The 288,312-nt window shown below is 36.1% G+C and overlaps 10 protein-coding genes and 5 long non-coding RNA genes across 24 annotated transcripts; 7 read left to right on the top strand and 8 right to left on the bottom strand.

Moving 5' to 3' along the window:
* Positions 1-13,081: 13,081 nt before the first annotated feature.
* On the bottom strand, positions 13,082-17,463 carry LOC128020756 (nuclear receptor subfamily 2 group F member 1-B-like). The gene is made up of 3 exons (XM_052607396.1): positions 16,290-17,463; positions 15,154-15,681; positions 13,082-13,979 (listed from the first exon to the last, which is right to left on the bottom strand). Exons 1-3 carry the CDS (start codon positions 16,693-16,695, stop codon positions 13,705-13,707), a joined length of 1,209 nt encoding a protein of 402 aa, XP_052463356.1. The 5' UTR covers positions 16,696-17,463; the 3' UTR covers positions 13,082-13,704.
* Positions 17,464-21,793: 4,330 nt separating this feature from the next.
* Positions 21,794-27,450, top strand: LOC128020753 (arrestin domain-containing protein 3-like). Its single transcript, XM_052607395.1, has 8 exons — positions 21,794-22,264; positions 24,159-24,240; positions 24,324-24,471; positions 24,582-24,684; positions 24,805-25,061; positions 25,146-25,302; positions 25,554-25,696; positions 25,788-27,450. Exons 1-8 carry the CDS (start codon positions 21,985-21,987, stop codon positions 25,854-25,856), a joined length of 1,239 nt encoding a protein of 412 aa, XP_052463355.1. The 5' UTR covers positions 21,794-21,984; the 3' UTR covers positions 25,857-27,450.
* LOC128020754 (uncharacterized) lies at positions 27,433-28,993 on the bottom strand. Its single transcript, XR_008185386.1, has 2 exons — positions 28,751-28,993; positions 27,433-28,209 (listed from the first exon to the last, which is right to left on the bottom strand). It is a non-coding gene; the product is annotated as an uncharacterized LOC128020754 (long non-coding RNA).
* Positions 28,994-32,964: 3,971 nt separating this feature from the next.
* LOC128020752 (uncharacterized) lies at positions 32,965-39,456 on the bottom strand. Its single transcript, XR_008185385.1, has 3 exons — positions 37,893-39,456; positions 34,999-35,135; positions 32,965-34,007 (listed from the first exon to the last, which is right to left on the bottom strand). It is a non-coding gene; the product is annotated as an uncharacterized LOC128020752 (long non-coding RNA).
* Positions 39,457-41,293: 1,837 nt separating this feature from the next.
* Positions 41,294-42,855, bottom strand: LOC128020751 (uncharacterized). Its single transcript, XR_008185384.1, has 3 exons — positions 42,805-42,855; positions 42,612-42,676; positions 41,294-41,905 (listed from the first exon to the last, which is right to left on the bottom strand). It is a non-coding gene; the product is annotated as an uncharacterized LOC128020751 (long non-coding RNA).
* An 80-nt stretch (positions 42,856-42,935) lies between these two features.
* On the bottom strand, positions 42,936-44,155 carry LOC128020750 (uncharacterized). The gene is made up of 3 exons (XR_008185383.1): positions 43,896-44,155; positions 43,204-43,458; positions 42,936-43,030 (listed from the first exon to the last, which is right to left on the bottom strand). It is a non-coding gene; the product is annotated as an uncharacterized LOC128020750 (long non-coding RNA).
* A 1,235-nt stretch (positions 44,156-45,390) lies between these two features.
* Positions 45,391-48,023, top strand: LOC128020749 (centrin-3-like). Its single transcript, XM_052607394.1, has 5 exons — positions 45,391-45,562; positions 46,031-46,166; positions 46,756-46,870; positions 47,005-47,196; positions 47,513-48,023. Exons 1-5 carry the CDS (start codon positions 45,546-45,548, stop codon positions 47,554-47,556), a joined length of 504 nt encoding a protein of 167 aa, XP_052463354.1. The 5' UTR covers positions 45,391-45,545; the 3' UTR covers positions 47,557-48,023.
* Positions 48,024-69,219: 21,196 nt separating this feature from the next.
* On the top strand, positions 69,220-106,283 carry LOC128020748 (myocyte-specific enhancer factor 2C). 5 transcript variants are annotated; one of them, XM_052607388.1, is made up of 12 exons: positions 69,220-69,422; positions 73,625-73,738; positions 86,774-86,967; positions 90,822-91,025; positions 98,410-98,550; positions 98,751-98,937; positions 101,920-101,967; positions 103,065-103,237; positions 103,421-103,444; positions 103,782-103,911; positions 104,711-104,834; positions 104,995-106,283. In XM_052607388.1, exons 3-12 carry the CDS (start codon positions 86,914-86,916, stop codon positions 105,359-105,361), a joined length of 1,452 nt encoding a protein of 483 aa, XP_052463348.1. In that variant the 5' UTR covers positions 69,220-69,422; positions 73,625-73,738; positions 86,774-86,913; the 3' UTR covers positions 105,362-106,283. The 5 variants fall into 5 exon arrangements, with proteins under 5 accessions (XP_052463348.1, XP_052463351.1, XP_052463353.1 ...); XM_052607391.1 differs by lacking the exon at positions 73,625-73,738; XM_052607392.1 differs by lacking the exon at positions 103,421-103,444 and having other exon boundaries at positions 69,222-69,422.
* A 3,934-nt stretch (positions 106,284-110,217) lies between these two features.
* Positions 110,218-128,405, top strand: LOC128020747 (uncharacterized). Of its 3 annotated transcripts, XR_008185381.1 has the most exons (5): positions 110,218-110,468; positions 117,482-117,556; positions 126,256-126,402; positions 127,413-127,482; positions 127,774-128,405. It is a non-coding gene; the product is annotated as an uncharacterized LOC128020747 (long non-coding RNA). The 3 variants fall into 3 exon arrangements; XR_008185382.1 differs by lacking the exon at positions 127,413-127,482 and having other exon boundaries at positions 110,223-110,468; positions 127,774-128,404; XR_008185380.1 differs by lacking the exons at positions 127,413-127,482; positions 127,774-128,405 and having other exon boundaries at positions 110,226-110,468; positions 126,256-126,702.
* Positions 128,406-139,970: 11,565 nt separating this feature from the next.
* LOC128020746 (ras GTPase-activating protein 1) lies at positions 139,971-150,418 on the bottom strand. 2 transcript variants are annotated; one of them, XM_052607386.1, is made up of 26 exons: positions 150,290-150,418; positions 149,238-149,888; positions 147,917-148,069; positions 147,656-147,791; positions 147,498-147,568; positions 146,879-146,996; positions 146,741-146,772; positions 146,557-146,609; positions 146,325-146,475; positions 146,150-146,228; positions 145,950-146,073; positions 145,707-145,863; positions 145,530-145,617; positions 144,824-144,904; positions 144,592-144,749; positions 144,436-144,512; positions 144,182-144,354; positions 143,109-143,268; positions 142,893-143,035; positions 142,273-142,388; positions 142,086-142,172; positions 141,824-141,891; positions 141,596-141,684; positions 141,419-141,496; positions 140,821-140,955; positions 139,971-140,735 (listed from the first exon to the last, which is right to left on the bottom strand). In XM_052607386.1, exons 2-26 carry the CDS (start codon positions 149,708-149,710, stop codon positions 140,652-140,654), a joined length of 3,084 nt encoding a protein of 1,027 aa, XP_052463346.1. In that variant the 5' UTR covers positions 149,711-149,888; positions 150,290-150,418; the 3' UTR covers positions 139,971-140,651. The 2 variants fall into 2 exon arrangements, with proteins under 2 accessions (XP_052463346.1, XP_052463347.1); XM_052607387.1 differs by lacking the exon at positions 150,290-150,418 and adding an exon at positions 149,981-150,258.
* Positions 150,419-151,349: 931 nt separating this feature from the next.
* Positions 151,350-178,492, top strand: edil3b (EGF-like repeats and discoidin I-like domains 3b). The gene is made up of 11 exons (XM_052607385.1): positions 151,350-151,814; positions 154,017-154,091; positions 154,920-154,955; positions 155,407-155,535; positions 162,056-162,169; positions 165,252-165,433; positions 166,075-166,230; positions 167,128-167,272; positions 167,355-167,539; positions 174,228-174,383; positions 175,660-178,492. The coding sequence occupies exons 1-11, from the start codon at positions 151,748-151,750 to the stop codon at positions 175,807-175,809; spliced, it is 1,395 nt and encodes a 464-aa protein (XP_052463345.1). The 5' UTR covers positions 151,350-151,747; the 3' UTR covers positions 175,810-178,492.
* An 11,961-nt stretch (positions 178,493-190,453) lies between these two features.
* hapln1b (hyaluronan and proteoglycan link protein 1b) lies at positions 190,454-206,165 on the top strand. Of its 3 annotated transcripts, XR_008185379.1 has the most exons (6): positions 195,695-196,754; positions 197,279-197,425; positions 198,723-199,085; positions 199,956-200,258; positions 200,454-201,655; positions 206,013-206,165. XR_008185379.1 is itself a non-coding variant. In XM_052607384.1 (5 exons), exons 2-5 carry the CDS (start codon positions 197,320-197,322, stop codon positions 200,741-200,743), a joined length of 1,062 nt encoding a protein of 353 aa, XP_052463344.1. In that variant the 5' UTR covers positions 190,454-190,567; positions 197,279-197,319; the 3' UTR covers positions 200,744-202,457. The 3 variants fall into 3 exon arrangements, 2 of the variants coding, with proteins under 2 accessions (XP_052463344.1, XP_052463342.1); XM_052607384.1 differs by lacking the exons at positions 195,695-196,754; positions 206,013-206,165 and adding an exon at positions 190,454-190,567 and having other exon boundaries at positions 200,454-202,457; XM_052607382.1 differs by lacking the exon at positions 206,013-206,165 and having other exon boundaries at positions 200,454-202,457.
* Positions 206,166-212,821: 6,656 nt separating this feature from the next.
* Positions 212,822-237,536, bottom strand: vcanb (versican b). Its single transcript, XM_052607381.1, has 16 exons — positions 237,273-237,536; positions 236,314-236,387; positions 234,640-235,050; positions 231,318-231,492; positions 231,105-231,232; positions 229,798-230,085; positions 226,460-227,146; positions 224,335-225,030; positions 220,889-222,835; positions 220,593-220,706; positions 220,391-220,504; positions 217,440-217,598; positions 216,271-216,353; positions 215,146-215,290; positions 214,876-215,058; positions 212,822-213,837 (listed from the first exon to the last, which is right to left on the bottom strand). The coding sequence occupies exons 2-16, from the start codon at positions 236,378-236,380 to the stop codon at positions 213,707-213,709; spliced, it is 5,328 nt and encodes a 1,775-aa protein (XP_052463341.1). The 5' UTR covers positions 236,381-236,387; positions 237,273-237,536; the 3' UTR covers positions 212,822-213,706.
* A 1,192-nt stretch (positions 237,537-238,728) lies between these two features.
* Positions 238,729-273,774, bottom strand: xrcc4 (X-ray repair complementing defective repair in Chinese hamster cells 4). The gene is made up of 8 exons (XM_052607219.1): positions 273,434-273,774; positions 268,561-268,703; positions 268,267-268,460; positions 255,097-255,263; positions 253,469-253,618; positions 252,493-252,535; positions 248,350-248,489; positions 238,729-239,095 (listed from the first exon to the last, which is right to left on the bottom strand). Exons 1-8 carry the CDS (start codon positions 273,436-273,438, stop codon positions 238,981-238,983), a joined length of 957 nt encoding a protein of 318 aa, XP_052463179.1. The 5' UTR covers positions 273,439-273,774; the 3' UTR covers positions 238,729-238,980.
* tmem167a (transmembrane protein 167A) lies at positions 273,468-280,059 on the top strand. Its single transcript, XM_052607380.1, has 4 exons — positions 273,468-273,611; positions 276,834-276,943; positions 279,430-279,464; positions 279,561-280,059. Exons 1-4 carry the CDS (start codon positions 273,609-273,611, stop codon positions 279,629-279,631), a joined length of 219 nt encoding a protein of 72 aa, XP_052463340.1. The 5' UTR covers positions 273,468-273,608; the 3' UTR covers positions 279,632-280,059.
* The last annotated feature ends 8,253 nt before the right edge of the window (positions 280,060-288,312 follow it).

Below are 288,312 nucleotides of genomic sequence, written 5' to 3'. Positions count from 1 at the left end.
TTCCGTGTCTGTGTGAGAGAGAGTTCAAATCAAAGCAGCTGGATTTCCGGTTTGCGAACGAATCATTCAGTTCACCAAATCGAACTGAATCGTTTTAAACGGTTCGCGTCTCTAATACGCATTAATCCACAAATGACTTAAGCTGTTAACTTATTTAATGTGGCTGACACTCCCTCTGAGTTCAAACAAACCAATATCCCGGAGTAATTCATGTACTCAAACAGTACTCTGACTGAACTGCTGTGATGAACACCGAGCCGAGCCATATAACGAACAATAGACTGACTCGTTCACGAGTGAAGAACCGTTTCTGTCAGACGTGTCCGATTCGTGAACCGATGAGCTGATGATACTGCGCATGTGTGATTCAGCGTGACACACAGAGCGTCTGAACTGATTCTGTGCTAGTGTTATGGGTGCGGGCAAACCGAAGGCTTGAATCAAGGGCAATCATCGCCAATGACGCCATTACGTCGAGCGCAAAAGAACTGGTGAACCGTTTTCTTCAACCGGTTTATTGAATCGAACTGTCCCAAAGAACTACTGGTGATCCGAACACCGATGCAACCGGTTCTTCACTCGTGAACGAGTCAGTCTATTGTTCGTTATCTGGCTCGGCTCTGTGTTCATCACAGCAGTTCAGTCAATGTATTGTTTGAGTACATGAATTACTCCGGGATATTGGTTTGTTTGAACTCAGAGGGAGTGTCAGACACATTAAAAAAGTTAACATCTTAAGTCATTTGTGGATTAATGCGTATTAGAGATGCGAACCGTTTAAAATGATTCAGTTCAATTTGGTGAACTGAATGATTCGTTTGCGAACCGGAAATCCAGCTGATTTGATTTGAACTCTCTCTCACACAGACACGGAAGAGAAGACAATGCTGAATAAAGTCGTAGTTTTTGCTATTTTTGGACCAAAATGTATTTTCGATGCTTCAGCAAATTCTAACTGACCCTCTGATGTCACATGGACTACTCTGATGATGATTTTCTTACCTTTCTGGACATGGTCAGTATACCGTACACACAGCTTCAATGGAGGGACTGACAGCTCTCGGACTAAATCTAAAATATCTTAAACTGTGTTACGAAGATAAAAGGAGGCCTTACATGTTTGGAACAGCATAAGGGTGAGTTATTAATGACATAATTTTCATTTTTGGGCGAACTAACCCTTTAAGTAAACCTATAATGCTTTAAATGTTACTACAAAAAATTATCAACTGTAAAGGCAAGGGGAAACAAAGTGAACAGTGAACAAAATGGTGTGGAAAAAATTTTCACTCAGAAGTTGCTATTAAATTTCACAATTACATACGAAGTGGCTAGTAATGCATTGAATCAAAATCACATTTGAATAAACCACATTCAATTTGTAAATTTAAATGTTAATTAAATGTATCTGATATACAGTATATCTAGACACATTGATTAAAAATGACTTGTTTTCAATGTTTTCAATAGCATGCTACCATACTAGGTCAACTCGTTCTATTTACCAGTATGAAATATGTAACAAAGCAATATAGCATACTAATGTTTAAAACGTATTGTAAAATGTATACTGCATACTATTAATGAACCAATGCTTAACAGTATCAAAAACAAAGGGATACCCTAGGGACTTTAACAGTATGCAGTATGCTTTCATTCTATTTCGAACATTACTTAAGTGCTTAAAAAAGTGACATGACATATAGCCAAGTATGGTGACCCATACTCAGAATTCATGCGTTGCTTTTAACCCACCCAAAGTGCACACACACAGCAGTGAACACACACTGTGTACTTGGGGGTGTGCTGTGCAGTTGGGGGTTCAGTGCCTTGCTCAAGGACACCTCAGTCGTGGTATTGAAGGTGGAGAGAGTGCTGTACATGCACCCACAATTCCTGCCAGCCCAAGACTCGAACTCACAAACCTTTGATTGCAAGTCCGACTCTCTAACCATTAGGCCACGACTTTCCCAATTTTACCTCATCTCACTGTGGTGAGTTTTTACTGAAGTTTTATATTTCTGTGTGTAAAATTGTAAATACTAAAAAACCTTCTGACATTATTTGTATTTATGTAACTATAATGTTTTTTTTATCTGTGTGACTTTTTTTGCTATTTATGTATTATAAATATGTAGAAGGCAAACCACGTATGTCAACCATCACATGATGACATCATCGCTATTTTAAAACATCAATCATAATTAGATCTTTTGAGATCTTAAAATAATAGGTTTTATATGTCTTTTATGTATAAAATTTAAAAACTGAAAAATTTTTGGACATTATTTATATTTTATATATATTATAATGTTTATTTAAACATTTTCCTTTTTATAAAACATATTATTTTAATCATAAAAAAATTACTATTTTATTCATTGTAACTGTTTTAACTAATATTGTACAACTTTACAACAAAAGCTTATTAGATAATAAATACATAAATGGATATATGAACATAAAGAGTTTTTTTCCTATAAAATAACTGCTATTTCATAGAGCTCTGTGGTCTGGTTTGTGTATTGTTAGCATTTGCAGCTGTACAGTACCGAGCCCCGGGGATCGTAGACGTCGTCACACACTCTCTGGAGCTCAGGGCCAGCTGTCAGTACACAGATGTCGGCCCCATAGGAACCCACACTGGCCCCAGCAGTGGATACAGGGAGCCAACCAGTGCACAGCTTCTATGTAATGAGAAGGGGCGTTTCGCTGACAGTCCACCCCTGAGTGAATACTGCACCTGACATACAGCCACAAGCATGATGGTTGTTGTTTGTCAACTCCTTCGTCACGAATTCAGAAATATGTGCACAAACAAAATGTTCACTCTCTATTCATTAACATTGTCCGTAAGTTGCCAAGACTCCTTCTGCTGGTGCTGTGGAGTTTTGGGGCCCAGTGAGACTTGAATGAGCGTGAACCCCACTGTAGTGTGAACATGAGTGTGTGTGGTCCTTTTTTTTTGAATGCTGCATTAATAAAGAGAACATGCTAGTGGCTAATTAGCCGTAGTTTGATGCGCCACCTCTCTTCTCATCACCGAGTCAGCATCTCTCTGGTAAACTGATTGCTTGCGTTGAGTTTCGAGCCGTTTCGCTGACACTGACCCTGCCACAACGCTCCAGATGCCACGCTGAGACGTGACTGGAAAGGCAGAGCAGGAGCGTGGAGGCTCTGTTTCAGTTCATTTGTACATCAACGGGCCAATGAAATCAGTATACAACACAGAAACCCCAGTGCATGACTAATTTATTGTGCCTTCACAGCTAATTTTGCCCTATTTTGTGTCATTATTGTTTATTATGTCATTCTAGTTTCTAGTTGTTGCTGTGATGTGACATGTAAAAATGTTTGTTTACATGTTAACTTAAGTATCAACTTAACTACTAAAATGCATAGCAAAATGAAAATGGAAAATATATAAATAAAAACATATTCAAAATATTAATTAAAATAGTATTTCATACTAAAAGAATACAGTATATCAGTATTGTATAAAGTGCTGTGCAAATAAAGTTGACTTGATTTGATAAAGAGAATGCATCATTTGCTATTTGAGCCAATTTGTGATTTAATCAGTTATAACATTTTACCATGCTAAACCGTGAATTGATTTAAACTAAAACTTTAGATTCTTTTATCTATTTAAAGCTGGGTTTCTCTATTGGGAGAAAAATGTTTTCCCATGGAAATTGAGGTTCGCAGGAAAATGAGCGGGTTTTAGATATAGCCAATGGCAGTCGACTCTATTATAGATTTAATATAAAGGGCATTCCTGAGAGACACGCGATTTCTCTCTTTTTCTTGCTCTCTTTCTTTCTCTTTGAGTGTTTTGAATATCCTAAGGTGCCATGACCCGAGAAAGTATTAATGGCATCAGTGCCACTTTAAGTGGGTCATTCAGAGGTTCAGACATATAAAATGCTGTCGCATTCTGGGGCAAATCATTATATCTTTATGATATGAAATGCATTATGAGTGAACCATTTAACATATTCAAACCTGTTTTATTTTAACTCTTTTTTTTAATAGTTCTTAATTGGGTAGAATATTACAGAATATAATCATTTTGGGTTCCCAAAGGAACATTTCAGTGATCAATTCTTAAAAGAACCCTAATTTTTTTAGTGTGAACATTTTACAATTCTGAAAAAACTTTTTCCACTATAAAGAAACTTTTGTGCATTGGAAAAAAGGTTATTTGCTGAACTATCAATGCCAATAAAGAACCTTTATTTTTAAAAGTACCTTCCTGAGTTAAATGTACTGTCGGGTTTGTATTAATAAACACGATGAAAGTTCATGGAAAACTATAGAAAAAAGCACTTTACTATAGATTGTCTATAGTTATTGTATATTATATCTAAACTATAGATAATTATTTTGCTAAATGAAAAAAATCCTTCTTCTCTGCTGGACAGAAACAGAAAGGGACATGCAGTTGAGAATAAACATGCTTGAAGCGGCTCTACACAGTTCAAATACTCTGGTAGTGAGAAAGAGCACATAACAGTGGCTTCAGATCTTTTGTGCTACAGATCAAAATGGGACGCGCTGTAGCCTACAGCCTCTGGTAATTATCTCTGACTGAGATCCACTAGTGTTTGAGTGGAGAGAGACTGAGGGCAACAGTGCAGGGAAGCTGGCTTCAGGCTCTATGACGACTTCAATTAGACAAAACCTTTAAAGGTGTAATTCAGCTGATTTATCTAAATCAGATCCTAGGACTGGAACAATAACACGCCGTTGTTTCATGTTTTGTTTTTTGCTGAATTTTTCAGAGGAGATCTCAATACCTCAAACTGCTCAGATTTGTGACAAAACCAAAATCTGCAAACAGAAGTTAGATTTCAAACATTTCTTCTCAGATTTTCTCATGACCAGAATATCTGAGGAATCCTATCAAACGTTAGCATATTGTTTCCCTTTTTATCGGGTACTTAATGTTCCAGGAACTTTCTGTTTTTGTTTTGTTTTGCAGAATGCTTTCTTTTCTTCTAAGTTTTATTTAGGGGATTTTTGTGCCTTTTATTTTGAGATTACAGTGGAGAGATGACAGGAAAGTATTTGGGTGGAGAAAGGGGAGCGGGATCAGCAAAGGATCAAGGCAGGATTCAAACTCGGGTCGCTGTGAGCACACTTGTGCTATATGTCAATGCACTAACCATGAGACTATTGACGTATGTATCTATATGCAGAACATTCACTAATGGTTATTTTGAGGCTGATTTTTCCCTTTTTAATTTCAATATCTATGTAAAACATTTTAGGTTAATTTGAGGCTTTTCAAAACCTCAAACCATAAACCAACCATTTCAGATTCAGATTAGTGAACTGCACTAATGCAGATAGATAAATGGATGGATGGATATTTATATACACACACACACATGCACATACATACATACATACATACATACATATATATAAATGAACAGTAGTTATTATTTTGCTATATTTATCACCTCCCCTCATCTCATCTGTTTTTACTTTTGTCTTCACACTTGCTGGCTTTCTGTCTCTCTCTCTCTCATGTGAACCTGTCGATGGAGTGCGTGGTGTGACTCTGACCTCCATCTGCCCATATGTGACTCTTCACCCTCCCACGAGACCCCTGCGCTCCGTTCTGACAGCCAGTGATTAATTACTCACCCTTATGATTCATGCCTCAGAAATATTTCACAATAATGGACAACAGGTGGTCCTTCAGGACATTGTTTTAAAGGAGCATGTGTGTGTGTGTGTGTGTGTGTGTGTGTGTATGTGAACCTGCTAGAATATGCATTCAAATGATGATGGAATGTGTTCATGAATGGTGATATATGATGATTTCATTTCACTTTCTAAAGTAGTCTTGTCCCCACTTTTTGTTGCGCACACAAAATGTTTTTAAGGTTGGTTCCAGTGAAAAGTGTAAAAACGGTGACTCTGTGGAACAATCAGAACATTGCTCTTAAGTGAGTTTAGGAAAGCCATTTGAAAGCAAGTAATATTTTTTCCATTCCAAATGGTAATATGAAGAAAACGTGAGTGGTTCTTACATATGCAAAATCTGCCACCATGTTGCAGTGTGCTTGAATTTTTTATACTGTTTTCTCTTTCTTTGCTAAGATGTTGTTATGAGTGCTTTGTTTGGGTGCCTCGGGTGGTTGCTAGGCTTTACAGGTGGTTGCTAGGGCATTACAGATGGTTTCTGGGGTGATTTAGAGTTGGTTTGTAGGGTGTTATAGATGGTTGTTGTTCTGAACTTTAACTGCACACTTCTTAATAAATCACACAATTTGGCCAATTAATGTACGAAGCTTAGTTAATAATAGTTAATTCTTTGAGAATATGGAAGTCCACACCGCAACAAATGAAAGGAACAATATCACTAGAATAACTTACAGAAGGATTTTTTTTCCAGCTGATAAACAATAAAAACACTGATAAAACTGCATCACACATTAATAATACACAGGACATTATTGTGCATGTCTTTGTCTCTTTTTTTATTTTGATGTGAACATGACTTAAATGTTAAAAGAATGTTCAAATCACTAATCTTAAATATGTATTGATAATAGTTTTGCTTGTCTTAGCAAATACATTTATTTAAATTATTTAATTTAATAAGTATTGGTCAAAAGTATGGAATAATTACGATTGCAACCTTTAATGTTTCCAAAAGAAGTGTCTAATGCTCACCAAGGCTGCATTTATTTGATTAAAAAAAATGCAGTAAAAATGATTATATTGTGAAATATTATTACAATTTCAAATAGCTGTTTACTATTTAAATATGTACTGAAATGTAATTTATTTTTGTGATGCAATGCTGAATTTTCAGAATAATTCCTCCAGTCTTCAGTGTCACATGATCCTTCAGAAATATATGCAACTTTTTTCTTCGTTCCAAAACATTAAGAAATCTTAATTATTCCAGACTTTTTATCAGTAGTGTGCATTGTACTCCCCATCAAATTAGTAAAAGCTAACTTATTTCAATAAAAAAAAAAAACATAAATATTCCTAAACTCACCTTGAATTCATTTAAATGTGCTTTCGGGAATAAAAACGTACTGTATTTTGTGTTGCAAATTCTTTTTTTGGACACACACACACACACACAGTGGCACCTCATGACTTTATTATCTCCTTTGTGTGTGATCTGTTGGAGGCCTTTCATTTGCATCGCCCAGGGCAAAGTTTCCCCCTGGCAGTGATCTGTGGACCTGGCTGGGCCGCTCAGCTCAGTGTGATGAAAACTGCTGCTTCTCCCACAGACACTGGTACACGGAGTACAGCTCTGACAGCTCCCATCCAGCACAGAGAGACAAACCGCTGTTCATTTGGCTCCTTCAAATACAATCACAGTTAAGATCTCTTTAATGCCTTCCCATCATTTAATTTCAACGTGCACCGATGAATCGTTCACAATAAGCCCAAGAATGTGTATTAAGATTGTAAATAATGTTGACTTTGCATAAAACGTCTATATAGTCTTCCTCTAGGAATTATATCAGTGCCATACCTGTCAGACAGATGTCACAGAATGCGTATCAAATAACATTATATTTCATTTCTGATGCTTCAAAAAAGGCAAGTGGGAAATGAGGCGGATTGGCCTGTAGGTGTCTGTCGGCTCTATTAACAGCACAAGCTCTGATAATAACATTTCTTTGGGTTTAAAGGGAAAAATCGTCCACTTTTTTTTTTTTCATTCCAAGGACAAGCGTGAGGTGCGACTGCTTCAGACGTACAGAATCCATTTCAGAGAGCCTGGGGGCTGAACAGACAGCGCAGGTTCATTCAGAGAGCAGACTGCATAATATTCACACTCCGTGGAAGAATTAGCTTTACAGCACAGGGACATTTGCATTTGAGGAATCTTAATATTCCACCAAAAAAAAAAAAATCTGGATTGGTCAACTGTTAAACATTTGGAGCTCTGAAAAACTCAGATGGAGTTTGATTGATCCAACCTCTGTGTTTGACTTAATTTAGTCTAGCTTATTTACATTTTCCATAAAAAGCACAATTTTTAGGTTAACTGATATATGAGATGCATATGTCTTTAGTAAATTATCACATTCTGGTGTTTTAAAGAACTAAACATATGGTGTTTTAAACATTTCGTATGCATATAACCATATATAATATATTGCATAATACTGCAACAGTATTGAAGTAAACATTTAGCAATACCATCCAAATATCCAGTACAAGATAGGTTTTTGAGTTGAACTATACACTGTAAGTAATAACTTTTAAAAGAGTACATTGAATATTTTCAAAAATTGCTACTAAATTTCACCTATATACAAACGAACAGCAAATAACACATTGAATTAAATGTGAAATTTTGAAGTGGAAAGATTAAAATAGTATTTACTTGCAAATAGTACTCCAAAGATATTTATTTAGTTTGGGGGGGAAAATATATTTTTGACACTGTGGTTTGTAATGAATTCAAGGTAAATTTTTTAATAATCTATAACTTTTCAAAATCATTATTTATAGCTCAACTCAAAACCCAGGTCGTGTACTGGACATTTGGTGTATTATATAATGTTTACTTTCTAAAGCAGCACATTTTTCTTAGTGGTTTGTTCAAATCTAAGTCATATACACTGTTGGGATGATGCATTTCATTAATCAGGGATCTTCAGCCACATTTTCTGACATTCTGCAACATGTGTTCACATTGGTATAATTTGGCACTTTGTGGTGCTTGCACTGCATCCATCTGATTTCTGAGAGACAGAGAATTAAATTGAGACGTATTTCTCAGTCAAGATACCACATGTCTTCAGAATGAGGTCCTCTGAAGGCCAGTGCTTCCTTAATTAGAAAGAGATTTGACTTCAAAAGAAGCAGAAAGTGGATTAATACGTGTCTGTGCTGAGAAGCAGAAAAGGTGAATGTGAATCCATTACAAAAGTTTGCAGAGATCTTCATTATCTTTGTTTTTTGGAATTAATATACGTCAAAAAAAAAGGTGTTAAAATGGTCTGTTTGAATGTGTATCTGTCATGTGTTAAAATGAAATGTAATACTAATGTATTGAATATAAAGTGATAATGAGGACAGATTGCAGCTTAGATTGAGAAACATACAGTAATTAAATCTCCTTCTCTTTGTGTCAGCTGGAGTTGATGTTTGAGTATTTGTGCACGTGTGGGCGTCTTTCAGACACTAATGAGTGGGCTGCCGACAAGCTGTTGTTTAAGAAAATGTGTGGACCCCACAGTGCACAAGACTGCATTAGATTGAGAGGGTTGATGTGACAACCCTGCAATGACTGCAACAACACACTTACCTTAATATTATACTCTGCACCATCTTTTAAAAGGGCAGCTTTTTGGCGGCTTTTTACTATTGATTTCAATGACCAAAAGTGATCAAATGAACCTGAAGCGTAGTTAAACACTGCACAAAGACTCTATATTCAGCGCACATGGTTCGGGAGACCCTAACTAGAGGCTAATTCACTCTGAATGTTCTTGTGCTTGGACTGATCGCTGGAACACATGTCATCCTCAGGCCGTCTGGAGTGGGTTAGGGATGATGTTCTTGTGCAATAGGGTGGGCATACAGTGAAATACAGGTTTACTTCACTAGGAGGATTAGAAGAGCGCTCTATCAACACTTATTATCAGTATGTAATGTTAATACACTGTATTGCCAGTGCAAGTGATGACTTCTTTAAAAGGGTATGCTAAAATATATGAAGATTTTTTGTTTTCTGTAGACTTTTAAAATAGGTTTTGCTTGAGAAAACATTTGCATTAAATACAATGTGAATTTCGGTCATTGAGATCTGGCAGCCACCGTGCATTTTTCCACTTGGAGCAATTCGTGGACAGCTTTTCTTGTATGAAATCACACGCATGCCAGCAAACCAATGAGAACATGGAGCAATACTGACGAATTTTAGCAATAGAGCGTAGGTGCCAAAGCTGTTCATACAAAGCTCACCCGAATCCCTCCGTAGCTGGCACAGATTTGAAGAAAATTAATTGTCGTTTGGCAACTAAATCATTTACAGATGGTTACATACACAAACACAGCATTTTATTAAGTAAGCTTTATTTTACATGTCAAATGACAAGGGAATTTATAGAAATCTTGATATTAATTAGCCAGAATTTAAGCAAGTTTAGTCTTTTGTTAACTAACTTAATGACATCATCTCTCCAGGAAGGCAAAGTGGTCCAACATCAGTAAGTGTGAGCAATGTTTTTAATGAATTCTGTGAGTTAAAGTTGGGACGCATGTTTCATTTTTTACAATCATTTCATCATTTTGATTTTAGGTTTTTTAGTCTTTTGTAAAATCACATAACTAACGAAAGCCTTTATGATATAATCTTCCAGGAAGTGACATCATTCTGGTTGCAAATCAGCAGAAGCATCAGGAAGTGTTACCGATGGATTTGTTTCCAGAATTCTGTGAGTTTGTGTGCTTTCATAGAAATACTTGGTTAAACAAGCATATTCATTTTAGAATATGACTTTAAAATGTGCTGCATAACAAGAATGACCCAGTTATCATTATAGTTTTAAACTGCAGAGCACTATTATATTATATTATATTATATCAGTTCTGTCCATATTCATGTGTGCAATTTCTCATAAAACTGATTATGTTTGAATGGAATGCTTGGACAAATAAAACCTGCATTAAATGTGGATGCAGAGGAACAAAGGCTGATAATGGGCAAGACAGTAAAGTGCTCTGCAATTACACCAGCAGGACGTGATTGACTGGGAGAAGAACAGACCATGTCTGATCATCGGTGAACAACAAAAGAGCAGGTACCATCTCTGATGATCGTCTGAGAGACAAAGACAAATGAACCTCCATCCAGGATCCTACAGGTGATGCGTCCTGTTAACTTGATTCAGTTAGACAGCCCTCCCATCTCCAGATGTGGTGTCTTTACAGGTTGAAAATACAGTAAAACTAATCATGCGAATGACAGTAGTCTTCAGTGGGGCTGACGATATATACACGCTCAAATCTGTTCTTTCATTTACTTTTTCATCCTTGTTTGCAAGATATCACATTTACAGTTATAAACAATAGCTTTCTTAGCAATATTTTCTTCACAATGTCTATGTTTGCATTTCAACACTAGCTGCTAGACAGAGTTTCCTCTAAGAGCTGTAGTACCCTTGATCCGAGCACGTATCCTATGATACTAACGTCCAACACAGACCCTCCTCGTGGCCAGGAATCCCCCTGTGGACGAGTCTGTGCTTTATTCTGAGCTCCAGTTCTCCCCACGGGTCCCCAGGCACCGCCAGGGTCATGGATAACCCAGGCACAGTGTCAGCAATACGTCTGAGATGCCATGAGTTCATGATACACCTCAGCTCAGGAGGAGATCCACACATGATGAGAGTAGTGTGGGGTCATGGAGTTCACTATAACTAGAGACTCTGGCTGTCAGACTCCACACAGAAAACCAAGCAGAACCGGGCACGTTTTCTAGATTTATAACTTGGGGGGATGCCATAGACTTCTGTTGTTTTTATATAAAGCTTATTGACTTACAGACTGCCTAATTCCTTTATTTTCTAGAAATGTTCAAAAATCAGATGTCTCCTAAAAAAAAAGGTTTTGTCAGGTTTACCTCACTTCTAAAGGACAATTTTGTTCTTAAATTACTTTAAGTAAATCCACACAAGGATAAAACTAATTAAAACTTTTCAACAGCCTGATTAAAATTGTGATTTTGTCGCCTGATTTAGAGAAACTCATATGAAAATAGAAATATTTGTGCTGCCTGCTGGTAATTTTCAGTAGACTGACTAAAAAATCTGAAAGGCCGGTTTCGTTTCGCGCATGCGCATTTCTATTCTCTTTATAATTAGAATGACGGCCGTGCATAATAATTATAACCGTCACAAAGGTCAGAAGTCAAAAATCGATTTAAATTAAATCTATGAATTATAAATGAATCCTTATTAACTCCATATTAAGTGACGATAAATTATTACAAACTATATTTAGTGTATAAACGTAAGTTTGGGGCTATACAACATAATCAGTTTTAGTGTTAATGTGGGCTATTTTTATTATTTATTTATTTTAAAGAAAAGACACTTAGTCTTTACTTTTCTCGACTGGAAACTTCCATTTGAAAGAACACGCTTGATGAAAAAAGTCAGTTTGTCAGAAAAAAAGTTTGTTTTACTTGTAGCCTTTTATCAAGCCATTGCAAATATATCAGTACAGAAGTATTATGCATTATATATAAAACATTATATATTTATGTACCATCATAAATAAAAACGAATTTCTTTGTTGCCTGTATCTGGAATATGAAAGATGAACAAGCCGTTTGATGAACAAACGATCTATATTTTTCATAAGATTGATTTAAAACTCGTGCAGATATTCGAGTTACCTATTTTAAAAAGTGGCGTTTTATTTATTTATGGCTTACAAGATATGACACTGCGAATATATATATTATTTTTTTTATATTATATATATTAATCTGACTCGATTCAAATGAAACTTTCCCACGAACGTGTTTTATATTTTATTAATTTATAGACTATAACCTATTTCATGACCTTGCTGAAAGCAAAACAATGTTTCGTCTAAAAATGGCTTATGTACATCTATAAAGTTCACAGTATTGAGTTCTTCTATTTAATATTAGGCTACATAAGTTTTAATCCGTTCATAAAATCTTAATAATAAACCTATAGCTTAGGCCTATATCTAATGATAAACTTTGCGTGTTAAACTGTGAATTAATTGACTGTATATAACGAAATTCTTATTCAAGCCACATTGAAGAATAGACTAGCTAATTAATATTACGATGATTTAAAAAAGAAAAAGGAAAAAAAAAGGAAAAAAGGTTTTGTAGCTAAAATGCTCTCTTACCTTAAGGGGGTATTATTTTAGTCCCTTTGCTTCAACAGTTTCTGCAAAAGATATCAAACTATTTGAAAACTACCGCTTCAAGCATGTCAAGACTGCAACTTTAGGAAAATGAACATCAGTTTGTCTCTCAAAGTTATGAAAATTATCTTTATTAGCAAAAGTACAAACAAAAGCACATTTACGCACGAAATCATTAATGAAAATTGTTTAATCAAATGTTGCATCGTACATGAAATCCAACAGCCCCCCATCGCCCACCCTGACAGCCCCAAAAAAAAGTCCTCTGCAGGTTTGAGGTGTAATATTTTACACCGAGAAAAATGTTGGAAAATACACCAATAATATTTATTGTCGAGCCCCAGAAAAGTATAACCTTAAGTGCTGTGGTTGATTGTTTCGATCATGTATACAGGAAGTTGATGAGCAGAAAAATAAATACAGCTAAATAAATAAATGTTAAATCCATTGTGTCCGCTTCTCAGTTAGAACAAACGTGTTTTTTCTCAAGTTTTACCCAGTTATTTCTGTTATTTTGGATCAATGCATATCCCCTCGTTCAAAAAAAAAATTGCAAATAAATTGGACAATTAAATTGTTGAATAAATGAATCAAAAGTTATCTTATAAAGTATTTTTCATAGCACGTGTACTGTTCAAATCAGAGATCATGAGAAAGAGAGTAAAGATCTTCACATTTCACGAATATCATTGCTATATAAACCGACACTTAAGAGAGAGTTTCTGCGTCCTCCGTGACTGTTTAGTTTTTTATGTCTGTAAATGCTCACCAAATGTCCCCATCTTCATCTTCCTCTCACTGAATGGACATGTAGGGCCAGTTGAAACTGCTCCCAGATAGCAGCATATCCCTGATGAGGGTCTCAATGGGCGTTTTACCCACCAGCCGAACGAAGAAAAGCTGTTCTATGACGGAGGAGGACACCATCCGGAGCGCGGGGAGCCTCAGCAGCAGCTTGCCGAAGCGTGTGGGCTGGTTCGGGTACTGACTCCTCACATACTCCTCCAGAGCACACTGAGATTTCTCCTGAAGACCTTCTATGTGCGGTACGTCTGAAAGACCGCATGCATCTACATGCAAAATGAATATAGCCAGGCATTAAACACACAGCATTCAGAAGAATATCATCTCTGGCATGTTTACATAAATCTTCAATATTTAACATGGTTTAGAGAAATAGAAATAGTAAATAGAGCGTTTGCATTCATTTGTTTTCTTATAGTGAAACCCATAATTAATTAATTTGAAAATCTAATTGTCTCAGTCAAAGGAGGATGGATACAACAAATTAACGAAACGAATTAAACACTGAATGCTGCATTATTTGTAGCTATAAGATATATTTAAAAACTTTAATAGAAACTTCTTAAAACAATAATAAGAGGAAACCTCTCAAAATAACATTTTGGGGCACATTTTATTTATTTATTTATTTTGGAATATTAGGCTACTAACAATTCACTGTTCTTCAAAAACAGGTTATACTTTATCAAAACAAACATCAGCGTGTGCCTTTTAAAGTGTCCACTTTTCTGTCTTCATTTTCTTGGCGCATTCGGTCAACCTAAATGTCTTGTGGCGCGGTTTTGATCAAAACAAAACATTTCATTTATATTTGTGGTGTGTAAATTTATAATAAATTAAAAAATGCCAATGAATTTACTGAAAGGAAGTACCCGCGTACTCCAGTGTCGGCGTACTGTTGCTATAGTAACACCCGAGTCTTAGCGAGTTTCTGTTTAGCGCGCTCTGCATAACACTCGAACTTTAATTACGTGGGCTAAACTTTGTTTGAACGTTCTTTAAACGTTGTGAAAACGTAGCCTAATTATATTCAAAAGTATTATTCAGTTCCGAAGGAATATAAATTAATTATTTGTAGGCCTACTTTTAAAATTAATTGGTCACAACAAAAAGAACATTTAAATGAACATTTATACCTCAAACATTAATGTTGCTGTGTGTGTGTGTGTGTGTGTGTGTGTGTGTGTGTGTGTGTGTGTGTGTGTGTGTGTAATTTAACTAGCAATATTGAGTAATGCTGATTTTATATTCTTATTCAAAATTATAATATCATGGAACTACCATTAGCCTATTTTTAATCAGCCTCAAATCTGAATGTATGCAGATGGTTTTTTTTTTTTTTGCACTATTGAAACAAACTTTGCGGAACAAATAACATTATGTTATAGACAAGCTCACTAAACTGCCTACTTTACTTGATCTTGAATCATTCGGGCCTACCTGATGTGAATAGCACTATTGCTTTGGCACAGCTGTATTCGGCGGAGTCCACCTGCAGGGCCTTCAGTTTCTCCACCTGCTCCTGGAAGAATCGGATATGATCCATGAAAGCTACGACGCGGTCCGCGGACATCGGGGACGCGTGGAGCCCAGCAGCTGCGAGGAGAGAAGCCGCGTGGAGAGGCATGGAGCACTGCGCAGCGTTCAGCACGAAAAGTTCACTCCAGGTGAGTCTCAGAAGAGACACCTGATCCGTGATTTGGAGATCAGGAAAGAAAGGGATGTTCCTGGCCCATTCCACCGCACTGAAGAGCAAACGAGCAGCCAGCTCGCAGATGTTTTCAATGCCCATGATGTTACCCGACTGCATGCACTGGTTTCCGTATCTGGAGGTTGGATATGGCTCGGCCCGAAGCAGGAGAGATATGTATCCGGATAGGTAGCATTGGCCATTCAGCGGATCTCCATTGGTCAGCGCGTAATGGCTTGGGTTTGGATGGTTCGGCGGCATTCTTCCTCGCTGAACCGCTATCAAAACAGAAATAGATGGAGAAGAAATGTGCATAGAAATGACAGCGTGAATAAACACATTTCTTATCTTTATCTGTGCAGGCGGTAGATTAAACTCTCAGAAAAAAAGGTACTAATGATGTCACTGGCTCTTTACCCTTTCAAAAGTAACTTTTTTTTCTACAAGTTTATGCCCTGCAATCAGATGATCTATCTATCTATCTATCTATCTATCTATCTATCTATCTATCTATCTATCTATCTATCTATCTATCTATCTATCTATCTATCTATCTATCTATCTATCTATCTATCTATAACACGCCACAATTAACTGCAAGTGCAATCAATATAGATCATGAAAACACAACACTGAAGTAAAATAATAATTAATATGAAATCTGTTCCTATGCAATAACGTAACTTTCCCTGTTCAGTGGTTGAATGGAGACTAACTCAGTAGTCTTGAGTAAATATTTGCTTAAAGGTTGGTTAAATAAGTTTGTATTATAACATGCAGAATTACTTTAAAATGTTTTTTATATCTCTATCTTTCTTTCTTTCTTTTTCTTTTCTAAATGCAAGTTTATGTATGCTACAAATGACGAAATCCACTGCACACAGACCTTCGCGTCTCATGCCCACTTTCAGGCATTTCTTCATGCGGCAGTACTGGCACTGGTTCCTGTGGTGCTGGTCCACCGGGCAGGTTCTGTTGGCACGGCACGTGTACGTTAAGTTCCGCCGAACGCTCCGCTTGAAGAAACTTTTGCATCCCTCACAGGTGAACTGTCCATAGTGCTTCCCGCTGGATTTATCCCCGCAAACCACGCATTCAATGTGCTGCTGGTTCTGCGCCGAGTTCTGTCCTTTATCCTCCGCGGAAGGCAGTCCGGTGTTTGGAGAGTGCGCGGCTGAGCTCACGCGGTGGTGATGGTGGTGGTCTCCCCCCGGTCCGCTCTGATCATCCAGAGATCCCTCGGGTCCCAGTTCCTCCTGCGGATCTCTCCACACGCTCACCACCATGGCCATGGCTGGACTATGAACCTTTTACGCGTCTTGTAGAATTATTCAAGATGAAGAAGGCCGGTCGTGTTTTATCCATACAGAAGAACCAATAGATATGGAAAGCGCATCGATGAGACTGGAGACATGTGTCCAAACAGGTCAGACAACAAGACTGGATATAAAACAATCACGCCGGTAGTCCGTGCTGGTGGTGTCTTCGTGCGTAAAAGAGACAATCGGAAACCCCAAATGAATCAGATCCGAGGAGAGCAAAGACACGGCGTAGCGCAGCCTTCTGTCGGCATGATGGACATGAGCATGAATGGAAGACTTCAACTTTAACTAAAAACAGGAGTATCCGTGAGAACAGAGCTGAACGGACTCAACTTTGGCATGATGCTGATCCAAATGACCACACCTTCACTTGGTCTTACGCGCTTCAGCGGTGGTCCATTGAATGGTTTGTATTCTGGACCCTTTCTGTTATTAAAACACAGAAGTGGGAGGCTCCTTTAAGCTCGGAAGCTCTGTTTGATTGGCCATTTAGCTCACATCCTTCCAAAGGCGTCTGGATGCAATTATGTGCTTCAAGTCTCTTTTAGCAAACACTGAGACCTTTATGTATTTGTATTTCTCTCTCACATTGGATAAGAATAGGATTGAACATTCAACTATTAAAGAAAACGGTAGGTTGCGCTTTTTATCTTTACCATCTTTACTGAATTCATTCTTCCATCTGATCATTTATCACTTTTGCAATTGACTAGTGCTGTAATTTAATCTAACGCTCGAAAAATAAAAGGACTGGCACCTAGTGTGAAAAAAAATATATTAAAGTCCAGCTCTTTATATATATATATATATATATATATAGAGAGAGAGAGAGAGAGAGAGAGAGAGAGAGAGATTAAATATCTTTTGATTGTATGACTTTTATTTTATATATTTAAGACACTACCCTTTTTATTTTTGTATTATATATATATATATATATATATATATATATATATATATATATATATATATATATATATATATATATATATATATATATATATATATATATATATATATATATATGCACTAGTCAATTTGGATATATTATCCTATTTTGCTCCCATAACTTGTAAGAAATCTCTGCTTCAGTAGTTCATCTGATTTACAGTTTTAACACTATCTATTTTCTGAAGGTTTTTACAGAGGTTTTTCATTGTAACATTCTGATACTAATAGCATGGTGAAAGTTTATTTTTGTTGTCTAGCTGACAAAACGTTTAATATGCGGACAGAAAGATTTTTGGAAACTGGCCAATGCTGTTTAGATTTCTTTTCTGTAAATGAATGCAAATTAGTGCATATTTAATTAGATAATGCATCATTTGCCATTTAAACATAACATTTCAGAAAACATGTAAAACAAAACAATTGTCTTAATGTACTGTCAAAGGTTGGTGATATCTATTAGATTTTTTTTATCTGAATTTTTTTTAAATTATCATATTTATCCGCAGTGTTTTACCTTACATATAAATAACCAAGGTATTTATAGCAGCAGCTATTCTAAAAAATATTATTAACAACAGTGATTGCACTTTCAGCAGCAACTATTCTCTTCATGCATAATTCAGTGAGTTCAAGGGTCACCATTTTTGCTTTGAGTTACTGATGGACCTCAAGACTGGGGAAAGTCACATGATGTTTGTGAACAGGTTGCAGGAGCCGCATGTTAAAGGGTTAAAGCGATACAATGAGCAAAGACAAGGACAAAGCCCAGGGTCAAATGTCAAAAGAAGGGTCACTACTGCAAAAACAATGTTCTACAATGATATTTTAACATCATTATCTATCTTTTTTTTTTGTTACTTTTTTTTTTTTTTTGCCAGGATTTCAAGCGCCATAATAATCTGTCAAAGAAAATAAGGTAATATATATATATATATATATACACACACACACACAGAGAGAGAGATATATCTAGATTAGTAATATATAAATATTATATAATAAATAAATATTATTATAGATTCTTGCACTATAGGATCATAAATTAAGTTCAGTTGAGTGAGTCCAGGCAAATTTAAGGTGCCTCAATTGCAGCAGTTGACAACAGCACTGGCGCTTTATGTAACAAAAGGGCCACAGAGGCTCAGGGGCAGCCGGTGGTGTCAAAGGTCATCACATTTCACATTTTCACCTGCAGATGTGTGACCTCTGGAAGGACTGAGCTATTTGGAAGCCAAATGCATGCAGCTGGATCTCTGAGACTGAATGTACTGCAGCACATCTGGATGATACAAAGCAATCCAGGGCCTCCATTACGGCCCTTGATCTGTATTTAATTCATTTATCTCTGATAGCCTGGACTAATTGTGAAATATTGATCAGTGTTGAATCAATAACTGTGGGTAACTGGTAGGAAAATAAACAACTTGCCGTCTTCTTAAACAAACTTTGAGTTTCAGGTAGCCATGCGATCAGTATACTAGAGTTCAACATACCACCATTAAACACAGTCAAGGGCTTTTCACACTTGAAATGGTCTCTTCTTCATTTCAGTTCATGTGTTTTATGTCACCTTGCCCCTTTCACTCCATCGGGGAATTGACAGATTTTTAACCCTGATACCCAAATACAGGTCCTTTATCTGGGTTTAAGGAAGGTGTTTCATTGCTATATGTTCTTAGTTCCCCTTTGTTGACCAATTAAATGTACGAGCTGTCGACAGAATATGGGATAAGTCTGACTCAGATGAGATTACACAGGACTGGTCTGTATCGTTTACCACTCTGTCAACAGCTTGGTCCTTCATGTTTACTGGGGGACAAATCTATGTCAAAGGTCACAGGACCCTCTGTTGACCCGTTGAACAGATGGAAGCTTTTAGTTTCCCAGGCTGTCAGGGATCCCTCTCCAAGTGTGGGAAAGACTTGAGTCTTCACATTACATCATGGCTCTTAAACACACACACACACACACACACACACATTTTACCACCCCTAAGGAAGGAAGCATTATGCCTTGGTGAGGCACTGAACTTGGTAAACAAATTACAGTAAATTAAAAGTTCTAAAATAAATTGGTGATATATTAAAATTCATTGGCAAAACTGTAAGTGCTGTACATTTGTCAAATTGATTTCTCCTATATTTAGTCAGTATATGCGGATGCTTCACTTCAGTAAAATTTTAATTGTTTTTTTTTATTAATATAATTAGATATATGTTTCATTAATTTAAGAGCAAGTAGTATAATAATAATAATAATCTACCTAGTTCCATCAAAGTTTTGTAAGGTCTTCCATTTTAATTTGACCTTTGAACTCATAACGGTGACCTCTGTCCCAGAGAGAGCAGACCTGTCCAGACTCTGGAGGATGGAATTGATAAGATCATTCAGTGAATTACATAATACGAAGAGTGGGACAGGTAGAAATGGATCCATCATCTCAGTCATGGCCATTGTTTTAGTATGATGACAGGACTTTGCCTTTTTGAGCTATAGAGGTCATCCAATGAGAATTGATCTGAATAGAATCAATTACTAGGTGAAATTGTTCCAGGATCTTTATATAAATAAACGAATGGGGCTTTGAGCTCCAGATTTCTTTGAAAAAGAATATATGCTTTACCTTTTAAATCTGAATGACAGAGTTTGTGCTGTTATATACGGGGGAAATTAAAATACTGTCATTGGAAATGACATGTGTAGTGTCCATATTTCACCTCTGTGGATCATGCAATAGTTATGTATTATTTACTACTATTATATGTATCATGAGCAATTAAATGTATTATTATTTTTAGCATGTCTCTAACAGTTGTGTTTAAATGCATGATGGTAATTTTAAATAATGTATCAAGTTCACGAGTTTGAATAGAGCTTTGCTGCCATCTGCTGTTGAGTATTTGACAAATAATATGCACTTTTACATGCACGTTTCAGTTCCAAGGAAAGAGTGTTTTAATTTAGATGATTTAATCGGTCTTTGGGTCTTTTAGGTTTTTCACCATTAAGTAACATTTGAACTTTCTATTAGCTATTATTTCTCCTATTTGTGACTGGTGTAAGAATGTGTGTGTGTGTGTGTGTGTGTGTGTGTGTGTGTGTGTGTGTGTGTGTGTGTGTGTGTGTGTGTAATTACATTCAAATGTAAACTTAAAAAACTTGAAAATGAACATTTGAATTGTTCCACTGGCAACTAACTGAACAAAAACAAACAAAAAAAAAGTACCAAAATGACTTAAAATCGACCTGAAGTTAAAAAAAGTTAAATATAAATATTTAAATCCTAAAAAATATAAATGAAAATACTGAAAACATATAACACAATTAATAAAACTAAAACTAAACTGAAGAAAATAATAAAAAAATATGAATAAATGCTACAATAGTATGTAAAAACTAAAATAATATTAGTCATGACAGCTACTCTTCAGAAACATAATTTAACCTCAATATTTTCTCTTAATTCCCACATTGTATTTACATTTACATTTTACATTTATGCATTTATCTTACAAAAGAATACGATTTACATTGTACTTGTACAGTGCATTATGCAAACATATTAAAGTACGTAAGATTTAGTCTGTTCTGTCAAAGTCTGAAGCAAAAGTTAGTTTTCCGTCTGTAGATATCAGTTTAAATGAAAGTATGCTATTAAGATGCATTATGCAATAACCACATTTAACAGGCAGGTGGCAGTAAAGAGCAATGGAAGAAACTGTGAATGGATGAGATTCTAATTAATTTAAATTTAATTTAACATAGTTCACTTTTGTATTGGATGTCAACAACGCAGAAAGTATTATACATTTGGACTGAAGCCGTTTTTTTCTATTTACTTCCAGTTTATTTTGTTTCACTATGATAGCCTACTGTATTCACATTTAAATTCATGTTTTTTTTTTCTTCACGCCACTATGTGGTATTTCATACTATCATAATGTAATAGGTATAATAAAAAACAATCTCTTGTTCATTAGTAAAACACTTTGGGTGTACGAGTCTGTGAAGACCTTAGGAAAGCGGAAGAAGGGAGCAGCAAGCGGTCTTATCGATTGCGCATGCGCAGTCCGGTTGTTTTTCCACCAAGCGGAGGTATTAAAGCAGAGTCAGAGCCAGAGCGCAGAGATACAGCTGCATCTTCACATGCAGTTACAGCTAAACTCAATGACTAACAGACAAGTATAGCACTGAACCTGCCTGCAGCCTTTCTGCACGGCACAAACCTTAGATGGTTCATACAAAACATCTGACAGATGATTTGCTCTTTTTATTTTAAATAACTTACAGCTTAGTAAGATTTTCACCATGGTGCTCGGAAAGGTGAAAAACTTCTTTGTCAGCTACGACTGTCTCAATGACAGTAATGTCCCTGTCTTCGCCAGTGGGGACTCTGTCTCGGGTCGGGTGATCGTTGAAGTTACCGGAGAAATCCGCGTGAAATCTTTGAACATTCACGCCAAGGGACTGGCGAAAGTTCGCTGGACCGAGTCACGTAATGCTGGATCCAACACTGCCTACACACAGAATTTCACTGAAGAAGTGGAGTATTTAAACCACAAAGACGTCCTTATTGGACATGATCGAGGTAAGGAGCATTTTTTATTCAGCACTTTTTATTCACGAAAGATGTTTGTTGGACTACAATGACAGATGCTTCTTAGGTTACACTGTGTCTTTTGTTTGCTTGCTTGTCAATTCTGTCTATATCCACTTTTAGTTTTTACTTTGTGAACGATTTAATCCATTGGCATAGGTATAACAAATGAAAAATAAAAATAAAAGAGATACTTAAGAGCCCTTATGCAGATGATGCTTGGTTGAAACGACGTCTTCATTGCTCCTAAAGAGTTCCAGTAATATTATTTAAAAAAAAATCATCTTGAAATAGATATTTAATTATTTAAAATGTATCCTAGCACAATTAATGTTTAAATGAAATTGTCTGTTAGAGAACAAGAGCTTATAAACAAGCCCTTCTGTCCAAAACAACCAGTTAATCGTTTAGTTTAAATGGTTTCTTCGATATCTGTAATTAGCGATTTTCATATCCACATTCTCTTTATAATCATATCGTGACGTGATGTTTTTATTATACGTTACAGTTTCTTATATATACTGTTCTCGTAAGTTTGTAGCCTTTGTTAGAAGCGGTTTAAACCTGTTCAGAAACTGCTGGAGAGGTGGGGGTTGTGCAGACCGAGCCTCTGCTCGCTGATTGGTTGTAGTCAATCTTATCTCTTCGCTGATTGGTGGAAGTGCTCGTGTGCCCACCCGGTGATATCATATCTTTGCCCGAGTGTCAAGACTGCGACCCAACTTATTCGCAATAATCCAGGACTGACTGGAAGTTTATTATAATGTTATATATTGATTCTACACCTTATGCGTCATTCTGCATTTGTTAGAAGTATTTGGGCCAGGTCAATTGTGATAGAACAACTACAACAGCAAGAAAAACAAGTGAATTTGTTACCCATGCCACTGGTCAGCATGACTTTGGTGTCAACTGAAAATATGAGGTCACCATAAATGTAACCTTTATATTCTACAATGTAATATTTTGAGGTATGTTTTTTTGTGTGTGGGTTGTCAAACTGAATTAAATGTACTCTGTAACAACCATTAAAATAGTGGAGTTTGAATGAAGTTTGAATGGAGTTTTAATTATGTCTTTTCTACTAATAAAGGAAGTAAAATTGTATTTATTTGCGTCTTGCGTATTTTTTAAAGTGTCTTTTCTTTTACACCTAAACCACGCTACAGTACACATGTGGCTTCCTTATGGAGGCGTATTCAAGGGAAAAGCATTCCGGTTCAGCCAATCATGAGCCGCCTAGTAATATATGCATGGGGAAATCCGGCAGAGAGATGCTGCTCGCGCCGGTTCAGTCTGGTCTTCTCTAGCTCTTGGCTGCCTTCGAATGACAGGCTCATAGTTATTCAAAGCAGGCTGTGGAACTGCTGAGGTGGCAGTAAAAAGAACAGAGACAGTAATTACACATTAAAAATAACAACGAAAGAAAACAACTGCTTCAACATGTTAATGACAAATTATTCCTGTTTTTATTTATGGCAAAATCTATTAACACAAGTCGTTGAAACTGCTGAGGTGAAAGTGAAAGAATGAACAAAAACTTTAATATCAGAAAATAAACCAAAAACAATAACTGTTAATACAAATTAGTATATTAAGGACTAAATATATATTAGAGCATTACATTTTTAATTAGTATTTTGTTTGTATGTGCATAGATTTTAAGGTTTCACTGATGTGACTTGGGCTATATGTTCACCCTTTTTTATTTTGAAAAGAATAATTTTTTTTGCTGACATTGTTTTAAAATGTTATGTTCTCTCATTCATTGAAAAATTAAGACCATGTGGGTCGTATCTCTGTCTTTGTGTTGTGTTTAGGGGTCTTGAGGAATATTACAGGTATGGTATATTGGTATATCGAATTTTATTCTCCTTTGTTTTAGATGATGACAGCTGCGATGAAGGCTTCACCATTCTTCACTCAGGGCGACACGAGTTTCCCTTCAGCTTCGAACTGCCCCAGATGTAAGTAAATCTCTTGCCTGATTATACAAATATATAAGGTATCAACTGAAATACTTACATAATTTTTTCATTCCTCTTTCCAGGCCTTTGGCGACCTCCTTTGAAGGTAAACATGGTAGTGTGCGGTACTGGGTGAAGGCAGAGCTTCATAGACCATGGCTCCTGCCCATGAAAACCAAGAAGGAGTTCACCGTCTTTGAGCACATTGACATCAACACTCCATTGTTACTGGTAAGATAAAAGCATTTCAAGCCTAATCACCTTACAATGTAAAACAGAATGTTTGCTTGAGCTGTGGTATGATTTTAGAGGTTCTTATATTGTCCTTTTTTCATCTATAGTCTCCTCAGGCTGGCACAAAGGACAAAACCCTTTGCTGTTGGTTCTGCACCTCAGGGCCTGTATCACTAAGTGCCAAAATTGAGAGGAAGGGCTACACTCCAGGTGAGATTATAAATCTGCTTGTTGATGGACAGTTAGCCACCAGTTAACCACTTATTTGAAAGTGTTGTGTTATTTTGCCGCTTGTTCAGATTAAGTCAATTTGATTGATTGTGTTTACAGGAGAGTCTATCCAGATCATCGCAGAGATTGAAAACTGCTCTTCCCGTGTTGTCGTGCCAAAGGCAGCCATCTACCAAACCCAAACCTTCTTTGCCAAAGGGAAGGTCAAGGAGATCAAACAACTCGTAGCTAACCTCCGAGGAGATCCTCTACCATCTGGCAAGACAGAGACTTGGGATGGCAAGATGCTCAAGATCCCACCAATATCGCCTTCCATTTTGGACTGCAGCATCATCCATGTGGAATATTCACTCATGGTGAGTCTACAAACCTTTTGATTCATGAAAAGATGAAGTGCTTGCCAATATCGGCCATGCAACTAACTTCTTGCTTCCCAACAGGTCTATGTGGACATCCCTCGAGCTGTCAACTTGACCCTGAACCTGCCCCTGGTGATCGGGACCATTCCTCTCCACTCCTTTGGCAGTCGCACCTCTTCTGTCAGCAGTCAGTGCAGCATGGCTATGAGCTGGTTGGGATTGCCTGAGAGACCTGAAGGTATGACACAAATCTTAAACTTCTTATCAGGCCCTTTAGATTATGGGTACTCAGTCCTGCTCCTTGAGGATCACCTTCTTTCAGAGTTTACTTCCCAGAGTCTCCAATAAATCCAAAGGAAGATCTCCAGGAGTAGGACTGAGCCACACTGATTAAGATGCCAAAGATGCTTCCACGTCTGTTCGACATGAAGCGATCGGCATGGAAGTCTTTTTTGATCTAACTGTTGATTTTGTCCTCAACTCTTGTAGCTCCACCAAGCTACTCTGAAATCATCACCGATGAGGAGCGACAGAACAACTTGGAGCTCCCAGCTGTGAGGGATGAGATTGAAGGACCACTTTATGCTTACATCCATGAGTTCCGCTTCCAGCCTCCACCCCTGTATTCTGAGGTACATTGAGTCCCCAGACCTTGTAGCTTGTATCTTGCTAATGCGAACTTGAGTTCCTATATTCTGTAACCTCATTCTTCTACCTTGATAGGTTGATCCCCATCCTGAGCAGGTGTGTGACACCATGGACAGGAGACCAGATACCTGTCCATCCCGCTGAAGGAGTGACCACACCTGACCAGTGCTGTCAGGGATCTCTTATCTCTACAACCTCAACTGGGGTTTGTTCTTTCTCCGTGAGGAGACATGAGCGTCCATCTTGGTGACGCAGATGGATATCCACCAGGAAACACTCCCAATCCAGGTCGAGTCCAGCTCAGTGGACTCAAATCCACTGAAGATCTTGAGTGATTCCCTTCCCCCTCCATCCTTGGTGAAAGGGGTACAGACAAGATTTGTCGGAGTAAAACTGTGCCCTTGACACCAAAATGGACTAAACGCAACACCACTTAGTGCAAGAATGGTGTCCAAACATCTCCAGCCTTGTTCTGGATGTGATTCTTCACTTATTTGAATGATTAGACCGAATCATCTCGAAGATTTATTGGTGATCATTGTACTAGGTGCAACAAATAACTCCAACCATCCTGCATCCACTCCCAACAGAATAATGACAGACTGTCTTTTTGTCAATTGTTTGTCATTTCTCAACTTCGAAGAAGTGGCTTTACCACATTGATTTTCTTTTTAAGAAGCGTTTTAAGAACGTCAGAAACTGTAGATGTGGATACATCAATACCTGCTCGAAAGCATTATGGGTAGGATTCTGACATGCCACGTTGCCTTTCTGCTTGAAAGAAACTGCGAGAGCATCAACCTGAACATGGCACTGATTCAAGTGGCAAAAGAAAAGAGACCATTGATGGCGAATAAAGAGGACACTCCTCGAGATTCCTGAAGACATTCCTGAATCAGTCCTAATACTCTTACTGTTACGAGTTACGCAGAGAACCGCACTCCAAAACTCGTTTAGAACCGCGTACTATATGTGCAACTAATAGCTAACTAGACATATTCTTTTATTTTTTATGTACTCTTCTGCCTGTGGCCTGTTGGCATAGGCCTTTTTTTGTTTAAAGACAATTAGCACTTTTCATCAGTTGCATTCAAAGTGCATACCGAAGCTTGACAAACATATGCTCTGACGTTTATATGTGATTCTAGGCATGTTTGTTTACATAAATCTGCTGTTAACAGACAACCTTAGACTAATGAATCAATCTTTGTGGCCTTGGCACAAAAACCATGTTTGTTTTTAATCAGTTTATGGCTGAATTTGTGCGCTGTGCTGACATGTACCTATTAAAAAGGGACTATGTAATTTTTGTGAACTGTATGCATCCTTACCTTGATGTTTGTGTTGGGTCATGGTAAAAATTGTTGCAGTTTTGTTTTGTCTTTTGAGTGTTTTACTTCAGATACTACAAGAACATTCTCAAACATGCACTTACAGGGAATCAAAGAACCCTCATAGAGACTGAATCTGAAATGCATACTGCATATAGGAAGCTTCAGTCAGGCTGGTCCAGAGCTAATTAAACTAGCTTCCATTTTTTTCCATTTCAAGGGTTGATGGGTGATCTGGGTATTAAGCTACTCCCAAATTGAATGGTGCAATATCTGCTGTGTGTTTCCACAGTTTAGTATTCTCGGCTTGTTTCTAACTTTTGTATCATTTTGTAGGTTGTCTGTATGTTTGTCTGTTTTTGCTCCAGTCGGTTCAAATAAATATGCCATTTTATACAACAACTAAAGTTGAATTTTTATTTTATTATTTGTTAGAACTGAATTGAACTTGTTGGAACAAGAACATCAATTTACACAAGAGAGCATGACATATTTGGCAAACACAAATATGAAAAAAAAAAAATGGAAATGAGGTTGTATATCATAGTCGAGGCTATTGCCTAATGCTCATGTCAAAAGAACAAAAAAGATCCAGAGACGGCGGTTACATCATGTGCTCTGCCGTGTCTAGAATTGTGACCCAGGTTTGTGAAACCTGATGGGATTAAATGTAAAACAACACAAAGCCTATATAGACAGACGGGTGTTACATATCCCGAGGCGAGATCTTTAACCAGTTCGCAGTGTTGACAGGCTTCATTGTGGAACATTTCACCACCAGAATTTACATTTTGTTTGCATTTAATTTGTGCAACCTCTAAAGTTGAAAATTTGTGAATGTATTTATATGATTCTACTTCAGTGCATTCAGTTGGCTTCACAGGCATTGACTTCCTTTCAGAGGAAATGTCTTTTCCTGTCTGTCCTCTTGGCAATCCAGCAGACAGGCCATCCAAGGACCAGATGCTGACGGAGCACAAGGAGTTCGTTGTCTGTGCTTACACTGGCCTCATGTGCGCTAGGAACACTTCATATTTTCCACTCCTCCTCCCAGACTCAAATGGAGCAGATGTTTGCTCCCAAGAGCTGTAAGTGGACCACTAACCTACTTTCCCTCTGCTGGTCAGGGATAAAACTGGATCTCTTCAGCTCATTAGAGCTTATTGCTGTAAATGGAGTGTAAAATGCTCAGGTTTACAGCTGGAAATGTCAATTAAATTAAGATATACATCAGAAGATTAATCACTAGGATTACATAGAGTATTAAACAAATTAATTTTAGTACACATTTGCATATGTGAGTATACAGTATATGTAGGTGACACAAACTAAAAGTTTGAAACAAACAACATAAAATTCTGCAACTGGACTTTATTGGACTTGACTACATACCTCATAATCAGTCAAAAGTTTAGTGTATCCATAAAACATTTTAAAACATTCATAATAATAAGAAATGTTTCTTGAGTAGCAAATCATCATATTAGAATGATTTCTGAAGGATCATGTGACACTAAAGACTGGAGGAATGGTGCTGAAAATTCAGCTTGGACATCACAACATTCTAAAATATATTCAAATATAAAAAGTTGTTTTAAATTTTAAATTTAATATTTCACAATATTCCATTTTTACAGTATTTTTGAGCAAATAAATGCAGCCTTGGTGACCATAAGAGACAAAAACATAAAAAAAAATCTTAATTACCTAAAACCTTTAGACGACTTGTTGTCTACTGTAGTATCTTCAACATTTCAATCCGATGCATAAATCGGCCTAAAATCAACACTCTTCCGTATCAGGTAGAACTGGAAGAGAAGTGTTTCTTAACGGAAAGCGGTGGTGATATAACAGCAGCTTCACCCTGGGATAATTTTGACAACTCTTAATAATTCAGGTGTCTCCAGATATGTTCCATAGGCAGCCTACTTTAGGTGATGAACTTGAAAAGACCTGTGACAGGCTGTGTGTGTGTGTGTGTGTGTGTGTGTGTGTGTGTGTGTGTGGCAGGTGTTTACTGCACTGCAGGATTAACCTGTGGGAAACAATTAGCTTGCGTCATCTGCGCTCTGTGTGCAGGGTTTAACCCGCCATACATGCTTCAACACATATCAAAAAGACTAGTGAAGAGAACATATAGCCTACCAGAGTCTAGACAAGCAGATGAAAGAATGAATGTTTTGAATGTTTGGATTTCTTCCAAGATTTTTTTTTTCCAGCTTAAACCTAGCTACCTACAAAACAAAGAAGTCCTAAAACAAATATAATGCATCTATGATATTGCCGCTTTTTTTTCATTCGCAACAGGTGCAAACACTGACGTGAGTGTGAAGCTTCATTCCCCTCTTACATAATGTCATGGATCTAAATATGCATGGAGGACACTTTCATAACTGTAAGGTTATGCCAGAAGCGGCGGGACATGTTTCTAAGAAGGGACGTGCTCTGCGAGTCAGGGATTGTCAGTCAGTCAGTGACGGTGCTGCCAGAGGGGTCAGTAATGACACGCAGCACACCCCGACTTTCAGCTGAGTCAGTGTAACCAGTGGTCAGCAATGCATGCTCCGCCTCCTTTAACAGACATTCTGAAATGCCATTGGTGGAGGAGCGCCAGATCAGCTCCTGATTGGCTGCCACCTTCACAAAGTTTCTAGAAGGATTACACACACATATTTTTAACTTATATAGTCAACTCGACATTAAGAGTTTATGACTATATAAATATAAAATAAATATATTTTTAAATATAATAATAACATTATTATATTTATAATATCTAATACACATTCTATAATTTGCCTTTAGTATGTCCGTGACCCATCAAAAAAAAAAAAAAAAAAAAAACTTTTATGTACTGCAAGCTACAAAAAAAATAAACCTAGCATAAATGTAAAATGTATATAAATCTTATATTTTTATTTAGTCTTTTGATATTTTTGTTGAATTAAACTAAATGCAAATAAAGAAAGAAAGAATATAAATAAAGTAAAATAATAATAATAGCCTAAAGTAAAAAATATAATAATAATAATAATAATAATAATAATAATAATAATAAACTGCAACAAGTAAAGTAAAGACTTGTCAAGTTCTCATATCAGTGCTTTCAAAATGATTAAACATTAAGCAGTAAAAAAAGCAAAGGCAACAATAATTCTTTGTTTCTGGCACCTTTGACACACCATGCAAATGAGTCATGTTTGTATTAAATACAGTGACATTGCGTGCAAGTCTGACTCGCTTGCTTGCAGTTGTTGATACAAGGGCGGCCACTGTGCCAGTGTTAAACAAGAACTGGTTTGGACTGGTCTCTGATGGAGGCGGCCTCAGCAGCAACGTAATAGCTCTGCGTGTGCGCTTGCTTCTTGACACACATACTTGGGAGTGTTGAAATATTTTATCAGGGCACATTCAGGGCTGTGTGCTGTGAAGTGAAGGGCTGTGAAGAGTTCACAGGGAGTGCGGGCCGTACTATCAGTGTCCACGGCTCTCTCGTCTTACAGATCTGACCAGTTCAATCCGGCTTCATTGACTTTTACAGGAGCTTATTTTAACCTGATCCATCCATTCAGCCAACCCAAATTGCTCATGTCTGCTTTGACTGTGCATCTTTGCTGTTTTCCCATAAAAACAGTAATCTATCTATATCTCTCTGTCCATCCGTCCGTGCTATTTTCTTATTGTATAAACACATTCTTTATTTGTTCAGGGTAACTTGTGTGGTTAACCAAATTTGATTGATATTTTTAATAATGCTAATTTTCGTGAACACGTCCTCTGAGAAATACACCTGATTGCTTTAGAAAAGGTTATGTAATGCTGGTTAATTTTGTATTGTGCTCAGCAATGACTGGTACGCCAGACATACACACAAAACGATGTTGATTTATGATCGAAATGTCACATAAGCCAGCACTGTGTCAATATATCACACACATGTCCTGTCAAACGTCATCCAAACCGGAGGGGTCCAGAAGTTATAAAAAAACGATAGATGAAACCACAGATCATTAGTGTTCTAACTAATGTGACACTTGGATATGATTGTAATGTGGCAGCAACATTTCTGCTGCATCTGTAGTTGCAGAGGCTGTAGTGGTGTGTGAGTGAGATATCAGATGTCCACCGTTCAGCTTCGACTGAACGTACAGCAGTAGTCTGTAATCTAGACAGCAGGCATATGTCAAAAAGCTGCAGGCTTCAGATCCATTTCAGACTTTGCAAACAGTCACTGCAGAGAGTTGATGACAGCTTGTGGTTTGGCAGCAGAACAGAACGCTTCCAAACCAGCTCTTGGATGACTTTTAACATGCCTCTTAAATGTGAACGATGACCTTGTGTCAAACTAACTCTAACAGATAAACAGCAAAACGGAAGGGAACGGAAGCCTCCGACAACCGCAGGTCCATGAGAAAAGAGCCCATGAAGGTGTGATGGAAGCTTGAATGCTGAAACGCTTTGGATGGGTTCACTGTAGCACTGGTCTGTGACATGTTCCACTTCAGTAAGACCCGTCTGAAAACATGTCACTGCAGGATATGACAGACAGGATAGGTACAAGTTGGTATTTGTTGCAGTCAATCGCTGGCATGTCAAGTTTGAGTGATAAAGATGCCCTAGGGTTATTTGAAATTAATATTGAACTCAAACTAGCACATTCATAAGAAATGATAAGAGAAAAACATCACTGCACGTACTTACACCTGAATAACTGAATAACAAAAGTTAGTGTTTAATTTATATTTATAATGTCATCAAATAATGCCAATGTAAAAATGTGATAAAAGCGATATTTTGAACTGTTAACATTCAAAACCAACCAGATTTCACCAAAGTAAAGCAAAAAATCATTGCGTCACAATCTTTAGAACAGACTTAAGAAATGAGGATGTGATTACAATTAGTTATGAAATAATTTGTGATAACAGATTAAACAGATTCGATTCTTGTAATTCTTGTAAAGTATTTTGAATTAGACCTAGCCCACAAAAACAGGTGAAAAATAGAAATGTGTAGTTTCTTTGTTTCAGTGGGTTGTAAATCAGTAATAAATACACAAGCCTTACAAAGTTTGGGGTCAGTAGGATTGATATTTTATTATTATTATTTTTTAAGGAAATTATTGTATTCAGCAAAGACACATTAGAAGTGAGCAAAAGTGACAGTTAATACATTTCTAATGTTACAAAAGATATTTTAATTTCAAATAAATACCGTTCTTTTGAACTTTATTAAATAATCCTGAAATAAATATTAAAGCAACTGTATGTAGTTTTATGTGACTTGGGATCTGTTGTGACTGATCCACACTCCGGAACAGAAGGGGGCAGTAATGTACCAATAAGATGGATGCCAACTGCCGTTAAAAAAGAAGAAGTCGCTGCCATAAAGCTTACAGACCCTAAAAATAGACATTTGGAAAGAAAACAGAAGTACCCATCAGAATGATTTTGTAACTGATATTTCAATGTACTGTTTATTTAAGCAGCACAACTGCTTTTAACTTTGACAATAATAAGAAATGTTTCTTGAAGTCAGCATATTAGAATGATTTCTGAAGGATCATGCGACTCTGAAGACTGGAATAAAGATACTGAAAATTCAGCTTCGCCATCATAAGAATAAATTATATTTGAAAGGATGTTCAATTAGAAAACAGTTTAAATTGTTAAAATATTCCACAATATTGCTGTTTTTACTGTCTTGGTGAGAAATGCTATACTCCAAGATGGCTTTGAGGTCAAAACCAGTTCCACCGACTGGTGCTTTTAAAACTGCTGGTTTTAGCTGGATTTTCCAGCAAGGAATCCCTGTTTGTGAGGAGACGAGAGAATCTCAACACAGAAAGTGAGGGGTAAAAAAAACACATCTCCTTTCTCTCAGACGCTCTCATATCTTAAAACAGGAAATGACACGAATCGGCACATTTCACAAGAACAAACTTTGTGTCTTAGATATATGATTGAGGCCTACAGCTCCTTATGCTCTTCTCTGAGCAGGAGACATCATTTCAAAATATCAAAGTGCAGCCTCATTCAAACAGTGCTGCATGCAAACAGAGGCGCCAGTCACACTCTTTACAGACAATGATCTTCAAATGGTGGAACAAGGAAGGAACTGCCTGTGAAAATGCTGCCTACATGGAAAGTTTAAACAAATGAAAGACTGGAGAAAGTGCAGTTTCATTAGTGCGAATGTTTATTTATGTGCTTCTCTCAAGAGAGAGTTTTAGCTTCAGTAAATTGTCTGTAAGAAATCGATCCGCTGTGAGAAATCAATAGTAAAGTGTAGTTACAGTTTCACATTCAGTGACTCCTATTTAGACAGAGCTTATCATCTATGAGGCCGTTAGGTTCATTTGTTGAGCAGACATTTTCAGTCCTGTTTTTCTTGCAAATATTTGGTAAAAATGATGGAGCCATATTTAAAATTTACTGATCAGTTTAAAGACATTAATTGATGGACTGGAGTAGTGTGGTGTGGATTACTTGTGGACTATTGTGACGTTTTTATCAGCTGTTTGGACTCTCATTCTGACGGCACCCATTCACTGCAGAGGATCCATTGGTGAGCAAGTGATGGAATGCTACATTTCTCCAAATCTGTTCTGATGAAGAAACAAACTCATCCATATCCTGTATAGTCTGTGGGTGAGCACATTGTCATGCAGTTTTCATTTTTGGGTGATCTATTTCATTCAAGACACCATTTACTAATGCACCGTGTTGCCTTTAATGTGGTTTTTGTCTGAGCATGTGGTGAAAGCTCCCATTAAAGAGACATCACACACACTTATTTTACTGACGATTGAGGGCTGCTACCTGTAGATTTCTTAAATGCCTGACTTGGTTCAATCAAGAGTGTTCTGCACTGAATCATGAGGCCGTGAGGGCAGCTGCTGGTTGTGGATTGGATGTCAGAGCGGGTGATAATCTTCTTTGGCCATCTCTGATTTTATGTACCTCTGTGTGCGTCAGACAGAAACACAGATGTTATTCTCAATACTGTTGTTGTCCTTTAAATGCACATTTTACTAGCACTCTGATGCCACAATATCCTGATGATGTTTATGTTTTCTGAAATCAGCTGTGCAAGATTGAAATGCTGCAGGTGTTAAAGCTGCTGTAAGCAATTTAAGCCATTTTGCAGATGCAACCACATGCCCACACTTTACACAGACATGTAAGCAAAACCTTTTTTTTTTCTTTTTTGTATATATAGGTCATTGTGATTGCTCATAATACCAGGTTCAATAATATCTGTCAAATAAATAAATGAATATATTAAAAAAATTATATATAAAAAAAGGTATTTTGAAGAATGTTGTTAGCCAAACAATATCAGATCCCACTGACCTCCATAGACAAAAAAATACAATGGAAAACAAAAATGGTTGGTTATCAATATTCTCCAATATATCTTATTTTGTGTTCAGCAGAAGAAATACATACAGATTTGGAATGACTGCCCCTTTAATAATTAAAAATTACATACTGCCATAATTATAGATTTCTAGAGATTGGTAGTAGCCAAACATTTGTAAGACCAAAGCAAAATTTCAGATGTTATATGATTATAGTCTGATGATAAAATATTTTATCATTATTTTATTTTCTCTGAGCAATTGATTTAGATGGCCTTTTATGCACAAGCACATATATAGGCTTTTTGTAAAAATATATATATATATTTTTTTAATCCACCAAAAGCAGGTGTTTTTATGCACATTTTGGGAAAGTCATACATTTTTATGCAATTTTGGAAGTTTTATTAATTTTTTCATGCAAGATCTGTATAATCATGGCTGGTTTTACAGTATCCTTTACTTATAACCACAAGAAAAAGTGGAAGAAGTCTAGAATATTTTTTTCTCTTGTAAACCTTGTCGTGAACCAGATGCCCTGAACCATGCCCGCACTGCTGATCTCAGCACTCACAGCCTTAAAAAAACATACCAGCAGCAACAGAAAGTGAAAGCGGTTGTTCCTTTTTTGCAGCAGGAGTAATCGAGAGAACATCTTGTTCTGCTGTGAAGCAGCGGGCAGGCGTTAAGTGCACAGAGCCAAGTGGGATAGGGGGAGGAGCTTCACACCTGTGTGAATGACACAAAACAAAGCAGGTTTATTTCAGGGCAAAAAAACAAACCGACTCAAACCAGATATCCTATTACTGAGCATCAGCTCCTTTCTCACATCACACAGAATTTGTGCACCATACTTTCACAAGATAACAATACGTCAGAGATGTACATGCATATGCACTCATGCCAGGAGATGCTTGCTTGAATTTGTTATATTTATATGATTTATTTTATTTTATACAGAACGTGTGTATTGAGGGTATAATTTGTAACCTTTAAGCAACCCAGCTAAGAAACAGATGTTCTGAGAACATTTTCTTAAAGTCCCTCTCAAGTGTTCATCAAGGGTTAAAAAGGGGTTTTCAAGCATCAAAACAAAAGTTTAATGAAGCTTTATTTATTTTTTCGTGCATTAGAATGTGTCCTGTTTTTTTTCTGAGCATAAAATAATGACTATCATATAATTTACTGTGATTTACAAAAAACAAAGAAGAAAAACGAAAAAAGAAAAGTCATTCAAACATGTTCCAGAATCATTAGATGGCATTAAGGATCACAGTGGAGGCCCAAAATACTAATTGTCATTTGAAATCTTTACCAATATTTTCCTCTATCCTTCAAACCACTAGGTTTTATCCATTTGTCAGCAATAAGTTTTTAATCATTTAAAATATAATATAATTTTGTATGCTCACATACATTATTCTTTTATATATTTTAATAAGTACAGGTCAGATTAAGTATGTTGAATGGATCAAATGTTTTAGCACAAATCTACAAATCATCAAGAAGTATGTGGATCCTTCATTTTTCATTTGAAGTCATTTGGATGAATGTTCAAAACATGCAGTTTCTTGGTAATTCTTGGTAATGCAAATGTTACAGTAAGGCAACATTCATTCCGTTTCTTTTTAATGTTCTCTGAACATTCTGAAACAAGTAAAGGTAGTATTTTGTTAACATAAATAGAAGAACGTTTGTTCATAACTTTGAGAGAGCATTGTCAGAATGTTTCCAAAGTTCTGATTTACTTCCCTGTTTGCAAGAAAGTCTTTTGCATGCAAACATAACCTCCTGATGTTCACCTTTTTGAGGTCGGGTTGTTCCGTTCTGTGATACGGATATGGGATGACCATTTTGTGCCAATTAATGAGCTGTTCCCTGTCTGGCAATCATCTAAACCTTTTTTCCCCTCATTCATATGCTTTACTTCTTCTTTAATCACTCCCAAATAATTATCTGACAAGCAACCAGATGATTCAAAACTTTCTGACCTATTTGGCAGATTTTACAAAATGATTCAGAGCAAAGTTACTATCCTTTGCGTTAAAGTCAACATAAAATCATATTCACAGCTCTATTTGCTCCAGTAATATGACATATTTTAAGATAATTTTAAGATAAAGTATCACAATTACCTTTTTATTTATTTAATTATTATTATTTTAATATATATTCGATGGTCACAAGCTTCCATACTGGACTCCTCTAATACTAGATTGATTCACTTTTGGGCACTAAAGGCCTTGACTGCTGCATCAGTATTTTGCTTTCTATGTAAACACGCTCATTTTGCACAAATGCAGGTCTTTGCACCCGAATGCAGTTTTCACCATCCTGAGCTATCACAGAAGGTCGGTCAGATGGCACCAGAACAACTGGTCTGTTTTTCTTGGCTTCGGGAGAGATTGGCCAGATCCCAGGATCTCCTGTGGCGTCATGATTTGGAATTGTGTACACACAACATCTGCCTTTCCTTCTTTCTCAGCGAGAGAAAACAAGCGAGAAGCCACATGAGCGCATGTGGTCTTTAACCTTCTGCCACAAGAAAAACATCTCCACATGATTATTGCTGCAGCGGACGGCCCTGTGAAGTCACACGTCCCTCCGATGTCTGGATAAAAACGGCTTCTGAAGGAGCTTTTATGTGACCTCACATAAAGTGTTTGTAAAAAACTTTTTATCCATTTAAATGTATATTACACATTAAAATTAGACATTAAATACCTGATGCACCATCAACTGCACGGCTGCATGACACATTGTCTTCATCATCCAATGAGAATGCAACAACAATGAGGGGGTGTGTCTAGAATCACGCCACCACTGAGCTGAAAGAACAGGTATTTGGGGAGGAGCTAAAGCAGTGTAAGATGTACTGTACTTACTGTAACTCTGGTTTTCCCACCACATAACACAATGAATCAGTAGGATAGACTAATAATGCTAGTCCTTTTACTGTAAGTACTTGACAACCATTGATTACATCTTAAATTGAACATCAAACAAAAAATATATATTCAAACAATTTTAAAATGTAATCATTTGGAAGATGATTTTATGCAAAGACTTTTTATTATATAGTATATATTTTTATCATTTAGTAATCGCATGTATTAAAATATGATTAAATATTGTATATTAATATAATATTAAATATTATAAACTGCATATAATTATTTAATTTGTATGCATACTGTATATTAATAATTATAATAATTTAATATTATATTATTATATATATTCCAGGACATATACTATATCTACAGGACAAATCAACCTTTCTAACTAACGTATCTGTGTAACACATTTCTATAACCTTTATAATAGGCAGATTAAAAAGCAGTCACAGAGTTTTGTCAATGACTTCCTCCATCTCAGAGCAGTACGTCGTATAATTATCTCTTACAACAGCAGCTGTGAAACCTCCGAAGGCTGTCTTCCCTAAATTAATCACACAGACGAAAAAAAAAAAAAAAAACCTCCCACCTTCAAAGAGCCCTTCAGTGCTGAAGGCAGCACCCAGCCGCCGGTCTGAACTAGATAGCTCCAGCCTCAGCAGCATCACAGTAGTTCCTCATCTGCTTTTGTTCAGAATGAGCCAGTCATAGCTCCCCCACAGATGCCTTACAAAGCAGTGCACTACAACACTCTATAAAACTGTTTTAGGCTACATAAAACGTAGTAGTGTGCTTCAAATGACTGGTGGAACACAGCCATACTAGGAAATATTTTTAAAATGATTATAGATAGATAGATAGATAGATAGATAGATAGATAGATAGATAGATAGATAGATAGATAGATAGATAGATAGATAGATAGATAGATAGATAGATAGATAGATAGATAGATAGATATTTTAGTTAATACACAACATCACAACAGTCTAGCAAAACACAAGCTAGTCCAGATGTTCCAGACGTTCGAGGGTCCTGAGATCCTTGCACTGACTGTCACAAGTAGGCTAATGAAATGAATGGACTGTCACATGACCAGCACCGTCCAATAGGAACATTGGGATACACATATCTGTTCTAGTACAAAACTCCAGCAGTGGTCTGTCACCGTGTGCACTAGTACTGTCAGAACTCAGACTTTATGCTTTCTCTTTCGAGACAAGACATCATGTACTTTCCGAAACTCTCTTCCTTGAGTCGGCGTGCATGCAAGAGATCAGCTTGTGATCATGGAAATTGTGCAAAAGCTGAGTTGCCAGCAACCGCTCACACCTTGTGTGTGTGAGTAGCCTAATGATTATTGAGTCTGTGAACAATTCTGTTGTTTTTTTAACAGGACACCTATCAACTGTCAACGGTTGCCCGGAGGTAATCTTTGTCGTCATGGTAACAGACTGTTCAGGGGCCAGTTGCAAGTTCAGCCAAAACATGAAAGCAGGTTTTGCTGCATTCCACTTTAATGATTAAATCCTGCAAGCGTGTTTTGCATGTTTCCCTTTTCTTTGTTTTTCATTTTTGCATGTGCATTTTTTGCAAGTAAGCATGCTTCCATGGTGGATTTGTTTTTCCTGAAGTCAGTATGTCAGATTAAGTTAACTCTTCACCCTATGAGTTTTTCTATGAGGTTAATTAGTACAGCTCATGCACGTCACAGGATTAATCGGTTCAACTTTCAGTTTCAGTCTATAGGGTGTTTTTGTGTGACCTTAAGACCTTTCAAGCTCAAACCCATAACCCCTTCTTGAGACCAGACAGAAACATTTTGTGCTCTTCAGAGGAAGTGGTGAGGGAGCCACCCATCTCACTTCCCTAAACGTGCTGTGAGGATACTGCCACCAGTCATGATAATATAATAAAGTGAGAGAATACTAGTATTCTATACATTAATTACATTACACTGTGAATGTGACAAAACCATATGCAAAGTTTTAAAGAGTTTCTTTGACTCTCTGTTGCAATTCAAGTTAGAAAGGCTCCATGTCAGTGTTGTCATGGTGTAGGGCGTCCTCTATTGGTGATAGACTGTAATCGCCCAAAATCTATTCTTTTTTGTTTTTGCTAACAATTTGCTGTTTAAATATTTTCATTAAAAATTATATTTATCAATATCAAGAGAAAGTAAAAATTAATTAAAAGACAGTTTTATTTCACCAGAGTTTTAGTACATTTTGATTCAATATTGAATCAAATTAATCATTTCTTGCTTTGTATGACGATCTGTAAATCGATGTAATTATTATCATCAGTTTATACTGCATTTACATATATATATATATATATATATATATATATATATATATATATATACATACAGACAATGTACGGTGTAGCCTACTTTCATTAGGAAAATAAAAACACAATAACGTCCTCACTTACCAACCAATTTCATAGGTTAAAAAACAGTTAAAAAAAAACTTTGCCTCCAGTTGTTTAGTAAGGTTTGGAAAATTATTAATTGAAAGCTCACATTTGTCTCACTTGATGATTTCGTTGATTTTTTTCGGTTAACAAATGTGTTAATTTAGTATAACTGTGACATATTCATGTAATGTAATTTGAATGTTCATTACATGATATGTAGTTGTTTTATTTCTTTCTCTGTGTTCAATTGCAACATTTTTCTTTCTTTTTTTCTCTCTCTTTCTTGTGTCTCAGGTCAGAACACAGCCCATTCCCTTTGAAGTACTGGGATAAAACCTATATAATACATCTTTAAACACTAATAATTTACTATCAGTGAGAAAATTTAATAAAACTAGTAAATACAAATCACACACTTGAAGTCTGCCATTCATTTTGATAGCACTTTAGCCTATAGAAGAATACAACCAATAATAACACAAAGTGTTAACACATGTAACTGATGAGGCTATGGATCCAGTGAAAATGAAAATATGCACTGATACAGTGCACAGTAGAAATATAGTAAAAGTGATATGTTATATTAAAAAGTATATGTAGTACAACTTAAAGTGAAGTGAATAATATGAAAAGCGAGTACAACGGTACAATAACATATGAGATATAATAGATTTATTAAATTCTATGTATAATATGAATAATACCATAATAAATAACTGAACAACAATAGGTTAATAATAGCAAGAAGATTATGTAATATAAAGGGTGGAATAATACAGAATAGATAAAAATGAAGAATAAATTAATAGTAAAATAAATAGTAAAATAAAAAAAATTGAAATGTAATTTTAAAATACGAATTATTAATCAAATTAAGACACAACTAATGATACAACACAAAAATATTGTGGACATGAGTTCCAAATTGTTTAATTAATGAGCTCCTAAAGTATAATATATACATGTAGCCTACTCACACACACACACACACACACATTCAGAGGATTTTCTATTTTATATATATATATATATATATATATATATATATATATATATATAATAGAAAATTATATATATACACTCTAAAAACTGCTGGGTTGAAAACAACCCAATTTGGGTTATTTTGACAACCCAGCGCTGGGTCAAAAAGGGACGAACCCAGCGCTGGGTTGTTTTAACCCAACCAGTTGGGTTATCATATTTAACCCAGCCTGCTGGGTTGCCTTTTTTATGGTTTAAAATGACTATATTGCAGGGTTTAAAAAACAGAGCGGGTGTTTTTTTTATCACTGTATTTCAGAAGGAAAACTACTGTATTTAGAAAATGTTCTATATCATTTCGCATATGCTTGATAAGGCAGCGTTTGTGAGCTCAGAGCCGCTCTGCAGCCGTTACCGGAGAAACCTACCTCTCCCGCTCCTAGCGCCTCCTGCTGGCAGAAAATAAACTCGCAGAGTGCAGCCATGTGGGGAAACAATGCATTTCTACGTTAAAATTAACCCAAATTGAGCTAGGCATTAAACCTACAAATGTTGTTCATTTTAAATATCACTTTTACACACAAATAATAATTACCAAAAGGAAAATATTTATTAAAAACAAGAGAAAAGTCAAAAAGTAACATGTTAGAAGAAATGCAGAAAAGGATGGCATTAACAGCAACAGAGTTCATAAAGCATTGAACATTTGATGAATATAACTTAAGATCAAATTGGACTTTGTTCAATTGTATATATTGTATAAAAATATACGAAAACACATACAATAAATTTACAATCACAACATTAACTTCGATATTATAACCTTTAACAGACGCATGTGTGTGTGTGTGTGTGTGTGTGTGTGAAAGAATGTGAGCAGGTGTATGAATGACAGAGTGTAAACTTTTCTACTAAACAACACAGAAAAAGCATTTAACTTTTTTTTTTTAACAAATTATACACTTACAGTTTGTTTCATTGTCCATGAATACAGATCATGCATCACGGTCAATTTTCATGATCTCTTTAGCATAACTGATGTAATCATGAAGAAACCCCATCAGCACAGCATCTGACATCTTCTACATCATCCAGGGCAGCGTCCTCCTTTAAAACCACCGCTGCATCAGTTTAGGGGAAAGAAGATTCTCCTCTCTGACCAGGATTCATCCCAGTCACCGCCTGTTCTTCATCAGTGGCCTAAGAGAAACACATTTGAAAAAATTAAACATTTAATTAAACTATCCATTTTCAGGTAGAGGTGTATTCACATCCGTAAGGATAGGTAAATAATCGGTTTTAAAGTTTCAACACTTTGTGCGGTTGTTTAATGTCTCAGTCCACCACAGCGCTCATGAAGTCTATAATGGCAGCACTAGTGTGAGGACATGCGATATTGTTTGAATAAATATTGCTTTCAGAAAGCTTCTTCACTGAAACATTAAAACAGACATGACATTCACATACCTCACAATATTCATGTACATGGAGGGCTGCTCTTCAAACCGTTAGTTCACCAAATAATTAAAATGTTTATAATTTACTCTCCCCATGTTTTTCCAGACTCATACAAACTCGGTTCATTTTTTGGAAAACATATGAATATATTTTATATTCTCTTTTTGTGTCCTCCATTGCTGGTCTGGGAGACCAATATTTTATTTTGAACATACATGTTTGCTATCATATAATTTAAGATGTATTCATATATAAATATCAGAATTTACTTCTACAATAACTCTATATTTATGAAGCTTGAAAATACTGATTATCTAAACTATAAATGGATTAACAAATATTATGAGAAAAATAAAAATATATTAATTTATGTTGTAAAGACAGACAAAAGTCTTATAGGTTTGGAATGACTTGAGGGCAAGTAAATGATTTTTTGTGTGAACTTTACCTCTAAGAGCGCAGACCAAGAATAATGACTCTCCAAATCAGACAACTCCAAAGTTGGTTTGATTTCTGCAATAAAAAACACAGACATCAATGGTCTTAATGAAATGAGCACGTAATCACACTGTTGTTGCATCAAAATGTGAAGTAAACTGGCAGGAGACAACAGAAAAATTTATTTTCTAAAAATAACTTACATAAAATCTCAAGGGAATGATGATCTCCCATGTCTCTTGCTTTTAACATCTACAAAAACAAAAAACAAACATTATTTTACTCTTAGTAAAAAAACAACAACTGATAACATGAAATTATGAAGTTTACTTGCCTTAAACGATCTTTCCCTCTCTTCAGAAGAAGCTGAGAAAACCACCTCCTCACACAAGCAGACTTGTGTGTCCTTAACTGCAGTTAGTTTGAGTTCTGCAATGAGGGGCATCAATGGTTTCAATAAAATATTAACATATACATACATACATACATATATATATATAAAATCACACTGTTTTTGCATCAAAATGTGAAGTTAACAGGCAGGACACAACAGAAACATTAATTTTCAAAAAAAAAAAAAAAGTAATAATAATTTAACTTACATCAGTCTAAAAAGAATGAAGTTATCTTGTCTCTGGATTTCAACATCTAAAAAAAACACACACATTATTTTAGTCTTAGTAAAAATAAAGATAACTTGATGTTATTCTGAAGTTTACTCTCCTTAAACCGTCTGTCCCTCTCTTCAGAAGAACACCTCCTCCTCATCCTCACACAGGTCTGTGACTCCTCACACAAACAGCTTCTGTGTCTTTAACTCTCAGCGCGAGGACAATGAAGACAGGAGCTGGACAAGTCTGAAACATTACATGTAAAACATACTTTTAACAGTTACCACTTCAACAGCCTCAAAATAATTATGCTAGTCTTTACTACACAATGCCGTTTCCTTTAGGAGACAAACATACATTCAGTTTAACCGCGAAAAAAAAAGACAAATTCAAATGAGCGTAACCGTGACCATAACCGTCTGTTAACGCCTCAAAGAGAACAGATAATGTAAAATCTTATGTAAATATGACAAAATACATTCACAGACGTTATATTAAAAGTACATCCTCCGTTCAGTAACGTTACATGAGGCAGTTAAGACCTCCGTGTCCGAGGCGAAAACCGCGTCCGTTTTTTTTATATAACGTTAGATATAACGTTAAGCTCCTTTGTTTCCGCCTTTCATACAACCGGGTAAACAATAAAAGATAACTTTACATTTTGAATATTTAACGTTACTTACCATAGTCTTTCACTCGCTTCTCGCTTCTATCACGCTGAGAAAATGGCGGCTGCTCGCATTGGAGAGACGTACGATTTTGACGTGACGTGCGTGCTCTCCTTCACGTCCGCGTCCTCAACCCACCCCGCTGGGTTAAAAAAGATAGTTATTTTCAACCCAAACTTGGGTTAAAACATCCCAAAGTCCTACCCAACGGCCTCAACCCAGCAGTTGGGTTGAAAAAACAACCCAGCGTTTTTTAGAGTGTATATATATATATATAAAACACACACACACATTAGTAATGTCAAGCATCGTCAAGTATTATATATATGCTTAACATTTTGTTCTATAATGCACATTAAACACGCTCATGCAGAAAACACACATTTTGAAACAGTGGTTTGTTTTTCGATGTATATATGATGGGCGGCACTTCGGAGCCTGTTCGCGACTCGGTTGATTCAGGTCGGCACTTCGGAGCCTGTTCGCGACTCGGTTGATTCAGATCGGCACTTCGGAGCCTGTTCGCGACTCTGTTGATTCAGATCGGCACTTCGGAGCCTGTTCGCGACTCTGTTGATTCAGATCGGCACTTCGGAGCCTGTTCGCGACTCTGTTGATTCAGGTCGGCACTTCGGAGCCTGTTCGCGACTCGGTTGATTCAGGTCGGCACTTCGGAGCCTGTTCGCGACTCGGTTGATTCAGGTCGGCACTTCGGAGCCTGTTCGCGACTCTGTTGATTCAGATCGGCACTTCGGAGCCTGTTCGCGACTCGGTTGATTCAGGTCGGCACTTCGGAGCCTGTTCGCGACTCGGTTGATTCAGGTCGGCACTTCGGAGCCTGTTCGCGACTCTGTTGATTCAGATCGGCACTTCGGAGCCTGTTCGCGACTCGGTTGATTCAGATCGGCACTTCGGAGCCTGTTCGCGACTCGGTTGATTCAGATCGGCACTTCGGAGCCTGTTCGCGACTCTGTTGATTCAGATCGGGACTTCGGAGCCTGTTCGCGACTCTGTTGATTCGGATCGGGACTTCGGAGCCTGTTCGCGACTCTGTTGATTCGGATCGGGACTTCGGAGCCTTTTCGTGACTCGGTTGATTGAGATCGGGACTTCGGAGCCTTTTCGTGACTCGGTTGATTCAGATCGGTCCTTCGGAGCCTGTTCGTGACTCTGTTGATTCAGATCAGCACTTCGGAGTCTGTTTTTATTATCGTGTGACGGTTTGTAGGTGTCCAATCTGTCGATGAGTCAGGTATGTTTTCTTCTGTCCTGGTGTGAGAGTTATGAGAGTTGCCCGCTCCAATATGGCGGCGACGTTGACGTGCGGTCGAGCGGCCAATGAAGCGTCTAGGTATTTATATCATTACGTCGTGACTATTAATTAAGACCGCCCATTCCTGGACCAGCCCTCCAATCAAACAGGCTCAAACCCAGGTCTGTTTCCAAACAACCAATCACAATTAACGTTATCCGGACGCTCAGACCTTCACAGCCAATCGGAAACGTTTCCTTGACAGTCAACTAGCAACGCGCTGCGCTTGGCGTCTGTTTTGTGTTTGCAGCATTGCAGTAGCTGTCTGATTAGCTCGACTGGAGAAACCGAACTGTAATCTCGTTGGTCTGATTTGATTCTCTGTATCAGTTATTTATTGCTAAACTGTAAAAATGAGCCTAACTCTAAGGTATGTGGTGTTTGATGGATAGAGGTTTTATTTAGAGACCAATTGTTGGTGTGTGTAGCATTACTAGCCGGTGTATGTGAACTGTTGACACTGTATTTTTTATTATTAACAGCAATAATAGTGATTATAACCGTTAAATAATAACATAAATAGATTAAAAACTTCAACTCATATTGCCTTACAAAGAAGAGCACCACGCATTTACTTATTTAGCCATAAAATGTCATATTTAAACGTTTACTCTCAAGTCACCTGTATTTCTGTGCATCATATGCATGTTCTGTTGGACCTCAAAATGTTGTCTAGGGAGACGGGTCGAAAGTGTGTGTGTGTGTGTGTGTGTGTGTGTGTGTGTGTGTGTGTGTGTGTGTGTGAGAGAGAGAGAGAGTGTGTGTGTTTGAGAGAGAGAGATTTGAAGGGTATCTGAACTAATGGAAAATTAATAAGGTGGCTGATTTGTGCTTTAAGGACTGACCTTACTGCTGATAAGAATAAGAGGAAGAAAAGGAAAGAACTTACTGAGGAGCAAAAGGATGAAATCAAGGAGGCGTTTGAGCTCTTCGACACAGACAAGGATAAAGAAATAGATTATCACGAGTTAAAGGTAAAGATATAATTTTAGAAACAGAACACACGTGTGCAGTGACTATTCATCAGTTTAAAAGTGAAAAAATTAAAGGAATAATTGACCCCAAAAATGAAAATTTGCTGAGCAAATAATGTAATACTATATTTCTCCAAATCTGTTCTGATGAAGACACAAACTCATCTACATCTAGGATGGCCTGAGAAGGAGTACATTTTCAGCAAATTATCATTTTTGAGTCATCTATTCCTTTAATGGTGAAATATTAACAGATAACCAAAGACAAACTGAAGTGTTCCTTTTTTTTAATGCAGTTAACCATAATACCAAAGAGAGTAACCAAATAACATTTTTTACAAATAAGAAAAAAGTTTTATGAATAATTATATAAATATTTAAATCTTTTAACTTTGTCTTAATTTTTAAAATATTTAATTATTTATAAATAACTGTAAGATTAATTAGAGAGGATGACAAGGCACAGTTAAAACTCTAAAACATTATTTAATATAGGGTTGTAGTGACTTTGTATTCATTTTGTTCAGTAAACACTTAAAAATGAATCGTAGTAGCTCAAAAATACAGATATTTAAAATCTGTGTCCCAGGTGGCAATGAGAGCTCTGGGTTTTGAGGTGAAGAAAGTAGATGTGTTGAAGATCCTAAAGGACTATGACAGAGAAGGAACTGGGAAAATAACTTTCGAAGATTTCAAAGAAGTGGGTGAGTTGAGTCTATTACTCACTAATAGGTATTGACAATAGCTATGCTTCCATCCACATTGTATTTATGTGAATTTTGGGATGATGAAAACATGTGAAGACAGATAAGAACCAAGTGATATCATTTTCTTAAAGTGACAGACATGATATTGGAGCGAGACCCAAAAGAGGAGATTCTGAAGGCGTTTAAACTTTTCGATGATGATGAAACGGGAAAGATAAGCCTGAGAAACCTGCGGCGAGTCGCTCGTGAGCTGGGCGAAGACATGACTGACGAAGACCTGCGAGCCATGATTGATGAATTTGACACCGATGGGGACGGAGAGAGTAAGTTGCTGGATTTTTATCTAGGGAGAGGAGAAAAAGTGCTATTTTTATTGCCTCTGATGAATGGAAGTAATTACTGTGCTTTTCCCAGTTGGCCCAAAGTGCTTTTTTCAATTAAGGCACAGCAAATCAATGTATTGCAGCCAACAAAAATGGGAACCGTAGAAATGAAGGCCGAGCTGAAAGCTGTTTGTGTGTCCTTTGGCGTTGTGAAGCGCTATATGTAATTTAATCAGCAAAATATTAATAATTGTCTGTGCTGTGAGGAAGTAGGTTAAAAGCAAAGTGAATCACATTTGTTCTTGGTCTCTTTCAGTTAATCAAGAGGATTTCATCTCCATCATGACCGGCGACTCGTGAGCAGCTGTGACCCAATGAAAATGTGTGCTGAAGATTTGGCTGACCTTATTCATGAGCAGTAAACCACATTTCAGATGTATGGAATGGTAGGTGCGACTGGTGCTGAAATTCTGGACAGATGCTTGAACTGTACTGGATGTGAAGGACAAATGACATTTTGGGTCATGAATATGAATAGGTTGGTTCGATTTTTATTGGGATATTTTGTATTTGATCATTGTAAATGTGTTATGTCTTGAGTATTAATAGTTTGTGTTGCAACTGTTCATTTTGCGTTTGAAATAGCATTGCAGAGTACTATTAATTGTAAATACACAGTAAAAAAAAAAAAAAGAAATGTGTTTGTATCTTTGACTAAAGTGCAGTGTCATCATCACAGCCATGTTGCTTCTCAAGGACAGCATGGGATAAAACAATGCTAAATACATTTATTAAATTAAATTATACTGCAATAGCATATTTATTCAGCTGGTCCAATTTTTTTTTTTTTTTTTTTTTTTAGAACAAGATTTTTCAGTCTTGGCCAAAAGAGGGAGACATTATTTAAAGAAAAGTTCAGCTGTTGACTGCAGTTGGATGTTATTATAGTCCAGGGCAAAGAGAGATCGCTGTTCAAAAAGATCGAAACTTTTAACACTCATTTAAAAATATAGTTCTTAATAATACACCTTTAAAAATAACAAAAATAAGGTACGAATATAATACAATCAGAATCCTTGCAAAGTCAAGGAAACTCGTGAAGAAAATCTGTGGCAGAATGTGTGTGTGAAGTACACTCTTCAAAAAATCTTTTTTCAAAGAGCTGCTCGGGTTCATTGGAAAAGTTTAACATCTACAAAAGTTTTGCTCCTTGGCTCGATCCTGGGCCAGATGTCTGCCTATGTGGGATCGATTCAGCTGTCAAAACAGTGTGACGGTGAGATGACAGGAAGGCTTTAAATGGATGAATGTGTTGAGCATCACCTCTTATAACACTATCCAAAATGAAACGTGTGACTGCCACAGCTCTGCAGAGGCTGATCGATGACTCCAGGCGTATCTGTACTGCTGTGAGGATAATTTGGTCAGTGTGTCTCTGTCTGGAAGCAGAGGTGGCTCTGTATGAGGTAATGACAATCAACTACACACAACATCATCATGGATACAGTTCAGCAGATCACTATAAAACCATGTGTATTAACCTGCTTCATTTAAACCAAACAAATCGGGCCAAAGAGATGAGCAAGGTTTGATTAATGCCAGAACAAATTGATCAAATAAGCAGGATTTAAAATAATTAAATATAATATATATATTAAAATACATTCTTAGTGCTTCATTATTTTATTTGAGACCATTTAAAAATGAAAAGTATATAGTATGTATAAAAATCTTTGTCAATATTTTCTTGCCCTAAAGTATTTTGAAAGCATTTGTCTTTCTTCTGTCTAAAAATATATATTTTTTAAACACATTTTAGAATTGTCTTGCATTTGCATAAGCTGGAATTAAAGCTGTTTGCTTTGATTGACATTAAACCAGGCACAGTAAGCCTTTATAAAATGTAAAAAAAAGAAGAAGAAAAAAGAAAACATAAATAAGAATGAATGAGATTTGAAATCTGTGGTTGTCAGTGTTTTTCATTCCCCAAATATAGTTTTATATGGCTTCAGAAAACCTGGAACATTGCCTTCAAGTTGTTAGAACAATTTTAAAATCAATAACTGTATTGTAACTGTATGCAATTATAATGAAAACCACTTTATGTTTAGTTTAGTAAATGAAATATCATGCAGGAAACATCACTTTCCTGAAATCACACGTAGGAAAAACAATTCTGAGATATTTTAAGACCAGTGTTTATAAATAGCACCAAAACTGTAACTAAAGTTCATCTTGAGCTGAAATCATCTGATGGCGAAATGTGGTCAAATGTCGTAATATGATACACTGAAAATCTCGGGTGTGCTTTAGATGAAGGAAAACCGAGGTTAAAGGTCATTCTGCCATTAACATCAGGCAGTAATGGCTTCCTTCTCAGTTGTCCAGAGAGTCTCCAGAGACCGGATCCTCTGTTAGATGAGTGTTTCGCTTTACAAACCAACCAAAAACCTTGAGTGGACCGCAGACGGTTATCAAAGTTCTCATGTGACAACACTACAGGTTGATTGTAGATTAGCCACCATCACGAGACGACATCTGAATCACGGCACAGTGCTCTCAGATGGTTGCGTTCAGATGGATTAGTTTGCTTTGCTAATTATACAGGGCAGCCATTCAATAAAGAAGTCAATAGCACCGCCTAGGCATTCGCCCTCTAATTTTGGCTTTCAGGGTCCCGTAACGACTGTAATTTGGAGCATATTTAACTTTGGTGTATCTTAAGTCGAAGCCACACGATCATGGCCTACTCGTACAAATTTCAAAACCTTCTAAGACATTTCCCCCACACATGGTAATTTAAACTTGGAGGGAACCATTTGTTAAAAAGACTGGCGTATCCATCCATTTTAAGTTTATTTATAGAGTGTATACAATCCAATTACTATTGCTTGAACACAAGCTCATCCGTTTTAGAAGCGCATATGAACGCCACAAAATTGTCCAGTGAATAAAACTGCATTTTTGAGGGCGACTTTTTGGCCTGGTGATGTCCGTCTTCCCTGTTATGCGTTGCTTCGGTTCTGCTGAGCAAGGAAATCTGGACCTCAGGGAGAGGTTTTCCATGACCTCCAGCATTTAAGGGTTTTCTTTGGCTATGATTGGTCCACAGAGGGTCACTGACTGCTGATAGTGGCTCTTGTCTAACAGGCTGTAGGTCAGGATAAGGGATGTCTTCTGTCCCTGAGCTCTATAGGAAGAGATGACGAGATCTGTCACCTCAGCCGTTCCCACGAACTGGGTTTTGCCTATGGGGGCTTCTTGAGCTGACTTCACTGGGAGTTTGTGAGAATGTCACAGCTACATCTTCATTTTTGTTGTTTGGTTGGTCTGGTTGTTGAGGGAATACAGTCTTATGTTGGTTGGCAAGAGTTGAAACCCAAGTGTATTTCCAGGCACGCTGCTCATTAGCACCTTCAGCAGGCTATATAAAAGCCAAATAGATAATCAACAACCAGGTTTATGGTATTAGATAATGAGCATAGACTCATTTTCAGGTCTCTGAGTCTCTACTTGTTTGATGATTTGAATCAGATGTCCAAAATGGGTACAAAGCTTATCATCAGTACTAAACTACTAAAGACATCCATTTTTTCCCACCACATATTTTTTGGAGGGCACTATAAAAACCACTAGGGTTAATCAGGATTAGGGTAATATTTATTAAATTAATTATTGATATATATTTTAATGTTGTTTTTTTCTTTTCATAATTGTCATATACAGTATATATCTAACTGACCCCAAATTATAGCTAATAATAGCATTTCAAGCTAACCCTACTGCACACGTTCTCAGTGCGGCTGAATTGTTTTATGGGCAAATGTTAAAGAGGAAATCAGACTCTGACAAATCATTGCTTCATATGTAGTTGAGTCAACAAGCATGAACATTTTCCCCCTTCTAGTTTTTTTCCATGTTGCAGTTGCAATCTAGATGATGTCTCAGATATCTGTGAATAACATATTCCATATGCGCAGTACTTTGAGTGTATAAGATCAAGCTTAAATTAGTAATTTGGGAGCCCCGTCTTCTCACTTTTGAGAGATTAACATAAATGTATTAAATGATACACTGTATTGAGTGTGAATAACACACATGCTGATCATTCTAGTAATTGCAGCTTCATGTATTTTATTTGCTTCATTTATTAAATCTGTATTATTATTTAATTCTATATGTTACAGAAAAATGTTTGACCCAGTCCTCATATTTCCAATGCTTTTTACATCCCTAATGATATTACTATTAATGCATATTTGTTTAGATTTTTAAGCCTTGAATGAGCAGTGCTTGTTAGGACCCGCTGTCTTCTATAATAGGGACGCTGAATGTGTGTTTGAACTCCAGTGAAGCTGAGAGCCGCCCACTTCTACTTAATCTCTCTCGCTCTCCCCCCTGCCCCGGCCTCGTACCCATCCACTAATGTGTCTGGCCTTTTCTAAACCTGCTCAAGGTCAGACCCAATGTTGATTGTAAAATGCTGCATCTGATGATTACTTGGGGATTAAAGGCGGGAGAAAATAGACAGATGATGAGCGTTGCGATTGAGACGGGGGCAAAGCAGAGCGGGTGGGTAGCACACAAGTTCTATGCCTTTGGAGCTGGCACATGCTCAGCTGTTGGAGACTGGACCGCTTTTCCAGCCAACGTGTGAGTCATTCAGTAGAGATGCACCAGAAATAAACAGCCTCTCTGTTCTTCCTGGTTACAGGCCGGTCCCGCTCCCTCATGTGGTTTCTGTTCGGGGTGCTGGTGGTCTGGTGGGGTCTGAAGGGGGAAGCCTTGATGTGAAAAACAGGAGCACGGCAGCATTTTGGGGTTTGAACGATGTCATGTTTAGGCAGGGCAGCTGACCCATTTTAAAATCATGTGTTTGGACTGCTGAATCGAAAGTGTTCGCCGCCTTTTTGAGGCCAAGAAATGTGTATTCAAGCCAAAAATAGTGCACGCCAGAGTGACCGATATCCTAAAAGTCAACATGAAACCAACATTGACCCCCTTTACTCTCTTAATACACTTTCTGATCTTATTGTGAATAAAAATAAAAAGGTTTGCTTTCACAATCTTTCACTTGCTCTCCCTCTAAAGACTACTTTCCTTGGAGGCTAACTGTACAACCACTTTTCACAATCCAATTCATTCCAAATCTTTGCCCATAATCAAAAAATATATAATAATAAATGATCTAAAATAACCCAAATTATTATAAAATTTATGTTTGGTATACAGTGTATATGATATATAAAATCTAAATTATGTAGTAGTTATATATTAATTATAATATTAAAATTACAGCATAAATATATTGTACTTAAATTATATTTGTATTTTCTCTAAACATTTTTTTTTATTTTAATGTATAAAATGAAATATGCATGTTTTATAATTGCCATTTTTTTGCATATAAAATGCATACTTGTTAATATACATGCTAAAAGTTACATAAATTATAAAAAAGTACATCAATTAATATAACAAAATTACATTAATTACAGTATATATTAACTATAACCTTAAATTACGTTTGCATTCCAGATGCCAGCGAGCAGTGTTTTTTGAGCGGCACAAGCGTGGAAGCTGTCCACGAGATTGTGGCGCCACTGCGTGACTGTGGTTAGACAGCCTGACCGCTCTGATTTCTCTGAGCCAGGATAACAATATTTCATATATATACTTGCCATCGTGGTGGCACCCTTTAAAAAGACGTATTGTCTTAAGAACAATCACCACCCACTATAGACTGCAGTCTTGCTGTGAGGAGCCAAAGGAGTGGGCTCTGTTTCACAAACTTTCAGCTGCAGAAAAGGCAGCCGTCCCATCAGCAGAATAACAACACTCCCACTGGGGAAATGGGAAATGGGGCTTTTGGAGTGCTTTAACTCATATGAACTCTACCATGCTATTGTCTGCTAATCTGAAATGGCCAACGTGGAATCTGTTCCACGGAATCTACTTTTTTTATCATGGAAATTTGGCTACTCTAGTTAAAATGGGTGTTTTACTGACAATCAGAATTGTTTTCTTTTGCATTATAAGCCTAGATGACCTGATGAATTGAATGTGAACACAATGAACTCCAAAAGTACTTGGAAACATACACTACTGTTCAAAAGTTAGCCATCAGTTTTGAATATGTTTTTGAAAAGTCTGTTATGCTCACCAAAGCTGCACTCATTTAATTAAAATCAGTAAAAACACTAATATTAAAATAGTTAAATAGTATAATATTTTGTCACATTTATAAATGTATATCACAATCAATTTTTTATTTATTTATTTAATTTAATGCATCCTTGCTGAAAAAATTTGATTTATTTTGAAACTTTTGAACAGTTGTATAACATCTGATGTTTCAGATGAATAACATATTCCATATGCATAGTTCTTTGAGTGTATAAGATCAAGCTTAAATTAGTGATTTGGGGGCCCTGTCTTGTCACTTTTGAGAGATTAACATAAATGTATTAAATGATACATGTATTGAGTGTGAATAACACACATTCTGTTTATTCTAGTAATTGCAGCTTCATGTATTTTATTTGCTTCATTTATTATATCGGTATTATAATTTAATTCTCCAAGTATATGTTACAGAAAAATGTTTGACCCAGTCCTCATATTTTCAATGCTTTTTACATCCCTAATGATATGACTATTAATGCATATTTGTTTAGGTTTTGAAGCCTTGAATGAGCAGTGCTTGTTAGGACATTATAAGCCTAGATGACCTGATGAATTGAATGTGAACACAATGAACTCCAAAAGTACTTGGACATACACTACTGTTCAAAAGTTAGCCATCTGTAAGAGTTTTTAATATGTTTTTGAAATGAGTTTCTTATGCTCACCAAAGCTGCATTAATTTGATTGAAAACAGTAAAAACACAAATATTTAAATAAATAGTTTTCATTGTGATCATATTTTAAAATATCATTTATTCCTGTGATATTCCTCTGAATTGAAGTAAAACGTAAAAATAGTAATGTCATTGCATGAGATAACAAAATATCTAATATTTCACATAAGACATTAATTTTAAGTTTAAATCCTGACCGATGTTTAAAATGCAGACAAAAAGTGTTGCTTTAGTGGAACCTTTGACCTGTCGCTTAAAAGTTTTTGCAAAAATAGAACTAAGTTTTGTGAAAACCTTTCCTTTGCAGATCTACTTGGTTTGATATTTTATAACGCAATGACATTTATATGTTATGTGACTTAAGTGTCCAAATACTTTTTGGGGTCACTGTATATCACTCCAGTTGCGACCCTTGCTGTCTTTCAGTAGAGGTCACCCTTTATTCAGATCCATTCTTTCCTCTTGACCATGAGTCCCGCAGAACAAGGGTTCCACCATATAAAGCGTGTTCACATTTGTGTCTGGGTTGTGGTTTACAGCTATGTAAAGATTTACAGATAAGACTGGGAATGCAAAGTTCAGCTCACTGACGCAGCGCTGGGAAAAAAAACTCCATTGCCTGAGGCTGTACATAAATTTCCCATTTGCAACACTGTTCTCACAACACTGCCCTCCATTCAGTTCTACAGAAAGGAGTCACTAACTAAGCAGCGTAAAACTGGTCATAATTCTCTTCTCACTCATATGGCTGATTTGGTCATCTGGGAGTAACAAAAAATTAAGCGCGCTCTGTTTTGAGCAAAATGAACGTTAAACGGTCACAGACAGATTAATAAAGAGACATGAAGACCCTGTAGTTTATTTTAGTAAAGTGCTTCAGCGTAGAATCTCAATTTTATGGATCCAACTTAGAATCACGTTTGACTAAAGTTTTGCACTTGTCGATTTCATTTCAAATTTTTTAGAAATGTGATTTTGATTTGGATGGTTGCTAGGGTGTTGCTGTGTGGTTGTTAAGGTCTGAAAAAAATTAAAAGAAATAGACTTTTATGCCTATCTTTTCTTTATGTACTTTATTGTACTAATTATTTTAGTAATTTTAATTATGTACATTAACAACCAATTATACATACGTATAAAATTATATATATATATATGTATTAATTTAAGCTTTTATTTGATTTCAAGAATTTTCTTTATTATTTATTTATCAGTGTCAGTGCATACACAAACAAATCTTGAAAGAAAAATACAATAATAGATACTGAATATATAAATAAATGTAAGTTCTCTCAGTTGGATACTATCCCTCATTAAATTGTGCTCTGGGAGGGAACAGGACCTCTTCCCAAATTAACCAGCACAGTCTGGAACTGATGGGAAAAGCCATTATGTGACACAAACAGCCTATAAAACGGCAAGTTTCAATGTTCTTTGTTGCGCAATAAAACATTAGATTCCAAGAAATAATTATGCGAAATGGTTCAATTTAGAGAGATAATTACTTATTCTTTGACTTCCAATTTTAGAGCGGAACATGCAAAACAAAAGAAAATACTGTACATCAGGCCGCAACGGCTCGAAATGAAAATGTTCCATCTCGGCTGAAAACCTTTCTGTGTCCTTCTCCCATCATCTACGCATACTGTACAAACCTATTTGAATTATTCAAACCTTGCCCTTACCGTGACAGAGATTTAAATAGTTAACAGTTAAAAAGCAAACAAATGTTGCACGCTGATGACAAAAAACGAATTCAGGCCAAGCTTGATGACACAAGCTGATTGTGATGTGGTCATGCTTGGAACGCAAACTAAACAAAGCCGTTCCCATAGCACATTCAAATAGTCTAATATGTTGAAAAACGTCACTGAATCTCTGTTGAACTTATCTGTCTGAAGCAGTCTATTAGTTAACAATCTCAAGAAGTGTCCAGACTTTCTATCTGAACATCATGACCGTCTGGTGGCCGTCACTGAGGGCAAACCCTATCTATCTATCGTAAACACTCAATACAGATAAGGGCCATTGTGAGCTGTCTGCTTCAAATCTGTGTGCTAACATTCTCACACTGTCAGATACGTGAAGGGTTTCCCACAGGTTTGTTAGCTTTTGAGATGATATGCCTCCTAAAAACTGAGAACGTAAAAACTTTTGATTGGTTTGCTGAACTGCTAAAGATTGTTTAGCAATGCAAGGAGCTACAAACATCATTCTTTCATCATTATGTTTGATTTTCATAATATAGTTTTTTGAATATAGTGTACTGCAGTGTTGAAGCATTTCTTTTGGCAGACCCAGAAGTTTGCTTGCATCACTCTGGTTCCCTCGACAAAAATTCAAGATTTTTCCATTGGCTTTTGGATTACTGCAGAAATTAAGCTCTGTGACCAACAACAGTTCATGATTCTTTCATGTTTTGTTCATCGTGGTAATCTTCACAAATGAACACGACTTGGATTATGGATTTTGAAGTCTGAATAAAGTCACCAGAAGTGAAACTCAACTCTTTCAGTCATTACTTTAAAAACAATTTCCCTGGACATTTCAGTTTAAAATAGTTTGCAAGAGTGTGATTATAAACTCAACCATTTAGAATTTTCAAGAAAAGTAAAAGCTTTAAAATCACATGGTGTATTATGTATTTTAATCCACAGAAATTTCAGGATGTTGGAATCAGAAGTGCTTTTCTGTTTTTTGGCCTACAAAAAGTAGCACTTTGTTACCTTGTAGCTAAATATTCAGTATCCGCAGAGACCTCAACACACAAATCTAAAACATGGTGAGATCAACAAATGCTAATTCAGTAAAAATATGAACCCCCTGACAGCTAACAAACAGTGACAGCAGCAGCATAAAATAAGGCAGTAAAATGCACAGCAATGATCATGTTTAATAATAAAATACAATATAATAATTTCAAGCATGCTGAGAACATCCATTAACATTAAATTGTTTATTCAGATAACTCACTTTGGAAAGTTGGGACAACATTTGGACGGGTTTTTGAACAAATGCATGAGTAAGGTCAAAGTTACTTTTGTTAGCAACATGTTTATGGATGTTATATTGATTTCTACTTAAAAATATTTATTTTAGCTACTACTACAAGTTGAATTTTTACAGTGAATATATGAATTCCTTGGCCATCCTTGTCTATTGAAACATATATCATTGGTGATACTTGGGGTTTAGCAATTAAAACTAATAAACTGTAATAGATAGATAGATAGATATTGATATTAATGATTTTTTTAGAGTACTTTTTAAAATAAAATTTATTTCAGTCTTTATTAGTTCAAAATTTCACATTTAAAATAGAATGTGTCACTTGCCGTTTCTATGCAATTGCGAAATTGAAAATTATTTCTATGTAAATCCTAAAGCAATTTTATTTATGTAGTGCTTAATACAATATAGACTGTATTCAAGGCAGCTTCCCTGTAATAAACAGCAAAACAAAATAATCAGTGATGCAAACTTCTTCAAATATGTAAGCAGCTCTACAGAAGGCAATTGAGTCGTTATTCAACACAATTCAGTTTTGTACTCATCATCGTGGCCAAGATGTCAAATGTGAACACAAGAAGTCGCGTGCAACATTAATGGCCTAATTGTATGTTTACAGATTCCTGCATCTTTGTTTACGTGTGTATGTTTGTGTGTTGCCCTGGGGCAGGGTCACTTTAATGCCCTTGCTGAGGCCTGTCAGCCATTAGCTCAGCTCTGTGACCATATGTGAACACTTGGCCCTTTGACATGCCAATGACTGTCGCCTGCTCTCCAAAAGATCTACAGAGCAGTTTCCTTTCCATTTCCAGTGTTTAAAGATGCCAAACCATAACTGTGTGAATATCAGGTCCACTTGTTTGGGAACGGTCTGATAGTGTATTTTTGAGACTTGCTAATGCTTTCAACACTATTGTTATTGCTTATACTTGGGGCTAGGGATTTTTTTAAACCCTTGGCCCCAAATATTTATATATAACCTTATTAATCCATCCTGAAAAATATTTTGCGGTGTAGAAACGATTTTTACCCAGAAATTGTTAGTGAGTTTCACAACTCATTACAAAGAATTTACAAGTAGACAATTAAAAATCTAATTTTTAAGTAGAAAAAACTGAAAGATTATTTTCTTGTAAAACGTATTCCAATAATCTGTTATAATAAAATTAATATTTCTTTTTTACAGTAGTTAACTAAAATTAGAAACATTTTTGTTACTTCAAAAAACTGTTAACTGAAATAAAATATAAAAAATCGTAAACTTATTTTAAACCAGTTGCGAAGACAGTTTTTCTTATTTTCATTTAGTTTGGCTTAAAAATAAGTACTTAAGTAAAAAGTAATTAAAATAGAAAAAATATTAATCTTTAATATTTATTTTTACATTTTCTAATATGTTTTTCTAAATCTGTTATCATAAGTTAATGTATAGTCAGTATTTGTATTAACTGACAAATATTAATAAATGCTGTAAAAATATACAGTATTGCTCATAGATCATGTTAACTAATGTTAACAAATGGTTGTGTTAACACTACCAAAACAATAACAATCGTGTGGTTTGATGACGCTAAGAATGAGCGTGGAAGATGGGATTTGTTGTCTTCTACGCAAACGCTGACGGCCATCAATCAATACGGAAAGATAAATCATGGATTTAACGCGAGTTCAACGATTTGCACAAGTAGATTACATACAAAGTCAATGCAAATACGCGATCAGACTATGGATCAGACGCGTCCTTGCTAGGGTCTAGAGACGTTATGCCCCATTTGGCATTTGGCGTGTATGCCCCATAATACTAATCTTGTTGATAGTTATAATAGCATACATTTTCTGTAAAGATACGGATCAAAACAACTCACCTGTCGAGTAAAACACAAGCGAGATTGGCATTTCTCTCTAGTTGAAGTTTGTCGAGAAGCTATTTCCGCATTTTTTCATGACACAGTTGTCATGTGGTTTCTACGTCAGTAAAGGCGGTAACAAAGGGTAACTAAAGTCATTGACAGGCGACTGCACTGCCCCGTGTCACTGTTTAGAATAGGAATTTTCTCATGATTTACAAGTAGTTGAAAACATTAGAGATATTGTTAGTAATCAACTGGACAAAATATATAACACTAGCCTAGTGGTTTTTGGATATTTTACTTCAAATATCTTACAAATTGTGCCTTTTAACTGATTTATGTGTTCCAAAAAATGAAAAAAAAAAACATTTATTTTTTACTATATGCTTTGATGATCACATTGAATGCCGCTGATCACAATGATCCAGTCCTTGAGCGGAAACATTTCATTGGGCCACCAGCACGTATTGGCTCAGACATGAGCGCACCACCTGTTTCTGAGGTTTGGTACTACAGTACCTGTTGTTTCTGTTGACCCAGGCTGACACTTCAAAGCCCTGCTTCACATTGCTGACATACTAGCCTGTACTTGCAGGATTCTTACATGAATGCACTGCAGACAGCTGAGGCCAGTATAAACTTCATAATGGACTGACACTGGCATTAGCTTAATTCTTCCTGAGGAACTGTGAATGCAGTTTGACAAATGCTAGCTGACATGATGACAGTGGCTGTCATGTTATCCTTTATTCTGGAACATTTTTTGATTGGTCAGTTGGTTCTGTGATCAAAAATTGTTTAATATAAAATAACTTTATACACAACTCAAATTAATATTTCCATATTATCTTGTCACCTCTGACATGCTTTGTTAAATATACAAAACTGTTCAAAGGATTTATTTTGTGTGTGAAAATGACTTATTTGCTCACCAAGGCGGCATTTATTTAATCAATTTAATAAAATGCGGTAAAAACAGTAATACTGTGAAAAATTATTAGAGTTCAAAATAAAGGTTCTCTATTTGAATATATTGTTAAAGCAGAATTTTCAGCATCAGTCTTCAGTGTCACATGATCCTTCAAAAATCATTCTAATATGTTGATTTGCTGCTCAAAATAAATAAATAAATTCTGATTATTATCAATGTTAAAAATAGTTTTACTGCTTCATATGTTTGTGGAAACCATAATACATTTTATTTTAGGATTTTCTGATGAATATAGAGTTCAGAAATATAAGTATTTTGATCAATTTAATGAATCCTTGCTGAATAAAAGTATTAATTTCTCTCCAAAAAAAAAACAAAAAAAAAACAATTATAATCTTGCATACCCCAAACTTTTGAAGGATAGTGCCTTATCTGACTGATTTAAACATAACTGCTTTATATTTTCAGTCCCACCACTGTCACAACAATATGTATTTTTTACAGTATTCTAAGTGCAATTTCCCAGTTTTGCTCTTGTAGGACGAATCTGGCACAGATCTCATGAAAACGTCTGTGCTGAGATATGCTGAGAACTAAAGACGAAACAGGCGAGCACAGAGCCGTTAAGGAAGCCATCTGTACTCTGTGAGAGGAAATCAAGCCGTCAGATGATTAACAGTTGGAACGTGTTGGGAGGCTTGTTCATCTACACTATCACAGAATGAGATGGGACGAAAAACCAGCACCTGTCACTCACTCTGATAGAGTCTATCTCACTGGAGCTCTGTGTGGTCCTCCTAATGGACGACCCTGCTCCTGTGTGACGCTAACCAGCCTTTTCCTCGTCTGCGTGCTGCCTGTCTTTTTTCCAACAGTTGGTCTGAACTGGATGCAGCAGAGGTTTGGTGAAAACACCAAATGACAACTTCCTTTTTCTTGGCAGATCTGAAAACACACAACCTTCTGTGGCTTGTATATGTGTGATATTGGCTTTAGTTTTGTGTGCTCAGAAGGGATGCTGACACTAAAATATTAATGATAACACTAAATGATACGAGTTAAAAGTAGGTATGTATAACATATCAGTGCAATATTGGTTATCAGATATTTTAAGTATCGGTTGATATTATACATTTCATTGTGCATTTCTCCAATTCTTTGCTTTTAGATAACTCTTGATGCCATTTATCGCTCACTAAAGATAATTTTTTTAAAGCATTTTAATTTATTATTAAAATATTTACACACAATACCATAGATTTTTTATATGGACTATTTATTGGCTAGGAAAATAATTATATGTATTTCCCAGAATTTTAATATTGGTGTATTAATCTATTATATGTCTAATATTTAATAGTCATTTAGTTAGGAAAATTGCCAACAATAATTTTTATTATAGCAAAACAATAATTGTTTTCCAACAGATTTCCTAAACGCTCCTCATATTTTATTGGTAGGCATTTTAATTTGAACTTTCTATTAATAATATCACATCTATATTAACATTATTAATTATTTTCTATAATAAAGGCGTGTCATCTCTCTGAAATGAAGCTGAAATAAAATAAACTATAAATATTAGATATAGGGTAAAAAAAAGCTTATTTCAGTTAGCATTTCTAATTTTCATGATTTTTCCAAATTTTCAGCATTTCTAGTTTGAAAACTAAAACTGAAATAAAATTAATTAAATCTAAAAAGTAGTATTTAAAATAAAATGACAGCACATTTCGTTAATGACTAAAAATGTAATAAAATGAACATTTTAAAGTAAAAAAAGAAAAAAAGATTAATAAAAACTAAAATAGCAGCCTGTATTAATAAATAATGAAAATAATGTTTGTTCAAAATGTCTTGTTTTTTGTTCCACTGGAAGAAAAGAAAAGAAAGAAAAGAAAATCATTAGGTTTGGATGATATGAGGTGAGTAAATGCCTAGATTATCTATTCCTTTAATACCCAATTATTTTAGCGATAACTGAAATTTCACTACTTCCTGTTTTAACTACCAACATTCTGCTATCAAGACAAACACTATCGCTCAGTATCCTGTGGATGGTAGAATGGGAAATGTTCTGGACAGACTTTGTCACCATGAGATTGCATCAGTCACACAGTTGGAAAATTCTGTCACCGTTCTCTTCAATGTGCGAGTGGGTTTCATGTGCTCGACTGTCACATGACGGTCATGATGGAGATAAATAAGGGAAACTGCACACTGAAATCTAAGAATCTGTGAAAAAACCACAGTGCATTTGTCATAAGCATCTACATTTCAACCTGTCCAGTCTAAATATGAAAGTATAGGGCTAAAGTAGATTCTGATGCAGCGGCGTGCTCTGTGGTGAGAGGCGTTCATTAGAGAGGCTCGGCTGCTGCAAATATCCACGTCGATGACTGTGGCTGTGTGGTTTCTTAGTTTCGGATGATTCCAGTCTCAGGTGACACAGATCATGCACTATTAAAGGATTCTTCCGACCACAGTTTGCTTTGGCGGAGGCCCTGACGTGAAGCATGAGGCTGGACATGCGTCTTTTCCGCACCGTGGCACGGCTCCATTCGTTTGTGCACTGCTTCTTTGGATTGTGGTGGAAAATATCCTTCCTCTTTTGAAACTGAGACTCATACGCATGAGTGAAACAAACCATACGTACCTTATGTGATGTGTTCCAGAATGATGTCAGTGAAATGTGGGTTTGATTGTTCTCTACAGCAAATAGTTCCAAAGATGTAGTTTACTTCCGAAGCTTAAACATTCCGGAAATTTGGACAGGATTTGTGGTGCTATTCTTTTAAAATGCAAAAATTTGATGCAAATTGTTTTAAATAAAGGTTCTGAAAGGACATCCATGGTAGAATGTTTAGTTCCACAAAGAATCTTTCAGTGATCAGTTTTTAAAAGAAGCATATTTTTTCTTACAATTTTTAAAAGGGAGTTCTCATAACAATACTCTTAAAAATAAAGTTTCAAAAAAGGAGCTTTTCTGGCGATGCCATAGAAGAACCATTTCGGGTTCTTCAAAAAACCTTTCAGTAAACAGTTCTAAAAGAACCATTTTTTCATATTGTGAAAATCCCTTCCATTTTAAAGAACCTTTTGGGCAAAGGATGTTAAAGGTTCTTAATGGAACCACTGATGCCAATAAAGAACCTTTATTTTTTCAGCTGCCATACAAGAACCACTTTGAGTTCCGCAAAGAACCTTTCAGTATACAGTTAGATAAAAAGAACAAGTTTTTCACAGTGTAAAGAACTTCTAAAGAACCTTTCGATCAATGGAAAGTTTCAATGGATGTTGGAACCAAAGATGCAAATAAAGTTTACACTCTGAAACAGAAAGGTTCCAAAAGGTGTTTTTTTTGCAGTAATGCCATAGAAGGTCACTGTTTGATTCCCCTTAATTTAAGTGATAATTTTTAATAATCTGAAGAAGGTTTTTCCAAATGTTCCATTGATGTTGAAGGTTCTTCATGGAACCTTTATTTTTCCGAGTGTATGTTGAGAAGGATGTTTGTTAGAGGTTGAAGGTTGTCTGGGAAATGCTAGTGAGCTGTGTTGAAGTCTCCAGGGCATCTTAGCGCAGCAGGTGAAGCCCCCCTCACAGCAGATAAGGAATCTCAGAAACATGCGACAGACTCCAGGCATGCTCTACAGCAAGAGATTACTTTACACTCCATCATGGCTTTCACAGAAACTCAATCCGCTGAACAGCAAAGACAAGCTCCTAAGTGCTGAGATATTAGTGTCTGCCAGTTCCCATCATGCACCATTATTACAGATTCTGTGCAGAAGCTGCTTGCTGAGAATTAGCACTCACTAGAGGTAGACGGAAACCAGGTTTGGAGAGTCAAAACCTATCCATGAGAAAATGATAAAACTGCTAGTTTTACACTTATAAAGCAGTTTGATTCAGCATGAAGTGGTCCCTCTCATGCTGGAGGTCATGTTGATCACTAATCTTTATATTCGGTTACTTTCGGTTGCAGAATTAATTGGATGTGACAAATAAGACTGAGCCAAAAATCTATGTTAAAAATCTGCTAATTTGTTAACAGTATGTTGTCTTACTCTAAAAACTGCAACAGGTCTGTTTTTTTTTTTTTTTTTTTTTTTTTTTTTACAATAAAATACAGTTAAATGTACAGTTTTTGGAAGTTAATTATATATTTAAAAAAGTGTATTATAAAGAATAATAATAATAATTTTTTTTTGTAATTTGAATTTGATATAGCAACATTATTTCAGTTAATTAAATAATATAATTTTTATATTTCAGTAAATTTATTTAAAAAATGTACTACCATATTTCCTAAACTTTCAGCAACCACAGCTGCTGGGTTTTTACAGTAAATAGTACTCTCTCTCTCGTTCTCTCTTTTTTACACTATAGGGTATTTACAGTGCATAATTGTATTTGGACACTCTGATTTATTAATATGAGACTATTTGTGTTCAGTAATTTTCAAATTGTTTTCGATTTGAATAATTGAACTAATTTTCATGATTAAATTTCTCCTGTGAATGAGATTTTGGAAGGTTTGCAAATGTAAAAAATATTTTATTTCTATTTTAAATGGTTTATAATGACACAGAAATGGTCATCAGATTGTCATCATTACATACCTTTTTTTTTTTTTCAGTGGAACATCAATTGTGAAATTCTTAAGAAAATCCTGGCTGCTCATTTCTGTATGTGTGAACTTTTCAAATACTTTTATGTTGTTTTACTGTTGGTCAATTACTGTCATTTTCAAACAAATTAGAAGTAAGAATATTCTTCGAAAATTAACTTTTTATGTTCCATGGTGGAATGAAATACAGCTTTGGAAATGGTGTCAGAATTATAATTTTCCTTGGGAACTTTTACACTTGTGTCTGAGGATTGTTTCTTCCCGTCAGATAATTGAACCATTAATTGGTGGAGCTGGAGATAAGGCCTCTAATCAGAACCACATTAGCAAGTACTTCCTGCTGTCATGCGGCCTCATGGAGAGAGTCCTGCCCATCATCTAGGGGTCATCAGGGGCCGTGACCCCTAGCTGTGATCCCTCAGGGCCTGGGTAATGGCTCCACTGCAGGATGGCCAGACATCATGTATTGTCCCACACCCCCTGATTTATCCATGCAACGTCAGTCCACAGTGATTTCCTAAAAAAAGTGTCTTGTGTGCTAATTAAGACCAATGGAAATCCATTTCCCCTGCAGTGTGTCTTAAAAACAATCTTTGAATTTGATTGAGGCTGATGCAAATTCTCTTTCATTTTAAGATTTTCTGCATGAAATGCACTGGCCTCCATGAGCCGGAAAAGATAAGGTTCTGTTTCATAAAGAAAATGTGTTGTATTTGTTTTGATTACCTGGTGGGTTCTCGGCGGACTTACTTTAGGCCACAGTTTACACAGCGCCGAAGAAAGAATTGTGTGTTTCATATGATGAACACTGTCCAGATGTTTAAGATCCTGTCAAAACCGCTTGGTGGAAAAGTGATGGGAATGAGCGAATGTTTGCTTAGCACTTTCTGGAGGATGCCATTAGAAAAATTTAATTCGAATCAAGTTACGATCTGGCACATATATGCTTTCAGCACGGTTGGATTTAGCATATTACTAGAGAGCGGCTTTTATAAATGACACAGTAAATGTACCGTGCGAAACCCATGAAATCCAGGACACGTGATGCAATCGAAATACTCACAAAGTACCTCAGGAATGCACACATCCTGTTAGCAGCGGTTCCATAATTTCGAGCTGTGCAAACACGTAGAAAGGAAAGAAAAGCACAAGTTGTCTGGGATCTGAAAATGATGGGCTGAACTGACAGTGGATCATTTTATCCCATGAATACGAGTATTCAGCTGATGTCTCCAAATGAACTGTGAACAAAAAGCTATTGAGAACCAGGAATGAGGCTCTTCTAGGTAAATATAGACACTAGTCTCAATGTTTGTGCCTTTTATTTGTTGTAGCTTATTTGTTCACCACATTGGTTGCATGACAGCAATTTGGGATATATATATATATATATATATATATATATATCACACAAAATACATAAAATATAATTAATAAAACATATACTTTTTAGGAGAATCGTCACAAAAGACTATTTTTTGAATATTTTCTGAAGGATTACCTTGTAAAATATATCAAAATAGAAACCTGTCATTTAAAATTATAATAATAAAAATAATATATACATATAGATATATATTTAGGCACTTGTTTTATAGAATGACCCAAATATCAAAACCATTTTACTGTCTACAAACAGTAGAGGAAACAGATGAGTGGTTAATGCGAACTCACTAGAGGCTACTATAATTGAATCTACATGTCGTTTTTGCATTAATGTCTCATTGATCTGCCCTCAGATATCATCACTTCATCCTGCGGAGGAAAGAGCTGAGAGGCCCATCCTCAGAACACTTCCCATGAGCCTGACTTGACTAAGTGGCGGGAACATTAGCATTTTCAGCCGGGCCGCTGGGATATGCTTGGAAGAGCACCGTAGAAGAGGTGCAGGGCGAAAAAAAGAAAAAAAAGCTACGGCACTACCAATAATTCACCCTTGAAAAGAACCAGATGTGTGTGTAAAGACCTTTCAAAAATATTATCTTTGGAGGTAGAACTTCTCAGAACACGGTTCTTCTCCCAACCCCCGCAAACCGACACTTTCTCACCGTACACTTTTCCTGCCGCGTGCATTTAGTTTCAGTACTGTTGTTTTTATACAGTATCATTTCCCTTATTTATTAGAGGTCAAAAATGTAAATAAGGCCCACGCCGCTCATTGTATCTGCACTGCTTCACTACATCTGGTTTTAAAACACACAGTGAGACTTTATGTGTGTGTCTCAAGGCCCTGAAAGGCTAAAGTCAGCTCACACCACACATGTCGGGGAAACGGCACGGTTGTTCTCCTACACAGAGGCACCTCTATGAAAGCCAAAAGAGCAACAACAACAACAACAACAAAAAAAACGCTCACAAATCTCAGTGCTTTTTTGAATAAAACGAACTGGAGTGTCTTATGCAACCCTTTTTTCTGTGCCGACTAGAGCAGAAACACACACATGCAAATCTGTCAGCTAACTCGTTAGGATAATAACTCGAATATGTGGGCTTTTTTTATTTGCACCATCCATCCTGCCGTAACAAAACAAAAAGCTTTTGAGCGATAAGTCGGCGGCGGATAGAAGTGCAGGGGTGAAATACTGACTCTCGATTGCACCGCCAACAACAAAAACAACAAAAGGTTTGTGTTGGGAACAGCTTCCCTATAAATGTGTCACAATGTTGGAGCCCCTCCTGGGTGTGCCGGACATGGTGTTCCCACAAGATCTGGGTGCTCTGTCATTAGGCCTTGCCACCGGTGCCACACGCCACTCCTAGTGCTGAGCGGAGGGAGCACAAGGCCAACGAGACACAGGTTTCGTTGCCAGAGCACTTGAGCCTCCCCCATAACCGCTTCAGACATGTTTTACTGGAACTTCTGCTGTGGAGACAGACAATTGAGTTTCTCTCTATTCCATGCGAGTTTGTTTATCTGTCTGTTGGACTATAGGCTGTGACCAGTCCAAAACCAGTCCATCCAGTGTTGGGCGACTGCATGGCATTTGGTGTTTTCTGATCATAGTCAGCTTATCGATCAAATCGGACTGCATTCCAGTAAATCTCAGATGAATTTGTTTTACCTGTCATTTCCCAGAAGCCCTGCAACAGGTTTTCACCCATCCATGTTAAGATGGCAACTGCGTGGGCAAATGTTTGTTATCTTTGGTTCCTGCTGGAGGTTCAGTGTCTCTCTGGGACTGGTCGACGTGCATACCAGGACAGACCAGAAGGGCCCTCCCATTACCACATGGTGACCAGGGATATGTTCCATAAGAGTCATGTGATCACTAGTGTCCTCTTTCCCAGTGTATCCCGTTGCAAAAGATGTGAATGCAAACTTTACATAGATGGTGATTATGACATTATGTTCAAAGCAATGCTGCAGAAATAATGCATGCTATTTTTAATCAGTCTACAGTACTGAATGAGTCATGTTTGGATGGATCTCTGGAAACCTGTCAAGAACTAGTCATATTTTTCCCCAAAATTAAAAGAAAAAAATTAAAAGAATATATATATATATATATATATATATATATATATATATATATATAATTTTTTTTATGTGTGTGTGTGTTGTAAGTGTAAAATCTTCTAATAAAATTACTTTTTTATTGTGACATCATTTTTATATATATATATTTTTGACTAAATTTTTTAAACTTGTATATTGCAAAATAAAAACATTTTAGTTTTTATTTTACCATAATGTAAAATTATTATTTATAATGATAATAAAATGATATTGAAATTGTATTTATACATCATGCTAGCAATTGCTTAATTTAGAATAATTTAGTAATAATAAATTTATATATTTATAATAAGTTAATTACAGAAATTAAAATTTACTGTTACTGTAATGAGAATTTAATGGAACATCACTGAGAATAATGGAAATAGAAATCCAATATTAAAAATTAAAATGTCCAGATACATGTTGATAATGAGAATTTGTCCTGAAAGATAAGTCAATTGCAAAAAAAAAAAAAAAAAAAAATAGATATTCCTAAAACAGACCTAATTTTCTTTATGTAAAATATCAATATTTTATTTTCCTTCTTTTAAATTTGTGGATTAATTTAACCCTGGGCATGTTTCTGTGAGACAGGGGTTATTAAATAAAATAAACATTAACTGATATAAAATAATAAAAATATATACTTTATTTCAGCTAGTTGCCAAGACATTTTTTCATTTTATGAGTACTAAAAAAACACCCTGAAACTAATAGCTAAAACTTAACAAATACAGAATATATATATATGTATATATATATATATATATATATATATATATATATATATATATATATATATATATATATATATATATATATATATATATATGTATTGACAGAAACAAAATTATTTTAACTTAAAAAAAACTCTGTTGTGAGATTTACCTATTTGGCTACAGAGATGTCACTCCATCAAGAACAGTATACTCTTGACCTGTCGAATACAAATTGCATTTCAACTAAATTCAATGAATCTGCATGAAAAGCTGCCATATCTTTCTGTAAGGGGCAATAATCCTGGGCACTTGTGCCAAGGCCAACAGAGGCCTGCATGTCAGTGATACTTTCATCTAAATATACACGAGACTGACGGCAGCAGCTGAGAGGGGCCCAGCCAGACGCTCGCGCTGAACCATCACGCAAACAGTGCAGCTCGTACCCAAGTGTCTATGTGTGAGTGTGTGTGAGTGTGTATGTGAGTGTGTATGTCCTTGTTGGGTGCGGTTGGGGCTAGGATGCCATCTCCCCTTCAATGTGGATCAAGATCTGAACTAAACGCAACCCAATTTTGGGTTTCTCTTCAAAGCCAGCTGGTCTGGCTTGGTTTCCTTCAGCCTCTTTTGACATATTAACAATCTTTTTTTTCTCTTATTTTTACAAAGACTAGCCCACAGCAGGTGCTGGAGGGTTGAGCTTCCTGGAGAAGAAAATTCTCGGACTGGTAAGTGACCGAAAACTGCCCAAATGAAACAATTGCTTGACGTTGGCGAAGAAATGACACGAACATAAGTCAGTAAAGTGTGTGTGCTAGCATCTCGCTTGGGGAATGCAGACCTGAGTAGAAATAGAAAGATACACATTTAGAGTGGTGGGCTTTTTTTCAGGACATGGTTTGCCTTCGTAAATAGACGTGTTTGTCTAAGAGATGAATGCAGGAGAGGTTTCGCCGTTGACTAATATTGTGTCAAGCTTGTTTACGGCTCCTTTCATGACAAAAAAAGCTTTGATGTGAATGTTGCTTTCTTTGTCGGATAGTTTGAGCACTTCATCAAGCCTCTATATGTTTAACCCACATGTTATGGAGGATTTTCTTTCCCCCCCCCAAAAAATACTTTCCTACCAAAAATTGCTTGTACATCTCTCATTATGCTATATTATTACCAAACATTGGTTTCAATCTTTTTATCAACTTGTTTTCTTTTAATTAGCACAGGTTTTGTATTTCTTTTTTGAACTGAATGATCGTCTGCCTTATTGAACTGTGCTTATACACCTCAGTTTTTGAGTGCTAACATTGCCATAATTATCCACAATGTTTTTTTTTTTACTTTTGAAACTGAGGCGCATAAGCTCAGATCAATGAGGCCGACAATCAACCAGTTAGAAAATAACCAAATAGAAATACGAAACCTGCGCGAACTTTAAGAAAACAAGCTGACAAAAGATTGAATCCAAGCTTTGGTGATAATACATACCAAATTTTAGATTCAATCTTTTTGTCAACTTGTTTTCTAAGAGATTTACAAACCATTTTTAAAAGGTCAGTCAGTTTCGACAGGGAACACCAGTTTAGGTAACCTTTGTTTTATTTACATGTTTATAAGCAGAATATTTCTATATCTAGTTTGTGTGTTTGATACAAGTGTACATAATATTGAAACAAAATGATAAAGGTGTTAAAATTAGGATTGAATTAGTGTGCACATATCCCCAAGCGAATGTTCTTTACTGGTGCTAGGTCCTCTTGTTTCTTTCTCTATGAAGGCCACAGCTGTAGGGTATCCATCAAGAGTGTTTGAGATAATGAAAGGCACATCAAGGGCATTTGAGGTGCCCACAAAACCACCGATTCCTGCCCACAACCACTGCAGCCTTCTCCTCTTACAGCTTTGGTTTCAAAACAAGACGCCGTGATAATGTTATCCTTATGTACTGAGTGTGAGTGTTTGCGCCAGTGTTTATACAGTTTAGACTCTTTGGCTGTCCCGATGGTTGATGCTCTAAAAAAGCTGAATGTGTTTGAGGAGGAAGCGCAAAATGACCCACTTTGGATGCTGAACGTCAATGCAGCAAGATTTGCATGTTCAGCTGTGCTTAGTTTTTACTGCATACATTTCTGGTTTGACTCTATAGTAGGTGTATTAAGCTTGCGTATTTTAATAGAATTTTGTATTATAACTGCATTGCTATATTTGTTAAAAACTTTGGATAAAAGGGGTAAAAGAGTAAAGTAAAAAGGCATCATTCAATGCAACTGAGACATCAATTGCTTAAATTAAATATTACGTTTTTTATAAACAAAATTAACAAAATTATTTGAAAAACAGGGATAGGGTTTAATTTGGGTTGGGGTCTATTTTTGGCTGTGGATATTTATGTATGTGTGTATATAATAGATTTACATAAAAATATACATAATACATACACAATACACAATTATATAATACACAATTATATATGAATATTAATTTGATAAACACCAAAAAAAATACTTTAATAATTCTTACTACTTTTACACAATATATATATATATATATATATATATATATATATATATATATATATATATATATATATATATATATACAAAATAAAAAAATTAATATAATTTATAAATATATTAAAACATTTATTTTCTTTGTTGTAAAAGTTCTCTTATAGTTCATACATAATTTAATTTCTTATACAGTTTAAAATACTTTTCTCATTTTGTCTTATTTTTATACTTTTTTTGTAGATTGTGGACTCTCAATTTGTAATTTGATTATACATTTTTCATTTATGAATATAATGTTACACTTTGGGCATAATTTAGTGTAATATGAGATATTTAAAACCTGTAAGCATAGATATCAGTTTATGTAACATTATCTGGGTTGATGTGCCTTTAGGGCTGAGAGCTCGTCAGGTGAGCAGCATAATGTAGCACGATTTTAAAGTGAGTTTTGCACGCTAGGACTCCCCCAGTGAAACTAGAGTGTGAGCTACAACAAAAGATAGCATGTTTTCTGTATTATGATTTGTGGATTACAGGTGTCTAGCCGTGAGCGGTGGGCTCAGCGACACATGCAAACAATTACATAAGCCCTCTGTGAATGGGTTAGACACGAATAGCCTGAGTTTCTTACTAACAAGTCTTCTGGGATTGCATTAAATAATTTTGCAGCACAGTTACAACCAAATGGATTGAGCAAAAAGACTGGTACTTATCATGAAACTTCATATTAAATAAATAGTTTTAGTAAAAATAAACATTTGGTCAATATCTACTAACCCTCAGTTCTTCCTTTAATCTGCTATTTAATTAATACAGAAAGACACCCTCAAAAATATTAACTTTGTCAAAAAAAAATATATATATATTTGTCATTTTTATTCAAATAAGTTGTTTGCTTTACACAGAACTTGAAGTGTGCTTCAAGACAGAGTATCTAATGTTTTGTCTGGGTCTGGGGAGTAGCTGTCTTGTCTGTCTTTTTTATGAGCAGGTAAAATGCATGGTGCATCTCTTCTGAGTTAAGCCTACTCATTTTCATATTTGATTATCATCTGATTTTTATCAAGCATTAATGGAAATGTGTTGATCTTAGTCTACGTACACACGTACGTTTCAGTGACACGCATACGGGAGTGAATCCACTAAATTATAGTTTCGTTTTTTAGGAACATAACTTACTCTCAAAAGGACCATGACTGACATCAGGGTAACAATAGCAACGTGTTGACGACTCGTGCATTTGGTATCCGCTATTTTTGCCCCAAAGTAATGCGTTACTTTAGACGATTTTAACTAAACCAACATCGACAGAGCCGGCGTATTTTGTTTATGTTTGGAAGGTTTACAGAGTGCGCTCGTTTAAGTGTTGCCATGTCCACTTGTTAGCTATAAGCGAATCATTTAGTGTCATCTATGTGTCTTTGGGCTTGGCTCATATAGCGATCCATTTTATAGAGTTAATAGCCTAGCCTAAAGAAGGGACAGTTGCACATCGCGATAGGCCTATTTTGGCATGTTACTTATTTCCAAATTAATGCGTTTTGAATTAAGTTGATTATGGGCTTGTTCTTATTTGCTGGCTTTAAAGCAAGATATGGCAACACTAATGTAGGCATATCTTGTGATTTCTTGCACCGCAGCTGATACGCGTTTAAATAAGTCATTAACTTATTATTCACTTCGGTTCCATACACACTGCTTAAAAGTGTAAATGTGGTTTCTGTAGATGCAGTTCTTACCTGAATTTTTCGTGAATTGTAGAATGCGGTTGTCACTCCCTTATGACTGAACGGTGTGTGAATAGAACAGGGTTAAGCACTAAAACTTGATTGACAACCGAATTTAGCTGCAGTGTGTACATGGCCTTAGAAAACACAAACAACCTGCAAAATCCTAATAACCACCACCAAAGCTTCAAAGACACTTAAGATCACGCTCAGAGTTGCTAAACTTCACATGGAGGTTTTACCCTTACCCCCACTTGGCAGCTCCAATGAAAAACATGAGTGTCAGCTTTAGTGGCCTGCCAGGAAAAGTGTTGGAAAGGTAAAGGGTTTCAGTGTTCTGTGTCTATTAAAACACGCACATAGCTTTTCTTGGACAAGAGTGGTTAAACACTGTTTCCGCTCTCCCTAATGCTCAGTTATCGAGATAAACTTTCAAAAGCATTTAACAGCCTGGTTTCAGCTGAATGAACAAATACATAAGCCCTCTGATCGAGCTGTTATGGTTATTGAAAGGATGTGTGGGGGTCTGGATTCATTGAGGTGTAGTACTCTAACACGCCACTAGTGTGTGCTGATGAGTCACAGAGACACCTAGCGCTGCCGCACTGGTGCACTTTCGTGTGTATTTCCGATGTTCAGTGATTATTCCCAAGACTAATAACTAATTCATATGATTTGATGAATATTTCATTTTTCTAGGTGCCAAACGAAGGACCTGAAAGCCTTAAAAACCCAATTGATGGAGACACAAAAGCAGTGAAGATTCAGAGGGAGAAGATAAAGTTGAAAAAGAAGGTTATGAGCAAGTGATTGGTAAGAATAATAATAATAAAAGCCAGTAAATTACAATTGTCTTGTTTATTTTTTTTTATATAAATTATTAAACATATTTAATATTTGGCTGTATGTTTAAATTATATAGTAAACAATAATAAGACATTGTGTTTTTAATAAATGTTGTCATTGTTTTATTATTCAATATAATAGATATTTACTATAAAATTATACCGTAAAATTAACCAGTAATACTAATTATATGAACTTATAAATGTAGGCTATAACAGTTAGAGTATTGGTTGTAACAATATTCATTATTGAATATCATGATATAAAATTTTATTAGCTATTTAACATCTATTTATTTAATTTACTAAAAATATAGAAAAATGGGTAACTTTAATTAAGCCACGTTAAGTTTCTCCCAAAATAACTGGACAAAATGAACACTGAGTGCAATAATTAAAACGCAACGCGACTGACGCTTTGGTGATTAAAGTAAGTAAAAGCGCGTTCTTTTATGACGCGTCGCGTCACACGCGTGCGGGTGTGATCAGTTACTGTACGCGTAAGACCCGCCCTCTTTTCAAAGAGAGAGCGAGACAGAATTCTCTTCTGTGTGACGAACAGACGCTCGTGAGGATCGTGTCAGTAAACTAGAGGAGATCACTGATCCACCCAGGATAACTCTGGACATCTTCAGTTGTCTTTTCTTGTTATTTAAAAAACGCTTTTGCTTCCATCGCTGCATGTGTCAAAACCAATGAGAGACGCGGAGTTCAGCGATCATTCTCACACTGACGCGCACATGAAGCGCTTTAACGCGGTTCTGGATTTGAAAAGCGCGTGAAGAGTTCTGGACCCGTGCGTGACTGACCATTAACACCAGCGCATGCATGCTTTCTGGAGCTGACACCCTCATGCATTACAAAGTAAGTTGAACTGTCACAACTAGAAGCGTTGTGGTTAATAAAATAGTGCGACAAGTTAGCGTCAAATACCACAGTAATAGATTTAACAAACAGTAGAATAGTATATACTAATGTAATATAGAACAGTGTAAGTATACAGTAGTATACTATAATAGTAGAAGTAATATAATACTAGAATAGTACAGTTTAAAAAGTAATAGAATAGAAAATGTTACACACTAGTATAGAAAAGAATTGTATTATTATATACTAATAAAATAGTTTAAAAAGTGATAGAAAATCATAGAATAGAATCATTTACAAGTAATATTAGTCACACACACACACACACACACACATATATATATATATATATATATATATATATATATATATATATATATATACTGTATATATGCAAATTTATGCATTGGCAATACTAATTTTGTATTTTTATTTTTTCATATATTAAATGTTGTCTGGCTTGCTTTATTTAATACTAAACAAACAACTTTTCCAAAATGGTGTAATTATGTGAATAACATCTCTATTTATACTTCGCTGTGGTAATTGAAGAACTGTAAACAAGTTGTTTTATATGGCAGTGCGTACTGAAACTAATGGCTTTACAGTTATAACCTGGAATATCCAGGATGAGGTTCCCAGGCGTTTAGATGAGAGAAGTGCTCTCCGCTGGTGCTTGTACAATAATAATGACCAAAGGGCAAAATGTGATCCAGGAAAGCCTAGTGCTCCTCCCTATACTTAATAACATTCATTGTGTTTCTGTGAGAGTGTTTTAGTATGCACGTTGTTAGTATTGAAAGAGTGGCAAGTTAGAACAAATACACAATATTTTTGATCCAGAGAAGCTTCAGACGAGTTTAAATGCTTGCACACAAAGAGGAAAAGTGTGCCATACGCTGAGACTCTCCAATGTGCCTCTCAAAGTATGGCACACACTTCATCTGTTTATTGCCGTCAGGAAACCATAAACCTGACGTGTGATCGCATTAGTTACTGGTGAATGATGACAACTTAACAGCAATAAATTATGACAACAACAGGCATGTGCACTTGATGGTGAGATGTTAATGAATAAATATTGTAGGTAAAGCTAACGCTGATGTATTTTATCATTTGGAAAAGCTAATCACACAAAAACCTCTAGAGTTGGGATGTTGCGAGAGGCCTGGTGATGATTTTAAAGCTAGTTCAGGAGCTTCATCGGTTTGTCGTATTAAGGAAAAACCAGCAGTTTCATGAAGGGCTTGATGGGATGGAGTTATAATTGTGGTGTTAACAGCTAGTAGCAGCATATATGTAGCCGAGTGCAGTCAGTGTATGAGTTGTGTAGGTTATCCTGCTGGGTGGTCTGGGTGCTGGTTAGACCTCCGTGGCACTTTCCTTTGGTTTACTTCATTAGCCACTGAGTGAAATGCAGCTAAACCTCAAAAGTATGTCACCATCATCGTTCTTGAAAAAACAGCTGGGCTGTTTATACCTCCAGAATAATTAGAAAAAATGGTTATCATTTGCCAGGTTTACTTATGCAAACACAAATATTATAATGACAAATTTCTTAGTATAGTGTATATTTAAACAATTTATAAGCATTATAAACTACATTTATTTTTTACACATAAAGTGTGATATATTCCATTAAAATATTATGGAAATTATATGAAATGTATAAATGTTATATAATACGTAATATTTTTTAATTCAATTTTTTTTTATATTTAATAATATTTAAATATTTAAAATCTATTTAACAAAAATTATATACAGTACATACACTTAAATTATTTATACATTTAAATGTATAAAAAGTATTTTTATATTATTTTTTATTTTATTTTATATGGATTATATAACACTAAAATAAGGTTTGCATTCAAAAAGTGTAAATATAATATACCTGTATGTTAATATACAGTGTATAAATATGACTAAAACATTTTTAAAATATAAAATATTTCTAAAACACAGATTCTTATGGATTCATTGTAAATGAACTCAACTTGGTTTTTAACCATAGAAAAGCTCATAAATGAAACCTAAGCTCTCCTGGTCTGTGGCTTTGCTGATCTTGCTCTCAAAGCAGTTTTTCAGCACAGCTTGATTTTGCCACACACAAAAAAAAAACTTCAGATTTTTCCCCCTGTCATGTAATCTATCTTTGTCACTGGTGTAAAATGCTCAATTCACTGCGTTACATCCTCCGGTGAGGAGGTTTCGCACAGAGAACTCTTTGTACGGCGGGCCGTATATAGCGTTAATCAGCAGCACCCTCCCTCGCTCGACACGTGCGTCTGGGGATATTTTTAGTGGATCATGTGTTCATAGTTTAATGTGAGGTTAGTTAAAGTATTTAAGATGTGACTCGTCGGCTCTGAGGTAACAGATACTGCGTCCTCTGTAACACGGCACTGGAATCCTGTCCAGATATTCCCATTAACGGGATAGTCAACCGTTTCATTGGGCTTCTGGTTCTGTTTGTCTACCTTTTGGAATGGGTTGTTATGACATCTGTACACTGACAGATTTCCAATAGTGCAAGAATCCCAAGCCAGGTGCCTCTCAAAGGCCACATGGACATTCTTGACCTCCTGAGGTCTTACAGAAGTCCAGCTGATGAAGGACGGTTGCCGCCAAAGCTTGACAGCAGGAGTTGAAGCCATTCTTTGTGTCTATAAATTTAATAGCTTTGCTTCTGGATGCTGATTGGTCAGTACAGCATTCCAGAAGTGCTGAAATACACGTTTAACAGCTACATGGAAGTTTTAACCATATCTATCAAGGGCTAGAGAAGAGTTAGAATATAACTATATTAGTTTAATTAAACAATATTTGAATTAAAAGTTGTAGTATCTCCTGAAAAGCAAGGTAAAGTTCACCCAAAATCGATGGTTGGTTCAAACACAGCATAGAATGAAAGTCGATGGGGTCTAGTGTTCTTCAAAATATCTACTTTTCTGTTCCTTTGAAATGGTTTGGCTCAACATGAGGGTGAGTAAATAATGACAGAACTCTAATTTTGGGTGAACTATCTCTTTAAGGCAATTTAGGCTGTGCTATATGGTGAATATCTCATGCCATACTGTTTAAATATAGCACTGACCTCAGCCAGAAACCTCAACTTTTCTCCATCCCCAAAATTAAAGAGGTGCAATCCATGTTTGGTTGTAGCAAACTTGCATGTCTGTGGTCTTTTTCAGGCTTGACCATGTTGCTCGCATCATGTAAGTTTGTTCTTTCATTATGTGTCAGAATTTTTTCACCAATTCCCACAATGAGGTTTACTTTCAAAATGAGTGTCAGCATCTCTATTCTGCATTTGAAGTCACAGAAAGCACTGAGAGCTGTAAATTAAATAAAATATGTTGGATTTTGGAGTTGCATATCCCACAACACCTCTGATTTGACACTTGTAAACAATGTTCGTATCAGTCGTGATGAGCCACTGCTTTTGTTGTTCAAGTTAAAAAGTTCATCATTTAATTTTGGGTTCTGCTGCATTTACATGTACAGTATATTTGGTAGAGGAAGTCTATGAGGGGGAGTTTGAGGGGGCCGTCGGGCTGAATACCTGCCGTCATCCTGGTTTGGTTTACAATACTCCCGAGTTTCCACGTCACTTCCTCCCCATGAAATCGTTCCCATGCTGCTGTAAACACCCACACCCAGACCTCCAGACCCCACTGCAAGATCAAATCCAATTCTTATGATGCAGATACTATGTGAGATAAACATATGTAGTGACACATATCCAGGCTGTAAACTTCAGGGGCCAGATTCGTGAAAATCTTAAGAAAGAAGTTTTTAAGAAAAATTTCTTGAGATAAATGCTATTTCATGCATACTGAGTTTTTTACACTGTTAAAGAGTTGGATTCCCATGCTAAACATGGACTAAACATTGGAACAAAAATACTCCTTCCGGTTTGTCACAAGTTTCGTAAAGTTTTTTTCGAGTATGGCTCTGTGTGACGTTAGATGGAGCGGAATTTCCTTATATGGGTCCTAAGGGCACTTCTGCCGGAAGAGCGCACGCTCCCGTATAGCAGAGCGAGAGCGAAAACGCATTAAGGGACCAGTGGATGGAGTTTATTTTTACAGAACATCAACGGAGTTGTGCAAGTGTTTTTGTTTGTTCCCTGCATTTCGAAGATGCTTGTTTTACAAACAAGGCCCCGTTTGACGCCGGATTTGCACATCGTTTATTTCTTAAGGATAATGCAATCCCAACGAAAAAGGGTCACGATCGTGTGTTGGAACCACAGGCGGTGAGTAAAACTGCTTCAAATATCTCTGTGTTGTTAACTTAGCTATCGGCGCGTAAGCACATCAAGTAAACCTTGTACACCTTTAAAGAAAAAAAAAAGACGACATAAAGTGGAACTTAGTCATTTTCCAAAACCGCTAAGCAAATATATACAGTTTCAGTACATACCACATAGAGACGTCCTGCTGTAGTCGTTGCTGCTGCTGCTCTTGTTCAATTTTAGCCTCGGGATCTGATTCTGGATCATAAATATACGGCTGAATCTGACTGTTAGCCATGGTTTGTTTTGGATGATGTTTTTTTCCTCAGGTAATGCTCTCAACGCAAAATCTTACGCGTGCTCGTGATTCTTTAGCTCCGCCCACACGTCACGCCTCCAGCCGCTCGTGTTTTTCTGGGAAAAAACGGTACAGACTGTCTTTCTCTTATGAATATAATAAAACTAAAGACTTTTTGGAGATATAAAGGATGCAGTACTACTCTATAGGTACTCAAGATTAACAGGATATTGAGTGAAAATGAGCATTTCACCCCCCCCCCCTTTAAGAATGTTTCTATGTGCAATTCTCTCGGCATTACATTTTAGTGTGTGCTGAAATTGTCGCGATTAAATAGTTGCAAAAAGTCACTTATAATCATAACAATCATTGTTTACATTATCTAACATTACTATTGTTGTAGTAATATATAATGTTTCGCGCAAGTCTCGCACATTCACAAAAAATAGCTTACTTCCATGTTGCAAAATAAGATGGACAGTATAGCATCACTATTACTGGTGCTCGTACGTAAGGTTAAGGATTTAGGCCAACCACCAAAATGAAATATTAATTTTAAAGGTGTAATTCAAAAGATCAGAGGTAGAAACGGCCACCTGATTTCTTCAGGTCACTTAACTTCTGTCCCATACATGCTGCCAGCGGCTGTGAGTGCCAGGAGCAGAGAGATCAGTCTACACTGTGAGACTCGCTCTGATGTCAGAGCCAACCAACTGGCAAGATCTGTTCTCCACGTCGGGCAGCCTGACAAAAACACTTAAGGATATCGATCACAGGTCCGTGTCTTAGTCATGAACTGCTAACAGAAAGACAAGTATGCATTTATTCTCGGCAAATAATATACAGTCTCTTTTGCCTTATAAATTCAGCTTATATTTATTATTATTGTTACTGATAAATTTTCCTAATGTAATAACTTTACATTTTTGTTGTTAAAAATGTAAACTAGTATTCAAAGGTTTGGAGCCTTAAAGATTTTTTAAATAGGTCAAAATCAATTATGCTGCTTAATATGTTTTTGGAAACCATGATCCCTTTTTCAGGATTCTTTGAATAGAACATTTATTTGAAATCGATGATCATGGATTGTAATGTTATAAATGTCTTTACTGTCACTTTCTGGAATACATGATTCTGATTGGTTAGTTGTGGCAATCTGAGGACAAATATTTATACATTTATATGCTAAACTTGCATAATTTTAGTTATCAATTTCTTATATGTATCAGTTTTGTCTCATATCATTCTTCATTCCAATTATTCTTACAAAGTAAACTCAATTTAATATTTCCAGTATGTTTGTTTGTTTATTTATATATATCTATATTTAGTACAGCCCATCTTATTCAGATCAAAGAAAGAATTTCTTATGATTACCAAAATCCTTTCCTAAATTTATGCATCAAATCAGGTAGAATTAACTTGTTATGCTAACAACTGTGCGTTTTCATTTTTAAATAAGGTGTAGATTTAAAAGAGGACATATTGAGCAGCAGAGTATTAATGTCACAAATGCACTGCTTTTAAAATAATGTAACAGAAAACAGAAGTGATATCTTAGAATGTGGCTTTGAATGGCCACAGAGTTTCAGTTGGCAGTGTGTATCGGTTAGCGGTGAAGCGCAAACGCGGCGCACACACACTGTGAGAACACAGCTGTGTGACACACATCTCCACAGCAAAAGGAAGCTATGCAAATGAGCAACCAACTATGAGCAAAGCACCAAAATGCCTTGTGCGCTAGCAGTCATAGTTTTTAGAGTTATTTGCTGCTAATAGCACAATCGTAGCTGACAGTGATTGCAAGCTTAGTTTTTGTAATCAGGTCACTGAAAGTCCTGCAAAGAACTAAGAAATAATTAAAGATATCCCATTGATTTGGACATATATGAAAGTGTAGCATACCAGGCTAGGCTAACGTGATTTCTGAGAAAATGCCTAGAATTAGTGTATTTTTTATTTTATTTTTTTAAGCATAAATGTAATATAATTCTGAGGTTTATGTTATAAATGTTTCATATGTGCCAGTAAACTTAATTAAAAGCAGATTTTATTTTAGTTTCATTGATATACTGCTAGTTTTGTTTTTTTCACTTTAATTTTTACAAGAAAAAAAAACGTACAAAAAATGTCATAGTAGCTTTTAAAAATTATGTAATTTTTAGTTTATTTATTTATAAAAAAAAATTTTTAAACAAAATTTTAAACAAAAATGAGAAATGTTGCACTGGCAATTAGCTGAAATAAAAGAAATAAAAAGAAGTAAAAATACCTACATACATACATACATACATATAATATTGTAATATAATGTGTGTGTGTATATATATGATTTTAGTTTAAGCAGTAAGTTTTTATTAGATTTATTTATTATTTGAATTTTTCAATGTAATAACTCAGATTCACCATTTAGGGTTTTTTTTATTTTACTGAATATGATTAACAGAATGAATTTTTTTGGGGGGAGTGTGAGCCAAAGTCAGATCTCTCTAATCTTACACAAAGTGTACAGCATCAACCTGGACTCACATGGCCCCCGGCTGTTCACGCACAGTGCTCCACCAGGAGCCGCGGGTTCAGGATTTGGGAATGTAGCGGGGCGTCTGGGAGCTGGACTCGTTCTGTGATACGACTAACCTCCACAGCTCGTGTGCTCTCATTGAGAAAGATAGACACTTTCTCCTCTTTGTCCTTGGGAAGTTTTGAGGCGAGCCGTAAGGGTGGGGTGGAGAGTGACTTGTCCCCATTCCGGCACTGATTGATACAGTCTCTTGGCGGCCGCTGCTCTGAGCCGTAGCATGTTCCCTTGATAGACAGCAAAGAGATGTAGCAGTCCTCTCCATGAGATACAGCTTGGGGATAGCTGGCAGAACGTATGTTCTTGTACATTTTAAGCATGCATTTAAAGGCCACTGGGTTGTTGAGGTTGGTTTATTGGCAGTGTTTGCTTAGGCTCTATAACTACTGTTTATCCCTGGATAACCCCCTAAACTAAAGTATTAAACATGGTTAGTGCTACATTCACAAAAGAAATCATGAGTGTGCTATTACTTTCTAAGACATATGACAATAAATCAGACGATGTGCTAAAAAAACCTTAGCAGCCACATAGCATTGTGCTAAAATTCACTCAAAGACCTTAGCAACTACATAAAACACCTTTGCAACCACAAACGCTAGCATTGTTCTTAAAACTGCTCAGAACACTTTGGCAAACAAATAGCAGCACCCTAGCCATGACATACTGTAGCATTACTGCCTAAATCCACTCAGAACACCTTAGCAACTGTGTAACAACTCCTTAGCAACCACATACTGCAGCATTGTGCTTAAAACCAATCAGTACACCTTTGTTACTGCATTACAACACTCTAGCAACGGGATACTGTAGCATTGTGCTTAAAATCACTTAGAACATTTTAGTGAACGTATAGCAGCACCCTAGCAATGTCATACTCTAGCAGTGTGCTTAACCTTTGCAACTGCACAGAAATGCTCTAGCAACCACAAGGATCACGCTAGAAATTACTAGTAATGTTGTGCATTGCATAATATGCTAAAATCTTGAATGTGATTGGTTTAAATCCAATATGCAATGGGAATATTATTAGCTTTAATATTAGTTTTATCACAGCAAAGCTCATCAAGCCTTTTTGAACAATGCATGAGACTTTTTGTTACTTCCCATTTTCTGCATTGTGGAGCAGTTTATGGGAAGAGACATGTTTTATTGTTTCTTCTCAATGATGTCACTTCCTTGTGAGGCGTCTGCGAAGATTTCCTCTCATTATATCCAATTGTGCGAGCTGATGGGTGTTGTTTTCAGAGAGATGCTTCATCCTTCGAGTCAGAGTCAGCTGTCTGACACCTCTGGGGTCTGCCAAGAGCTCTGAGTATCTGCTCCAACGTGCTTTGACAAGTTCCTCCGCTGCCTGGCACGTCTTCAGCATTTCAGATGCCCTGAAAGATGGTGATAATGAAGTTGTACAGGCTCCAATCTCAGTTGTTAACTGACATTAGCCAACTTATGCCAGAGGCTGTCTCTAAATGCTGTTTTTAGGGCTTTTCTTTGTTTATTTCTGTCTTTTTGAAGTCTTTATTAGCTGTCTTTATTTGAGGTCTTTATTATCGTTTTGAGTTGCTTCAAACCTGTATAAGTTCTGTTGGGCACTGAAGAATTAAATGTAGCCATTGACTTCCATTGAAATGTTTTCATACTTTGAGTGATAACTCTTGTGGGACCCACACTGCAAAATATATTTATATATGTTTTGAAGTTGCATATAAAGATTATTAGACAATGTTGAACAAGAAAATACTTTTTAGTTTTTCTACTTCCAAATATTATATTTAATTCAGTTAATTAATTGCCATCACATTGTAATTGTTTGTAAAATTTACAAGCCATTTCTGAGTGAAAATTGTTTATACTTATTTTTTTCCTCTAGTGAGGCCATATTTAGGGATCAGAATATCATGCTTTTTAAGTGTTAAAAACAAAAACAGTGCAGTATTTTCCTGAATACAAGTTGCTTTTTCAACAATATAAAACATGCTGCGTCTTATATATTGCAATGAACGTCAAGCACGCATAACATTCGTGCAGAAAATGAGATATGTGAGCCTGTGTTTATTTGTATAACACATTTCCCACAAGCAGATAGTTTCAGTTTTTCTTAAAGAAATTGTTTAGACTTGGTGTTGGTTACTGTATGTTGCTTATAATCAATTATTTTGGTTTTATACTTATTTTTAATTCCTGTTCGGTTCTGGTTGCTTCTAAATTTAAATGATCTGTTATGGAGTGAGGGAAACTCACATCTAAAATGTTTATAGTGGTTTTTTTTTTCAACATTAATTTCTGAATGTAACAATAAAATGTGACACTGTTGCGACTTATGAGTGTTTTTTCTCTCTCAACAATTGTTTTTTTTTTTTTTTTACATTTCCTAAAAGTATGGTAATTGTTAACTTACAATGCTCTAGCAACCACTTAGCATTATGCTAAAAAGAAATTAGGATTGTGGCAGTGAGTCGATTACCAAGCACTTTTTCTTCCGAAAATGACAAAATCTTGTTGACAGGTGTTGTAGAGAAAGGACAGGACATGATGGATCTAAAATGAATGTAAAATGGGTTTGAATTTGCACTAACTGCAAGGAATATGCGGCATTGTGTTTAGCATTTGTGCTAACTGCTAATCTATTACTCTTGAGGCATTTTTAATACATATTCATTGATTGCACAGTTGAACACAGGATTTTTTCAAAATGTACTTATGTAGGCATGAGCATCACATTCCCCTTCAGGTTGCCCTTTTACCACAGCTAATTTGCAAAGCACTAGCTGCTAGCTAGGAGGTCTTTCCACCCTTCTCTGGAAGTTGTCCTGGGTCTAATGACCCCTCAGGAGGCTGTCTCAGTCATATCTAGGTGTTATCGCAGCACTGTTTTATTTCAGTGGCACCATGCCGCTCTTCACAGGACGAGGAGATATCTGTCCTCTACTGCTGCCCTCGGGAGAAGCAGAGAGGCAGATTAACAAAGTGACTTAATGTTGCACATTACTCTCTGGAGATCCCTGCTCCTGGTTTCTTGGCACCGGGCCGTCCTCCCTCCTACTCAAGTAACCCAGCGGCTCCTCCCACGCCTGTCTCTCTCCGTCTTTATGTTTCCATCACATGAGTAAACGCACTAGCATCTCTGACCTCTAAGCCATTTTGCCTGGGCATGTCCAGTTCCTGTGGGGTTTTTGCTGAGAGCTTGTTCACAATTTCAGTACATTTACCTGGCAATTCCCTGTTTATTCTCTTGGCTTTGGCCCAATATTGACAGCAGGATGTTAGGACTCTTCTTTTATTTTATTTTCTTCTCTTCTCTTCTCTTTTCTTTTTTTCTTTTTCATTCAAGTCATTGTTCTAATATTGTTTTCTAAAATGTTCAGAAAAACATATTATTAAAAAATGATATAAAGTTTATTTAAAAAAGTAAATAAATATAAATATTAATATTTTAAATAAATATTAACGTCCATCTGATGAATTATTGCCATTATGTAAATTATGTTAGGACTTTTTTTAATTTAATTTAATTATTTAATTTTATTTTATTGCAATAGTTAAACAACACATTATAATTATTTTAATTTATATTATAATTAATAAAATAATTGTATTATTTTATGTGATCAAATAATTTGATTTTAATTGTAATATTTTTTTAAACATTGATTTTCATATTCCAGGTAGCGTATGTACTAAACAGTTAACATCTTGTCAAATGCATATTTATAATATTTTAAAGAGATTTTCTGGTTATTGACCATAACATAAAAATAATTTGGATACTTGATGTGCTTACAAATATTTGCTGAACTGCATACATGAATACCATCAAACAAGACAACAAAGTACTCCCCAGCATGTACCAGATGTCCTTGAATAACTTCAGCTTGAACGGTTCATCCTGAAATGAAAGCGCTACACATAACCAGACTGATCAGTTAGTTGGAGATGAGTGAGCTGGACATCATTGGCCCAGTGGCTAAAGGGAACTCCGGGTTTAATGGATTACATGTCCTGAACAGCTTAAAGTTATGTAAGGTGTTGCTCACCGTCCATCACGCTATAAGCTAAGTTAAATCTTGAGTACACATAATGGGATCCATAAAAGGCAATAAGAAATAGTGTTTAATGGGACTTTGAATTTAGTTTTGACACATCCAAAAGACACTCAGTATTTGATCCCCGCTGTCTTGAATTTACTGTAAGTTTTCATTTTTATTATCCGAGCGGAGCTCGCTGAGGCTTTTATCATTTGATATGCTTTTCAAATTCAAATGAAAAGCTGTCACAACATTCCTGTAACTTCCTCTTCTGATGTATCATCTGCTTTTTCCATCCCTCCTTCAAAAATCCTTCACATCTCTGGCTTTTATCAGTCGATTTGAAGCATAATCAAAAGGTCACATCTTGATGCATGCATTGCCAAGTTGTTGACCATGTCTAAGTGAAGAGAAGCACTTGCCCCCTGAAGATCTCTGCTGCTGCTGATTTTCGGTTTCTGTAGAGGCCGCGTGTTTTCCCTCTGTCTCGTTGTGAGTGTGAGCATTTCACCTCTGCTCCCCAAAGCTCTTTGCTTTCTCTTATTTGCATTGTGACCACAGCCATCTGTGTGAGCTTGTAGGGTTAACGCAAGCCCTGTATCACAAATGAAAACCTATTTATCATATACATGTGTAAGTAATAACTCTTCTTAAAATATTACTATTGACTTGGACCTTATTTATAGAAGTTAAAGTTTAAAAATATAATTCATGCATTTAACTTATATTTAAGCATCACAAATTTTATGCTTTAAAAAAATGAATTCAAGATATATTTTTTGAAACACATTTTTCATTTCTCAAATGCATTTATCATCTTATTTTATTTTCTAAAGTTCACTTTTATTTTTGCTATGTTTTGCTATGTTTTATAAATCAGCTCTTTTATCCAAAACTCCTAGACTCTTCTTGTTTTTCCCACATTCATGCACTGAGCGATATAACACATCTGTCTGATAAAATCTGTCTCTTTCTCTGTCTTGTCTGTTCAGGAACGAATGCCGAAGTCTTTGAAATAAGAGGAACGAGCAAAAAGGATAGACTGCGTTGAGGATCGGAGCGAGAGCAAGAGAAGAAGGAAGTCAAGTGTGTACAGTACTTTTGGAATTGGAAGGAATACCAGACCGAAATAATGGGGAGGAAAAAGATTCAGATTGCCCGGATAATGGACGAACGTAACAGACAGGTAAAAAGAGATGTTATCTTGATGGAAAGAATGGAGATGTGGCGTCATTTCAGTGAAATGCAATAAATCTTAAGCACTCTCTCTCTCACACACACACACCCATACATCAATAGTATGCATCGCTTAAGGAAGTGCAGGCAGCTTCTGACGACAGCGTCACAAGACACTCACAAGCTAGATTCTCACTTCAGACTGCCTACTTTCATTTTTGCACGTGTTTTTGTGTGTGAATGTGAAATATGATTGTCCTAAATCATCATAATTGCTGTTTTTAATACTTCTTTAATTGCAATATTAAATGTATTGCCTCCGTCTTAGAGGATATGACGTGGAGAGTCTGAATAATTTAGGCTTGAAGCGGAGTAGAGGAAACCATGCCTCTACCAGCGGGTGTCATTCACCACAACCAGCGGTTTCCAAACTATTACTCACCCGGACTATTAGACAGGCAGGATCTGAAGCCACATCTGACAACACTTATGAAGCACATTAGCCTCTTACCTTCCTGATCCAACCAGCTTTTCCCTGTCATGCCTAATGTTGTGACTTTGTGTCATGGGTTTACACAGTTTATTTCATTCAGAACTTTGTAAATTAAATTAGTTCCTGAAAAAAAAAAAATTTTTATTTACCATATAAATCTGGGCATCTGCTGTGCAGGAATTCATAAGCAGGGCCAAACATGAAGTCATGGTTTGTAGCGGGAACTATTCAATTTCATGGCTAACGCTGATAGCTGCAGGTCATACCACCAGAGCGCTGGCTTTTAATAAGCTAATAACCGTCAAGTATCCATGAGAATTGAACTCACCGTCTTCAGGTTTCAGCCAGTATGAACTCAGTAAAACTCAAGCTGGAATTGAAATTGGAATGACAGGATTTCAGGTGAATTTACTGAATTGCAGTTCAAAGAGATTTAATACATGTGATGAATTCTGTGATTGTGTTATTGAGTTTGTCAAGCTAGCATTTAAAGTTTTGCTTTTTGAGTTAACATGACAGGTATTACATAGAATTTTTTTTATTCTGCATCATGTTTTACAATTCAATTCTGATTGATAGCTTAACTTTTTTAATTGAATGTTTTAGATCTACACTCTTAAAAATAAAGAAATGCATTTATATTACCATTCAAATTTTGATCTTGGTAAATTTTTTTAAACATAAGTAATACTGTGAAGTATTATTAGAATTTAAAACAACTTTTTTTCTATTTGAATATATTTTAAAATGTAATTTATTCCTGTGATGCAATGGAGAATTTTCATCAGATATGCTGATTTGTGGTCAAAGAACATTTCTTCTTCTTCTTATTATTATTATGGATGTTGAAAATACTTATGCTTATTTTCACCTTTGATTAATTTAATGCATCCTTGCTAAATAAAAGTATTAATTTCTTCTTCAAAAAAAAAAAAAAAAAAAAATTGACTGTATTGTATATACAAGATCTTTAAAATCCCCCAGAAACCAATTTGCTGACCTGAAGGACCTATAGTATAACATCAAGCTCTTCAGCCAACTCAAGAACCCTATACAGCACAAAAAAAGGAACCTTTTAAATTATTGGACATTATTCTCAGAGGTTTTGTCAGTAAAGTGCTTAGAAGTTAAAAAGCTTAAAAGTGTTCAGCCTGCTGCTTTGCGTGTTTTCTTTGCTTCTGAACAATGCTTTTGTGTTCAAGTGGACAGCAGCTCAGGGCACAGGATAAATGGCTGCCTGTCATCTATGTTTCCTCCCCCCCAACTGTCTCCACCCCCCCATCAATGACCAGCATAGGGCCGGAAGCCGAGGCAAAGCCATTGTGGAGGGGAAGCCATTGGACCCTTCCTGTTATGACAGGAAATGCACTCAAATGTGCTTCCTGACCCCCAGTGCAGTGGCATGATTAACCCCCTCTCAGCGCCCACCCTTTCCCGTGTTGTGGTGAAGTTCTCCGTGGATATTCTGTGAGACGTCTTAACTCGCAGCAAATAAACTTACATTGCTTCTTTACAGGGAAAGCACGGTCAAGTAAAGTTAGCTGCAGCCTCAAAGTGCAGTTTAGCATCAGAAAGCATATAGAAAAGCATATAGGAAAATGAAAAAAATAGTCTTTGTGACTCAGACATCTAAGGTAAAGACAGGCTGAACATGGCACTGAATGCATGCACCATGTGAAAGGCGAACGTTTTTTTGCCCGTATGTGTGTGTGGGGGCGTCTCAGTGAGCATGTGTAAGACATCTGTCGCTCCCGGTGCATGTGTGTGTGAGTGTGAGCATAATCTAAATCATGTGGAGGTGAGAGCATCAGCGTGCTGAGTGGTAGGAGTGAGAAGATCACCCTGCTGGAGTTTGTTTGTGACAGAGAGCATGACGTCCGAACTCACGCACAGGGATCAGCAAAATACCACCAACACCATGAAGATTAGAGCTTCACATGTATGTCTGGTGTGCATTGACATGCATGCATGCTTGAAGTATACACTCTTTTAGGAAATAATATTTTTTTGAGTATGTCTTTTATTTCTCTTTGAAGAACATTCTGCTTTTCAAAACTGTTAAAAAAAGAACGCAGTAATCAAGAGTTTAACCAAATGAGCTGAGCTATGTGATAAATCTTAATTTTATATATCTATACTCTTGCATGCAAGTTTGCTTGGTGTTATTATTTCTCTTGAGGAGACATTTGAGAGAAATAGCTTGGTCTCAAACAGTAAAGCAATGCCAAATTCATGGGTTCGATTCCCAGGGAATGCATGAAATTATAAAATGTATACCTTGAAATTATTTTAGGATTTTTCTCTTCAGTTGTTTCGAATTTGTTTCTTCATTCTTCCTCTGGAGAAACATATGCTACTTTAATGAGACCTAACTGAGAACTCCATTAAGTCTCCACATCTACAAGCCAACTCTTAGCAATCTCATTTTGATGGCAGAATTTAATACGTTTGAATATTTGAGGCAGATGCCCAAGAGAGTTCTTTGGGTTTTGTGCGGCTGTTTCTCACTCAATTTCATTGCCATCTCATCACAGATGGAGAGTTTGTTCTGTGAGGGTTTAGATGGTGTCTTTGGGAGACTGTCCTTTCCAAATGGAACGTGCACAATGCTGCCGGCGTGCCTAGGTGATGCGGGGTCATCATTAGCCAAAGCAATCCTATGAACCCTGCCACCCAAGGGCTGTCAATTTGTGAAGCATGTTGGGCAGAATTTCACCTTGAACTCCCCAGTCTAAATTTAGCATGGCATGCAGAGCTCTGATAGCTCTCTAACCAGAGTACCATGTCAAACAATTTGGTTTTGGATGGATGGGACCATGTAGACTCTAGCAATCAATTTCATTTCTATGGGGCCTTTTACTCAAGTCATGCAATTGCCAATTTAAAAAAAACTGGAAATGCATTTGAAAAACATGGTAATAAAGTTAATATTTTATTGTATCAGTTCACAAGAAAATATTGATCTGTTGGAGGAGTGACAGAAATGCTATTAGCAGTTAGCTAACTTGCCTGTGAAAAAAATATTGCTGCCTGGTGAATCTGATGAGAAATCTTGTAGATTAGTTGGATACATTTTAAAAACATTCCTGTAGAACAAGCAGAAGAGCATGGCATTAGCAATTGCAAGGTCATGGGTTCAATTCCCAGGGTATACCATGAACTGTGTACCAGTGTTAGTCATTATGGATAAAGGCATTTACCATCTCTGTTGATCTTTTCAACAAGGTTGACAACAAACCAGCAACCTACGATGTAAACCCTAATGCTATCATTCACCAGCACGATGTAAACCCTAATGCTATCATTCACCAGCTAGTAGGTATCAAATCTACCCCAATTTAACCCTCTCCTTGTTCTTTTTTTTTTATCAGGTAACGTTTACAAAGAGGAAGTTTGGCCTAATGAAGAAGGCCTATGAGCTGAGCGTTCTGTGCGACTGTGAGATCGCCCTCATCATCTTCAACACCACTAATAAACTGTTCCAGTACGCCAGCACCGACATGGACAAAGTTCTGCTCAAATACACTGAGTACAATGAGCCCCATGAGAGTCGGACTAATTCAGACATAGTGGAGGTGAGTTCCCCTTGACAATAAGCACAATTTAGACATCAAAGGTCAAGGTTTTTGGAATATAAACTCAGTGAATTTTTTTAATCAGATGCCTCACCAAGAGATCAGCTAGGGATCATTTTGGTAGAGTACGTAAGTTGTAGGATTTGACACCTGGCTCATGTCTGGTGCTGATTTGTTAAGGAACATGCTGTTATAGTCCTTGGAAAGGATGTTTGGCACGTGCCATTGTGCTCTATAAGAACAGATCAGGCTAAAGGACAGGGACGAGGACTTTACTGTATCACGTCAGGACCATGTTACGCAACCGGTTTAAAAGGACATGGCATGTGCCACCTTTTGTGACATGTGAGCTCCTAAAAAGGTCACAAGATAAGGGATAAGGGTTTCCTTGTCCGCTAATCCAAGACTTCAGCGTCTTCTGCTGAAGCTACCACTGAAAGACCAAAGAGCAACTGCAAAACTGCTTTCAGCTCTTCCAAACCACCTGTCAAGCCTGACTTTGGGAAGAGAGAACTTGAAGGTTCCCACCCCACATGCATGAAAGGCCATGGCGCTCCCATCGGGAGCAGTGGGAAAAATATTTCCCCTGGAAAAGTCCCTTTTCCAGTGAAAACACCCGACTGAACTGCACAGGGGCCTGGTGGTGCCACACAAACAAACTCTCTTCTCTTACTAACTAAGTAAGGGATGAAGAAATATACACCAGAAGGATGAGGAATAACAGTATAGATGCTGAAAGGGGCGTTTTAAGGAGCTCAATTGTAGTGAGGGATCTCTTTATCTTTGTGCGTTCGAGCATGAGCTGGCTATTGTTTTACAACTCACTTCACTTGCACAAGACAAGCTGCAAATTCAAACTCTATTATTATACTTTGACTGTTCAGTCTAGTGTAACATCGTTCGACAGGCCATTTGCAACGTTGACACATGCATTACAAGCAAAGCCCTGGGGTCAGATTTAGCTGGGATTCTGCTGGGTTTTTTATGAGGCTGAGAGGGAAAACAGCATGGCTTGCCTCATGAGAGGAGAAACATCAAGTCTCCACGAGGCAAATCTCTTGGACACCCTGCCAAGCCAGTAAGGAGCCGGGATAATCCCATTTCCTTGATTAGTGTAATCTGAAAATGCTCCTTTTAATCCTAAAAACGTACAGCATGCACTGTAACCCTATGTCGTCACCCCGAAAGGCACGCTTTCCAGACCCCACACCTTTAGATTTGTCTCTCCACGGAGAATTGTCAACGAGACCGCTGGCACAAAGGATGGAAAATGTTAATTATTTCCACAGGTCACGTTGTTAATGACTACATAGCCAGCTAATGAGATTGAGCAAAGCTCCGTGCGTATGGTAGTTGACCTCTTATGTTTGGTTTTGTGCTGGAAGGCATTGGAGGTGACAACCTACCCCTACTCCGATTTCACCCACACAAACCTCTGAGAAAACATGCCTCAAGTGCTTGGCACATCGGTCTGATTTCAAATATAACGCAGAAAACATTGTCAACCTACTTTTATAAACTGGCCACATTTCAGGCACATTTGCCTCAAACGTTTTTCTACTCTCCTAATTTAGATAATTTGTCTTCATGTATTTGCATGTCAATGCATTCTTAAGTGCTTTATTTTTCCTCCCAATCCCAGTTCATTCTCAGTTCTCCATATGTGAAGGTTCGCCTTAAAGTCATTGCTTCACATTCCATTGTGCAGTTTGTTAGACCTTGTTTAAATTGATGTTTAGAAGTGTTTTGATGGGATTGTTTGCTGCAGCAACAGTCCCCTTGTGTATTCAAAGGTGTTGGATGCATGCACGCACGATGGCTCTTGATCTTCCATTGAACCTTGATGACGATTGACAGATTAAATCCGTGAATCAGATTTGCTGGGTTTATACAGCTCTGTGTTAACACTGTCACATTGCAGTCACAACATCAAGAGGATGCCAGGAACTAGACTTTTATGCTATTACAGACAGTTTCTGATCCGATCTGAGTTTGATATGTATGTGTATATAAGTATTTTATATGATAAATAAACAAATTGTAGTATGTTTTTCCCAAAAGAAATCAGCGGCACACTCATCCCTTCAGGAATTTCCCTAAAAGAGAGACATCTTTGTTTTGCATTCCTTAACCCCTCCTTTTTCACAAACAGGTTAACATTACTTCACTGCTTCACTTAGTAACAGCGTGTTGTATTTTGCGCTTTTGGCTTGAGACTCGTGGTTATTTTTTAAGATAGAGGACTTTCACATTCTTTCCCTCTCTGCCCCTTTTGTGTCCTCTGTCCTGGGCAGAGAGCAGAAGTTCTCATAGCATTGGAAATAAGGAGCAGACGCCCAATTTGTGTGCCAGACCTCTTCCCCAATCCAACCCTTTGTGTTTTTATGTGGTCCTTCTCCATTAAATGCCTGAAAAACGGTAGTTTTCTAAAAATAGAAAGCAGCACAGCTAAATATAGCTCCAGCCCGGCAGTCGTGCCAAGGAAAATGGAGAAGAATAGGCGTGAAGTACTGGAGAGAGAGAGAGAGAGAGAGGACAGACACGCTTGTTTTTTTTCCCCACTCCATTTTCTCTCCGAGAAAAACTGACCACAGATGGCTGCATACTTCAATAAAGCTTAAATCAAAATTGTTAGGGTGGTGTTTTCACACTTTTAAGAGAGGAAAGAAGAGTTCTTTTGATTACATGATTTCTAAAGGGCATGCTCCTCTGCACTTCGCAGAATGGTTCTGTCGGCTCATATCTACCATCTGTTCAGCTATGTAAACTTGAAAACATTGTGTGAAATTTGAGCGTGCATTGACCTCAGCCCACATTTGGGTCATTGTTCTGATCCGCTCATGCTTAGAGTTTGAAACGCAGTATTTACTGCCCTGTTTTCTTCATCCTCGATTGAACGACATCAGAGGGCGGTTTTACATTCCATGATTAATCTGAACCTTGTTGCGTGAGTCAGGTTTTCCAAGACCACAGCTAGCCAGCGCAGCACAAAATGCTTAAATTTTACCAAGACTATTCTTTCTGAGAGTGCTTATTGTTAGCTAGTAAAAATAACTTTTTTGAAGTCCATTTCCAGGTATGCTCCCCTTGATGAATTCCAGAGTCAAAAGCTGTTAATTGACAGCGAGGAAGGAATGCGTTATTTCTCACTGGTGTTGCAACTGATCGTATATGCCGTGGCAAGTAAGGTTGACCGTTATTGTGGCATGCAACATGTCAAGAACATTTCAGTTTTGTGACTGTGATTGATTGGGGCCCACATGAGCCCATTATTGGGCAACAGTGAGGCACTTTGTGTTCAGAAGGACTTGATCAGTAATAATTTAACATGAATAACTGTCCTCTATAGATGCTGCAATGAAAATGCAATGCAGCCTGCTTCTGAGCGGTCACATGACTACAAATGTAAAGAGATGACATGATTTTGTGTGATAATATGAAATTATTTACAGGAAACATTTACATTATTTCTTCCCGGGAACGATACTGGTGAGGAATTCTTGCCTCACGTCAGCTGCAAAGAAGTCGTGAGGTGTCGTTTTCTGAGAGCTGACAGTCAAGCCACCCAAGAACACCAGGGAGCACAGGAAGTTCACTTTTTTCAAACCCAACTCAGTTTTGGGATACTCTTCCGCTTCCTCGCGGTCGGATTGGATATCCACCGGGCCAGTTACTGTCGTAATTATACTCTCAAGTGTGTTTAATACCAAACACGCGGCGTTCAGCTCATGGCAGTAAAAGAGAGGGCCTTTGATTCGTTATTATAGGGTACTGAGAGCATCAAAGAAGGTAAATTACCCAGAGGTCCCCAGTGTGGCATTTTCCAAACATTGCCCAGCTGCTGTGGTCGGAGCAGCTGGTGGAAAGAGTCCTGGAGGAGGGCCAGACAGTGCCACGCATTGGCCATGTGACCTGCCACAGGAACAGGGGCGTCCCCGCTGGCTCACCCATATGACTCTCAATAGGATACCACCCCTTTTACTGTTGGAATCAGTACGGTTTTCGTTTTTCCATCCAGATCCATCTGCTTTTGATAAAGCGAGCTTGATATACCAGTGTTTAGGCAGCTCAAATCAAGTCTTATTTGGACTTTTCCTCTGAACTGATAATTTGCAGTTTCCTTTCACTTCAAGATGCGTTTCTGTTATGATGCACTTGTCTGTGCATATGTTTTTGTGACTCGCTGCTTAAATCAACAACTTTCCATGCAGGCGAACATGACACGCACACATGCACGTCTGAAGATGTGGAAGAAGTTCTTAGTCGAATATCCCTACTGACAAAATGAGACAATAAGGCGACATCTCTTTGAACTGCGCTGCCTTTTTGTGGTCACATGCTCTCAGTTTGATTGCTTTTTTGGGTGTCTTGGATGTGGTTTGTGTTGCTGTTGATGGGCAAAATGTAGTTGCACCTTGGCGGGCGTGCATGTTCCTTAAAGGAAAGACAAGTCACACATCTCCTTTAAAGTTTACATTTTTAGACAGCAATGGAGCTAGAGATTTTTGCATGTTTCTTGCATCACATATTGTCAATCTCTATACTCTATATTCTGTATTTTTACAAATCGTATTTTTATGTTCCTCAAGAAAAACATCTAATTCTTAAATAAGACATGAGCGCCGTGAAAGAACACCTTTTGAGCAATACATGCTTCCATTGTGTCAAGAATCGTCTCATTTGTTTCCAACATGATATTTATTCCTCTTTAGGCATTTAGGAAAAACGTCTTATTTTTAAATGAGATGTCTTGAGCAATGAAAGAGCAACCTATGAGCGATATACTCTTATTGTATTTAAGCAATTACGAATATATTTCTTTTTCTCAAAGACATTTGATAAGAAACACCTCAGACAAACTTGGTGCTCAAAGGAAATATACTGTAATTGAGAACTCCAGTAAGTCTGTTGAGCTATGAAAGAGCAACCTATGAGCAATATACTTTTACTGTAAAGACAATAATTATCTTTTTAGTTTGTTTTTTGCTTTCTCTTTAGGCGTTTAAAGAGAAACACCTGAGTGGAAGTTGATACTTAAAGGAGCAACCTCAATACATTCTAAATATATGTCAGTTGTCTCATTTATTTTTATTTTTATAAATATGCAAAGGCATTTTATGAGAAACATCTGAGAGTGTTGATTCTTAAAAGAAATTCTTAAAGTCTCTATTAAGCTATGAAACCAAAAAGCAATATAAAAATGCTGTATAGTATATTAACAATCGTCTCCTGAGCGATGATTAAGCAAACTGTGAGTAATATAATTTTCCTCTGGGATGGTGTGTGTGCCATTTGACTGCAGTTTCTCAGACTTTGCCCTTGTTTAAAGTGTTTCCTGACACAGTGGACTGTAATGAGGCTGCTTTGAGGTGAGGCGAGACCACCCATGTGGACCTCAGAGGAGGGTACAAGGTGAAGTGACGCCCTCAGTCACTCAGTCAGTCAGCTGCTGGCCAGCAAAGGCTTCAGTCAGCTGTCTCCACACGTTACCACCTGCTACTTCACGCACAACATCATTTCTCCGCTGAAGGTTACCGGCTAGCATGCTATTTGGGACGCCATGTCTACATGGGGACAGACTGGGGCTGTCTTTGTCATGTGGGAGAGTGATGCAGCGCTGGTTTAATTAGGAGCAAGTCTCCATAGAGTTGACATGACTAAGAGCAGAAGGAGGCGCTGATGACTGTCTCTCTGCTTCTTTCTTCTCTCCTCTTCCCTCTAAAAAACATAATAGTATATACATGTATATAAGACTAAAATAGTGCTTTCCATACAGTACGAGTCAATGGAGACCAAACGTCTCCACTTTTCAATTCGTTGTGTACTGTGACTGTCATCTAGAAGAAATAAATGAGATCTTCAAGTTGTGTCACGCTCTGGTCGTAGTCCTGTCTTCGGTGTGTGATGAACTGAACAGGAATGCTCTGCTGAGCACGACCCTCCCCCTGTTGGTCAGGAGCGGCCCGTACCGGTCTGAATGTTTAGTCTGCTGATGTCAGGCTTTGGGATCCAGCCGTGTTGCTAAAAGCACCGAGCAGGGTCAGACTGTGAGCTGGAGGTGTCAGTGACCCGCAGACGGCACGGTGACGGGGGGGTACGGGGGGTGTAGGGTTGCTGGGAGGCTGTTGGGTGGCACTGGGGCAAAAAATAGCCTTCTACGGCCATCCCTGGGGTTTGAAGCCGTGATTGGCTGTGGCCCGGCTCCTCCCCTTCCTCTTGAGCCGAGAGATTTGTTGGACAGGTGCAAGGGCCCTGACAGGTGGAGATGTCTTGAATGAGTGGAATTGCTGTGGTTCAGCGATGTGACTGCTTGCCAGTGAGCGAAACGCTGAGACCCAGAAGAAAGATAAGCCAAACTGCATTGCTGTATGTCACTTTAGGACAGCTTTTACCTTGAATATAACTCACAAAAACATGGACAATACACAAAAAAGTGCATTATTCTGGCATGCCCAGTAAACATGTAAGATCAAACATTTAGCTTTTAGTGTGAGTAATAGTAATGGTGTTGTTTTGCCTAAGCACACTAATAGCTCCGTTAATGACAGCAAAGAGATTCGTGTATGGTCTTATTCCATTTTAAGTCAGTGTTTGCTCGAACTAGATTCTCAAAGGCTTCAGAAACTAGATTCTCAAAGGCTTCAGATGAAAGGATTAGGCTCTTCTGAGGAATCAAAGGCTCATGTTTCACAAGCAGGAGAAGCTTTATTTGTTTTCAAATATGGCCCTCGTGTGGTCAAACAGGAAATTTCTCCAGGCTTAAACGGATGTTTGTGGTTGAATACAAGATCTTTTAACAGCATCTGTGGCATGTTGTCAATTACCATGGAAAATCATTTAGAAGAAAATACCACAGAAGATCATTTAGACTTCTATATCAGTTTGTGAAAAAAAAGAAAGTATTTATATATTAAGCAACAGATTGTTGATATATATATATATATATATATATGATTGATTTATTTTGTAATTTTAGTATTATTCTTGTATTTTATGTGTAGTAGAATTTGATTTTTCTGTGTTTATTTTATCATATTTGTTTTCAATATAATATTTCTACACTAAGTATTGACACATGATTTTTCTACAGTGTATTTTTTTTTTTTGCGTGCTTCTGTTGTCTCTTTTGGAAACCTGAATAAATCCGTTTGGATTAAGGAACAGGAAGATGCGTGTGGATACTTTACTGACTCAGATTTTCAACAAAGGATGGATTTTAGAATTCGATTTCATTTAAGCCCAGAGCATGCCTTTTCCTTCTTCATCTGTGAACATGTTTCTGTCTTGATGTGTAATCTATAGAAGTATATATATATATATATATATTAATTTCCAGATCTTTTAATATTTTTACAGTGTAAAAATGGTTGTGTATTTGTTTCAGACTCTGAGGAAGAAGGGTCTAAATGGCTGTGACAGTCCTGATATTGATGCTGAAGATTCAGGCCACAGTCCAGAGTCTGAGGACAAATATCGTAAAATCAACGAGGACATTGACCTGATGATCAGCAGGCAGAGACTGTGTGTAAGTAAAGTCAACTTTTCAGATGTCAGAACTGGTGGTTGAACAAATGTGAAATCTCACAAAAGCCGAATATTAGCAGATTATTTGTTAAACATCCCAAAAACATTGTATGTGTATTGTATTTTCAGCATTGTATCTTTTTTTAATTAAAAAATTCTGTTTAATAAGGTTGATTGATTTCCATGCATTTTGTTTTATAGGCCATCCCCCAGTCTAATTATGACATGCCCATCTCAATCCCTGTGAGCAACCCCAACAGCCTGATCTACAGCCACCCGGGAGCATCCCTGGGCAACCCCAACATGCTGCCGCTGGCCCACCCCTCCCTCCAGAGGAACAGCATGTCCCCTGGAGTGACCCACCGGCCCCCGAGTGCAGGAAACACAGGTACTGACCCGCACCGGGCTCTCCACTTTGCCAGGGACTCCGGATCTGAGCATAGTTTCAAATAATGTTAATTTCCACACTTTATTGACATCATTAGAGAGCAGCCCCACTGAGGACCACCAACAGCTCCACCGAGGCTATGAAAACACGCCTCGCATGAATTCAAACACCGCATACAGATCATTACATACACTCAAATATTTCTTTCAGCCATATTCAGCTGTGCCGGGCCTTTAATATAAACACTGTGTACTCAGCAGAACTCCTGAGGCTGTCCCAGAGCCGAAAAAAGTGTCTGTCTCGATGGGAGTTTTGGCGGCTTGTAAAGGAACTCCCGGTTGTCAGCGGGCAAATAAAGATGACCATATTTTCCTTTTAACTCCCGTTCTGCGTTTGTGGTCTAGGCTTCATCGAGAGGAAGTTTGGTCAGCTTAGGATTTATCAAAACACATTATCCGTACTCTGAGCACGTGTATATATGGGTGTCACAGGGATTGATTTTTACAAAAATATACAGATTTTAGCTTCTTTTTCAAAATTTATGTTATTTGAATGTTATGCCTACATCTTTACATTAAAGACACCTTTGATGTATAGATTCAATTTTAACGTGTGGAAATCCATCCAAAAGATTATTTATTTAATTAGCGAGTTAAAATCTAATTAAATATAGGTATTAAACGTGACAAGTATTTTCTTTTTCAAATTTATTAGTATTTTTTTATATACATATTAGGGGTGTAACGATACGCGTATTCGTATTGAACCGTTCGGTACGACGCTTTCGGTTCGGTACGCGGTACGCATTATGTATACCGAACGGTTCGTTGGAGTAATTAATTATATTTGAAAAAAAAAAAAAAAGAGAGAGAGAAATATAATGATATGCGTTCAACAAGGTAGCCCAATAACCCAAACGACGTAACAGGCAACGCCCCTGACACTCCCGAAGAAGAAAAAAACACCATCTTATATGTTTATGTTAGGCTACTCAGCAGGCGCTCGCTCACTCAGTACGCGCTGAAGGCTCGTTGCAAAATAGCCAATGCGTTTAACAGACTAGAAATGAGAAGATCCTCCAATAACCAACAGGTCTGGTGTTTGGGTGCACTTTGGATTCCCTTTAAGCTATAATGGTGATGGCAAGAGAGTGGTGGATAAAAAAACAACGGTATGTCGCATCTGCAACATGACAGGGTACACCAGCGGGAATAAAAAAAAAAAAAAAAAAAAACACCAGCGGGAATATCTGGGATATATGCGTCAGTACTATCTGGGAAAAGACGAAAAAAAGGAGAAACATGCACGCAGCAAACTATCCCTGCAGCATTTAGACACTATAGCTTACAGGGAATCCAACCCAAACACCAGACCTGTTGTATATTTCTGGTCTGTTAAAGGCATTCGACATTTTGCAACGAGCCTTCAGCGCGTGCTGAGTGAGCGAGCGCCTTAGGGGCCGTTCACATATCGTGCCTAAAAACGCATGGAAAACGCTAAGCGCGTCTTTCTCCTCCTTTCCAAAGCGCTTGGGCAGAAGCGCTCATGAGGCGTCTGTCTTTGCTAAGCAACAATGACGTGCTCTCTCCATGAGACGCGGAAATTTCAGCGAAGGATAAATGGATTTGCAGCTCTAAAAATCGCTTGCAGTAGCTCTGCTACTAAATTTATTTCAAAATTGCAATCCATATACAACTATGATCAGCTGATCCTTCATCTTGGCTGAGCTCTCAACGTTGTTACGGGAAAGGATGAAGCTGATTGGTTAGTTCTTGTCACATGACCCGCGGTGCGCTTGCGGCATTCTGAAAAGTTGAGATGTTTTTACATTTTGCTGTATCTAAAACGTATCGAACCGAACCGAACCGAACCGTGACATCAGTGTATCGTATCGAACCGAACCGTGAATTTTGTGAACCGTTACACCCCTAATACATATATATATATATATATATATATATATATATATATATATATATATATATATATATATATATAGCTTAAACAAACAGAATTTCAACTATTAACAAATATTAAACAATGATAATTGTAATTTAAACAAAGTGTGATTTTATTAAAAAATTTATTTTAAATTTGTATGTAATTTTACAAAATACATGAATCACTAAATAATAATAATTAATTCAATTGATAATTTTTTTTGAGATTTATTACATTTAATTACATATACATATATTCATATATATATATATATATATATATATATATATATATATAAAGTTACATTGAAACTGAAGTATAAATAAAAAAGGAGGCCATTTTATTCCAAAAATTTGTAGATTTTGAGATGTGGTGGAAATGGCATTTGCTTCAGTGATGAAAAAACTACAATATTTTCTTGTGATACACATTTATGCACCTTTAGATATTAGTAGACAAGTGTGACAGCGTGAAAAGTCTTGAAGGAGTTTCATTTCTAAAAGTCTAAAGTGCCAAAAGAAACATCCAGATGTGTGTGTATAGAAGCTAAATAGAAAGAGAAAGAGGAAGGAATGGGGAAAAAGAAAATGAACAAAGTGGTAGAAAAAGACAGTCTGTGGTGAAATACGTGTGGGAAGTGTAATCCGTCTGTGGGCTTGTTATTATTGTCTAAAAGATCTATTTTGTGCTCTGGTCAGAGTCCTTCTGACCGCAGCGTCTGTCCTGTCATTATCCCTGGCCCTCCTGGAACAATTTGCTTCGTATTACAGGAGCAAAGTTAAATATGAGTCTTGGCAGAGACCGCGACGTCTGAAACCGCGCAGACTTTTCGAAGGTTTTTCTTGGATGGTGGCATCTTCTCCATAGGGCCGAACAGGGGTTTGTGGCTTCGGATAGACTTACAGATGGGGTTTTTCACACTGGCTCTTGTACATATATCTGGAGCGGCCCGTCTGGCCGCAGGAAGGAGGCGTCAGTCAGGCGTGGCGTACGTGTTTTGAGTGTCAGTCTTGTTTAATGTCTTCTCTGTCCTATCCTCAGGTGGCCTTATGGGTCCAGACCTCAGCAGCGGAGTGGGCACCAGTGCTGGTGAGAGTCATGTATATTTACCATACGTGTGTGTTTGCTGTCTCAGTAGACAGACGGAGCCACTTGGTTTCAATTCAAAGCTTCCTTTTGCTTGGCTAGTTCCTCCCCGGATATTTATCCAGCGCACCGCTGTAGGATGTTGCGGTGAAGGGTCTTAAATAGTATATTTAAAGAACTGTTTCATAAAAAACTTCCTATGGTGAATTCTAATGTGATGAAGCCATCAACACCTTCGTTAGGTGAGAGGAAACATAACACCACATATTCATGGAACGTCAAGATTTTAGGCTCTGTTTCTAAACTAAAAAAAGGTCCAAAAAAGTCAAAATGATGTACAATTTGTTAGTGAACACAGTTCATTCATGAAAACGATTAAAAGCCACTTACATTTGAGCCAAAACATGCATGAAAGCGTTTTAGCGAAGCTCATCGAAAATGGACATTCTAACTTTTTGGACAGATTTATCAAAATCTGTGACAGCTGCCACATTCATCAAGTCGTTTCAAGGTTCAAGGACTTTTTTTTACGAGCTCTTCGAACAGGAAGTAGTTCACAAGCTCTTTTTTTCTGATTATTATTAAAGATGTTTTATAACACCACAGAAATGGAATCTTCAAAAGTTAAATTACAATATAATATAAAATATATAAACAAAACAATAAACTAACATTTACAGTTATCATTGTAAAAGTTTGTTAACTTAATTATTAGTGTACAGAAAAGTTATTATTATTATTATTATTATTAGTCTGTACTCTCACTTTTTATTTATTTATTTATTTTTCACAAAATTAGTAAAGAATGAAAAAAGAGTTTATTTGTTATTTAGATCATTGTGTAAAGATTACATTTATTTGCATCATTTGTTGATGTTTAAATATTTATGTTTTTTCTATTCCATAATTAATAAAACAGAACTCTAATATATTGCCATCAGTCTCCATTAGTGTTTTGATGATAGCTCTTTCTATATTGTATTTATGAAATGTAAAAAATTTCTGACATGGTTTGCAGCACTCTATCAGTATAATAGAGTAAATGTGTGGCGTATGGTCACTAGTGTTAGACTGACACGTCCTCTCTGACTGTCCCATAGGAAACGGTTATGGAAACCACCGCAACTCTCCTGGTCTGCTGGTCTCTCCGGGGAGCATGAGCAAGAACATGCAGGCCAAATCGCCTCCACCCATGACCATGAACATGAGCAGCCGCAAGCCTGACCTGCGCGTCCTGATCCCTCCCGGCTCAAAGCACACCATGCCCTCCATCGTAAGTTTACACAACCATTACAACACACCAAATACCATCACTGGATGTCCAATTCAGCTGCAGTTAGGTTGGGCTTTGAACAGCATAGCCATATAAAACCAATTCAGACCATCAGATATATGCCATAAAGTTTGATTTTTTATTTTACTAATTAGCGTTGTATTCTTTTTAACTGCTCACCAGTCGGAGGATATTGACATGTTGCTGGTAAGTAGTATTAAAACTGCAGTGAAACACGATCATCAAACACTGACGTTCAAAATAATAAAAAGAAACACGTTTTTATGTCAAATGCACACAGAACAGTCTCATTCCTCTGTTGCCAAGGGGACTGCGTGCTTTAGCCGTTCCCATAGCAACAGTGGAACTCCAGCAGTGGTGGCTGGATGTTAGATGATTGCGGAGTGGAGGGTAATTACCTGTTATTGGTCACATGATCTATTAAGCAGTTAGATGGAGCAGATGACACCACCTGCACGTTTACTATTTGCCAAGATTGATTTGATTTCGTTGCTGTGGTTTTAAATATATTTCTTTCCCACAGAATCAGAGAATAAACAACTCCCAGTCGGCCCAGTCTCTGAGCACACCGGTGGTGTCTGTAGCCACGCCCACTCTGCCAGGGCAGGGAATGGGCGGCTACCCATCAGCCATCTCTACCTCATATGGTACAGGTGAGAGCTGAGGACAATTCAGAAAATATTATATAATGTAATATGGCAAAAGTTAACAACACACCTTCCATTTAATTTGAAATAATGCAAACGCTCAGTAGTTTGGCTGCATTCATTTGATGAAAAATAGCCTACTGTAAAAACAGTAATATTGTGAACTATTTTTTTAACCATTTAACAAAACTGTTTTCTATTGCAATATATTTTAAAATGTAATTTATTCCTGTGATGCGCAGCTGAACTTTCAGCATCATTACTCCACTCTTTAGTGTCACATGACCCTTCAGAAACCATTCTAATAAAGTGATTTGCTGCTTAAGAAACATTTCTTATTAATAGAAATCTTTTTTAACATTATAAATGTTATACATTTAATGCACACTTACTGAATAAAATGAATGTCTTCCTAAAACAGAACAAAAGAGTAAAAAATAACACATTTACATTCATGCTTTTATGCAAAAACAGGGAAACAAATAAAAAACAAAACAAAAACGTTTCGAATGGTAGTATATATTTTTATTTCATTTTTTAATTTTGATTTCAAATATTATAATGTTTTTTTTATTTACCTTTTATAACTGTCATTTCTTTATAATACTGTATTATTTATGCAGGCACATATAAATTTATTTTATATTGCTCCATTAATCTGAACAATCTGAAGAGTCTTGATTGCACCACCAGGTGGCACCATTGACTCAATATTCTTTGAGCATCTTACTGTTGCAGTAACCCAGAAGATTCAAAGCAGTCTATATGAAGTGAGTTGAACAGAGATCTTTCTCTCCTCTTCTAGAATATTCTCTCAGCAGTGGAGACTTGTCCTCTCTGTCTGGTTTTAACAGCTCGACTTCTTTTCATCTGGGTTCGATGACTGGCTGGCAGCAAAACATGCAGCATTCTGGTCTTGGACATCTAGGGTGAGCAGCATCACCCTCACCCGTTCATTTGAAAAGTGCGGAAGAATCATTAAAAGACGGGCCTTTTGGTTAATCTCTCAAAAACTGTGGGAAATTCATAATTTTTTGTGGATGTTTTTTTTCCCCGGCCCTTTACTATGTCTTTCCTCTCTGCCCGCAGGAACTGCACCAGCACACAATTATGTCAGAGCTCCACCCTCTCGCTACCGTCCAATCAGAGCATGCACATCAAGTCTGAACCCGTCTCTCCTCCCCGAGACCGGGCCGGAGGCACCCCGGGCGGCTATGCTCAGCCTCAACCCCCTCCACCGCCTCAACCGGCATCTCAGCCGGGTCAGCTGCGGCAGGACGCGGGCCGCTCTCCGGTCGACAGCCTGAGCAGCTGCGGCAGCTCGTACGAGGGCAGCGACCGTGAGGAGCACCGCACCGACTTCCACTCGCCCATGGGACTGCTGAGACCCTCTCAGGACGAGCGGCATAGCCCGTCCGTCAAGCGCATGCGTCTGTCCGAGGGCTGGGCCTCGTGATTGCGGACGGCTTTTCTATGCAAAGATTTCACTTTAGTATTATTATATTTGTTTCTTCAGAGTGTGAGTGCTACAACAAGTATTACAATTTATATATATATATATATATATATATATATATATATATATATATATGAAAAAGGGGTGGGTGGGTGTGTTTGTGATTTGGGGTTGGGGGCATGGGACGTGCATCGCTTGTGCCACGTGTGGGAAAAACAAAAAAACAAAAAAAATAGGATACATGCAATTTATGCAGTGTATACATGCATACAGGATTAAAAAGAGAAGTCTGGTACTCTTGTTTGTTAAAGCTACTTTCTAGTTTCAGTAATATATTATGCTATTAAACTATTAATAGAGGCATTGACGTGTCTCAGGGCTCGTACAAGTAATATTTCCGTGCAGACCGGGGCCTTTATGCTCACCGTCAATGCTCACTTGCAAATGTATGTTATCACAGACGTTGTTGTGTTGCAGGTTCAACGTATTTATGTAAATAGATAACAATTAGGCTTTTGGGTAAATGAGCCTGCCAGGATTTGCAGGCTTATTTACGATTAACGGAGTGAGGGAGAAAGCCATCACGCACCATTTTAAGACTAACACGGGCCCGGGGCTGAGGAATGTATGCCCTTTAGAGTTCTAAATGGAATCGGGAAGTGTTCTAAATACACAAATTCTCTTGTAAATGTTGTTGATATTTCAGAGCTGTGTTAACAACGTTAAAGTTCTCCTGCCCATGTATTGCCTATCCCCGGTGGAAGAGATGTACAATACATTTTGCTTATATTTTCATAAAAATGCAGAGCATTTGTTGCTACCTGTTGACCACGAGTCAGAATGTGATTTCAAGCTTTGCCGATGTTGAACAGAAAGGTAAAGCAGTGTGAGCTCCAAAAATAAAGCCATATATACAATTTCACTTCAGGCTTTTTACAATTATTATTTTCTTTTTTTGTCTTTTTTTAATTCATCATGTTATGAACATTGCATATGTCTCTTATTCTCACAAAGGCAGCATTTATTTGATCAAAAATACAGTAAAAAAAAAACAGTAATATTGTGAAATTATATTACAATTTAAAATGACTTTTCTATTTCAAAATATTTTAAAATGTATTTCATTCCTGTGATGCAGAGCTGAATTTCAGTGAATTTCCTCCAGTCTTCAGTGTCACGTGATCCGTCAGAAATCATTCTGATATACTGACTTACAGTTGTGCTGCTGCTTATTTTTTTGTGGAAACCTTATAAGGTTTCAGGATTTTCTGATGAATACAAAGTTCCAAAAGAAGCCATATAAACAATTCAGGCTTTTTTTATTTTCGTTTATTTAGTTAATCAGAATAAGGACTTCGCAGACTTTATTATTATTATTTTTTTTTAGATTGTTAGAATCTGATTAGTTGTAATAGCAGATCATTTGCATCATGTTTATTATGTTGCGAAACAAAAAAAAAATATTAAATGTTTAAAAAATATTTTTGTTTTGTTTTACAATGTTAAGGGAACAATTAGATTGTATAATTGTGAAAACATTATGGTAACGTTACATTTGAGTGTTCCCTTAACGTTTTAAAAGAGCATTTAAAAACCGTGCAAGAAGAACCAAAAACGTATCAGACAAAACTCTTCCCATGAATGATGCACAACTGATGTTTAGAGAGCACTATGAAAGAATGATGACTTGGATCGAACGTTCTATTAACGTTACTTTGAGTGAGCTTTTGAGTGAGAATGTGGGTGTTTGAAGTCTTTGTATCAAAATACATTTGCAGCTTCAACCTCAAAACTAAAATGAATAAATCTTGATTTAAACAGTCGTGATATTCTCAAAGACCATGGTCCAGACGAGTTCATTACACAGCCTAAACTGAGGTCTTCAATTTCATATTTAAAACAAAAGTATACAGTAAACTGCTTATGAAATATTTATAGAAAAGCATTAATGAAAATACAGGCTCATAGCTGAAATTTGGTGGTAGGTTCTGGTAAGCTGTGATTCTGTGTTTGCTTTGATGGAATAATTCCCACCTTTATTTTTTTGCAAAATATGCAGTTACATCGATGCCCTTTTTGCACGAAGTTAAAATCATTTTGCAAGGACGAATACGAAACATTTATAAAAAAAATTACGCATCTTTATTGTTGTAAGACTCAAAATGACTTTCAACACCTTTAATGAGTTAATGTGTCGTGATTATCAGACAATTAATCATCATAGGGGACAGGAATTATTTTTTCTTCTCCAAATACAACCGGTTAAATGAAGAGAATAGCCCATGTTTGCATTTGCTTCTGAAGCAGTAAAATATAGCATTGTTTTAAAATAGAATATACTAGTGTGAGCTGTTGTTTTTATAATATTACAAATATCATTCGGGTTTGGAAAGATATCGTCATCTCAGTTCATAAGAGCACAATACTCTCGGACAAATCTTCCGTGAAATTAAAACAGACGCAATTAATTATCACACAATACTGTACATGTGGGCTGAAATAAAGCAAGAAAACTCGAAAGCACGAGGAAATTAATTATTACTTAGGCCAATTAACCTTAATGCCGTTTAAATAATTATTTATGCCATTAAAACTGCCACCAAAAACGACAAAACAGAAATCATTCCTTAAATAGCCTACCGAAATAACACATTTCTGATAATGCCCAACAGCCAGTAATTTCTTCTGTAATAGCTACTCTTTATTTCTGGAATACTCAAATACATAGAAATGAAGTACGAACAGATAGATTTAATCTCTTGTTTAGCTAGTGGAAAAACATAAACTTTATTAATGTAAATGAATAATTGCAGCTCAAAATATATCAAGCTGCTCTTTAATATATGGTATAAAATAAGCTTGTATCTGTCTGAGAAATGTGCATTATAGTAGTACATCAACGATCAAATAAATCGAATAACTCTGTGAAATTCCTGCTGCTGTTGGACAGAAGCGGCCGCCAGGTGTCGCTGTAGTGTATTAACACACTCAAGCCGCCTCACTCTCTCTCTCTCACACACACACACACACACACTCATGGGGTCCTTTACAGAATAGACAACTGTCGAAATATAAAAACTCAAATTGAGATAACGTATAGCCTGTTCTAAAAGGCATTAACTAATAAGAAATAGATTTATAAATAAAAATGATAAAATACAATACAATGATTAGGGTGAGCACAGATTTCGCATCCAAATGTGTTGAATTAAAAACCCTGAGAATATGTTTTCTTCGAGTTCATCAGTGACTACAAAGGTCTTTCTTTACCTTTGTAAATAGTGGATATGCCACAGACTACGTTTTAAAGAAGATATTTTCACCGTTATTTTAATCTGAGCAAAACCATCATGAGTGTTTGTACGTGTGTGTGTGTCGCTGTTTTATTCTCATGAACGTATGCTACTAATGAAAATCAATAACAGAAAACACTGGATCTAAATGGTCTTACCTATTGTAGCATAACTGTTTTGTTATAGGCCTACAGACGTTTACATTTTAGATATTTTAAATCGATTCTTAAAAACATTATTTACTTTTAGACTCACATTTTCCTTTTTTTATCGTGATCAATACCATTTTACATTATGAGAAACATTAAAAGATGTTTGCGATTTGATCTTGTGTCCCCATGATGGACAGACTGAGACAGCCATGAACTCAAGACACCTGACCTGCGTCAAACACACATCTGACGCCTGGAGCTGCGGGGGTCATGCTCACTCCAAACAATGGATTTGAAAATGAAATCTATGTTTAGGATTATTGTTAGTTATTTAGAATACATCCTATATTTAAATAGTAAGAATAAAGAAATTATTTCCTTTAGTCTGAATTCATAAATATACACAACTAGAACACTTAAATGTAAGTGTTCTAGTTGCAAAACTGCCTGATGTTGCAGCATATAATATACACATTGTTTTAAATAATAAAACTCGAATGTTATCCTTAAAACTAAACTGTTCAATCAAGACAAAAATCCTTTATGATAATAATCCACAATGGAAAAATGGAATGTTTAATATTCTGACGAACAGCTTTAGACAAATCAAGATACTCACCTGCTAAGGAAGAAGAAGAAGAAAGAAAAAAAAGGTTTGAAATTCTAAAAGAATACAGATGAGCTCCTGAAGCAAATGAGCCCGCTGTTCTGCCTGGTGACAAACACAAAGACCAACAAGCAGCTGATTATCATATGCTCTGATTTCTTTCTTCCAATAACGACATCAACATCCAAAATATGTTTGCTTAAGAAATAAACTCGCAGACCACCATCTTTCATAGAAAATGACGGGTTTGTTGCACGAGACATTGTTTCGTCTGAATGTTGCAGTCATTATGGCTTGATTTGCATATTCAGCATCACTAATTTTCTTGCTGTATCTAAATATGGCTGCACGTAACAAACAAGACGACGTCATTGAACGTGACCCCCTCGAGTCCTGCATCAATTTAGTCTCAAAATAATAGACATTATTAATAAGAAAATAATTAAAATAATAATTATTAGTAGAAAAACGGCACTCTTAATTATTGGGAAATGAATAATAATAGCCAAACTGTTGAAAATGCCAGTAGATAGGCCTACGCGTGAAAGACAACACATGGGCATGAAGACATGTTGGAAAAACACATCGTTTTTCACCCATCAGGATTCAGGTAAGTCACACCTGGTCACATCATTTGGATATTTTTGTACTCTGAAGAGCTTCGTGCAACAGAAACTCCTAATGCAAACTCTGAGCAAGTTTGGGCAATTGAATAAAATATTAATTTCATCGCACGTGTAATGCAGAGGTAGAAGGGGTGGATAATCGGCACCCCCCCCCCCCCCCCCAACCCCCCCAAACTTGCAGGGCTGGCGCCGTACTTTCCATTCGCTCTCGAGCTCAGGCAGCCATGTGATGAAGTTCTGTTCTTCCCTCACACCTGCTCATCCTGGGGATGGAATAAGATGCTTTCAGATGACGATGCCTCGTGCATCTTCAGCAAACTAGTCTTGGAAGGATTTCGTGGATGTGATTTCTAATGGAGGATGTTCGTTTATCCGTTTCACATCCAGATGACCGGTTTTTCAGTGCCATGGGGAGAGTCCAAGGAGAATGTAAGTAGCCTACTTCAAGCTTCTAATTTTGCAAAAATAGGCCACTTGAAATATGTAGCTTTAATCTCGTGTAGAATTATTGCATTTTCATAAAAGGAAAAATAATCCTTTTTAAAACCTTTGGCCTGTTTTATTTTCTGGGGTGTCCAATTCATAAAAAAAGAAAAGAAAAATGTGGATAAATCAGCCAATTCAAAATGTTTTATTATCTTCTAACATAATATTTTTCTTATGAAATATTGTTATTTTATGTCATTTTTAAATATTACCAAAACAAACGCCTTTTTTAAAACAAGCATGGGTAACTGAAAGACTTTATTAACGCATGCTTCACTGACCTGCGAGTCACTGGCTGTTTAGCAAAGATAACGGATCAATAAGTGTTAATTGTCCTCTGTGTGACGTCACGCCGAAAACCCTAAGTGGTTAATTGCTTCAGGGTGGTTAAATTAAGAGCTGCTATAAAAGCTAACAGATAAAATGGAATTTTGAAATTTAAAATTATGTTGCTAAATATTTTATGTCTTCGGAATGAAAGAACGTGCTTTCATTCCGAAGCCTGTCCAGTCAAGCTAAACCTTTGTTCTGATGTAATGTGCATCCTTGAGAGAAGTGATGCTTAGTTTATGTAAATCAGCTTCTTTATTTTCTCTCATTTAGTATTAAGGGAAAATCTTTTATAAGGGCATTTGTATGATCATTTACATTTTCTAATGGAGTATGAAAAACATTTATATATGTGTGTGTCTGTATGTGTCGATTATGTGTTGTCTAAGATTAACTGAATAAATATGTAAAAGAGCAAGAATTAGATTATTTACATACAGGTATTGCTTTTAATTAGTGGTGAAATAATGGTTAGGAAATGCTGTGCATCTGCTTGCATTACTTATTTGAGGTTGATGAGTGAACTTATAAATAAACTGCTGCTGCTAAAACAAATCTATAATAAGGCAAACTGAACAATGAAAATGCTTGTGCATTATGATATTGAAATGTTTGCAGGACTATTTACATTGCAACAGATCAGTAAATTATTTTTGACATGTAAGAGACACGTATTCTTGTCATATTGATTAATTATAATTCATAATTGCAGTGCAGAGCCTTAAAAGCGTCCCAAGAATGCCGCACATGCTGTTTCTGAAAACTTTTGTTGAACAAACTAGAAGTTTCCCTCTTGTGTCTAAAATTAACCCAATAGAACGGAAAAGATGAGCTCTATAAAATGATCATAAATTAATGGGCAATATTTACTATCTGTAGGTGATTTTCTGGGACATTTATTACCTTTATGCGTAAATATTTCTCTAAATAAAAAGAGTAGTTTAGAATATTCTATAAAATAGTTAAAATGTTAGAAAAGCATACATTATTAAATATGTCGGGTCAATTCATTTAGGCTACCTTTTTTTTACACCAAGCCCTGGTTATTCATTTCTGATACTGGTGTTTATTCATAATTGCATTGAAGAAAATGGACAAGTCGGTGCGCGTCGCCGCGTGCGTTTCCAAATGGACTCTTAATTCCAAATTAAATTCGGCGCGACCTCGAGACCTCTGACCCCACGAGGTTTGTGCGTATTTTGGGCACTAGAGATGGAGCCCATTGAGTGCGTCAGTCCTGTCATCCGTGTGCCATAAGGACGTCATGGTGTTACCCCGAGCAAGAGGAGCGAAAATGCCTCCAGATCAAACCTGCGCGCATTTTACGCATGATACGCGACTAAAACCCAAGTACGCATGTGTTTACTCCCAAGCTCCGATGCTGTCTTTATGCCTTGCGTTTTTTGCTGCGTGCCCGTTTATTCTCTTGCCTGGATACGCAGGATTTCATGCGTACCGCACTGTAAACCCAGCCAAGCCGAGCTCCGACCGGAATAAACGAATCATCGCTGCTATGGATGGATGTAGCAGGCTCGCGTCATGTAGGCTACTGTAGGTTTACCTAAATCGTTCGAGTCAAGAATTAAGAAGTTCAACAATTACGCGCGGGAGCCATGGATGGGATCGATCTAATTTACAGGAACTTTCTTTTCTTTTCTTTTTTTCGTTTGTTTTGTGGTTCAACTAATCACTCGCATCTGCTGACTTGGAGTAATTGGGGCAAATGGGCTTAATGCACTTGTTGTGGTGTGACACATCACGTTGGAGGCGTGTTGTTATCTTTGGTTATCTAGCTGTATGAGTGTGCTGGTCGTCATAAAGCTAGATAACCGAAAGTAAGAACCGCTTCTATCAGCATCTCAACGTGGAGCATTAAATATATCGGTGAAATATAGGCATTGGATGCATTGTTGTACGTGCAAACGCTTTCAGGATGGCTTGTTTCATTTATAGGAATAAAATGAAAGCTTTTGGATGAAATGATGAATACTAAGCACATAGGAGACAAAGGCGTAAGTTTGTTGTAGTTGTCAGCTCATTGGAACCCACGTGCGTCCGAGTATCGTTGACTCTGGACTTATTCAAGCTCCTCAAATGAAATAATTGGGACATAATGGGCTGAAGGAAGGAATTGGCAAAGAAGCTCATCCTTAATTGATGCGGTCGAGCGCACGTGGGGGAGATGATGTGAACGCCCGTGGACCCCCATTCCCACGCTCGAGGGCAAGTGGGCAATGTCTTGTCTGGGGCAGAATATGACAGACAGCCCTGTGAGGGGGGGCCCAAGTGCGCCCTGCTCATCTGCATCTCTGTGGAGGGTGGAACAGCGGAGATGGGGTGAATGGAGGATGCTGGAGAGCCTGTGTGTGACGGGAATGTTTAACGGGATGCTGTACTTACACATCCACACACGACTCGTAAACTATTCACGACTAGGCCGACGTGGAGGCCCCAAGAGCTGACAACTGATTTAGTGTCGCTCTCTCACACATCATTAAGCAGATGCCTATACATGTACATTAGGAATATTGTTACCATGCTGTTCTTCTTTCTTTCCTTTTTAAAAACATACTTTCAATCATCAAAGCCTTAACATAGCTCCTGCTTTTATAATCATTTAATATCTTTAATTTAATATAATTCATTATTCACATTGGCATTTAGTCCTGATAATACTATAGAAATGTTAGGAATTCCAAATGTTATGGAATATATATATATATATATATATATATATATATATATATATATATATATATATATATATATATATATATATATATATATATATATATACACATTTGAATTACCTCATAGTTTTTGGAGTAAATTTGACAAAGTGATGCATCTACTTATGTTTAATAATATGTATTTATATGAATTATAGTTTTTGGAGATAATGTATATGAAATGCATTTTAAAATTATGTTTTACAATGAAAAAGAATGAATCACTTCATAATTCATAATCAATGCAGAAAGGGGAATTTCCACTGCAAACCATCACATTTATTTGGGTTTTATTCAAATGCTATTTTTCATTTGCGTTATTGTAGTGTTTTCTGCTACATTTCTGGGTTTCTGGGTGCTGTGTAATGATATTGACATTATATCTGTTACTGTAATGTGTATTTTAGCATATGGAATCAGTACTGATTGTCTGCTTGAACTTGAATTTGACCATGAAGCACCAGCTGACCTCTGAACTTTTATTCCTTTGGGACAGAGGACATCAGAGGTCAGACGGGTCACCACTTGAGGTCACACTGAGGACTCGAGCTAAAAAACAAAATATAACTTAGGGGGAAAAATCAAATAGATTTCCATAGTGTTCAGGGTTGTTAAAACCTGTTTGCTTCACAAGAAAATAGCAAGGTAACATGAAACTTTGGTGGTCAGAACATTTGCCTGAACACAATATACAATTTTAAAGAAATTATTTGAAATATATCATCCAAATCATTCTTTAGATCACACATATTGCATTTTACTTTTTAATGGATACCTATTTTGATTTATTATTATTCATTGTTTTGGGGTGAGGAGGACATAAAATGACTTTAGTTAAATAATATTTCACTGAAAAATAAGTAATATAATTACCCAAATTATAGCACTTTCTATTTCAACTGAATAAAGAAATAATTTATTACTGAAGAAGATTGAGAGAGAGCACAAGAATATCTGCTAATTATCCTGCAGTTATGATGTGCCCGCCCACTTTTGTTAAATCAGTCATGTGTGATGAGCTCTTGAGCTGATTGGGGTTTCCATGGAGATGATGAGGCGAGCTGACTATATGAGTTGGAGGTGCCAGTGTGTCATAGCAGCAATAAGTGTAATGAGAATCACCTCGTGTTACTGTGCTTTAGTCACAGAGATATTTTTATCTTAGATCTTTCGCTCGCAGTTTATAATGAGAACATAATCTGGCATCAACACTGAAGGATATTAATACTGATCCATAGCAGTTGTTAATAAAGTTCAGCTGTATTTCACAGCTAAAACAAGCTGAATTTCTTGAATGAATGAATGGGCTACAAATATACTTAGACTAAATTTCCAATACTGATATCCTGTGATTGTGTTTCAACAAATCTTCTAATATTTTCGACAACAGCTGATGACTTTGTACTTCATAAACGTTGAGCCGGCTCATTAATACAACGAGATTGCTAATTTGCTGCAAGATTCTGGGATTTTGATGGAGAGACACGAGGAGCCACTTCTTCTTCAGTTGAGGGCAAACAGACGGATGCATTGATAGCAAGACCGAATAAAACAGAAGTAACCGTGGAATTAGTGCTAGCATGAAATCATAAAATGAAAATGCAAAGGGTCTGTTATTATAAAAACAAAATTATAAAACTATCAAGATATGTTTCTGTATTCAGACAAAACCAAAATTAATTTGAGAATCAAATATTAAAATAATTTTTTTTTTTTTACTTCAGGGAAAGAAATAAAAGCATCGATTTGTGTGATGCTGAAAAGATGTAATTTGAAAATGATATTACATACAGTACGTCCCTTGATTAACTGTCAGCGGTTCATGGTCACCTCCAAACACGTCATTGTCCATTGTGGAAGCGATGCTTCCTGTTTGCCACCATCTTATGGCTTTGGCAGTGGAGACTGAGAGGGCAATCCCAAAATGTCTGCTGGCACACACTCACACACACACACATGTCGCACGGTTTGCATATGTCACAGCACAATGGCTGCCCGTTACCATGAATACCAATTTTCTAATTAGCACCATTTCCATTGATTTAGCACCCTGAGTTCCAGCATATGATTGGTGGTAATCACAATGCCTGGAGATTCTCAGGAGAGCCTTTGGCATCTTGTGTTTTGATTCAACGTCGCATGTACAGTATAAACCACTTAAAAAGACCAAATGGATGAAGATAGTTCTGCTTTTCTACAGCAAAAACAAATATGTGTTTTATGACTTCTTTTGCGTACACATTACTTGTATATTTGCATACATATCAGAACAGTGCACACATTTTACCACGCTTAACATTTTATATTATAGTGATATGAAAGAGAGGGTTTTGGATTCCTTTTGGAGTCACATTAGTAGCATGCATGAATTACGAACAGAAGAAGTACAGCTAGATGGCAGACTTGAGAAACGCTGTTAATAATTCATTCAGATTGAAGATATTCATGCAAAAATAGGTGCCCTTGATACTTGTGCACTTGGGAAACAAATGCACAGATTTTGCTTGTGGCCTCTATTCTTTGTTTTAGACTAAAATCAAATACTGTCCATTAAAAGTTATTGCATAAAATTCAATAAAAATATCCCTGGTACTCAAACAGAAGGTCATGGGTTCGATTCCCCAGGAATATGAATTGATAAAATGTGTTATTTAATTCCATTCTAAATTTGGATAAAAATGTATGACATCTGTAAATTTAGACATTATTTGTAAAATTAGATATTATATGTACTGTACCTCTGAATACGAGACATTGAGCTCACCGTTATATTGGCTCTTGTTGCATGAAAACAAAGTTCTGCTTTTCAACAAATGTGTTTTATGACTTCTTTAGCTTATATTCACACTAAATACATTTTAAATGTATAAATATCAGAACAGTGCACACATTTCAAACATGTTTCACATTTCATAGTACAGTGATACCGAGGAGAGGAATTTTGATCACTTTTAGAGTCACATCAATCCTATGCATGAAATATGAAAAGAACAGGTTCAGATAGATGACAGACATGAGAAACGCTGTTAATAATTTACACATTTAAGATATTCATGCAATAATAGGTTCCACTGATACTCATGCACTATAAAACCATTTAAAACATTTTATAGTGGATTGGTACAAGAGAGGACTTTTGATCACTTTTAGAGTCACATCTGTGGCTTGAGCATGAACAGATTTTGATAGTGGCATTTATTTTTCCTTTCTGACTATACTATCCATTAAAAGTTACTGCGTAAAATGGCATTAAAAGTTGCCTGGTGTGGCGTAAATAAAATGTAGCTTGACCAGTAGGTCATGGGTGTGATTCCCCAGGTTTGCATGAACTAAAAAAAATATTGTTTGAATGCAAAAAGTTGGTTTGGCAACAATGTATGGAAAATGCAAATCTAGAAATGATATGTACTTCTTAATATACGACATTCAGCTCACCATTATACAAAGTCTCGTTGCATGTATAGAACCACCTGGTTATAGTTCTGCTTTTCTACAGTGAAAACGAGTATGTTTTATGAGTTCTTTAGCTTTAAAATGTTTTTTTACATTTTAAGTTCATAGATTTTGCTGTGGCCTTTGCTATTTCTTTTCAACTATAATCATATAATGTCCACTAAAAGTGATTGGATGAATTGGCGTTTAAATAGCCTGTATGGTGTAAATACAAATGTAGCCCAACCAGCAGGTCATGGGGTCAATTCCCCAGGAATACATAAACTGATAGAGTGTGTTGTTTGAATCCAATTAAAAATTGTATGGCAAATGAAAATCTGAGCATTATATGTACCTCTAAAAATGAGATACTGAGCTCACCATTATGTAGTAAATCTAACAGAATAGTATGTGTCTTTATTGTGGGTGTAATGTGAAATCTTTGTGTTTCTCTGCGTGTGTTAGAGGCAGCTGGAGCTCGGAGTCGCCCGCAGGAGGAAGTGGAGGCAGTGCTGCCTCATGAGGCTGATGCAACATGAGGTGAGTGGAGAGCCAGAGGCCAGAAAAAGGGATGTGAACATCCTCTGCGGACCATTCATAGACACATGCACATCTGAGATTTGTTTTACCACTGCATACAAATCCAAAAGCATAAAGATATGCATGCAAATGACCAAAAACATGAGTGGAAAAATAAATATAACAAAATAATATTGGTGCAAAGAGTGGTTGAGTAGGGGTTAAAGGTAAGAGACACAAGCTGTGGGCTGTGATTATTATTTTAATGATAAGGTGCAGTGTTAATGCCAATGATGTGTTCGTATTGCACTGCAAAAATGACTTTGATTAGAAGAAATGTTTACTGGGCCAGAAGACTCAGCAATCACGGTATATGTGTGTGTGTGTGTGTGTGTGTATGTCTGAATCAGGGTGGTTTAGAAAACCAGGCCAAAGGCAACATTAAACCCATGACCTATTTCTTCAAATCAAGTCGGATGAATTGGACTGTTACATTAGACTCCCATTGAAGTTCTCTGTGATAGCAGACACTAATGATGCGATATTTAGATTATAATTACAAAACGGTGGGTCTGCATAAAGCTGAAACCGTTTTGTGTGTGTGTGTGTGTGTGTGTTTGTTTGCACAGAAATATTGTTAATAATAGACTCAAACAGCATGCAAATATCAATAAGCAACAACAAAACAATCCACAAATAAATATATTCATATTTTTTTGCAGCTAATTTGTTGATTGTTGCTAAATATGCACCGCTGTGTAAATATTAGCAGTCCAGCTTTCATCAGAATCTTCCTATCCAACCATAAATGTGTATTTTTAGTGTGTGAGGTGGATTTGAACAGGCTTCATCTTTTTTTCCTTTTTTTTTCTTTTTTTTTCATGGTTCCCACCCACGGAACAAAAGGCATGTGCATAATAAAACCATGCAAATACATGCAAATTGCAAAGCCAAAATAGGGGTATGGACTTGGTGCTTTCCTTTGTGATGCAATCATCCCCCTCACTGTGTACTTAAAGTGCTGGGTTAAGCAGGAGACAAAATGCTTTGAATGAACCAGAAAAGAGAACAAAAAGAAAAAACAGGTGTCTTTCCCTGTGCACTAATGTTTTTACAAAAAAAAAAAAAACTTCTTCTTTAAATTAGCATATATTTAAAAAGATAATTTCTGTATCATAGTTAACTAAAACTGAAAAGAAACAAACAAACAAAAATAATTATCATTACATGAAATAAATAAATGCTGACCAAAATAATTTTTTATTTCAACTAGTTGCCAAGGCAATATGTCTTAGTTTAACTCGATATACTAAAATAACTAGAACTAAAGCTGAAATTAAAAAACAATAAAAACTACCGTGTATAGACAAAAACACAGCAAAATGACAAAATGTCAGACTTTAACTCAAATAAAAAATAGAAAATAAAAACAGATTCAAAATATGAATAAAAAATATAATAGTATCTCAATGTTATTAAACTAACACTAATTACTTATATTTAAATATTTGTATGTATTATTATTATTTTTTATTAATATTTAATTATTAGACCAGAGTTTTGTTTTGAAATAATAGGTACAGAATGCTTCATGTTTAGGCCGCATGTTCTACAGTATTAATTTATCGGCATGTCTGTCCCACTATTAAAATTGGATTTTCATACCCCAGACAAGAGGTGCTTCTCTCTCAGACACAATATGGCGAGATGTGCACAGGCCCAGCGTGCAGACAGACGCCTCACAAGCTTCTTATAATGCGTGTCGACATTAACATTCTTGCATGTCTAATGCCGGGCTCGCAGCAGACATATAGTGTCAGGAGAGCGTGTGAATGAGGCCGTTATAGACAGCACCATTTTAATGATTTATTAATCTGTGTGGGCCTCATCTGAAAATTGGAGCCTGGATGCTGAGCAGCTCTGCTGGGCAGATGGGCCGACTGCAGACGTTCAGCACTGTGTGTGTGTGTGTGTGTGTGTGCATGATGCAGTGCTGACGGCCATAGAAACACACACTGCAGAGCTGCAAGTTATTTCGAAAGGCAACAGACCAGGCTATGAAATATATAGGCTATATATATATATATATATATAATATATATATATGTATGTATATATATATATATATATATATATATATATATATATATATATATAGATATATATATGTATATATATGTTTATTTATTTATTTATTTCAGTTCATGTAGTGAATGTTTTTAGTGTTATTTGTTAATCAATTGACAAATAAATTAATTGCAGAGTTCTTTTAAATAGATTGATAAGCTGATGTAATGAAATATGCATGAGAAATTAAATTGAAAGGGAAAAGCTTGGATGCAAGAATTCATACTGTCAGACTGACTGTTTTAGATGCATTGAGTTGTAGCCCAACTGATCTCATGTTTTCTTTTGCTCTGTGTTAATGCATTTTGCACAAAGTTTGAAGGCTGTTTTAAATGGTATGTGCAGTGATGATGTGGAGGAGGAGGAGTGTGTGAAGCTGGACTTAAATTTACATGCTCTATAATTCCAGGATTACTTTAAACCCATTTTGCACAGGGATTTACATCTGAAATGTGTTGTGTGAAAGTTTGTATCAAAATCACTGATAACACATGGCTGCATGAATATATGTAAGCTAATGGAAACTATTTTGTCTATGTTTTGCTATAGTATAGCTATAACATGTCTTTTTTTAGATTTGATGATATAAATTTCCACAGCAATTTCTGTTGCTGCAATGTATGCTATGGGATCCAGTATTCAAATATAAATTTTCAAAAGTATCCGGTGATAAAAATTTTATTAAAATAAAAAATACTTTTAGTTCACAAGGATGCATTAAAATAAATATATAATGCTTCAAATTGTATATCAAATAAATCCTGTTCTTTAAAAAGTAAAGTATACATTTTAAAATATATTAAAATATAAAACACATTTTAAAATTTTATTTTCTTTTAAATAATACAATATTACTATTTTTACAGCATTTTTATTTAATTAAATCCAGTCTGGGTGAGCATAAAAGACTTCTTTTAAAAACATAAAAAAACCTTACTGACCCCAAATTTTTGAACAGCATCATGCATTTTAATTCCATGCACTTGAATGATTTAAATAGCAATGTGGCATATCTTTTGCATTGGCAAACCGCAGTTTTACAAGCTTTTATGATCAGTGAAAAGGTCTGAACTACATTTAATGCATGAGGAGAAGTTCTGGAAGTTGTGGAAGGGAAAGTCGTGGTCTAGTGATTAGAGAGTATGACCCCTAACCCTAGGGTTGTGGGATTGAATCTCGGGCCGGCAATACCACACCTGAGGTGTCCTTTAGCAAGACACCGAACCCCCAACTGCTCCCCCGCCGCCGCAGCATAAAAGATGCCCACTGCTCCGGGTGTGTGCTCACTGCTGTGTGTGTGTGTGTGTGCGCTTTGGATGGGTTAAATGCAGAGCACGAATTCTCTGCAGTATGGTTCACCAGTATGGGTCACCATACTTGGCTGAATGTCACGTCACATGACTTTTTTTATATGTAGTACTTCTTTATATTAGGATGTTCAAGAAACATTATGACTATTGAGAATTTTAATGCATAGTTATCATTGTGTTGGTAATATATTTGTGTAAAATGTAAGTAATATTATATTAATTTAGCCTATTTCTAAACACACATACAAATGCAAGTGTGACAGGTCAAGCCATATTCAGCGTTTAAACACTCTGGTAAATGTATATTAGATTAAGAATCATTTAAATGCTAAATGCTAAAATCATTAAAATACATAAGTTCGAGCCCCTACTGGTCATTCTTCTCTTAATGTCTCTCTGCTGAAGTGAGTGGCGATTAAGCAGCGATATTTCATCCTTACCAGAGACACTGCTCTCTCACAGGTCCCATGATGGAGTTCTGTGTTAAGAGTGTCGATGGAGAGAAAAGGAGGGGAAGACAAATTGGAGGGGGCTTACAGTGGCTGAGTCAAAGGGTCCATTGTGCTGGGGCGAGGAGCAGAGTTAATCAGGAGACCCAACAGTAATCAACGGTAGAGTTTGGGTCGGACAACTGCTTGGGTAAACATCCATTGTTCTTGAGCTGAGGTACCAAACAATGCCAGCATTGTCCCCGGGTCTCTCATTAGGGTGTGCTGGGGGTTACGAGCTCTCAGCTCGGGCTGTTAAGAGCTTCGGAAGCGGATGGGAACCAGAGGGGTAAAGCTGAGCGGAGGGGGAGAGTCCCTCCGCCACAAAACCTTTTGGCCATGGGCCGCACAAGCCGCAGGAAAGAGAGAAAGGCCAAGCTTGTCATGACATCTTCACGTCAAAATCTCACGGAAGGCTCTTGTTGGCGGAGTGTGTGTGTGTGGGGGGGGGGGGGGGGGGGGGGGGCTTGATTTCACAACAGGAGAGAAGGACATGAAAATCTATTAGAAAGGGAGTTATGGTAATCTATAACCAATATCAATAAAATCCAGATGGTGTCTTCACAAAATACGTCCTATTTTGTTTCTGGTGAAAATAGGCATATTAAAGCTATAAACAGTGTGCGGCACTTACTAATAATCATAATAATAAAAAGTTACAAATAATGTATATTCAATAAATTATAAAATGTATTAATAATAAAACCATAATTAACTGCTGAATCAAAATTAAAGCTTCATTTTGAGTTTTGTTTTGTTTTGTTTGTTAGAAAAGAAACAAATGTCATTAATGAGCAAGTAGGCTACACTAAAAAACTGTCTTCCAAGATGTTTTTTTGCCTCACCCCGATTCATTATGGTAAGCATATAATAATCATAATAATTTAGAAATGTCAGGGCCAAGAAACTGTCTAGTTCCGTCATTCGTGCGCAATGGCGTAGCCACAGGTGTGTCAGGGTGTGCACACCTGTAGTCTCGAGGTGACTGAAGGTCTGGGATTCATGGCAGCTTTGATTGGCCAAGGCCCGCCCATGAGGCCGTGTGACCGACATGGCAAACAACCAATCACAGATCATTTCATTCATCCTCACATTTTGTGTGCTTAAATTGCATGGAAATGTCATGGATACATTTGGCTACTGTTTTTAGTCTATTTCTTGGCTTTTTTTTCTTTTCTTTTTTCTTTACACATGAGGTTTTTTAATGGTGTTTCTTTAATGGTGTGTTTGTGTGTGTGTGTGTGTGTGTCATCCTTTTGGATGACAAATCTGGATTCCAGCCTTGGCACACATATGCAGTAGTTGCTATTCTAAGCACTCAAGAGAGAGAGAGAGAGAGAGTGAGGTTCATGTAGCACTCTCCCATGAAGAAAGCATGCTACTAAATGTAATTAGACAGCGGATGAGTTTGGCGCAAGGATAATTTCCCCCCCAAACCCTTTCATCTTCCTGTTCTCTCCCCCACCTAATTTTACATAATAAGACACAGCAGGCATAAAATCTCTCCTTAAGTCATGACATGGCCTCTATATGTGTGTTTAATGAGTATGTATGTGCTGGAAATGGGGGTCTTTTGTTCATTTTAGAATCTGGGAAATTTCTGAGCGCTGTGAACCATTTATCTACTATTTTGTGTGTGGGAAAATGGACGCTCTTTCATGCCGTTGCTTCAGTCAGTAGTATCTCTGTTATCTCAGAAAGCACATTGGATCGAAAACTCATCGTTCTGTGGGGGTAATATTCGGCTAGTGTGTGAAATGGGAAAAGAGGAACTAGCATCCGCCTCCCTGAGCCATTAAACCAGGACAGGGCTCAGAGAAAGGAAACTGGGGCTATAGGGGTCTTACAAATTCCTGCATACAATGTAACGGACTACACAAGACATTGCATTTGATTGTATTGTGAAAATTGTCTGTGATATTACTGGATATCAGCAGGAAAGTGTGTCAGAGGCAGAAGAAAAAAACTATGATGAAAACTTTTATTCTTTAAAATAATATGAACTGCTGTATTCATAGTTTATGAAAACAAGCACCTCTCTAATTTAGATTAATGTGTGCTTATTTTATGAATAATGTGCAACAAGACCAGAAACTAAATAATTTGTGATATGATTTAAAAATGTAATGTACTGTCTGGTTAAGTTTGTCCATAATTTTTCCTAGGCACCAAAACTAGAAACATTATAAAAGTAAATAGAATAAAATTAGATTTTTATGTGATTCAGAATAACTCAAATAATTATAAAAATATTTACTCAATAACACTGGTGTTAAAAAAATAAAAGAATAAAAATAAATAAATAAAATTGCTGCTCATATATAGATTACAGAAATAAGAAGCATTTTGTAACTGTACATTTTTTTGTAAATGTATATATATGTATATGTGTGTGTGTGTGTGTGTGTGTGTGTGTGTGTATATATATATATATATATATATATATATATATATATATATATATATATATGTATATGTGTGTGTGTGTGTGCGTGTGTGTGTGTGTGTGTATATATATATATATATATATATATATATATATATATATATATATATATATATATATATATATTACAGTTTTATAGATTTTTAATGAAACAAAATCCTTAATAATAGGACCGGAAAGGTTCAGTATATAGTTTATAACATTTCTGTTCTGTTTTAATATATGATTATATTAGTTATGATATAGGTTTTATATATAGCTATATATAATTTTAAGTAAATGTTTATTTATTTATGTTTTAATAAATGTATAGTCATATAAATTCATCCAGCTTTATTTGTTAAATATTTGATTTAAAATATTTGATTGCATTATTCTCTGAGTTTTATGGCAACACTTCCTCACAGCTGGCGCTTGGCATGAGCCGAGAGATAAACATCAATTATGACATCACTTTCTCAAGCTGCCTCAGTTTTGACTGCTGTATGGAGGATTCAGGCTTGAGAAAATGACATAACCTAGCAAAGCACAATGAAAAGAAAGGCAAGTGTGTGTGTTTTGTTATGTGTGTGAGTGTGTCTGCCATCGGAGGGGGTGGTGATGTTACACTACACCAGGGTTGTATGCGATATGCTGGATTAGAGAGGACAAACGTATGCAAATATTGTTGCTTAGTTCTTACAGGCTTTCTGAGAAAGTTTGACAGAGAGTAAAAGAAGAAGAGATGCATGTGAGGTTTTGTTGCCATCTGTGATGCTAACCTTGGGAAACTGTATCCTAATTAGCATAAGAATAATTGATACATTAAATAAGTCTTACAGTGTCAGGGTTGTGTAGAAGAGAAGCAGACACACACAGAGGATTTAGAAGAATAACAGAGAAATAAAACACAAATTGATGTCTGATCACTTAAATGCATACATCAAAAAGGCTATAAAACAACACACTAAAACTATATTTTTTTATTATAAGAGAAATCAAGAATATTTATATATTATTAATACATTTTGTTTATTATCAGGGTTATTATAGTTAAATAGTTAAAACCATTAAAAACAGTTACTTGAAATAAAAAAATGTTAACTGAAATAAAATTTCTCCACCATTTCTCATTTTAATTTACTTTAACTTGATGTATTGAAATAACTAAAACTTAAAAAGAAAAATGAGTAAAACACAGCCAAACTACAAAAAAATGTAACTAAAGCTAAAATGAAAATGGAAAATATAAAAATAAAAACGGATTCAAAATATTAATAAAAACTATAACAGTATCACAATGATACTTAACTAACACTTGATTATTTAGGGTGAATTTATATAATCATTTATGTAATAAACTAATAATCTCATTGCAACATAAAATGAATATTTTGACTTTTATAAAATTTCCTCATATCTCACTTTTTCTAAATTAAGACTATTAATAGGAATAAACATTTCAGATATGTCTCTAAAAAGATAACGTTAACTGTTTTTGGTGTCAAGTTATGAGTCAGACAAGTATGCAATGATCTGAGAGGAATCAAGAGGCCATAAGCCCTTCATATTCATAACATTTATGAGATATTTGTGACTCAACTGCATCAAATACATTTGTGTGTCTTGCTCTTGCACACACACACTGAAAGGTTAGCGGTGGTTAGGTGTGAACTCACGATGTGTTAACAAGACTGACTCCTTCTGTGAGCACACACACTTTCAGATTCATAACCCTTAAAATAGTATTTGGTCCTGTAAAAGTTTCTCATGTTGGCTTTGGCTGAGCAATATATTTCTCTGATGCCTCATAGACCTGACAGCACACAGGATCCCCTGAAATGAAAAAGCACAGTAGGCCTACATTGATACATTTATATCCTGACCGTAATTAAAGTAAGAATTAAAAGCGATCGCTTTCCCTCATCATGATCAATGATGGTTTAATTTCACTCAGAAATCTCATCTCATCTCCGCATCTCATTCCCACGTCTAAAGTAATGGGTGAACATAGCAAGTTCACCATAGCCAAAGGCCAAATGGACACAATTTTTCAGAATAGAAAAAAATAAAACCAATGCAAAAGAATGGTGTTAGAAAATGAGTTTCTGCTGATCTGTCAAGCTCGTATTTGTCTTCTGTGGAAGTGGATAGCAGTACATCAGGAATTCAATTTCCTCTTCCAAACTTCCTACTGAACTAATCACCATGTGTTCATCATTTACATGGATTTAACCTCATACAGTCTTTAAGAGCCAACTCATGCAGAACAATGTCAGCAAAAATCAGATGCATGTACGTTGACTCTGAAACTGTTCATATGTTGTATGTTACTCTACATTTATAGTGCATTATTTTTTTTCTTTTTAGGGTCGGCAGACAAATGAAGGATGCTAGAGGAATCATGGGAAGGATATGATCTGGATACTTTAATTTCACATCAGTGATGATGAAAGTAACATCAACCATAGTTCACATATCATCATACGAAGATGGCTAAGATGATTCAATCAAAGGGTAAAATATATAATATAAATCAAATTTGCCTATATAAATGTGTGTGTGTGTGTGTGTGTGTATATATGTATAAATGAACACATGAACATTTAGAAAAAATTGATATATGTATAGATATATAATACTGTATATATTCAAGTGCAATTTTCTTTTTAGAAATGAAAGTTTTGGAGGAATTGGAGAAATGTGTATTTAACATAATGCATATGCTTATATTTAATGTTTTACATTTGTATGTATTTTTATGATGATACATAATGATTTACAGATTTTTAAATAAACACTTATAGTTGATCAAAATATGTTCAAGTTTCTTTCTTTTCAGGTGTGTGTGTTAATCTTTCATCCCAACAGCCCAAATGTTACAGATCATAAGAGCATGCAGTTTGCATTAATCAAGGATATTAATATAGCTTTCATACTTCACGATATGTTACAATACCTAAGGAAACTGAAAGAAACAAAAGCCTTTAGTTTAGTTTAGATAATTAGCAGGTAAAATCATCTTTTGCTGCTTTGTTTTGCTAATCATATGAAGGTTATTTTAGTGGGAGGGGCATAAGCATTCTAGAGAGTGTTTGATTGGGTGAAAATTGTTATATTTATTCCATTGATTCTATTTTGTCAGAAGACAATTTAATTTATATATATAATTTAAACATATATATATATACTAAACATTTTTGGGGCTCCCAAAGCTTCAAAAATGAAATTGTGCAGCAAATAAAATAATCATTTACAATAAACTTTTAGAAACATGACTTTGTTATGGTAGAAATTAAGGGGGGGGGGGGGGGGTCTACATTCTTATTTAAATATGTTGGAAAACCACTGAAAGCTATTCAATATATTACCATTAAAATGAAAAAAAATATACATAATTAACACACCATTATTAATGATTAGCCAATATCAGCATCATTGAGTTGAGAGCTCTAGTGTCTGGTCAGTATGTGTTGTTGTGAGTGGACGCTGGTCCTCATGTTAACAGCCTCCTCTCATCCTCTCAGGAGGCCCTTGTTAGACGAGGTGTCGCTGAAATGAATTAGCTTGATTCACAGTCTTCTCCACAGCCTGGAGGTGAGGAGAACCACCATGTCTCTTCATAAAGACTGTGCAGTGTTTCTGTATGCAGAGCTTATATTGAATATCATTAAACTCTAAACAAGCCAATAATATCCAAATAAGCAGCAGAAGTTAACACTGTACCTCCAGTAATTAGCTCTTATATATGGAGAAGCCAGCAGTGGGCAGCACATCAGTCATCTAAGGAGAAATATGTGCATGTTTTGTCTTTCTGCATTACTGCAATAAGTATATTTTTAAACACGTTAATCTGGCTAAAATTGAACCATATTTGTTTGCTTTCAGGAAAAGTCTATGGGGGAAGCTAAACTATGGCTTAACATATCCAGGGAACATTAAATTTGGACATCTCAATGGACAGTGGGAGGGACGGGCTGTCTGCGAGACAGACTATTGTCCCGCCACGGTCTCAAACCCCACTAGAGTCTCTCCCCCATTCTTAGAGTCAGACAAGGCTAAGAGGTTTCCACATTCACGTCCACCTCAACTCGCTCCCCACTTCACCGGAGCAATGCATGATACCAGCTCACTTCAGCCCACAGAGGAGACCAGACTGCAGCTGCCTGTCTGGGGCTGCATGAAAGAACGGGGTGTTTTTCAGCTGGGGCGGAGAGGGAAACTGTGAATACCCTCCCAAAGAGAGATGAGGCATATTGAAAACTATATTAAATTACCCTGATTAACAATTTAGCCACGAACAGGAGAGGTAGGGAGGGGCTCTATTGGCAGAGCCAAAGCCTATTCACCAGCAGAGCGGCGGGGTCGAAAGGTCCCCCAAGTTCACAGGCTCTGCAGCTTTGTTATGCTAACACACAATCTCAAATCAGCAGCCAAGTGAAGTGTGAAATAGAAATGATTCCTTGAGAACTTTCAGCAAGTTTGTCGTCCACCCCACCCCCCACCCCCCCCCCCCCTCAATAACAGGGCTCTGCCGCCTGCTCCTATGTCCTGTTAAAAACTACTACCTCCATCCATGGGACAGAAAACCACCAAATGTTACAAGTAGTATTTTGATGAGTAGATAATTTGTCACACATTATATCTGTATTGTTGCATGTTTGAAAATATGGAAGCTTATTTCTGCCACAGGGTAAAAAATAATAATAAATAAATGTAAATACAAGTTTTAATCTCACAACTCTCAAACTCTTTTTTTCTCTCTCACAATTCTAAATTTATATCTAAAAGAATTGTCAGAATTGCGAGACAATAAAATCTGCTCTCAGTTTAGATCTGTAAAACTCTAGAAAACTTGTGCAATCTGTCAAAATTATGAGAAAAAGTCAGAATTGTGAGATTTAATCAATCAATCAATCAATCAATCACCTTTATTTATATAGTGCTTTAAACAAAATACATTGCGTCAAAGCACTGAACAACATTCATTTGGAAAACAGTGTCTCAATAATGCAAAATGATAGTTAAAGGCAGTTCATCATTGAATTCAGTTATGTCATCTCTGTTCAGTTGAAATAGTGTCTGTTTTTATTTGCAATCAAGTCAATGATATCGCTGTAGATGAAGTGACCCCAACTAAGCAAGCCAGAGGCGACAGCGGCAAGGAACCTAAGGAATTTAATGTAAATAAAATAATACAAATTGGTGCCACAGAAGAAAAACAAAATATATAATTGTAAGATTAATTCTGTGAAAAGAATCTGAATGGCAAAATAAAATAAAAAAAACAATGTGATGTCAACTTAAGGCTGGAAAACACTATATGACTTTTAAAATCGAAACATATTTAAAAATACTGCGCATCACATGCTTACCGACTATGTAACAGTCACAGGGGAAAAACGGGCCATCATACACTAAAGGACTGAGGAGCACACTCTACCAGACTTTAAAGTTGTGCCGATCATAACAAACTCATGCGCCTTGTTGCTAGAATATGTGTGACGAATTAAAACAATTTGTTCTAAAATCAGCTGAAAATATCAAACATGATATAAGCTAAAAAAGAGTCTGTGACCATCATACACTTCTTGATTTTAGAAATGAGTTTGTGAATATGTAAAACTTGGAATTGTAAGAAAATTAATTAGAAAATTATATCTCGTAATTCTAAGTTTGTAATCTGTTCAAACTAGCAGATTTCATTGTTTCATCTGTTATATTAAGGTCACATTAAAACATGTTTGCCTTCATCATTTAATTTTCCTACTTTTCAAATGCATTATATATATATATATATATATATATATATATATATATATATATATATATATATATATATATATATATATATATATATATATATATTTTTTTTTTTTTATTGTTTTACTCTAGTCCCACAACAAGTTTGTCAATAGATTCAGAAAATCCATAAAAAAAATCTTTACAAAGAGTGAAATGATCATAAATTATTATTATGATGTGTGTTTAAATCAAAACAAATTATGAATTCTTGGTTGTGAGGCTGTTTCCATCACTGTCAACAGTATTACTGCTAATAAAGTTTTTTCAGAAGTTCAAACATGGTAACAACAGTGTCACTGAGCACCATGCTTGAGATCAGAATCAAGGTAAATATCATTTCTCATATTCTATTCAAGCTGCGGTTTTGTCAAATTATGCAATAATCATGAACATACTGTTTGATTCTGTGTATTTAAGATGCACAAAATGCTAGCCATGAAATTAGCCTTAGCAAGAACATTTTTTTGTTTTTTAATTGTATTTCGACCACAAAATACAATTAAACACAAAACATAATTGAGATATTGTCTAAATATTTATGACAAAATTACTAAAATTACATATTTCTCCGGTGGTGCATATTTAGCCCCCAAACTCACACAGACACAGAGTTGGACGTTGTAAGTAGACAAAATAAACTATTAAGAGTATGAAAAGTCTGTCCAGTGCCCATAGTTGAAGAAACACACATAAATTATGGTTATATAATTATTGTAGTTTTAAGAGCAAATAGATGTCATTTTAATGCTGAATGTTCAATGATTCTCAGTCCACTAGGAACTGTTTTATGTCCTCTGGGAACCATAGAGCCGCTCCACACTCCACGCTTAATGATGGGTCAACCATTGTTTAAATCCAGGTCAACATGACTCGCCCTCATAGGGCACATTCAGTGATAATCAGTGACCCTTTATGATGCTCAGTGGATTATGTCTCTCTTGGGTCTCATTTGTGAGACATTCATTGATAGCAGAAGGTCGACGTCAGTGTCAACTATGGATCAAGTCTAGTATTGGGACATCCACTATATGGCAAACAATTTAGTCTGAAATTTTTGTCATATTTAGAATAGGTACATACCAAGGGCTATAATGAGATACTGAAACTTTGCACTGTTAAAGGAATCGCTCAACTTAGGCCATCTAAGATATGGATGAGTTTTTTTTTTTTTCTCAGAAATTTGGAGAAATCAGCAGTGAATGGGTGCCGTCAGAATGAGAGTCCAAACAGCTGATAAAAAAAAAGTCCTTTATCTATAATATTGCTTTCTCATGTAAAAAAGTCATTTTGTCTGAATCAGGAGAGAAATATGCACAGATCAAGCACAGTTTAGAAGTAGAAACAGTCCAAAACAATGTTTAAACAAATATATCAGTGGATTTTGATGTGAGAAGACAACAGGGGATGGACTTATATTTTGACTGGAAGTGATGGTTTAAAGTTAAAACGTTTTAATGATGGATTAGTTTCTTACTAACAGCTTTTCACTTGACAAGACATGAATTGATGGACTGGACTGGTGTGGATTATTTGTGGATTATTGTGATGTTTTTATCAGATGTTTGGAGTCTCATTCTGACGGCACCCATTCACTGCAGAGGGTCCATTGGTGAGCAAGTTATTTAATGATACATTTCTCCAAATCTGTTTTAATGAAGAAAAAACTCATTTATATCTTGAAAGGCCTGAGGATGACTACATTTTCAGCAAATGTTCTTTTTTGGGGTGAACTATTTCTTTAATTTTGTATCATACATTTGGTTAGAAAAATGATTTAAACCAGCAGGTCAGTGACATTTTTTGATGCAGCTGGCGGAAGTAATTTTAATAACAAATAAAACTAAATAGTTTATAATTGATTAGGTTATAATCTTAGTTTGTCCTAGTCGTTAGCTCTCAAAATAAAAGGGATGTGAGTAACCCCTCTGTTTCTTCTTAGTTTGTCCTCTCTCTCCTTTTTGGGATAATTGTCAGAGAAAATTGCGCAGCAATTTCAGATTTATGTAGCACTTTGAATACATGCTCCCCCTCTCAAGTCTGATTGGTATCCAACCGCCTGTTACCATGGTAATGACAAGATCATTTTCCTGTAGCTCTTTGTGAGGTGGCCTTTCTCAGACGAAAGGTTAAGCAGACGTGCTTGACCTGTGGGGGCAGATCTATTGTCACCCTTACATTATTATATCTCACCAACGAGATAAAATAAGGAGAAAAAAAATTACATAAAGAGTTAAAGAATTTATTCATGATTCTGATGAAACAGGTTGATCTTGCTTTAATAAGATGTGTAGTCGGTTTGTCCATGCATACACAGGAAAGTCACAGCTGTACATGGTTTACAATCTCCGTAGCAACAACTGGATCTCTTACTGTTTAAAGGGGCCCTTGGACCCCCACTGACTTAAACCCAAGCCTGGGGCCAATATAATGAACCTGTGATCTGTTCGTCAAACAAGAGCTTCATACCCCATGAGCTCAAGAACACTGCAGCGAATCTACAGCCGCAACACAATGAGAGTTTTTCCACTGCTTTAGCTGAAGCCAGACCAGTTGGTGACCCATTAAAGAAAGAAAATGCAGCCTATTTGTACTTGTGTTCGATGTGATTTCAGAGAAGAATAACCTTCATTGCAGTCCACTGTATTCCTGACAACAGTGCTGGGTAGTGCCTGATCATCTGGATTAAGTATCAGATTCCAAAAATTTAGTACTTTGTAAAATGCTCATAATATGATTACAGTTACTTTTTTACAAGTTACTGATAATACCTTCCACCTCTTAATAATAGACTTCACTGTGCTTCTAGGCATTAATAAAGTCTTTGAAGGTTTTTTCCACATCTATCTTCTGTCCACAACTTTCTCCCGGAGTTCTTTTGACAGTGCCTTGCCACCCATAGTTGATTGTTTGCTTCAGTTGCACAACCAAGGACTGAAATGCTCCAGGAAAGCTCTTTTCATTCTGAGCTGATGAAAATAACCACAGCTGAACACAGTTGAAAGTCAAATGGCTTAATGTGCCATTGAGAAGCTACACCTGATTGAGTTTACAAGTCATTTTTAGGACGGGGCTGATCCCTTTTCCAACTTATTGATTCAGGTTCTTGGACGTTATAAGATGCACTGAGCACTGACAATTTTTTATTTTATTTTATTTTGGGGTGATTGTTTTCTATACCAACTGTAGATTACATTATTGACTACAATTTTCATTAAGTCATTTGTTATCAGTAATAGGCTAGAATTTGTAAGTAATCTACTCAGCACTGTCTGCCAACCAAAATGGTTTGGAACAAAGTAATCGCTTAATATCGGCACTCTTGTGATGTCAAAGATAGATCTACATGATATGTTGGCACTAGTCCTGTCACACTGGGCAGATGAGCGAACAAGTGCTCGAAGAAGTGAGAGGTGACGTGTCTAAGAAATTTGTAGCCTTCAATTAGCCATGAGTAGAGTCAAGCCGTTTAACTCCCCTAATGTATCGAGACGTTGCCATTACCTCTGTGATCTAGATCACACTCTCGAGCATCTGAGGGGGTTTGACGCCCAGAGGAAGTGACATGGGAGACGACAGGTTATTTTTGGTGTAAGGAGTATTGGAAGATGAGAACAGAGGTTGTGATGGTGTAATCAGAGCCTTTTACATCGGGAAAAAAAAGGCTCCAATAATCTGGTGATATTGATGTTATATCTGTTAAGTGGAAAAAACAAGATTTTGTTAGATTAAAAAAGCATTTAAGATTGTCATGCAGTGTGAGACCTATACAATGACTTTGAGAGGGGATGACATTTAAAAAAAATAATTAAATAAATAATAATTTGTTGAGGTTTTGCATGAAACTTTTGGTATAATAAAATTATAAAATGCAATATAATTAAATACTAATTGATGACAGTGTTAATATTTCAGTGACCCTAATGAAAAAAACACCCTTGTTCCTCAGCCGAAAGAAAACTTTATTAACTGTGGTGACTGAAATGTTTAAAAATAATATGTATCAAGCTTGATTATACTTAACATAGTGTACTAATGAATAGTGTTGGCTGTATGACCGATTGCTTGAGATGTTTCTCATTTGTAAGTCACTTTGGATAATATTGTCTGCTGAATGAATAGATGTAAATGTGAATTATACAACATTTTCTCAAATGAGAGATTTGTGTGGGGTAAATTAGCCAAAATTTAAGTTGTCCCTGTAAATCTTCTACTCTGCTCTAGCACTCATTTGCATATTCAAATCTGGTGTCTCTCAAGCCAATCACTGAATTAAATTGTAGTTACAGTGGAATTTTTTTAAGCAAACAATGACAACTACATTTCAACATTCCTCATTATTTGTTTTATTTTATGTCAATATGTAAATATCTAAAATGTTTTTAAATCAAGATACGTTTACTTACAAAAGCCAAATTACTTACAAGACTTGTTTTCTGAAAACAAAATGTATTAAAATGAATGGCAAACATACCTGTAAATAGGGCAAGGAAAAAATGAATTTAAAGAGAAAACAAAAATATATTTCTTACCTCATTAACAGACTTTTTTTGTTTTAAGCATAAAGTCTAAAATTATTATATATTTTTCAGAAAACAAGACTTATCTTATGTCATTTTGCCTCTCAGGTAAATGTATCTAAATTTGAGTGTTTAGATATTTGTACTTGAAAAATGCTGAGAAAGATTTTTTTTTTCAGTGTAATGTATGATGAAGTGTCACTGACACTGTAAATCCAACCAGTTGGAAACAACTATATTGAAGAATGGCTAAACAATTCTGTATTTAATTACTCTGTATTTTACCAATGCATCTACGCATTGCAAGTAATTTTTTTCTTTCCTAAACTTTGATTTTGGGGTTGAATTTGAAGCCCTATCCCAGAAATCTGTGTGCGACCGGTGTCACTGCTCTCCCCGCGGGAGGTAACAGCTCAGGATCCGGAGGGCGGTTTCTGACAGCTTGTGCACATTCACTCAAAGTGCTGCTTCACAAAAGACCTCTGCAGCAGCTCTACAGACCTAATTGTTCAGAGCAGCCTGTCCTGAGAGGCGAGCCGACCCTCTCTGGCACCCAGTAATCACTGCAGCAACATCTACAGCACTGCTTCCGACATCAAGTGGGGACCCGACCTCAAAACACTGACATTTTTTATTGTCCAAAAGTGAGCAAATGTTATTCAAGTCAAATATATGCATTTATTGATATTAGTGTGGACTAAGCAGGCCAGAGTTTATTCAAAACCATTGAATTTTGATTAATAGTTTCATGCTCTTATTGGTCGAACGCTCACTTCACGAAACACAATGTGCTTGCAATGTTGCATGTGAACTGGTATTTAAGGCAGTCTGGGTTGAATTTTCCATTACACTTTATTTTAAGGTGTCTTTAATTATACATGTAAGTACTGAGTAATATTAATTAACTACATGTACTTATGACATGGTTAGGGTTAGGGTTTGGGTTTGGCTTAGGGTTACTTGCATGTAATTATGCATACTTAATTATTATTATTATACTAAGCAACATGTACACTTTAAAATAGTGTTACCAAATTTTCTTCAAAACTTTTCTTCATGGTTTGAATGAAAACACAGCCTTTGGTGTCAGCAGCAAAAAAGGATAATCAAAGTTATGTCCTAATTATGTATGAAATTATAATTAGTTTATTCTGTTTTTTGTTCATTGAGATCATGTACATCAATCATAAGTTTGGAGTCTGTCAGATTTTATATATATTTTTAAAAGAAGTTTCTTATGTTGACCAAGGCTCCATTTATTTAATCAATGATACAGTAGAATTGTGAAATCTTTTACAATTTAAATGAATTTTTGAATATATTTTAAAATATAACTCATTCCTGTGATCAAAGCTGAATTTTCAGCATCATTGCTCCAGTCTTCATTGTCATATGATCCATCTGAAATCTGACTGGATGCTCAAGAAACACTTTGATTGATTATTTGATTAATAGAAATTCAAAAGAACAGCATTTATAAATAAAAATAAAAATATTTTTATAAATAATTAATATAAATAATCTGTAACAATTTTGAAGTCTTTACTGTCACTTTTGGTCAGTTTGCATTCTTGTTGATAAAAATCTTACTGACCTCACACTTCTGAATTGTAGTGAAACATGACTCATGTGCAGAAATTTAAAGAAGTTCAAATTCAACACAAATTCATAGGATTACTTGTTCTTGGATCATTGTACCATACAATAAAATAAAATAAAATAAAAATAATAATCTTTTACACCTACAGCCTGGATGTTTTTCATCGGACACAATTCAATTAAAAGCAGTAAATTATGACATCAGCAGCCATGCCGCTACATGGTGCAACAGTCATAATATATAGACCTAACAAAACGAGCTGACAGATGAAACCAGGCTGGGACTTTACCAGAAAAGCCTGTCAGATTTATTTCAAACATCAAGGGCCTGCTTATTTCACCCAGGCCTCATTTATCAGACGCGCGTCTGGGCTCCAGCACAGCCTTAACCCGGGAAAGGAGAGTCTGTAGCCGTCGACCCGCTGTCTTTGAGGACAGTTGCCAGGGTACGAGGGCCAAAACTATCTTTCCCCCGTCTGGCATCACACAGCGTGAGTCCTGGCATGATCTGGACAAGGTACGGTTGGATGTATAAAAGCTGTCTTTGGAAATTAATGCGCTGGCCTCTCGTCTCACCCGACAAGGACAAAGAAGCAGGAAAAAGCTCGCAAACTGTACTAATGTGTGTACAAGAGAGCGCGTTACACAGATTTCTAATGCATTAGCCAAACGTAAAGAGGCTTTAAAAAGGCCTAGGCTTCGCACATTAGACATTCACATCACACCGTGATTCACGGCCCCCGCCCCGGCATGCACACTAATTAGCGCTCGGCTAACGAGCTAGGTCTTCCATTAGCACCCTGAGCCTGAGGGTGATTAGCATTACTGGGGTTTGCATGGCAGCATCCAGCTTTCTCTCACAGTCTCTCTGAGAGACTCCACTTCCGCCATTATGTTCTGCTGAAGCCTTGAAAAAGCTGTTAAAATCTGTTTTATCATTTCTCTTTAATTTTCTATCACTTTTAGTCTGTCGTTCATTCTATCTATCTATCTATTATTTTTTTCAAACTCTCGCTCTGAACTCTGTGTGTCATTCCCTCTCACACAAACACTCCTTTGAGAACTCCTCGGCTCCGGTCGTGTGTTCCAGAAAAACCCCTTACAGACTCAGCAGGCCAGAAAATTGGCCCATGCTGTCACAGTTAGCTTAGCTGATCCTTATTATCCACGTTTTAAGGGAGCTATTGGTGGGGTTTTATCTAACGTACCGGGGAGACGCCCTGCGACCCAGTGGCTGACTGCAGCAGCCAAAAAGGGAAGGTTCAAACGTTAATGGCAGCTCTCTGCATAGGACAAAGAGCTTTACAATGCGTGGGAAAATGTGGTCCGTCAGCTTCCTGGTAGTGGGAGAGTTCACACTGACCCAAAAGGTCAGCCAGTGACAATGCTTCATTGCAACAGGACTGGTTTGAGACAAAGCCTTTCTTTTACATCTATATTCATCATTCAGGGACTGTTTCTGTTGCTGTCACAGTTGCTAACACACACACATACACACACATACACACTATGATCATTTTTAGATTTACTCTTATAAATGTTAAAATGTAAAGATTTAAAGACATTTAAAAATGTCTTTGAGTGATGGTTCAATGTTCAAACTAAAGTAAATTCATTTCTGCCTTTCAGATTTCAAGTACCAATCATTTAATGTCATATAAGTCTACAGGGGCCTATAAATGTGTGTCGTCCACTTCCCCTCTGACCCCAGGACAACATGCTTTTGGCATGTCCATATGGACGGACAATGAAGCAGGTCAAGTGAGGTCTGGTCAGTGTCTTCATCAGTAGAACACAAAAGTGAAGTGACCACAGCTCACAGAGATACACTGAAATCCACTCGGTCAACTATTGGTTTGACCTGCTGACCATCCGGTCTTGTTCTTGACCATGACACACGTTACATAATCTGTTCCTGTTAACAGCAATTAAAAACGAACCACAACAAGCATAAAAGAACACAACTGTAATAAAAATACATGTATGTGTAAAAGTGACTGCTAGTCAAAGATATTTTCTGTAATCAACTTAATGTTTAACCCATTCCAAAAAAAAATTAAAAATACATTATTTTTTTAAACGTGCACATTTATTTGAAAACATTTTCAATGCTTTGATATAATACTATATATATATATATATATATATATATAGATATATATATATAGATATATATATATATACATATATGTTTTTTTGAAATCCAGTTTTGAAATATGTGCACATTTGTTTTCTTAAAGAAATTATATAAAAAAAAGAGTAAATAATAATAATAATAATTATATATATATATATACTCTTAATAATAATAAGATAATAAGTGTGTGACTGTGGGAAACGAGTGTCCCCCATAGCTGTCTCCCTAAAATGCAAATTTGAACATATTGTTAAAACCATCTGTGAGCAATAATTATGCATTGAATAACAAATGAATGGCTGATGTCAGTGTCACCATTATGTTCCCAGAGTCCTTAAATCCTGCTTAGTAATTCCATTTCTTATGGAAGTGTGCTCACAAAATTAACCACAATGTAATGCTTTACCAAAGATTCATACATTTTGACCACCAATTATCACATTTAAATTGCTCACAGAGAATGTTACTTAAAAATGTTTGTATGTATATTTACCAATTTGACGTGTCAATATACTATGATTAAACATTTTTTTTTTCTTTAATAGAACAAACTGTCCGTAATTAAGTCAGTTCTGTAGTCCTTTGTGAAAAACGCAGGCAGTCAGCAGGACGTTGTAAACTCAGAAAGGGTTCAATGACTAGTCCCCTGAAGTGGAGGGCAGGTCTGTTGGTTTTGACTTCAATGGATTAGGCAGGTTGTTAGGGAGTGGAGTGAGAGGGCAGCTGCTCGTGGTACTTTGGTCATTCGGAGCGTATGGATTACAAGGTGGCAGTAACGCTCGGCCCAGCGGAAGGCAGTCCGGCTGCCCTAAAGGAGGTCAGGGGTTAAATGGTTCGTGTCAGAGGGGCGAAACCCATAATTGAAAATAGACCTCTCTTTCTTTAGTTCATAAAACCAGTAGAGTGGTTAAGGGCACGGGGCCTGACCTATGAACTCCACTGGGCATGAGGTCATGGGCTAAAGATATTTATAGACATGCTGCATTTCCACATTCCATCAATCATAATAGTTATTGATACAAATTTTCTTCACTGCAGTTTATATACTCTTACTGAAGACACACATTGGGTGTAAATGCATACAGTTATCATCTACATTATCAATTTACCTTCCTATCCAATGAAAAATGTTGAAATCTTATACTATTTTGTAATTTATATTGTCAAAACGCTTTTCTGATTATGATTTTCTGCTCTTTTCATTTGATCGTGTGTTGATTTTAGTTGTGCTTGGAAAAGGTGAATGTTAATCGTCTGTTCTCTGGCTGAAATATTAGCATGAAGGCGTTCTTTCAGGTCTCTTTACTCGATCCTGCTGGGCTTTATTTGGGCCCTTTGAAAGATGAAAATAAAGAGAAAACTGAGGCAGGAATACGAAGCATAGAGTTCCTTCTGCTGGCCAACTGTGCTGTCGGTGGGATGCTTGTAATCTCTATTGTGCCTCGTCACAGGACAATTAAATCACTCCACCGGAGTCCTGCAGAGCTGTAAGGCTTCTAACGCAGGGCCTGTCGGTTTGAACGCGGAGAAATATCGTGATTACTGAATGTAAGATAACTTCATAGAGGTGTATGTTAATACATGCGTTTGTATACAGCTAACAATGTTTTTAAAACATATCAGTCACGTTAAACCACCTAAACGAAAATAGCCCTTTTTCCATACAGTTGCGGTGTGTATCACTGCGCAGCGCTAATGTATGTGTAAACGTTAATGTCCGGAACTATCTTCTAGCGGAAGAATTTTAAGATCTGCGGTATTTTTTTTTTTTTTTTTTTTTTACATCTGCTTGTATTTTATATTTCAATTAAGTGCTTATATTCTATAGTGACCTTTTTATAAAATAATTGACATGGCCCAGCTTTGAGTTTCATTGTAAGGCACAGAGGATTTATTTTCGACAATCATTGATTGCGGTGAATGAAGTACAATAGTGCCATCTAGAGGTAAAATTAACCCTAACCCTAACTTTATAAAAACTTTTTTTTTTTGATAAATTCATTTTTGCAAAGAATTATACATATACAAACATTCCTTTGATTTATTAGCATATATATTAGAAAACATAATCACTGTATTTTTTACAAGAATGCATTAAATGAGTGCATGATATACCCGATAGTGTAATTTCACTCCCATCTTTATGCATATTGTCAGGAAATCTTTTTAGAAAAATTCAAAAGCAAAAAGCATTATTTTCAATTCTGTGATTCCAAGTATGAAAATAGTTTTGATACAAAATACCTTCTTTTGCACTTCTTGGTAGCTCCTATATCGGCAGACATATAAAATCAGATATAATGAATATTTTTCTCTTGATCAGTGTAAATTCATAAAGTATATTTGGTCTTTTTAGGCTTGTTTTGGCAGCTTCGGTTAGTTCATATGTTTTTTTCCTTCTACACTTGTCAAGCATCACAGATTTTTCAGTAATAAACTGTAATAGTGTATGATATTGCAGAACGCAAACAGTTGTTATGAACCTAGACAACATCACTTCTGTCTCCTGGATAACATCACTGTTCTTTATATGACAACGGTGGAACATTTCTCTTCATATTTTTTCTCATTATGAAAACACATCCTTTAAATAAGGTAGTGCAGATAAACATTCACTCACTGCCTTGTCTGTCTAATGTAACATCTATGATTAAAATTGGTTTATAATGTCACAAAACAGACATGTTAAAGCTTTTAAAGTGTGCAGTCTATCGGCTGCTGTTGGTCACTGCATACTGAGTTTGGGTCTGCTGCAGAAGTTCAGTGACTGCCAAGAGTTTTTTCAAGATGTGCTGTGAGAGAAACAGAACAATTTCACACAACATGAAACCATAAATACTGGTTATCATTATAAAACATGTCCGGAGTTAATGGTACCTGCTGCGCGCCCCTCTCATTACTGAGCATCCTCAGCTCGTCTAAGTGTGTGACACAGAGCTGATGAAGGGCAGCGAGGTCACGGGCCAGGTCAGTGTTAAAGTGCTCTGTGGGTTCAGGCAGCTCTGGGATGTTCTGAAGAGCAAATGTACACAAACAGTAAAGACACACTAGACATACGCCACAAGGCACATGAATATGACTTAATCATTGTGGTTACTGTGGTTGAGTATTTCCATGTCGATAAATGTGGACCCTGGAGCAATTGTGCCCCCTGGAGGACATAAAATGTATTTCTTACAAGACTGAGTTACTATGGATGGCATGCAGGAAAAAGGTAGGCTAAAACGTTCACACATTCGTTCACTCCATAAGTTACACTGTAATTATTTTTTATTTTTTTGGAAGTTGTAAATAAAATAAAAATATCAGTCTTTGTACTTCAAAAATGTCTTGTTTCATTCAATGTGTTACTTGATATTTCTTTGTAATTATTTGCACAATTTAATAGAAAAAATTGTTTCCATGTTAATCCTATTCCACATTATTTTCAGCAACATTTGCAGTAAAACGAGGTGTTTTAGAGAAGCTGACAAACCCCAAGTTCATCCAAAAATGTGATCATTCTGTGTTTGTTGCTCTTGATAAATGGATTTACTCCTTCCATGTACGGCTCCTGAGATGGGACAAAATTAAGTATTTGATAAAAGCAACAATTATGGAACATGGAAAGTCTATAAAATGTATTAAAATCCATTTTAAGTGTTTGTTTTACTTTGGCCCCAAATTCCACCAGGTTGGCCAGATTCTGGACTGCTTTGGCCACTAAGGTGAGTGTCCGGGATGCGATAGGGGAAGGTGGGTCTGCAGAGATAGTATGTTTTTTTTTTATGGTCATTCATTTATAACTTCCCAAAAATGTTGGTGATGTTTCTTAAAAAAATATATAATTATAATAATTAAATTAAATTGACTCACAATTGTTTTTTTCATTTACACTCACCAGCAATGATGTTAAAAATTCTTGGGTTGACAATAGCAGGACAGATCAATCTGAGGAAGACAAATCCACTGGAAGAGACAGAAAAAAAAACTTTTATTTTTATATGTAAATATTAATTATTATTATAATAATACTACATTATATACTTGTTGAAATAGTATTTAATGAAATTAACAATTTTTTTATTTTTATTCATTTATTTACATTTTTAATTCTAAAAAAAAGTCAAAAATTTCCTCCAATAAAACAGAAATTTCCATACCTTACAACTCTAGTTCTCATGGTTGTATTTCTGGGCCATTTCTGCTGTACAGCTTTCTGTAAACACCCATAAATGAACCTGAGAGTCCTGCAAAAAAATCATCAATATGTACAAAATGTTATTTTCTCACATTATACCATTGTTCTGATTTATTAGCAGTAGTCCTTAAGTCATGTCCGTGACTCACAGAGGGAGGATTTCAGCAGCCATGAATATTTTTTCCACCAGCTCGGACACAATGCTCAGGAGATGAGCGAGATTTACGTTCACATCCTCATTCTTCTCCATTTTAGAGGGATTGAGCTAATTTACAGTGGAAACAAAGTATGTTTACCAGGCATAAAAATGAGAGTGAACATTCACAAATGACCAATCTAAATGACTAGACTACAACACATCAGATCCAAAAATGGTTCATTCATTTTTGAAGCCTATCAATTGCATAATTTGACATGCAAACAGGTTTGCCAGTCATTATAGGTCGTTTAGATATTAAAGTTTTACAGATTCTGTTTAATAAATAAAGAGATGATGGTAATATTTAATTAAATACAATTTATTATAATGTAATAATTAATCCTAATAATTGAACTAGCAATTATAAAAAAAATTATTCCACGACAGAATAAAAAACTTTTTTCTCAGAAGTGCATGGAAAAAAAAGTCACATTACTTTTTAATTTGAACTAACATTTTCAGTAGACCTCAGTGAAAAAAACAACAACAAAAAAACACCAAGGATATGTTGCCTTCAAGCATTATCATGCATATTACATCTTAGTTTACATAAATGATTCTAAGCAATACCTCACAGGACTGTCGAGACTCCATGATCTTGAGGATGGTGTCTTTAAGAGCATGGTGAACGAACGGGGTGGCCGTGGCCTTCATGTACTGCTCCATCAGAGTACTGGCCAGAGTGGTGGCGCGAAAAAGAGTCGTAGCTTCATCTGGAAAAACAAACAACTCTGAATAATTCTAACAAATTCAGCCATGCAGCATGACGAGGAATAAAAGACGTACCTTCAGCGCTGATCTCACGGTCATTGAGCTCTCGGAGCAGCTGGGCCTCCAGGTTCTCGTGCCTGAATATCCTGAGCAGAACGCTGGCCAGGAGAGTACGGTCCTGTCCACACACGTGGGCCAAAGCACTGATCACATGCAACTCCTTCAGCAGAACCAGCTGGAAATGATCAAATAATACATGCTTGAATGAGTTGCTAGTTCTAATGTAAACTAGTTTGGTCTCTACCAAGGTTATTACTGTTAACTAAAACTCTTGAAAAGGTTTTGTTAACTGAAATACAGCTGAAATGAAAAGTAATACTAAAATTTGAAAGTTTACCTTGACAGCTAACAAAAATTAAAGCACTAAAATTATTAACTGGAAATGAACTAAACTAAACTAAAAACTAAAAATGAAATAAAAGGAATTCAACATTTAAAAAAATGACAACACAAAAAATATTACTTAAATTCAAATGCAGGCTGAAAATATAAAAATACAATTCTAAAAATTACAAATGACATTTTTTCCTCGCAAATGCAATTTTATGTTTCGCAATGATGTTAACTTGCAGTTCTGGGTTTATACAGTATCTTGCAAGTTTTTTTTTTTTAATTGAGAGAAAAAAGTCTGAATTACCTTTCTTTTACCTATCTTTTTTATTCCATGGCAGAAACAGGCTTTCATAATAATGTGACAAATTTCTAAGGGAAATTCTGTGGGAAACTATATAGTGCCTTGACTTCAGGATATAACTGGATTTTTTTTTTTTTTTTTTGATGGAAGTGTGCTAAAGCTTTTCTCAGTAATCGACTTTTAACCAGCTATTAAATTGTGCACATGAAAATTGACAAAAAAAACTTTAACTTGTACTGAATAATCAATAATATCTCAATATGCAGATTTTTTGTTGCAACATTGCATTGATTCCTCAGTTCCTTGTATCAGCGTTTTTTCAGGGGTCAGACTAATGTTTTTATATTGTGACTGAAATGCGATATGTTGTAAGTTCTAGGTCAGTTACTAGGGTTTAGTTAAATGTTGACCCTTTTCATATATCAGCTCATGAATGTCCCCAATGAAATCCCACCTCTTTTAACTCATTGTACACTTCCACGGGCATGATCTTCTCCACAGAGTAGCGCACTCTCAGGCGGAGTGAACTAGGTGCCATGTTCTTCAGAGGCACGTGGGAACTCAGGGGAAACCACTCGTCAATCATCTGACCCCTTTTGAGCTGACACAGAGGGCAGCACATGAACACTGCGGGAAAAGAGCGCATGTCATGCCTCATACAAAAACAGTTTGGAAAGTCTGAACATGAAGTAATAAGAAGAAACGTACAAATATCATTCTCTTTGCTTTTTTTCGTCTTGTTGCTCAGGCTGATCTCAAACCTGTTGATTTCGCTGGACAAGTCACTGCAAGAATTTTGGGAAACATTAATAAAAACTTTCAATTTTATACAATTAATATCAATATCTGAGGAGGCGGGCTTACTCGAAAATAAACTCTTCTGTCCACACAGGGTTCTGGCCCTCCCGCGGATGGGTCTTTGCTACTTGAATGCTGTTCAGGTAAATGTTGCAGTAGGCATTTGTGAAATGTTTACTGGGAAGTGTGTGGGCCTCCTCAACATTGAGAAATAAACTGCTGACCTGTAAAGACACATCTGAGTAACACCGCTGTAATTCATCTGACATGAGACAACAGGAAGTAACGGAGTGTTTACCTGACGCAGGCGTTTGTTTGAGCAGGGCTGGCTGGGTTTCCTAAGGTTATTACAAAAGGTTTGCAGACATTTCATCCAGTCCTATGCAGTTGAAGGGTGTAAGAAGTGAGCATGAATAAACTGAACAGAATTATATTCAGTGTTCTGCAGTGCAACCAAAACATTTTTTCCGTCTTCACTGCTGCAAAATGACAATATTACAGCCAAAAAGATTATTTCTAAATATCTAATTGTAATATATATGCACTTCAGTTCAAACGTTTGGGTTTCAGTTAGATATTTTTCTATTTTTCAAAGTCGTCTCTTATGCTCGTCCATAATGAATGAAAATACCGTAATGAAAGTAATATTATGAAAGATTCGCACAATTCAAAATAACTGCTTTCTATGTTAATATATTTCTAAATATAATTTATTCCTATGATGACAAAGCTGAATTTTCAGCATCATTCCTCCAGTCTTCAGTGTCACATGACCCTTCAGAAATCATTCTGATATTCTGATTTCCTGCTCAAGAAACATTACATATTTTCATCAAAGCTGAAAAAGGTTGTGCTACTTAGTATCTTTACATATTAAATTTTTAGAATTGTTTGATGAAAATAAATGTATAAAGAGCTCTTATATGAAATATCATTCAACACTTGAACACAGTGTGACTCTGGTGAAAGTGTTTAGCCAGTATTGCTAATGAAGGCTTCGGTACCTGAGCTTGTTCTGGGGTCTCTCCAGCAAAGTAAAAGAAACACTGCTCCTCGCTAAAGTGCTGTACAACTATCTGGAAACAGTTTGGCCTGCAGAAAAACCCCAAATACTTACATTTATTTGAATCAAACCTAGAGTTATTATCTATTATCAGTGCATAAAACAGCGAGAAACAAACCTGCCAAACATGCTGTCATGGACCTCGTACACAGAACACACACTCAAGTCGATTAAACCCTTTGGCTTAGTTGCTCGTTTCTCACTCTCAAAGTAAATCAGCTGGGAATCATTCCCTTCAAGGATGAAATACAGATTTTTCCATCTTTTTCCTTTTCCTATAAGAGCCACAAGACAAAATATCTTAGTCCAATTATTTTGATAACACCTTCAATGGGAAATTACGCTGAAATGTTAGCAATACCTTTATTGAACAGGACATATCCTTTCTTCACAATGTTTTTATAGAAAGCATCCTTTGTCTTTCTACGGATGGTGTTGTAGATTTCTTTACCTTCGACGGTGTCAGTAAGCACCTGCTCCTGGTGCTGATGAAATCACACATTTCAGATCATTTCACACAATAAAATGAATCAGTTTTCAACAAGTGGCTGTTGCACATACTTGGACGGATAGAGCTTCTTTGAGGTAGTGGCCCTCAACTATCTGCTCCTTTCTGTAGTGTTCAATGATGTCATCAATACTGTACACACAAAAACAAAACGACACAGGAAATACGTCATGGAACTCAAATTTTATACATTCCAAAAGACATAAAATGCTCACAAATTGCATTTACCTGTTGTAGTAACGGCCTCCCATCATAAACTGGTTTCTGGGTGTGGGGCTGATTTTGAAGCGCTTTCTGGTCTCAGTGGTGCGGAAGTACAGCGAATAGTCCCCAGGTGTGCTGTCAGATGGGCGCACTAAAAAACTGCCCACCTGCCCAACTGGGGCGAGCAATTACAGGAGTCAAGCAGGTGTAACCCTTTGCGATTTATTGCTTTTAAACACTTTTTCCTCTGACTGACCTGTCATCAGCAGGTTGTAAGCCTCTTTCTTGCTGATCTTGCCATGAAACCAGCTGAAACAGACAGAAGATGTTGAGCAGATCATAAGAGATGTGACATGAATATAATCACAGATTTCTATTAAGTTTATGCAGTACATAGTTTGTACTACTACTGGAAACTAACACTAAATAATGAAACTCACGCTTTCCCCTCGTGTGGGTCTTCTTCACGCCCCTGTGAATGTGATGATATAGGATAACCTGTCTTAATACTTTACATATACATATTCCTCCAGTTAAGGACACATACATTTTTTAATCTAAACATTGTTTCTACTCACCACTTCCTTCACCAGGTCTTGGACTATAAGACCCTGCTCATCTGTTCGGACATTTGTCACCCACAACCAGCCGTCCTCCAGTTCATTATGAACTATAAATGTATCGCCTTTGAAGAAACTGTGAGCAAAAGAAGTCTAATTAAGTTTCTTAATATACTTTAAAATTATATTTAATTGAATTTTCAGCATCATTACTTCCATGTCACCTTCAGAAGTCATTCTAATATGCTAAAGGTTCTTATTATCATTAGGAAAAAAACTTCTGTGCTGCTTAATATTTTTGTTCAAACCACGATACATTGTTTTTCAGGATTCTTTTATGAATAGGAAGTAAATAAAAAAACAGCATTCATTTGAAACATAAACCTTTGATAACTCTATACTGTCACTTTTGATCAACATAAAGTGTCCTTACTGAACAAAAGTAATAATTTCTTTTTTAAAAATCTTACTGATTAATATGGATTGTATGTATAATATGGATTGAAGGTGTTTTTTTTTACTATGTTCTCTTGATCTTTTTTTCTGTATATGGTAAGAAAATATCAAAATAAACAGTTAAAAAAAAAAAATCTTACTGACCCCAAACTTAAGATAAGATATAATAAAATCAAATGACCTGATCTCATCAGTTTCAGGCACTTTGGTGTATGGGAGAATTGCTCGCACCCTCCTGCGGTCTTCAACAGGCTTACAAAACAAAACATTGTTTTTTATATATCGTGAAATTATTTAAGGTTTATAAATATTACAAAATGTTTTCATTTCTATGTCTACCTCTGGAGGGGCGACTGGTGATATCAGCCTCTCTCCTTTCAGCAGACACGACTTGTAACTGTAATAACCAATCAGATCCGACAGAGAGGAGAAACGACGGCCTCCAATGTAGTAGTCTCCACACATGGCGATGATCCTGCAAACATTCATTACCCAGGTCACAAACATCATCTCCATTATCTAGGCACAAAACCTTTTAGATTAAAATGAAAGCAAATAAAGATTTCTGAAGCTGCGGAGAAAGATAACATGAACAAACACCTGAAATGGTTGACTGTGTTGGTCATGCTAAGGAAAGACAACACAAAGGAGCCGGGTCGGCGGTCACTCTCCCTGATAAGGTAGCTGCCAGCCATCCTGGCCTGAAGCAAACGCTCCTCTGCGATCATTCGGTCCAGCTTCCCGTGATACCACCTGTAGAGTTACAAACTCTATTATGTAATCGCCAAATCATCTTTTACTATTTTCATCACAGTTCAAAGTAAAAGTAATAGTTCAACCAAAAACTAACATTTACTCACCCTCAGACCATCCAAGATGTAGATGAGCTTGTTTCATCTGAACAGATTTGGAGAAATTGTATTACATAACTCACTCACCAATTGATCCTCTGCAGTGAATGGGTGCCATCAGAATGAGAGTCCAAACAGCTGCTAAAAACATCTAATAGAATTCACAAGTATTCCACACACTCCAATTCATCAATTAAAATTGTGTGTTTGTGAGAAATAAATCCATCAAGATGTTTTTTAACTTCAGACAATTGTTTCTATTGCTTCTATAATAAAAAAAGTAATCTTGTTGCAATCATGAAAAAAATATGCACAGATCAAGCACCGTTTACAAGTGGAAACAATCCTAAATAGATTTAAACAAATATGTCAATGGATATTGATGTGAGATGACAACAGAAGATGAACTTTTGAAGGAAACATTATTATGGATTATGGAAAGAAGCAACAGTCAAAAAATTAAAACAGCTTTATGATAGATTTGTTTCTTACAAACACTCAGCTTTTCACTTCACGAGACATTAGTTGATGGACTGGAGTGGTGTGGATTATTGTGATGTTTTTATCAGCTGTTTGGACTCTCATTCTGACGGTACCCATTCACTGCAGAGGGTCCATTGCTGAACAAGTGAAGTAATGTGACATTTCTCAAAATCAGTCTGGATGAACTCATTCACATCTTAGATGCCCTGAGGATGAGATAGTTTATTTATTTATTTTTTGTGGGGGTGAACTATCTCTTGAACTATCTCTTTGGGGGAAGTCGTGGCCTTGTGGTTAGAGAGTTTGACTCCTAACCCTAGGCTTGTGGGTTTGAGTCTAGGCCGGCAAAACCATGACTTAGGTGCCCTTGAGCAAGACACTGAACCCCAAACTGCTCCCCGGGCCCCACAGCATAAATGGCTGCCCACTGCTCCGGGTGTGTGTTCACTGCTGTGTGTGTGTGCACTTTGGATGGGTTAAATGCAGAGCACAAATTCTAAGTACGGGTCACCATACTTGGCTGAATGTCACGTCACTTTCACTTTAAACACTCATGGGATGCAAAATGTCATATTACACCAACTCACTGATTAGGAGGCGGCGCAGTGAGGCTTAAAAAAACTTCCTCATCCTCCCCGATTTCCTGCACATCCGCAGCATCGCCTTCTTCAATGATGCCAAGCGGAAGACTCGAAGTGGCTGGCAGACAAACCTCGGGACTCAGTGATGCACCTTCATGTGGAGGATCTGACATCCCCATTAAAACTCCTGGAAAAGACCCCAATATAACATGTCCAACACCAATACCACCTTCCTTTGAGGCCAACATGACTGTTTCAGGTCTCGGATCCTTCCCAGATACAGAATATGTGGCCCCAGGAGGCTGTTTAGGTGGTAAAACAGTGGTATGGATGGACAAAGCTGAGCATAGGTCTGAGATCGGTATCCCCTGACCACAACAGGCTGGTAAATGGGTGGTGCTGTCTCCTCCTGCCCCGGCCATCCGGGTCACCACTGAAAAGGGATCAGGCTCCTCGCCGCCACCCTGGGTTGCCATCATTGTCACCCTGGGAAGCTGACAATGAAAGCTGACAAAGTTCAGGAGGGTTTCCCCTCCTGAAACGCAAAACTGCACCTTTATTCTCTTTTAGGAGAGTTTTCTCCTAATTCAGTGTGGTGGTTTGGCTCTAACACAAGACAGGTAGCTTCAGGTTTTCACTGTTTGATTTTCTCCTAATCTGAAAATAAGGAAGGAAACAGTTAGAAAAACTCATATACTGTAATGCCTTAGAAATACCATTGTTTACAAATGTTGTAAGCGCATTTTTACCTTTGTAATCATAACACGATCTTATTTAAGTGGGAATAAACATCAAATCTTTTATGAGGAGCTACATTTTCAGATCGAATAAGACTAATCAAAAACAGCATAAAATTAAATCTGCATTCGAATGACGGCTATGTGCGTTAGCTCGTTAGCTTGGTTTGGTTCTGGCCAGGTTTGACACCACAAAAGTCCAGCGTTTGAGGTTAGTTGAGCTCTTAGGCTTATTTACAGTGAGGTATGAGTGTTAATAAGTGGGGAAGAGAAGTTAAAGATGATGTTAAGGAAATTTTTCGTTACTTTTGTTTCACTCACTTTGGCTAGTTTCATGTTGAGAGTTGTGTTGTGAAGCCTCGCGCACTGAGCCTTTGCGCCCCTCAAACACTCCCACCTCGCGTGAATCCGCCCGCCGCGCTCCCGACCTCCAAGGCGCGTGCTCGTGGCCGCGCCTTCACCCTTCACAAAAGTTTCTCCCAAAATGCCATAGTCACCTTAAGTTATTTTTGCTACATATTATGGACATGGGGTTTTCATCTAATTTAATTTATTTGTAGACACAGCGAAGCCATCTTGTAAAACTTTTATGTTTTCTATGTTATTTATTCTGCAGAAACAATATTTTCGCTTTTATATTAAGTTTATAGCCTACGTCTTTAACCATTAAAGATGACACGGATAATCATAATAGCAGCCTTGGTATATCTATTATAGGCATTTTATGCGAAATACCACAGCAGTATACTGACATAAAATTAACAATATAAATTGTGTAATATGTGTGTGTGTGTGTGTGTGTGTGTGTGTGTGTGTGTGTGTTATGTTTTCTAGAAAAGGTTTTCTCGGTTTTATTACAACTTTATACGTTTTTAAACAATAATGATGAGTATAATTATACATGGATAATCCAAATAGCCATTTTACATAGTATTAGAGGCAATTTATGCGAAATAGATTTAGCAAGCTGAGGTAACAATAATTCTATAAATTATATTAAATAAAATATATATGTTTATTTTTGTAACAAGTTATAATATTAGAGGCAATTTATGGTAAATATGCATATTACATCGGGTTAAAATTATAAAATAGGCTACTTTGACGATGCATGGACATTATTGTCGAATGCTGTTAGTTCCTCTCGTTGGCCTACAGAGGGCGACAGACACGCACAACTTTTAATCAATCTATAGGCTACTGTAAACATATGAAAACGCAATGTGAAGTAGTATAATTGGCTATGTGTAATAAATATAAGCCTTTGGTGATAATTAAGAGCACAGCAGGGGAAGAACTGATTATCTACACGATTTAAGACGTCACCCCCCCCCCCCCTCGTTAGCCTAAAATCGTGGAAAGAAGAGACAAACGTGATATCGTGTGTGTATGGAACATTAAAACATTTAAAATTTGCACGTGGCCGTGTAAGTTTTGGAACTCAGATCAAATAAGTGCCTCTATTCATATTTTTTTTCTTTGATTTATTTTAGTTTACTCTGTAGAAGTCGCTACATTTCAATGCACCAGGCTAGGCTATATAAAAGGAAAGTTATTTTTTTCTTAGTATGAGTGGATCGGTGCGTGCGTCTACACCGATGCTGTGAATCCTGCCAGTGTCGAGTCTCCATCATCCTCTTCATCACTGCAGTAAGAAGAAGAAGCAGCAGCATCACTGCTCGGAGTCACAGCATCACCGGACATCCACACAGCGAGTCTCTCTGCCATTATATCTGCATCACGGCTGAGAGACGAGGCTTCACGGGAGAACCAGAGGACATGGTGCCTTTATTTTTGTTCCTGGTCGTCCGCATTGGCGCGTCCATCCCACATCCGACACCTGCAGGTGAGTTTCACCGTTCACAACTCTGTGCGTTCAACATACACCTCACATTTGCACATCAACAAACCGAGATTAAGTTTAAAACACACATCAGAACTTCCAGGCAACGTTTGGTGCGTTTATTCACAGCTCGGACATCAGCAGCAGCATCACTTCAGTGATTTATTAAAATTTCCTATAATTCATGAGGGAGATGATAATGAGATGTCGGGTTATTTCGGGCACATGATTTTATCTGCGCCCTCTAACAGACGTTCAATTAAATATGACATTAATGCAAGCACAGCTGCCTGACACATAAAGATGACAATGAATTGTAGACGCCTGATTGTGCAAGTTACAGTCTCATCGCTGTTATGTTTGTTTGATGTTACTTTAAGGTGATCCAGAGGTCATCTGCACAATAAATAGTCATCAAAACACTGTTATCATCTGTGAGCCTGAAGCATCTCCTTGTGTTTTTAATAGTTGAACCCAATGTGATCATGTTAGATGTCATACTGTGCATCTCTGACTGACCTTTACAATGAATGACTCAGTTTGTACTGTCACTGAGTTTTCATTAGAAATCATCTGCGTGGGTTAGTGTTGTTCTGTTGTCATATTAATTATTAGAGCTGTTTTTATTTGAAACTGGTTGTTTTTACATGACAAAAATGTATTAAAATGATTATAATCATTGTTATGCTTGCAAAAATTTACTTATAAGCCATAATTTTTCACCAAAATATCATATTTATTGTACTAAATATATGGTACTAAATGATTATCATATTAATTTACCATGGTGTTTACATTATTCTCTGAAGTACAGTACATTACCTTTCAAAAATCTGGGGTCGGTATGATTTTTCTGTTTCTTTTTTATGTTTGTGTAAAAAAGTATCTTATGCTCACCAATGCTATATTTTTTAAATCAAATAATAGTACTAAAAATAGCAATTTTGGGAAATGTTATTACAAACTAAAATGACTGTTTTCTACATTTTACATGTATTTTAATCCTGTGATGCAAAGCTGAATTTTCTGCATCATTCCTCCAGTCTTCAGTGTCACGTGATCCTTCAGAAATCATTCTGATATGCTGATTTGCTGCTCAAGAAGCATTATATTATCAGTGTGAAAACAGTTGTGCTGCTTAATATTTTGTGGGAACTGATACCTTTGTTACATTTTTAGAATCTTTGATGAACAGAACATTCAAAAGAACAGCATTTATTTGAAATTGAAATATTTTGTAACATTTAATATAAACATTGTTACTGTCACCTTTGATTAATTTAATTGATCCTTGCTGAATAAAAGTATTAATTTCCTTAAATGAAAAATCTTAGTGACCCATAACTTTTGAATGCTTGTCCACTTCAAACCGTACTTGACTCAACGGTATTAACATTGTAACTATATTACTTGTTTCTTATTGACGTTACAGTACCACAGTTTTATCAGAGTAGCAATAATATATATATATATATATATATATATATATATATATATGTATGTATGTATGTATGTATGTATGTATGTATGTATATATATATATATATGTATATATATATATATATATTTTTTTTTTTTTTTTTTTTTTTTTTTTTGATGGAAATTTAATAACAATGGTACAAGAGATTAATTAAAGCTGTAATCTTTGAGGAGTCACTCATTTCCTTCCAGATTCACTGTGTTATTCATAATCAAATCACTGCAAGTTTGCAATGCCAGTGTTTTTGTATCAATGCAAGTAACACAACAAGCATCCTGGCAGTTTGAAATTAATTGTACTGGAAAGCACATGGCAGTGTGCAGCGTGCCACTATATCCACTGTGAGTGTCATGCCCTCAGGTTGTGTCGGATCAGTGTGAAACAAGACAGCTCCGCCAGCCGTGTTTCTTTTCTAACACTAAAGGTTTTCTCTAATCTTCTATCTCACTTAACCATACACACTTCTGAAGCATTGGCATTCTGTCATCGAAAAACATCTGCACTGCATCTTTAAGAGTCGGCAAGTGTATTTATTCCAAAGTTCGGCCAACATGGACACTGTGTAAGCACTCAGTTACTGAATAAATCAGGCCGAAATGACAGCGTGGCTGAGGATATAACATCACAAACTCATGTGCATCACTCTGCGACATGTTGTAGAGGTGATTTGTCTTTGGAAAAGAATCTCTACTCATTTCCTGTTTATTTCTCTTCATGGTTTGTAGGTGAAGTCTGTGAACCGGTTCCATGTGAGAACGGTGCTGACTGTCCCAGTACACCAGCTGACGAAAATGTTTCCTGTGAGTTTTTAAGTCACTTTTTTACTTTGTCCTTTTGGATTTAAGAAGCCTAAAGGCCCATGAGATTTAATGTCTTGCAATTTCCTGTGCTAAAAAACTCAAAACTCAGGAAACTCAGGAAGAATATTTTAATAATCTGAAGCACCCCTTCCCTCCTACTATGAAAAATCTTTTGTGGACTAGAAACATGGATTTTATAGGTTCTTCATAGAACCATAGATGCAAATAAAGGACCTTCATTCAATTAGATACAATTCTACACTAAATTCTTCAGATTACAGTTTTGTCTTATAAAATATATAGACAATTTAACACAAACCAATAATGTGAATTACAGATAACAAAAATTAGAAAAAAATTAATTATTCCACACCACACCAATGCACAATAGTCCACGGTTGTGTGCAACAGTTAAATTGTCTGTCGCTTTAAATGCTCAAGCTCTTTAAAGGTCGATTCTAATTGGCTGTCAGTGTTTTATTCATTCATCAGATGAAGAAAAAAGAAAATTCTGAATGAATCTGTGCCGTTATCATTATAGCCGTGCACTTCATTGTTTGCATAGAATTAGAATGATTTTTAAAACCTTGTTTTTATTATTATAGATATCATCCTTGGAGTGAATAATATGGTTCTACTCTAGTATTTCTAAATTTCCCTTTAGAAATTAGTGCAGGACATGATGGTTTTAAAGAAATAAAGAAAAAAAAATTAAAATAGTGGATCTTTAAACGATTCTACTGTTTCATCTACTTGAAATCTTCATTTTGTTAGTGCAGATAGAATATGACAGAATGTCCCAAACTGTGCATTCTGCTCTTTTAACAGCATCAGGCTGGAAGTGGGAAGAGCAAGCTGTAATTGGTGAGTTTGTTTATTTGAAGCCTCTTTTAATGGCCTGATTTATTTTCCTCATTTTAAGAAAGGTTCAAAAGAGCTTTGTTCATTGAGACTCCAGATGTGAATGGCATATTAAACAGATGGCTCATGTTCGGCTTATGAGCCGTGAACATAAATGATGTCAGCCTTGTTTCCATTCACCAGTTAATTCATATTTAAACATCTGCTTAGCGTTCATTAGACACTCACACTTTCTGGAGTCGTCTTTTATAGCTAATGCAGTATTTAATGTGATGTTCAGATGTAGCTGAAAAACATGAAATAATAATGACCGTGTGGGGATAGTGCATGTCATCAAGCGCACTGAGCCTCAAGTTCACTTACAGATCAACCTGCAATAAACTCTAGTAGGATTTTATGTAGCACTTCAGATGAACCCTGCAGATTTGAGATACTGTGTGTTTCTGTCATTCAGCGCCCTGCAGCCCAAACCCGTGTCATAACGGAGGGGTGTGTGAGCTCGGTGAGACCTACCGCGGTGACACTTTTGTCCGATATTTGTGTAGGTGTCCGCTTGGCTTCGATGGTGTCCATTGCCAACACAGTAAGAAACTCTTTTTTATAGATACATTCATTTCAATATATTTCAACTGTAATATTTTATACAGTATGTATATACTGTACATATTTTACATTTTATATTTTAATTTAATAATATACTATATAAAATGTAAAATATTAAATGAAAATTAAATGCATTAAATCAGAATCAGAAAGAGCATTATTTCCAAGTATGCTTGCACATACAAGGAATTTGTTTTAGTGGCATACGCTTCCAGTACACAAAAAAACAAACAAAAAAACATTATACATAATTTGTATAAACCGCTGTGCTATAGATGATAATGGAATATAATTCAGTAAGATTTTTATCAAATAAATATAAGGATATTGCACATTTTTATTGCGTAAGTGGGGAACATTTAACTGTTCATGAGGTAGATTGCCTTGGGGAAAAAACTGTTCTTGTGCCTGACTGTTCTGGTATTTGGGGCTCTGAAGCGCTGGCCAGATGATTTTTTGAGCCCTTTTCCTCACTCTGGATGTATACAGTTCTTGAAGGGAGGGCACGGGAGCACCAATAATCTTCTGATGTCCGTTTTGAAGCTGAACCAAACCAGACAAAATTACATTTTTTTAATTTATATATATATATATATATATATGTATGTATGTATGTATGTATATATATATATATATATATATATATATATATATATATATGTATATATATAATGTATACATATATACATACACTTTAAAATTAATATAAAATTAATGTAGTAAATTATAGTTTTTACATTTACATATTTTCTATCAGTGATAAAAAATGCTATACATGTTATTTATATTATTGTAAGTTTTTTATAATCATTTTTTTAATTAAATGTATATATAATAAAAACTAAGTTAAATAATATTCAAATATAAATATTATACAAATAATATAAATATTTAAAATAACATTTTTTCACACAAACACACAAATATATATATATATATATTAAATACAATTTAATGATACCAGATAATGATAATAATAATAATAACTTGCAACCTGATTTTTTGTTCCAGTTTTTAAGTTTTTTGTATGAATAAATTCAGCAAGGAACAGTTGTAAAATAATCCAAAAATTTTAAAGATTCACCAAAAATATTTTTAATGTATATATAACAAATTGTGATTAAAAATTTGTTGTACTGTATAGTCCACCTTCTGTTTTTATTATGCAAGTTAAAATTATGCAATGTGACTATGTTTTCATGTATCAAATACAGAATCACTTGGACAAACTTACATATATATTGATAATAAACATTACAAGTCCATTCTGATAAGTCATGTTAATGCATTCATGTGCCTGTGAGCATGTGCATATATGCGTGTGTGTGTGTGTGTGTGTGTGCGTATGTCATTGTATCTAGGTGTGGGGGAGGAAGCATTCAAAAAAGGGAAGCCACTGGAGACGACAACTATTATAAGCAATAACAATGACAATAATAACCATGGCAACAACCACAATGATGATGATGCTAATAATACTAATAACAATAATAAAGACTTTTTATTATAGTGCACATTCACACAATGCAAGTACACTTATGTTGCCTTTTCATTGTTGCTGCAAGTCAACAGTCAACATGTTTATATCTACAGTAGCTACCAGAATAATAACACATCTAGTTTAATGCTACAGATATATGAATGAAAATATCAGCCACTTGAGAAGTGACTTCTGCCACAGTGATGGAAGAACATATGCACTTACTGTAGTATATTTTATGGCTTTAGTTTTACTAGTGTGGAAACACGAAGCACAGTAATGTGAATAAATATGTTTTTCTGCTTCAGTTCATCTCATTAAAACTTCTACAGTGTATTGTGACAGAACACTTAGCAAAGTGACAGGAACGTAATTAACCAAGAGCTTTTTTTTTTTTTTTTTTTTATCTGTTTGCTGTCAGAGCTTGTTTTTATTTGTTGCATTTCTGTCCCGATTCTCTTGTTTCTGTGGCTACCTCACACCACTGGCATTATTCATGGAATGGGAGAAAGAATATTGGGCTCTGTTCTGCACTGCCTAATACACATCGCACATGTGCATTTGTGACCTTAATTTGTCTCCTGAATTGACTTCTAAGCATAGCCTATAATTAATGCTGGAGTGAAAGTACAGCTAAGATAAGACACTGAGGCTCAGTTAGTAGCAGACTGAACAACGGCCATAGAAATCTCAGGTTATTTTTTGTGTCAATTTTTTTTTTAGATTGACATTCGGTCTCATTATCTGCCCCGGCCCTATGACCTGCTCAGTTTTCGTCATAATAATTAGACTTCACAGCATATTGACCAACCTAGTGAAGGATGTTTACTTGAGTGTGTCATATATATGAGTGTGTGTGTGTGTGTGTGTGTGTGTGTGTGTGTGTGTGTAAAAACAGGGATGTACTGGGCTTATCTGTTGTGATGCAAAACTACCAACAAGTGTGAAGAGTTCCATTCCGTTTGGGTGGAGAGTAAGAAAATCAATAAAACAAAAAAATCATATAATTATTAAATTAATGTATATTTTAGTTCAATTCAATTTAGTAATTTATATAATTACTATACTGTCACTATAACTTGTTCTTTTACAGAGAAGAAATTAAAAATGCAACCATGTCAGCAGCAGAAATTGCTAGAAAAGGAAAAAAGAAAATAACATTTGTAATCAGTCATAAATCAATTAAATGAAAAATGTTTTTAAAAAAAATAAGAATCAAACACACAAAACATTCAATTAATATCAAATTGAATGAAATTAAAAATAAAATGTATTAATTTAAAAACTGATGTCACATGGCACCAGTTCAATTCCTAAAAATTTATATTTTGAATATTATTTTATTAATAATAATAATAATAATAATAATAATAATCTATTATATAAATAGATACACACACACACACACAGCAAATTATTAAATTAAATGTAAAAATTTAGACTTTTTTTTACAAAAGGAAATACATTTTGTAATTAATTAAAATAAAAAATGAATCAAAGTTATAACATTATAACATAAAAATTACTAAATTTACTAAATTAAATTAAAAGTGGACTTAAATAAATATATTATTCCCTTTTTAAATAGAGCAAGAAAATGGCACATGTATGCTGGTGGTGTTTTCCGTGAGCCGACAGATGTACAGATGTGAGAGGGGGAGAAAATATAGTGCAGGGAGCTGCTTGGAAAAAGTTGCCCTCTAGATCACAATTCATTTTCAATGAGAGGTTCATAGGAGAGCTGGTGCAATCTGGTGAAATTGTTGTGGAGGAGCCATAAAGAATTGAAGTACATGCCACCTCAGGGAGCACTGCCATCCTCATCTAATTCATCTATTACAGGATCCGCCGCTGGTTCTGACTTAGTGATCATACCGTGTGAAGCTCCACCGACTTCATTAACCTAGTTGTCTTGGTACAACTCAGCACATTGAATTGGTTTTTCCTTAAGAAATGAAATGCCGAAATCAGCATGTGTTAAACAATGGCACAGAAATAGATTCTCAGACTGGCTCTGATCAAGAGAAGATTCAACCAAAAGGAACTTGGGCATCTCAAAACAACATTTTTTAGGTCATAGGCTCTGTGTTTTACTATGGAAGAAGCGTCCAGTACCACAAATCCAGCGTGACAGCTGACCAACCCCCCTCTGTTCCTGACACCAATTTACTTGCTTGACTGGCTGGACTTTGGCCCCATGGAGGGAATCCCACCAATCAGGACGAGTTCATTCGATCGCAACCGACAGCAGTGCTTGGATGCACATGACTAGCATGAAGCTGACTGCCAATGGTCATTCTGCAGCAAAATCAAAATCAAAAACAATGCTTTGTTTTAGAGATCATAGCATGAAATAAAAGAATTACTAGACTACCAAAAGTTTAGGGTTGGTAAGATTTTTAAATGTTTTTGAAAGAAGTATCTTGTGTTCACCAAGGCTGCATTTATTTGATCAAAATACAGTAAATATTGTGAAATATTATTACAAGTACAAAGAACTGCTTTCTGTTTGAATATATTTTAAAAGTAATTTATTCCTGGATTCATGATTCATGATCATGATTTTCTGCTCAAGAAAAATGTGTTGTTATCAATGTTGAAAACAGATGTGCTGCTTTATATTTTCTCGTGGAAACTGTGATAAAGCTTTGTTTTTCCTCTCTTGATTGTTTAATGAAGAATAATTTCAAAGGAACCGCATTTGTTTGAAATAGAAATCGTTTTTAACATTATAAATGTTTGAACCATTTAATGCAGCCTTGCTCAATTAAAGTATTAATTTCTTTCCTTTACTGAACCCAAAATTTAATAAAAGTGTCACCATTACTACTATTACTCATACTTATTGATAAAACGTTTAAAAATATCTTAGATATACACTGAAAGTGGACCTTAGGCTTTCTAAACTGTAAAAAAAAATAAAATTCAAAGATTGAATGAGTGCTATTTCAATTTTCAGTTCAAATTTCATGTTTAATACAATGTGTTCAGTAGTTTGTGGAAATTGTTTCTATACCAAATATTTTTGAGTGTAGAGACTACAGTAGAATATCAGGTTAGTATAGCAACGTGTTAAAACTACTCCTTTGCAGGAAAGTGCTGGAAACCTTCCATAGCACTCCAGCTTCGTGACAACAGTTTTACACGAGCAAGACCCACTCACAAAGTCTGGATTCAAAAGTGCAAATCCAGTTCTTTTGCATATCATTTCTGTGAGACTTTAGCTTTTAGCTTTAGCTTTTATTTTGAGAGGATCAGTGCAATCTAACATCAGTTCCTTAAATTGCACATTTGTTGTGTTCATCTGTGCTTTCAGTTCTCGTGAGGTGACCCTGTTTGAGCGGTGGATTTGGTTGTTGCCCTCCAGTGCTCTTCTGTTGTTGTGGTAAACCCAAAGGTCTGGTTTATCTCTGCCAGATACATTATCTGACACAGCTGAGCCTGTGCTCCTCCTTGCAGGTCCCTGAATTTCTGTCTGTAACAAGTCTCTTGAGTTCCTTTTGTTCTGCTTAAAAATCAAGGAGAGAGAGAGGTCAGTGCTGCAGAAATCTGAGATAGGACACCATAAGCTTTGCTACAAGGAGCCAATCGGTTACAATGCCCGCTTATGAAATTAACAGCATATTCTCATTGCAATTCATAACTATGCTTTGAAATATTGCTGGTGAATTTGTTTGAATTTTTACAATCTCATATATTCGTTTTCCTACGATCTGCTTAAGTTCCACTGAGGTTTCGGTTTAGAGGTGGACTTTTATGCTTCGATTTTTTCCTAAAATCCGTAGGTTTCCATACGACTCAAATCATACCAATTCACAAAATTAAAAAATAATTACATGTTCTCATGAGATTGGAAATAAAAAATGATGACTGGACGTCCGCCCACTGGTGGACAACTTTTAAAAGATCAAGGGTTTTCATTAGGTTTAATATGTTTTTGCATATTAATAGAAAAAAAGCAGGTCTCTTTAATATCTCAACTGTTTCACCTGGAGAATTTGGGTGTAGAATTTACCCTTTTCACGGATAATAACAAAGAACACTAAATTAATCATGAAATTTTGCAGTAGAAAGACTGAAATAGTATTTTCTTGTAAAATGTAATCCAGTTATAGTTTAATTTATAGTTTAACTCATTATAAGATAATTCTGCAATCAAAAATATGATCTAAAAAATGTCTTATATCATTCTTCCAATAACAAAGTCAGAGCTTTATCCCCATCTAAAGCAATCTAGGGAGAAACATCTGAGTCAAAGTTGAAACTTCAACACTGAAGTCTTCAGTGAGCATCATTTAAGCTATAATATTTTGTTCTCTCTATTTAGTTTCTAAATGTATATATATATATATATATATATATATATATATATATATATATATATATATATATATATATATATATATATACATATATACATATACTTTTACTTTACAATTTTCACTTAGAAATTTATAGCGTTGAAACATTTTTTTTTATTTGAAAGACTGAAATTGTATTTTACTCTAAAATGTACGTCAATAATAATAATAAAAACAATAATAATAATTTACAAATAAATAAAAAAATATTTTTTTTTACAATCTAGCAATCTCACAGTTCCCAAAGAGTAGATTTTTCAGAAGAGGTGTATCTCATTTATGAACGCCAACATTTATCATCCTATTCTTCCATGAACAAATAGTCTGAGCTGCAATGGACATTCATTTTATAGCTTTATACTCTGTTCTTTCAACATTTGTGTCTATACCTAAAACACCTGCAACAAAGTGGTTGATACTTAAAACATAAAGGATAATCAAAGTCTTATTTGAGCAGCATTTAAGCAATAATATATCTCCTCTTAATGATTAATAAATAAACACTTTCAGTATAAATTGGAAAGATTTGAAAGATGATTTTCATCACTGTGGCAAATCAATCATAATGAAAAACTATATTTGAGCTCTTGTAGCTTTTTCCAGGTAGTTGCTTTTGATCATTTCCTTAAGTGTCCGTGGATGTCTACTTGTCTTTTCAGATGTTAATGAGTGTGAGAAAAACCCATGTAAAAATGGAGGCAGCTGCACAGACCTGCGAGCAAACTACACCTGCCATTGTCCCGGCGAATACATGGGGCAGAACTGTCAGTACAGTAAGTGCAACTCGACTTCATCACCTCATTTCATCAAATCCATGAGTTTAAATATTCCCTATCATACCACGGCATCTCTTGAGGAGCAAACTCAAACTCAAACTGACGGCTTGGGGATGGGAGCCATCTGCCTTCAGCTGCTTTTTTGGGAGAATCTGAGTGAACGAGGCCAATATGACATTGACCGAGTAGGGAACCACATCGTTTTTTCTCCATGCAATATATGGGGTTTTATTAACAAAGTTCGGGAGGAGCATGATCAGATAATCATCCAATTTGGCACAGGTGCATCTCCTTTAGCTAACCATCTTAACTAGCACAACAAGTGTATATACGTACATCCAGCCTTCCTACCTCCTGTCCTACGACAGTTTTTCGGCATCCCTCATCCACCCCGACTCCTCACTTCTAATCTATTTTATCCCAAATCAGGGATGGGGGGAGTTCTTTGGGTACGGGCTATGCTCCAGGCCCGGACCCCTCCCCCAGGACAGCACGCCAAAATATGCCTATTATTCGCTTTCAGATTAGATGTAAGGGTGAACTTGTGTATTCCTAGATGTACGGTCTCCAGAAAGTATGCCAGAAACCCCTCATAACTCACTGTACACACTAGGACTCGAGAGAATACCAATACTTGCATAACCATGACTTGATTGCTTGTATTTTTTGTGCTGACTCAAACAAGAAGGTCCCAGCTGTAGCTTAACACATCTATGAAAGTTGAATTGAATAAGTTGAAGATTACTGTCATGCTTTCTTACTTACATGGCTATGAGGAGTGTATATAAATGTTACACACCTTCAGAAGGTTTGATTTGCAATCATGCTGTCCAAACACAACAGCAGAAGCTCCCTACAGGCAAGTCTGAGCAGCCTGCAGCTACTTTTCCAATCTCCCCAGTCAATGCGATCGTTCGGAGATGGCTGTTACTCCAGTAATGTTCTCCACGTAGCACCAGCAAATGGGTGTCATCTCCGTAGGTGGAGGAACGTAAGACAGCAATGACAGTAGAGAGGACATCTTAGGCTTCGAGAGCGAAGACAGCATCTGTGTGTTGTGAGAGCAAGGACACGATATCAATTGGCGAATCCAAGGACATCGCATTCAAAAATTCAGACCTGCCGGATGATTTTGAGAACAAAACATAGAAAGATGGAGTTTCAGGGGTCAATAAGGAGTCTGTGGTGGGAACCAGTGAGAGCAAAAATAATGTTATCATATTATCACTCGAGACCAAAGAAAACTGTGTTTGTGGTATTCTTTTGAAGTGCTTGATCTTGCCTTGTTAGCTCTGTTTGTAAGAAAACAAAGATTTATCTGTCATAGTTCAGGTGCTTCCTACAAATGAGATATTTTTGATTTAAATCAGTTCTTGCATAATTAATTTTTTTAGACTTTTTAGACTTTTCAAATATCTTCTTAATATATTAGAGGTGGCATGTGCAATCCAATGATTGGTCTTAGTCAGGGTTATTATACTGTACCCAACTAGAACCAAAACCATAAAAAGCATTTTTGCTACTTGAAATAAAATAAGCATTAAATTTAATTTAATTTAATATATATAAAAATATCATTTATTTCAAATAGTTGCCAATGATATGTATCTTATTATACTAAAATTACTAAAACTAAAACTGAAATAAGTCATTTGTAAGCTCAAGATGTATGTGATTGATTCACTCAAATGAACCAGCTCAAAAGATTTGTTTATGCTGGAATCATCTGTTCCAAAATTAAACTGCACAGGTGGCACTGGACAGTTTTGATTCAGTAAAAAGAACCGATTCATAAGAATAATTTGTTCAGAAAATGAACTATGCTTTTGTAGTGCACTGTGTTTTGATTCACTCTTAAAAGACATTTGTTCGAAAGTTGAATCAGGCCTACTTCTTGGCGACGTATGTTTTTGATTCAGTAAAAAGAACCGACTCATAAGAGTAATTCGTTCGGGAATTGGACTACACTGGCCTCGTGGAGCACCGTTGAATAAATATCGCAAGAAACTCCCAGAATAGTCACCAATATTTGTTTTAAAAATGAAAACAGTCCTACAAATGAGACAATTGTTGACACACAGTAAGAGTATAGAGTTGTTAATGTAATGTAAACATTTAGATTTAATGTGGAATGTTTTGAGTTAATATAGAACGATTCAACTTTTGATATATTCCCTTAAACTCTTTTTAGAGATTACAGGTTTTTTTTCTGAAAATATAAAATATGAGAAGAAGGTTTATAGTGTTGGAGTACTCCTTACTCAAAATTCTTTATTTATTACTCGTAGTTACTCCTTTCATAAGTAATATTATTACTTTATTTATTACTTTCTAGCAACAGTAATTAGCTACACTACTAGTTATATAAATTTTTCTTCATTCCCCACAGAAATTGTAATTGTTTATCTTCCCCATAAAATTATTTTAAAATGTTACAAGCAATATATTTCTGCCTCATCATTTGCCTAAAATCCAAATTGGATTGCAGTCAGAAGTTATTACAAACACTCAACGGGGATTGATAGTGACTTTTAAGTAAAAGTGTTGTATTAACCTCATGTGTAGCTTGAAGCTAATTCTAGTTATAATTTCTCTGTTACCCAAATATGATTCTATTTCATGAAGTATTTTATCAAAAGAAATCACATAAGTTCGTAAGAAAATGTTTCGTCGTCTAAAAAGGTTTGTAATTATAGTAATATAATTTACAACTTGCACATCGGTGTTCTTTTCACCTGACAGAATCAATGTAATGGCAATATTTTCATCCGCTGAATGTAACCTTTTCCATATTCCCAGCTTGCCCGCTGCACTGTTGACTTCATGTGCCTATATGAGTCATGAAAATTATGAAAATATATCTAGGAATTTTTGTATTGATGGATTTCAAATCATCAGGGTTCGAGGCATCACAAATAATTAAGTAATTAGCTTTTTTATGGATGGTAACTAATGTTACACTACTAATTAATGCAAAAAGTAATATTATTATTGCCCAACAATGAAGATTGATTTTTAATTGAAACAACAGAGTTTCAGTTGTTGATCTTACCATGTCTTTCTCTGTATGTTCTTTCAGAATGTTCTGGACCTTTAGGGATGGAAGGGGGGATCATTTCGAACCAGCAGGTAACAGCTTCCTCCACACTTCGATCTCTGTTCGGCCTGCAGAAATGGTTTCCGTACTTCGCCCGACTCAACAAGAAGGGCCTTGTCAATGCCTGGAGCGCAGCCGAGGGTGACCGATATCCATGGATTCAGGTAATCCGGCCTCATTTGGACTGCATTAAAAACATCCATAGCTTTGTTCTGCTGTCATCCTGCGTGTGCCTGACTTTATTTTTGTGCCTTCAAGATTAAAGATGGCTTTGATGCCAATATGCTTTTAAATAACACCTCCATTTGTAGCTGGAAAACTGCATTATTTCTGTTTTCTAGTCCTTAGATGTTCTTACTGCTGCTTTGAGGGGTCATAACATAAGATTTTTTTTTCATTATTTTAATATTTTCCTTGAAAGCTTCACTTATAAAGTTAATCAAGTTTTTTGCACAAACACACACATAAATTTTTATATATATATATATATATATATATATATATATATATATATATATATGTGTGTGTGTGTGTGTGTGTGTGTGTGTGTGTGTGTGTGTGTGTGTGTGTGTGTGTGTGTGTGTGTGTGTGTACAATTGACAATTTAATATCATTTATTTGTATAGAGCTTTTCACAGTGCAAACTTTTATGGCTTGCCTTCCACACAACCTCTCTCCAGATACACAGCTGTCATCAGATACACAGCCATTTCTGATAGGGACAAATTATGACTGCGCAGCCCACGAGGCTTCACTTGTTCATCTTGTGAGTCGAGGCCATAGATTTTGTGCTGTCCCCTCACAGATAAATCTGCAGCGGAAGATGAGGGTGACCGGACTGATAACACAGGGTGCCAAGCGAATTGGAAGCCCAGAGTACGTGAAATCATATAAAGTGGCATACAGTGACGACGGGAAGGCCTGGAGCATGTTTAAAGTCAAGGACACAGATGAGGACATGGTAAGACGGGACACGCCGTTCGTTCCAGATGAGATGAGAGCGCCAGAGGGGGATTTTTAAATTAAGAAACTGTCCGACGTTCTCCTGCCAACTCGCCCTCCTTTCCAGTTTTTATTTTTATCAGTCAGACTCTTCTTGTTTTTTTTATCAGTGAGAAATCTCCCTTTAATGTGAATGAGAACAATTTCATCACATTTTATTTCATTTTCATTTATTATTATCATGTTTTATGGCAGCTATTTTTGAGTTCATGTTATATGGATAATTATAAATAAACAAAATGCACATAATTATTTGAGTTTAAATTATATCATTAAAATTATTAATTAAATACAGTATTATTAAAAATGTGGGGGTCAGTTAGATTTTTTATGTTTTTAATGAATGTCTCTTTTGCTCATCAAAGCTGCATTTATTTGATCAAAAATATAGGAAAAACAGTAAATACTCTGAAACATTATTATAATTAAAAAAATAACAGTTTTTTTGGTTTAGTATATTTAAAAATGTAATTTATTTCTGTGATGCAAAGCTGAATTTTTCAGCATCATTACTCCAGTCTTCAGTGTCCCATGATCCTTCAGAAATAATTTTGATTTGCTGCTCAGGACGCAATTATTATTTATTATTATTATTATTATAAATGTTCGAAACTGTTTTTCTGATTAATATTTTTTTAAAGCTGATTTTATTATTATTATTATTATATTATTTAATGATTAGAACATTAGAAATAAAGAAATTTTAGAAATTTAAGGAATTTATTTGAAATGAAAATATTGAGTAATTTTATAAATATCTTTCCTGTCATGTTTGCACTTTTTTTATTTGTTAAGCATTTTTGTAATTTTTAAAATGCTTGTAATCACTGTTTTTGTTTATGCTATTTTACTGCAGATATTCACTGGAAATACTGATAATAATTCCCCCTCAGCTAACTCCTTCAGTCCACCAATCGAAGCGCAGTACATCCGCATTTACCCACAAGTCTGCAGGAAACACTGCACACTGCGAATGGAGCTCCTGGGCTGTGAGCTCACAGGTCTGTGTTTTAAAGTCAGCAGTATTCATCTCTGACACAGTCTCGAGTAAGAATTATGCTCACTTTTGCAGTTGTTTTTCAGGATGCTCTGAGCCCATGGGGATGAAGACCGGACACATCCAGGACTACCAGATCACCGCCTCAAGTGTGTTTCAGACACTGAACATGGACATGTTCTCCTGGGACCCCTCCAAGGCCAGACTGGACAAACAGGGCAAGGTCAACGCATGGACATCAGCCCATAACGACCAGTCCCAGTGGCTGCAGGTGAGACAGATATAAACAGTATAGGTCTAAAAGTTCAGGATGGACACATTAAATTGAAAGAAAGTGACAGTATTTATGCTATCAGACGTTCAGAATGTTACAAAATATTTATATTTCAAATAAATGTTGGTCTTTTGAACTTTCTATTCATCAAACAATGCATCACAGCTTGCATAAAAATATTAAGCAGCATAAATGTCACCATAAATAATCATATGAAATGTTTCTAGACAGAGATGTATAGTAACGAAGTAGAACTACTTCACTACTGTACTTAAGTACTAAAAGGCGGTATCTGTACTTTACTGGAGTATTATTTTTTTCTCCTACTTCCACTTTTACTTCAGTACATATTTTCGCTGAGTTTAATACTTTTACTCCGATATTTTTTTTTTATGTGCTGCATCGTTTCTCGTTACAATTATAATAATGTTACGAATCATTCCATTACAAACCACTGCCAGAACTGTAGATGGCATGTTTGATGAAGCTGGCACATCATTGAGCGAAACAAGCGATTAAGAAGACTGCGCGTGCTGACTGAACTGCTGTGAAGAGAGAAATGAACACCGAGCCGAGCCAGATGATGACTCGTTCACGAGTCAAGAACCGGTTGCATCGGTTCTCGGATGACCAGTAACGTTAGTTCTTTCTGACAGTTCGATTCAATAAACCAGTTGAAGAAAACTGTTCACCGATTCTTTTGCGCTCGATGCAATGGCGTCATTGGCGTTGACTGCACCTGGGCTCATAACATTAACACAGAATCAGTTCAGAATCAATCACCAAAAGAATCAGTTCGGTCCAGACGCTCTGTGTGTCAGTTTGCTTCACGCTACACATGCGCAGTATCATCAGCTCCTCGTTTCACGAATCGGACGCGTCTGACACAAACGGTTCTTGACTCGTGAACGAGTCATTATCTGGCTCGGCTCGGTGTTCATCTTCAGTTCTCTCTTCACATCAGTTCAGTCAGTGTACTGTTTGAGTCAATGAATTACTCCGGGATATTGGTTTGTTTTAACTCAGAGGGAGTGTCAGACACATTAAACAAGTTAACAGCTTAATTCATCTGTGGATTAATGTGCATTGGAGACGCGAACTGTTTAAAACGATTCAATTCGATTTGGTGAACTGTTTCAAAAAGATCCGGTTACATCGAATGATTCGTTCGCGAACTAGATATCACAAACTGCTTTGTTTTTAACTGTCTTACAACAGACACGGAAGAGAAGACAATGCTGAATAAAGTCGTAGTTTTTGCTATTTTTGGACCAAAATGTATTTTCGATGCTTCAAAAAATTCTAAATGACCCTCTGATGTCTTATGGGTTTGAAACAACATGAGGGTAAGTTATTAATGACATCATTTTTCAAATTGGGCTAACTAACCCTAGTAACCGTTCTTTGTTTACAAGAAGTTACAGTCAAAGGAATTGTGATTGTCCTTTAGGTTAATCATTTGAAATAGTAAAAACAATATGTTCAAACTTTTGACTACTTTCTTTAATAGCTACATAACACAATACTTCTACTTTTACTTTCAGTACTTGAGTAGTAAATTTTAAAATAGACTACTTGCAATACTTAAGTACAAAAAATGTTGAGTACTTTAGTACTTCTACTTAAGTGTGGTGCTTAAAGAGCACTTCAACTTCTACTCAAGTCACTTTTTTGATAGAGCACTTGTACTTTTACTCAAGTATGGGTCTCTAGTACTTTATAAATCTCTGTTTCTAGAGCAGCATATCAGCATATTAGAATGATTTCTGAAGAATCATGTGACACTGAAGACTGGAGTAATGATGCTGAAAATTCAGCTTTGCTCACAGAAATAAATTACAATTTTAAATCTGTTCAAATAGAAAACAGTTATTTTAACTAATTCCACAACATTACTATTTTGACTGTATTTTTAGCAGGCTGGGAGACCAGCAAGCCAGCTCAGACCAGCTTCAGCTATTTAAAAAAGAAAAATTTATTGACTCAATATATCAGCAAGCTACAATATAAGGCTTTTCATACTATGTTTAATTATGGGTTATCACAACAGACAACCAATCATGAACTAAACAATGCTTGCCTCATTAAATATTCATGACTCAGTACAGTCAAAGTAGGAACTTTCCTGTTCAGTTTCAGCCTCTGAGGAAGTTTAAAAACATTGAATAATGATGGTGTTTGGAAAGAAAACCAGAGAATGTTTATGTGGCGATTTTGGGATTTCTAATTGGCACCAAATAGGTTACACCATATCACAAAAAATATATATATTTCAGCCAATGGGATCATTTAGGTCACCCAGTGGGCTGAATTTGACACAGGGTAAGTAGTAGGATGTGTCATACGGCATCATCCTTGCTCAGTATATTTCCATCCTAATTTTCTATGCCACAGAAATATATTCATCTTCACAAATTCAATAGACTGCAGGATAATCTTTACTTTCCCCCATAATCCTACAAATACACCCAGAGGTCAGTCTGTGGTCAGCTACTGTACCTCCAACATCATTAATCTAACTAAACCGGTAGGCTGCTCATTGTTTGCCGTTATAACAGACTGTAAATCTGAGCTTGTTCTCAGACCCAAGAGCAGTAATGTCTTTAAATGGCTGAGTCTGCTGCCATTGAACTGAGATTGGGAAATTGGATCCGAGAGAACAGGCTAATGTATATATTATATTACACCTGCACGCTTGCATAACCGAGCCCGGCCGCTCAAACGCTCCTCTGAGATTGCAGAGCTGCTGTGAATGCTGCTCACGTCAGTCCAGGTCAGAAAGCAGAACCTGAGTCCTCATGAAAGAATAATACATACACACAGAGAGAGAAAGAATGACAGAGAGAGCGAGAGAGGCCCGAAAAAACTATATTCATAAAACAGCTGTGGATTTTAATAATATGCCTACCTGTACATTTTATTATTTAAGAATTATCTATGCTGCAAAAAGTGTTTTTTTCAAAGTGTTAAATAAAATAATGATTCCTGGATTAAATGTAGAACATGCTATTTTAGTCGTTCTACTTCACATCTAGTTATTTGCCATTGCTTTTGTAATTAATTGTGACATTTACTAACAATTCCTGAGTAAAAATTATTTCTACACCAAATTTTTTCAGTGCATAAATGTTGTCCAATAACGTATTTCCAGAAACATTATATGACGCCAGACTAATGTTTTTCCAAACTGAGCAGACATATTTCTGTAAACTAATTTAGGTACTGTAAAAACAATGAACAATTATTAATATTTTAAAATACAATTATAAAAATTGTTTTTTTGTGATGAGTTTATTAAATATGATGTACAATAAATACAAATTTGCTTATTGCATTAATAAGTATGTTTTAATTTGCTTATTTGTAATAGATTTTAATTTACTGAATTATGCATTAAATAATTATAATTTTGATGTTATCGTTTTTAGAGTTCTTTAAACAATATAGTGTTGTGTAATTCAATTTCTGCTTTGGTCATGTTCATTAATTTTACAGTATTGATGTTCACAGTACTCAGTCAACATTTGTCTTAAAATAGACATCACTAAATGATTAGAATTATTACTATTATTATTTTTAGTTGCATAATAAAGTTGATCAAATATACCAAAATAATAAAGCATAAATTAATCCGAATTTCTGAAATTTAATGTTTTTAATACACAAGTATTTACATGAACACACCCTGTGGGTGTGGCCTTTTAAACCATAAATTGAATATATGACAAATTCGGAATTTTGTCAACAATCATGAAATGAATAAACTGAACTTAGAGAAGCATGCTGTACTTTCAGCCCTTTAGGCATGATGTCATCTTATTTTCATAAAATAGCACAGCTTATTTTAATAATAGCCAAGTTCATTTATCAAGATGAATTATATTTCTGGCTTAGCCCAGAAAAATCCATGTATGTGACTTTTTATTTTAATAAATCAGAAAGATTTACCTTATTTAAAATATACAAAAACAATAAAAACAAAAACAAATGTAAAACATTTTATTTAAAGTATTGAGGAAAATACATTTGCTTTTTGCAAACAAAAATTAAGAATTGCAAAACAAATGAAACAGCGCGAAAGCAATGATTTTGCAATACATATTTTCCATGGTCATATCTATTAATTTATTTGCAACGCTGCTTTTATTTTACGTGTCAGTCTAGTTTGAGCTTGCGATACCATTTTCCCTTTGCGCTTTACTTTTCTCTCTTTGTGGCACTGTTTTGACGTGGGGGTGGAGTCAAGGGATGGGGGCCTGTACAACATGCCTCCATGGAAGTGACGTCATCGGCCCGAGACGCAGCTCACTGATCCAGGTCCTGTCATGATGAGCAGAGACTTTTGAGTGGATCGTTTATTTTTATTCAGTAGCATTAAAACAGTCATGTTTTCGTTTTATTTACTTTATTAACAAATGTGTGTATTAGCAGCGTTTTCTCAAGTTAAAGTTGTTAATATGAACATCTGCTGTTTATTTCTCTCGATGTGCACACTCTCGATGTGATAGCGAATCAATTTAAACCATTCGGGAGTTCGTAGCGGGTTCTCAAATCATTTGAGTCAGTTCGGGAGTTCGTAGTGGGTTCGCGAATCATTTGAGTCAGTTCGGAAGTTCGTAGCGGGATCGCGAATCATTTGAGTCAATTCGGGAGTTCGGAGCGGGATCGCGAATCATTCAATTTGGGGACCGCGAATCATTTGAATCAGTTCGGGAGTTCGTAGAGGGATCGCGAATCATTTGTGTCAATTTCGGAATCGCGAATCATTTGAATCAGTTCGCGAGTTCGGAGCGGGATCGCGAATCATTTGTGTCAATTTCGGGATCGCGAATCATTTGAATCAGTTCGGGAGTTCGGAGCGGGATCGCGAATCATTTGAGTCAGTTTGGGGATCGCGAATCATTTGGAGCAGTTCGGGAGTTCGTAGCGGGATCGCGAATCATTTGAGTCAGTTTGGGGATCGCGAATCATTTGAGTCAGTTTGGGGATCGCGAATCATTTGTGTCAATTTCGGAATCGCGAATCATTTGAATCAGTTCGCGAGTTCGGAGCGGGATCGCGAATCATTTGTGTCAATTTCGGGATCGCGAATCATTTGAATCAGTTCGGGAGTTCGGAGCGGGATCGCGAATCATTTGAGTCAGTTTGGGGATCGCGAATCATTTGAAGCAGTTCGGGAGTTCGTAGCGGGATCGCGAATCATTTGAGTCAGTTTGGGGATCGCGAATCATTTGAGTCAGTTTGGGGATCGCGAATCATTTGAGTCAGTTCGGGAATTCGTAGCGGGATCGCGAATCATTTGAGTCAGTTTGGGGATCACAAATCATTTGAATCAGTTCGGGAGTTCGTAGCGGGTTCGCGAATCATTTGAGTCAGTTTGGGGATCGCGAATCATTTGAGTCAGTTCGGGAGTTCGTAGCGGGATCGCGAATCATTTGAGTCAGGTCGGGAGTTCAAAGCGGGTTCGCGAATCATTTGAGTCAGTTTGGGGTTCGCAAATCATAGCTGTATATGGATAGGCATTTTTAACTAATGTAGTAGCTAGTTCTAATTACGTTTTCCATGCTTGTTTAGGTGTGAAATCTGAACTCTTATTTTTTGTTTTAATGATGTGCCTTTTAACAGTATCAAGTATGTTCAAAAACTAAACAAATCGTCCCTGAAAAGTGCACGCATCTAGGCTAATGTAAAGTTACATTATGAAGTCATACTAGTGCGCGTGTGCATTTTGAGTGCGTTCTTTCACTGCATTATTCGGTATATTCAAATGCATTTATGAATGCATGTGAATGATCACAAAATTCAAGATATGAACCCTTTTTGCCAAAAGGGTTATTTCTTATCATTATAGAACCTTTTTAGCATGAAAGGTTCTTTGGAGTTGAGTAAAGAACCCTATGGTTCTATATAGAACCCCAATGATCCCTTTTTTCTAAGAGTTTGTTGTCATAAGTAATAGACTTACCAAATTCAGCGGCCTGAAGACGTTCCCGCGGTGTCATTGGCACTGATTAACTCCCGTCCTCCGAGGGGAACTCTGCAGTGCAGACGAGGGCTGTGATTTAGCCTGGCGTCCATCACTCTGTGAAGGGCAGTGAATTCCAGCTGTATTAAACAGATAACAGGTTGAGAGACAGTCCCACCAAAGCAGCTATGAGATTTGTTTTACCTTCAGACACCTTTAGCTGTTAGCTGTTAGCAGAGGTATAACCTACCTTACAAAGACAATTTTAGACATGAGGAGAGCTGTCTACACTCAAAGCACCTGATGTTAGATGCTCCCTTTCTATTTCTGCACAGCTACTCCTGCAGTTTTCCTTTTTATCATTTTATTTTATCAATGCTGAAATCTATCTTTGACCTCATGACTCCATAACTACATTTCCACAATGGTATAAAAAAATCCTGCAATTCTGAGAAAAAAGTTATTTTAAAATGTAATTCTAATCAAATTATTATATATATTTTTTAAAATCAAGAATAGTGGGATATAAAATCGAAACTGCAAGACGTTAACTCAGAACTCTGAGAAAGAATTATCTTATCTTGCAATTTCAGAATTGTGATATGAACTTCTAAAATGACATGCATGGGCTAGAATGGTGCGTGATATTGCAAAGCATTTTTTGTTATTTTCTTCACAGAAAAATCTGTAGAAACACACTCTCTCTCTCATTATTACCAGGTGGATTTGCTGATTACCACCAAAATCACAGGAATTATCACCCAAGGAGCCAAAGATTTCGGACACGTGCAGTTTGTCGGTTCCTATAAAGTGGCATTCAGTAATGATGGGGAGAAATGGCTCATTTATCAGGATGAGAAGCAACAGAGGGATAAGGTAGGACACTCTCTGTGTACATGAACATTTGAGGGAGACGCAATCATTTTTTAAATGAAAGTTTTAGTTTATTTACTTTTTTTATTGAATGTCCTTTATAAAAATCACTCAACTGATTGGATGAAATCGATGGAGCTTCTCTCACACACACAGCATCAGCGTTAAACACGAGAAAAATGTCAACCTCTCAGCATTTTTCTGACAATCTTCCACCTCCAGCTGAAGAATCACCTCCACACTTTCCGTCTGGAGCAGCAGCAGCTGACAAAACTAACGCTTTTCTCAGACACAAAGCTCCGGCAGGAGTCCTTCTGTGGAGAAAAGAGAGACAGTTATTTCTATTTCAAATTCAACATTTATTAGACAGATACCGCTAGACTGAAGCTAGAGTGATGTAAATGGCTGCCAGTGTTGCTATGTGGTATATTTTCATTTAAATGCACGAATTACCACGAAAATATTAAGCATCACATCTGCTTCTTAACATAACAAGAAGATGATAAGAAGAAATGATTCTTGATTTCTGAAGATCATGTGACACTGAAGACTGGAGGAATGATACTGAAAATACAGCTTTGATCACAGGAATAAATTTGGTTTTAAATGTAATTACAAGTTATTTTAAATTGAAATAATTTTTCACAATATAACTGTTTTTACTTTAGATTTATGTATTTATAGTTATGTTTTCAATCAAACAAATGCAGCCTTGGTGAGCATAGGAGACATTAAAAACCATTAAAACCATTAAATGGTAGCATAGGCAAATATTGTTGTTCATTACTAAAGACTTTTAATGTAAGAAAAATGAATCATTGAATCACTAGCACATTAAGTCATATAGATTTGGGTGGATTTAGCTGAATTTTCACTACCCCTATCACTTTTTTAAATCACATGATGTGACATGGTCTTTCCTCCTCATAACACATTCCCTGCTCCCTCTCAACACACACACACACACACACAAACACACACACACTGTAAGGTCATGTTGTGGTGGTTGGCGGTTGTTATTGGTGTTGGCTGGGTAATCTATTCTGACAGCGCTGATAAGAAACAGTCTACTGGAATAGATTCTCTCAGAGGACTTATCTGTGAACGTTGTCCTTTAACAAGCGCTATTAAAAGAGCTTAGGTTAAGAGGTGTATGAAAGCCACACGTCTGCTTTTTATAGCCTATTTTACCGCAACATTGTTGTGCACTTTTAAATGACATCAGAACGCCTGATTCAGCATTTTATAATAACGCATTGTCCTTCGGTGTCATTGACAGATCTTCCAAGGAAACTTTGACAACGAAACACACAGAAAGAATGCATTAGATCCGCCGATTTACGCCCGATTCCTCCGGATTCTTCCGTGGTCGTGGTATGGACGCATTACTATGAGAGTGGAGCTTCTGGGGTGTCCGGAGGAACAATGAAACTACGGCACATTTTATGACAGACTGTGTAAAAACAACATTTCTAATTGTGATCTTTCAAGGATGCTTTGGCCTGATTGGAAAATGAAAGATCTTTTGATTACAGTCAAAAAGTTGATGATAGTCAATGATTGTTGAATTTTTTTTCTCTCGCTCTGAAAACAGCAATTCACCATGCTTCTCAAATGTTACTGTCACTGTACAACTGACTACTATATTTCATAGTATTATTATCAGAAATAGTTCAATTGTATGCACTCAGGTCAAAGGCCACATGCTAGAATAGTTCAAGTATATGATTTATGAATATAGAGAGGAGGTGAGAACTGGTGTTCTTATGAATTTATGTGGTGTAATTTGTAATTTATTACAATTCAATCGAAGCAAAGTCAATGAATGAAAAGTATAGGAGTGGGGTAAACTGTGACGCTTAGCAAGATTTACTTCACATGGAAAGACACAGATTTAAGACTAAAGGCTCATTCACACCAAGAACGATAACTATATTTGTGTCCACATAACGTTTGATGTAGTTCTGTTTATTTATTATAAGCTCACAATGATTTGTCATCAGCCTTTAAATGCTCTGTTATCATTATATAGTGGTGTAGACTCTGCTATTCTTAGCAATTTAGAATTATTTCGTAACTATATCTTTTCTGTTATCTTAGTGATCGTCCTTGGTGTCAACAGGCCTTATGTGTGATCAGATTTACCATTGCTTGGCAAATTTTTGGGGTGAAATCTAGTCATTTATATAAAACCACAAGTTTGGGAATTTTGCATGAGGGGAATTTTTCCACGCACCAATTTCACTACAGTTTCAAGTCGGTCACATGAATTAGCCGCTTTGACCAACAGAGAGAACCATTATTCTACTCTTAAAAATATTTTAGGAATAAAATGTAAGTTTCATGTATTCAGAATAAAATTTTCACCCGTTTGAAATACAGAGTTTGAACTCAAAACAAACTAATAATAATAACATGATGCATTTTTAAATAAACAATAAACAAGTTTATATATTTATCATAAATAAAACCGAATTCACAATGAAAAGATTCATGCTCATTCTGTAATTTCAATAAATGCATTTTGAAAATATGATTATTTAAATGAAATCAAATTGAAATAGCTAATAATAAATCTTGCCATGATTTCGAGTGAATAAAAATCAACTTGATTTATGTATGACTGATAAATATGCATCGCATTAAGTTTATTAGTTTGTGCTAAAACTGTGTATTCCAAATGAATATATTCAAATATGTATATATTTACTTTTCAAATGAAAATTAGCCCATACATTACTCATCCTCAAGTCATCCTAGGTTTATAAGACTTTCTTCTTTCAGAGGAATCCAGTTGGAGATATACAAATAATTGTCTTTGATCTTTCAAGCTATTTAATGGCACTCAGCCGGTGTTGCAGTGCATCAGTCCAAAAGAGGTGAAATAAAAAGTGCCCATCCTTAATGAAAAGTGTCTCACACAGCTCCTGGGGGTGAACAAAGTCCTCCTGTAGTGTGTTTTTCTAAGAAAAATAACCATATATAAAACGTAATAATTTAATCTAGCTTGCACTCACTGTTGTACATGGAAGCAGTTCTGGGCCATACAGCAATTATGTACGAGGCCGACTTTGTGCATGCGCCTCTCAGAAGTGACGAACGCGGAAGCACAGCATGACAATGGTCACTAATCAGAAGTATAAAATGAGTATTTATAAAGAAGAATGTTTGAGGATTTCGATATAAGCCAAGAGGAGACTGGTTTTACGTTGCTAAAGTAAGGAAACTTTGCGTCCTTTGCTCCTTTTAACAAACGTTGTTTTTTACGAGATTCACTGGTGCATGCACAGTTCTGAACTCATACGCAATGTGCCTGCAACTGCTTATGTGTACAAATGTTGATGGAAGCTACATTAAAGTGACTATTACGTTTTAAATATTATTATTTTTCTTACAAAAACGCATTGAATCACTACCTTTGTTCACTCCCAGGATTTGTGTGAGATACTTTTTATTATGGATGGGTGCTTTTTATTTCACTTCTTTTGGACTGATGCCTGAACACCTGCTGAGTGCCATTAAACAGCTTCAAAGATCAACGACAGTTTTTAATATCGACTGGTTTCGACTGAACGAAGAAAGTTATAAACACCTAGAATGACTAGAAGTTGAGTAATTTATGGGCAAATTTTCATTTTGGGGTGAACTAACCCTTTAAGTGGGCGATACATTTACTTGCAACAACTTAGCGTTCAGTAATTCAGATATGTCCAAAGTCAACACAAACAACAAAGTAAACATGAAATCAAAATTAAATGAGTTACTGCTGTAAAAAATTCATTTTTGTACCATTTCTCTCAAAAATGTGTAAAAATACAGAAGTGAAATGATATTTACACTGACTTTCATGTTGCCTTTAACTCAAATAAGTGATAACAAGCCAACAAACATTTTCTTTCTTTTTCTTCTTTTGTAGTGTTTTTTGAAAACCTGTAAATACAAATCACTATAAAGCAAGAACAGTTTGGTATAAACATATATATACTAGCTTTCTATTTCTTCACTGCTGTATTCACTGGACAGTTATTGAACAGACCTGATTATAATGTACAATAGTATTGCTGAACTCTTAATGGTCATTTTAACAATAAAAATTAAACTGTGAGACCGTTCTTGCACAGTTACAGTTCTTTATCCACTGAGACTGAATATTTATAAGGACATAGTTGCTTGTCTATTCTGTTTTCGCTGATGTTTTCAAACTTCAATAACCACAACAAGCACAAAGCATGGCAAAGCTATCTGGTAAGGACTTGAGTTTTGTGAATATTCTGCAAAATTTCATATTTTTATGTTGCTGTATATTAATTCTAATCCATACCAGTTTGAGAGGACCAAACCTGGCAGGTGTTTTGGTGCCGGTCTAAAGTGGTCAACCAGGTTAAAATCATGTGCTCTTACTTCTAATCCACCTGACTGACCATCATGAGCAGGTTTGTTGCTGGCTCAAACTGGTCTACAAGGTTAAAATCAGCTCTACCAGTTTCTATAGTCCACTTGACCACCCAAACCAGCGTGGACCAGCTCATGACCTTAAATGAGCAGCTGCTTTAATTTGATTAGATCTAGTTAATAATAAATAACAACACTGCTCATAATTATAGATTGTCTAAATTAAAGACTTTATTCCACACCAGCAATTTATGCAAGAAAATATCAACATATGTGATCTATACAACTTTTTTTATTATTAGTTTTCATTTAATTTTTCTATATAGCTTTAATATACTGTTATTGATATTTTTAATACATTTATACTTAAACATATTTAAATTAGTTGCCAAGTAAACATTTTTTTTTAAGTTTTCCATTTTACATTTTTTTAGCTTTATTTTAATTACTGAACAACACTACTCATAATTTTAGACTTTCTAAATAAACTGCTTTATTCAGCATTTATTTTATTCTACATTACATACAGCCATTTATGCAAAAACTATTGCCTTATGTAATTTATATAACTACAAAAAACTGCTTCTTCTTCTTGTGCTTTCTGGTTCATGCATTTTTCATGTGCTTCAGTTCAGAGGAAGAGCCTGGGAGATAACTGTGCATTTAATTGCTTCAGAAACCTTATGAATTTATGTCAACCTCTAACCACAGCTGAGAACAGAAATAATCTCACATTCTGTGTGATCACATTGCTCATTTGTGTTGTAATTTTACACGTGTAGATGAAGTCGAAGTCTCTGTTTGTCACGTCAGTCAGTTTTAATTATGCTAGCAGGTGAATGAAGAGCTGTGTCATCTACAGGTGTTAATGAGAGACACTTTTACTTTCTTTTTAGCTTTTAAAACATGCTGACAGTCGAAGGTGGTTTATATGTTCAGTAAGGTGGACTAGAAACAGGTAGACCTCTTTAAAATAAAATCACAAAAGAAATCTGTTCAGAATCTCAATTATTTCTCCAGAGATCAAATGGAGACTTTGTCCTAAGACTGAGAGAGAGTTTAGTAATTAGTAAGACCTCAGCAACGTCTCACACTGTGCCCAGATTTGCCAAGATGCCAGACTGAAATCAATCAGATCTTAATATGAGCATTTCCCATCAACAGACTAAATGATCTGAGCTGCTGTTATGATGTATTTGATAAAAATGACCCCAGTGTATGTGAAATCATGGGCGATTGCTGAGTGCTGGAGGAGCGAGTGTAAATTTGAGCCTGTAAATCATGTCGAAAGAGGCCAGTTCCTCAGAGACCAGGCCTCACTTACATCTCCATCACTGTCTGAACCACATAAGCAGCTCTAGAAATAACTGTGCAAACAAGAAAAGAACCATGAAGAATAAAAAATATATATAGCAAGTTAAGTTTGCTTATGTATGCAGCAAATCATGTTAAGTCATTAAGTTATCATGAAGTTATCTGTAATGTAAGTTGAAAGTAAATAATAATTCACACAATCTAATTATACAATCAATTGAATAAGCAGCAGAGGTTGCAAGTAAAAAATAATAATTTGTTTATTTTGTTTTCATGAATTAATAAACTCATCAGTTCGAAAACAATTAGAACACAATGTATAAGATCTATAAATTGTTCTGATATATGTATCTATTCAATAACAAACTAAAGCACTAAAAAACTATTATTTCAGCTAGTTGGTCAAATGTGTTTCATTTCAGCTGGGCAACATATGAAGTACTAAACTAAGCACATAAAATTAAATTTTAACAATTAAAAACTACATATATATGACAAACATACACACACACACAAAAAAAACTATCGAAATGGAAAATGCACACACAAAAACTAAAAAAAGAATATATAAAAACATTACCTCATATATATATATATATATATATATATATATATATATATATATATATATATATATATATATATATATATATATATATATATATATATATATTAGGGCCGGGACTTTAACGCGTTAATTGAGATTAATTAATTACACAAAAAATAACGCGTTAACAAAGATTAATTAATTACAGAAAAAAAATTCCCATATTTTTAATAACTTATTTTTGCACCGAGGAACGTTTCTCACTGGATGAGTTTCGGCGGACCGATTATACTGGAGCACCAACTAGCGTTCGCATATCACCCTATGATATCACCGCAGCAGCACATCGAGTCTCAAGTATCACCTAAACGCAAAACATATAGCAGCTAGCGTGGACTTTACACTTTATGTTGAACTATGTATTATTTTGTTTTTAGCTTATGTATTCAGTCATTATTCAATGGTATACTATAAATCCATGTGAAAAAAAATTACTTCATACTGTTCTCAGGTCAAATATTTATATGCGATTAAAATGCGATTAATTTCAATTAATTAATTACAAAGCCTCTAATTAATAAGATTATTTTTTTTAATCGAGTTCCGGCCCTAATATATATATATATATATATATATATATATATATATATATATATATATATATATATATATATATATATATATATATACACACACACACACACACCAGCCACTTTATTAGCTACACCTGTTCAATTGCTTGGTAACATAAATTGCTAATCAGCCAATCACATGGCAGCAACTCATGCATTTAGTCATCTAGATGTGATTTAAGTTACTTTGAATGAGGAATGGTCGTTGGTGCCAGAAGGCTGGTCTGAGTATTACAAAACTGCTGATCTACTGGGATTTTCACACACAACCATCTCTAGGATTTAGAGAGCATGGGCCAAAAAAGAGAAAAGATTCAGAGAGCAGGAGTTGTGTGGATGAAAATGCCTTGTTGATGTCAGAGGAAAATGGGCAGACTGGTTAGAGATGATAGAAAGGCAACAGTAATTCAAATAACCACTTGGTACAACTAAGGTATGCAGAATAAAAACAGATGAGCTACAGCATCAGAAGACCACACCGGGTGCCTCTCCTGTCAGCTAAGAACAGGAATCCAAGGCTACAATTCACACTCACCAAAACTGGACAATAGAAGATTGGAAAAACGTTGCCTTGTCTGATGAGTCTTGATTTCTGCTGTGACATTCAGATGGTCAGAATTTGGTGTAAAGAACATGAAAGCATAGATCCATCTTGCCCCGTCTCAACTGTTCAGGCTGCTGCTGGTAGTGTTATCGTTTTCTTGGCACACTTTGGACCCCTTAGTACCAACTGAGAATTGTTTAAACGCCACAGCAGACCTGAGTACTGTTTCTGACCATGTCCATCCCTTTATGACTACTTGCACCAATCCTCTGATGGCTACTTCCAACAGGATAATGCACCATGATACAAAGCTCAAATCATCTCAGACTGGATTCTTGAACATGACAATGAGTTCACTTTACTCAAATGACCTCCACAGTCACCAGATCTCAATCCTTTGGGATATAGTGGAATGGGAGATTTGCATCATGGATGTGCAGCTGACAAATCTGCAGCAACTTTGTGATTCTATCATGTCAATATGGGCCAAAATCTCTGAGGAATGTTTCCAACACCTTGTTGAGTCTATGCCAAGAAGAAAATATAATATAATATATTTTCTTCTAATTTTTATAATTTTACATAATTTATATATATATATATATATATATATATATATATATATATATATATATATATATATATATATAGCATTAATTAGATTTAATTAATTATGGAGAAAAATAACATGTTAAAATTATAATCACATTTGACACACTTGCCCCAAGACCTATGTGGATCATCTGCCATTTCATACAGTTGATTGATGACTAATATGAGGCAGAGCAACAACTTACTGTGTGATGAAGCCTAGAAAATGTCCCTAAAATTCAAGATATGGGGCAAACCCAAAATAAACTAAAACTCTATACAAAGTATAAAGATATATATTTAAAAAAATAATTTAATATATCAGTGATACTAAAATAAGGCGTTTTACTATTTATTCTAGCTACATTTCTATTTTAAATTATTTATCAATTTGTTTAATTAGTAAACATTTTTTTGAGTCACCTGTGCTATTAATGACAGCAGTGTAAAAAGTGCATTAATGTCGCCCTCTCGTGGTAAGAGATGTCAATGGCAACAAAGAACACGACTGCCCTCTTCTGGTAGTTTAAGGACGGTTCAGATTCATTACAGTACATAAGCACCGATACTTTACAACATCTCTTTACTGTTTTTTTATATTAGAAAACAATTTTTTGTTGTATGTTATATAAAAATACCAAATAAAATATCCGAGTGTAGTGTTTTAACGAATTAAGATGAACTATCGTACCGAGATGAGTCTTGTCACGTCCGCAGACGGGAAACAGTCATGTCTCTGTTTGCAAAGATAGCTTTGGCTTCATTCATTCAGCTGTCAATCAGACAACGAACACCAGGCACCAACACTGGCGACAGGATGTGATGGACATTCATCTTGTGTCAACAGGAAGTAGTGACAGAGCCTTTTGTGAAAACAAAGAGCCTCTTTGGTCTGTCCGGCCATCGCGAGACAGAAAGAGCCCACTTCAAATCAGCCGCTTGAGAATAGATTCACTGAGACCTGCTGCATTCGTTTAAAGATAAAGAACCGATAAAAAGAGCTGACAGAGCGCGATAAAAATGAAGAAATCCATGATATCAGATCCAGCACATGCTAACACGAAACGTAAAAAAATAAAAATTATATATATCATCTAGTTGCCAAGGAAATATTTCAGTTTTATTCAGTTTATACTAAAATAATTAAAACTAAAATTAAAATGAATAAAAACTTTAAACATTTTCCATTCATTAAGTGGACATTTAAAACATGTATAAAATTATTATTATTTATTTAATAATAAATAAATAATATTACAAAACATACAAATTTACTACAACTAAAATATAATTAAATATACAAAAATGTAAAATATTTATGCTTGAAACATTTCTCATTTTTACATTTAATTATACTTTTTATACCAAAAATAACTAAAACCAAACTTGAAATGAAAATGAATAGAAACTGCCTACATGCATAAATGACACATTTCTCTGTTTCATTTAATTTAACTTGATGCACTAAAATAACCAAAACTACATTTTATAAAATTATAAAAATTTAAATAGAAGCTATACACATATTTTTTAAAAAGCAAAAAAGTGAATTTACTACACCTAACTATAAAATATATAAAAACAATAACCTTAATCTATTTCTTAATCTAGTTCCTAACTAACACTAACCACTAAAGTTACTAATCACTAATTTCAGCTAACTTAATGTACTTGACGAAAAATAAACAAACAAAACAAAAAAAAAAACCCATTAAAAATACGATTAATAGAAAACATAAAACAAAATAAAAACTAAGAAAACTAAACTAACACAAAGTTACTTAAATTAGAATGGTTTCTTAATGACACTAAAAATAGCACTGATATCAAGCATCTCTAATTGCATTTTGGAAAAGCACAGCAAAAGCAAATCCAATGTGACAACACGGTGATCCATTCGGATTTTAAGACAATTTCCCTGTACATTAGCTCCAGAAATTCGGAGCTATTCTGAGGTGTAACGTCTTTTAGCAGTGGATGTTGGCCGTGTTTCTCGTAGCTCTGGAGCCCCCCATGGAATGTTTTTAACACACGTTCAGCCAACTTTAGCTCAGCGCAGAAATCAGAACAAATAGCCTGTTCATAGCTTTCAGTGGCAGAATGTTGATTTTGGGGCGCGTGTTAGCGGAGCTGTTTGACTGGGCTAGTCTGGGTGTGTCTGTTGGAAAACTGCTGACTACCGAAAACAATTAACATGAACATCTGGAAAAATCAGCAGAAGTTCGGTGTAGTTCCACTTCCATGTAACAGTGTCGGAAAGGCCACATCATTGCCAGTGGAACTATACTGAACAAGAGGGACCCTATTTCACTCTGTGAGATGACAGAATTAAATGATAAAACCAGCAGATCTGTATTTACTAGCTCCTCTTTGTAGTTCACCCTCAGTAAACACCTTTTCGCCTTTCATTTTTTAAAGATTTCAAATAAATTGATATGACATGACATATTGGTCAATGTTAAATTGACAGTAAAGACATACATAAGATTTCAAATATTTTAAATAAACGCTGTTCAATTAAAGGTAATATATCCACAAGATGACTGAAAAAATGTATAAAGTTTCCAATGAAATGTGCAGCAGCACAACTTTTTTTCTGTATTGATAATAATAAGAAATGTTTCTTGAGCTGGAAATCATCGGAAATCATCAATAGAATGATTTCTGAAGGATCTTGTGACACTGAAAACTGGAGTAATGATGCTGAAAAATGTAAATATTCATATATTATAATAGACAACAGTTCTTTTAAATAAATAAAAAATCTGAATATCACGTTTTTACTGTATTGTTTATCAAATAAATGCAGCCTTGACTAGCATAAGAAACTTTTAAAAACATAAAAAACTTTCTAATATTATTTTTATATTATTTATTACTAAAAAAAACACAAATGAATATATAAAAATTGCCACAAGGGGACTTCCGAATTATTAATATTTCACAATATTACAGCTTTTACTGTTTTAAAAAGGTGTAAAATAAAACATTCTCCTGCACTGTTAATTACACTGAATTGAGGATTATATTTTGAAGTAGAAAGATGGAAAAAAAAGTATTTTGTTGTAAAATATGCTCCAATGATATTTGTTTTATTTCTGACTAGTAAATAAAAATAATTACATATACTACATTTACATTTTACAATAACTAAATTTTTACGCTTTCATTCATGTCTGTAACACTTATGTATGGAGCCCCTTACATGACAAGCAAGAAAAAATTAATAAATTGTGCGCATAATTTACTAATTCGTTCCCTTACTGTACTAAAACGTGCACACGATTACTATTGCTTCCCTCGATTTGCTAAATCATGTGCACGATTTAGCAAATTGAGGGAACGAATTACTAAATCGTGCGCACAATTTATAAATCGAGTGAACAAAATAGATATTTGAGGGAATGCAATAGTAATCATGTGCATGTTTTAGTACAGTGAGGGAACGAATTAGTAAATCGTGCACACGGTTTAGACTACAGTTTTTCCCTGCATGTCATGTTTGGGGCTCCATACTTATGTGCTTAAGTTTGAAGAAATCTTTCATTGTTTGTTTGCTGTCCTATAGTGTAAGAAGACATTGGACAGGCAACAAGAGACACAGCAACAATAAATGCATAGAACATGTTTCATTCTCTCTATGACCATTGTGCCCTGGAACCATGACACTGAACCCTGACTGCTGTTGTGGACTGTCCTGCTAAGAACTTTCTGCTACAAGTCAACTAACTTCCCACAAGGATTTTCTTCTGTTAGTCACAAAGCTGCAAAGTGGACCATTATCTGAGAGAAGGTGTTAAACAGTATGTGTTGATTTACCTCCAGAATTTTTTCTTCAAATATCTCTGCCACTAAAATAATTGAAATATTTACAAAATGATAAGACAATCTCAACCAAAGAGCCTACCAAGATTTCTGACAGTTTCTTAAACTCCTTGTGTTCTGCCCCCAGCAATTTCAGCAGGCGAGGAAGAAAGTTAACCGCTGACCTCAGGGAGCTACGCTGTGAAATTCCTCGTGGCTTGGTTTTCTAGAATGAATTAGACCTTGTAGCCAACATACAGTACCGGCTTTCTAAGAGCAAACCTGCGCACTGTGCCTATAAGAAACAGAAAAAAAACACTCAACTTGACGGAATGTGTTTCTTTCTGTGAGGTATGAACGCTGCAGAAAGGTGTCTTTGTGTGCACTGATTGTAAATAGCAACGGCTCTCATCATGCATTCCAAAAACAGCACATGTCAGGTTCAGGCGTAGAGGAGTGTCAAATGTTTTTCTGTCTTTCCACTTTTTTGTGGACACAGAGAGCTGATGAAGTCCCATTGGATTTGCTTTGAAGTTATCAGATGCGATGTGCTGTATACGGACAGCTTAGGCCAAAAGGAAAATTCTCTCATCATTTACTCAGCCTCGTGTCATTCCAGACTTTTTTGTATGGAACACAAAAGGGGAAATTTAGCAGCATTTTACTGGTCACTCTTTTTCAGCAAATTACTTTGGACTTAAGAATTGAAGCTTTCGTTCCTTGAAAAGAACACAAGAGTATAAAAAAGCATTATAAAAGTAGTCTATGCAACTTATGTGTGTACATTTCAAGTCTTATGAACCCATACAATAGCTTTGTGTGATAAAAAGATCAAAATGCAAACTTGATTTGATGCTGACTTGAGAAAGCCTAGACTGAAAGTTTGAAGTAGTTGTTATAGCTTGAAGTAACAGCTTCCTGTGGCTCAGTAAAGCTTGAGGAAGACTGTAACAGCTTCCTGTGGCTCAGTGGTAGAGCATTGCATTAGCAATGCAAAAGGTTGTGGCTTCAATTCCCAGGAAACACAGGTGCAGGTAAAAAAAGAAAATGCATAGCCTGAATGCACTGTAAGTTGCTTTGGACAAAAGTGTTGGCTAAATGCATAAATGTAAATGAAACAGATTAAAAGTTAGAAGTAGTTTCTCAGACTGCTAGTAATTTGCTAGTTTAAGAATCCGTCATACATCTTTGTAAGCTTGAGATGATCGTATAATTTAATAAGTCTCTTAATTATGTAAAAATGCCAAGAATGACTGATTGACAGAAGACAAACCATGTGGGACGTTACATAATTATTATTTGTTTTGTCACTTTGTCTTCATTCACTTAAAATATATAGGAAGGACTATGATGTTCTGTGAAATATAGCCTTTTGAGTTTTACTGAAAGAAAGAAAGTTATACAAGTTTTAAAGAACATAAGGGTGAGTAAATAGTGACAGAATTTTATTTTTGGCTGATCTATCCATTTAAATGATGGGTCCTCTGAAATACAAACAGAGAATTCTTTAGACAGACAGATCTGAAAAGTATAGATAATGTTTACTCAGCAGAACCATCAATGTGTGTAAATGAGTGTTGTAAAACTACACAGTTTTTTGATAAAAAAAAAAATTCTGAGTTGTTTGCCTCCTCAATGCCAAACTATTCCATCGCTATGTGATCAATTAGTTCTTTTGGATGGTTGTTAACACAAGTTCTCTGTTTCTATTTTCTGTCAAGCTCAGCTATTACAAAGTAACCATAATCTGAATTGCCTAAAACAGCAAATTCAAGTTTATTTGTATAGCGCTTTTTACAAAATAAATCGTTACAAAGCAACTTTACAGAAAATTATGTTTCTACAATATTTAGTAGTAGCTAGTAGTTTGTGCACATTTGACAGGATTTTTGAAAACAAAAATAATAATAATAATACAAGACGTAGTCAGCTAGACGATGAACTATCAATATTATTAATTAAGTTATTATATGATTCAGTCACACATGTAGCAATAATTGTTAGTTCTGTTTGTTGATTCAAGGTAGCATCCTCTGGGGTCCTCTGAGGGTCAGCATCATCTCTTCTCAGGTGTTCTGGATCCAGACTGGAGCTTGTGTAAATCCTAGTTACCACGGGATGAAAATCCTGTGGCGAAACAGAAACAAAATACAGACATTAGCATAGCTGCTGATCCAACAAAGTAAAATTAGTTTAACCCAAGCTAATGAATAAAAATGCACCTTTGAACAGATGCAACTACACTCACAATTAAAAAGAAACATTATTCGAATGCTTGACGAAAGAGATGTGTTTTTAATCTAGATTTAAACAGAGAGAGTGTGTCTGAACCCCGAACATTATCAGGAAGGCTATTCCAGAGTTTGGGAGCCAAATGTGAGAAAGCTCTACCTCCTTTAGTGGACTTTGCTATCCTACGACCAAACGACCAAAAGTCCAGCGTTTTGTGATCTTAGGGTGCGTGATGGGTTGTAACATGGTAGAAGGCTAGTTAGGTACGCTGGAGCTAAACCATTTAAGGCCTTATAGGTAAGTAATGATAATTTGTAATGATAATCAAATACATATACAATTCCTCTTCCTCAACTTCCTAAACTTTCTTTGGATACAGCATACAGTGGATTGAGGAATAATGTAATTGGTTGTACACCAGAGTCAATAAACCCCACAGAGAAGTGGTCAGTTCATCTCCCTGTGGATTGAACTTTTACAGACTCAGCGATTGCATTCTCTCGTGTTTATGGCCTGTGCCAACTTTTGGCTGTGGGCACAGAAGAAATGCTTTAAAATTAACTCAACATACCTCAACCTAAAACAACTATTACCCTATAATTTTGATCTACAAAATAATCTTGTCTAAGTACTGAAACATCTATGGAATGTCATATTTTGTGTTGATGACATAATATCAGTGTGTTGGATCTAGTCTCGCAGAGCCAGATTTTTGGCATGAAATGTAGTCCACATGGCCAAAAACCACTCACTTCAGTTTACAGTTTCATCATCCTAAATATACACTCTCCCTTATGCATTCATACACATTTTTATATATATTTTAATAAAATAAGAATATATATAAAAAAAAAAAAAACAATGTGTGTTTTATAATTGTTTTACATACAATATAAGAGCAGGACAGTCTGAAAACAGGTTTGAAGCTGAGTCTATAATGGATCAGTTAAACAGATCTGTGATCACTGTTACACTGGGCATCTTGCTACATTATCTTATATACTTATACATTATTATATAAGTCTTATTTTATGTTCAAAATGGAATTATTATGCATTAATCCTTGAGCTACGGTTATGTTTAGTTTTGTAGTTACTTCTTAAACATTTACTGAAAGAATGCTTTGTTATGTGGAAACCAGCTGGGTGAAAGTTTCCTTCTAAAGCTAAAAATGTCTCGAGGTGGAAAAGCGAATGTCTTAACACTGCCAGAACTCTCAGAGAGACTGTGTTGAATGAAATCACCCAAAATAAACCTGCAACCTTATCTTTATTCAATGAAGGTATTCAAAAGTGCTTTTTTTCCCCTAAGTAAAACAATGACATATTACGAATTACATTTTAAGATTTTTACCAAATTAGGCTGGAATTATATCTGCATGCTTTTCCCATTTTTTAACCCCCCCAAAAAGCTCAACATCATCTCAGCCATATTTTTTTAATTTTGACCATGACTGGTAACATGCAGAGAGGACATTTATGTGATTTCAGATTATTAAAAACCTTTGAAACCATCTAGACATAATGAGCAAATTGTCCTTAAGAGAATGTGTTTATGAAGGATATTAACAATGACAGAAAATAGAAGTAAAACAAACCTTAGATTTAATTCATAGTTTACAAAGCCATGAAAATTCTGTCATAATTTACTCACCCTCATGTCCATCCAAACCTGTATTCATTATGCATTTCTGTCTTCTGTGGAGCATAAAAGCAGACATTTAAACAAAGCAGCATAATGAAGGGGACATGTTCTCATCACATCAAAAGCATGTGATGATTTATGTCCAACTTTACTAGAAACATTTAATATACTAGCATCTCTCTCTCTCTCTCTCTCTCTTTATACTTTCAGTTAAAAAAATTTACCATTGCGTTAATAGAGAAAAAATGGCCAATTTACCTGAATTCATGGTATTTAATCGAGAAAACAGTTTATGGCGCCAGTGCTTTTGTTCCGTGTTACTGTAACTTTGTAACATTGTTGATGATGACGCAGAGCGTCTCTCTCAGCACCTGTCAGTGCGCGCGCGGTCTGCCTCGTCCTGTGACGTGTGTGACATCTACGAGCAGTTCTGATGCTGGAGCCCATCAGAGATCATTCACCAGGACGCAGAGCTCTGCTTCACAAGGTAAGAGCCTGACATTACACATCCGTTCTTAATTTCGATCGACTGTTTAGTTAGTTTACGAGTTTATTGATCCTAAAACAGTAAAGGCTGTTTGTTTAAGAAAGACGCGTCAGTTTTGCGATACGAATAAAACACCTGTAGAACAATAGCTCGTCTGTATATTCTTTACATTCATGAACGTCTTAAAATGCGAATTTGGAAATACACTTTTATTTTACGTAAAAAGTTGATAAATATGTTCGAAATATCGATGTTGTGACGCTCAGAAAACATAAAAATGCATTTTATACAATGAAAACATCTGCAGAAAAACATCTAAATAAAATACTAAAATATTGTTATAGTACTTTGGAATAAGTTTTTATTATTTATAAAATAATCAGTAAAGACATTTTATTTTAAACTTTAATATTAAAAAAAAAAGTGTCAGTGTGGTATAACCAACATGCAGTAAGCCATTTTCTTGTCATTTGACAAGAAAGTGTAATCAGCTATTGCAAGGAAAATATTTAGTGTTCTTCAGATGACTGTTAAACCAATTATTTTTTTAAAGTGAATCGACTTATAAAATGTTCTCTATTTTAAAAAACAACAACTTGTTTTTCAGTATTATTTACAGATTTAAAAAAAAAATAAGTATTATGATTTTGCAAGCCTTTTGCGGTTTTATAAGAACTGTAATAACATTCATGTTTGTCACATCTTGTTCTCAGTCTCTCCCACAAATCGATTTGTTTTATCTTTATGGCTGTTTAGTGGTTCACCAGCAGTTGAGTCAATTCATGAATACTCCTATTAACATTAACACAAACAAATTCCCCTTGTTATTTCTCAATGAATTATGAGACAGTCTGGCTCCAAAGAGACCAACAAGTGTAGCCCACATTCTACAGATTGAAAAGCCTGCTTGTTGAGCCCATGCAGTGACAGAATGTTCTTACAGAGCAAAATAGGTGCATACAGAGGGTCCACTTAAATACAGGCAAAAGTGCTGAGAAGGAACAGCTGGTTAAACAAATAATGGGGGCCAAGAGTGTGTAAAAGTTTAAATTAATAACGCATGGCTTTATTTTACACATGAATGAAGCACTCAGTATTGCATGGAGTACTGAGTTTGCCATTTCTCGGTTTGGAGCAAGATAAAACCTGAGCTTCAGTGAGCCACCATGGTGAAACTTGACCAACTTTCTTACCCCAGTGTAAACAGACAGACCTGAAGCTGAAACAGCAGTCATATATTCATGTCATACTACATACTTTGTTCTCCATCTGCCTGGTCTTAAAGTTGGTACCACCATTGTTTCAGCAGACACTGGGATTCTTTATAAATAGCTGGTTAACATAATGCATGTTGCCTGGTTTGCTATTTAGCAGTGGTTAATCAGATCTGTCTGGTAGCTTTTTGGCTGCTGATCTCAAGGTCATGTCACCAGCTTTCTCAAAGATGCGTCTATTGTTCTGTGATAACCATGGCTGAACTCTTACCTTTTCCTCTCATGGTTTGTAGAACACATTAAACCAGCCAGTTTTCCAAGTGACCTTTCATCCTTATTCTCCACAGTGCTGTGATGTAGAGGAGGGTGGCCTGGGGCGATGCAATTCATTTCACCCCTGGTCTCCTCTAGGTTAATGTGTTGCATCACTCAAAGAGTCTGTTTTTTATCTCATTAAATGTTCATTTCATGCTTAGACAAGTGTCGTTAATTAGATTTCAGTAAAACTCAACTTGCACAGACTGATCTTAAAATATATATTTCTTTTGTCTCAAGATGCACACCATGTTTTTTTTTTAAAGGCACATTTATTTATTTATTCATACTTAAATGTCCTAATTGAACTATGGCCTAATCCTGGCTAAGTCTACGCCCTGTCTGTGAATCCAGGCCTATTAGTTTTAAGCAGGACCTTAATTTCTAGTGAAGGGTACATTGTCTTTTAAAAGGTTAGTTGACAACAGGCACTCTAAAAAATAGCACACATTTAAGACTGAATTGTAATACATACTAAAACACTGAGACTGCATAAAATGCTATTTGGCCAGAGACAATTGCAGGCTGACCTTTGTTAAGGATGCTTTCAATAGCATATTTCAGTTTTAATACATATTTTAATATGCTTCATTACTTGTAAAAGGGAACACATGCAGTCTGTTGCAGTATTTTCACCACTCTTTCTGAATTGATCATTAATCCATTTGGAGATGCAGATAGCAGGTCTAACACTAAGATGTGGGATAATATCCGGATAATGAGGCAGTGTGTGTATTGGTTAAAGAGAGACAGTTGTAGTTTATGCATAAGCACTGAGGAATCTTTGTGTGTGCTAAGGTGGTGCGAGGGTGACGTCAAAACCCTCAGTACTTTAATGAGGTGGACCAGCATGAACCCACCCCATGTACAAAAAATATTCTCTTATATATAACACTTTATTTGTAGTACAGAATATTTAGCTTTCAAATAAAATATAAATCATACCAAACAGTTTGATATATGAAAAAAAAAAGCCACAACAATTTTCTGACCAGTGTGGAACACAAATTGTTGGAAGGCATGAATGAATGCTGTAGAACAGGCTAGAAAAACTATGTTCACAAATGTAGCAGAAATTGATATAGAAATAAATTAAAAAAACCTTCATTGTTTGGCTCCCAATTACATACACTCACTCAAGATGAGGACTGAAATCATATGAGTGGCCTAGACGAGTTGTTTAGTTGGCTGCCATGTCAAGATCATGTGACCAGAAAACTACACCTGTAAATAGGATCTAAAATGGCATTAGTAACCAAAAATTTGCGTGAAACTACATCATCACCAGTAGGTTCCAGTACAAAGTCCAAGACCACGATGCTTAATGCATCTTTAAAGATGACCTTATAATGAGTATGTTCATCTGTCAATGTACAGAAGAGAACATGCGATAAATTGAATAACTTCTTACATTATGTACAGAAGATTGTCATTTGCCAAAAATCACACACACACACACACACACACACACACAAAACAACTCAGAAAGACTGTGTATTATTCAGAACAGAGAATCTCCTTGTTCATTATGAATGGCTGAACTATTTTCTGACATTTGCATATTTTCTCAAAATAAAGTTTTGTCAAATAAACTGAAACATTAGAATATGTTTTAATAGAGAACAAGGAACTCTATATAACCCCGCTCTATAACCCAGAATACAATACATATACATATATAATCTCACTTACCATCATGGCATTCAAATTCCACTCATACAAGTTTGTAACAACATGAAGGTGAATAAGCAATGAATCAGGTCCATTATTTGTCCAATTCATAGAATGTAAAACAAAAATGCTACAAAACCATGCCTATGTGTAGTAATATAAGACAAATATGCTACATATGGCACAAGTAACAAATGAACTTGACTTAGGAACGGAGTCTGTGAAATGAACTCTACTGGGTGCTTGCAGAGAGTGTAGGTCGAATACACGCCTGACCCCTAGAGAAAACACATGGAAAGATTTTAGATGTTATGACATGGCTCTTTAAGTTTTTGGGAGTGGTGCTGTGAATGCTGAAGACTGCGTAATGGCCCATCCAATTAACCCGTCACTGGGGCCCGTCTTAGGCATGTTAGTGCACTAAATCTCCAGAAGTGTCAGTAGGTCTTTCGGCACTGTTTAGAAATACTTATAGTTAATTTGTCTGGAAAAATAAAAGCACAAGTTGAAGCTGAAAATCCAATCATTGTTGCCTGAAAACAAAATCTACACAATTTTTCATCACATTCATTGTGGCTCTAAGTATTTAAACTAAACGAAATAATTTTTTTGCATAAAACTGTCCCCTCAGTAACTTAAACAGGACTTCCTTTGAGCAGAGCCTGTGTGTCTGACAGAAAGTGGAAATAAATATAATCGACGTAAATGAGAGGCTTTAGGATCCCATTCATACACTGTCATCGGTCTGATGTCTAGTGTAGAGAGATGCCATGGCCTTCAAACATAGTGAATCATTTGAAGGGCGGAAACACTGCTCAGATGTTGTGGAGATTAAGGGTTATGGTGTGCTTTGTAGAATCAAACGTAAGCTTTAAACATGAGTCATTGACATCACAGGTTTACACTGCATCTATTTGTGTTGAACTGTTTTTGCATTCACCTGAAAATCACCACTGCCATCTACACAGGTCTACTGTGGGCTCAGTAGGTTACCACCTTAAGCCATTCAATTATGTCTGTATTTCCTGACAAGAATAATTACAGACAAATCCTCATCTAATGGGCACACTGTACATTCATCTCACAATGAAATTAGAGCATACTCTCTGATACTGCTATCAGGTTTTATTGAAAAGACATCTCTGTTCTGTAACTATAGATTAGACCTTAATTAAAATGGCCAAATATTGACAGACTAAACTGGCTGGCTTATATATATTGGTTCATAAATTCTAAAAATGCTGTTTTTTTATTATGACCAACTGGTATTATATTTAGCATTTGTTGAAATCAAGTTGACTTGCGTAATGCATGATCACTGAAATCTATATATATGTTTGGCACTTGCTGAATGAATAAGAGAGAGAAACACAAACACTGTCACATCTGGAGATCTACTTCCAATCAAGGAAAGGAATAGCCCTCAACATATTGCAGAGTGATTGGCAATGACTACTCAAATCAACCACTTAAGGGATTATGTTTTGGAACAAGGGAATAGGGTCAAAGGGAAATTAGGTAAATGAGGATTGGAAAGTCTGCAGAACTGCTGGGACAATCTGTGCTCAAGTTAAACAAGCATGTCCCATGTTCAAATTGTTGACAAGTTATTTTTTTCCTTCACAAATTATGCCATGCTTATCAGGGTTGCCAACTCTCACGCTGGCATGACACTCACACTTGGACTTTAACGTGAGATTGATGCTGAAAGCATGAGTGTCACGCCACATGCGTGAAAGTTGGCAACCCTGTGCTAATCCAATCATATTCCACTGCACTTAAGAGTCTGCAAGTGTCCTGGTGGTCAAGCAACTATTATACTGCTTAAAGACCTCGAACTTGACTACTCAAAAAGTGGCATTGTTAAGCAACGGCAACTTTATTTGATGTTTATCACAAAGATCAGGACTTAATGTCAAGGTGGTAACAGCAACCTGGCTTAAATGTCCAAAAACAAGAATAGTACACGGTTAAGAACATCAGAGTATTCACTGTTTACACTGGATTGTCTTTAAGCAAATTCAACAATCAAATTTGTAACCATTTCCTGGCAGCAAGAGATGTGAACAACGGGATACTTTTCACCCCAGTTGGAGAGTCGGAGCCTCTTCCCAGAAGATAAGTTCTCAAAGATAAGTTGTGCAAGACTAAAATTCTTGTGATGCTTTTGTAAATTAGCTGGTGGTCTGGCACCATTTCTAAACCATTGCTGTTTTCTGATCAACTGCAGTGTTTAGGACATTTATCCACATTTGAAACTAAAGGCATAGATTGTTTTCCCTGCGCTTGACCTCACTGTACACAATAAACTGTCACAAAGGAATGTGACTGGAAACAGTGCTCTCTGTCAACAGCACAATTAGTGTGGCTAAGAGTTAACGGTCTGTGTTTGGTTAACTCTCAGCCGGCAAAACAAAGCATGTTTGACAGTCATTACACTAAAAAGGCCTTAGGGTCATTTGGGTGGGAACAAATTCTTTTAGCTGAAACACTTGTGCCATAAAGTGGCCTCATTGAGCAATTTAGCATAGCAGAACCATTCAGCATCATCCAATTCCTGGAGATATTTTGGTTTGCATTTTGTCCATTTCACAACAGAGGACATGTTTTCCTTCTCCTGTAGGATATTATTTTATTTTGTCACAGTTGAGTGAGCACATTGTAGTGTGGTAACTTATCTATCACAGGAGAGGGCACTGCATCTGCAAGTCCTCACTGTTATCAGCGGTGGCTTCCTGGTATGCGTAATGACTGTTTGCAGGCTGGGTCTGGGGGGGTTGGAAACTCTGCAGAGCAGTTCTGCTGACTGCAGTAGAGAGGGACTACCTCAGTGCGTCAGCACTCTGAAATGAATGAAGAAAAAACGAATCAGTCAGATTGACTGCAGAGACAGAGGGAGAGAAGACTCTACACACTTTCTAATCTTGATCTTTTGCATAGCTGTCCTCACATGCGCTAGTGGCCAGGAGCACATGCTCTGTAAGATGGTAAGTCTTTTCTGAACTTGGAGTCTGTAGGGAGGCAATCTGTGCTTTAGAATTGTGCCAGCAAAGTTTTGTGCTAGTTTGTGCCATAGCGAGCATCGCGACTGCACTTTTCTCACAGTTCATTGCCTTTTAAGGTGAAGGGTAAAGGAAGCCCTGCAGCACTGGTGTTAATTGGGATTTATGCATGTGTGAAAAGTTTAACAGTCCTAGTTATTTATTTATGTACCTTGCATGAGTATCTTTCTGGGATATGTGGTGAAAAGGACACATTGTGCACTGATGTCTGTGTGACAGTACTGCACAGGGGAGTTACTGCAGATGGAAACGTGCAGGGGATCTGGTGCAAGTCACACAAAACCAAATTCTCTCACAAACTCCACAGAAAATGACTTGAGATTGTTTTAGTAAAGCCTAATAATATAACTCTAAAGAATGTCTCCTTATTGGATTGGAAGTACGGTAGATAAATTGTTTTGTTAAATGCATATTGTCTGACTGCCCCTTATTTTTGTGTTCTCATGTAGTGAAGTACTCCCCAACCCCCCCACCGGTGCTATAAATCAAGATGACCTTCCTTCTTTTCTTCCTCTTGGTCCTTTCCAAGAGCCGAGCTGACAGTTTTGAAGAGGCATACAGTGACCTGGAACACTACAGGACAATATACACCTCAGGTAAGAGATGGGAAAAGATGTGTTTGTGATTGTGAATGTACTGTCCCTAAATGGTGCTTCCCCCTCCAGCATTTCTTAACAGGGACACTTACCATAATTATCTCACCGGGTGTTGGCTTAGGTGATTCGAAACCCTCTGGTTCCCATCACAGAATGCAAAGTGGCTGATATTACTTACTACAAGTGTTAAATATTTGATAAGCTATTGGGGTTTAGTATTTTTTCATGCTGATATCTGATTATAGTAGTAATATCAACATCTTTTGTTGATCCTGGATCAATATTATTGTCCACAAATATAGACTTCACCCAATCCCTACCCCTAAACCTAACCCTACCCATAATTTATTCCTAAAATCAGTGGGAAATGATAGTTGATTAACAAGGGTGTAGAAGCACCTAACCCTAACTGAAAGCCTAAAAAAGATAACTGAAAGCCTGAAAAGATATATCTAAATTCTGAATGGTTGATTGAAATGTTGTTCTAGGATCAACAAGGATGTTGAACTTGGTGAAATCACGCTCGCCCTAGTAAGTTCAACTTTTGGTTGAAGTTTTGACAAAGAAAGTTCCTTAATTCCTGTAGCGTACTTATAGGTTGAATTTAACTAGAGTATGCAGCGTGTCTTTGTTGACGGGATAACTTTCCGGTTTTCAACAGATCCACAGATCCAACAGCGTGTTGATGAGAACTTGACAATCCCAAGTCTTTACTCAGATTTTTTGACTTTGAGATTTTGTCATCCTTCAGCCTTGTAATGTGAGGAAGTGTTTTATGTAGAAAAAAAAATTCCTCTAACATCTAACTATGCCAGCAGCCATTACTCTGCAGCCCTCACCTGGATGCCCACTGAAGCTAAGCAGAGTTGAGTGTGGTCAGAACCTAGATGTTAGAGCTCCTGGGAAAACTAGGTTGCTACTGAAAGAGGTGCTAGTGAGGCCAGCAGGGGATGCTCACCCTGTGGTCTGTGTGGGTTCCAGTGCCCTAGTATAGTGACTGGGACACTGCCTTCATTGGAAGAGCATACACAGACATTCTTATGTTTCTTTCATAAACATGCAGGGGAGTTTCCACTTCTCTGAAATCTAACAAACATTATGATTTATGTGTTTGCATAACCACAACAGCCTGCAGCAATAGACATGGATGAATTCAAGCTATCATCTTTGTGAAATGCCTCACGTTATTAAACACTGAACAATACAACAGGCCTTGGAGAAAATAAACTGATCAAAGACTATTAACTCAAGTTACATCTTTGACTGAAATCTGAATATATTTTTCTCTGACTTTTAGAAAATGGCCCCAGACTCTCAGTTGACACAGCACAACCCAAAGTAATCTCTCAACGTGGAGGCAACGCCACACTGCAGTGCAAGTTCAATCGGGATCCCTCATCTCCCCCAAATCCCAAAATGAGGATTAAATGGACTAAACTGACTTCAGACTATCTGAAGGAAATTGATGTGTTTGTAGCTATGGGCTTCCACAAAAAGAGCTATGGTCGATTCCATGGCCGTGTACACCTGCAGGATGCCAGCAAGAATGATGCCTCATTAGTTATCACTGACATCACTCTGGAGGATTATGGGAAATACAAGTGTGAAGTTATCGATGGCTTGGAGGATGATACTGCAGTTGTATCCCTTGACCTGGAAGGTAAAACATAGATTTACGTTGCTAACATATCTTGCTGGACTTTCCTGGTACCTCTAACAAACATTTAGCCATGCACCACCACAACGTCTCATAGGTTGTTTTAATTTTATGAAAATTTAGATGCTGGTGTGGTACTGTCTCATGTAAAACTAGATTGACTAGCAAGATTTCATGGGTCAAACAATTTAATCAGCAAAGTTGTAATGGTGAACACCATGACTAGGTACATCAACCAGGTAGGCCAGCACCCAACAATAATCTTTACTAAAACAATGTCTTTGACAGTTTTCATTTGGTTATATGAATATTTTGTCTACATATTCTGTTTCCTTAAAACATAACTTCTCAAGTTTTTAAGTTACTCTACAAAATGGCCACATGGATAAATCACATTTCTACAGCAACACTACCATTGTAAGACTGGGTTGTTGTTTTTTTCCAGAATAACACACATAACTCTATACACAGTTAACGCATCCTTGGCTGTTCCTCAAAGGCAATTAACTATGAGATAGCATTGTGCTGATTCACACTGTGTGCCATGTAAACACTATTCAATAGTCTTATAATGCAGAGTAGAACAATTTATAAATCTAGACCATCACTAAGATCCTGACATAAAAGCTATCATTCATGACCAAATAATGGAACTTTTATTTGGTCCTTGCTGTCTGCATTCTTGGCATCATTTCAGTTGCATGCAATAAATCAAAATTTTAATTCACTTTAGATGAAGCATTGGAGAAATCAATCTGGAATTTAATTATTGCCAGATTACACAGATTATTATCTTATCAGAGAGCATTTTAAGAATTTCTATTATGCAAAAATGCACTATCATTAATTTTTTGACTCTTCGGGTTCCTACAGGCATTGTGTTCCCATATTTTCCTCGACTGGGACGTTACAACCTGAACTTCGCTGATGCTGAGAAAGCTTGCCGAGACCAGGATGCCACTGTGGCATCTTTCGATCAGCTGTATGATGCATGGAGAGACGGGTTGGATTGGTGCAATGCAGGGTGGCTCAATGACGGATCGGTGCAATACCCCATCACCAAACCAAGAGAGCCATGTGGAGGCAAAAACACCATTCCTGGTGTGAGGAATTATGGGATGCGTGACAAGCAAAAGGAAAGATATGATGTCTTCTGTTTCACCTCTAACTACAAAGGTTTGTCCTCCCCACTATGTGATAAAAGGCATTTGAAATAGGCTAGCTTCTCCAAAAAAGTAAAGCAATTGATGTTATACATAATGTATGAAAAGAAAAAACAAACTGAGTTCAGCCATGCAAAGAATCTCCTTGTTTAATATTCTTAATGCATATTATTTGAAAGTAAACGCCTGTCCTCTTTCTCTTCTCCAGGACGTTTCTATTATCTGATACACCCTTTCAAACTTTCATATGATGAGGCAGTGCAGGCATGTCAAAAGGACGGTGCTCAGATCGCCAAAGTTGGGCAGATGTACGCAGCATGGAAGCTGCTGGGCTACGACCGCTGTGATGCAGGCTGGCTGGCAGACGGCAGCGTACGTTACCCAATCTCCAGACCACGCAGACGCTGCAGTCCCACGGAGGCTGCCGTCCGCTTCTCTGGTTTTCCAGACAAGAAGCACAAACTCTATGGCGTCTACTGCTACAAGAGTGACAACTGAGCGTACCAACTGTACAGCTCAAGAACTAAGTGTGATAATGTAAGGCGTTAGTTTGAGTGCATTAAAACTGTGACAAAGTCTCTAGATACTGTAATACAAAAGGATTTAAATATAAAATAAGTGATTGGTGTTAGTTTGAAGCAAAGATTCTGTAGAATTAGGCACCTCAGGCACCCTCTTCTCTCAAAATCAGAACTTTGCTACAAGACGTCAACAGGACAGGAAGAGTATTCATTGGGTGCCGCAGAAATTATAGCAACTGGTTCCAGGTCTGAATGTTCTAAAACAGTACAGCAGTGCTGAAGGAAGAGATATTTGGTGAGACTGCAGAAGAAATTCACACTGTACTCTTCCATTTAGCATGCAGTAGCTTGAGGGATGTTCTAGAACAGAATGATAGCAAAGCTTACATACTTTGAAATGATACCTTTGGGCACTTAGTTTATCATTCAAGAACATCATATTCCATATAAATAGCATGTTAAAAATATATTTTCTGTTAATAGGAAAACAAATTAGACGAAAGTCCTAAATACCATACAGTACAGCCATGGCATAATGAACCATTTTTTCTTTTGCCATCCTTACAGGGTGCTATATTGTATTATTTTCTAAAAGCATACCTTTTTAAATTTAGTTTTAGTATGGACCAAACTATGTTGAGTCATAAGTCGCATTGTTTTGTGATTTTTTTAAACTATTGAAATATACAAGTAGAGTGTTTATAAATGTATGTTAATTATATTTTTCTTGAAAATATGTGTTTATACAATGTCGCAAGACGTAATGTCAGAAATTCAGAGCTCCAATGTATTGACCTCGTCACTGTCAAACGTTATTTGTGTTCAGGAAGATGAAGAGATCTGTGGTTCATACCACAGACATTATAACAAAACCATTGTTTTTCCAAAAGTAAACCTTGGTTTGTTTTCTAGAACTAGTTATTTAGTATTTCTGATCGATTCATGAAACCACAGAAAACCTATCCTCAATCATAGCCCGTGGCAATGTTGGCAAATGGTAATACAAAATGTTATTAAAAATTTGTTTACTAGAGGAAGTTGTGTGAAAGAAAGCACACAGCCCATTTTCTAGCACATGTGATGAGTAGTTTTAGTCTATGCATGTTATGGTTTACTAATAGCAAGACAGGTGATAAAAAGACAACAGGTGTACTCAAAGATGCTGCAAACAATAATGGCTAAACAAAAAAAGTGCATAGTTAGCATGCTGCATTCAGTCGTTATTGTCTGCGAAGCAGTAGACCTTCAGAAAAACACGTCAAAGTCATGGCATTCGGAAAACAAACCATTAGAACAGACTGCCAAGCTAAGACAAAAACAACTTGATGTTTTAGGGTCAACACAGCAGGTTTAGAACTCAAGGTCAGGAGTTTTAGCCACTACATTAAATGACCAGCTACACCAAGAAAAAAGGAAAAATACACAAAGTTCTAAATATTGGCGGTTTTTCAAAATACAGTATTCACATTCATTTCATTATTCATTTGTTTTGACTCTGGCAACTGTACATGTGCCTTGTTTACAAAACTTCAATTGAATGTCTTTACATTCAACATTCAAAATGTCTTTACAAAGAATGTTAACATTTTCACCCTTGTTTTGTGTACATAAAATATAATTAAAGGGATATTTTGACTGTATCAATGTGGGAAAAAACCTTGACACAAAAAATAAACAATCAGTCAAATACATATTTGGTTTGGTTGGTTTTAGAAAAGCACACTGAGAAATTATATAAAAATAACTAGTCTAGTTTTAACAGTCTGTGACATTACACACACACTCGGCCAAAATAAAGAAATCTCAAGGAAAATAGAAATCAGGTTGTCCTCAGAATTAAAAGCCCAAGATCATACATATGGCAGGCTAAACGTTGCATATCTCAAAAACTGTTATGTTCTAATCATATCTTTCAAACCAAACAAAATCTGACAATGATGGTATCACAAACATTGCTTCATTCACAACAACCCCTTAACAGTAGATTGACCAGACATCCCTGGTTTTGTGTCCTGTTACCTGAAATGTCCCCTTTGTGAGCTATACTGATTACTAGCCACACGCTACTACTTTGACATGAAGAACTTGGACTAGAGCAGAATGAGAGCACTATTTTCTATTATCATCAATTATCAAGAGAGACACACCATTTTGGTTTCAGGGTAGTTACATACTAACTATATACATGTTAAAACAAAGTAATACTGTTTGTGTGCACGTACTGTATAATAAGATGGGATTTCTTTGCACATGGTATTAAATATTCATCTTTATTCAACTTTCGCCTTCACAACATAACGATATGAATAGTAATATTAATAAAAATAAAAATATATAAAAATAAATTAAACAATTACACCTATAGAAAGCACATACTTTGTGGTCAAAATTAGCCTAAGATGCAAAATAATAAGCCTGAGTAAAGATCCATTTCCAAAAGCATAAACATAACTTGGAAAAAAAAACATTTAAAAAGTTGTAATTACTCAGTTTGTGAAAACTTTAAATACAGTCAGAAACTGTTACAATTCTTTGATGAATACAGTTTTATTTATCATATGTTCTTATTTATATTGATTTATTTTAAATCATTTATTTACATTTATTTATTTATCTGTTATAAAACTGTTTACTATTTGCAATAGTTAGGCTACTTTTATATTGTGATTTTTGAAGAATTGTAGTCCTATTAAAAACCTAGGGTAAGTTTGATTCTTTAACATCATTGTAATTACTAATAATGATATTAATATCGAATCCAAAACAATTAAAAATCATACATAAATATATTGTCCCTGTTTTTTAATTAATAATATATTGATCACTGAACTAGGAAAAGTCCCCGGTTTTTATTTCAGAAATCTGGTTACCTTACTTAACAGATAACTTTCTGTAAATAAACAGGCAACTGCATGGTTTAACTAAAAGGCGGGACATACATAAGTATACCTGCCATATAAGTGTTTTCTCAAATTTACATACAGCTTTCTTTAAGGATACTCACTGGTATATTTCTTTTTACCATTTTATTGGACAAAAATGTGCATACACTCCTAACGTACAAAAATATTCAATCAAGAAGAGTCAAAAATACTTTTAGTCCATTTTCAAAGACGAAATGAAGCAACTAAAAGTTTGGTCAGTTTTAGCTGATACAGAACTAGCTGACTAGCTCATACAGAAAGCTAGCCTAAAAGCAAACAGACATGGACTAATACCACAAAAATACAATTTCATGGGTCTAAAGATGGCCATTGTCGCCTTAGACATATAAATACCTAGACGCCTCATTGGCCGCTTTGAGCCGTTGCTGCGATACATCAACGCGTCCGCCATATTAGTGAGGGCAAGACTGCCTTAAAACAAATGAAAGTAAACGGGGGAGCTGCGGTTTTTACTGAATAAAAACACCATAACGTTCTCACTTACCAACCAATTTCAGAGGATAAAAAACAGTTAAAGGGGGGGTTGAAATGCTATTTCATGCATACTGAGTTTTTTACACTGTTAAAGAGTTGGATTCCCATGCTAAACATGGACAAAGTTTCAAAAATTAAGTTGTACGTTTGAAGGAGTATTTTTGTTCCAAAAAAACCTCTTCCGGTTTGTCACAAGTTTCGGAAAGTTTTTTTCGAGTATGGGTCTGTGTGACGTTAAATGGAGCGGAATTTCCTTATATGGGTCCTGAGGACACTTCTGCCGGAAGAGCGCGCGCTCCCATATAGCAGAGCACTGAGAGCACAACAGACATTCACTGATCAGAGCGAGAGCGTCGGAAAAGTCACAAAAGGAATGTGTTTTTGGTTGCCAGGGCAAGACTAACCTGCACAGATTACCAAAATAGAAACAGCATTAAGGGACCAGTGGATGGAGTTTATTTTTACAGAGCATCAACGGAGTTGTGCAAGTGTTTGTGTTTGTTCCCTGCATTTCGAAGATGCTTGTTTTACAAACAAGGCCCAGGTTGACGCTGGATTTGCACATCGTTTATTTCTTAAGGATAATGCAATCCCAACAAAAAAGGGTCACGATCGTGTGTTGGAACCGCATGAGGTGAGTAAAACGGCTTCAAATATCTCTGTGTTGTTAACTTAGCTATCAGCGCGTAAGCACATCAAGTAAACAACATGAGATGTTGTCATCAAACTGCACTTTCCACATGTACAGCTTAAAAAAAAAAAAAGACGACATAAAGTGGAACATTTTCCAAAACCGCTAAGCAAATATGTAAATTTTCAGTACATACCACATAGAGACGCCTTTGCTGATGCTGCTCTTGTTAAATTTCAGCCTCTGGATCTGTGTCACAGCTTCCAAACGCTCTCAACACAAAAGCCTACTGGCGCTCGTGATTCTTTAGCTCCGCCCACACGTCACGCCTCTAGGCGCTTGTGTTTTTCCGGGAAAAATTGGTACAGACTATCTTTCTCTTATAAATATAATAAAAATAAAGACTTTTTGGAGTTATGAAGGATGCAGTACTACTCTATAGGTACTCAAGATTAACAGGATATTGAGTGAAAACGAGCATTTCTTTCTCTGTGTTCAATCGCAACATTTTTCTTTCTTTTTTTTCCTCTCTTTTTTCTGTCTCAGGTCAGAACACAGCCCATTCCCTTTGAAGTACTGGGATAAAACCTAAATAATACATCTTTAAACACTAATAATTTACTATTGTTGAGAAAATTTAATAAAACAAGTAAATACAAATCACACTTGAAGTCTGCTTTTCATTTTGATAGCACTTTAGCCTATAGAAGAATACAACAAATAATAACACATGTAACTGATGAGGCTATGGATCCAGTGAAAATGAAAATATGCACTGATACAGTGCACAGTAGAAACATAGTAAAAGTGATATGTTAGATTAAAAAGTATATGTAGTACAACTTAAAGTAAAGTGAATAATATGAAAAGCGAGGACAACGGTACAATAACATATGAGATATAATAGATTTATTAAATTAAATTAGTATGGACCAAACTATGTTGAGTCATAAGTCGCATTGTTTTGTGATTTTTTTAAACTATTGAAATATACAAGTAGAGTGTTTATAAATGTATGTTAATTATATTTTTCTTGAAAATATGTGTTTATACAATGTCGCAAGACGTAATGTCAGAAATTCAGAGCTCCAATGTATTGACCTCGTCACTGTCAAACGTTATTTGTGTTCAGGAAGATGAAGAGATCTGTGGTTCATACCACAGACATTATAACAAAACCATTGTTTTTCCAAAAGTAAACCTTGGTTTGTTTTCTAGAACTAGTTATTTAGTATTTCTGATCGATTCATGAAACCACAGAAAACCTATCCTCAATCATAGCCCGTGGCAATGTTGGCAAATGGTAATACAAAATGTTATTAAAAATTTGTTTACTAGAGGAAGTTGTGTGAAAGAAATTAAATTCTATGTATATTATGAATAATACCATAATAAATAACTGAACAACAATAGGTTAATAATAGCAAGAAGAATATGTAATATAAAGGGTGGAATAATACAGAATAGATAAAAATGAAGAATAAATTGATAGTAAAACAAAGAGTAAAATAAAAAAAAATTGAAATGTAATTTTAAAATACTAATTATTACAGACAACTAATGACAACACAAAAATATTGTGGACATGAGTTCCAAATTGTGTTTAATTAATGAGCTCCTTAAGTATAATATATACATGTACTCACACACACACACACACACACACACACACACACACACACACACACACACACACATACATACATACACTGAAAATAATGACTTTGTGGTGTGGTAAAATCTATTACATTAATTAATGTAATTTATACATTGTAAAATCAAGATTAAGTTGGAACTATAATATCTTAAGTAAAAATTACACTATTTATTCATGTAATAACATAACTGAGAAGAAAGAGTAAATTGTATTATATATTTACAAGTACTATTTAATGTTTTATGGTCACAGCACATTCACCTAAAAATACTAAGTAAATGTTAATCTGAAAAGCTAAGTGCGTTTGAATCCGCGCGGTTTTTTTTTTTTTTTTTTTTTTTAAACAAGATCCTTCTGGCAGTGGCAGAGACGGTTGGTTTGGTTTGGGCGGTCACTTTTGGCTGACTTATCTTCGGTAAGTTTTGACTTTTCTACTTTAGATTTGTGATAACAACTATGTGTTCATTTTCATGGTTTGATTATTGCATAGACGTTACGGTTCAAAATTATCTGAACGTAAGTTTTAATCACGCCATTATCCACTTCTATAAAGTTGAGACTGATGGTTAGTCAAAACTAAATGTAGTTAGCCGCGTTCTTGTAGAAAAAGTCACCAAGTCTGGTTAACTTCAGAGTAATTTAATGTTAGCTGGCCGTGATTAAATTCAAACTGTCATGCGTTATGTAAGGAAATCGATGTAACGTAACATTAACGTGCTGACTGCCTGTGTGTGTCCTATCTAATGTTAGCCTTATTTAAAAGTGTCTAACGTTAACGTTAGTCGTTTTAAATCCACTGAAAATTTCGCAGCAAGTAACGTTAGCTTATCAAAGTCTGCATCAAAGAAGGAACGTTTGGAAAAATGCAGTAACGTTACCATGGCAGGTGAACTTCGCTACTAATTACGTTAAACATTGATGTGTAGCAGCAAGTGCTTGTATGAATTCAGTCATTTTATTTTAATAAGCTAGCGGTATGAAGGTACGGTCATCAAATCCTAACGTTAGACCACAGCCTTTCACGGCTTAAGTGAGGGAGGTTAGCATCAGTAGCTTCATCCATGTGAATCTCCGTCTAGGAGATGAAGCAAGAACCGTTATCTTTGAACGCAATGGGCGGCAAGCGTCTACGCCTCGTTGCCATGCCAATTCATTTTCAGGCACAAACTCGTAACAAGTTCATTGCTGTATTAAAAGCAATTAAAACAAAATGTAAATGAGATCTCAATGACACAATTAGTTTCTCTCAACAGGTAAAAGAACAGTACAGGAGTGCGTGCGATATCTATCTGGTCTGACACGGCAACATTCAAATATTTGTAATAATACTATAATATTGCTGTTCTTATTTCTCAAACTTACACACCAAGGAATCTTTTCAAAAAATGTCTAACAAATATATAAAAATGTGACAAATAGATAAGTAAATGCATGTTTTTGACAGGTCATAAAACTGTAATGGATTGGAATATATATATATATATATATATATATATATATATATATATATATATATATATATATATATATATATATATAAAATTTTATTTTTAAAAACTTAAATTTAACTTGTTAAAATCTGCAGAATACTGCACACAAGACAAACTGCATGCAGGTATATATGCAGAACAGCTCCTCCTGCTTGTAATTCACACAGTATTGACACATTATCAATCTGTTCACAGTACCAAAGCAGACGTGAAACTGTCATCCGCAGCCTTATCCTGTACCTCAGTGAGAAAGAAGAGCTTTTTGAAGATTGCCTGGTAAAGCATGATTTTTTTTTTGTCATAAAAATCATTTTTAAGCGCAAGTGAAAAAGTAAGACACAAACATGAAGATTTTCCACTCAGCAATTGTCCAAATTATGTGCAGTCACAACTTAAACGTAGTCTGGATATTAAAAAGGGTTTCCTGGCACTGTAAAGGTACAGAGCCACACAATGTATGGTTTCGCACAACATTCATTTTATGGGTACAATCTGTGAATTGCATCTGTCTTGCGCAATGTTCTACTAACTTTTTTACTTATGTTGACTCAAGGTAAAACACATTATACTGAATTTAACAATGTGAGTTATGTTAAGTAATTTTTAGCGAGCATGTTTGTTCTGCATTGATAATTAATCTCTTTTGTATTTGTGTCTCAATAGAATTGTGTTCTTTCTTTTTTATAAACTGTATGCAGGAGGACACTTGTAGTGATGCCGCTGAACACACCCTTAAGATACTGGTCATCCATGGTGCTGATCAAGAGGATCCAGTCGATGTGTCCATCATGCGGCAGTACTGCTAAAGCTTGCACACTGCTGATGGGGCTTATTTATGCCCTCAACCTGGCATACACCCCAACACTGCTACACCTTTGAGGTGTTCCAGAAACATTTCCTGGACCTGGATGGTGTTAAGATGTCCCCAAAAGTGCAATCTTTATAGTTGAAGTTGCTCTCTTAAATGCTATCAACATGGTACATGCTGTACAATCGAAGCTGTTGGTAGACTCCAAGTTACATCTCCAGTTCAAATATTTTTTACAAAATCTTGACTAATTTTTACTTCTTGAAATGTTTTAATGTGTTAAGGTTTTAAGAGCATAAGGAGCACTTAGTATCGGTTTGAATGTTGTTATTGCATTAAAGGGTTAGTTCACCCAAAAATCAAAATTAGGTCATTAATAACTTACCCTCATGTTGTTCCAAACCTGTAAGACCTCCGTTTATCTTCAGAACACAGTTTAAAATATTTTAGATTTAGTCCGCTCTCAGACTAGGACTTTATTCATCATTGTCTTCTCTTCCGTGTCTGTTTTGAGAGAGTTCAAAACAAAGCAGTTTGTGATATCCGGTTCGCGAACGAATCATTCGATGTAACCGGATCTTTTTGAACCAGTTCACCAAATCGAACTGAATCATTTGAAATGGTTCGCATCTCCAATACACATTAATCCAAATGAAATCAAATGACTTAAACTGTTAACTGATGAGTCAGTCTTCTGTTTGTTATCTAGCTTGGCTTGGTGTTAATCTTCAGTTCTCTCTTCACATCAGTTCAGTCAGTCACTGTTTGAGTAAATGAATTACTCCGGGATATTGGTTTGTTTGAACTCAGAGGGAGTGTCAGACACATTAAAAAAGTGAACAGCTTAAGTCATTTGTGGATTAATGCATTTTGGAGACGCGAACCGTTTAACTCGATTCAGTTCGATTTGGTGAACTGGTTCAAAAAGATCCGGTTACATCTAATGATTCGTTCACGAACCGGATATCACAAACTGCTTTGTTTTGAACTCTCTCTCACAACAGACACGGAAGAGAAGACAATGCTAAATAAAGTGGTAGTTTTTGCTATTTTTGGACCAAAATGTATTTTCGATGCTTCAAAATATTCTAACTGACCCTCTGATGTCACATGGACTACTTTGATGATGTTTTTCTTACCTTTCTGGACATGGACAGTAGACCGTACACACAGCTTCAATGGAGGGACCGAGAGCTCTCGGACTAAATCTAAAATATCTTAAACTGTGTTCCCATAATAAACGGTTTGGACTTGTTTGGAATGACATGAGGGTGAGTTATTAATTACATAAATTTAGATTTTTGTGTGAACTATCCCTTCACCTATTTGAGAAAATATAATCCCAGATATGTGTTGGATGGAGTAAAATGGATTTTCCTTTTCTTTAGGGGAAATTGTTGGTTAATTCTTATTGTAAATGATCCGAGAGGTTACTGAATGTACCTTAACTACTTATCAGTTGATGTGAATATGTGAATGTTGACATAATAAACTGTTAAACTTTATTGAATTTATTTGTGATTTGTGAGAAAAGTATTTGATGCAGAGAAAATAACTACATTTATTTGGTAACACTGAAACAAATTATGTAACAGTTACATAATAATAGTGAGTAATAAAAATTCATTAAACTAAGTAATTCAAAATGTTAAATGGACAGTCTAAAATCTACTTAATTAATTCATAACAGTAAATATAACAGATTTATAAAATTTACTTGATATTTTCACATTTTAAAATTAAATTTACTTAATTACTTTTAATAAATAGAACCTGCTAGGTTAAATATAATTAAGTAACATTTACTTAATGTCTTCACAAATGTTACATTTAGAGTTAAGTAAATTTCACTTGATACTGGCAAGTAAGTTGTACTTGATATTACAGCAGTAAAATTTACTAAGAAAAATTGAGTGCAAATTGTTACAATGATTTTATCAAGTAAATCCTACAAGTTGTTTTTATCAGTGTACATATATATATATATATATATATATATATATATATATATATATATATATATATAATAGAAAATCCTCTGAATCAATCTCAGCTCAAGAAACACATTTTATTTAAGTAGGGGTGTGACGGTTAGTATATAACCTTGAGACCGGCGGTTATAGTTGAACACCGTCATTAGAACTCTATAACCGCCAAAACCGTGTCACTAAAATATTTTTTACAAACATTTTTTATCAAAAATTATTTTCATTTTTTAGATAGGATCATCAGATGCGCAATATATCGGGAGACATGGAAGTTTTGTAAATCGTCAGACATGATATTTACCACTTCATTACATTTTGCTTTGTAGAAAACCTTTCTTAAAAACGAATTTCGTTTTGAACAAATTTTATCTTAATTTTAATAGATGTTTCATCAACCAATTGCATGTATTTTAATAAATAAAAAGCAAATATAGCAGACAATGATAACCGTGACATGGAAGCACCAGCGCGCCGCGTTCACTTGCACTGCACTGTGAACTAGAGCGCATCTCATTGTAAATGAAACTCAGCGTAGGCCTATGCCTCATACTCTAGCATTAAATATCTTTGCTGCATCCTTTCTAGAACAGACAATGGCTTTTTTTTTTTTTTTTGCGGCTCGCATCAGCAAAGCATAGACGGCAAAACAATCAGAGGATGGCGGGCGGGTGCGGCTTTGAAATTTGCTCAAAAAACTTTGGCGCGGATAATGACTTTTGTGACACATCTCCTTAATAAACGGAGGTCTGAAATCTCTGCCCCTTTACCGATCAGAGCGCGCGCTGACACGGAGTTAACCCGCTATCTCCAAGATCAACCAATTGACTCTATGGCAGATCCACTAGCATGGTGGCGAGACAATATGAAACAAAATGAAACTTGACGATGCTTGACATTTTGTTCTATAATGCACATTAAACACACTCATGCAGAAAACACACATTTTAAAACAGTGGTTTGTTTTTCCATGTATGTTGGGCGGCACTTTGGAGCCTGTTTGCGACTCGGTTGATTCAGATCGGTACTTCGGAGCCTGTTCGCGACTCTGTTGATTCAGATCGGGACTTCGGAGCCTGTTCGCGACTCGGTTGATTCAGATCGGCACTTCGGAGCCTGTTTGCGACTCGGTTGATTCAGATCGGCACTTCGGAGCTTGTTCGCGACTCGGTTGATTCAGATCGGCACTTCGGAGCCTGTTCGCGACTCGGTTGATTCAGATCGGCACTTCGGAGCTTGTTCGCGACTCGGTTGATTCAGATCGGCACTTCGGAGCCTGTTCGCGACTCTGTTGATTCAGATCGGGACTTCGGAGCCTGTTCGCGACTGTTGATTCAGATCGGCACTTCGGAGCCTGTTCGCGACTCGGTTGATTCAGATCGGCACTTCGGAGCCTGTTCGCGACTCGGTTGATTCAGGTCGGCACTTCGGAGCCTGTTCGCGACTCGGTTGATTCAGGTCGGCACTTCGGAGCCTGTTCGCGACTCGGTTGATTCAGGTCGGCACTTCGGAGCCTGTTCGCGACTCTGTTGATTCAGATCGGCACTTCGGAGCCTGTTCGCGACTCTGTTGATTCAGATCGGCACTTCGGAGCCTGTTCGCGACTCTGTTGATTCAAGATCAGCATCGGAGCCTGTTCGCGACTCGGTTGATTCAGATCAGCGGAACCTGTTTTTATTATCGTGTGACGGTTTGTAGGTGTCCAATCTGTCGATGAGTGATTGTGTGAGTGATCTATCCTGATGTGAGAGTTATGAGTTATGAGTGTTTCAGGTCAGGTAAAAAATAAACTTTGCCAACGTCTCTCAGAAAACACACCAGAAGCTATAAGAGCTTATCTCAAAATGAACATTAAACAGTGTTCAGTTTTAAAGTTTAAACACCCACGTCCTTACCTTGTTAACAATAGGGTGTTTGTCGACTAGAAAGTCTTCGAAACAGAGCAGGTGTCTGTTCATACTATCACGTCATTTTCAGAATTCTTGGTTACCATGACATCGCCCTCTTTTGGTCGCCCTCATGATTGACGCGGGAAGAAACAAGAACACACATTTAAACGTGTTCATTATATTCTAATAGCGCTTTATTATTCAAAATCTCACAGTCCATTCATCGCTATATGTATCTTCGGCAATAAATTAAACTACTATGGCTTCATGTAACATTTGTAATAATATCTGACAAAAATGCTAGTTCATTCGACCACACATACAGTATACATATTTTCATATTTTACCATGACATTCATTTAAAAAAGTAAAAATTGTTACATTACAAACCAACATTAAAAAAAATGAAAATATGTATTTGATGCCATATGAGAATATGATTATGAGAGTGTACAATGGTTGAATATTATCTGAGTAATCCTCATAACTAGTGAGGATGCTGCAGAGGAATGTTGAAAAATTGTTTGGAGTTGCAGTCCTTTCAGCATTGTTTGTTCTCCAGCCCCGTGACATCCCTTTTGAACCCCACTCACCACAATGTGAAACAATAAAAGCCTATTGTTCTTTTACTCTTGAGTACTATAACTGTTCTGTTTATATTCTGCTCGTACCATAGTGCTCTCTTATTAAGTCAGAGAGAACAGGAAGTCCAGTTCTTCGTAAGCAAAAGTTACGAATGAATAATAAAAAATAAAAAATAAACATTAAAAAAGTCACCTTTCACAGCTGTTTTTACTTGTTCAATATCTCTACTATATACATTTCAACCAGAAACCCCCTTCCCATGTCAAAACATTAAGACATTATTACAATATGCAATGTAGACTGTTGCATAGTCAAAGTATGCTCTCAGTGGGTGGGTGATGGTGTTTTTTGCAGTCCCTCAGGGAAATTCACTTCTCGGTTCTAAAACATTCATCAGGCACATGGTTTGGCTTCAGTCCTTTAGACTAAAGAGTTTCTCTGTAGATGTAAAGCATCTGTAGGTCTGTAGATGGAGATCAGTGTGTGGAGTCATCTGCTGTTTTTGACCAGCGATGACGGTCCTGCGTCGACTCACTGTAGCGTCTCTTACTGTTGTTGTAATTGTTGTTGTTTTGATTTTTGTGAGCATACATCTGGTAGGTAGATGCTGTAGAATAAAAGGAAAAGATGTATTAACTTAAAAGGTTTGTTCACCCAAAACTGAAAATGATGTCATCATTTATTTACCCTCATTTTCAAAACCATATATGACTTTCTTTCTTGAACTTAACAGAAAATGTACTGCAATGTGTCTTGAGTGAGACACTCATTTCAACATGTTTGAACATATGTCACACATTTTAGTAAATAGTGACTTAAATTAAAATTTCCTCTCACATAAGTAATTTTGAGTGGCCTTAGAAGACTTCAAATATACTTTTTCTTATTTTTGAATTCTGACATACTCAGTCCTTATTATGGAAATTAGCTTAACAATTATTTTGAAACAATTTTCACTTTCTAGAGACTTTCTCTTGTTAATAAATTTCACTTATTATTAAAAAGATCCGGCAAAGTAAAACAGGAAATTTTGAAGTAAAAAAACAAAACTGGAATAGTATTTTCTTGTAATAATGATTCCACAATAATCTTTTTTGTAATTTTACAGTGTATGTCCTCTTTTGTATTCCATGGAAAAAGTAAAGTAATGCAGTCAAAAGTTCAGTGTTGTTATCATTCACTAAAACTAAAATTATTCAAATGTATTAAATGTATTTAAAAAAATTATAATAAAAAAAATTATAATATATATACATTATATATACATATTTGATGACAATAAATAGATGAAAAACGTGAAATTAAACAAATAATGAAAGAATGAAATTAAAAAATCAAAATAAGGAAAATTAAAAATGTTGAAATTAACTGAAATAAATTACAAAAAATTACTTATAGTAAAACTGATATACAAATAAAGCTATAGAAATATAAAAAAAGGATAAAAAATGGCAAAAGCAGAACAAAACTACTTAAACAGAAATTATAATTAAACTGAAAATATAAAAATAAAAATAAATTAAAAATATTTTATATGAATATATAAAATGTTATTATAAATAATTACAAAATTAATATAGACAGGCATTACAATTTCATGCCTGGATTTCACTAAACATCTATTTATTCAGAGTCAGCAGCTTACGTTTCAAGCACATGATTTTGGGCTTGTCCCAGTGGCCGTCTTCTCGGCATCTGATAGTGGGAATGTGTCTTTGGATGAAACCGTCCTTGCAGTGGTACCTAACCAGAGAGTTGATCTCATACCGCGGCTTAATGCCGCCATAGATATGGGCATCCTTTATGACAGGAGGCTGACCGCAGGACACTGAGACACAGGCAAAAGAAAGCCAAAGACGATTAGGTGACATCAAGTGACAGTGGAGACTAGAAGAAGAGGAAGATGAGGTCTTACCTGTGCCCTTCTTGCAAGTGAAGGTCAGGTGATAATTGCATGGCACATCGTTCCACTGACCACGCTCGTGCCAGATCATCACCACGCAGTCCTCGCCCATGGAGAAGAAGCTGTCCGGCTGACCCACTCTCCAGTGCTCAAATTGCTAGTGCAAATGAACACAGAGGCATTTTATTCAAACTGCTCGTGCACCACAGCGTGTGCCCACATGAGGGTGCAAAGATCACATGTAAGAATCTAAATAGACTGTGCTTTATACACATCTGGCAGGGTTACATGGGACTTTCCTTGATAAAATGGGATTATTCTAACAAAATGTACTGCTGCACTCAATTTGCATGTGTTGCACACAAACACACAAGCCCCATTTTATATGTAGAAAGGTAATTAATATCAAATAAGCAGAATGACAAAAGATCGTAAAAATCAATGTGCTCTTCCATTTCCATTCTAAAAAATAGTAAAAAATAAATAAATAAATCATGCACAAAATTTACGTCAAATAGGCCTACCCAAGTTTTTAATTAGAGTCCACGTGCTGAAATAAACATGCAATATTAAACTTTTGTTAAATTTCTCCCTCGATTTGCTAAATGGTGCACACGATTTATAAATAGAGAGAACGAATTACTAAATCATTTTATTTATTTATTTTTTCTTGCATGTCATGTCTTTGTAGATTTATGCAATTTAAATAAATAAACAAACATACAAACATACATCAATGAAAAAAACTGCTAAATAAACAAATAAAACCGGCCAAACAAAACAAATAAATAAATAAATAAATAGTACCACTCCTTTAAAGTGACCTATGTGTTTCTATTGATACCACACAGGATGACAGAAATGATTAAGTGAGAACTTTTCCATCAGCATTAGCATCACCTAGCTTATGGTTTATGGAAGAGTAACAATTGCACTAGCAATTTTTATACTGGGATTTTAAAAACTGTGTGCACAATTGCTTCACACTCATTTTAGGATCAAACAACATCGTTTTGTTGCAGGCCGGAAAAAACAACACACCAAGAATGACTCATATCTCTGACTTCATGGTCACCTGGAACACAGATGTGCATCCAATAAACTTTATTAGGATCAAAATAATGAATCCCATCCTACCATAGGGTGTCCATCTGTCCAGCGGAAATCATTGTCAAACATTTTATCATTCAGTCCAATCCACTGATAGTCATGCCCCAAACCTACAAGACAAATTACACAGATTTCAGGATCTATCTCTGCAGACTAGTGCATAAAAACTATCATATGACTTCGGATGAAGAGGACACGTTGTGTGGTTGACTAATTTCTACTATTTGTATCTGCATATTGGTGGGAGAAATGGAAAGTTCCCTCTCCGAACTCAAACTGCTGTGTCAGACTGGTCGGGAAACTCAAACAAACAGATAGCACGTTTTGATAGCACCACACTATTAATACTCTTTGGGATAACCAATCAACTTATGGTTGTCTCTGCATAATAAACTGGAAAGAAAAACTAGTGGATGTGCATTTTCTTATAGAAAAGCCTATATGGAAGCCTGGATAAATGAAAGGAATTCATTAATCTTTTTGTGTGAGGACCTTTGCAAACTTCTTTGACATCTTTAATAGACTGCCTGGCTGAACTGGAAATAGCAGGAAATCAGTTAAACCAAACCACACATCAAATGACACAAACAAATGTAGAATAGTTTCTGTGCCCCAAGGAGCCAAGATGACGTTTGTTTAGTTTAGAGTCAACAGCATCTTTAATATGACTTATGGTTTGTTTAGTCAATGCTAGAATTCGGTCAGTCCTGAGTATCTGTTTTCTTTTTTTTTTTTTTGCTTCTTTCGAAACTTGCTACAAACGACCGAAACCTGGCAAGTTTGTATTTTAGAAATTCTGAACCACAGTCCTTACATTAGTAGGGTATTTTGAACGAGGTTTTGCTTAAATGTCTGAAATAAAGTCTGTGGTGAACAAAAGAAAACATTTTGTTCTAAATACATCAGTAAAACGCCCTTGTAAATTTTAACTCTTTTACTTGTCTTGAAAAAGGTGGTGGCTAACAAGTGTCTAAATGGAACTACAAAGGTTATAGTGGACATCACTCATCACACCCGACAGGAAAACTCATCTACTCACTATTCACTTTCATAGCCTCGTTGTGTTTATAACTGCACTTTTGAAATCTATCCTAACTCAAACTCAAAAGAGTTAAATAGTAAAAGAGTTATTAAATATTAAGAGTGAGCAATTAAATTAATAATTAGCAATAACATTCCTAAAATCATAAACTCACGATTAACAAAGAGCTGCTCTTCATGGGACAGGACACTGGTGAGGTGACCGCCCTGCAGACGACACGCTCTTTCCGCTGCTTCCCATGTCCGCCGGTGTGTGAAGTACTTATAGCAGTGGCTCTGAAACTTGTGCCAGCCAAAGTCACAAATCTCCGTGTCTGAAAGTTTGAATGACAGAAAAGGAAACATGAGAAACCTAAAAATGAGTGAAACATTGGATAACGTCCATAATGTTAGCCACATCCAGTTAAAGGGCAGATGCTTTTGTGATTCATGATACAGCTACAAGGAGCATTACAGTGCCCATATTTTAACAAAGAAGAGATGTCTCATGATTGACTCTGTATTTTCTTCTGTTAACCATGAACAAGCCTGTCTTTTACATCACGTATAATCAGTTATGGTGCAGAATGGACGCACAGAACCACATCTGTTTTGAGTTCGGCCATCAACTGGTTTAACCCAGTGCATAGAACTTTTTTATTCAATCCCATATAATGAAGAACATCAACATTTTGCTTGGACTGAAAACCACCAATGACCACAGTGCTCAATGTGAAAGCTAAATGCAAACAATGACATCTAATGAGGCTGGAAAGAAAACACCAGTAAATGAGGCCAAGTAATCATCTCAGCCACACGGCCCATAATGCTGTTTACTTTAACTGATTTCGCACCACTACGTGCTCGTTTTGTCATTAGCCCTGAACCTCCAGTAGATCATTCCATTGAGCATGTACATTAGCAAGAACCACTGAAAATGTATTGTAATTGCTACAGAAATATCCAAATTGTTTATGTACTTTAGAAAATAAATTGTCCCTCCAATTTCAGTTGTCATAATTTGCATTTTCTTTTAAGGTAATGATAAATCAAAACAAATTGTCCAAGTCTAATATGTCATGATGCATAGCACAATTAAGTGAAAAAAAAACTGTAGTCGGATTGTGGTCAGAGAAAATATGAACAAAATATCCATGACTTTGGAGGTTTTTAAATTGCCTACTTATTTTGCAAGACCTAGAAGTAATATAGACAACGGATCAAATCAGGAAAAATACTTCAACCAGTCAGTGTCTAGCATTTAGCCATTGCAAGCAACTTTGGCTCTTTTTCAGAAATAAATTGAGCATTTCTTTTTGCACTTTTCCCTTGCTAGGCATCTTGGTCATGACAAGGACTCTGGTTTTCCCAAGTTCTGTCTCATGCTATTTTCTAATTTGGCTAAAATATCGTATTTATCGCGATGTAACAAAGTGTAACGCAGCAGCTTCGGATTAAACACTGTCATCTGTCACTGAAGGTCCAAATTCAGCTTCACTGATTAAACCAACTGTGTTTTTTACATGATGTGGAATGCAAGAGTTCAGCTTTTTACGACTTCCCCTGATCTTTGGCTAAAAAGCTTGAGAAAACAGATGTCCTCAGAGGTGATGTTTATGCATGGAGAAGACTGGCTCTGTTGACTAATGGCAGCAATATTTTTTATGAAGCTGGAACCAATCCATTGGGGGACCAACGCCCACTGTCAAGCCAGTGCAAGTGCATGTAAAAGTCAAGTCCTGAGAAGGTTAATAGCTCTTTTCAAAGTAAAAAACTTGGCTCTTATTCATAAGTCAGCTGATTATTTTCATATTCGAAAGCTAAGGGGAAGTTCTATGTGAGATGCAGGCAGGTGTTTGGGAGTTTCTATACTGTGGCTCGACCTCAACATGACTCATATATAGGGGTCTCCATGAGCCTCTTGTACAAATTATGATGCATTAATTGGTTCCAGCTGCTTTCCCAGTATGGACCCATGTGCCATTCACAATGCTCTTCCCAGAACCTAAGGGACCTCACCCTTAAGTGAGGGAACAGCAATGAAGGGCCAAGAAACCTTTGTAAAAAAAATAACAAAAAATCAATCCCAGCCTTCATCATCATCAAACACTGTCCACAGCCATGTAAAAAAGAAATTCAGTATTTATTTATTTTTAAGTTATTTGTAAAAGTTAAAACCACAACAGAACATTCAAAAAGGGTTGTTCTCATTTGAAGAGCTTCACTTTGTGAAATACACCTATGAGCCTTTATGTAACCATAGCTTCAGCCATAAGCAGATGTCATCAGTTGGTTCCCAACCTTCCTTAAGTGTTTCGACCCTTACCTCAACACTCTCCAGTTGGTTGGTTGGCAGTGATGGCCAAGTCAGTGCCCATCTGCTCATGGCTTCCAGCTTTCTCCCTCTCTCTTGCTCTATATCCAGCATTGTGATTGCTTTCCATGAGACGACTTCTAAAATCTACTCATTGTTTACTCAGCCACACTGGGACCATGCCAAGTAAGTCATTTGGCTCAGATATGGTTTTTAGAATTGCTCAGTGTTTTTGATAACTGTGGTGGTTTGAGAGAAGAGGCATTGCCATCATTGACTGTGTGTCATTTTCTCTGAAATGTATTATTGGCACAAACCTGCTTTCATTCCTCCAGACACTATATCGCACACGCTCTGGAGAATCAGGTTTGGCAGATGGGGTGAACTTTGTGGTTCGGTTTGCCCATGCTAACTGTTTGAACTGACTGCCATTCTGTATACCATTTGCTTCAGTGGATTTATTAAACAGCCATAGCTCACTATTTAGAAACTAGCCTCCTAAATCATAATATATTTTATCCAACAGCTTCTACCAATAACTTAGGAGTTATATTTTATTGCACTTAAAATGGAAACCTAACAGGCAATCGGACAGACAATGTTTAAAGTATGCACTCATTGCAAGATTTGAAAAATAAACCATAAGGTAAAACATACATTATGTGTAAGCATGGAAGTTATATGATAGAATTGCTTAGCAACTTGCTAGCAAGACACAGTCCACACTTTATTACAAAAATATTCCTTCAAGAGTTTCATATATCAGCCCAAGTAAAACAATTGTATAGCACCATGTCAGTGTTGATTTCATACCTTGCTCACAGAGGGCTCCTGAATAGCTGGGCAGACAGACACACCTGAAACCGTTTAACCCGTCAATGCATGTACCACCATTGTGACAAGGGTTTGACTGGCATTCGTCAATTTCTGCAGGAATTAGGACATGAACATTTCTTACTTTACTCAGAAGCTTTAATTGTGTTCATCAAAAGTGAAAATATTAAAGGCTTCAAACCATTTTCACAGTGTTCCCCACTGAATCCAGGCATGCAGACACATATGTTTCCTTTTCCATTAGAATAGCAAATTCCATCATTTTCACACACACTGACAGAGCAAAGTGTGAGATCTGAAATATCAAAGTAACATCTATTAGTGGATGGAAAAACCCATTATGGATAAGTGGACTACAAAGAAGAGTAATTCAATTATTTTGTGAACCACAATAGAGGAACTATTGAAATAACATTTAAACCACTTTACATGATAAGCAAAATACTGTATGAGTTACAAAAGTATGTGGAACTGTACCTTGGAAAACCTCCATATGACTCTCAACAGTGTAGCTGGAATCTGTCCAGAATTCTGGTTTTCTTGTGGTGAACTCTTCCCTGGACGGTGGTTGTCCGTGAACAATTGAGGGACCCACCACATCTTTATAATCTACAACATTCTCTTCAAATACCACAATACTTGTGGCTTTGGTAGTGGTGAAAACATTTTCTGTAGCAGAAGTAGTTCCCCTATCCAAGACCTGAACTGGCTCTTTCACATTTAAGTCGGTGGTGGGATAACTGGAAACTTGGGTAAATGAGGTGAGAGGCTTCTCAGTTGGGAATCCAAATGTAGAATGTGTTATTTCTTTTGTTGTCTCATCTGAAGTCTCTGATGACTGCCCCGAGATGGTTGTCTCTTCGGATGGTGATTTTTGGATTATAACGATTTCTTGGGAGCCCAAAGTCTCTGATGACTGCACTGAGGTGGTTGTCTCTTCAAATGGTGATTTTTGGATTATAATGGTTTCTTGGGAGCCCAAAGTCTCTGATGACTGCACTGAGGTGGTTGTCTCTTCTAAATGGGATTTTTGGATTAGAACAGTTTCTTGGGAGGAAGACATTACTGCTCTAAGACTATCAGTGGGCAGAATGGTGGTCTCTGAACTTTGGGTTGTGAATTTTGTTTGAGTTTGGACACTAGTGAAGGTCAGTGGTGTTGTGTCTTCTGCAGAACCTTCAAATACTTTAGGGGTTTCATCATGTGCATCAACACTTGTTTCTTCAGTTTGTTTAATAAGAAGGGATGGAACAGTAGTTGCAGTGAACGGTTGTTTTGAGAATGCTTCAGTTGACTGATCAGACTGACCAGAGCCGATGTCCTCAGAGATGGTGAGGATTATACTTAAGTCTTTTTCATTCTCAGGCAACAATAAAGGACTCTTAGTTGTACGTCTGTTTTCGTCTTTCTCAGAGTGTGTAATGTAAGGAGTGCTTTCTTCTAGGATTGCCTCCATTTGAAAAGTTGAAACCACCTGAATCGTAGGATCTGTACTGGGCAAAGCCAAACTAAAAGGTTGCCTAGGCTCTTTAGGATGAGTAGTTGTTAAGGAACTTGTAAAGCTGTGAGATGAATCAGTGAATGATGGAGATAAAGTTGGTTGCTTTGATTCTTCTGTTGCATATATATCTTGTCCCGAGCCCTCGTCTTCAGTGGAGGTTGAGCCCTCAAAATCGTCTGGTTCTGGTTTCGTTTCTCTGTACTCTGTTCTCTCCATTTCTACAGTGCTGGATTCACGAGTTGTAACAATTGGTCCCTCAGTGCTGTAGTCCAGCCCAAATGCCAGTGTTGTCTTCTCTGTTTCATCTATTTCAGTTTCGTCGGTAGCCACCACATATGAGACATTAGTTGTTGGAAGTGTGTCTTCTGCAGAACCTTCCAAGGGGGTCAGTTCCTCTTCATCATCTGTTGGGTATATCCCCGAACCTTCTACGTGCATGCTAAGAGATATGGTTTGTGGGGTCAACTTCTGGCTTGAGGATTTGGTTGCAAATGTAGGCAATTCTGTTGTGGTTATACTTTCCAGACTCTTTGTTGTAAAATAGGGCTCAATTAGGCTTCTAATCGTTGAGCCATATTCTTCAGTCTCTGGGTAAGATGTGGTGCCTTCAGCCTCCTTCGTAAGTATTTCTATCATATCAAAAGTGATGGTTTCTTCTGGTGGTGGGATAGCAGTGTCAAACTGGTCTCCTCTAGCCTCCTGAGTTTGGTCATTGTCCGGTTTCAGAGTCAGCTCGTGTTTTCCGTTAATGAAACTCACTTTTGGGGTGATGGTAACAGAAGCTGATGGATATGTTTCACCTGTAAGGTCTCCACTGCCCAAAGGTGGCTCACTTTCAACAGATGTTAGAAGTGGATTAGAGAGCCCTGGTTCTCCAAGGAATTTTAGAACAGCATCAACTCCCGCATTATTAAAAGGATTACCTGCAAAAAATAGTTGAAATACATAAGACACCCCTAAGTCACTGGTTTTAATTCCAGTCCTGATTCTGATCATCAGCTCATTAGGAGACAGATCTGAACTAATGGGGTCAGATAAGAGAGACATATAAAAAGTTCTGGACTGGAACTGTGAAATACTGACCTAAGTGAGTTAGTTTAATAATACTGGGTAAGCCAACAGCTTATCAAAGATGATCTACTGTTAAGCCTGCTTCCATATTCACTTACAAATTCATGTTGCCAATTTTTCTTGAATCATTATAGACATTTTAGAAACTATCACTGCATTTATATATATATATATATATATATATATATATATATATATATATATATATATATATATATATATACCACGTAATGCTAGAGTCTCACTTAGGGCAAATAAAATGCTCACATAGTTATGATTTTGACAGTAAAGATATTACTGATTATTGTTTCTACATAAGTAATGGCTCTACTTATATACAGCGAAAAGCTTATTATAAATTCTATTCAGTGATATGTCCCCGTGGGACCCTAAAGTCACTATACTGCAAAATTACAAGACCCTTTTCATTTATTCATAGTTTAAAATTAAACAAAGTCATTCCAGCTACTGTTACATTAAGCCGTTAAAATGTGTGAAATACAGTACAGTTAGAAATTGTACTACATCCTCAAGGCCTCAATAACATGCATAAGAAAATATACTTTTCCTTTGGTGGACCAACTAGCAGCCACAAATGGTAACCTGATCTGAAGACTGGACGAGGTAAGGAAAAGTAATTAGCTTGCAGTGATTACTTTGCTGATTGTTTTAAGAGGCTTTGCCATTTGACCCAGGAGGTATTTGTCTGTGGCTTTGAGAGCTACTCTTTCTCACACTCAACACCTCTGTCTCTCCCTGATGTTTTACTATAGTAGGTGCCTCTAGTATGATGACCCACAGGAACTACAAGACAGGAACACTGGCTGCAGTCTATTTACAGATGTTTATCAACCTCATCACTCTTTCCAGCAAACCGGGAAGTCAATCAAGGTCGTGGGAAGGCATGGAAGATCTGTCTCTCTTCTCCTTATTATGCATATAGTCAGCACCATTAATTTAGCTATACTTCTAGATGAGGTAAAGATTTGGGACAAACCAAATATTAAAGCAACTGAATGAAATCGAAGACCAGGTCCAAAATCTTTTGTTTGCAAACCAGCAGCAGGCATCTGGACAGAGCCAAATGTGACCTCTCTTTAGCCAAGATCTACATTAATTTTGCATCTCAGTGTTTCCTAAGCCAAGTCACTCATTTACAATATGCTGCTTTGGACAATCAAGAATCACCTCCCACACCAAAATATGAAAGGACAAGCAAAACTGATTAATATGAGAATGAAGTCAATGTATTATATCTTTGTATGCTGTTTTGCTCTGGTGAAATTAGCTTCTATATAAAAATTTTTTTTTTTGCATCAACAACATTTTTATGAACTTCCATCTGACCTACCTGATTGATTTGTCCGCTTAATGTTGTATAAGAACAAATTGATGCCCAATGGAAAGTCGACGTCCTTTGTGGTTTCATTCTGCTGGCCTTGCAAGTTCTCTTCACTAAAATTTGAGCTTTTCAAATTGGAATTAGCCAAATCCAGACTTTCTTCAGTCATGTTTCCTGTGGTTTCATTCTCTTTGTACACAATTTGTGGCTTGTCTGGATTTGGATCTCCTTTGAAGTCTATTACAAGCACAGGTGAAGCAGGAATCACATTCTCAGGAGTATCCGTGTCAGCGCTGCTGTTACCCTCCGCACCACTGGATTCCCCATGCAGAGGATCCCACCCAGGATGCATGCTCTCTCTGTTGGGCTGACGGGGTTGCTGGGTAGAGAAGAAGGAATCTGAATAATGGGGCATAACATCATGTGGTACCCCTTGCAGAAAGGAGCTGTCATTGTCCAAAGAGCTGCCATAGTCATTAAATGCGGTTGTGGTGTCCATATCCGAACTTGTCTCAGCTTCAGTTGGTAGAACAACAATGGATTTAGCTGAGGGATGTACTTCAGGAGATGGATATGTTTCACCTGTAAGGTCTCCACTGACCGAAGGTGGCTCACTTTCAACAGATGTTAGAAGTGGATTAGAGAGCCCTGGTTCTCCAAGGAATTTAAGAATAGCATCAACTCCCACATTATTAAAAGGTTTACCTGCAAAAAAATAATACATAAGACACCCCTAAGTCACTGGTTTTCAATTCCAGTCCTGATTCTGATCATCAGCTCATTAGGAGACAGATCTGAACTAATGGGGTCAGATAAGAGAGACATATAAAAAGTTCTGGACTGGAACTGTGAAATACTGACCTAAGTGAGTTAGTTTAATAATACTGGGTAAGCCAACAACTTATCAAAGATGATCTACTGTAAAGCCTGCTTCCATATTCACTTACAAATTCATGTTGCCAATTTTTCAAATACCTTTATAGATATTTTAGAAACTAGCACTGCATATATTTAACACTTAATGCTAGAGTCTCACTTGAGGCAAATAAAATGCTCACATCAGTTATGATTTTGACACTAAAGATATTACTGATCATTGTTTCTACATAAGTAATGGATCTACTTATATACAAGGAAAGGCTTATTATAAATTCTATTCAGTGATATGTCCCCGTGAGGCCCTAAAGTCACTATACTGCAAAATTACAAGACCCTTTTCATTTATTCAAAGTTCAAAATTTAAAAAAGTCATTCCAGCTACTGTTACATCACGCAGTTAAAATGTGTGAAATATAGCCAGAAATTGTACTACATCCTCAAGGCCTCAATAACATGCATAAGATAATATACTTTTCCTTTGGTGGACCAACTAGCAGCCACAAATGGTAACCTGATCTGAAGACTCCACGAGGTAAGGAAAAGTAATTAGCTTGCAGTGATTACTTTGCTGATTGTTTTAAGAGGCTTTGCCATTTGACCCAGGAGGTATTTGTCTGTGGCTTTGAGAGCTACTCTTTCTCACACTCAACACCTCTGTCTCTCCCTGATGTTTTACTATAGTAGGTGCCTCTAGTATGATGACCCACAGGAACTACAAGACAGGAACACTGGCTGCAGTCTATTTACAGATGTTTATCAACCTCATCACTCTTTCCAGCAAACCGGGAAGTCAATCAAGGTCGTGGGAAGGCATGGAAGATCTGTCTCTCTTCTCCTTTTTATGCATATAGGCAGCACCACTAATTTAGCTATACTTCTAGATGAGGTAAAGATTTGGCACAAACCAAATATTAAAGCAATTGCATGAAATCGAAGACCAGGTCCAAATCTTTTGTTTGCAAACCAGCAGCAGGCATCTGGACAGAGCCAAATGTGGCCTCTCTTTAGCCAAGATCTACATTCATTTTGCATCTCAGTGTTTCCTAAGCCAAGTCACTCATTTACAATATGCTGCTTTGGACAATCAAGAATCACCTCCCACACCAAAATATGAAAGGACAAGCAAAACAGGTTGATGTGAGCAAGTCATGTATTATATCTTTATATGCTGTTTTGCTCTGGTAAAATTAGCTTCTTCTGTATATAAAAATTGTTTTGTATTAAAATAATTTTTATGAATTTCCGTCTGACCTACCTGGTTGTTTTCTCCCCGTAATGTTGTAAAAGAACAAATTGATGCCCAATGGAAAGTCGACGTCCTTTGTGGTTTCATTCTGCTGGCCTTGCAAGGACTCAGCCAAATCCAGACTTTCTTCAGTCATGTTTGCTGTGGTTTCATTCTCTTTGTACACAATTTGTGGCTTTTCTGGATCTCCTTTCAAGTCTATTACAAGCACAGGTGAAGCAGGAATCACATTCTCAGGAGTATCCGTGTCAGCGCTGCTGTTACCCTCCACACCACTGGATTCCCCATGCAGAGGATCCCACCCAGGATGCATGCTCTCTCTGATGGGCTGACGGGGTTGCTGGATAGAGAAGAAGGAATCTGAATAATGGGGCATACCACCATGGGGTACCCCTTGCACCAAGGAGCTGTCATTGTCCAAAGAGCTGCCATAGTCATTAAATGTGGTTGTGGTTTCCATATCCGAAATCTTCTTAGATTCAGTTGGTACAACAACAATGGATTTAGCAGAGGGATGTAGATCAGGAGAGCCTCTGTCACGTGGAGCCATGCTTGCAGAGAACATGGATGGTGGCTCCTCTGTGGTGCCATGGGCTGGCATAGAAGAGACTGCTTTAAAGGAAGAGGTTTGATGGGTGTCTGAAAGAACTGGAGGTGTTGTAGGTCCAGCTGTGGGTACAGTTGTGGGATCCCATCCTGAGAAGAGAGAGAAAAGGAAAGATCTCATTTTGACCAAGCCTTTCTCAAATACTTATTAATATAAAGTGCATAGCTCTGCTGCCCATAGTGGCACCAAATGAAATGACAGAAATAAAGGTTTTCAATTGTAAATGGCTTCAGTTCTTCAGCTCGCCTGACCCGTATTCATAAAATTTTAAATTCATTACAGCTGACAAGAGAAATGTCAAAAGTGCTACATTGTCAACCTATAAACAGTATATATGTCTCCAAACACAAAATAGTGATAGATGATACTATGACACTTTTATTGGGTAATATTCAGGTGAGCATTGTAGAATACTTTTACAGTTTTATCCCAAATAATTCGCAGCCCTCAGTCTATTCATATTGACCAAGTAAGTGCAAAAAATGCTATTCTTGGCAGCAAAGTCAAGATATTTCTACAAAATGCCAATAACAGCAGAATCGTCTAAGTATTGAGGGAATTTTCGGCTGGTCAAGAGTTATTTTGGGAAAATGACATACTATGAAAGAGGAAGAACTTGAAAGTTTATATTTATTTTGAAACTTTATCTTCCTTTCCAGAACACTTTTGGCTAGGTTGCATTTAGCCTAACCACATATTTTGACTCCGACCAGAAGGTAAATAGTCCTGAATAAGTGCACTTGTAAGTATGTAATGTAAGTGCCAACGTCATCTCATTCTCACAATCTATAAATCAAACCCTAACCCTGGTGTCTACATGCATGCTACCTCTGACACACTTTCACGGACCTATAAAACAAATTGAAATGGCCAAGTAAATGACACCATAAAGTTCACTCTTGTCTGTTCATATACGTATTGCTGCTGTGCTTATGATGTGTTGGCAAGCCTCCAAAGGTTTGACTCAGATGGTAAAAAAAAATGTCATGCTTGGCAAGAGCTTTCAACACCACGGTAAAACCATTCATGACGACATGTATGGCAGTCGCCCATCTAGATGCAAGCAGAGGAATAGAGAGGGGGTCCAAATGTCTGAAAGTACAAGTGAAAAGGCTTCTGTTTTGCTGAATTAAAAAATATACATGGATTTCAGAATGTCTTAATATGTAGTGTGTCTCCTTTTCCTTTAATGACAGCAGCATGTGATCTTATAAGACCAGGCTAGATGGCATTTTTCTTTTCTTTTTTTTTTTCACTAATAAAAATCAGGCCGGGAGAGATAGACATACTGCTGTTCAAATGTTTGGGGGTCAGTAATTTATTTTATTTTATTTTTAACTAAATTGATCCTTTCAATCAGCAAGAAGGCATTAAAGTACATTTATAAAAAGTTACAGTGAAGACATTGAGATTTCTATTTTAAATAAATGCTGTTCTTTTGAACATTATAAAAACTACTCTGATTTTGTCTATTGCATGCTCTTAGAAGCATTCCACTGACAATTTGGTCTGACTTGTGCAACAAAATGCTTGTTTTCAGTACTAACAAACAATTTGTTGTTCTTTCCACATTTACCACATTTGACAATTTATGTTCTTTTAAATCTGTTTTTACACTAGCAGCATTTCAGACACATAATGCAAAAGTTATGCAGTTTGTTGAGTGCAGACAAAGGCCCACACCCATTTCTGCTTCGTTCAGTCTCTTCGAATGTGGATCTATCTTCATCGTTCTGTAAGGCTGCACACTTCATGACCAGGCTAACAGAATATAAAATACCAGAATACTACGACAACATGACATAATCAGGATTCAACATAATAGAGTAAGAATATCAATACATAAGAGGGAGTAAATGATTGAACGATGACAAAAGCATTTGCTATTGACAAGGGTATCTCACTGCTTCTTTGCCTCTGGCTCAGCGTGTGGACACACAAAACCAGCTGTTAGACATTAGGGATGTGTCCTCTTTTCTATGCAGCGACTCTGATGTAAAACATCAGGCATCTTTTTCTCTTATAAAACCCCAGTGATCTTGAAACAGCACAAAAGGAAGTCATATCCCCCACTAGCATTTGTTTATATATTATAGTGGGGCACTCTTGCCCTCCACGCTCTTTTCTGGCCTACCCAGAGTGCTTTTGTTTGTTCTGCAGTAGAAGTTCATTTAAGAGAAGTGCTTCATGTCCGGTTACATGAAACAAGGCGCGGCTAACAGGAAAGCCTCAAAATCCCTGGAGGCAGGGGGCGACAAGGACACACCTGATGTAAAATCTGATAAAATGCATGTTAAGTGCTACTTTTTTGGGTCAGTTAGTATGCCATTTTAAGGCAAATATTTGAGCTAGACGTAGAACAGAGGTTTAACAGATGAAATCTGAGGATGCCCTGGAGAGAACGAACTATTCTGCTTCCACCCAGCTAGCAGAGAGAGGACAGGACAGCTCGGAGTCACAGCTGTTATGATATCACAGCAAAACAGACGCCTTTCTATCTGCAAAAACAACATCATGAGAAACATGCACTAACAGAGAGTTGCGTCAATCTCTCGAAACCTTTCAAAGAACATGTCCGTGATATATTTCATCTCCAAATTAATAAAGAAATTAGATATTTCCATTAAATAATATTGATTTACTTTTTCTTTATTATAATACTTTTTATATCAAAATATAAATTTGATATTTTTAGGACCAGATTGTATTTTTTTGTCATGAGCATTTCATGAAGATATACCTTTGAAACAGAAAGCTCCCAGCTTCTCGCTCGGTAAAGGAAATCCAGTCTGGTTGAGGAAGCGGTACATAGTCCTCACACCCAGCTGTCCTTTGCCGCACTGCATTCTGGGTACGGAGATGGGGTAGCGGGCGCTGCCGTCAGACAGCCAGCCGAAGTCGCAGCGGTCCATGCCGGCCCTCCAGGCTGCATGAAGATGACCTGGAGACGCTAAAACTGCATCCCGTCTCTCGCACTCCTCCCTGGCCTCATCTAGAGTCATCTTAGCATCAGCGAAAAACACCTCACCTGAGATTAAACACACACGATAACACATCACATTTTGTGCATTGCACACTCTTAACAAATAACGCAATCCCAGAATGAACTTCTAATTAAAGTGAACTAAAAATGAGATCGTCAGTTTATTCATAAGGTAACTATTTCATCAAGTATTTGTGCATAAAATATATTTCTGAGTGTGTGTGTGTATATATATATATATATATATATATATATATATATTTATATATATTATGTATTTTTTTTATTTGCTATATTCTTCTTTTGTAATATATATATATTGGGGTGAAACAGTAAGAAACAGTAAGTCTTAGGATTTGCTAAAACATACATCAATACATTTTGCAACCAAATATAGAAGTAAATTATTGATGCAATTAAATTAGATTGCTATAATCACAAATAAAGCCACACATAGATCTATTTAATTTCAATTTCCTCTCCAAATTCTCATTACTGTAATTAAAAAAATAATATTACTATATAGTTAGGGTTAGGATTAGGGTTTGGCTTAGGGTTAGTTAAATATAATTATGCATAATTAAATGTTATTCTAATAGTAAGTACATACAGTATGACGTGTAACAAGCACACCTTAAAATAATATGTTACCGAAGTATTTTATATTGTGAAAAAATCGGATTGAATAATTGTATTATTTAAATTAAACAATACAAGTATTTTTACAATATAGTAATATTTGTTATATTTATGTTTTTGGGGAAAATTTTTTTATTATAATAATTATAATATAATACATTTCTGTGAGATTCACCCAATAAGTTTTTTCAAGAGAATGCAGTAAATACAGTAAATTATCGCTCACCAATAAAACCAAACATGGTTTGACCATTAAGATTGTTAAGACATTTTCCCCCCAAATTCCCATTACTGCAAAAAAAAAAAAAAAAATCTATTTCAACGTTGCCATAGAAAAGTAATTTGTGAGTGAGGATGTGTTCAGCTCAACTGTCATCTCATAACAGTAATTGTGACACTGCGTGAGTCTAAACTTCTAAACTTACCCTGTAGTGCTCCTACATAGCAGTACACATCATACGTTTCCGAGGAATTTCTGAGTCCGTATGATCTGACTCCTGGCCTCAGAATCATATTGCCATGGCAACCTTCTCGTGGCATTGTTATGGGGTATCTGTGGAGAACAACCCCAGATGTACTCCTCATATCAGTGATATTCAAATGTTAGACAGATTTGATTCTGGAGCTGAAGAAATCACCTGACGGTTTGGTCGGCCAGCCATCCAGCATCGCACTGGTCAAATCCGTCCTCGAAGGCTGACTGAAGCTGCTCGGCGGTGGCGATGCTCGCGTCCACATCAGTGCAGGCCTGCTTGGCCTGCTCCAAATCTAGAGTGTAGCGACTGGTGTTGGCGCGGTAATGAAACACAACACCTGGGAGACAACACAAATCAACATCTCACTGATTCGATCAAATCGCATATAGCAGTTTTGAGGTTTTGTGATAGACTTATATATTCTTGTATACCAGACAAACCCATCTACACTAGCATTCAAAAGTTTGACGTCAGTAAGTTTTTGAAAGAAATTAATACTTTTACTCATTAAGGACTTATAGATTGATCTAAATTGACAGTAAAGGCAGCAGATGAGCATATGAGAATGATTTCTGAAGGATCATGTGACACTGAAGACTGGAGGAATGATGCTGAAAAATTCAGCACTGAATCACAGGAATGTTTTAAAATATATTCAACTTAAAACAGTTATTTTAAATGATAGTAATATTTCACAATATCACTGTTTTTACTGAATTCTTGATCAAATCAATGCTGTCTTGGTGAGCAGAAGAGACTAATTTCAAAAACGTATTTTTTTTTTTTTTTTATTAAAAAATTCCAAGCAGCCCCAACTTATGAATGGTCATTTATATGTGCAACAATTCGATTTTCTTTCCAGATAGGTGGTCATATTGTCATGATATGCATATTTGATTTCATTTAACAACAAATGTGATCAAACGGGATGCTTTTGTGACGAATCCCTAGATTCAGTGAAAGGGGCTTTTGTTCTGAACATTGAACATTTTAGTCACAGCAACAAGCTGTAAATGAAAAATCATTTTGTTGTTCGTCTATTTAGGTACCTGTTGTGTCAAAAATCCAAACTGATCTTATCGCTCCACTTTACATACACTTGTTTTATCCACTTTCCCATACAGTATTCCTAAATGGTGTTCTGAACTTACACAAGGCAATAATCTGACATAACAGCCTCTTAAAAACAGATTTTTGAAATACTTTGAACTATATTTGGAACAAGACAAATATATATGTAAAAAACTATGCTTATGGCAGATTGAAAGAGAGAAAGAAAAAAAAAGTGCATAATGCAATGCAAAAAATATATGGATACAACTTTTCCAAGAAGGATAAAGAGTAGAATAGAATAGAATAGAATAGAATAGAATTATTTTTTTTTTTATTTTTTTTTTATTTTTTTTATTTTATTTTATTTTATTTTATTTTCCAAGAGGCTTTTACTGTGCAAACTGACTAACAGCTAAATAATAATAAAATAATAATAATAAAAATAAATTTAATAAATTTAATAAATAAATAGTATATTAAAATAAATTAAATTAAATTAAATTAAATTAATAGGGAAAAATCTAGTTCCTAATTAGTTCGCCTTTTGTCACTTAGAATTCGAAAGTAGATTAATTTATGGATGCAACTTTTAGAAGAAGGAGTGCAAATGAAAACTAAGATTTTAAAGTGTTTGTGTGTGGTGGGGGGGGGTAAATATAAAATGATAAATAAATTCAACAATTAAAAACATTTCTGGTTCAAACATGCTGAGTTACATGTTGAATTTAATACTTCAACACATATGAGCAATATTACTACTGATATTTGCTTTAGCAAACACTGCTAATAAGGCTCAGAACCGGCCATGCAGTCTGACTGTTATTTGCCCTTTTATGGGCTTTTCTAGTCTTTTTTGGGTACATTAGCAGAACTGCTGGCTCTGAATGCTCTTTTCTCAGAGGGATTGCAGTGTGTTTTTTGGGTAGGCACTACCCTTGAGTGGCAATCAGTGCTGCCCAGGGCCCAAAAGAGGGAACTGAGTATTTGGCATGAAGACACTTGGCCCTATGGGCCTACAAACACTCCAACAGCACCGTCTCATCTGAGCCAGATGTGCCCATGTTTTACTGCACATAATAATGCTGTAAACAAATACAGTGTTGTTTATCACCTAACACGATTCTTAGCACAGTTACTTTGAGTTTTTCTAAATGTTTCAGGTTTAATACAAGTTAAGTTCTTGCATGAATAACGTAAGGAACCTTGAACTATTTCTTAAGACATTCTTTCATAGTCATTCAAGGAAGCAAAAAACAAACACATTTTTTTTTTTTTATGTTCACCCTTCCTTTCTGTTACTTAGAAACACAATAAGGCCTTGTCAAGATTCGAGGAAAAACCAGACTCTGAAAGGGATTTTTCCAGACTCTAAAGCAAAATAATCTTTCCCCCTTTTCTCCTGACAGGAACGCTGTCCATTTTGGCTAGCGATGACTAATTACATCATCACATATGCTTATGAGAGTAAAAAAGAGCAGTGCATCTGAGAGCCACTGCTGATCAACTTTGCCAATGGAAATCCTGCTGAAGGAAGTTAAAGAAGCACCATTTTACTTCACAGCATGACATATTTCAGAGTAAACATATGGCATATATTATGTTTAAGAATAAAGAAATACCTATTTTTAAATTTAGATCACCATTGTAGTCTAATCTTTAAAAAACTTTAATAACGCTGATAAATCTAAAAATATAGTATATCTAAAATGATAAATCGAATAATTTGCAAATATAAATATAAATAATATCAATTAATATTTAATTATAATATTTACAATTTCACTTTAATAAACAGTATTAATATTTTCATATCATACATTACTTCGCAACCCATTTTACATCATAACATGATGAAATGCAGGAAAAATCTAGGCCAGAATTTGGATGGATAAAATGTGAGATAGGGCTCACTTAAAAATTAAAGCATTGAAATAATATTAATATAGTGAATATTTAATTATAATAATTAACATTTAATATTATAATTAAAACATTTTTAATGCTCATTTCCCCTTTTTCTGCAATTAGATTAATTATGTTGTCTATTTTTTAAAAGATTAATAATCTAATAACATCTATAAATCTAAAAAAAATTATTACATATAAATATATAAAATAACAAATCTAACCTTTAGCTAATCTCAAACTGAATATTTCATATTAATAAAATATTTTTTTATAATATTTTATATTATGACTTTTTTTGTACTCTGTTGTACATTTAACAAACATTTGATTCTTTTTTTATATATCCTACATTATATCCTTTTTTAAACCAGTTTTATTTCTGCATGAAACCCAGATCCTGAAAAGTGGCCATTCTGTAACAAAATGGACTGGCAGTTTGAGGAAAGTCATTAGAGAAAATACTGTATAATTAATTCAGCCAGAAATATGTATTGCTTTTATAATTTGCACAGAGTTGACTGACCATTGACATTCAGGGAGATGGACTCTTGAGTGTCTTCAATGCCGTGCATGACCTCGCAGCGGTAAATGCCCGCATCACTGGCCCTGAGCCTCTCTATGGTCAGAGATGCATCACCATGGTCCTCGGGGTGGCTGGGAACTGATACCCTGCCTTTAAACTCCAGCCCAATCTTGAGGAAGCCATTCTGGGTCACTATCACTATGGTTTCCTCATCGCCCATGAGTTTAGTCCACTTGATGCGGAGATGGTCTGTGTGGGTGCTGGATGCTGTGGCAGCTGCTGCAGTGGTGGAGGTGCTGGAGCTGCCGGTAGGAGATGGAAGGATGGAGAAATGGCAGGGCAGGACCACCTGGTCCGCCAGCGAGCCTTGCACTGGAGAACTCCTCTCCACCTTCATCCTACCAGCAGAGTCTGCAAACAAGAAGCAGATAGAGTAGAGGAACCCAAGAGCAGACACAGCATAGCTTTGAAACAACACTTAAATGTCCTGCTTCCATTGAGACTATATATATCAGTTTCATATTGTGTATGTGTTTTATATTAAGTAGTCACTTATAAAAATTCTTCAAATAAAATAAACTTACTCAAAAAAAAGGCAAAGAGATTAAATAAAATAAGTTTTAGTAAAGAAAAAATAAAACTAACCTTGAAACTATAAAGATATAATAGGACATCAGTGAAAATAAAATAATGTAGCAGACAGGAAGTAGTTGTTAAGCATACGACACACAGTTAAGGAATTGGAAACAGGTTTACAGTGATTGCTAGGGATACATGATATATATCTGTATCATATCGGTTACTGGCTGATATTTTTTTATATATCATTGTACTAGTTGATTTGTACATGCTCATCTCTCCTGATTTTAAGTTCACTTACTTTTGTCATCATGTAGCACTTACTCAATGTCAATCTTTAAAAACACGTTTTAATAACACCAAAAAGTCTAAGCTTTAACATATCCCCATTATTTAATATTAGCACACATTTAATTATAAAAGTAGTAGATGTAGTAGCAGTAGTAGTATACTTTATTGTCATCAAAGGGAAATTGTTTTGAAAATTGTTGTGGACTACAGATCTAAAGATCTAATCTTAAATATTATCATCAATATTTGAAATATTTAAAACTATTATATTATAATAAATAATGTAGATTATTTGTAGATTTTTTATGAATTTTTTTTTAACTCAAAAACACTATATTTATGTATTTTATAAATTAAATTAATTAAATAATTTGAAAAATTGTTGACTGACATTGGTTTGTTCCCCTTTTGTAAGTTGCTTTGGATAAAAGCATTAAATCCATAAATATAAATAATTTTAATATTTTTCATATCATACATTATCTTGTGGCATAAAATCACTTGTATCATTTAAAATGAAAAATATTATCAAATTGTATTTGACATTTGTTATCGGCCATTACATAAAAGTGATTATCGGCTAGAGTAGCCTATCAGCGATAATTTGAATAGCTTCCATTTATCGATATTGTCCATTACATGAAATTATAACTGGCTTATCATCCAGGATATTAACATCACTGCATCCCTACCGTATGTCATTTTGAATATTTTGGAATGTCTAAATGAAGAAAGAAAAAGAAAGAAAGAAAAAATAGAAACTAAAAAAAAAAAAAAAACGCCTTAAAACAGTCAAAAACTTACCATCTTTGTTTACAGCAGCTCTGCAGACACAGACCAACCAGAGGATGTGTTTCACGTCCAGTAACATCTCAATTCTACGAATAAATAAATAAATAAAAGCTTTTCATTTCGTAAAAGCCATTCAGTAGTGAGTTTAATTCGTTGTACATGTGCAGCTACAGTTTACTCCTAAACGTGGGTCGGCTGTCAAACTGCTTGTGTTTAATGTCCATCCATGTCTTTGTTCCAGGTCCAACTGGGTCTTTAGACACCCACTGTCTGTTTGCTTTTTCCTGTCTCCCTTTATCATTTCAATAAATGGCTTTGTCATCAGATAAAGAACGTGTTTATGAAAGCTTCATTAATAATAAGCGGTTAAAAAGGATGTATATATTTCATCTTAATATACCGGACAGCCATACTTTAATCATTCCTCGGAAACACAAAGATCTTTTTTGACAGCTGTGGGGACAGTCACACACGCCCTATATAGTACACGCTATCAAACACTAGAGAGAGCGATATATTAAGCACCTCCACGCATCGCTTTCCAACAGTTAACATCACCGTGAAAATGTGAAGACAGATCAATCACACCAGACCAAACGAAATCCCAAATTATTCCAAAGCTCACATCTAAGTTATCAGCATTTAAGCAGAGCTGGTATTATGATGATAATGATGAGATAATGATAAGTGGATCTGGGAAGCACTGGGAAGATGCAGACAGAGCTTCAGGGTGACAGACAATCAAATAAGAGAAAAAAAGAGATGCACTGAAGTAAATCTGCTCTAATATCAAAAGATGCTGAGCAGAACATGGTCAAATGAATATGCAATGGATATTAACCACAGCAAATGATTAATGCCGATTAATGTGACATATCGGTCAATATTCATCCCTTAACAATTAGGATATAATTGTTTTAATAGAATAGAATAGAACAAATTAGAACAGAACATAATAGAATAGAACTGACCTTTTCCTGTAGACAATCTTGGCTAGTCCTGATTCTCCAAATGCAATCCTTCACAAAAAGTGCAAATATATCTGATGCTCCAAAGCCCAGCAGCAGACTTAGGTGCTCTTTCTTCCCCTGGTGCCCACGAAAAGACTGGAGACATGAGCCGGCAGCAAGTTCAAATTCCATGTCCACCCATGATTTCGTCAGTTTTCAGAGGAGGGGCAGAAAGTGCCCACCCAAAATGAATCTGATCCATCCTTCTGAAGAGGAACAGGGATGTGCTGCGCTCTTCGTGTTTGAAACTAGTTTGAACATGTAGGTTGGGTTATAAGTAATGCAAAATCAATGAATTCGTTGTTTCTCTTACTAACAACCATGGAAAATTTAAGCGCAAAAACCAGTTCAGTGTCCAACTGCATGTACCTGTAAAAGCTAAAATAAGTGACGGTCTTCGATTCAACTTAGCAAATTAAATCAGCATTCATTTATCAGAAACATTCGCAGTCTTTAACATCAAGCAGCTCTCTGTAACCTATTACGCGGAGTAGTGCGTAAAAGCGCATCAATATCTCACTGCGCGGTCTGACAGAGCACTGATCATTAGACAGAGAGGGTGCTGATGGAGTAACTGGGTTATTAGGGGTGTGAAAGTGGCCAAATTACTCTTGTGAACTGATGTGAACTTCCCAGCTCCACTTACAAGTGTTTGCAAGAGCTTTTTCACACGGGAGAGAGACGGTACCGTTACCTCCTCAAGAACCTCCGCAATAACCTGCGCCATTCATCTGATTTAGCCATTACAGTGTTTGAGATTACAAAACAAATTCTAAATATAAGGTTAAAATCTTAATACTATCGTGCAAAATGTTGAGGTCGGTAAGATTTGTTTCTAAAGTTCAACATTCATCAAAACTGCATTAATCAACAAATACTGTAAAAACTGAAAGATTGGTTACAGTACGTTTATCGTTTTATTAATCACGAGTATTTTTTGTTTACTTTAAAATTCCTGTGACAAATCAATCTTCAAGTACAAAATATCCATGTAGTTTCTCAATAATATAAGTTCATTGAAAGTGCACATATAATTTAAATTTTTTTTTTTTTACATTTTCTAAAGAATGTGTGGTGCTCATCTGTCTTCATGACACCAGTTCATGTCACTGGTCACCTGGGTGTTGCTAAGCAGTTATTAATGGCTTCTGAAGAGTTTAAGCACATTGCTATACAGCTGCTAGGGTATATATTCCATGGTTGCTAGAAGTTCAGCTTAGACTGGCTTGCTGGTTAGACAGTTAGAAAAAGCCAAGAACTCACTAAAACCAGCAGGCCGGCCTTATGAAGCTGGGAGACCAGCTAAGACCAAAAGCTCAGCTAAGGCTGTTTTTCCCCATAACAAGTAAAGTAAAGGATAAAAGTTGAAAAAGTAGGTTTGGGTTCAAAATCCATTTTGAAAGATCACTACTTTGAGAACGAGAAAAACATCTTTATTCACATTTTTTAGATTTATTAAAGTTAAAAATTGACAAATTCATAATTTTGGTAAGTAGTAAGTTAAGTAGTGTTCTTTTCTTAAACTTTTGTTGTTTATTATAGAGCCAATTCATATTTATTATAAAATACTTTAAAATATATAAATATATAATTGTATTACTCCTACAGTTTAAAAACAGTACAAAAGTCATGCTTCTCACAAACAGTGCTCATTAGGCCCTAAAGAGGGTCATATATCATCGAACAGGTCGTCAGGATCAAGGTTTGCAGCAGCGCTTGCTGGTTTCGGTTGGACGTCTGACGTTTTGCTCATCTCGGCTTTGGCATCTTCTGTCGGCTTCTCTCTAAAATTACAAAGTGCAGGAACAACCGTCAGCAAAAGGTGAAGGTTAAATACATAGCTGGAGCGAACATAATTCATGACACTGGAGTGAAGCCTGACTGCTGCCTGATTACAGTGACCCGGGCGAACCCCATCCCACCATGGGCTCCTAAAAATGGGGTCAAGACTAAACACTTTACAGTTCACCCTGTTTCTATCAGGACTGCGTTGTAAAAACAAAACAAAAAAAAAACAATAAAAAGCCCCTTTATAATCAGGCACATGCCTTGTGTTTTAGCACCACACATTTACTGCATGCTAATAAAAGGTCAATTTTAAGATGATTCTGACACTGATGTACATCCTGCTGGAAATATTAATCATGTGACATAAATGCCTCAAAGTCAGAACTAAGCTAGGTTGATGGTACGAAGACAAAATGACAAAATTAGCATGCCAGAATTGCTTCCTCAGCATTAAAGCAAGAAAAGAAAGGTTAAACTGTAGTATTTCCAACAGGATCCTGTCTATAAGGGCAGCAGAGAGATTCTCAAAGTGCTAGAAAAAATCAGGTCACAAGGAAAGTAAATGAAATTTATGGTCCCGTAAGCCTGTTAATTTCAGGATGTGCCAGGGATCATGTAGCCTTTTAAGCAAAGCTTGTCCGGTGCTATACCACAAAACACATGGACAGCATGGCTGGAATTAAACATACACACACATCAGAGAAAGTAAGTTGGGTTCAATCTCACTCTCCAGAATTTCCTACACGTTTGTACCTAAAGGGTCCATTTTGTTACTTTAAAGGTGCATATTAGGATTTAAAGTGTACATATTAGAAGAACCTAATAGGAACAAGATACCACCTCAGTGACAGCTTTTGTACCTTTATTTCTGAGAGTGCATGACAAAAAAAAGAAAGAAAAAAAGGTAAACGGACTAGAAACTCTTCAAAAAAAAAAAAAAAAAAAAAAAAAAAGAGGTTCTTAAGCAAAGATGGTAAACAAGGTTCTCGAGCTAAATGGTGCTTTAAAAGTCGTTTATTACATTACAAGTTCATCGGATCAATACGGCACAATCAGTAAAACAAATAATTCTGCTGGTTAAACAGGCTCTAGTTTTAGAGGAAAGGCTTGAATTGGTTTGTGTTGATAAATGATTTCATGAAACAGAAACCGCTCACATGGAAAAGTTTGACCAATGCAGGTCTGGAGGGAGACTAGCAACAGATCTGAGTGTTACATTCAAAATAAAACACCTTCATTTCCAAACCACTTTAGAGATGCTAGAAAATGACAAGATAAAGGAGTTATATATATATATATAATCATTTAATCCTGCTACACACAAAAAAATAAACATAATAATATACAAACAATAAATTAATAAATGAAAAATAATATATAATACAATTATTAAAAACAATAAAAATAAATGAAATAGCACATAAAATGATGTTATGATCTACTTTTAAAAATATAAATAAAAATAGTATTCAATTAAATATATAATAAAATATAATTATAATGTATAATATAAAATCTATCATCGGTAATATGTATATGATACTAATATAATGCACAAAAAATTAGATAAAATATATATATATATATATATATATATATATATATATATATAAACACACACACACACACACAGATAATATTCAATGCATTAAATGAACAGTTTTCAGATTTTGTCTCAAGCAGACTAATATTTGTGTGGTTTAATAAGCCTCACTGTGGGGGAAATGGAGTTCATTAAAAGTTAACAGCATCCACATAAAGCATGGACACACACTCAAGGAGTCTGTCTCTGGAAATAAACTCTTCTTTATTAGAAACAGGTTTGCATCCAGCAGTTTCTCCTCACTATGCGGCTACAGGACTCAGGTGAATAAGAGATGATTTTGGCAGATCACGCTGAGGAGACTCCAGAAACCCTTTAAGATCCTCCCGAAAAAGAGCTGCTCCGTAAAATACTACCATAATAACAATCAGGAAAAATAAAAATGAAATATTCAACTGCAATTATGAGCCTCATTTGCTCAGTGGGAAACTTTTACATTTTAAGGGGGAAAAAAAATTACGTTAAAAAAGACGAATACTATCGAGTATAAAATTGACGATAGTGTCGTATTTCACATATCACAAAGATTCACAAGACTGTAATGCTACTGCCACATACAGATGAGTCAAAAAGTCTGCAGCCACATAGAAAATATACGATTTTCTTCATACAGATGTGAAAAAATGACACGAATATGATAAAACAATGAAGATCTAATGAAGAAATGTTTCAGATTGTGTTCTATTTCAAGGTTACTAATCTTAAATTCAACAAAGAAGCATTTTGGCTGGAGGAGACTTTTGGACCCAATGTACAGGCATCAAGGCCTTATATTGTGAAACAGATTGTGTTTCCAGGTTCATGATCCCAGAATCTCATCTGAGGGCTCATCCTGCCACAAGTGCAGCTCAGGATACAAATACCTGCTTCTGAGACGTGCAGCTAAAAAGCTGTCTGACAAAAAGGAAGCAAATGTTAGGTGAGGTACACTGGGATTGAGTCAACAGTGCAGAGCGGAAGTCTTTATAAAACACTTCAAAACCAGCGGCCACATTCTGTTGCTTCTAATAAATCCATGTATTAGCATAATCATGGGTGTCTATGAAAAGCATGCTTTACTAAGAGTGAATCCCAGGGGGTTAGATGTACCAATATTGGTCATTTGATTCATGTGAATGATTAAGAAAACTAAGAAAAAATCTTGAGTTAGCTAAAGGAATATTTCACCCAAATACAGTTTGTTTCTTCATCAGAACAGATTTGGAGAAATTTAGCATTCCATCACTTGCTCACCAATGGATCCTCTACAGTGAATGGGTGCCGTCAGAATGAGAGTCCAAACAGCTGATAAAAACATCACAATAATCCACACCACTCCAGTCCATCAATGAATGTCTTGTGAAGCGAAAAACTGTTTGTAATAAACAAATGCATCAAGTTTTTTTTAACTTCAATCCATTACCATCCATGAATAAAACTTCCTCCATCTCCTGCTGTACTTATGAGTCAAACACATTAAAACATATTAGTTTAGAACTGTTTTTGTTTGTAAATGTTGCTTGGTTTGTGCATTATTTATTGTGTTGTTTTTATCAGCTATTTAGACTCTCATTCTGACGGCACCCATTCACTTCAAAGGATCAACTGGATATCGAATGCTAAATTTCTCTAAATCTGATCTGACGAAAAAACAAACTCGTCTACATTGAGTATGAGATTGAGTTAATGTTCATTTTCGGGGTGAACTAGAAGCTTTTGGGGTAACAAACAGCTCCTGTTTGCAAACAAATCATAATTCTTTCTCAGAAATACAACACACCGAGTAGGAAAAGTTTGTATTTGTTCTTTTCTTGCACTTACAGAGACCAAAGAGCTTTTATATGGTGCGTTGGTATCAAACAAACCCTGACACATAAAACACGTAAACACCATAATGGAGTCAGATGAATCACTCATTCTCATTTGACTCTCCAAAACCACATTTAATTGAACTAAGTAACTCAAGCATCAGAAATGCATCTTTGGTGCTTTCAGCAAGCCTTTAAAAAGCAAACCCCAAATGTTTATCTGTGAAACGGTGCTTAGTCAGCACAATCGGAGTGTAAACAGTGTATCTGCATGTATATACTCGGTTTAATCAAGGGGTTTCTCGGTGCGGCCGCATCTGGAAGTTATTTTGACCAGCTAAACTCTCCTGTAAAGACAACTTTGACACTTACGAAAGAGTGACTTTCCTACTGCCCACTTGGAAGAAATCCATAGGTATGAGCAGGGATAATGGATGGGCACTTTTGAGGACACGGTCGTCTTGTAAGTCGCTATATTTGCTGTCGTGATTCACTGGGAATGGTGGAAACTGTCTTCAGGTTGGACAAAAAGGTCTTATGTTCCTTTCACATTATTACAGACATGACGAGAAGCTATGGAACTTGTTAAGAAAATACAAAAAAGCCCAAAAAGGGGGTGAGATGTGACTATACACTTTCTTATAAAGCCAAATGTCTGACTACAGACCTTTGAGACATGAGATGCTGATGTAGGTAAACGACATTCACATATCGTGAAGTAAACCAATGGATGATTTTATTAGAATGATGCAAAAAGGCTGTTTTTGCACACACTAAACTTAACTTGCATCAAGTTGCCATATTTCAATCACTTTAAACATCCCATCGTGCATAAAAAAAAAAAAAAAACAATAATGAAAAGTCTTAGGATGTCTGAAACACCACCACTGGTTATTGTTAAAGTTTGTTAAAGTAATTATTTCTGAACAGAAGCAACACAAGGGTGAATCTCACAAAAACTGACAGAACAATAAAAGAAAAGAAATTATATTTTCTTCAAATAAAATTTGTATTCTTAAGACCACTAAAGATTTTGCATTGTGACAATATTTTTATGAATTACCACACCATTTTTCCATAACATACTGTAATGAAATTACATTATTAAAATGTAATTATTAAATTGCATAAATATGGCTATATACATACATGCATATAAATGAAAACTTAGAAACTTATATATGTTTCTAAAAATGACAATATACAGTATATAATATATATCATAATAGATGTTAATTCTATTAATAATAAAATAATAATGGCCATGAGAATTCGGAGGGAAATTTACTTAAGGAAACAATGTCATAATGAAAAAATTAAAAAAGTATAATAATATGCAAATTAATTTCAATAAATCAATTTTCCTCTTTTTTCCGCCCCCATTGTGGGTTAAAACTTGAGTCTGACATTACTCTGGGAGACCCAGGAAGAAACCGTCAGTAAACACACATACTAAGGACTGGATTAATGCAGTGTAACTGGCCTGATTGTTGGTTGTTGTCATGCTCTGCCAGATCCATCTCTAGGCAGGTGCTGGGAGATTGTAGAACAGAACAGTTTGCCAGGGGCCAAATGAATCCACATCTTTCTGCTCACTCGCTCGCTCGCTCGCTCTCCCTTCCTTCATCTCCCTCTTTCTCTCTTCTTATTCTTCTTCTAAAAAAAATAACTTTAACTTCTGATGCATCTCTGAATCGTCTTAACAGAGTTTCGACTTCCTTCTCCTTGACCTGGGAATGAGACATTTTACAATCAATTCACTTTGCAGTCACAGTGAATTACAGATGTCTTTTTTGTTTGTTTGTCTGTATATGCAGTCTTTAATCACAGCATTCTAACTTTCTTTCTCAGAAATGACCTTTCACTGCATCACAAATCCTTTTGACTTTCCAATCGCTCATTCAGGCATCTGCCTCTGTGCTGGAAATCCAACCAATTTACAAGAGATAAAACCAAGTCCCCCACCACACAGACTTGCATCAAATGCAATACAAAAAGATTTCAACATTCATCTGAAAAACAAAAAGACCTCACTTCAAACAAACGCTGCCTGATCTGAACATGGACGTGTGCCACATGCGGTCGTGTAGCTGAATAAACCAATGATGTCTGCAGGGTGATTCTTTTCAGCCTTTAGAGGAGAAATGCTTTTAAAAATGGGCTTTATTAGAGCAGATGTCATGGCACAGAGTCTCACCATCTGTAGACAGCAGTGATTGTGCGGTTCGTTTTTTGAGAGAAAAAAACAAAAGACTTGACACTGATTTTTCCTGCTGGGAAGCTGCTACTGGCACATTTCTTGATACCCATACAGGGTCTTTAAACAGACAATAAAAGGCCATTTGCTTTTTGATTACTCTAGAGATGTTGGCAGAACGATAGAGGCATTGGCATGGATGGTGCTACAGGTCTGAATAATGACTGTTTTCATAATGTTCACTCATTAGTTAACTTACTTTGATATTTACTTTAAGTTTGGGGTCAGTAAAATGTTTTTTTTTTTTTTGCAAAGAAAATAATACTTTTATTCAGTACAATTCATTGCATTGTTCAGAAGTGACAGTAAAGACATTTATAATGTTATAAGTGTATATAATATATAAATACATTTCAACTAAATGCTGTTCTTTCCAACATTCTATTCATCCAAAAATCCTGAAACAAATGACAAAACGGTGTTTCCATAAAAATTTGAAGCGTGGCACTGAAGACTGGAGTAATTATGCTGAAAAATCTGAAATAAATTACAGAAATAAATTACATTATAAATATTTTAAATATAACAGTTAATATAATTGTCAAAATATTTCACAATATTACTGATTTTATTGTGATTTTGATTAAATATATGCCGTCTTGGTGATTTTAGGATTTTTTTTAATACGATGAAAGTAGACAGTCGAGCTCCAAAAAGGACCATAAAGTAATCTGTATACTCTCATACAGTAGTCTTGTGTTGTTTTTCCAAGTTTTTCAAAGCAATACAAAAATGTATTAAAAAAAAATGAAAATGTTGTCATTAATCACTTACCCCCATGTCGTTCCAAACCTGTAAAAGCTTTGTTCGTCTTCGGAACACAATTCAAGATATTTTGGATGAAAACCGGGAGGCTTGTGACTGTCCCCTAGACTGCCAAATAAAATACACTGTCACAGTCCAGAAAAGTGTGAAAAGTATCATCAGAATAGTCCATCTGCCTTCAGTGGTTCAACCTTGACGATATGAAGTGACGACAATTCCTCTCCTATATGTCTCTCTCCATCGCCGTAGTGCCATTTTGGAGAATATGAGCTGAACGCAGGCAGCGTACGTTCTTCTGAATCAGCCACGCCACAAAGGATTCATTTTCTACATGTATTTACATTTTGATCTGAAAGAAAACAGCGCATCTGTGCAGTACGGCTGACTCTGAAGAGCGTAAGCTGCCTGCGTGCAGCTTACATTGTGATGTGGAGAGACAGAGAGGAGACAACTTGTTGAATAAAGTCATTATTTTTGTTTTATTCGCATACAAAAAGTATTCTTGTCGCTTTAAAATGTTACGGCTGAACCACTGAAGGCAGATGGACTATTCTGATGATACTTTTCATACTTTCCTGGACCTTGACAGTGTATTTTACTTGGCAGTCTATGGGGCAGTCACAAGTCACATCCAAAATATTTTAAATTGTGTTCCACAGACGAACAAAGCTTTCATGGGTTTGGAACGGGATTAATTACAAAATTTTCATTTTGGGGTTGAGTAACCCTTGAAGATTCTTCAAAACATCTGCTATTGCATGAAAAAAAAAAAAGTCCTTTTGGAATCACAGGAGAGCGAGTATAAGATGACGTATAAGACTGTTACTTTAACTCCATCTGCCAGATAAAATGAAGATTACACTGCCACTAATTTGTGTCACGTTTTCTAAGAGCATTCCAGCTCTCTCTGAGGCACAAAATTGTAAGTAATTAGCAGAGGCATTCAAAGCCACGCGGCTGTTTGAAAACCTCATTCCAGGAACAGACTGAGAATCCTCCAGCTGCATTTCTCCACTCGTGTGATACGAGGTGACATGTGTGATATTATTCACGAAAGAAGTTACAGCCAGGTCTCTATGCCATGGAAGTCTATTAAAGTTTGGAAAGTCTTGCCGCGGTGACAGAGCCTGCAGAAAGAGAGAGTCCAATACAAACTCTCAGTCTTCCGCAACACCGCAAGACGCGAGCACACGCACAAACCATCTGGTGTAGAGGCACCATTCTGTCACAGACCACCGCTGACACTGGGAGGCTAGAAACACTTTTAAACACAATCAGTTTAAACATTTATTCTGCCTGCAGAGTCACATAAACACTCTTGTATTTACCAAGTTTTAAAAGACCCTCGTTAAAAGTTAATCTCTCCATATCCCAGCATAACGTCAATACAATATGAAGCCAAAGCATCATTCTTATATGTCTGCCAACTTCAGAAACTTTCACATATGTCTGCCAACCCAAAAAACACAGGCTCTGTTCCAAATGCTAGTGAGCTGCCTTTCTATCAACTGTCCACTTTGGCAGCTCCCTTCTCAGGCAACATCCCAACTGAACTGATCTGAAAGGTGTAACGAGTCAGTTAACAAATCTATAATGTCACACGTAAAATACATAATGCATTCATCTAGTGCTCATAGTTAATCATATTAGTCTAGACATTACAAATAAAAGTAATCAAATAAATTACTGACTCCATGACATACACAAATACTGGGGGAAATTGTTCATTTTTAATCAGATATTTCATCAATATTTAACAATTACATTTCAAATTGTTATTGATACTTATTTAGAACTGTGTGAATTAATTTTCAGAAAACTTGTCTATTTAAAATTGATGCAGGATACAATTTCTGATCAGTTAAGTTGCATGATTTTCCCAGTCTTTTGGTAATGTTTTTTTAATCCATATGAGATTTTGACATTTTGCCAAGAAATACTTGAAAACTCAGCATAACGTAAAATGATATTTACTATAGAAAAACAACAGAAAATTCAATAACCTTTAAGATTTTATTAATGTGACTAACACGACTGGGGGGAAAAAATAAAAATAACAAAATAAAAATAAAAATATAAATTAATTAATTAAAAGAAAAAGATAGAATGACAGAACGATAAATTGAATGACGACAGAGAGACGGATAGACAGATAGATAGAGATTCAAGAACGGTGGGAAACCCTGAAAGAATAACCTAAGAATAATAACACTTAAATAATAACTCAAAAATAATAACTAATGCCAAATAATCTCCAAAACAGTGTGACTATTTTAAAAAGGAACATGTTTTCTCAGGATCAGAGTCCCACGAGTGCCATCAAGTCTGAAGAATTAGCTCAAAGCAAATCTAAACCATTCATGGGATTGTTCTTGTACAGTTATGGAGACCACTGAGGTACTGGCAAAGGAGGAGTTTAAAAACATTTAATGGAGGAAATTATACATATTTTCCATTAATAAATAAAAAAAGAGCCGGACAGATAAGCACCCAGGGGGGCCTCAACTGGAAAAGTACAGCTACAAGGTGCTGGCAACTAACCAATGGTTTCCGTACAATGGAAGAGGTTCTGGGAAAGCCTCTTCTGTCTGCTTGACTGGCCACAGGCGTGGAGAAAAAGCAACATCCAAGTTTGCATAAACTGGACACCAGAGAATAAGACACCCGGAATTATAACTGACATTTTTATGGCCACAGTTGCAGGGGTTTATGGGTATCATACGCAACATTAGATAACAGGCCTCCAGGAGTTTGGGTGTGCTATGAGTCGATCGACCACAATAAAAAGTGTAATTAGACGGAGGATGTGTGTAAATCTGAGGATGTGAGTGATGATACCTGGATCTCTGTCGCTGGTCCAGCGCTGCTCGTCTGGCTTGCGTCTCCAGCTGTTGGAGATGACGGTGGTGGCGTTTTCGGCAGGGTGCCACATCTGTGATGTCATTTAAGCTGTCATCCATCGGGTTGCTTTCTGGCATCTCTGTTAGACGAAACATGGAAAGGTTAAAGTTTTAAAGTTCATCCAATCTTCATATTTCCACTTATTAGCTGAGGTTTTTGTCTTTTAAAGAAGATCTACTTCACATTTAATCAGTAATTATGCCGTATTCATGAAATTTACTTAATCAGAAATTGTATAATTAATTGAAAAGTAAATATTTTAATTAATTTAGCAGAGCATCATTTTAATCTATGAAAATATTTTAATATTATAATGTGAAGAAATAAAAATGTGCATCAAACAGAGCAAACATTAGACAAATGTACTTCTTTTTTTGTGGAAAAGATTAAACATTTTAATTTTCATTATCTCAGGCAGATAAATCCTGAAGATACTATGACTGAATATTAATTATATATTATATATTAATATACAATATAAATATAATATCAAATGTATACAAATATTAATATAATTATCAATTATAATAAATAATAATAATTATTATTATTATTTAGCTACATTCTATATTTTTATTCTTTTTCTTAGTTTATTATTATAATCTTAAATTGTTAATTCTATTAACAGCATCTGAATTAAAAAAACTTGTATTTTTATCTTGGCTATAAATGACTAAAAATCTAAAAATCTACAATAATAATTAACAAAATTATTTTATCTAAATAATTTAGTTGAGATTAAAGGTTTAGTTCATCGAAAAATCTAAATTATGAAGATGAACACCGAGCCGAGCCAGATAACGAACAATAGACTGGCTCGTTCACGAGTCAAGAACCCTTTCTGTCAGATGTGTCCGATTCGAGAACCGAGTAGCTGATGATACTGCGCATGTGTGATTCAGCGTGAAGCAGACCGACACACAGCGCGTCTGAATCGAACTGATTCTGTGCTAATGTTATGAGCGCGGGTAAACCAAAGGCTTGAATGAAGGGCAATCATAGCAAATGACATAATTACTTCGAGCACAAAAGAACCGGTGAACTGTTTTCTTCAACCAGTTTTACTGAATAGAACTGTACGAAAGAAGTACTGGTGATCTGAAAACCGATGCAACCTGTTCTTGACTCGTGAACGAGTCATTATCTGGCTCAGCTCGGTGTTCATCTTCAGTTCTCTCTTCACAGCAGTTCAGTCAGTGTACTGTTTGAGTAAATGAATTACTCCGGGATATTGGTTTGTTTGAACTCAGAGGGAGTGTCAGCCACATTAAAAAAGTTAACAGCTTAAGTCATTTGTGGATTAATTCTTATTTTCGAGGTTTCAAAAAATTCTAAATGACCCTCTGATGCCACATGGACTACTTTTATGAAGTTTTTCTTACCTTTCTGGACATGGACAGTATACCGTTCACACAGCTTCAATGGAGGGACACAGAGCTCTTGGACTAACCATTTAACACATTTCATTTAAACCGGAAATATTCAGCCAAACTGATTAGTTACTGCCATTTCTAAATATGAGCTACATTGCTGCAATATGTTGCTAATTTAATGATTTCAGACAAAATGAGGTATCTGTGAATTATATTATTTGTGAATGTTTGCATATATAACTCTGAAAGGGATTAATGGAGGCTCTTACAGCCAGTGTTCAGGCAGCTGGACAAGATGTGACTCTGTTACACAATCAACATCATAAATGCATTAAAAGCATGTTGAGCATCAACATTAAATGATGTACATGCAGGTTGACTGCAATAAAATCCAGCAGGAGCACATCTGTCTCATGAGATATGTCATTGTAGCACAGTGGGAAACTGTTCAAGATTGCAAAGCATCCAATAGTACTTGTTCTTTAAAGTACTACTGCAAAGCCAGACTCGTTACCATGATTGCGTCTGGCAATTGTTTACGTCTAAATGAGTTTAATTTACACTGGACAGATGAAACTGGATGGGTTTGACTCAAGTTAATTGGTGCAACAAACATCCTAACCACATTAAAGGCTCTTTCAATTATGCTTCATGTACTTTATTGTAAACTTTACAGTTAAGAAAAAAAAAGACTGAAGCTACAACTCCTACTCTTTAAAGAAAAAAATACAAAAAAATATGAAATACAAAAAAAAATAAAAAATAAAATAATGTGTCCCTGTGCCTCAGAGGTATAGCACTGTGTTAGCAGCACAAAATGTTGTGGGTTTAATTCCCAGGGAACACACATACTGGTAAAAAGCGTCTGATAGATGCATGAATATATATGTACAAAAAAAAAAAAAACATCATAAACCATTGAATCAAGCTTTAAAGGAAAAAAAAATGACAGTAATTGAACCCCAAATGGCTCTCTCTGAGGAACTAAGCCAAAGTAACACACACCTAGCAACCATACATTACTATTCATACTGTTTATAGGGTCACATGACCATGGAAGTGTTTTTCCCCTAGCTGTAGTGCTTTTTACTTTCACTCCTCGGGGTTTACACAAGGGGAAAAACAGAGAGATTGAGCAACCCACAGACTAAATCATGTGTGACTCCACCTCATTTCCCGTTCTGGGCCTCAAAACTGTGACTCAACAGCCTGACAGAGCCCCCTAATATGGCTTTCGATGTCGAAATCGACCAACAGCAGACGGTGTTGCCAATGAACATCTTTTCTAGGAGAAGACATCATAAACAATGGTGGACGGCGCAGGGAAAAGCTGAGGGAATGAACTACCTGTAGGCTGTCTCAGGTCTGGCTCAAAGCTTTAATGTGTTGGACAAAATTAGTGTAGTAATGCTTTGGACAAGAGAGCAAATACCAAGAGTGACGTCATCGCTCTCATTTACGAAATGCAATTACAAGTCTGTTCAGTTTATATGGGATCTTTTTCTAGAAATACTACAATCTAAGCAGTGTTATGTAACGCAGCATAGCTACTTTTAACAAAACACAGTTAATTAACCATGCAGCAATGCATATTATGGATAATTCAGTGAATTAATCACTTAACAAATTAAAAATGCATCATCTTATTTGACTATTTTCTATATCTGATGATGGGGAAATTAATTGGGGTTTAGAACCAAAATGCCATCAAAATGGATAAAATTCCTCTCAAATTTAAGATAATGGGGCAAAAAATGTCCCTGCACAATTAAACCAAATAAATGTAAGTATCTGGTTAAGGTATCTGACATAAAAGACAATAGAGATAATTAATGAGGTAAATATAAAAACTGCCCTTACACAAAGGTAAAAAAAAAACAAAGCCCCTTGAAATCTGTTTTTGCGGCAAATACTCCCCCTTAAAAGAAAAAAAATAATTTCTCATGCTGATGCAAACCAAAGATAAGGTTATTTAGAAATGATACCAGCTGCTTCACATTGTATAACACAAGGAAAAAAAAACACAAAAGACTTTTAAACATCATAAAAGCCAATATACAAATCGTAAATTGTACAATATTTGATATACACAACCCCAAAAGTTGGATTCCACATTAATGTACCAATCAGAGATGTAGACCTAGCTCCTTCTCAACACGTATTGTTAAATTATTCCATGTTTCTTTGTCAATTTCCATCATTGCATGGTACACACTGTCATTCTGTCTGGCCCTTGTCGAGATGTTGAGCTTTCATCTGCTTGCCAGAGTCACTGTAGATCAAATCCGCATTGTTCTGTCATTCATCAACTTGAACTTTCTGGGAAGAGATTCCACTAAATTTGCTACACACATTGTTGAACTATATTAAAATATGAGTTGCTTTTGATGTTCTAGGCACAAATTCAGTTGTATGCTCATCTAGTTTGACTTCAAACTTTGTTAACTTTGCGAATATGTAACTGTGTCCAACAAACACAATATTAAGGAGCCTTGAGAACAAATCAACTAATCCACACAAACTAAATCACAGACTTTGTTAAAAATAGGCTGAGTAAGCAGTAATTTGCATTCAACCAAAAAAAAAAAAAAAAAGTTTTCAGGTATTTGCATCTTTAAATTGTGGCTCACTGGAGTAGTTCACTGAAAAACGGCAACCTGAAATGACAACCTTACCTACAGTATATGGTTTATATTTTTTTATAAACTGCAGTCTCCATCGCCTTGTGGTCTTCACTATCTGCCTTGTTCCTTCAAAGAGAATACAGCAGGTACAACAGGCTAATAACACATCCTTTTTTTTTTTTTTTTTTTTGGAATATACACAACCATTTAAATGTTTTGGATCAGCTAAGATAAAAAAATATATATATATTCTGTATTTTTATTTTGAAAAATGCATTAATTTGTTTGAAAGTTACAGTAAAGATGTATAAAAAAAGATATATTTAAAATAAATGCTGTTATTTTGAACTTTGTCAAATAATTCTGAAAAAAGTATTGTGGTGTCTACAAAAATATTAAGCAGTATTTCACCAATGATAATAATCAAAAATGTTTCTTGAGCAGCAAATCAACATATTAGAATGATTTCATGTGACTCTGGAGACTGGAGGAATGATGCAGCTTTAAATACAGCTTTAAAATCAAAGAAACAAATTACATTTTAAAATAAAAAACGGTTACTTTGAATTGTAATAATGTTTCACAAAATGAATGTTTTTACTGAATTCATATAAATGCAGCCTTGGTGAGCAGGAGAGAAGTAGTGTACAAATAGATATAACTATTTGCTACTATTTGTTTCAAATCAATTTTTATTTGTTTTATTGATTCAGCTGTCATAAATGGCACAAAAATAAGACACCTTCAAGTGTCTTCATCAAGGGAAGAACAGTGACTGAACCTTCTTGGCTTTGTACCTAAACATTTGAAGTTTTCCATCATGCCACAGTTCTGAACTAGTGTAGAGTTTGTTGCTGTAGTTTTAAAAAATTTTCCATTACAAAAGAAAAAAAGAAAAGTGGGCTCAACACAAAACTAGAAGTGACATTCATGAACATGATATCATAATTGGATTACCTAACGAAAGGGATATTTCATAACAGGAGAAGGGAAATGTTGAGATAAAACATGCTTATGATCACGTGAGGTATCATGAGGAAACCTCTCACACATCTTTACCTCAGTCGATTCTCTTCAACAGATTCCTCCAGCTCTTTGACTCTTTTCTGCAGGTCTCGGAGTTTGACTTTCTTCTCGTTTAGGACCAGCACAAAACGGCTGTACAAGTCTCTCTCCAACCTCTCCTTCCCCTGGACGTACCTTTGCATCCTGTGGAGAGGGTGAAGACCACTGAGACCCACCCAAACACTCATGCAACCCAGTCTCCCTGAGCATGTGACAAGAGTGGAAATGATTAGGTAAGAGAGTGTTTGTATTACTTACAAGTTTTGTGTGTTTATAAGTGGATAAACAGTCATTAGTTAACATGGAAAACATGAAGAGCGTGTAGAACTGAACACCTGTGGTAGCTGTTTGCAAAATACAGGGCTATAAAGTCCTGTCAGTGTTGAGTAGCATTACAAATTCTCCATAATTTTGGTTTTGGAAGATGTTAGAGAGTAAGTGAGGTGGTGATGTCACTGCTGCTATTTCTCAGGAAGAAAAGATTGAAGCAATACAGTAAAGAGGAGTTTCTTGTCAGGTTGGCCTGGGATTTCCTCGTCATTCTCCACCTGAATGAATCATGTGCGCTCTCAGCCAAATATCAGCCTTTTAGAGTATCACAGCAAAGACAAACTAAAAAACATCTTGTGTACCAAGAGCTCCTTAGTAACCGTTTAAAAACACAGCCAAGACAGTCTTTCGTTCTGAATCATGAGAGATGATGAGGAGGGGAGAGGGTAATCCAAGAGGAAGTTGTAATGATGAACAGGTGAAAGGCTTGCGCAATCACATTTGTTTGAAATTACTTTTGGCATTACACAAAAAAGCGTGTGCAAGTTCCCAGGAACAAAGAAACAAATCAAACGCATATTCCTCACATTTGTAGACTTTTATTTTTATGCCGTAGTCCATTTATATGTTTGTAAGGTTTCAAGCATCAAAAAACAAAAACAAAAACAAATCATAATTTAGCTTTAAATTGAGTTTTAAAAATAACTGAAAAAATATTTAGAACCTAAAAATCAAATGAAATGATTAAACATCCTATTGGCCAATATAGATAAAGGCAAAAAATAATAAAAATAGATAATAAAACTATAAAAAACAAAAATACAAAAAAAGAAGTAAACCTTAAGTTAAGTTGACTTGAGAAAGCCTGACTAGAAAGATTGTATTAGTTTTATAAGCTTGAAATCTGAATGTTTTAAAGCCATGCAAACTTTATGCAATAGATTTCATATTTGTAGAAGCTGCTACTAAATATTTTAGCATTCATTTTGTTAATTAAGTTTAAATAGAAAATAAATAGGTTGGCTTTCTAAATTATTTTTAATATCAATATTACTGTCTCTATGTAAACACACACATATATATATATATATATATAATTACATATTATAGTTATATGCGATTAGTAATTAACAAAAATATATTTGTTAATATATAATAATATTACTGAATATTTATTTTTATTTATAATTTAACATATATATATATATATATATATATATATTACAGAATATTAATAAATGGTACGTTAGATAGCTCTGTTCTACAAATATTAGTATTTATTCCAAACATCCTTTTCTACAGCTCTGTAAGAGCTATGCGAGTTGAGGAGTATTGATCTGGTTTGGACCTACTCTTTGGTGATATGTTCCTGTTCTCTCCTCAGCTTCTGGTTCTCCTCCAGTAGGTGCTGGTTTTTGGCCTGTAGACGTGTACTCTGCTCCAGGCCATGCCTAATGAGCTCCCTTATGACTTCAGTGGGCTCAGGCACTGCCTGCAGATCCACCACACCGAGCCTGAACTGAGAAATAAAGAGAGAATGAGATTAATAATAGAAAACCTTGTGCAACCTGGCACCTGGAGGAGACACCTGCCCATCAGCTATTAGCATCCTGGCTGGAGACAATGCTTTGTTTTATTTGTGAATTAGTGTATAGGGAATTCACACTTCAGGGTTTCATTGCCCAATACTGTCTAGCACCTGGACAAACACACCGGCATTCAGTCTGTACTGATAAGACAAGCCAACCACTGTGATGAGGGCCAACAGGCGACAGCGAGTCTATGATCCTCAAATAGATGAACCCTGAAAGGACACACAAGGGCCGGACGCTCGGCCTGTAGTGTGTGACAATCTGTGAATGATAAGGACGACTGCACTGAAGAGCACTGAAGATAACAGACCTCAAGAGACCTGAGAACACAATGAAGTTCCAGCCGTCAACCTACTGAGACTGCTTCTTAAATCGAACACTTTTTCCTTTAAATGATTCTTGACAGTTGTTATCAAAAGACAGTAAGTGGGAATAAGCATGCAAATCTAGTAATGAATGCAGTCATTTAGCACACTTGCTAAATTGACTTTGTGCTTACAGGAACAATCATCCTGGGAAAATTGAAAGTCTTGACTAAAGGCACAATACTCCATTTTACCAAATTACCATTGCTCATCCAAAATAGTAATTATTCTGTCATTATTTACTCACCCTCAAGTATGACTTACTTTCTTCCAAAGAGGAGTTCCGCATGGTGTCCTGGAAGCTTTTTAGGGAATGGGGATGATTCTGTCAAGCTCCAAAAATGGGCTAAAAAGAAGCACAAAAGTGTCGGAAAGTAGTCCATTCCACTTGTGCACTATTTTCCAAGTCTCTTGAGGACAAACAAGAGTGTTTGAGGAGCAGACTAAATGCTACACTGCTATTGTTATTTCCTAATATTTGCCTACACTGTAGCTCAAATCTCCTTTAATATTATGGTATGATTTTCACTTAAATCTATCAATATTTTCTTAGAATACAACATTGAAGTAGTTCAAATCAATAGTTTGGTGTTTTAAATCATGCAATCATGCTAATGAATCATTCAGACCAATGAGTGAAACTGTTTGACTGATTCGTTAAAATTAAAATAATGAACAAATTCACTCAGAAATAAGACCCATATCAAGCCCAAAATACCTATGACTATACTAGGATGTGAGGTGAATAAATAATGACAGATTCTTTTTTTTAACCATACCTCTTCAGTTTTTAATGCCACACAGAACAAAAGAGCACATACCAACTTTGATGAAAATATCACATTTACACATCAGTAAACCAGAGATTCAATATGAAACCTTTTCCAGCCAGAATGTGATGTACCATCAAGCAACACTCACACTTTACATGATGAGCTAAGAAGTTCCATGTCTCAGAGAGCTTATTTGGACAAGTCTGTGTAGTGAACCTGGACAGAGCTGATTCGTCCCACATTGGGAAGCCAAACTTTGGAAACACACAGGCTGAATTCCTATTAAAACTCTTATGACTAAGACTAAGTGGTTCTATGCTTAAAAAAACAAATGGTTCTTTTTGAGTCACACAAAATCATCATTTGAACTTGTCTAACCGAACAATAAATGAGAAGACAAGCCAAAGAGAGATATATTTTTTTACCTCAAAACAATCACATCTTATAATAAAGATATTTTGATATGCATTACTGATTATTATTAAAATATTTGTAAAAGCATATTCCCTTTTCTTCAAAAGGAGCTAATTTGCTTAAAGGGTTAGTTCACCCAAAAATCTAAATTATGCCATTAATGACTCACCCTCATGTTCGATTTGGTGAACTGGTTAAAAAATATCCTGTTACATCGAATGAATCTCACAACAGACACGGAAGAGAAGACAATGCTGAATAAAGTCGTAGTTTTTGCTATTTTTGGACCAAAATGTATTTTTGATGCTTAAAAAAATTCTAACTGACCCTCTGATGTCACATGGACTACTCTGATGATGATTTTCTTACCTTTCTGGACATGGGACTGAGAGCTCTCAGACTAAATCTAAAATATCTTAAAGGGGGGGTGAAATGCTATTTCATGCATGAGTTTTTTACCCTGTGCTAAACATGGACAAAGTTTCAAAAATTAAGTTGTACGTTTGAAGGAGTATTTCTGTTCCAAAAATACTCCTTCCAGTTTGTCACAAGTTTCGGAAAGTTTTTTTCGAGTATGGCTCTGTGTGACGTTAGATGGAGCGGAATTTTCTTATATGGGTCCTGAGGGCACGTTTGCCGGAAGAGCGCGCGCTCCCGTATAGCAGAGCACTGAGAGCACAACAGACTTCACTGATCAGAGCGAGAGCGTCACGAATGTCACAAAAGGAGTGTGTTTTTGGTTGCTAGGGCAAGACAACCCTGCACAGATTACCAAAGAAAAAACAGCATTAAGGGACCAGTGGATGGAGTTTATTTTTACAGAGCATCAACAGAGTTGTGCAAGTGTTTGTGTTTTTCCCTGCATTTCGAAAATGCTTGTTTTACAAACAAGGCCCAGTTTGACGACGGATTTGCGTATCGTTTATTTCTTAAGGATGATGCAATCCCAATGAAAAAGTGTCAAGATTGTGTGTTGGAACCACAGGCGGTGAGTAAAACTGCTTCAAATATCTCTGCCTCCTTGTTAGTGCGTCCGCCTCCCATCGGAGACCCGGGTTCGAGCCCCGCTCGGAGCGAGTCGTTGCTGCTGCTCTTGTTCAGTTTCAGCCTCGGGATCTGATTCTGGATCATAAATAAACGGCTGAATCTGACTGTTGGCCATGGTTTGTTTTGGATGATGTTTTTTTCCTCACGGTAATGTCACAGCTTCCAAACGCTCTCAACGCAAAAGCCTACTGGCGCTCGTGATTCTTTAGCTCCGCCCACACGTCACGCCTCCAGTCGGTCGTGTTTTTCCGGGAAAAATCTTATGAATATAATAAAACTAAAGACTTTTTGGAGTTGTGACTTTTTGGAGTTGTGAAGGATGCAGTACTACTCTATAGGTACTCAAGATTAACAGGATATTGAGTGAAAACGAGCATTTCACCCCCCCTTTAAACCGTTTTCCGCAGATGAATGGAGGCCTCACGGGTGTGAAACGACATGAGGGTGAGTTATTAATTACATAATTTAGATTTTTGGGTGAACTAACCCTTTAAGCCTTGAATTTATTTAAAGGAACAGTTCACCCAAAAATTAAAATATGCTCTCAGGCCATCCAAGATGTAGATGAGTTTGTTTATTCATCAGAACAGATTTGGAGAAATGTAGCATTCCATCACTTGCTCACCAGTTGATCCTCTGTAGTGAATGGGTGCCGTCAGAATGAGAGTCCAAACAGCTGATTAAAACATCACAATAATCCACAAGTAATCCACACCACTCCAGTCCATCAGTTTATGTCTGTGCAGCTTTCTCTCCTGATTCAGACGAGACTTTTTCACTAGCACAAGAAACTGTTTGATATTAAAAACATCTTAACAATGGATTTTCTTCTCAGAAACACACAAGCTTTTGCTTCAGAAGACATTATCTGATGGACTGGACTGGAGTGCATTACTTGTGGATTATTGTGATGTTTTTAACTCTCATTCTGACGGCACCCATTCACTGCAAAGAATCAACATGGTGAGCAAGTGATGGAATGCAAATTTTTTTCCAAATTGGTTCTGATAAAGAAACTCATATACATATTTAATTCCCAGAGGATGAGTACATTTACAGAAAACTGTAATATTTGTGTGAACTATTTCTTAAATTATGACAATTTTTTAAACATTGACTAGTGGACTTCAGATGGAAAAGGCTGAAAAAGAAAAAGCAAAGCAGAACACAGCCTCTTTAAATAAGAAAAACTGATGGATTTGCTGACGGACGTGAGGTAGACACACCAAAGATGACAATAATCCAGAGGAGTTAAGGAAATGAAATGTTCCCCCAAAACAGTGACTGAGAATGACCTCTCGACAGAGCCAGCATTGTTTTTGAACATGGCTGGCTGGTCTGGAAAGTATTAGACAGTTTCATCTCTGCAATCAGTCAAGTGGCCGGCAGAACCCAGAGCAGATGCCATCATATCCCCGCGAGGACGCTGGGAACTGATCTCCGTTTGTCCCTATGGGAATGGTCGTTTTCTAGGTGCCACAAATGCACTAAACCACACACAGAGTGCTGGACCTCCCAAAGTTTCAAAGGAATTTTTCAGAGTCTGACCACATAAAAGTCACGTGGCTATGAAAACGTGCATCACAGCTAAACTACTATTATGAACAAAGACAGCTTTGCAAAAACCTGTTACAAATAAAGAAATAAATAAAATAACATATTTCTTAAAAAGATATAGCAGAAATTTTACATTGCATATCTATTTAATGTACAATAGCAAATATATCTATTATATATGTATAAACACACATACTGTACAGTGGGTATAGAAAATAATCACCCACTTTAAAATAATCTAATTTTGTTTCTTTGCAGAAATGTTTTTCTTTTATCCAGCTGTATTTAATCAATGCAACTTATAACATCCAAGCAAAAGATCATAACAGCAACATGTCAGAGAGAGAAAAAAAACATGATTAACTGAGTTTGGAAAAAGGATCAGCCCCCTCCTACAAAAGACTTGTAAACTCAATCAGGTGTAGCTAATCACCTTCTCAATGGCACTTTAAGCCATTTGACTTTCAACTGTGTTCAGCTGTGGTTATTTTCATCAGCTCAGAATGAAAAGAGCTTTCCTGGAGCATTTCAGTCCTTGGTTGTGCAACTGAAGCAAACAATCAACTATGGGTGGCAAGGCACTGTCAAAAGAACTCTGGGAGAAAGTTGTGGACAGGAGATAGATGGGATAACAAAAATTCAAAGGCTTTATCACTGCATAGAATCAAGGTGAAGTCTATTATTAAAATTTGAAAAGTATTTGATTCGACACAGACCTTCCCTGTGTACCTTTCCCAGTATTCGGAAAACCAATACAGCTAACCATCCAAAAACAGCATTCCTACAGTAAAGCATGTAGTTGGTAATATCCTGTTACGGGGTGTTTCTCTGCAGCAGGGACTGGAGGACGTCAGGATAGGAGATATGGATGGGGCAAATATCGTCAAATTCTTGAGGAAAATCTGCTGCCCTCAACACTGAAGGAGAAAAAGGTGAATGTCCTTGCATGTCCTAGTCAGAACCCAGACTTAAACCCCTTAAAGGGGGGGTGAAATGCTCGTTTTCACTCAATATCCTGTTAATCTTGAGTACCTATAGAGTAGTACTGCATCCTTCAGAACTCCAAAAAGTCTTTAGTTTTATTATATTCATAAGAGAAAGATAGTCTGTACCGATTTTTCCCGGAAAAACACGAGCGCCTAGAGGCGTGACGTGTGGGCGGAGCTAAAGAATCACGAGCGCCAGTAGGATTTTGTGTTGAGCGCGTCTGGAAGCTGTGACACAGATCCAGAGGCTGAAATTTAACAAGAGCAGCATCAGCGAAGGCTTCTCTATGTGGTATGTACTGAAACTGTATATATTTGCTTAGCGGTTTTGGAAAATGACTAAGTTCCACTTTGTCGTCTTTTTTTTTTTTTTTAAGCTGTAACGTTACATGTGGAAAGTGCAGTTTGATAACAATATCGCATGTTGTTTACTTGATGTGCTTACGCACTGATAGCTAAGTAAACAACACAGAGATATTTGAAGCAGTTTTACTCGTGCAGTTTGATGACAACATCGCATGTTGTTTACTTGATGTGCTTGCGCGCCGATAGCTAAGTTAATAACACAGAGATATTTGAAGCAGTTTTACTCACCGCCTGCGGTTCTAACACACGATCGTGACCCTTTTTCGTTGGGATTGCATTATCCTTAAGAAATAAACGATGTGCAAAATCCAGCGTCAACCTGGGCCTTGTTTGTACAACAAGCATCTTCGAAATGCAGGGAACAAACACAAACACTTGCACAACTCCGTTGATGCTCTGTAAAAATAAACTCCATCCACTGGTCTCTTAATGCTGTTTCTCTTTTGGTAATCTGTGCAGGGTTGTCTTGCCCTGGCAACCAAAAACACACTCCTTTTGTGACATTTCGCGACGCTCTCGCTGTGATGAGTGATTGTCTGTGCACAGCCTATCTCTGCTCTGCTATACGGGAGCGTGCGCTCTTCCGGCAGACGCACGCTCTTCCGGCAGACGCGCCCTTAGGACCCATATAAGGAAATTCCGCTCCATCTAACGTCACACAGAGCCATACTCGAAAAAAACTTTCCGAAACTTGTGACAAACCGGAAGGAGTATTTTTGGAACAGAAATACTCCTTCAAACTTAATTTTTGAAACTTTGTCCATGTTTAGCATGGGAATCCAACTCTTTAACAGTGTAAAAAACTCAGTATGCATGAAATAGCATTTCACCCCCCCTTTAAACAGAATTTAACTTTGTCCATCTTCATTTTAGGCTGCAAAGCAACAAAATGTGATTATTTTAAAAGGGGGTAATTATTTTCTATACCCACTGTATATACTGTGTAAATATATATTCATACAGTGCACAGCCTAAATGAATACACCCCCTCTTAAACTTAACAAATTCAGCTAATCAATAGAAACTCATTTAACCTATTCCAGGGCCCATATTTACAAAATAGATACTTCTGGGAATCCATACTCTGGTCTCAAGAGACCAACTCAATCATTTTGGATCCAAAAGCATCCAAAATGTTCTGGTGTTGCTAGAGGTGGAGTGCAGTGAGAAGTGCTTGGTACCAACAGTGATGTTCAGTGGTAGTAAAGCTCTTCTGTAGAGATGAATGAGTGCTGAAGGTGTGAGGGAGTTGTGCTTTATCAATGCTGGCATGAATTCACACACTACTGTGTGATGTAATACAAAAACTTGAAACAGAAGATGCTATCCTCCTCTCATTCCATGCATTACTGGGCATTTTTTCAGCATGACAATGAATATATTAATTCTCCCATGGTAAAAATCTTTCAGTGGACATGTATTTCACTCAATCTTAAAGGTCTTGAACAGCTGTGGGGGATTCTTTACAGACGAGCTCAGAGCATTTAATTCAGGAGTTAAACAGGACAGATGTGATTTACATATATGTGTGTATATATGGGATGTAAAATATCGATTAATTCCATAATCGATTGTCGTTTTAAATTAACGATCAATTAATCTTTAACCATAATGCTGCAAAATGCATCTTGCAGGCAGCAGTCACTGGCATGACAAGATGTGCAAAAGCCACACACACACACAAACAACGCTTTCTCACTTGAATTAATGGGGTTTTAGTCTGAATAAAATGCTAGTATATATATACACATACATACATACATACACACACATACACTAAAAATGTTTCTAAGTCTTCTCAGCGGTGTAACACTGAAGAGATCAGTTTACTTGATGACGGCTCAGTTTAAACACATCCACATGTGTTGGACAGGAGTTTGTGTAGCCTACCTCTGGGATGCAGAGCATCAGTGTCAAGCTAGTTTACAGCTGTGATCTTCCACACGCTGCCAGGAACGCTTCCACATGTGCCACAAAAAGATTTGCTTCTGCGCCAACACATGAGAAGTGCTAAATAATTAACAGCAAAAGGAACAAAAGAAAGAAAAGCAGGGTTTTTTCCCCTCAAGATCCCCCTGAATGTTGGTCTGATAGCAATTACAGCATTTACAAATACATGGGGGCATTGAGAACCAAACCATGGCAACATTTAAAGTCCCTCATGTTTGCTGTTTGTTTGTTGGATTATTTGAGTAAACCGGATCATATCATTTTGGAGTTGGCACTTGGGTCTGCATGAGAAACTACGATCAAATCAAATACTCTGAGGTACAGATGGTAAGCATTTCATTGTGGGCTGTTTAATTTAAACCAATCAGATCCTTATTTCCTTACCAACCTCACCTCATGCCACCTCCATGTGCCCTATCACGCCACAACATGAGCAACAGGACCAACAACTTTAGGAAAATGTGGTCCTGGCAGAGGCCATGGGAACTAACGTCCTTTCATCACTGCACATCTGTTTTTCACCAAAAAAGGCAATGTTTTGTAATGATATTCTTCAACACTAATAAACAAAATATTCTTATAAATTATAAAAAATAAATATATTATATATATTACTAATTATATAGCTATAATTTCAAAATCCTTGGCAGCCCTTCGGAGAAGCATTCTTTTGATTTTGGTAGCCCAAAATGAATTTAACTAGCCCAAATAAAAGAGAAATCATCTGAACTTCACTGGGGACAATTCAGCATGATAAAAATGTCTGTGATTGTATTTTTTCTTCAAATAAGTCAAGAGAGTAGAGTTGCAATGGATCACAAAAGTAATGGCTCGGCTCATATTACAAACTTTGAGTCACAGATTGACTCAAGTCACAAACTGGTTCTTTATTTTCTAACGAACAGGTACTTCTTCAAAAAAACCCAATAAAAACTGGTAGCATAACTAATAAAGGTCAAACATTTTTAAAGACAAGTGAACCATAATTCCCAACAAATTTCAAACATAGATGAATAAAACAACAAAGTTACAAAACAAAAATAAGGTCTAATATTAGTTTTCAGGTATAGAAATGTAATAATTCAGTGTAAAATAATACTGCATATGTTCACTGACTATATAAATTAAATATAGATTCAGTTTTGTTAAAGTTGTGTTTTGATGTTTGATTAACATTAAGAACACAGAAAGCAAAAGGTTTTTTATAAGCGTCTGTCCTTTTAAAGGGATAGTTCACCCAAAAATGAAAATTACCCCAAATAATAATATATGTAATATATAATTTTAGATAAATGTTATATAATATACAATACATACAACCATTATATATATTTTTGTAATATTGTAATTGTGACTGGTCATATGTTAACGAGCTTATGATTGTGTCCACATCAAACAAAAAAAATGTAATATCCTTTTGAGATTCCAAGAATACCACTGTGTCATCATGTTGTGCAAACTGTTTAAGAAAATGCCTGTTTTCACTTAGACACTGATGGCCCACCTGTAAGGAACCTGAGAGAGGAGTAATTCATGCTTTAGGAAACAGAAGTCAGGGTGTTCCTAAGTCTTTAAAGAGATATTGTAATGAAAGTGCCGTCTTCAAACGCTTGTGTCAGAGCTGTCCTGGCAGGCCAAACACCTGCTTTCCCAAACCTCAACCTGACCATTTGCGCATGAGTCTTTAAAGATCTTCTGTCAGCTGTTGCACTGAAGAATGCAGCAGCTGTGTCTTACCAGCACCATTGGAAGCATGAAGAAAACCACAAACAAATTACTTGGAAAGTAACTTCCCTTCAGGATTTACAGCTTTCAAAAAGTAGAAAATAACCAAAATCACAAACCTCTCTAAACTCTAAACACAAACCTAGCTGCACGATTTGAGGAACCATTCATGTGATAAGTACGAAAGTGGTTAGAAGGAATAGTTCACCTAGCATGTACTCTAATGTAGCACTGCTTCACTTGCTCATCAATGGATCCTCTGCAGTGAATGGGTGCCATCAGAATGAGAGTCCAAACAGCTGATAAAAATATCACATGTACACAGTTAATGGGTTTTAAAAAATGTAAGGAATTATAAATTAAACCAACACTGTTTGGACTCATTCTGACGGCACCCATTCACTGCAGAGGATCCATTGATGAGCAAAGTGATTAGGGTGAGTCATTTTTCAGCAAATTATCATTTTTGGGTTAATTATTGTTTATGGGATTGGTCATTAACTAAATAATATTTGATTAATGACTTTTAAAAGTATCATTTTATTAAGATCTTATGTAATACTGAATAGAACGATCATGCCTCAGAAGTCCATTAATTACCTCATATAGTTACTAAATCCTAACACTGGCACAATAACACTTACATAAGTGCTCGTTCAGATTTTAAAGCATATATGGAGCTAAGGAAGCAAGCGGAGAAACGTCAAATGTCCAAAACAGCTTTACTCGAGAGAATAATAATGGATAAACTACAGTGTGGGAGCTCAGACACGTCTGTGGGAAGCTACAGAGGCCTTGAACACACTCAAAAGTCAGGAAGATGACTGGAGTCTGAAAAAAATAAATAAAATGCTTTCTGTAAGCCTAGAAGTCAAAATGGTAGTTCAATGTAAATAAACCCACAATACACTAGTCTAAAAGTTTGGGGTCTGAAAGATTTTTTTAATGTTTTTGAAAGAACTCTTTTATGCTCACCAAGGCTGCTGTGCTTGATCAAAAACGCAGTGAAAGAAGTAATATTGTGAAATATTATTCAATTGTTTCCAGTTGAATATATTTTAAAATATAACTTCTTCTTGTGATGCAAAGCTGAATTTTGAGCAACATCACTCCAGTCTTCAGTGTCACATGATCCTTCAGAAATCATTCTGATATGCTGATTTACTGCTTGAGAAACATTTCTTATTATTATCAGTGTTGAAAACAGCTGTGCTGCTTAATATTTTTGTATAAACTTTAAGTAGGGATCTTTGTCAGAAATCTTTGATGAATAAGGAAGTTTAAAAGATCAACATTTAATATAAATATTTTGTAATATTATAAATGTCTTTACAGCCATTTTTGATTAATTTAACCCAAACTGACCCCAAACATTTAAACAGCAGTGTACTATAAATGTCTTTTTTTTTCTTTTTTTACAGTTTCTTGTAAGCAAAATAATAGCATCATTACTGCTGATTATATTGTGCAATATTCCTTCCCTCTCCATGCCAAAGTTACAGTAGGCCACAAAATGTCAGCAAGCAACCTAATAAACATTATGAAGAATCTTTTACGCAAAATTATACATTTGGCCAAACATTCCTCACCTACCCGGGGGCAGTTCCCTTTTTCCAAAACAGACCCTTGATGTTTCCATTTAGTCACCTCTATAGTTGTGGCAGGAAAAAAGAGAAATGACTTGAACACAACATCATTAACGTCTAATGAGTTGAGCAACAGGGCATTACAGAAATTTAGAAAAATCACAGACAATTTATAAAAAATAATATACCAGAATTTCAAGCCTACAAAACAGCTTAAGCACTTTTGCACTCTTTAAATATATATCAGTGGTTCTTTGCAGGAGGGTAATGATCCGAAATGAGCCACAAGTCTTTTCTGAGAGAGTCCATTTCCAAAAACATTTCAAGATGCATAAAACCTCCAAAATTCAGGAGACGTTTACAATTTAAACTGAATTTGTTTTGTTTTTTCAATCCAGCCTATTTCATTATAATTTGTATCAATATAATTATTTATTAAATGTCTTTATATTTATATATATAAAAAAAAAAAATTAAGGTCATTTTTAAGCTGGTATATGCGCTATTGTCTGGGGTTTTATCCAATTTATTTCTGAAACATCATGTGACACAGAAGAATGGAGTCTGGAGCCACTGAAAATTCATATATTCATAATAACTTATGCATTTACATAATAATATAATAAATGCAATTAAATTTTTTCTAAATGTGAAAATAGAGAACAGTTCTTAAAAAATTTCAAAGCATTATAAATTCAGCCTTGGTAAACAGAGAACTGTATATACGGCAGGGGCCCTCAGGGGCCTGTGTGGGGCCTATTGTTATTTAATGTCAAAAAGGCCTCACTTTATCCCAAAAAATCAGTGTGCAAAATTGGTTTCAATTTAAGAAGGGACTGAAATCGAGGGAAGGAATCCTCTCTTGAGAGCTGTTTTGGACAAAGCAAACCTTATGTCAGATTCATCTTTCTCCAGGCTTCAGTAATTATGCCACACTATTTCACTACAAACAGACACTTTCTGCAACAATCACAACATGCAGATGGAAGCGAGGATGAATTTTACTTTAACAAAAGCAAAATACAGTATAAAACATCCATTACGTGATCTAGGTCTTACTCTTGAAGTAAGAGTTTACCAAAGACTTCCCAGACACAGGAGTTTCTCGGCAAGAGATCAAACGAGGGGAACCTCCTTTAAAGCTCAAGATTAAGAGCGGTAGCTTTTTGGGAATGGTTAAGTGTTGAGAGTGATTTAGGCCAATCACGGGTTCAGCAGAGCCTCAAGCAAGCAGAGATCGCACAGTCGTCCTCTCATCCATCAAACTGATGTGCTCTCATAGAGGAACCAGTGGAGGAGAGGGACATGGGAATGAACAAGTGACGAATAAAAAATTGTTTATAACAGACAGAATCAATCAACAGATGTGTTACCATAGAGGAAAAAGACCAATGGAGGGAAATGAATTAATTAATAAATGAAAGAACGACTGAATGAACAAGCAATCAAATAAAGTGAACAAACAATGATTCATTTCAACATTTTTGTGCTTGTCTCATAAATAAAATAAAACATTAAAATATCTATCCTTCTTGCATCTCTATCCATCCATCCATCTAAGCAAATAAATTAACAAACAAGCAAATGATTAAGAGAATGAAAGAGGAAATGAACAAACAAAACCTGAATTAAACTAAGAAAACCTCCCTTAAAAATGGATTGAGGAAGTACTACTGCTAATAAAAAAACTCCTTACCTCCCAATACCATATTTTACCTAATTTTTCATTCAAAAACATAAATGTATCTCTATTAGAAAGTAATCATTTAACTTTTTTTTCTCCTTTATATGTATAGTAATAGTATGGTGTTACAGAAGCTTCCTATTCAACATGATCCAGTCTCTGTCGACTTTTTACAAAAACGTTAAGAATGTGTCACACATTGGATATTGTTCCTCATATTATATTTGAGAAAACAAAAATAAACGTTTGATGTGAACGTTCCACTTAAGTTGTGTTAGTCAAGTCACTTACATCATCATGGGTCAGATTATCATTTTTACAATTTGACTTAAACTACATAACATACTGGCCAACTTTAGCATTAGTTCCCCAGTGAGTGTTAACTTTGTACCCTGCCTGCATTCTATGTGATCGAGCCTCAATCAGCGAGACTATAACATCCCTGTGCTGCATAGCGTTCTCAGGCGTGCCACTCACCGAGATGTCGTTCTGCACCTTCTCATAAGACAGCTGCAGCAGGGGGCGGCCGGGTCTCTCAGGTGTCAGGTGGAAGCTGTATTCCCCCTCCGCTGCCGGTCCCTCTCCGGTCAGAGCCAGGTGCAGGTCACCAACATACCTCTCCCGCTCCATCTCCATCTCCTGGGCTTCACGGGACACATCCTCCTCTGAAACTAACAAATGAAACCAATGCAAAGGCCTGTGGTTTGAACCGTGGCAGTTTGGAAGGCTCTTCATGTCATTTAAATGGGATCATTTGTCATCCTACAGTACCTTCACCACTCCATGCAGAGATGCCATCAGACAGAAGGATAACAAAGCCAGAACCAAGATCCTCAGCCCACTCTAGCTTGAGAAAAAATGTGCGATGAGGCTCAGAGGCAATGGAGATCTGACGCACGCTAGTGCTGCAACAGCTGCAAAAAAAAAACAAAATAATAAATCATAACATCACACACAGCTAAAACAAAGAAAATGACCACACAATACACTGTGTTCTATTACATCTGTAAGAATGAACAAACGGATTCAAAAAACTTCAAAAGTATCTGCACTAATACTTATAAATACATATGGATGAAACAGACGGTTAAAGGGATAGTCCATCCAAAAATTTAAATTCTGTCATCATTTACTCACCTTCATGTTGTTCCAAACCTGTATAAGATATTTTAAAGAATGCTGGTAATCAGACAGTTAGTGTTTGCCATTGACATAGTATTGACATATACTCATATTTTTTTCCTACTATGGAAGTCAATGGCAACCACCAACTGTCTGATTACCAGAAATCTTCAAAATATCTTCTATGTTCAACATAGGAAAGCAACTCAAACAGGTTTGGAACGACATGAGGGTGACTAAATGATGACAGAATTTTCATTTTTGGGTGAACTATATATTAGTATATATTAATATAATATATATTAGTATAATTTTATAATAATATATATTATATTAATATAATATATGCATTATTATAAATAATATTAATTCAAATAAAATATAAACATAATTTGAAAAACTATAATATAATGATATTATAAATAAATTATATAATTTACAATTAATTAAAAAACTAGATATTTTATTAATTTAAGAAATATTACTAATACACAAACACATATGTTTATACAGTGTTCCTGTAGCTCAAGTGGTAGAGCATTGCATTGTCAAAGGGGTTCGATTCCCCGGGAACACTTGATATGTAAAAATGTATAGCCTGAATGCACTGTAAGTCGCTTAAAGTGTCTGCTTAATTCATAAATTTATATTTCATTTAATTGTTTTATCTCAATAAAAATGACATTATAATTAATTAATTTAAAAAACCAATGATGCCTTGTTATAAATATAAAGTACTTGTACTATAGGCCAGGGCTACATCTACTTATTTTCAGTACTGTGGAAAATGTGTGTAAATCTGTGGAATGGATTTCAAATGGTTGCAGACCTCACCGGAGTCAGAAAATCCAGAGTGATGTGTGAGAAACGGCTGACCTCTCAGGTCAGAGCTGACGATGTGCAGTGGAGAGGGGAAAGGTGAAGGACAACACGCGAAACATTTGAGTCGACTGACTTTAACTCGCTTGTCAAACTGATAATCAAAGTGTCCAAAACCCTCAGCGAACAGTTCACATCTGTTTCCCCTCCCGTCGTGCATCACAACCAATTGTTGCTATTCTTGACATGACTTTTGTGCAAACCATGGCTTAAATTTACAGCGGGGTCGTTGTTACCAATGACTGCTCTCTAAGCGCTCTGAGGGAACAGGACAGCCATTCATTAGTCACAGTAACATCTGCACAGAGGTGATTCTTCGCCCTCTGTAATGACAGATGCAGCAAAGCCTATAGGAATACGAGAAGGCGGCTTTGACAAATAAGACAAAGAATTCTCTGAAGATTTGGCTGGGAAGCCAAGAAGGGGTCGGGTCGGAAAGTTGGATGTGGCTCGCTCCTCAAGATGAACTTCCCAAACATTGATCCATGGCCCTGTTTTATCCAAACAAGATTTAAGTGCCACGTTCCCATCCAGAATGTGTGACTATGGCTGCTATCTTTCCAGCGGCATCTGTCTGGCCTGGGTAACGGGGGATGAGAGAAAGCTGTTCTTAAAAGGTGGTGAAGTATACAAGGGGGTCCCAAGTCATGTTCTATATATGGGATTTGGAGATGAGAGGGGATAAGGGACTCGGATAGGGGAATAGTGATAACATGAAAAAAACAAAAAACAAAGAAACCTGCTTGGGTTGCTGAACAAAGAATCAGAATTTAATTGTGATCACGATTTCTGCTTCTCTAAATTTATTTACCATAATTGTCTGCCATATTTGCCCGCTGGTTATTTTTTACAAAAAACGTTTCATTTTAATATGGCATTTGCGTTATGCATTAGTAACAAGCCTCTACACGCTTTCATGTTTGCGGTTGCCAGATTTTAGGAATTTAAATCCTCCAATCAGAGCAATATTTGTGATTAACCATTAAACCATTATCGTGCAGCTCTATCTAGTGGCTTTATGGAAGAATAATGATAGATTGCCGTTCAAAGGTTTGAAGTCTGTAACATATTTTAATGTTTTTGAAAGAAGTCTCTTCTGCTCCACAAGGCTGCAATTATTTGATCAAAAAATCTGTAATATTGTGAAGTATTTAAACCTGTACCATTTTAAATTGAACAAAACTTGACAGAAGGGATTTATAATTATGAAGGCCTTAGTCATACTAACACTAGCAGTCATGAGTAGGGCTGAAACGATTCCTCGAGTTACTCGAGTTACTCGATTACAAAAATTCCTCGAGGCAAAAACTCTGCCTCGAAGCCTCGTTAAATTCCTATGACGCGCACTATACGCGCGTCGCAGGGATTTGATTGTGTCACACGGACCGTTTATTCACACGGACCTTTTGAATTTAGTTGGCTATGGCGGAGAATAGATCTATAAATAAACGGCAGAAATTGTCTAAAGTGTGGGATCATTACACACTTAATAAAGAAGAGAACAAGGTGCAGTGTCTCTACTGCAAAATAGAGCTGGCATACCACAACAGCACATCTTCCATGATTCAGCATCTGAACAGAAGACATCCACTCTATGCTGTTTCACCAAGCATCGCTGAAACAAGGTAAGTTAACGTAGTCTAAGCCTATTGATGTTCGCTGATTTTAATCCCATATTGCATTTGTAGCGATGTCGTGATGCGGTTTGACTAGATATGATGTTTAACTTTGATGACGTTTTAAAGTAGTAAACGTAACTATCACGTTCAATTGCAAGAGAGTATAGCCTAAAAAAAGAACCCCTTCACACACACACAAACACACGCAAGCACGCACACACACGTACATTTTGATGTTTGTTTTGAGATTACAGCTTATTATTTATAATTGTTTATAATTGTTTTATTTACATAATTTTTTTATACATTGTGTACCTGTTTGGCTTGATATTTTATATTCATTTTTTGTTCTCAGGTTAACTAAACTAAATTTGCAGAAGGTGCAATCCTTTTTTTGTAATGTTGTGTATTAAGAAGACAAAAAACTAAGTTTATATTCATATTAGTTTTACAATACATGTTACAGTTAGTTCACTTAACTGTACATTGTTCTATAATTGTTGGCAATGCCAACTTGGCACTTAACTTTTGGAGCCAAACTTTTGGACTTGGAAATAAATACCTCTGTTGAGAAATAAAAGCCAAATGCTTGTTCATTTTACAGCCACATAATTTTTGTTATGCATTATTTGTTTTGGTTGTTCAAAAACACACACAAATCGTTTTATCCGATTACTCGATTAATCGATCGATTAAGTGCTAGATTAATCGATTACAAAAAGAATCGATAGCTGCAGCCCTAGTCATGAGAGATTATTGGTTGCTTAATAATATATGTGAGAGCTACTGAACGACACTGACTGAGGTGTAATTAAGACACATTCCACTGATGGTCGAGGTCCACAGATGGTCTCGACCATCTCAACAAAACAGTCTTGTCTAAACAAGACCGACATTCTGCATAAATGACAATCTCTTTCAGGAAGGTAACAAAACATGCACAAGTAACCCTGAAAAAAAACCCTCTTCTTTCCTGCACAGCGATGGAAACAGAATGGGGTTCCTCAGTGGTGAAAATCATGAAGAAATGTCTGGGTACGTCCATAAACAGTTTTAGAGTGCATTTAGATTGCAGAGAGCATCACTGACAAGTAGACAGTCAGTTCTGTAACAAAAGCCTCAGTGATAGCAGACGGCCAACTTTAGCTACTGCCCAATGAGATGACATCACAGACACTGACCACAAAAATTCAGGTAAAATACTTCAAACATCACTGTAAATGAAAAGAAACCTTCATCATATATATATATATATATATATATATATATATATATATATATATATATATATATATATATATATATAAATAAGGGATCAGTATGATGTGTTTTATTTTTAAGTCTCTTCTGCTCATCAAGACTGCATTTATTTGATCAGAAATACAGCAAAAAACGAATTCTGTGAAATATTATTACAATTTAAAATAGTGGTTTTCTAGTTGAATACTTTGAAATAAAATGTATTCCTGTCGTGCAAAGCTAAACTTTCAGCATCATTACTCGAGTCTTTAGGGTCACATAAAAAATCATTACAATATGCTGATTTATTATCAATGCTGGAAACAGTTTTGCTGCTTAATATGTTTTTAAAATATGTGTGTAATATGTTCTTTTGAACAGCAGTGTGTGTGTGTATATATAAGAACAAATATTTTTCATCAAGATAAAATGTTTTACTTTTTGTAAAAACAGATGTAGACTTTCTGTGAGGAACCAAAACAAACACTAGATTTCAAGGTCAGTAACATGTTGACAACAAAACCCATTTCAGTGCTGCTGCTATATTTCTGCTAAATATGACAAATACAATTATCAACTCTCATGTTTCCTTGTTTTTTGATTATTTGTATCTTTTAGGTGCGTATTTTTATGACTAACGTAGAAATATTAGTTTGTGTTTTGTTTATGACAGGAAACTAAATCAGCATTTCCACAAAGAACACAAACAGCATCCTATTTGTCACCAACAGGCGCCTTTCCCTCATATCACGACCACATTGCGCTCTACACATGCGAAATCTCACCTCATCGCGGATGCTGTGTGTTAAATGAGTTTTAATTCAAACCAAAACACACTTCTCGAGATTTAATTTCTCTCTCATCCGGCTTTTCAACGGTTCGCGCTTCCAGGCTGCCGTACCGGTGACGTAATTTCCATCCTACACCGGAAGTGTGAGTTGGCTGGTTGGGTATATCGAAATGGTAAGTAAAAAACTGTTATTTTGAAGACGTTTATAGAAGTGAAGTAGAAACGAGCAGTCAATTTAATATAACTCGCTGAATGTCGACGCGTGCTGTCTGGCGTGGCGGAAAATCCGTCCACGGTGCAGTGAAAGTGAAACAGCTGTCAGAAGTTCAGCGTGCTGTTTGCTGCTGCATTGTATGGAAGCATATGGGTAGCATTATTCAATTTGGGATGTAATATGCAAAATGACAATGCAATATGTAAAATGGCAATGCATTTCTGTATTTACATTTACATTTTCCAATACATTTGTGCAACGTTTGGTGCAAAATGAAAATGAAAATTAAATTACATAATTTTCATTTGCCATTTACTACACCAGTTTTAATATGTAAAATGAATATTAATTTTAACGATTTATAAGTTGCAAAATTAAAATGAAAATGTATTACAGAAATGATTAGATATGTCTAACATGTTAAAGCAAAAACTGTGGCAAAATGATCATTTAAATTCTATTTTTCTTAATTGCATTAACACTCACAGTCAAGACACCTACGATTGCATTTTCATTCGGTGTCCCGCAATGAATGTAGCAAAACTCAATGTGCACATTGAAAATGCATTCCGAGCCGATCACGTGTCCCCGCCCTCGCGCCACGTCAATCATTGTGTGAACAAGGCGGGGCTTACAGAAGGTCAGAGACTCAAGTCTCAAGAAGAGGATTCAATCAAGTGAGACAACATGGACAAGACAGTTGGTCCATGTATGTTTTGATCATTTCGGTTTATGGCTTCAATATTTCATTCGGACTTGTGGGTGGAGCTGAAACGCTGCTTTCATCTGATTGGTCGAATCGGAGCGGTTTTCATCTGACAGCCTTCAGCTGAAATGTCTGAAACTACACTCACTGTTAATTAGCATAATATTTGAATCAGATGTAGCTGGGCACATAATTCGTGCTGCTGAGACCTGCAAATTATTTCTAGGTTGTAGTATTGTATGAATATTGTCCCACTGATAAAAACAGTGCAAATAGTTCTGTCCCTTTGGATAACAGTAAAGTGGAAATAAATATAGTTACATTTATGAAATAAAATTAAATAGGATTTTTTTGGGAAGGTAAGTCTGGCCAGTTATACAAGCAACACGAGTCGGACGAGTCTAAAGATATGAGCTGAATTGGGTGAAACATTAAAGTTCTAGTCTGTGTCAATTACTCTCATAATAAATAATAATAATAATGTTAACTGTATTTTTCGGTATAAGTTGCATCAGTCCAAAAATACGTCATGACGAGGAAAACAACATATCGTCATGACGTATTTTTGACTTATATAATATAAGTCGCACTGGACTATATGTCACATTTATTCAAGACCAAGAGAAAACATTACCGTCTACAGCCGCGAGAGGGCGCTCTGGGGTAGGCTACAGGAGCACTGAGCAGCATAGAGCTAATTTTACTATTTTTATTTAGAAATGTAACTATATTCATTTTTACAATTATTTATTAATGTCACACACACACACACACACACATACCTAGTGCCTTATGACTTAAAAGATGAGAGTGGTAAATGTTACAGACATGGAACTGTTCAGTCTATTATTGATTTTAATTTCCACTTCACTGTTATCCAAAGGGACAGAACTATTTGCACTGTATTTATCAGTGGGACAATATTCATACAATACTACAACCTAGAAATAATTTGCAGGTCTCAGCAGCACGAATTATGTGCCCAGCTACATCTGATTCAAATATTATGCTAATTAACAGTGAGCGTAGTTTCAGACATTTCAGTGCTTCACTCGCACTGACTCTTATTTTGCCTGAAAGAATAACAAGACCGAGCTGAAGGCTGTCAGATGAAAACCGATCCGATTCGACCAATCAGATGAAAGCAGCGTTTCAGCTCCGCCCACAAGTCCGAATGAAATATTGAAGCCATAAACCGAAATGATCAAAACATACACGGACCAACTGTCTTGTCTATATTGTCTCACTTGATTGAATCCTCTTCTTGAGACTTGAGTCTCTGACCTTCTGTAAGCCCCGCCTTGTTCACACAATGATTGACGTGGCGCGAGGGCGGGGACACGTGATCGGCTCGGAATGCATTTTCAATGTGCACATTGAGTTTTGCTACATTCATTGCGGGACACCGAATGAAAATGCAATCGTAAGTGTCTTGACTGTGAGTGTTAATGCAATTAAGAAAAATAGCATTTAAATGATCATTTTGCCACAGTTTTTGCTTTAACATGTTAGACATATCTAATCATTTCTGTAATACATTTTCATTTTAATTTTGCAACTTATAAAGCGTTAAAATTAATATTCATTTTACATATTAAAACTGGTGTATTAAATGGCAAATGAAAATTATGTAATTTAATTTTCATTTTAATTTTGCACCAAACGTTGCACAAATGTATTGGAAAATGTAAATGTAAATACAGAAATGCATTGCCATTTTACATATTGCATTGTCATTTTGCATATTACATCCCAAATTGAATAATGCTACCCATATGCTTCCATAGCATTGATGCAAGAGCATAAACAACAGAGAGCAGCTGACCGTGTGGATCAATGCAGTGAAGCCGAGATCTCTGTCAGCATAGGTCTGTTCTGCACTGTCACTCTTGACTTCAGCTGAACACATCATCTGACAGTATTCAGTGCAGCGAGTGTGATGTGGCAGGAAGAACAGGGCCTTAAACTGAAGACTGCTTGTTTCACCAAAATGCACAGCTGTTCAAAAGTTTTTTGTTTTTTTTTAACATTTATTTTACAATATTAATATTATGTTATAAAATAATGATTTTATATTTTAATAAACTTTAAGATATAATTTTTTTCTTGTGATGCAAATCATGCACATCGTTTAAATAAATCATGCACAAAATGTCATTACATAGACATAAAATATTTACTTTTTTTTGTCTGCGTACTACTATGCATATCACTATCACTGTAGTTTTTAATATTTATTAAAAATAAAAAACTACTTTAAATTACCAAGTACTCAACAACACTGACCCTAGTGTGAATAAATAATAGGTTGTTATTTCAAAACTAATGTTATGGTTTTGCCCACACAGATTACTGTTTCTTCAATCAGTTTAATAAAGAATCAATTAAATTAAACCAGGGGTTACAGTACTTTATAATTATAGTTGTTTATTAATAAGTGATTCATTACTCATTTCCTCTTTCTTTCTCTTGCAGTCTGCCATATTTAATTTCCAGAGTCTGTTGATGGTCATCTTACTGCTCATCTGCACCTGCACGTATATACGAGCTCTCACTCCCAACCTGCTGGATAAGAACAAAACAGGGTATGCTTACTGCCGTCCAGATATTTATATAGTAAACATTCTTATCATTAAAAAAAAAAAAAAAAATTGCTGAAAAAGTACTCAACCTCAGGCCATCCAAGGTATAGATGAGTTTGTTTCTTCATCAGACCAGATTTGGAGAAATGTAGCATTCCATCACTTGCTCACCAATGGATCCTCTGCAGTGGATGGGTGCCGTCAGAATGAGTCCAAACAGCTGATAAAAACGTCACAATAATCCACAAGTAATCCACACCACTCCATCAATTAATTTCTTGTGAAGTGAAAAGCTGCGTGTTTGTAAGAACATATCAAACAAAAAACACTAAGATGATTTTAACTTCAAACCGTCCTCTTTCCATAAAATTACTTTCTCCAGTGGAAAAAGTCATTAAAAGGGAGAAAGGGAGAAAACAGTTCTAAACAAATGTGTCAGTGGATTTTGATGTTAGAGGACAACAGGAGAAGGTCTTTTTCACAAGAGGAAGCATTATTGTGCATTGCTTGAGGATTTCTGTTTTTATCAGCTGTTCGGACTCTTATTCTGACGGCACCCATTCACTGCAGAGGATCCATTTGTGAGCAAGTGATAGAATGCTACATTTCTCTAAATCTGTTCTGATGAAGAAACTCATCTACATCTTGGATGGCCTGAGGTTGAGTTGGCTGCACTATTCCTTGATGCACCGAAAGACTGGTGATTTAAATGTTTAAGATGTTCTCCAAACAGGCCTGGATTTGGTTTTTGGTTTTATACAAACACTTCAACAGAACAATCTTTTGTTAATTCCCAGAATCAGTCAAATGTTGCCAAGATATTTTTCTCATAGCCAGTCATATTTTCTGTTAATAGTACAAAATCTTTATTTACATTCTTCATTTATTTGATCTTAGTGTCATTGGTCAGTGTTTGTTTTGGGGATGTGTCTGTGAAGTGAGCAACAAGATGTTTGCCACATGTTTAGACCTCACATGACAGGAGCAGGAAATGAAGGAGATAATTCACAACCAGTGATCTGATCGCAAAAAAAGGAGTTGCTACAAATTAAAGTAATGGTTTTCACACCCCCTCAAGTGCCATACAACCGAGCCTTGATTGCTACCAGTAACTGTGACGTACTTCCAAGATGTCCATTTTGGCATTTATTGTGAATTACTGCAAAGTATTCATGGGCAGAAACTTCATGTCACAAAGTAAATGAGTGTGAAAAGACATCAAATATCTAAAGTCGTGTTTGGAAGACTGTAGCAAATGCCAAGGTTGTGAGACCTAAAGAGCGTTTCCTGGAGAAATGTGTTCAAGCTTTGTTTGACGTGGAGAAACAGAGGCTGCGCCGGCTGTTGACAGAGCATGTTGTTGCTGACCTGTTTGTTGTTTCTGTTCAGCACAGATGCCCGTCTGCTCATAGATCTCTGCTCTCAGGCGTCTGTTGTGACATTTCAGGCCCCGTGAAGCTCATCAGTCATCCATAGTTCTGCCCTCTGTAATCTGCTTCACGCTTCCTAGACGAGCAGTCGGCAGAAATAAGACTTTGTCTTTCAGTCAGATGTTATTTTAAACCATGGCATCAAAGCCTAATTCTAGTACTTCCAAATCAACATTTAACAGACATACACAATTACAGTCTTTCTTTTCCAGAGAAACAAATATATGTACACTACCGTTAAAAAGTAATCCATACTTTTATTCTCATTAAATTTGTCAGAAGTGACAGTAAAAACATTTTTTGCAAAGAGCTATAGTAAATATAATGAAAAAAAAAGTATCATGGCTTCCACAAAAATATTAATCAGCACAACTGTTTTCAACATTGATAGTAATAAAAATGTTTCATCAGCAGCAAATCAGTATATTCTGAAGGATCATGTGACACTGAAGACTGGAGGAATGATGCAGAAAATACAGCTTTGATCAAAGGAATAAATTACATTTAACAGATATTAAAATAGTATCTTTTGAATTGTATTAATATTCGACAATATTATGCAACCTTGGTGAGGAAAAGAGACTTCTTTCAAAAACTTAAAATCTTCCCGATCCTGAGCTTTTGAATTCATTCATTGTTTTATAGTGGTAATACCAACTGCAGTAACGATGATATTTTGTTGTGAATTATGGTTACTTTATGGATTAAAAAAAAAAAACAAAAAAAAACATCCAAACATTTAAAGAAAAAAAGAGAAAGAAATATGAGTAAAATCAGTAATATTTTTAATAATAATAATATGCATTTTATCTTAAACATGGGCAAAAGGTTTGTTCATGTGCAAACAAGAAATGTTTTAATAATTTTGTTAAATGTACAACCTTTGAGCAAAAGAGCCTTGTGTGTAGCTATATATATATATATATATATATATATATATATATATATAGCTAATTCAGTGGAGGTTCCCAAAGCTGCTTTTTATTATTTCAGTCCACAGTTTTAATTGTTTTATATCTGTTCAAGCGTTAACCATAAACCCTTTCTTTTTGCCCACAGATTCCTTGGAATTTTCTGGAAATGTGCAAGAATAGGTGAGTAATATCATAAAAGCTATGTCACGTATGCATCTTCTTTTTTTCTATATGATTTATTCTGCTATTTTTTTAATTATTTTTTTTACCTTTCAGGTGAGCGCAAAAGCCCTTACGTGGCGTGTTGCTGCATCATCATGGCCTTCACGATTTTATTTTCGGAGTAGCAGCAGAAGAATGTAGATTTGGAGCAGCTACAAGATTCTACAGCAGGGAACAAGATGTGTAATTGGGCGACATTCAGACTCTCTCGGGCAGAACTGGCTTCTGGTGATGCATGTGGAGTGCTCTCCGAATACAGCTTGAGCATTTCTCAGCCTTCCAGACCTATTTTTGTAAATACAATTAACTGTTGGTCTCCATGGTATTGCTCCAGTTGTCATTGACCCATGCACCCAAAGCTGATCAGATGTAACATGTTTGTTGTTGGATCCAAAATGCTCGTCAATGACAATTTTAATATGGGACACTGAGGATAAATTTGATGCACATGGATGTGCTTGATATCATGCTTGTTAAATTGTTTGATTGAATCTGTTGACTTTACATGGAGACGTAGTGAAGTTTGCATTAAAACATGAATTTATTACAGAAATCTATTTTCTCTCAAATGTTAATTTTGTTACATGTCTGTAGTAGAATAATATTAAAGATCAACAATATATACATATTGGCCATTGTTTAAAGCTGATATGAAGATTGATATTATAAACCAATACAGTAGAATTTTTTTGTTTCGATTTTAGGTGAAAACCAGGCATCAAAACAATTTATGTGCAGAATATATTTTTATGACATGGTAAAAGTTTGAGTTAAGAAAAGGAAAATTGCATTGGACAAATATGCTTGATATCTGCTTCCAATATAAGACAAAACAAATCAACAATTAGCAAAATATTATTATTAGTGAAGAATTTTATATTCAGGTTTTTAATAATAATGATAATATAGTTTTTTTATTTACTTATTTTTTAAAGATATATAGGTAATCTAAAAGTACAGTCAGTGGCAAAAAAAAAAAACATATTTGTTGTGCATTTCTAAATTATATTAATACATTTTTTGAATTATTGAATTTTTATTGATTGAATTTTATTTATTTTTTGCAAATATAGAGGTAATTAAAAATAAGTGCAATGACAAAAAAATTGCATATTGTGCATCCCTTGATAATAATAATCAGTTAAAATTTTATAATAATATAATTAGACTTTTTATATTATTTGTTTTTGTGGAAATATGAGCAATTTAAATGTTCAATAACGAAAATCCATGGACTTATTTTTTTATTAAATAGTTTTCAACCATTTTGTTTATTCAAAAACACTATATCAGAGCTAAATTCTATCTGTCTGTCTGTCTGTCTATCTATCGATTGAACACAAAAAGAGAGTTAAAAATAGTCTAGTGTGCAAAATGCCAAGAGTATATACCAAAAATGATCCCCTCAGGCTCCATTATTTAAACTGGCAAGCAGGGGCGGATCTAGAAAAATATTGATGGGGTGGCGAGAAGGGAGCAGGAATTTTTGAGGGGTGGCAACATATGGCAGACGTATATATACTGAATTTAGTCACAGTTATCACAGTTTGATGATAAATATATATGCACACAGGGATCGCAAATCATTTGAATCAGTTCGGGAGTTCTGAGCGGCTTCGCGGAACATTTGAATCAGTTCGAGAGTTCGGAGCGGGTTCGCGAATCATTTGAGTCAGTTCGGGGATGGCGAATCATTTGAATCAGTTCGGGAGTTCGGAGCAGGTTCGCGAATCATCTGTGTCAGTTTGGGGATCGTAAATCATTCGAATCAGTTCGGGAGTTCGGAGCGGGATCACAAATTATTTGATTCAGTTTGGGAGTTCGTAGCGGGTTCGCGAATTATTTGAGTCAGTTCGGGAGTTCAAAGCGGGTTCGCGAATCATTTGAGTCAGTTTGGGGATCGCAAATCATTTGAATCAGTTCGGGAGTTCGGAGCGGGATCACGAATCATTTGAATCAGTTCGGGAGTTCGTAGCGGGTTCGCGAATCATTTGAGTCAGTTTGGGGATCGCAAATCATTTAAAGCTGCGGTAGGGAACTTTTGACGCTCTAGCGGTTAATAAACAGAACTGCTTGCGTCTTGCGGAAGAACATCGTAGCCGGAACTAGTTCTCTCTGTTTATGTCTATGAAGAATCACAAAGGTACTGGGTTACTCCGCCGCGGTATCCCCGAAGCAATCTAAAATAGTCCGATTATAAACACTTATTATAGGTGCACCCCTAGTGATTCAGGACAAGCCAAAAACACGGTTTGGAAAATGGATTCATGGTGTACTCGCTTATTATATAAATTTTTCTACATTTTGAACACAAACAAAGTTACGGACCGCAGATTGGTTATTTTTTACCGGGAGTTTCTGCAAATGGCAATAGGACCACTGGGAGGAGCCAGAGGAGCTTGATTTTTTTCACAGATTATCTGTCTCATATTCTACTGTCAGGACATAATGACAGGTTTAATAAATATGTAAAAAATATTTTTTTACAAAAGTTCCCTACAGCACCTTTAAATCAGTTCGGGAGTTCGGAGCGGGATCACGAATCACGAAAGATTTGTGCTCATAAATTTTCAAATTGGCCATAACCTTTAATTCGTTGCTGCCAACTGGGGTAGCAGCAGGGGTGGCAAGGCTTTCTTTTAGGGTGGCATTTGCCTATGCCACCCTGGTAGATCCGCCCTGCTGGCAAGTTTAGTTTTATCCCAGCCAGCAAACAGTGTATTTGCTTCATAACACGCTAAGCTTACAATGTCAAGTCATTAAAAATGGGAGCAGATATCAACGCGGTATGACTTTTTAGGGGGTCATTTCACACAGGAGATACTAAAGATGTTATTAGGATTAGGAGGATTGTTTTATCTGGCAGTGTTTTAGATCACAAATCTGTAAAACCTCAATTGTGCATGATAGTAAAGAGCTATCAATCTGAGCAAAAGATATAAATCACTCATCAAAGTGTGAGGATTTTGTCTGAAAAAAACTTTTCAATTTCAAGACAGACCACAAAAAAAGACTAATTTAACCCTCAAGATCTTTGTAGCTCCTCTGATCTCTTTGGATCACAATATTTTCAGGTTTTGCAAGATAAGGCGTTGAGATAATATTGTTGCAGCATTTATTTCTAGTGATATTTTGATTGTTAGACCTGGAAAAACTGTCATTCGTGCTAGAAGAACAAACCTTAAATAATAAGATTCGTCAAAGATCTCATTGGCACCTTTAAAAATAAAAGTTCCAAAAGGGTTCATCAAACTTTCTTTGAACAGTTCTTAAAAATAACCTTTTTTTTCTTATATGAAGAAAATTGTAAAAATCTAAAGAACCTTTTACACCATGAAGAATCTTTTGTGGAAAAGAAAGGTGGGTGTTAAAGGCTTTTAATGGCACCATAGATACCAATAAAGAATCTTTATTTTTAAAAGTGTGGAAAGTTTTCATGAATGTTAAAGGTTCTTCATGGAAGCCAATAAAGAAACTTAATTTTGTCGAAACTATCAGCTCCATTTGTTAAGAATAATGTGTCTGACTCATATCTTGGACCTTGACCTTTGGTGTCCTCCTCACACTGAGCAGGAAAGTATTTTATCTGCTTTTAACAAGAACTAAACATTTATGGATCCAGTCAAATGACTACAAGGGCCTGCCATGAGGTGCTCAACCCATATTCCTGCAGCAGTCAGTGTAGATGCTCTTCTCGACAGGGTTCAGATGCGCGTGCATCAGAGGGGAAGAGACTCTAACTCTGCGATCCTCTTTAAAAGCAGACTTCAGAGCTACAGGTGGCTTTTTTTCTTCTAAGCCCACTCATAAGTGTTAGTTGATGTTGAAAGTGATCACTTGGGGTTGTCTATCTATCTATCTATCTATCTATCTATCTATCTATCTATCTAGCATTCCATCCATCTCAGATAGAATCATTAGAATTAGAGCATAACTTTTCTAGTAGAGTTTATAAATGCACAGCTTACTGATGATGCGACAAACATTCTAGTTTAAAAAAATAGAATAAAATAGCTTTTATTTTTTTTTACATATATTACTAGATTATACTAGGGCTTTCTTATATTACCACCTTGACTCTGCTGAGGCCCTCTGATCTACTTACAGTGATCATGGACTGAGATCAGATGAAGGAGAATGACTGCATTCATTGTTCCTGCCATCCATTGGAGAGGTTTTTGACTGAAAACAGGATGAAACCCAATATCCCTGTAAAGAGCAATGGAAGAGGCCAAGTGATTTATAAGAAGATCAACTGCCACAACACATCACATTTTGTGTTAAATATTGTTTGACTAGTAAAGATATTATTTGTTCTCTGGAACATGACTACATGATTAGATACATGTTTCAGAAAGTATAACAGAAAAAGGACTAAACTTTTTCACAGTGATGCCATAGAAGAACCATTCTGGGTTCCACAAAGAACCTTGTGAAAAGTTCTTAAAAGTTTATTTTTTTCTTAGTGTGGAAAAAAAATGTCAATGGAATTTTTTCCACTATAAAGAAACATTTGTGCAATGCAAAGGTTCCATGGATATTCTTCATGGAACCATAGATGTCAGTAAAGAACCTTTATTACAAGTGTAGCTGTTTACACAGCAAGTGCATACTAGTTTTGCCACATTATTGTCCTTTGTTTTTTAATATAGACACATACAGTACTAAACCATTCTTAAAGCACTCCAAGAAACCTCCGGAAAAAAAAAAACAATACATTTAGGCTAGTACAAGAGGGTTGTTAACCCCCTTGTTGTGTTAAATTGGAAACAGGAGCTTTTACAGAGCGAGTTCTCATGAATAGATTCTCTGTGTATTGTTATATAACTCAACCCCCTACAGATGAAATGGTTATAATTGAATAATACACAACACATGAGCAGATCTGGGCTAGAAATGTCAGCTGGGCCTCTGGGGCAGCATTCACCCTCTCTATGGGAAGCCATGCTGGGCATACATCATCATTGGTACAGTGGCCTACTGTGCACGCAGGCACACCTTTGGTGAGCGGTGCATTTGGCCCATCAGTGGTCTAACCATTTGAAGACTGTGGGGTATGTTAAGTGTTTCTGGAAAACAATTTCAAGCTGGTGTATGTGACCCATGGCTCCCCATTTACAGAAAAGCCAATCAGCCCTTGCTCTCTTGCTTAATATGGACTTATAGTACAAAACATTACAAAGTACACAATATCAATTACTAAGGAAAGAGAACAAGATGCTTTTTTTGTACAGTAGATTGCATAGAGCACATGCAAACATTAAATCACTGTAATCCCAGAGTAAATACCATGTGTTGCCAATAAAGACTCTTAATTTCTATTTTATATTGGGTTCCTATATGATGCTTTGGAGATTAATAAATTGTTTGATGTGGCATTATAGCTTCATTATAGGTCCAACATGGCTTCAAAGTCTCCTCCTGGGTTTAAACATGGCTTTGAAACGTAAAAACGCTTGACATTAGGCTGTAAAACCCATTTGTATTTAAGATTGCATAAATAGACAGGGATAGATAAGGGAAAGAAAGTGTCACCTTAGAAACGCCCTGACAATCATTCAAAATACCTTAGCATCTGGACAACAACATGCACAACAACAACAAGGTCTTAGAAACCTGCCAAAAAAACCCAGCAGATCGATCAGAGCACCTTAGCAATGATAACTCCCTGGCAACCACATGGCAACACACCAAATCCACCCAAAACACCTTAGATGCTAAAACACTAAGAACACTGTGGAAACAATGTGATAATCACTCAAAATACCCTAGCAGCTGAACAGCGGCACATTCAAAAATAAATAAAAATATTCAGAACACTTTAAAAATAGCAATGCCCTGGCCTTCAAAACATTCAAAATCACTCAAAAAACCCTAGCAGCTACACAACAGAATGTTAAAATTAACTCAGAACATTTTGGAAATAGCAACACTCTGGCAACTACTTAGAATGCCCTAGCAACCACATATCAGCAGCATGATAAAAACCACTCAGACCACCAACAACAACATCCTGGTAACCACCCAAAAAATCCTATCATCCACACACATAAGCATGTTCACAACCAATCAGAACACCTTAGGGATGTTAACTCCCTGGTAACCACATACAGTAGCAACCCACTAAACAACAAACCAGGAACACCTTAACGACACCCTGGCAACATGTCAAAAACACTCAGAACACCTTGTTGCCCTGACAGTCACCCAAAATACCCTAGCAACTGCACAGCAACATGTTAAAAAACACCCCGGCAACCGCATAGCAATATGATAATAACCATTCAGAACACCTAAGGAACAGCAATTTCCTGGAAATAACCCCAAAAGACCTAGCAAACGCATATTTAAAAGCGTGATTATGATCAATGAGAACACATTAGCAATACCTGGCAATCACGTACAGTAGCAACACACTAAAAATTACCCTGAACATCTTAGCATGGGCGACATTGCAACCACTCAAAACACTTTAGCACCAAGTTTAAAATTTACTTAATTTTACTTTAAAAAATGTCTGTCTAGTTTATCAACAAGTGTTGTTGTGCCACAGATTTGAGCCACTAGACGAATGTCTTGCACCAGCATCCTTCATAAGAACTACCAGCGATGTTCCACAATCACACAGTATTTTCTGTGTTGCCTAATACTTGAATTGAGCTCTAAAAGAAATGAGTAGACAGTATATCTTCAATAACTGTTTAACAGGGCATTACTTAACGCAACACAGCCATGTTGTTATTGGCCTTCAGATAAATCTCCCTCTGACAGTGGATGTGACCACAGCACACTTTTCCAGCATGTTATCATTGGATGTGTTTCAGTTGTTGTATATCCTCTTACTCAATGAGCATTTTAAAAGGCAACAGCTGTGGCAGAGCGTCAGAGTGGACATTTTCTTTCTCCCTGTGGGGTTATTGTAACAGAGGAAAATACATAAATTTCAGTAGGGTCTCTGCAGTTGTATCCTAGAACATTTAATTTACCTCGCACCAGTATTTTGTTAGGAAAATTACGGATAACGTGCATGTTTGGTGGTGTTTTCTGGTGTAAAACTCACTGACTTTGTAGGTAGTTACCAACATGTTGTTTTCTGGGTGGTTGCTAGGGTATTACTTATTGGCTCGCCACCATTTTTATTTTTTTATTTGTGACCAAGATGTGGTAAAAATATATAAGAAATGTGTCAGACAATATTCTACAAATTCATCTACATGAGAAAATATTAGCTTGTGGCAAATTTACACAAATTATTTGCGTAATACTTTATTTTTGTTATTATGCTTTTATACTTTTTCAACTTTAGTTAAAGTGTAATGCTGCTGTTTGAGAATAAAAAAAGTTCTGCAAGGTTACATAGCTCAAAGTTCACTAAAATGGGAGATATTCTCTTTAACAGAAAACATTTTTCAAGAACTACAACAAACGGCTCATTTGGACTACACGACGGTGCTCTATTTCTGGATATTGTGAACAATGTCAAAATGTCACTCATTTAAATAATCCCGCCTACGAAATACACAAAAAAGGGGGAGAAGCCTGGTTGAGTTGTGCTAGAGACCATTGACTCTTTAAAAGTTTCATGTCCTGTAAAATCCATGCTAGCAAAAGTTCTGTATGATCCTCTTGTTCATAAACATTTTTTGGATCTGAATCCGGCTCTAATTGGTATGGTAAAATTGAGGCCATTGTTAATATTTACTCTCGAGCAGATGAAACTTGTTGTTATGGAAGGGGCATGTCATTTCTGGAACATGCTCTAAGTGGCTGACCAATCACAACACACTGGGCCAGCTAATCAATCAGAGCAGATTTTGTGTAACTAAGCTTGCTAAGTCACATGCTAAGCGTAGCGTGACGCACACATGACCATACGCACATACTTGTTTTTAACTGACTCATCTTTTGAGCATCAGGGGTTGTAGTGAGGAGGGGGTCTTTGAAACTGCCTATAAACTTTAACCACTGGCATCTTACGTTTCAAGGAAGCCAGCACAATATCCAGCTATCCAATGGGAAGCAGCTGAATGTGAGAGTCATTACAGAGACAAACGAAAACCAAACTAGAGAGCCTTATATTTCAATACATCCAATGAATTAAATCTGTTATTTTTAGCAGATCAACTATTAGTAGATACAAAACAATAAAAGATTTAGAATAAACAAAGTTTTCCACTCTGTAAAGAATACAGTGAATTATCCTAATTTTAGGTTGTTTACGGTTGCGTAATGTTGTAGATGTTGTAATTACGAGTGGGAAACTTGGGATTTTCTTTAAGCCCAGAGTTTTGTGTCAGTGAGAAAACATGGTGCATCAAAAGAAAAGGCATTCATACATTTACGGTAAATTTGTTGAAATTATTATAATTATTAGTTTTATTTATTTTTTACAAGTAAACTAAAGTTGCATGTACAAAATATGACAATATATAAAAATTGCCGTTACGGCATTGAATAAAAACATAAACAGCATGAACACACTTGATGCCAGTGCTAGTTAGTAAATGATTACATGTAAACTACGGTTTTTTGTGATGTAGTTTGGAATCAGTAACAGACTACAATTTGATGTAGTTCTTTAATGTCCATTCTTTAACTAATCATTTTTGTATATGTCTTTTTTTTTAATCCTGTAATTTTTTGTTTGTTGTTGAAAAGGTACATTGCCATCTTGGTCTGACCAAAGTTATTGGAACGCACTAGATTTCATAATTGACTTCCCAACCAGTTAATTTAAACTTCAGGAGGACTTGAACAAACCAATATGTGCAGTTACAACCACTTCTTCCAATCAGAAATTAGAATC

This window comes from Carassius gibelio, chromosome A10 (genome assembly GCF_023724105.1).
Source record: "Carassius gibelio isolate Cgi1373 ecotype wild population from Czech Republic chromosome A10, carGib1.2-hapl.c, whole genome shotgun sequence".
Classification (NCBI taxonomy): Eukaryota; Metazoa; Chordata; class Actinopteri; order Cypriniformes; family Cyprinidae; genus Carassius; species Carassius gibelio.
This window is presented reverse-complemented; position numbering and strand designations above follow the sequence as displayed.

Excerpts from the sequence above, each read along its gene's own strand:
- LOC128020756 (XM_052607396.1), bottom strand. The coding sequence starts at position 16,695 with ATGGCCATGGTGGTGAGCGTGTGGAGAGATCCGCAGGAGGAACTGGGA. Across the intron at positions 15,682-16,289 it reads AGTGGGCATGAGACGCGAAG|CGGTTCAGCGAGGAAGAATG; the intron begins GTCTGTGTGCAG and ends CTGTTTTGATAG. Across the intron at positions 13,980-15,153 it reads AATAGTGCTATTCACATCAG|ATGCATGCGGTCTTTCAGAC; the intron begins GTAGGCCCGAAT and ends TTTTGCATGTAG.
- LOC128020753 (XM_052607395.1), top strand. The coding sequence starts at position 21,985 with ATGGTGCTCGGAAAGGTGAAAAACTTCTTTGTCAGCTACGACTGTCTC. Across the intron at positions 24,241-24,323 it reads AGCTTCGAACTGCCCCAGAT|GCCTTTGGCGACCTCCTTTG; the intron begins GTAAGTAAATCT and ends TCCTCTTTCCAG. Across the intron at positions 25,062-25,145 it reads ATGTGGAATATTCACTCATG|GTCTATGTGGACATCCCTCG; the intron begins GTGAGTCTACAA and ends GCTTCCCAACAG.
- LOC128020749 (XM_052607394.1), top strand. Across the intron at positions 46,167-46,755 it reads TAGATTATCACGAGTTAAAG|GTGGCAATGAGAGCTCTGGG; the intron begins GTAAAGATATAA and ends TCTGTGTCCCAG. Across the intron at positions 47,197-47,512 it reads CACCGATGGGGACGGAGAGA|TTAATCAAGAGGATTTCATC; the intron begins GTAAGTTGCTGG and ends GGTCTCTTTCAG.
- LOC128020748 (XM_052607391.1), top strand. The coding sequence starts at position 86,914 with ATGGGGAGGAAAAAGATTCAGATTGCCCGGATAATGGACGAACGTAAC. Across the intron at positions 86,968-90,821 it reads TGGACGAACGTAACAGACAG|GTAACGTTTACAAAGAGGAA; the intron begins GTAAAAAGAGAT and ends TTTTTTTATCAG. Across the intron at positions 98,938-101,919 it reads CCCGAGTGCAGGAAACACAG|GTGGCCTTATGGGTCCAGAC; the intron begins GTACTGACCCGC and ends TCCTATCCTCAG.
- LOC128020746 (XM_052607386.1), bottom strand. The coding sequence starts at position 149,710 with ATGATGGCAACCCAGGGTGGCGGCGAGGAGCCTGATCCCTTTTCAGTG. Across the intron at positions 146,229-146,324 it reads GGAGGCCGTTACTACAACAG|TATTGATGACATCATTGAAC; the intron begins GTAAATGCAATT and ends TTGTGTGTACAG. Across the intron at positions 143,036-143,108 it reads CCGTGAGATCAGCGCTGAAG|ATGAAGCTACGACTCTTTTT; the intron begins GTACGTCTTTTA and ends TTGTTTTTCCAG.
- edil3b (XM_052607385.1), top strand. The coding sequence starts at position 151,748 with ATGGTGCCTTTATTTTTGTTCCTGGTCGTCCGCATTGGCGCGTCCATC. Across the intron at positions 151,815-154,016 it reads CCCACATCCGACACCTGCAG|GTGAAGTCTGTGAACCGGTT; the intron begins GTGAGTTTCACC and ends CATGGTTTGTAG. Across the intron at positions 165,434-166,074 it reads ACCGATATCCATGGATTCAG|ATAAATCTGCAGCGGAAGAT; the intron begins GTAATCCGGCCT and ends GTCCCCTCACAG.
- hapln1b (XM_052607384.1), top strand. The coding sequence starts at position 197,320 with ATGACCTTCCTTCTTTTCTTCCTCTTGGTCCTTTCCAAGAGCCGAGCT. Across the intron at positions 197,426-198,722 it reads CAGGACAATATACACCTCAG|AAAATGGCCCCAGACTCTCA; the intron begins GTAAGAGATGGG and ends TCTGACTTTTAG. Across the intron at positions 200,259-200,453 it reads TTTCACCTCTAACTACAAAG|GACGTTTCTATTATCTGATA; the intron begins GTTTGTCCTCCC and ends TCTCTTCTCCAG.
- vcanb (XM_052607381.1), bottom strand. The coding sequence starts at position 236,380 with ATGTTACTGGACGTGAAACACATCCTCTGGTTGGTCTGTGTCTGCAGA. Across the intron at positions 220,505-220,592 it reads TGGGGAACACTGTGAAAATG|AAATTGACGAATGCCAGTCA; the intron begins GTTTGAAGCCTT and ends TAATTCCTGCAG. Across the intron at positions 215,059-215,145 it reads CACTTGCAAGAAGGGCACAG|TGTCCTGCGGTCAGCCTCCT; the intron begins GTAAGACCTCAT and ends CCTGTGTCTCAG.
- xrcc4 (XM_052607219.1), bottom strand. Across the intron at positions 255,264-268,266 it reads AGGTGCAGAACGACATCTCG|TTCAGGCTCGGTGTGGTGGA; the intron begins GTGAGTGGCACG and ends TTTATTTCTCAG. Across the intron at positions 252,536-253,468 it reads GTTGAAGAGAATCGACTGAG|GAACAAGGCAGATAGTGAAG; the intron begins GTAAAGATGTGT and ends TTCTCTTTGAAG.
- tmem167a (XM_052607380.1), top strand. Across the intron at positions 276,944-279,429 it reads CTGGATAAGAACAAAACAGG|ATTCCTTGGAATTTTCTGGA; the intron begins GTATGCTTACTG and ends TTTTGCCCACAG. Across the intron at positions 279,465-279,560 it reads CTGGAAATGTGCAAGAATAG|GTGAGCGCAAAAGCCCTTAC; the intron begins GTGAGTAATATC and ends TTTACCTTTCAG.